This window comes from Diplotaxodon limnothrissa, linkage group LG5, assembly GCF_057381915.1.
Source record: "Diplotaxodon limnothrissa isolate DT_005_m linkage group LG5, D_limnothrissa_male_GT1.1, whole genome shotgun sequence".
NCBI lineage: Eukaryota > Metazoa > Chordata > Actinopteri > Cichliformes > Cichlidae > Diplotaxodon > Diplotaxodon limnothrissa.
The window spans coordinates 22,450,016-22,688,213 of record NC_140600.1 but is presented as its reverse complement, the minus strand read 5'-3'; the positions used below and the strand labels follow the sequence as shown (position 1 = coordinate 22,688,213).

The following is a 238,198-nucleotide window of genomic DNA, read 5'->3' as shown; positions in this document are numbered from 1 at the left end:
GGGTAGAAAGCCATTGGGCACTGTTTCCCTGGAAAGAAGATCAACTTACAGCAGTGAATAAGAAGAAGGCATTCTAAAGCACTTACCCACAAGATATAATGAGCCTCTGTCTTCAATAAACATGTGTTACACGATACCTGCTCCGAAATCTTCTGTCTTATTAGGGCAAAACTCAAATATAGCATCAGGCTTATGTTGATACTAAAGTCAAATGCTACATACCTAGCAGGCTTATTGTATTTTAATGGACTTTGATCTACGCCTGACACCTTCTTCATTTGTCAAAGAATATCAGCTGGGCTGTGGATAATAAACCATGGTGAGTGCTGGGTAACATTCCAGTCTGTTGGCTGAACACAAAGAAGCATCCTTGTGCTTGTGTTCAAATGTGCAACACTGTAAGTATTGTCCAGTTTAATCTGATGTGTAGAACAGTGTTTTACCTGTGTTTTGTCATTTTTAGTTACATGTGAAAACCCAAGGTCAGTAGAGTGATTTTTTTTTAACCATGTGGTAGAGTTATATTTTGTATGTTGCGTTATGGCAGCCATTCAGATTGTTGTGTGGCATATTGATGCCATTAATTGCAAAGCCTGGAACTCAATTACTAAAGAATGTGTTATTATTTCATTAAGAGAAGTATTTGTTTATTAAACTCTCTTAATAATGCTGTGTTGTTATGCAGCTTTTACATTTTTAATATTGTCTTTTAATCTTTCAGTGCATGCTGATAATAAGTGGTGCTCAAATATAGCTGCAAGGAGCACTGACTGTGACCTTTTTTGATGACAAAGAGTTTTGTTGTTGGCGTGGTTTTTCTTTGTTAAAATTAGGTCTGAGATTTTGGCTTGGCAGTACCCATCTTGCAGTAGGGCTCTGGTATTAGGGCGTGAGAAGGTGATAAGTGTGAGAGTGCCTGGGTGTGACTGTTAAGCTGTCTCCAACAGTTACACTTGTTACTCACACTTGATATTTTGGAGGCTAATGGCTTCATGCAGATGAAATTGTCCATCATCGTTATGCAAATGAATCGACTATTCCTGATTTTTTGATAAAAGAAACTGAATTACAAATTTTTTTTTCTTTTGTTTTTTTTTAAAGAGCAAGGTCTGGTTATTAAAGCAGTAGTAGTTTGGGATGCACTAATTTCCTGGCAGTGTTAATGACTGCCACATGAGTGGTAGTCACTGGCATCTTATATGCCTCGAGTTGCAAATGTGCAAACATGTTGATCATGTTACCGGCTTCTCTGTCATCATCACCATCATGATCATCTTCTTGTCTCTTAACATTACACTGCTTCACCAGCTTTCACTGAGAGCCTGCATTTACCTAAAAATAATTTATTCTTTTATTCTTTTATTTTAGTCTTTTATTATTATTATTATTATTATTATTATTATTATTATTATTATTATTATTATTATTATACAAAATGTTTTATTCAGGTCACAGGGTGATGCTTGAATCTGTACCAGCTTGCATTGGACAGAAGATGGGAAAACCGGGGACAGTCCCTTGGAACTATCTTAAAATATGGTATGACATGTTTTCAGATTTTTCTATATGCTATTCAGCTTTCATACTGATTATTTATTGCATGCATTGTTCTGAGAAATTCAGTAGAATTTCCAGCCTTGCTTTTTTATGTGAACTCTAATTGTAATAGATTGTAAAGATATTTCACTGGTTTACTGTGATTTTTGAATGTAGGGAATTGCTCTAGATCACCTTGAACTGAACTTTAAGCATATTTAAATGAATACTGGGGAACATCTGGATTGAAATGAAACCTGTATGCCCATCAGACAAGTATAATTGAAGAGTTCACTGATGTAGTGCACCCAGTATAAACTCTATTATGTATCCCAAAAGCACCAGCTGCCTCTCCTGTCAAGCTTAAAAACACCATTGCTGTTTTCCATAGTTCTCAGCAGAACCTTTAATGAAACCTTTCCTGTCTTTTTTCTGACCACAGCCAAGGTTGTTTTCCACAGGCAGTAATGTGATCATCACAAATCAAATGATACATGTACACTTGATTGAGTAAGACATATTTAATAACTACTTATCACAAAATCCCATTGCCATGTGAGTTTTCCCCCTAAAGGTTTAAAGGTAATTAATAAAAGCAACGAACTAATGCTGTTTTTTAATTATCTACACAGGAACGGGGCAGAAGGAGAAGAGAAAAAACGGAAGACATGGAGAGATGGAACAATGACTCATGAAGTGCTAACTGACAAAGCTGGAAGAGTAAGAGAGACTGCAGGTGCAAAACTACTTTTTTCACATGTTTTAAAAAGGATATAGTAAAAAAAAAAACAATACACACAAAAAAGGAAACAATCCACATAAATGTTATTTGCAGATTTTCCCATATTAGAAAAAACCTTGGCACAGTGGAATAGATTTACAGGAATGATGTAAACATGAAATTGTAGCAAAAAACTGAAAAATGATGTGTGTGCAGAGACCCATCTACCTGTAGAAAATAGAATTGATTAGCATTAAAAATACATCAACATGAAAAGATGTTTAATTATTACGTTTTATACAACATTTATACACCTGAATACATATACAAGATTTATCTACACTGGCGTATTACTGGTTCCTAAGTTACTGTCAGCACTAAACATTTCTAGTTGGTTGCACATAGACAGAATTTTATCTAAGCTATCTTCCAGTTTATACAGCTTTCCAGATTATGGGTTAAGCCCTGCATTTCAAGCACTTGAATCTGATGCTCATCTCTTTTGCAACTGTGGAGTTCATTTACAAAGTAACAAATCATAATCAACAGCCACATGATTACATTTCCTCCACGATTACTATCATTGCTCTCTGTTTTATAGTTGTGTGCGTTACTGCAAAGTCAGAGCAGTTATGTTTTTTGTTATTGTTTGTCAAATAAACAATGGTGGAACATCGAATTAAACTTGGCCAAACTTTCAAATGATGAAATCTGATCAATTCCTGTTAGCCAAAATCTCAAGCGTCAAAGAGCTTGAAACGCTCTGTTTCTTGTAGGTTTTTTTTACTCTTGGATCTGTATGTATGTGAAGGGAGTGGAAGCTTGTCCTATGAGGATGACTTTTTCACCTGGACTTTTTCGTTGTTAAAATCAGCAGAAAGTTGGTTTAAAGTAGGATGGCAGCCTTTAAGGGAGAGGAGATAAAATGTTTGTTTCAGAAGAACTAAGGAGAACTAGGGAGCTAAATATTACCTAAATAAGAATGATTTCAAACTCTTAACCATCCAAAGCTTATCGGGCTAAAGTGAGTGTAATAGTCCTATGTCCTTTTAAATAAAATGTAATTAATCAGGAAAAAATGTTATGCACTTTGTAATGAATGAGGATGTGGGAGCAGCTGCATTTGTCTATTACAGAATGAGAGAGAACAGGCGGATCTGTTGGCCTTAGAGCTTGATGAGAGTTCACACTGTGACATATCTGCCACTTACAAAATAATTTTGCCCATCAAAAACAAATATGCAAATTAATCCTAGCCAAAAATTGATATATATATTAAGCAGACTGCACTGCTACCTCCTACCTCCACCTCACTCTCTCTCTTTGAGCTGCTCAATTCACATCACAGTGTCATCTGCAAACATGAACAAGCTTGGCTTTTTTGGAAGGGTTACCAGAAGAAAGCCTCACCTCTGTAAAAAAGAGTTTGCAATGCTGAATATGAACAAAGCAGAACACTTTAGGAAAAACGTCTAAATATTCAGTCATCAGTTTCACAGCTAAAGCTTGGTCAAAATAGCTCTGGCTTTTGGACAGACAGCTAAAGGCAGAAGTAGATACATTCAGCACAGCTCTGACATGATAAGCAAAATGATACTGAAGAGCACCCTTCAAAAACATTGTGTGGTTCTACAACAGGGCAATAATCCCAAGCACTCAAGTAAACCTATGACAGAATTACTGAAAAAGAAGTTGTAATGGTCCAGTCAAAGTCTAGAAGCAATGTTCTGAAAAGTGGACCCTACAGTGATGCCAAAGACTGATAAAGACATTGTTACACATTCAAAACCTTTTACTAACAACCCTAAGAGCAGAAAAGGTGTGTCCCATCTGTTATTTATAGGAGGCTGGTATATATTTCATGATTCTAAAAAGGAAATCATACACATTGCAGTCAGCACCAAAACATCTTTGCATCATCCATGTCATGGTCCTGGGTCGGTGACCCAGCGCTTTTAGTTATCATTTTCTAGTTTATGATGATGATGATTATTATTGTTTGAGTTCTGTGTGTTATATTTGGTCTGCCTTTGAGTCTGTCTCTGTCTATGGTGTCACCCCATCTGTTTGTGAATCTGTCTGTTTAGTTCAATGTCTTGTCTGGTTCCATGTGTCTGAGTTTCCTGTTTTATTGTGAAGGTTTGTGTCATATGTGAGTGTGCTCAGTCTCGTCAGCTGTGATTTCTCCCAGGTGTGTTCCCCTCCTGTCTCTCATCCCTTGATTACTGCCGTCTGTGTATTTAAGCCCTGTGTTTCTCTGTGTCAGTGTCGCGTCGTACCCTCAACTAGCTGTGTGTTCTGCTTCTATGTTCCCAGTGTTTGGTCTCCTGCTCCAGTTTAGTGTTTCTTTCCAGTGTTTCAGTCCTTGGTTCCTCTGTTCTGACTTTTGGTTTTCTTTTGGTGAGTTTAGTTTGTACGAGGTTTTTCCCAGCAATAAAGCTGCGCCTTAAGTTTCACTTCCGTGTCTGAGTTCTGCATTTTGGGTCCACCACTCCTGCTTGCCTGCCACACAGCGATTCATGACAGAACGACGCGACCAGTAATGGATCCAGCGGACTCACCGTGGAAGCGCAGCTCCCGTTTTGACGGGACTCGGCTAGCGCTTGGAGGGCCTCCGTGCTGCCGTTCCTCACTAGCTGCTTACCCTTCGGTCCACTCACCTGCTTCCTCTCCGCGGACGCCCAGGTCTCGCAGAAAACGCTCCAGCCGGTCCCGGGAGGATTACTACGAGCCTGCAAGCAATCAGCTCACGCCAGCACAGGCATTTTATAAAATGCTGGGGATTATCATTGTTCCCCCCAGTGCACCCAACATTTCCACACCGCAGCAGGAGCAACTGCAGCCGAGTTTTCCCACATCACCTTCAGCCAGCCCTTCTCCCTCTTCAACTTGGAAGCGGCGAACGTGCCGCCAGCACTCACGGCTCCGGCAGGAGCCTGGGACTCTTCTCGACCAACCGCCTAGGGTGAGTGACAAAGTCCCCCTACATTCGCCTTCTGTGTCGAGGGATAAACGTACCGTTTCCCCAAAGGCCGCTAACGTCAGCTTCATGAACTCTAGATCCTCTATTCCTCCTGTTCCAGAAAATGACAGTATTCATTTTGAGAGCGATCGTTTCCACTTTGGTTCAAAAGACTGTGCTTCTGATGCTCCCTCGGACCCAGGAGTTAAGACTGTTTCATCTGGAACTGTTTATTCTGGAGCTATGTTTATTAAGTCAGCTGCCCGTCCGCTTTCAGCTCAGTCCCCTGCTCAGCAGCCGTCTGTAGCTCAGTCTCCAGTGTCACCTGCTCAGCAGCCACCTGTAGCTCAGTGTCCTGTGTTCCCTGCTCAGAAGCCGCCTGTAGCCCAGACACCAACTCCACCACCACCATTTTCGCCCCAAGCTCTGTTAGCCGCCCGGCCCGAGGCTCTGTTAGCCGCCCGGCCCGAGGCTCTGTTAGCCGCCCGGCCCGAGGCTCTGTTAGCCGCCCGGCCCGAGGCTCTGTTAGCCGCCCGGCCCGAGGCTCAGTCGCCACCTCCACCACATTCAGCCTCGCTTCCCATAGCACAGTCACATCCACAGCCTGACTTACTACAAACCTTATTTCAATCCTTAGCCCAGTCAATAGCTCAATTGGTAGAGGAATCATCAGCCTTATCGTCAGCTCGGTTTCAAACTTCACAACCATCATTTTCCCGACCTTTTCCTCAGTTGCCCTCAGCTCAGCCACCTATACAGCCATCATCTTCACCTACACCTCCGGTACAGCAAGCTATGTCTATCCAACCCTTACAGAACTGTTCCACAACCTTGAATTCTAATCAGAGAGACAAACCAAACAATATTGTTATCAGTCCTCAAAAGCTGGCCAGCTCTGTGACTGAGATTCACTCCAGGGCCTCCCCAGAGGCTGGGTTTCAGCCCCCAGCAGACTCTGGACCCCTGGCGGTTAAGAAGCCAGCTGAGGACCGCACCCGGCCGTCGCTGCCTGAGCAGACTCAATGCTCTGTGCAGCTGCAGTCTGCCATGTGTTTGCCAGAGGCCCGTGTGCCTGCTGGTTCTGTTGCGTTCCTGCCAGAGGCCCGTGTGCCTGCTGGTTCTGTTGCGTTCCTGCCAGAGGCCCGTGTGCCTGCTGGTTCTGTTGCGTTCCTGCCAGAGGCCCCCGCGCCTGCTGGTTCTGTTGCGTTCCTGCCAGAGGCCCCCGCGCCTGCTGGTTCTGTTGCGTTCCTGCCAGAGGCCCCCGCGCCTGCTGGTTCTGTTGCGTTCCTGCCAGAGGCCTCCGCGCCTGCTGGTTCTGTTGCGTTCCTGCCAGGGGCTCCAGTGCCCACTGGTTCTGAGACTGTTTTTGCTGGGGGGCCCGAGGAGCCCGTCCAGCCTCCTTTCTCGTCAGTTGGGGGGCCCGAGGAGCCCATCCAGCCTCCAGCTGCTCCACCAGCAGCCTCATCCGCGCTTGCAGCAGCGGTTTCATCCATGCCGCCACCTGCTGCAGCGCCTCCGTCTGCATCCTCCACGCCGTTGCCTGGCCCGGCCTCTGCTGCATCCTCCACGCCGTCGCCTGGTCCGGATTCAGCATCCTCAGCGTCGCCTGGTCCAGCGCATGCTTCGGCTTCATCCGCTTCACCTGGTCCAGCCTCCGTGTCTTCATCCTCGCCTGGTCCAGCCTCCGTGTCTTCATCCTCGCCTGGTCCAGCCTCCGTGTCTTCATCCTCGCCTGGTCCTGCCTCGTCTGGTCCAGCCTCCGCATCCTCGTCTGGTCCTGCCTCGTCTGGTCCAGCCTCCGCATCCTCGTCTGGTCCTGCCTCGTCTGGTCCAGCCTCTGCATCCTCGTCTGGTCCTGCCTCGTCTGGTCCTGTGCCCACCAGGCCATGGCCAGCACGCCTGGGACTGGAGGGCCGCCGCTGCCGTTGCCTTGCGCGCGGCCGGCCCCCAGAACTGTTTCCACGTCGCCTCCTTCGCCGCCGCCGTTGCCTTGCGCGCGGCCGGCCTCCTGAACTGTTTCCACGTCTCCGCCGTTGCCTTCCGCACGGCCGGCCCCCAGAACTGTTTCCACGTCGCCTCCTTCGCCGTGATACACTTGCCAATTTAAAATGAAAAACACAAACAAGTTGGATATCATCATTTTAGGAGGTCGCTGGAGGATCAAATCATTGCAGCCAACCCACTTCTGGAGGCTTATGGTAATACTAAAACAGTTAGGAATGATAACTCATCTCTGTATTCACTGTGGGCTGATAGTCTTTTTTTCCACTTCATTGCTGTAAAATATTAAGGTTAATAGCTAAACTGAGAAGGAAACCCTGTTGTCTTTGTGTGCTTCTGGCTGTAAAATCAGGAATTGAAAAATGTAAGCTTCTCATTTCTTACTGATGAATTTGAGAACAAATTTGTTTGATGAAGAATCAGGTATCGTAGATAATGTAAGTAACACCTGTAAAATCTGTGTTTTTGTCGATTCTTTCCTTAGACCACCATTGACATCTTGGGTTTCAATGCAGAGAAAAAGATAAGTATTTACAAGCTGACTGGGTCTGTGATGCATCGCAGAAAGATGAAGTTCAAGCAGAAGGAGTGAGAATAGCAGGCTGAGCGAGTGCGCTGAAGGTAAAATTGTGTTTTGATGTCTCAGGGCCACTGTAAATTTAAAAAATTGTAAAAATTAGTTATTATTCAGTTTTATACTTCCCAATATGAATCTACTTATATATCTTGTATTGTGTACACATTTGATCCTGTTTCCATGGTGGAGAATTATTGCATTGTAATGTTTGGGGTGTCCTGATTGTTTTCAGGTGTCTTGGCCGACATGTAACACTAGTTAAAGGTTTTAGGAAACTATAAGGAGCTCAGAGTAGAGCTGCTGGTCCTTGACTTTATAAAGGGCCATTTGCAACTCCTCTGGAGAAAGAAAACTTACTGTGAACTGTCCTGTATTTTGGGAATACACAAATACAAGACAACCAGAGGCAGACCCAGAACATGCATGATCCTTTGTTGTCATTTTATTTCATTCATTTCAAACTTAGTCATTTCTAAAACATCTTCCCTCTTCTCTTTTTTTGTTTTTGTTTTTTGTTTTCATCAGAGGCTGATACATACCTACCTCACGGGCCTGAACTCTCCCAATATGCTGAAGGCTTTCTGTTAACCAAGAGTACAGATTGGCAATGAAATGGTGGTCAAAGGTCAAACTGTGCCACAAGTAATTAAAAAGTAGTCTATGAGCAAACAGTAATTTATATATTTTTTCTGTGGTATAATCAGAACCCAAACTCTTATTTCTTAGGTTAATAATAGAGTGATGGCTCTGTCCAAGGCTGTCTATGAGAAAATGTTCTTGTGGATGGTTGTCAGACTCAATGACATTCTGGATACAAAGCAGCCAAGATTTTTTTCATATCTGTCCTGGACATCACTGGGTTTGAAATCTTTGATGTAAGTATGCAGAACTAACACTGCATAGTCTTACGTTCATGTTCATGTAAAGTAAGTAAAGTACAAACGTCATTTCTTCATACTTTACACAACAGCAACACACAATCTTTGACACTTTTCCCCCTTTTCAGTTCAACAGCCTGGAACAGCTGTGCATCAAATTCACTAATGAAAAACTGCAACAGTTTTTCAACCATCACATGTTTGTCCTGGAGCAAGAAGAGTACAAGAAAGAGGGCATTGAATGGGAGTGCACTGACTTTGGTATGGACTTGGCTGCCTGCATTGAGCTTATTGAGAAGGTGAGCCGTGTGCTGTCCATTTGCATAGAAAACAGTAGAAAACAAATTTAAGTTGTTTTGTTTTTTTACTGCTTCTTTCATCACGGCAGCCGATGGGTATCTTCTCCATCCTTGAAGAGGATGCATGTTGGGGTGCATGTTCTCCAAGGCAACAGACATGACCGTCAAGAGCAAACTCTATGACCAGCATGCTGGCAAAAGTTCCCCCTTCCAGAAACCAAAGCCTGCCAAAGGCAAAGCTGAGGCCCACTTCTCCCTGGTGCACTATGCTGGTAATGTTGAATACAATGTCATTGGCTGGCTGGAGAAGAACAAAGACCCTCTGAACGACTCTGTGGTACAGCAGACGTCTTTCACAAAGCTGCTGGCCTTGCTGTTTGCACCTCATGTGTAGACAGAAGGTAGTGTTTTTTTATATAAACTCATGTATCTACAAAATTTAAGGTATGCGGAAAGACTATTGCATTTATTGCTTCGCATTATTTACAAATCAGTTTGCAAAATGCGCTTTACAGGTCCAAAAGGTGGAAAAAAGGCTGCCCACATAGCAGACAGGTCTGGCCTGGATCTGGTGTCAAGCCGGCACTGCTGGCTGACTTCTGGCATGGTACGTGGTATGTCATCCAGATATGGGCCAGGCCTGGCATAGATGACACTGTTTATGTGATGGCATGCCACATCTGGCCCGATTGTGGTTTGGTTTATGTGGCCCAGGCTCACAGACAACAGGTCTGGCCTGGATCCAGCATCAAGCTGGCACTTCTGACTGACTGGTGTGTTGGCAGGGTGTATGTCAACCAGATGTGGGCCAGGTCTGGCAATGATGACACTATTTATGTTCCTATTTTCCTATTTTAGGTAGAAGACCCAACTGCCATGTTGCAATACTATACTGCCATGGTAGTGGTTTGATCCCTCCAGTCAGCATGTCAAGAGTGTGAATGTGTATGAATGTAGTTAGGAAGCACTCAGTTCAGAGAAGATGTGTGAATGTGGCATGTCGTATAGAACACTTTAGGTAATCCGGGAGAGTAGAAAAGTGCTATTTAAGAATCACTGTCTGAACAGAGTTTCGTCATGTTACTTTTGCACTATTATGTTCCGGCACATGTTGTTATTACATGGCTTGATTAAGGTACACATTAGGCTGACATCTGGGGCCAGAGCTGAAACTGTTCTGGGCCAGCACAGGACCACCAGTGTGTCTGCAACTGCCTTGTGGTGGCCCATGTGTGGGCCACCTCTGGCAAACCAGATCTGGGCCACCAAAGGGCCGTCATTCTTTGCGGTATGTGGGCCATGTGTAAGCACGTTGTGTGGGCCAGATCTGGGCCACACCAATTTTGCTATGTGGGTGGTGGCAAGAAGAAGGGCAGTTCCTTCCAGACAGTGTCGGCTCTTTTCAGGGTAATATTCATTTTCTTAAATACTTAAATGATGAACTTTAATGAGCATGCACCCACATTTTGTGTGCTGCTTGATTCCCAATGAAACTAAAACACCAGGTAGGTCCCTGGTTTAATATCACTGCAGGTGGAGACTTTGATTAATGTACAGAAAGTACTTCTGCTCTGAATAATTCAGGGAAAATTTAATTTTTCATTAGTCTGTGAAAGCTAAGTATTTTGGTGTGATTGCCATAAAAAGTCGCTATTTCCTAGTTACATAGTTCAGTCCAGCAGGCTCTTAATGCTGGAACAATCACAAAATCCAACTTTTTTTCTTTTCAAAGTATCAAAATAGATCATATTTGATATAATAATGGAAACATTTTAAATAAGTTTTTGCTTAACCTTGATTGTCAAGCTCTTTATGTTTGTGCAGCTTCCCCGCTTGAAAGGGATTGATGCATCTACCACAGGTGTTTAACTGGATTTCACTCAATGACCAGGCAGATCTTTTGTTTCCCTTTTTTCTTCTTTTCGGCCATAGTCAGCCACAGGTGAAAAACCTTTAAATACAAACCAAAAAACCAAAATACAAATTACGTTTGTTTTCACACATCTGCGAACATTAACCAATCCAAACCTTTTTTAACAGTAGCAGTGCATAAGCTTTGTAGCACAATATTTACTTGAGTATTTTTAAATGCTCAAATTATGTAATTCAAATTATGTAATTATGTGATTGAACACAAGATTAAAAGATCTTGCTTTTTTAAAAGTGCTAAATCAAATGGCTAATCTGCATTAGAACTTAAACAGTAAACAATAGCATTTATGACCAGTTTTTCTTGCATTTAACCATATGCAAGCATTAACAGTGTACCATATGCAGACCAACAACAAACAATGGTGTCGCTCATAAACATTAGTTCCAGCCTGTCACTTTTACTTTTTTGTCTCAGGGCTCTCCACCTCCTAAACTCAGTTTGACTTTACATTGACTGAACCCAAAAATGTAATGAAAAATGTTGACAATGTCATGGGTAATGTACAACAGCTGACTGTAACTCCTTCAGTTTTATGGTAGATAAAAGCATCTTGTTAGGCTACCACATGGTAAATGCAGGATTTGTCAGAGCTTCTGCATTATTCAGACTTATTCTTAGTCACATAGTTTAAGGTCTTTAATAGACAACAAAGCTGTGTGTCAGAGTGCCGGAGGCCTCTAGGGACATGTTATTGAACAGGAAGATGCTGAACTTAATGTTCTCGCAAAATGTATTTTTTGAGTTAAGAAACGATTGCAGTGCAGTTTTCTTTTTTTAGAATCTGGGAGACAGCAGTAACCTTTTTCTATTCAGTTTGAGCAATGAAAGAAAAATGTCCTGTACTCTGTCTCCACAGAGAATCCATTTACACCATCCAGTACAACATCCGTGCATTCATGAATGTCAAAACCTGGCCTTGGATGAAGCTATACTTTAGAATAAGGCCACTTCTCGGGAGCGCAGAGGCAGAGATGGCACGACGAAAGTGGACTTTGAAAAGACCAAGGAGGACCCAGCAAAGGCTCTGGCTAAGAGGAAAAAACTGGAGGAAAAGATGGTTACTCTCGTACAGGAGAAGAATGACTTGCAGATCCAAATTCAGAGTGTATGTTAAAGAGAACTGGAACCTCCATTTGTCTGTAACTTGATTATTTACAGCTGACTGTATCATTTCCTTTTTGCATTTACAGAAGGGTGAAACCCTCGCTGATGCAGAGGAAAGGTGTGAGGGGCTCATTAAAGGAAAGATCCAACTCAGGGTCAAACTTAAAGAGACAGCCAAAAGACTGGAGGATGAGGAGGAAATGAACGCTGAGCTGACTGACAAGAAGAGGAAGTTGGAGGACGAGTGCTCTGTGCTGAAGAAGGATATTGATGACTTGGAGCTGACCCTGGCCAAAGTGGAAAAGGAGAAACATGCCACCGAGAACAAGGTTTGTGCCTCGTTTCAGTTGTTTAGTGGGAACTGCATGCTGTAATGATTTTATTCACTTAACATTTTAGGTTAAAAGTCTGCTCAAGATGTGTCCATTGCCAAGCTGAGCAAAAAAAAGGAAGCCCTCCAAAAGGCCCAACAGCAGGTCCTCGATGACCTGCAGGCAGAGGAAGACAAAGTTAACAGCCTGACGAAGGTCAAGACCAAGCTGGAACAGCAAGTGGACGATGTGAGTTTCTAAATTTGTTTGAATTATCACAAGTGCAGCACTAAGTTTTTATATATTGAAGCTGGCACTAATTACTGTGTGCGTGAATGCACAAGATTGAAGGTACACTGGAGCAAGAAAGGAAGCTCCGTATGGATCTTGAGCGAGCTAAAAGAAACCTCGAGGGAAATCTGAAACTGGCCCACGAAACCATCATGGATCTTCCACTAAAGGTGGCAAGAAGCATCTCCAGAGACTAGAGGTGAGAGTTTGTTTGCTGCAGAAAAAAAAGTGTTTTGTTGTTGGTTTCAGTAACATGAGATCATTTAAGGAACTACTTTGATAAAAGTTGTAGAAGTGGTACCCCAAACAAACTTAAAACTAAAGGTGGGCTCTGTTTATTTCACTGAACTGTTTTGTGTAGGAAAAAAGTTCATAAAATGTTATATCACTTTTTTTTAACCATAAAAAACATCTGGGCTTGTGGCTGGAAAGGTTCGGGGTCTGGAGGCGGAGGTTTAGGTGGAGCAGAAACGTGGATCTGTGGCTGTGAAGGGTGTCAAGTATGAACCTAAAGTGAAGGAGCTGACTTATCAGGTAGGATGCAACAAAACAGAAATGCTTTTTCTGGCATAAAATCCCAAAATTTTAATTAAATAAGGAAGCGATGAGTAATCATCACGTATAGTTTTATAATTTGTGCTGCCAAGAAAAAGCTGGGTGTAGAATATGCATTACACCCCTAGAGGGCAATAATCTCCATTATATGAAGAGTCTGTGGCTCCAACAGTAGTTGACGAACTGATGTGATAAAGAGTACACCACCGCTGAAACTAAACTCTCTGGTTGCAACTATAAATACACACAGTTATGTGTTTATATCTATGCTAATTGTGTGGTTGATAGAGATGCCGGTGATTGCGCTGCGCTGAAACATCCCCTTCACATAGTCTGCAGTATGTTGTAAGTGAGTGTTTGGTGCATATTTGTTTGTTGTTGTCCCTCGTGTGCGTCTGAAGTGGATTCACTGTGGAAGATGAGCGTGTTGTGTGCTCTGAAGTTGTTTTGAAGACGTTCATGAATCAGATAGAGAAGTAGGTCTCTGTAGTGGTAGTTTCAGACAGACTCTGCTGTCTTTAGGCTGAGTAGGACAAGAAGACCGGACTTCAAGATCTTGAAGCTGCAGCTGTCTGTCTGAGAAAGCTGTGAGTGTGAAATATTCAACACATGCAAAGCAGATAGTCATGACAAAGTAACACCTTTACTTCTGACCCTGTTGACAGCAGTGTACTTAAAGCAGGAAGCAGAATTATTTTACGATGGTTCACAGAAAGTTGACTGAAAGTTGTTCATCTGGAACGTTTCTCCCACTAAAAACTCCAGAAGCGTCCAGATAAACAGATTAAATTTCCTTACCTGGATTACTGAGCGTGCATCAAGAGATTTAATGAAAGTTATTTTTTACTGATGAGTGACGTCATTGCCTTAACTTCTACTTTTCAGAAGGAGCAAGCCAACACTGACATGGCCAGGAACAGGAAGGTTCAGCATGAGCTTGAGGAAGCTCAGGAGCGCGCTGACATCGCAGAGTTGCAGGTCAACAAGCTGAGAGCAAAGAGCCGTGAAATTGTCAGGGTAAAATAATTTTGTTAATTCTGTTTTATCGTCAAGAGCAAGGTACTCTGCAAAGGTGGTGCATCTCTTAACAGAACCATTTGACATTAATTTGTTGCTCTCTCTTTTGTGTTGAAGGTCAAGGAGACATGAATGAACCGCAGTCTGGATGAAATCACACAATATGAGCTTTTTTGTCTGATGTACCAACTACGTGACAAGAAATAAACACACAAGCAGTTGAATATCTTTATATGTCGTATGCTTTAAATAATGCTTAACTCAAAAGAAGTAGACATGAAGCTAGTTATTCAGAGACATTACGGTCATCAAAGTTAAACAGTTATTTTTTTTAAATATTTGTAGGAGTGCTCGAGAGCTCCAAACGCATTTCTCAAAATGCGTCAGGATTTAAAAGTGTACTTACACTTGGTGCACCTCTGCACAAGTTAAACAATACATATAGAACCTAATAACAGTGAACTGAAATGCTCTTTTATGTGTGTGGTGGTCTAAATGTGGGCTGCACAGCTTCATCACTCGCAATAACCTGGTTGTCAACTGTCACCTGTTATCACATAGAAGTTCTTTAGGCTATGATAACTGTAAATCTGTTCCCTTTGGTGATAATGTTACTGACAGTGTAGTGACCTTACAGTTTTTCTATGTGCTCCAGCACATATGTTGCACCATGTCACGACGTTGTGTGATGAAAATAGACCCATCAGTGACCCACAACCTGCAGCAACACTCCTCCTCATGCTTAAACCCGAGCAGTGTCTTGGCATTCACCGTCACTACATCTCAAATTATTGCTTTTTATTTTAATAAAAAGAAAATCATGGAAAACCCAATAGAAACCTGAAGTATTCTGGAAAGCTAGCAAAGTACAGAAAAGCTAAAGTAATATTGTAATATTTTATTAAAGCAGAGTGAGGAAAAACAAGATATTTAATGTGGATGTTACTGCAGGTGTCTGATTTTAAATATCTTTGTTTTGACGTGAATCTCAGACATCCTCCTTTGGGAAGTGGTTTTATGAACATTGAATAGTGACTCCACTGGTAATGGGAAACGACCTGAGATTAATATTAGATAGGCTTAGATTGAACTGAAATCAGCCTGGAGTCATAAAGCTGAATAAAATAAGATAATCAGACTAAAACTAGTTGAGAAACTAGAAATGATAAGTTGAGCAAAACTAATTGATTATATTGTCTTTTTTTAATTAATAGTCCAATTAGTCTTCCTTTAAATGTGTTTATTTATCTGATATCACCTCACATCTCTTAGCTTCTTCTGCTAGAAGCTAATACATTTTCATTTCATATAAACACAACATGGACCCATAGATGCTGAAAACCTTTAAAAGCAACTATAGAAAAAATTACTTTTCTTTGCATTTTCTATTTAAATCTGGACTCACATTTTAATACCCTTTCAGTAAGCGCTCTTGCATCCTTCGGGAGGCTCAGGCCACCAAGGAGGCAGTTGTTTCATATCAAAGGTCGTTCCACAATAAGACTTGAAGCTGTAACAAATGACTGAGCTCTGAGAGCATTGCTGAGGAGACAGCTATATTTGTGTTTCTTCCAAATAAGCACACCCAGGAGCACAAGAGGTCGAGTATCACATTTCTATTGAATATTTAGGCCTATTTTGTCGAGTGTCAAGTCCTCAATATTTGGCTCCTAATGCCCTCTTCCCTTCTTTGCTTCTTCAGTGTCATCTTTCAACAAGGAAAGAATGCAAACTACTACACGTCGTATAACACGATCCTCTCCTTGTCGCATATGGGGAACAAATACTGGACTTAAGAGAAGGTCAAGCTACAAGCCGCTCCTTGTCTTTAGTTCATCTGTCAGGGCACGCAGCACAACAAGACCATTTTAAGAAAGGGTTTAAAAATAAATCCTTGCCCTCGAGACAACACAAGTGCTTGCCCTGAGAAACCTAGAGACACAAATCTAATCACCTGTTACCCGTGGATCAGACGATGGAAAGTTTATTGTCCTGAAGACAAATGCACCGTGACACGTTAGGAAGTACAATGTCAAGGTCTTCAAAGGCGCGTAGCGATGGCACGAGAGGAACTAGAAACGGTGATGTACTGCTGTCAAAGACGTTCCTTCGCTCAGACACAGACAGTTAACTTGTCAACAGCAGTGGCTCGGCCTTAAGACAAAGCTGTCTGCCTTTGAATGGTTGACTTTCAGCCGCAGGATAAAGCGAGATGAGAGGGTTGCATCCGAACCCCCGTTGACTCAGTACAGTGTCAAAAATCCAGCAATGCAATCTGATATGGAGAAAAACAGTCAGTGAAGTGAAGATGCTACACGAAATGGGGCTCTAAAATGAGAGTGTAAAATACAAATGATGGGCCAGGTGTGTGTGTGTGTGTGTGTGTGTGTCCTCAAACACACCGCAAACGATCCTGTGTAAACCTGTACATATATACCAGTTGGTCCCCTTGGTATATTGCATTCATGTCTGGTTCTACTGTGTTTTCCCTGTTTTTAAAATTAAAGCATACAAAAGAAGCAGTCAGGGCAGAGTGTGGGGCTTCTTAGCCTTTATTGATGAGGAAGACCTCAGCGTAGATTCAGTACCAGGCCGCTGCATTAGCCTTGTGGCCCGTGAGTTAACGAGCACCCCAACAAAAGCAGGCAGCAGACATATTTTCTATCTTTTTGATGTTGCTCCACTCATAACATGAGATTTCATGTCAGTCTCTAGAAAGCTCAAGCCCACTGACACATCTCTCATCAGATTATCATACCTAGAGTAATCATAGCTACACAAAATATTACATCTGAGCCTCTGCAAAACAAAATATTGGGCACTGGGTAGCTTCATGAGTGTGCTTTGACCCTTACGTATTGGTTAGAAATGTTGAAGTTACGCCTCAGAGTGTGTTAAAGGTCTGTCAGTAGGGAATTAGTAGAAACCTGACACTGTTTCCCCTCCTTAACCCTCTCGAGGCAGGCGTTGCCGATTTGCAACAGTTAAAAACTAACAACCTGATTACCCCACATACATATTTTATGAGTTTTTTTTACTCAGAAGTACCACTGCAGGACTTGGTTGTGCATTAGCAACAAAAAGTTCAATTTGAGCCTGAGAGGGTTAAAAGTCTCATCAGGTAACACACAGCTTTCTGGTCTGATGTCCAGAGAGTATAAATGTCACAGCAACTGTTTTTGACCTTTAATTAATGCTTGCTGTTTTAATTATTAATGACTGAATTTCACTCTTACTAGTGTGGTGCCACACATTTACCCGTTGCTTAGCAAGCGAAAGGTTACTGGTTTAGTTCCAGCTGGTGACACGCATGTCCTTTGGGATTGAGTCTTAAAAGGACATTTGGTGTAACAATCAAACACGTTACCTGCTGTGGTGGTGACAAGGGAGCAGCTGAAAGTAGCGTTAATTTTGAATTGTACTGTTATTGTTGTTTTTTATGTGGAACGGAAAATAAAGTGAATGTGTTGAGATTTTTAAATTCGACCCAAAGATGACATTAATCCATCACTATGTGATACCTGTCTATGCTTTCATTTCCTCCTGCTTAGATTATTGTAAAGCTCTGTTTTCTTGTCCAACTAAAGCATTTATTAACTGACTCCAAACCAAAAAGCTGCTGTTAAGGCTTCTAACTCACGCTTATACCGAAGTCTTCACATATCTCCCCGTTTTTAAAGCTTCTCCTTGGCTTCCCTGGTTCCTTTTATGGCCTTACAGGCTAAGGCCCCGCAGCTACATTATTGAACCGCTCCGCCCCTATTCTCCAGGCCCTCTTGTGATTCTGTATGCTGAAAGCTACGGGTGATTGCACTTTCAAACCTTAGCTGTACAATTATAGAACAGCTTAGCGATCTCTCTTCATACCCGTCACTCTGTGGTATCCTTGTAAATGTGGCTTGAAACCTTTCAGAGAGGCGCAGTGTTTGTGTTCTTGTGTTATTTTACTCGATTCATGTGTGACCACCATGTCTTTAACATGTGATGTTTTTTTAAAGCACTTTGTGGCTGTTCTAAGTCTAGAAAAGTGTTAGAAAATCAGACTTTACTCACTTACTACCTACAACAAATGACACAGGCTGCTGTCATTTTAGTGGTTTGACATCACATTTATTTCCAAAGAACAGTTTCATACACTCACACAAAAAAACACTCATAGAAATGTAAAAAAAAGCCATAGAAATAGAAAGAAGGGAGAATAAATAAAAGTGAAGTGAGCTATTTGTACAGAAATAGTAGGACACCCCCCCCAATCACCTATGACCTGTGCCTTGCTGCAGTATTGCCAACCCAGCAAATCTGGAGCGCCTAAAATTACAGTCCAAAGACATTGCTGAAATTCTTTGGGATCATGTGCCATTCGTCTCATTAATCTCATTAGTCTAAAAATACAGCCGTCATGTCTTTGTCTTCATTGAAACGATCAATAGTAGATAAAGTAAAATTATAATCTTTTCCCAAATGAATGAAGTTGTCCTCCGCTCTTCAAAATAAGAGAATATAATGAAAAACATGAAACATGTGATAAAGCTTTCATAGCACACAATAATAAAGTTGTGAGCAGATATAATTACCTTTTTATTTGTCAGCATATCTAAACGTTCTTTTCACATTTATTATCCGTCCACAAGCATAAAACAGTAGCTGAATTTCTTGATAAATGTTTATATAGTTAATTAAAATCATATATATGTGTCTAAGTACACAGTATCTGTCATAACCCATTTGTTCAATATTAAATACTGCTTATGAACACTATATGTGGGGCGTTAAAGTGTAATTTCATCACATTAACTGAGTTCCTTCACCAAGATATTCACCCTTGGCTTGTTATAATGGGATAATGAGATACTCTGGCCAGCAGCATTATCATGCAGAGAGTATTAGTGAACTTTTCAAGGCATGAAACTGCTCGCAGAGGTTTGTTTTGAAGGTAAATTCTGATTATAGCGCATGACGTATTCTGTGATTGGCATTTGTATTGATCAAACTTCAAAGCAACATTTGTTCGACATGTGTTTACCAGATACATTCAGCATTTCTGGGACAGAGGAAATTAAAGTGCTATAAATATGAACATTGTTCTGCTTTCTGTTGTCCATTCTCGCTACCGAGCAAATTTAATTAAGTGTGGGATTTCATAAAACCCCAGACCCCAGTGCATGTTTCTGCTATCGTGAGGTATCATCATTTTCACAAGTTCTTAGATTAGCAGCTGTTAGGCCCAATTGTGCTCCTTTGTCACAGGAAAGACTTGCAAGGCTTCTGCAACAGAATCCCAGGGACACATGAGAGCTTCTCCACGGCTAAACTCAGATCCTCTGCAGTGCCAGGGTGCATTAAAGAGATTATTGTAAAGACCAACACAATGTCTGAACTTCAGTAACCGATCACCAGAACAATATTTAGACAAAGTTCAAAAATGTTGCATTGCCAGTGTCTTCATCTATTTATACACTTTTTAAGGCTTCCTGTTTGACAGCGGTGCTTTGTGTGTCATCTTTACTGCAGCAGTGAAATACTTTACAACAGGACAATGGTGTTCTGTGCTCTCTGTCACATACATCAGTGCCTTAGGATCTTTTGATTCCTATTTTGAATATATAAATTATACCGAGTAGTATTTTAATTAATGACAATAGAAAGCAAAGCCACACTTATCTAATGACACCAGTGAGGTTAATATATTTACTTTTATTTAGACTTTTACTATATTTATAATTACATAATTATATTTACATATGTAAGTACAATTATAAATACTATAATGTGTCATTCACTCTTGATATTATTTCCTGATTAAAATTGTTGTCATTGCCTGAAACATGCCTCTGTAAACAAGTCATTCAGAATATGTGACAACTAAAAAGTGAAAGAGCCTGTTGATCAGTGACGAACGACGACAGGGGACAGAGAGGAGGCAAAAATACTCAAGGAAATAGCACAAAACAACCTGACCAAATAAAGGAGGCCATTTCTGCTGAGTGAACACTGATCTCCCTATATAAGAAGGAAGGCTGGACACCCACAAGGACTGCCAAACCTCCAGTCAAGGTGAGTGACTTACAGTCTTTTATTAGCAGGAGGAGAGCCAGCAGCTTAATGAACAATGCAGGGCATGATCATTTACTGCCAGAGACAGGACCGCTGTGCTAATGCCAGGACTTTACTGCAGACTGAGTGCCTTTTTATTTATTTTATTAGTTTAATTACACTTATTCATTTGAACAATTTATCTTTTCTTTTTCTTCATCAGAACCCTCACAGGACCATCAACAGCTGTTTTTTTTCTGAAGGGAGGGGAAAAGGTAATTGCTTTCCATGTTTATCAAAAGACACTTTTAATTAATAGCATTGTTTATATGCTGTAAATGAGACTTTGATGCTTGAATATCCAGCTGTTCGTTTAGCATTTTGTGAGATGGCTTACAAATCAATTAACAGAGTTCACGTTGAGGCTTCTCACTTTATTAACATGTTTGAATCATTGAATAAAGATGAGAAATTGTTAGTTTTGTTCAGTGCCTAGTGCCTTTTACCTCTTAATATTTTAATATTTTGGAGCAGATATAGGCAGTCGTGGGTTACACACAGATTGGAGTGTTTGTTACAAAGTATTTTAAACACAGTCCAGCTGTCACTTCATTTGACATCCACAACAGCTTCAGGATTCTTTATCCTCGTGCAGTACTGTCTTGCCATCATGAGCGAGAAGAAATAATGACTGTTGTCTTGTTTTACTTACTTGCAGTAAAGAGTCATCATGGGAGACGCAGACATGGAGTGTTTTGGCGCGGCGGCCATGTACCTCCGCAAGCCAGAAAGAGAGCGCATTGAAGCCCAGAACGCTCCATTTGATGCTAAAACAGCATACTTTGTGACTGAGCCCAAAGAAATGTACCTCAAGGGGAAACTTACTAAGAGAGAGGGCGGCAAAGCCACCGTGGACACTCTGTGCGGGAAGGTGAGAGTGCCTTGACTCTGCAAAACCTTTTTTATTATTATTGTAGTGTAAATGATATAGAGCCGAGCTGCATGAGCCAGACTACTTGATTGAGTGGGTGAGTTCAAATATCTGAGTGCAACAGCTGCACTGATGCTAGTGTGGTCTCAGGAATGAAGGCCTCAGGATTGTATGCATGTTAGAAAAAAATAACTAAGCAGCACAGCTTCATTTTCAGCTAAAATAAAACAGAATAGCAGGAAATGAATTATGTGCACGTGTTGTTTTTCTGACCTCTAAGGGAATAGATAAACTGATTGTCTTTGCTTGTTTAATAAGTTTGGACCACTTGCCCACTGATATCTGTGCCACTAATTTTTTTTTTGTCTGTGCGTTAGACTATCACCGTGAAAGAAGATGAAGTCTTCCCCATGAACCCTCCAAAGTTCGATAAGATTGAGGACATGGCCATGATGACCCACCTCAGTGAGCCTACTGTGCTGTATAACCTCAAAGAGCGCTATGCAGCATGGATGATCTACGTGAGTTGATCAGAACTCCATAGCTGATACTCGTGCTCATGACAAAAGGAAGATATGCATCATAAATGATCCTCTCTGACTCCACAGACCTACTCTGGGCTGTTCTGCGTCACTGTGAACCCCTACAAGTGGCTCCCAGTGTATGATTCAGGGGTTGTGGCAGGATACAGGGGCAAGAAGAGAATTGAGGCTCCACCCCACATCTTCTCCATCTCTGATAACGCCTATCAGTTCATGCTCCAAGGTATGAAGCATGTGTCGCAGCACTTTGCATGTGATACCAGGCTCATATAACAAGAGAGGAACAATTTATAAGTTTTGAACTTACCTTGTGGAGTAGTAGTAAAGATAAAATAACTTACATATACACATTAAACTCTAATAGTGGGTCACCGCATTACTGTTAATATAAATGATGGCCAATATCTTTGTTACTGTTTCTCCACAGACCGTGAGAATCAGTCCATCCTTATCACGTAAGTTTCTTTTTTAGAATTCAGCAAATGATTACCCAGTGCAAGGGGGTTTTCTTGCTAATGAGGTGTTTTTGTGACTACAGTGGAGAATCTGGTGCAGGAAAGACTGTCAACACTAAGCGTGTCATCCAGTACTTTGCGACAATCGCAGTGGCTGGAGGAAAGAAAACCGAGCAAGTCCCTGGAAAAATGCAGGTAAGTCATGCAATGTGTTTTAAATTATGTATATGAAAATAAAGAAATACACAAAATGCAAACATGTGTCATTTTAAACTTTCAGGGGTCCCTTGAGGATCAAATCATTGCAGCGAATCCACTGCTGGAGGCTTATGGTAATGCCAAAACAGTGAGGAATGACAACTCATCCCGTTTTGTAAGTGTCTATTAATTAAGCCTTTCTAAATAAAATATAATTAAAAAAAATCATCATACTAATCCAGTCTTTTCTTTTTAAAAGGGTAAATTCATCAGAATCCATTTTGGCACAACTGGGAAATTGGCCTCAGCTGACATTGAAACATGTGAGGCTACAAATGATCAAGCACATCCTTCGTCTCTGTCCTGTTAGCCTATGGACTTTCTTATCCTCATCCTGATTTGTTTTACAGATCTGCTGGAGAAGTCTCGCGTGACGTTCCAGCTCTCTGCTGAGAGGAGCTACCATATCTTCTATCAGCTCACAACAGGCCACAAACCTGAGCTCATCGGTTAGAGAATAATAATGAAAATATCTCAGTTTTTCCATAGCTTGTAAACAACAATATATAACATATATGTGTTGTTTCTCTGTATTGTATAGCGTATTATATTGACATGTATTTTTTTGTTTTCTTTAGAGGCTCTCCTGATCACCACAAACCCATACGACTATCCCATGATCAGTCAGGGTGAAATCACTGTCAAGAGTATCAATGACGTTGAAGAATTCATCGCTACTGATGTAAGAAAATGATTAAATATAGGTTACTATAAAAAAAACAATTAGGACTGTATTAAATGAAAGAGCTTTGTGTGAATGACTTATTTATTTTAATATACCTAGACTGCCATTGACATCCTGGGCTTCACCGCAGAGGAGAAAATTAGCATGTATAAACTGACCGGAGCTGCGATGCAACACGGAAACATGAAGTTCAAGCAGAAGCAGCGAGAAGAGCAGGCTGAGCCAGATGGCACTGAGGGTATGTTGGACCTTAAAAAAATTTTTTTTTAGTATGAAACAAACTAAAAACACTATTGCTAATTGTCCTACTGCCTTTCTCTCTACTCTCAGTCGCGGATAAAATCGCCTACCTTATGGGCCTGAACTCATCTGACTTGCTTAAGGCACTGTGCTACCCAAGAGTCAAAGTTGGAAACGAGTTTGTGACTAAGGGTCAGACTGTCCCGCAGGTGAAATATCCTAATCCATCCCGTTTTTACCACTTTAACAGTTTATTTGTGTGACATTCTCTCATGCTTTGTCTTTGTTGTCGATCTGTAAAATCAGGTCAACAACGCCGTCTCGGCGCTCTGCAAGTCCGTTTATGAGAAAATGTTCTTGTGGATGGTCGTCAGAATCAACGAGATGTTGGACACAAAGCAGCCGAGACAGTTCTTCATCGGTGTGCTCGACATTGCTGGATTCGAAATCTTTGATGTAAGTCAGCCGGAAATAGCACCGTTTTATACCTTTGTTATTGAAACATTTCTTGCAAGAAGCTTTGCTTTGGACAGATTTTAATGATGAGTTTAATATAATAAGGATTTTTTTCCCTTTTCAGTTCAACAGCCTGGAACAGCTGTGCATCAACTTCACCAATGAAAAACTGCAACAGTTTTTCAACCATCACATGTTTGTCCTGGAGCAAGAAGAGTACAAGAAAGAGGGCATTGAATGGGAGTTCATTGACTTTGGCATGGACTTGGCTGCCTGCATTGAGCTTATTGAGAAGGTGAAGACACTTTGTGTTTTTTTTACCACATGAACTCTGTACTGTGTGTTGATAAAAACAGAAATCAGTCTGAAGCCTTGAAATAATTTGCTTCATGTTTCATCCTGGCAGCCAATGGGCATCTTCTCCATCCTTGAAGAGGAGTGCATTGTCCCCAAGGCAACAGACATGACCTTCAAGAGCAAACTCTATGACCAGCATGTTGGCAAAAGTGCCCCCTTCCAGAAACCAAAGCCTGCCAAAGGCAAAGCTGAGGCCCACTTCTCCCTGGTGCACTATGCTGGTACTGTTGACTACAATGTTAATGGCTGGCTGGAGAAGAACAAAGACCCCCTGAACGACTCTGTGGTACAGCTCTACCAGAAGTCTTCAACAAAGCTGTTGGCTTTCCTGTATGCGTCTCATGCCGGTTCCGAAGGTATCAATTGTAATTTCTCCACAGTTTTTTAGATATTAAAAATGCATTGCCATTTCTTGCTTTAATCATTTCACTGTAACTGTCCCACTGACAGCTGAGGGCGGTGGTGGCAAGAAAGGTGGCAAAAAGAAGGGTGGCTCCTTCCAGACGGTGTCTGCATTGTTCAGGGTAAGATGTGGAAGAATCACTTACTAGAGATACTTGTCATTTATTTTGTTAACTCAATGCTGTTTTAATGCTTCAGGAGAATCTGGGCAAGCTGATGACCAACCTGAGGAGCACTCATCCTCACTTTGTGCGCTGCTTGATTCCCAATGAGTCAAAGACGCCAGGTACATGGCTGAAAGAAATCAAACCTGTGATGTGCTTTCACTGTTTCACATTTTCATTCTGTCACTCTTGTCAAAATGTGTTTATTTAATGACATATTACAGGCCTCATGGAGAACTTCCTGGTCATCCACCAGCTGAGGTGTAACGGTGTGCTGGAGGGGATCAGGATCTGCAGGAAAGGGTTCCCCAGCAGAATCCTCTACGGTGACTTCAAGCAGAGGTAACACTGCTAGCATCTTCACTGACAATGAAACGTTTTTTTTTTATTATTATTACTTTTATTATTATCTTAAAGCCACTGCATCTGACTTGGTGATTGAACTCTTTACTTTAGATACAAGGTATTGAATGCTAGCATCATTCCTGAGGGACAGTTCATTGACAACAAGAAGGCCTCAGAGAAACTTCTGGGATCCATCAACGTGGACCACTCTCAGTACAAGTTTGGTCACACCAAGGTAGAGAAAGAAAAATCTCTCTGGAAAATGCTGTTAATGCTGAAATGTGGAGAATAGTTAACAAATTAAAAATAATTTGTAATAATAACTTTCAGGTGTTCTTCAAAGCCGGTCTGCTGGGAACTCTGGAGGAGATGAGAGACGAGAAGCTGGCTGAGCTGGTCACAATGACTCAGGCTCTCTGCAGAGGTTTCCTCATGAGGCGTGAGTTTGTCAAGATGATGGAGAGGAGGTAAGCTGTCTGTTGCTGACGCTGTAACAGACGTTTGTGAAACCTGCAATTTAATTTGTAAAACAAACATTTTATAACTCGTCCTTTTTTTCTTTTATCAGAGAGGCTATTTTCTCCATCCAGTACAACATCCGTTCATTCATGAATGTCAAAACCTGGCCGTGGATGAAGCTGTACTTCAAGATTAAGCCTCTGCTGAAGAGTGCAGAGACGGAGAAAGAGATGGCCGCAATGAAAGAGACCTTTGAAAAGACCAAAGAGGATCTGGCAAAGGCTCTGGCTAAGAAGAAAGAACTGGAGGAAAAGATGGTTTCTCTGCTGCAGGAGAAGAATGACTTACTGTTACAAGTGCAGTCTGTGAGTTCAGTCGCTACCTTGCATGCACAGTGTCTACTGATTATCAAAGAATTAATTTGATTAACAAACTTGTGTTGCCTTTTAGGAAGGTGAAAACCTTGCTGATGCAGAGGAAAGGTGTGAGGGGCTCATTAAAGCAAAAATCCAGCTTGAGGCCAAACTCAAAGAGACAGCTGAGAGACTGGAGGATGAGGAGGAAATGAACGCTGAGCTGACTGCAAAGAAGAGGAAGCTGGAGGACGAGTGCTCTGAGCTGAAGAAGGATATTGATGACTTGGAGCTGACCCTGGCCAAAGTGGAAAAGGAGAAACATGCCACTGAGAACAAGGTCATACTCCCTCTTTTAACAATGTATTGTTTTGTTAAGTGTTGCGAAAATCATTTGTAAGTTTATATTCATGTCAACTTCTTTAGGTCAAAAACCTCACAGAGGAACTGGCTGCTCAAGATGAGTCCATTGCCAAGCTGAGCAAAGAAAAGAAAGCCCTCCAAGAGGCCCATCAGCAGGTCCTCGATGACCTGCAGGCAGAGGAAGACAAAGTTAACAGTCTGACGAAGGCCAAGACCAAGCTGGAGCAGCAAGTGGACGATGTGAGTATTTTTAAAACTCATCTGAAAACCAACAGTCCACTAATACACTTTCTAAATCCATGAAATATCTCTGTCTTTGGTAGCTTGAAGGTTCCCTGGAGCAAGAAAAGAAGCTTCGCATGGACCTTGAGCGGGCTAAAAGAAAGCTTGAAGGTGACCTTAAACTGGCCCAAGAAACCATCATGGATCTGGAGAACGATAAGCAGCAATCTGATGAGAAAATAAAGAAGTAAGAAAAATAATTCATATATATTTATCTGCACTAAAATATTCTCTGATAAATACAACTGTAATATGCCATTATCATTTTTTCCCCTTTAGGAAGGACTTTGAGATTAGCCAGCTCCTGAGTAAGATCGAGGATGAGCAATCTCTGGGACTGCAGTTACAGAAGAAGATAAAGGAACTTCAGGTATAATTAGAAGTATTTACTATAGCAAAAAATCTTCAAATATGTTCAACTTAGCTTAAACTTTTTTGTGTTTTAGGCTCGTATTGAGGAGCTCGAGGAGGAGATTGAGGCTGAACGTGCTGCTCGGGCCAAGGTGGAGAAGCAGAGGTCTGATCTCTCCAGAGAGCTGGAGGAGATCAGTGAGAGACTCGAGGAAGCTGGCGGAGCAACTGCAGCTCAGATTGAGATGAACAAGAAGCGTGAGGCCGAGTTTCAGAAGCTGCGGCGTGATCTCGAAGAGTCCACCCTGCAGCACGAAGCCACCGCCGCAGCTCTCCGCAAGAAGCAGGCTGACAGCGTGGCCGAGCTAGGAGAGCAGATTGATAACCTGCAGAGAGTCAAACAGAAGCTGGAGAAAGAGAAAAGCGAGTACAAGATGGAGATTGATGACCTTGCAAGCAACATGGAGGGTATTGCCAAAGCCAAGGTAATCAGAGCGCTAAACTTGCAAAAGTGGAAAATAAACTGTAATTTTATTATCTATGTATGTATTTATTTATTTGCTAATACATGATTTATTTCATCAGGCAAACCTTGAGAAGATGTGCAGGACATTGGAAGATCAGCTAAATGAGCTCAAGTCAAAGAACGATGAAAATGTTCGTCAGCTGAATGATATCGGTGCACAAAAAGCACGACTTCAGACTGAAAATGGTACGAAACTCACTTCATATGAAAAACATGTTGTGATAGTGGTACTGAGGCAAAATGCAACCAGCAGCGAGATCTGTAACAATGGAAATTCACATACATTTTTACAAGTTAAAAATGTAGTGATGTGGATATTTCTAACCTCATTAGGAATGCTATTCACAAGTTTAGGGTTCATTAAGGTTTTTAATGTCGTTCTTCTTCAGTTGCAACAGCGGAAAATTTATGGTGCATCAGTGTATGCTTATTTCCTGCTCTTGTTGCTGTTGAGTGCTGCTAATAACTAAAAAATCGTTGCTTAGGTGAATATTCACGGCAGATCGAGGAGAAAGAAGCTCTTGTGTCTCAGCTGACCAGAGGCAAACTGGCCTACACTCAGCAAATTGAGGAGCTTAAGAGGCACATAGAGGAGGAAGTCAAGGTAACAGAATTTGAAAACTGTGTGAGAAGAAAAGGCGAAAAAATGTTTTCTGTCAAATATTTATCTGGTTTTTGTTCGGATTATAGGCCAAGAACGCCCTGGCTCATGCTGTCCAGTCAGCTCGGCATGACTGCGACCTCCTCAGGGAGCAGTATGAGGAGGAGCAGGAGGCCAAAGCTGAGCTGCAGCGTTCAATGTCCAAGGCAAACAGCGAGGTGGCTCAGTGGAGGACCAAATATGAAACTGATGCTATTCAGCGCACTGAGGAGCTGGAGGAGGCAAAGTAAGTCTCCAACCTTATATTTTTTCTCGTGTCATGATTAATATACAGCAAGTCTGAAAATTGAATGTTCTTAACAGGAAAAAGCTCGCCCAGCGTCTCCAGGATGCTGAGGAGTCCATCGAAGCTGTGAATGCAAAATGTGCCTCTCTGGAAAAGACCAAACAGAGACTGCAGGGTGAAGTGGAGGACCTGATGATCGACGTGGAGAGAGCTAATGCTCTGGCTGCTAACCTTGACAAGAAGCAGAGAAACTTTGACAAGGTACGGTATTTTTGTTTGTATATAAATATGATGAGAGTTTAAAAGAAAGAGAAACTAAATAGTTTGCTGTATCTTCAGGTTCTTGCAGAGTGGAAACAGAAGTATGAGGAAAGCCAGGCAGAGCTGGAGGGATCTCAGAAGGAGGCTCGTTCTCTCAGCACTGAACTGTTCAAGATGAAAAACTCCTACGAGGAAGCTCTTGATCACCTGGAGACCCTGAAGAGGGAGAACAAGAACCTGCAACGTAAGACCATTAATCCAGTTTTCACCAAGCACTCTGTCAATAAAATACACTTGAGACGAATTTTGAATGTTTAAATCGACCAGTATGCTCATGTACTGAAAATCTGCTTGAACAGAGGAGATATCAGACCTGAGTGAACAACTTGGCGAGACCGGTAAAACCATCCATGAGCTTGAGAAGGGAAAGAAGACAGTGGAAAGTGAGAAGTCAGAAATCCAGACAGCTTTGGAAGAGGCCGAGGTAAAACTGAATCTACGATTCCTGAGCTGAGTTTGGCTTCTGTGCAAAAGAAGTGCATGTTCTGCTCAAACAATTTGAAGCATATCTGTGTGAGATTTATCCTTGAAAAGTATTCGATGCACTATGTCTGAGCTATCTTTTCTTCTTTATTCACCAGTTTGTACACTCAGTACAAACTGTACAAACATTCAGTTTGTATATTTATACTAAAGGAAACGTTGTGTGCTGTAGTTAATATGGTTCACTCTTTTTCAAAGGCTACTCTGGAGCACGAGGAATCCAAGATCCTTCGCATTCAGCTTGAGCTGACCCAAGTCAAGAGTGAAGTTGACAGGAAGATTGCAGAGAAGGACGAGGAGATTGAACAGATCAAGAGGAACAGCCAGAGAGTGATCGAGTCCATGCAAAGCACTCTGGATGCTGAGGTCAGGAGCAGGAATGATGCCCTGAGAATCAAGAAGAAGATGGAGGGAGACCTGAATGAGATGGAGATTCAGCTGAGTCATGCCAACCGCCAGGCAGCTGAAGCCCAGAAACAGCTGAGAAATGTGCAGGGACAGCTGAAGGTGGGTCCACTGAAGGATTTGCCCGAACTTTCTAAAATTATCTGAAAAGTAGCTTAAAGTGGGTACTGTTACCTCTTAATGTCGCACATTTCAGGATGCCCAGCTCCATCTTGATGAAGCCATTAGAAGCCAGGAAGACATGAAGGAGCAGGTTGCAATGGTGGAGCGCAGAAACAACCTGATGCAGGCTGAGATCGAGGAGCTGAGAGCTGCACTGGAGCAAACAGAGAGAGGCCGCAAGATTGCTGAACAGGAGCTGGTTGATGCCAGCGAGCGTGTGGGACTGCTGCACTCTCAGGTTAGTTACGATTCAAAAACTTCATATTTTTATAATTTGAAGGGTGAAAGTCCAAATATGTAATTCATTATCCTGTATTTCCTTTCAGAACACCAGCCTTATCAACACCAAGAAGAAGCTGGAGGCTGATTTCATTCAGATCCAAGGTGAAGTGGAAGATGCTGTCCAGGAGGCCAGAAATGCTGAAGAAAAGGCCAAGAAGGCCATCACTGATGTGAGCCACCCTGATGAATGTCTATAGTGCAGTAGCATTACTCTACCAACTATATTAGTTGGTACAACCATACAAATGACAGTTACAACAATACATATGATATGAAATTTCAGGCTGCCATGATGGCAGAAGAGCTGAAGAAGGAGCAGGACACCAGTGCTCATTTGGAGAGGATGAAGAAGAACCTGGAGGTGACAGTGAAGGACCTGCAGCACCGCCTTGATGAAGCTGAGAACCTGGCCATGAAAGGCGGCAAGAAGCAGCTCCAGAAACTGGAGGCTAGGGTAAAGACCATTTTTCACCAGCATGACCTCAACTGTTTTTTTCACAGTATTTATTTTTGAACTCCCATCATTGTCATACATTGTTCATATTTTAGGTACGTGAGCTTGAATCTGAAGTTGAATCTGAGCAAAGACGAGGAGCTGAAGCTGTCAAAGGTGTTCGCAAGTATGAGAGAAGAGTGAAAGAGCTTACCTATCAGGTAGGAAGGTGTTTTATTTGATTTTGTTGATGCTGGTATTCCGGGAAAGTCCATATGATTACATTTGCTGTGACTTTATGTAAACTGCAGACAGAGGAGGACAAGAAGAATATTGCCAGGCTTCAAGATCTGGTGGATAAGCTGCAGCTGAAAGTGAAGGCCTACAAGAGACAGGCTGAGGAGGCTGTAAGTTAAAATGTTTCACAGTATTAAATACTTTGCTGTTTATGAGTCAGTCATTTATTCTCTGCAGCTTCAGTCTTTATGACAGTTAACTCCATTGTTTTATCTCATTGTAGGAGGAGCAAGCCAATACTCACATTTCAAGGCTGAGGAAGGTTCAGCACGAGCTGGAGGAAGCTCAGGAGCGCGCTGACATCGCTGAGTCCCAGGTCAACAAGCTGAGGGCTAAGAGTCGTGAAATTGGAAAAGTAAGTAATACGTAAAATTCATGCATTCATAATTGATTTTTCCCTAATTATGAAATTTCAAACTTCTCAGGTGAAATTATTAGTCAAGTTATTTTTGCTTAATTTCTGACACACACACACAGACAAATGTGTACATAAACAAACACTCTCTAAACACTCAGTTTCAGAGATTGTGTTTTGCTTTAAAATCTTCATGATGTCAAAGAAAGCAGGTATACCTAAGCTGTCACTGTAAACTTCACCCATCAAATCTTCTAAATGTGAGGGGCAGCCAATCAGAAGAAAGCCAGCTTAAAGGCAGGGGGAAAGGAGCTAAAATGGTTATGTTTCAGACAAATAATAAACTGTGTATAAGATAAATGGGTATTATCTTAAATAATGAACAACTAAAACACAGTACTGGAAATGATCAAAAAAGGTCTCTTTAAAGACAGAATATTTTCTCTGTCTTCACAGGGACAAAGTCTTCCTTTCACAGTTTGAGTGAACTTATCGTGTGTGTGTGTTTTTCTGTCTGTTTCAGGGAAAGGAAGCTGAAGAATAAGCTGCAACTTCTATGAGAGACTCAAATGAGAATCATAAAATATGATTTTTCGTTGAAATGCTCTCATTAAATGTTGTTGACTTGGCCAGTCTGCTGTCTTTAAACGTTCCACAATAAAAACAAAATCCTTCAAATCTGAGTGTCTTCATAGTTTTTATTATATTATATTATATTATATTATATTATATTATATTATATTATATTATATTATATTATATTATATTATATTATATTATATTTGGTGCCTTGTTTTTTGAGACTGGAATCTAGTCAGTAAAAGTAAGGAAAAAAATGCATAAGGTCAGGCATCGCACAAGAGAGGTCAAGAAGAGAGTCCAGGCAGGATGGAGCGGGTGGAGGTGAGTGTGACGGGTGATTAGTGACAGAAGGGTAACAAGTGGTTTAGAGAGAGTTAGAGAGGTAAGGCTGAGATGGTTTGGGTTTGCAGAGGATCTATTAGATGGGGGATGTTGAATATAAGGGAAGAGGAAAAGAACAGAGGAAATTCATGGATGTAATGAAGGACACCACGCGGATGGTTGGTGTGACAGAGGAGGATGCTAGTGATAGCGTGAGATGGAGATGATCTGCTCTCGTTATCTCTGTATTACACATATTTACTTTTTTTTTATTCCACAAGTGTAAACCCACAAGTTGTGGTTGATAGAGCAGCAAAGCATCAGATAGCTTTTTAACTTTGTATATCATGTCATGTCTAAACTTCTTCAGACATTTTATGCGAAAAGTAACGAAACACATCACCACTGTCTGCATCGTACCTGCACAGCCTTCCTCTCATTGAGCATGCTGCTAATGCTGATGTATTTCTCCTGCACAGCAGTGAAAAATATTATTCTAAAATGTCAGCAGACACATGCTGAGTTCAACTGTACAGTGTCTTTAGATATGAACCTTTTAAGATGGGGTGTGGTGCGTTGCTGTTTTTTCTAACACCAAATTATTTAGTCAAGTCCTCTGGGGCAAGGCATATGTTTCCTCTTCAGGGACCATTGTCATTAATATATCCTGACAGCTGCCTCCTCCCCTCCTCTCAGTGCACCTGTTTGTTCCTGAATATATGGCACCATGTGAGATTCTTTACATGCCTACTTATTATTAGAGGTCTTATTTAACTACACACAGGGAACAGTCTGGTATTGTATGAGTCTTAGCTCCCTACACTTTGTTTTTTATGTCTCTTTTTCATTCTTATTGCTTAAATATCAACTGACACAGCCAAGCACGGTGTGTTACTGTAACATTTTTCTCCAAATAACTTTAAAATCTTTCAAATCAAGCTTGAACTTTGCTCCAAAATCACTGTATCAATATTAGTATAGGTATTGAAGTCACCAAGAAATCGCCACACCAACCACTGAACGGCTCTCTGTCAGTGTGCCACACAAATTTCAGTCATTATCCCATCAAAATCACAGTATTTCTGACCACAAATAAAACCCTTTAAAAACAACCAGCCACACAATATTTCATTGAGAGGATACATGCCTTCAACACCTAAAAACCTAAAAAAAAAAAAAAAAAGAAAAGAAATACACACTCATCTGGTACTAAAACAGTTTCCAGTTCCCATCTTTCGTTAACTGTAATTAGAAGCGGTTTTACCCGGATTAGGTCCACTTCTGCAGCAAACCTACATCAGTCCCCGTCTCCCACGAACGCCTCGTCTGTTCTGTGTCTCCTAAGTTCAACTTATGTCCAACAAACTCATGAGCTCTGCTGGATAAATCCAACATGATGTTTTAAATTGACAATAATTCAAACTCCTTTGCCAAACACTGATCCACTGACATCATATCTAATTCGGATGGTGTATTTCTCCTTAAGCCACATAACAAGGCACAATGCCAGGTGGATGGAAGGTATCACTTTTCCAAACAAGACTAGTAAGAGTTGCTGGGTAGGACGGCTGATTTACTGAATCATAGAAGCATCAACAACCTCTATCCGGAGGTTTTAGTGTCAGCGACAGATCTCAGCCTACTGTTTGATATCCTCTCTAAATGAAGTTAGAAAAAATCACCATGATTAGTTTCCAAGCAGCTTAACTCTTGGATTACTTTTCTGGTTCTCATCAGTCCCCTCAAAATTATTGATGCGATCCTAAACAGCTGACAGAACTTTTTCTGCATCAGATAACAGAGGAACCGCTCAGTGGCTCAACTGAAGTTATTATACAGCAGCATCACCACGGTCTAAAAAGAGTACACAGTGCCTGAATCCACAGAAGACCGTGAAAAAGAAAATAGAAAATCAGTACACCAATTTCAATTCAAGGTTGTTTTTTGTTGTTGTTTTTTGGATGTCATAAAAAAAATCATCTGTTGCTTACTAGAGTCTAAAATGATTTAAATACAACCTTGGATGAATAACACACAACATATTATACTATGTGAATATTAACAAATCTAAGCCAAAATACAAATTTAAAGTCTTGCTGCTTCTGTAAGAATCAAGAGGGTAAGCAGCAGTAATTGTAATAAAAAGAAAATAACCATCTAGACCAGCTGTTGTGTTAACACAATAGGAGAAAAGCAGTGATCTTAAAGGAGCAGCTGTTGCTGTCTATCAGTCCAGAAAGGCTTATAAGCCCAAGTCCATCACTCTACAGTGAGCTGTGCAGAAATGAACCTCAGTGTACTTAAACATAGAGGAGTGGAAAGAGGAATGGGGCAAAAGTCCTGCACAATGATGTGAGAGACTGATTAAAAAGTCAAAAAGAAAATCGTGACTTCAGGTTTCTGCTACTGAACTGGGTTCAACTTTGATTTTTACACGCTGCTTATTCATTTTTGATTAGCTTTGTTTAAATAATCAGTGACATTGTGTCATTATTTATTTATTATTTATCTGAGGTGTAATTTAATTATTGCACAACCTGGTGAGGACCTTTTAAACCTATGCAAGCGGGTGTATTTTGCTTTGTTTGTTCCACTTTTTTCTATTTCTAATTATATCTGTCATTTTGAAATTTGATACCAGCGACATGTCTCTAAAAAGATGAGGTAGGGGCATTAGGGCGCATAACATGGGTAACTTACACATCAATGAAAGGCCCATTGATACCCTGTCATATGTAATACATCTCTATTAGGTGGTGCAGGTATTATAAAATGAAATGTATGAGATGGGACTTCCCTGTCCCATGTTTTTAACTTGTTGCAATCAAAATCATGCTTGCCAATTTCAGCTGTTAATATGTTGTTTTTGCACCAAGATTTAAATAATTTACAAATCACTTTGTTCATTTTAGTAACATTTTGTAACTTTTTGCACATCTCCTTGATAAGGGATTATAAAGAGCTGCAGTGTGTAAATCTTTGCGTTATAATAGTGTGCTGAAGTGTGAGGGTCACCCAACGAAAATAACAAATGAGCGAAGAAAAAGTACCAATCAGAGCTGAAGTGAAAAATATCAATAGCATTTAATCACCAAAGATATAAACATTTAAATATCCATTTTGTAATGTGGCTGACAAAATCTTTACAAAGTTAAGCCTTCGTCTTCTGCTGACTGCTTCACGTTGTCTGTACAAAAATGAGGTGGCGCAGGAGACTGGCACAAAGAGAGAAAACTGTCCCAAGTAAACAACAACGTCGGCAAAATGAAAAGCAAAGTTACAGCAAAAAACATGGACATTCTTCTTGTTTGACAAATTAAAGGACACAGACGTACGGGATATAACGATAACTTTGTCCTATTTCGCTCTTCGTCTTGTAAACTGCACCTTGTGCCCGCGCAACCTCCAAACATATTCACTTCCTTTCTGATCAACGCAAATATCATTCACGATGTTCAAATAAACAAACGAATGAACAAATAAATTTACATTGAAATAAACAAATAACACTTAAACATATTTCATAAACAAAGCCTAATAATAAAGGGGCATCCCCACACATGCCACTGCCTTATTTGTTATGCAGCCGTTAAATGCACGAGTCACTTCCAGTGTTTTTACATCAGTTTTTGCTGAATAAACAAATAAAGTTCAACCAGGCAGTATGCTGCTCATAAATCTTAACTGCTCTGTGCTTTAACTTCCTGCAAAAGGCTTAAACTACAAACGCTAAGTCACTGTAGGCTTCACTGAAGTCAAACTTTCAGCTTCGTTCCTTTACAGGCAGCAAAGAGCTCAGCGACCTCCACTTTACCCAAAATATCCACATTGGGGCACAATCGCACCACCGTCCCCGACAGAGCTGAAGATCCAGATGCAGACAGGAATGTAAAATATCCATCAGACTATGTACAAATTCAAAATATCATGCAAATAAATACCAGTAAATTTAAAACGAAACTACAACACTGACCTCAACAGCAGGAATATATTGTACTGTAGGGTACAAAGAGTTCCACAGAAGTTCTTTCCTCAAAGTACAACAGTGTTGTTTCAAAGACGCAAAATGACCTAAAGGAAATACTGCAGGTCTCAGAGGAACAGCTGTTTCCTGTTTTGGGTCTTCTTTTGAAAGCAGCATTTTTTTTTTATTTAATTTTTTTTGAGGTTTTCAACCAATGTTGAGCTTGAATCTGCTTCTCCAGGTCCCCACCATGCTTGGGTACAGCAGAGATGCACAACAGTAGGTATACTGTACATTAACATTCACTCATTTCAGTCAGTCACAACTGAAAAGTTTCCAACAGGCATCAAATATAGAATATAGTGTGGTGCAGATGGGACAAAGTAGAAATCCATGTAAATGGACAGTGTCTGTGCCCGGCTGGACCACAGTATGGAGATCAGATGACACAGGCCAGAAGGGCGGCCCAGTTTGTTGGTGTAGATTTGACAAACGTGTCCATGAGAAGGCAGGAAAGGAGGCCGACTCTTCTGTTGTGCACTTTCACGACTGCGCTCCTTTAAAAATATTTTCCTTTAAAAGTTCTATGGGAGCATATTTTTGTTTTTTTCACATTCCCTGACCAGAAAGTCCTCTCAAAGCTGAACCACGGCAACCCTTGAAATTCAAGTGCGTCTTTCACATGGCCTGCACGGTGAATCTCCGCATCTACGATGCGAATGTTCCTGACATCTAAAATGACGAGTGCAACAAGGCACTGCGGGGTGGAACACCAGGCAGACGAAGAGAGAAAATGCATTTTTACAAATATTATTTTAAAAAAACAAAACACATTTTTAAAAAATACCCCTTAACTCTGCAACCAGATCAAATGATTACAGAAAAAGACGTACAAGAATGAATCACTGCGGAAAAACGGATTTCTTCATTTAATCATGCATGCAGCGAGCGCTCATGAATCACACGTAGCACCAGTTTTAGGCTCCTGTCTTTCACTTTCTTCAAAAGAAATCAAAATATGTTCTTTCTACTGGTGCTACCCGGGGGATGTTAGAGCTTCACTAAGCAGAGTGTGACTGTGCAGTGTTTGACAGCTGAAAGTTGCTTCCTCATTCATCTGCTGAAGGGAGGAGAGGGGGGGGGGGGTGCTTTTCTATGAAGTTACCTTTGATCTGAGTGTAACAAGAGTACAGATTTTGACATCAAAACTAATTTGAAAGCCAACTATGCAGCAAAACAAACTTGAAATCTCCTGTGCGCACACACTGAGAGTCGACTTAAGAACAACAAATATGTTGATAGATATTAGATTTAATCTGAAGTAGGAAATTTCTCTTTTTTTTATCTAATCTAATGCAAGAAATGATTCCAAACATCTTTAGTGTAATAAACACCTGTCAAAATTACAAAACTGCTACATTTCTTGCTATTGTTGTCAAAAATCTTAGTGCATGATAACACCGAAATGTTCTGCCGCAGTAAGTCATTCAGTGATCAGCGACACGTCAGGGGTATCTCGACAGAAGGTCAGAAAGCGCAGAAGAACATATTCATAACACTGAAAGTTTTTCAGAAGCTACATTCCCCATACAGAAGCATACATAAGTGCATAAATTCAGACTTGACAAACATTGGCAATACAAGAAAAAGGGACAAAGGACTTCCTATCAATCAACTAACTGACGTGTATGTTTAAAAACATGTTGGCAATATGCTGACTTCTGCGAGGCTTGTGCTAATAGACTACGCTGTTAACACTGCACGTTACACTGCAAGTATCCGATGATCACAGCACTTAAATATTGGAGTCCACAAAGGATGCACTAATAGCTCACAAAGTCAGTTACTGTTTGACAATTTAGTTTGTGTTGTTTCATTTCACATCATCTGACGACATCTTACTTGACTGGAAGCACTTCAAGATCATACCGAGCATCTGTGGAGGCGTTCGGAGAAAAAAAGCAAACCTCAGCTTTAACGATTCAGTCAAACAAGCAAACCACACAGATGCTTCTTTGTTGATGTGTCACGCTGGCTTTTCACATCTCTGTTCTCGTTTAGTTTTGAAAAAAATATCTTATGGGAAAAAATGATATTTTTATCTAAATCCTGTCAGACGTGTGCCTAAATCTAATGACATTAGAGGGCAAGGATACTTGACAGAGAAGTCTTTTGGGGTCCTGTCATGCATGACCCAATTTTTAGTACTAAAACTGGCTCGGCAAAGATCAGAACTGGATCAAAAGACACTGAAGTGAATGTGGGTTGAAGGCCCAGATCTACCGTCGTGTGAAAAACAGTTGTAAGTGCAGCGCCTCCTGATCTGTATGTGCAAAGACATCTGCTGGGACCGAACGAGCAAATACAAACAGGTGCAAGGGATTCATTTCAAGCCAACAACAGCATGGGTGCCACAAATAACATCTGAGCAGCCTACAGGTGGGAGTCTTCAAGTCACCCAGCAGCAGATTCAGCTTTTTCATTAAAATTTTCAAGGCAGTGATTGATCTCCATCTATACGCCATTAAATATCTTAGTTTGCCCTTTATCTGAACCGTTAACAACACTGTGACACTGTATGGTTGAAAAGTCATATACATTTTAATATATTCAGCTGATCAGTAACGTTAAGTACTGAAAGCTCTAAAAACTCTTGGTACTGTCCTTATTTAACTGTTACTCATCTGTTAAGCCACTCAGAGCTCCTCAGAATAAAAGGTGATGGTGCGTACAGCCTCGTACGTTCAGTGGTAGAAAGTAATAATTACGTATTTTACACTACCTGTAAATACAGTGTTAGGTTTCTTGTACTTTACTAGAATTCAAAATATACCATGCATCTCAAAGGTATCCCATGGATTTTATATACAGATATATATATATACACAGCTCTACACTTGCAAAGGCCGGGAGGACGAAGGCTACGAGCTAGCATAAACTGTACAGTGCTGTAAAAAGGTTTTTCCTCCTTTCCTGAGTCCTTTCTCAAAGATAACCCAAGTAAATACAGATGCACTTTATAAATTATAATTGCATTTATTAAGCAAAAAAAAAGCTATAGAAACCTAGGTGGCCCTATGTGAAAAAGCTAAATCATGAAGTAACTGTGTTTAACCACATCTAGGAAGTTCAGGGAGTAATGTAATAATATGATACACTGTTCTGCTGCCACATTAGATTCTAGACAGTGAAACACAGTCAAACAAACGTGATCAACAATCTTCTACTGCTGGGTGGCTTTGGTCGTCTCCCTGACTTTTTGCCGTGGCTAAGCCTTTATGCAATAAATAAATAAAAATGTAAAGATGCTGTCTCAGTTTAAATAGCATGCACACGCAACGCATTATAATCATATGTTTTGCACTCAAGCCCCGAAACACCAAGAAATGCATTAGCAATAAGGCAAAAGACACTATGAGCTGATCCAGGGGTTTCTTTCAAAGCACTGTTCTCTGTGAGCTGTTTGTAGTTCAGAAAAGAAGAATTTTACAGTTGCTGTTTGATCTACTCTTCAGTAGATCCGAGCCTTAACCTACAGAGATCAAAAATGTCAGAGCGTTTGCATGTGTGAGAGATGAAAGAGAGGCAGAGTGAGCTGAATGAAGAGGAGGACTCCTATGGAGGACTGCAGGGAATGACCTCGTCCACACTCTGACGTGTTTTCCTGCAAAGAGAGTAAAAAGTGAATCCTTTTGTTCTCCACAACTAATGACCCTGGAGTCTTACAGTAAGAAAATGTGTCTTAATCCTGACCATGCAATGGAACAACACCACAGTATGTTTTTCAGGGGTGTCAAACCCTAATATTCAGTTTTACAAAAATAATTTGTTTTAGCCTTAGCCAACGGTTGTGGGAGCATTAGGACTTTAGTTTAGGACATTAGGATAGGATATTAGGACATTAGTTCACTTACTATGCAAAAGCAACTGAATGGAAGAGCCACACATTGTTTTGCTTACTGCTGAATTTTCAACTTTAATCACTATCTAATATACCTCCTTAGTAGCAGGTCTCTGTATTTTTTCAAATAGTTGTCACTGGATAGTAGTTTAATTGGTTATTCTTGATAATTATTGTTTGTGTGACGTTACAAATATTTTTTTTCTCAGAATTTCCTATCACACGCTCAGGACTAAGACACAAAATGATTCCTTTGAATAATAACAGCACAGGCACTTACTAAGGCACTGTAGTCAAAGCAGGAAGTCGGGCCTTTACGATATCGTGTATTGTTCAATACTTCACACGGATTTTCCTCCTGAACTGTTGGTTGTTGGTTATGGCGGTAACAGCAAACATAAAAACATATCTTCTACCTCTACAAAAATGAAAATGTCAGAAGTGTTCGACAGCAGAAAGGATACACTCTGTTCTGACCTGGGTCAGTGTCTCAATCTCACACGACTGGCAGAGCAGTTTCTCGGCGACCACAAAAAGCAGGTTTGTGTTTTCGATCCTCTTTGCATGGAACAGTCTGTAGGAGACAGTGACAAGTATTTAGCCAGCTCCATATGGACAGCACAGGGCTGCGAGCTCATAAACACTGCAAGCTGATTTTGCTGATTCTGTAGAAAACTCACCTGGAGCAGTTTCCACAGTCCTGCAGCATATTGTAGGAGTTTGTGGTGTTTGTGAAGTAGAACTGGCTTTGGATGGTCACACAGCTGCTTTCTTTAGTCTCAAAGCCTTCGATGAGGACATCAGCTAAAGAAACAAAAGCATGTTCAAAATCAGCTTATAACATAATGACATTATTTAGTTGCAGTCGAACACTTACTTAATGATGACGGGAAAATAACAAAGTAAGAATACAGTGAAATTCCTGAAAGTTTACTATTCATCCAATGTGTGTTTCCTTTCTTACTGTGTACCATATAAAACAATAAGGAATACATCAGTTCACATGCATGTCACCTTGATAGAGCCAGCTGTTATAGGCCAGTCCATAAAGAAGCTGCTGAAACACAGACCTGAAAAAGACATTAAAGAAAGAAAACATCGTTCAATAACAGTAAACTCAGAGCTATATATAAACAGCTCAAAATAACCGTGCAGGAGCTGTCGAACACAAAAAATATAAAATCACTTTCATGTACACAGCAAAGACTGTTTTAAAAAGACATAAAGTGAAGTAGATTTCATCTGATTTGCTGCAAATAAAGTCTCACCATGCCATTGTTGATGTCCACCATGCCAAGCTCAAAACATCAGCAATGGACGGCTGGAGAGACAGAGAAAATTAAGAAATGAAGGCAAACGTCTCAGACTGTCTAATCATTCAGAGTTTGACAGCCTGATGTTGTCTCTTACCACAAAAACACCTCTCGGTGCTGCGCCGGTGTGGCTGCTGCTGACCGGCTCACATGCAGACTGGTACTGGAAAGACTGCCGTCGAGTGAAGATCGAATTGTTGTAGAGGGCATACATCAGGGGAGCGTCCACATCGCCAAAGAAAAGACCAATCTGAGATTTTTTTTAAAAAGAAGGACAATAAGACAGTTACAGGGAGCAATAAAAACGTGAGAATAATGGCTCAACACTGAGCTCAAAATTATAGAAGCTTTGCATGATTCACAGATTAAAAAAAAATCCCAAATCACTTTATATTTCATAGTGCCAAAGTTCCTCTTCTTTTTTTGATTGATGAACCCCTCAAATTCATCCATATATGTCTGAGTCTGAAACTGCTACAGGATAAAATATCCAGAGCAACAAAGACTACAGCTAGGCCTCTCCGTACATACTATACTATACACGATGATTACTTTATTTGGTGATACAAGGCATAAAAAGATCCAATGAGTAGGTGTAGGGAAAGAGATAAACTGGTGATGCAAGTAGAAAACGTCTGCTCCACGAAATACTAAAGGTGATTTAAAATATAAATTGTTATTTTCCTGCGACCATACTATAGGTTTATTTTATATACTGAAAGAAATAGATGATTATTGCACAAATCAAGCAGAGACTTTTCACATCTATAGAGCAAGAGGACTGCAGTTTGATCAGGTGTGTATGCTATGTCTATGACAAATGCACTGCTGCTCCTCACTAAAGTGGAAAGAAGTCCCTGGAAACCACTGAGCTTCCTGTTTCACAGGAATTAGTTTTACATAGATTTCCTTCATAATTTAAAATCCTGGCAATGATTGGTTTGTTACAGGAAAAGTCCCAGTAGCTCATTGCCCAGACGTTTTATCATCACTTGCAGTATGAGGTCTTTAAAACTTACTCTAAAACTTACGAAAATCCCAAATTTACATTTTCTACCTAAATCCTCATTTTCCACTGGGCTGCATCGGAGTCTTTGGTGTGCCGAGTCTTATGTCTTATGTTTGATACCCCTGCTATGGATGACATGCATCATAAAGGGTAGACACATTACAGCACATAGACATACCTTTTGGAAGTGATCTGCCTGATTGGACATAACCAGGAACCCACCATCATCAATGAGATAGCAGCCGAGTTCCTGCAGAAGACAGTGTGGGTGCAGCAGAACACAGGAAGAAAGACAAAGTTTGATCTTACTAGAGCGAAAACAGACAGTTAAAAATCAATAAAAGATGTAATATGTGTTATTATATTCTGGACAATATTGAAATGTATTAAATAATATGGTAGAAGCATTTGTGATTGCAGTCATTTGCATTTTAAATCATGTGTGAAGGTCTCCTTAAGGCTTGGGGGCTGTGACAAGAACTGTCAAGCATTCAGCTGACAGCAGTTGAAGTTACAGGCTGATTCCCAACAGTTTATAGAGAAAAAAAGAGAAGAAGAAAAAATATTGTAGCTTTAAAAAAAAAAGGTTACATTTATGACAACAACTCATGAGTGAGCGCTTATGAGCTTTAATCACCCTCATAACCATTTACATGCAGCAGTGTGGATTATGTTAATCACGCTGGACACATTTATAAGAATTCCTTTTTTCTGTGAGTTGTCTGAAAGAGAAACAAGCAGCAACAACAGTTTTCTTCTGGGCTACAAACTGTGAATGACGTGAAATAAAAGGCCAGTCTATTAATCACAGTTTCATCAAGTTAATCACCACTGAGGGACCTTAGATTGGTCATTAAACTGATGGCACTGTCCTGCTGCGGCGCAGCGAGAGAGTGAAATAAAGAAAAGTGCTTACATTTGTGTCCATCTCGCAATCCATCTCGCAACTTCTCAGAGGTCCACACTGCTTAACAAAATGAGACCATGTGAGATTTTTGTTTAGGTGAATTTGCTTTTAACAGGTGATTTAGACTCAGAATCTGTACCTTGTGTGACCCCTGCCGGCCGTCTGACATGTTGCTGGCCAGGATTTTGAACTTATCCACCCAAGCTTCCAAGTCCAGCTTCCCACCAACCACTGCAGGACGACATCCACAGGATCAGAGTAAAAGGAGAACGGGACGAGAACAGGAATCACAACAAACCAAAAACCCCAATTTCATATGTATAACAGACCAGATAAAAATCTTACCTGCAGGTCTGAGCAGTTTTCCTGCTAAATTAACCTCCACAGCTGAACTAACCACAATTTCACTCGTCCCATTTTCTGCTGCAATGGGGTCATCCAAAGCTGGTGGAAATACACGGACATGAAAATAAGACAATTGGCTGAAATGAGCCAAGATCTTGGGATTAAGATGTTGCATAAACGTTCTATGAAACACGATCAAAGTATAGGTAAAGGAATCAAGTAATGACACCTGAGAGAGTTTCCATTTGAGTGATTTCCTTAAAAATGTTTTTTAAAACCTAATTCAGTGGCAGGCGGCTCGAAATAAACATCAAAGTTGAAGCAGAGAAGCAACTTATATTAGCTTTGCACAAAGTTAGGGAACTGCGGGAGCCTGTCTCTGCTCAAATGTAACAAAACGTGCTTACCAGCATGTGTAATGCTCACTATTTTAATTATTTAAAATAGTATGAAACATAACAAAATATAAGCTTGAAATATCAGCTGATGCCAAGCTCATGATTACCAGACAAACTATTGTTTTAGTAACGTTTACATCAGCGTCTCCTTTGAGTCAGTGAAGTCTGGCTGCTTAGTTACTCACAGGATCTGAGTGTAGATCTGAACATGTAGCCTTTGTTGTCGAGGCTCCGTCTGTAGAAATTTGAATTGAAGGGTTCAGGGTCCTCATCCCACAACTCGGCAGCTCTACAAAAACACGTGAACACAAGTCATCAAAAGTTTTCAAGTGGAAAGTTGTAGGAGCTTGAATAAGTAATTACTTTTATCACTCACATGTTGGGAAAAACTCGTGTTATTCCTCCGTCTGTGGATGCAAATACAGCTAGGAAGCCATACCTGTAACATTTGTTACTTCTTCAGCTCTAGTTTTGCACTATAGTAGTTTACACAAAAAACAACAACAACAATAGAACCAAACTTACGAATTGAGGTCCTTGTTCTTCCATACACGAGAAGCAAGCTGCCCGATGATCCTAGAATCAAAAATCAGGTTGTGGATCAGGCCATGGTCACCTGCAAAATATTTAAAAAAAATGTGGTGAATATCTTATCGGTGTGTCTACAGCAGTGAGATATTTTCATTCTGTTAACGCACTCACACTCATCAGATTCAGGGGAGAGGTCAAGCATGAGAGACAGAAAGTTCTGCAAGAACTGGGTGTTGTTGTCAGAAAGCTGCAGACGCTTGCAGTATTCCCTGCGGACACGGCAGCATAAATAAGCACCTTCCTTTTACTGAAGAATGAAATCATGACAGATGAAGATAGTCACCTTGGAGCTAGAAACACGTGCCCTGATGATTCAAAGGAGCTGGGCAGCAAAGACTGCATATCTGTAACACGAAAGAAGAGAGAGTGTGAAATGCTTCTGGTTTCCTTGGATGTAAACCTGAACACCCTGCCTCCATGTACTCACACTGGAGCTGCAGCATCACATCGCTCAGATCTGCCTTGATGTAGTACTCATTGTAGGATGGTAATACTAGACCGAGACTGCAGGTGGCAGCATCCCGACAGGATTCCAGTATGAATGGGGGATACAAAAAGATGGTGGGTCTTGGAGTGAATCAATCTGTGCCTGCAGGCCTCACTGGGCCACAGCTGGTTGGTTTTTATTCATGATTCATGACTCTCTATCCGCTCACCTGTAGTCTGTTCCATTGATAGGAGTCCAGGTGTAACCCCTGTAGACCTCATCGATGTAGCGCTGCAGAGGTAAAGAATTTCAATAAACATAAGAGGCAAAGCTAATAAAGTACAGTGATCAAAGTTTAAGCATTTTTAACTTTCAAAAACTGTGTTTGCTATTCGTCAGACTACTGCAGCCCTGCCTGGGTTGTACATTGTAAAATTAATGTTCACGTTTATGTTTCTACACACAGTCCAAGTCCACATAACAAGCTCCTTTAAGAATTTGATTAACTTAGATCACCAGACTGTCAGCAGTTTCTGCAGATAGAGTATGAAATTTGCTCAAATATACCTAATTTTTTATTAAATAAGATTTGGACCTTATATAACCTAAAACTATTTTATTATTTTAAAAACCTGTGAATTAAAGACAATGCAAGACTTCAGCCGCTTATTTCAGCATGCAGGAATGGTAATATGATGTGATTGTATAGGCTAAGCAGCTTATCTTTAACATACAGCGTTTACATAAAGAACAAAAAGGCAAAAAAAAGAGATAAAACATCCCCATGCCCCATACAACACAGAAATATACCCAACTGTCAGATAGAGCCCCCATAACTAATAAATAAATAAATCAAATGCACATACAGATAAACATAAAGGAAACAGCACTGAGACATCAGCAGGCATTTAAGAGAAGCAAGAGCCCAGGTTGGTACAAAAACCTCCTACTGGATAATCAGCCGTAAATAATCAACCTCATAATAGGAACTTATAGACCAAAAACAGTTTTGGTTGCTTGCAAGGATAAAAAAAGAGTCGGACACATTTAAGCTGGATTTTTGCTCTAAATAAAAACACTGTTGTTGGTTACAGTTCTAGGTCTATTTTTTCAAATAAAGTGATTAAAAAAAAAAACTGTGTAAGCAGTTTGTTCATGGACCCACCACACAGCACTGTAAATTTATGAGTATGAGTCATCATGACATGTGTTAAACTCCTCATAACTGCTGCAGTCCAAACTAAAGAGGAAATGCGTGCAGACATTCAGAAAGAGAAGTGACTTGCCTCGTCAATCGACAGTACCAGAGTTTTGATCTGCATTTCACCTGGTCTTCCATCGATCATCTGTCGGCGGATCTACACGATGGAAACACAGAGCAAAGTTTTTTTTTAAATCGGCCACAGATATGTTCTCATCGACTTTCAATGACCTACACAGACAATTTATCCTGCTGGGCAGATTCTCCTGAGGAGGAAACATGTTGTTCACACAATTACTAAGTTTGAACAACAAAGAATTCAACAACAGAAACGCTACATCCAGATGAACAGGATTACTTTTGGGGATTTACTTACCTGGATGATTGAGCATGCATCAACAAAACAGCTCTACTTGTTCCTCACCTCTTCTTTATTGCTGTCCTCCAACTCTGCGTCCAGGAAGTCCAGCGTCACAGGTTCTGGCAGATTCACAAGCTGAGAGGAGTTGAGAGAGAACGCGATATTAACACATAGCCTTATATTATTAATTATTCATCATCATCATCACTGATGCTTAAAACCCAAACCTAAAACTGCCCCATCCTCCAACTTTCTTCTTCTTAAAGCAGCTCCCCACAGAATAAATAAAGCATTTTACCAAATGAAATAGATTTGAATCACCTTTGGCTGGAGATTAGGATGAAGGAGCAGGTATCCGTTTGGATCGATGGCAAATATGTATCCGTTGGCCCCGAGCTGTGACAACCACAGAAAAAGAAGGAATAGCAGTGAAGAGCTGGTCTTCTTCGTCCATCTCAGCTTATAAATAAGAAAAATGTGACTTATGCACATACATTGTACCGCGGTGTGAGTCGCTTTATCTCATCAAGATGCACGTCGACTCCCATGACACCTAAAATCAGCTGATTCTTGTGAAAAAGACAAAACAGCAGCCGTACATTTAGTCATTTAAATAAATTGTTTATATATTGTTTCTATTCAAACTAGTTGTCACACTTTAAATGATGTGCTTATTTGCTTTTCCTGATGAAGCTGGAAGCAGCAGCCAATTAGAAAACTTTAGCAGCAGAAAGTCACCTCACCCATATGTAAACGTGTCCTTTCTATACAGACTGCTTCAATCACATGTAATATATTAGTAAGTATAGAAGCATCCTGATCACACTAATATTTGTTTTTGCCATACAAACATTAGTAATTGTAAATAATAAGTGATATTACACACTAGAGTTAAAGTCTGTATTTGTTCACTAAGACAAAAGGAAGAAAATAAGTAACTCGCAAAACCATCTCATCCACCTAAGCTCAAATATAATTATCCTGTTTTGTTACCTGTGAGTTTCCGTCCATGGTGAGATTAAAAACAGGCAAAGTCCCAGTTACTACCATGCCAAGACCCTGCAGAGTGCAAAGATAAAGTCCCAAAACATTTATTAGAAATTATATGAGCTTATTGTGTATTTAATGGATTAGGTATATTTGATGAGCTCATGCCGTCTCACCAGAGCATCCTGATACACATTGGTCCACTGAACCTGCTTGGCTTCGCTGCCTGCCAGAACCATGGGGCGTCCCAGCACGTCAAGGTACTCCTGACAAAACACAGAGATACGTGACAGGCCGCAGCTTGAAAACAACCGACAACATCAGGCTTCTGGGAGAAGGCTGAGCAAACAAATGAGCATAGATGTTTCTATAGGACGAGCGAGTGCCACAAAGAGAATGAGCAAACAGGCATCATCTGTATTAGAGGCACTAGACAAACCCACCTGGGTGTTAATCCTTATAGCGCAGATGGAACGGATCTCGAAATAGTAACCTGGCAAGCGGCGAAGAAAAAAAGACAACCAGCGAGAGAGAGAGAGAGCGAGAGAGAGAGAGAGCGAGATTGGAGATGTGTGAGCGGTTCTTTCAAAAAAAAAAAAAAATCAACAACACTGGAGTGGTGCTCATAAATATTCTAGATTTGACTGGATGATACTAGACCAGTGACTCAGCCTTTAAAATCCCACAGGTAGGAAGCTTAAAGAGCTTAAAGAAGAAAACTACTGAGCTTTAACACAGAGGTTTCTATATTCATGAAATTCAGTCAAGACCATTCAATCAGCTGGAAGTCTAAAATCTCCAATGACTGATCTCTTGATGGGATGAGGACTGAGACTGTTCAGTCCTCATCCTTAACATTCATTGTTTCAAATTATCCCACGTCCATATGCTTGTCTTTTTCATAATTCCAAACACATAAAAAAATGTATGGTGCATTTTTAAATATTCTGGTTGTCTTCCTGAAGACACAGCCTGACATATTTATTGTCTTTGCAAACTTTGCAAAGGGATTTCCTAGATTCTTAAAGAATTTGTAATGAAGGTTTGAAGGTCAAAGCAGTGAGACGCAGAGAGTTTAGCTCACAACGTTTAACGGCTAACAAAATATAACATGTGTTGCTCAGCTGATCTATTTTATAAAACCATCAATTATTCAGTCAAAACTAGCAAACCAGGAGGACACTGACAAGGCTTTTTCTCTTGGGTCAAAATATCACTCGGCGGGCATGAATTTTTCAAGGCGTTGGCAAATGCACCACATTCCCCCACGTTCTCGCCAAAGAGGTTTTCAGTGTCAGTGAGTAACTGTTGGGCCTTAAAATATCTACACAAACAAAACTGTGGTAGCGACCTCTCTGTGAGTACCAGCACCTCCTTAAAGTCAAGTCCTCTAACAGGATCAGTGTGTTTTACATTATGCTCGGTTATTTATTGGTTCTATTCTTATTTATTCCCATTCTTACAGATATTGATGTTTAGGATTTCTTATTCAACTCATAACAATGAGTAAAAACTTCTTCATGCAGCTGTTCCCTTTAAGGATGACCACTGAGGATCATTTGCCTCCATCTCACCCTATCCCTAGCATTCTCTTCTGTCACACCAACCCTCTGCGTGTCCTTCATCACTTCATCCATGAACTGTCATCAGTCGTCCACTATTCCTCCTGCCTGGCAGATCCATATTTAACTTTGTCCAGCATAGCCACTATTCCTCCTCTGCACATGTCCAAACCATCATAGCCTTGTCTCTCTAACTTCATCTCCAAATTGTTCACCCCGAGTTGTCCCTCTGATGTCATCATTTCTAATTCTGTCCCACCCGGGCAATTACGATGACAATCTCAGCATCTTCAAGTCTGACACCTCTAGCTCGGCCTCCTGTATTTGTGTTTGTGCCACAGCAAGCCTCACCACCATCTTATAAAGCTTTCCTTTCACTCTTGCTGTTGTCAGTCACAAATGACCCCTGATTTTCATCTCCACCCACTCTAACCTCCCTGCATGTCAGCTGCTTTGAATGCTTGACCCATGGTTGACCCAGAGTGTCATCAGAACCCTCTTTTGATGCCCTATTATATGCTTTTTGCTAGATCCTCAAAGACATAGTGCAAGTTCATCTAGCCAAACATTGCACACATTTCAGTGCTTTTTCTCGGCATGAAGCCACAAAAAACAAAAAAGTAGTAAAACTACAAATATTTTTATTTATCATTACCTTTTTTTATCAAGTGATCCACAGAATACATCCTCTCATCATCTTATCTTATCATCTCAAAACAGTTTTTAATACCATGGACTGAATCCTTTTGTAGTCTACATTATATGAAGCTGAACTCACCTTTATTGGTGCACGCAATCCACTGTAAGGGTGTGACATCATAGTTATGCTGGCCCACAGAAAAGGTAAATACTCGAACCTGACATGGGTGAATAAAGAAAATGTCAAATTAACTGTCATAGGGTGATTAGACACTACAGAAACATCCTGCTCGAATGCAGGAGGTAATGGAGAGGTGTCTGATTAGCACGAGAAACTGACCGTTTTGTTGGGCCAGTTGTATTGCATGAAAACATCCTGAGCTCGGTCCTCTCCTCCGTCAGTAAACAGCATGATTATTTTATTGCAGTTAGCCCGGGGGACATTTGTTTTCTGAAAATTAGGAAAAAACAAAATGCACATGTCAGTCAATGCAGTAAAACTGCATGCAGAACCTTTATTTTATCACATAATGCCAAGTCAAACAAAATCAGTATAGATGACTTGCATTTAATAGCTGATTGAAGGCAAAGTGAAATCCAGACTTGTAGTCAGTGGTGCCTTTAGCCTGCATCTGCTGCACTGCATCCTTGAAAATCTTTTTGTTGCGCACATTAGCCTGGACTAGATGGCTAAAGCAAGGGACCACAGCCACAGCCTTCTCATTAAACTGAAACACAGGAGCAGACGCAGTTTGAAAACAACAGGGGAAATGATGGAAAAGCAGTGTTCAGATTCAGTAAGTGTAGCATATGCTAACCCTGGCCACATTGACGTAGTCATCGTCGGATAAAGTGTCCAGCATTTCCATCACTGACGCTTTGATCAGTTTCAGGGTGAGTCCACTGACACTGCCACTCCTGAGGAAACATCAGAATAAACATGCTTAAATAAATACTTGTGTGGAGACAAACAAAAGGCAAGAAGATAATTTTGTATGAGGGAATGCAAAAATTACGCATTTATGTGTCAAGAGTATTAACTAATCCTAAAGGTTTTGGCTCAGATGTAGTTAAAACTCGCAAAATGATGCTAAAGACGATCTAATTTTATCCATTTTTATGCCAATCGACAGTTGTGGAGAGCATAGACTGACACAGGGGTGTCAAATTTCAGGCTCAGGGACCAAAATTGGGTCAGCCAACACTTTAATTTAGCCCATTGAATGACTTTGGAAAATGTGAAAGAGGGCATAGATTTTGGAATTTCAGGTGTATTTTCATATGTTTTACAACCAAAGCATTCATACTATACCAAAGTAATTACAGTAAGTGATAAATAAACAATTAAATGACTAAAAAAACCCTCAGTTTTTTCACTACCTACTATGAAAAAAACTAATTTTACTTTAACAATGTTTATACCACAAGTCAACAAAGACTGAAAACCTGAGACTTACTGCTGAAATTGCACCTTTTTTTATACTGAGGTATCTCAGGGATTAAACTTCTTCACACTCACAGGAAGGGCACTTTACTGGTTCACTGCTGTGCCTGATACAAGTATGTCTGGCAATATTCAATTCAATTTTATTTATATAGCGCCAAATCAAAACAACAGTCGCCCCAAGGAGCTCGAAATAAAAACTCAACAGAAAAGTTCTGTACTGTAACTGTAAAAGTCTCCTTCAAAGTGAAGATTCTTTTTCTTGAAAACTTTCAAACTCTCTTCGTGAGCCAGGTTTAAAATAATTCAAGAGGCCAGTTTAAAAAGAACAGAATAATTCATAATGCCTCCACTAAAGTCTTCAGTAGTGCTGCAAAATCTCTCCTGCTGCAGCGATTGATCAGCACTGATAAATATATTCAGTGGTTATATAATGGTACTTTTCACTCCTTTACTTTCCACTTCTGTTTTAATTTTGTACAGTTTGCATTCAACAAAACACAAATTTCTGCAGTACTAGTGGAAATGTGATCTCAAAAACTACAGTAAAAATGTGGCTAAAAAATAAAGCTCATGAATACTGCATGGAAGAATAGATCTGAAAATTTGTTTTTGCATTTTTTTGCATTTAATCCCAAGCTCTAACCTTCAAAATTAAACAGGGAGCAAAATGAAAGAAGGGCAGAGGTGAAATTTGCATGTTTAACAGTGAGAGGCACACAGAGAAAAACTCAGGAGGGGCATAAGAAAAGTAATGAAATTCAGTAAAACGACTGGATGTTACAAGAAAAATCCGAGAATCAGAATAAAAAAACCCCACATGGGCAGAAAAAAGCGATTTCCTGGACTCTCTGTACATTGCCAGCCAGTCTAGCCTTTGCTTGTGTCCAGCTGTGATACTAAACTAAGATAACCATAAGAAAAATGAATGTTCATTCTCTGAATGGGTCAAAAGGAGTTTAGCAGAATTACTCACACGTCAACAAGGATGACCATGTCTTTGGGGGATGAGGCACCCTGGATGTACCTGTGGGGAACAAAGAAGAGGACACAAAACTTCATCTGCTTCAATCCAATGCATGCAGCCCACATGTAAACATGTTTAAAGCTGGAGCGCATACCAGGGCCTCCTCCTGACATCATACAGGTCAATTTTATCAGGAGCTTTCCAGGGTGTTGCTGCAAAAAAAAAAAAAAAAAAAAAACAGAAGAAAATATTCACGTCATAGTATTTACTTTGACTTTGGCTTATTCACCTCCTACCTGACAGCTGGAACCTAAAAACTAAAACCTACCTGGATAATAGCGAGTGACTCCTGTCGCGCTCCCAAATGCTTGCCACAGCAGTGACGGATCCTCTCGACTATTCTCCATGAAGACTTTCTCCAACGCCTGCGTCCAGTTCAGTTCGTTTAGAATGACGGGAGCTAATCAACAAACAGTGAAATATTTTAAATACACACCTTAACCTTAAGCTAATTGCAAACATGTCTTTACAGACTGGGGACTCTACTTACCTCCTTTATAAATATCCGTGGGAATCTGAACAGCTGTGTAGGAATAGTTGACATTATTCTTGAAGTTTGGGTCATACACAAACTCCAGCTTGATGTGAGAGGGATTTTCCACCTCTCCTTCTCCATCCATGGAATACTACATGAACAGGAGGACAAGCACATGAAGCACAAACACATTTCTCTCCCTAATATTAATACTGTAGTTGAGTCAATTCAGGCTAGGTCAAGTAAGTGTAAGCCAAATACAGTGGAACCTCGGATTGCGAGTAACTTGACCTACGAGTAATGAGCAAAAAACTCATAGTCAGTGACTTATATAGAAAATACCTTTAAAAATGATTTTTATGTGAATATTTTGGGAGCTCGGAGCAGTCCATCAATCATTTCTCATGGGGAAAATTCTCTTTGACATACGAGGGTTTTGGTTTGCGAGCAACAGCGAATCATACTCATAAACCAAGGTACTACTGTACTTAGTTTTTTTTTAATAAAAGTTCAGTTTATTTGTCCCTTACTCACATAATCCAGCTCTGCCTTGGAATCATAATAAGCCATGTCCAGCTCCTAGTAGAGAACAGATGGAGATATGAAGAGGCTGCAACTGTGAAACAGTTTGAGGACAAGTAATCATATGCATGCATGTGTCAAGTCTGTCTCTGCACAGTTCTTCATAAGCATAGCCACTACTTAGAATGTATGTTCATTTAAAATGATGCCCATCGAAAGTCCAAAACTGCATTTTTTAAATACTACAACCTTGTTTACAAACAAACAAACAAAAAAACAAATTAATGTCTTTTTAATAATTTAAGTAATATTTTTTAAAATTATATACAGAATTAAATGTGGTCCGATGCTGCTGAAATAAACAAGGCCACTCACTGATGAGTACACTTGTGAACATTCACTCTGAGATGAGTTTCTTTTAGCTATCTGTAAGAGTGACCTTCTCTGTTCTTTATATTTTATAAAAAGTGGACAAGCTACCTATACATGTTCATGATTTAGAGTTGTGCATACTCCTACTAAATCTGTATTTATCGTTCACATTCTCAGACATGCAAGTCACTCATACCTGCATACAACCCCCGTACGAGCATGGATGCCGTACGTGTGCTGATAACTAGCTGGATGGTCAGAAATGTTTTCTATATTGTCTGAAGTTTCAGGAACTTGCTGAAATGCTTTTTTTTATTCATGGTAGGATTTCAACATGCTTTTGTGGATAAATCATCAAAAAGTTCCAAGGCAGTCTCATTTCAAATACTGTAAAATGCCTTTATTCTTATAGGACGGTCAGGTTTACCTCAAAAAAAAAAACCCAAAAAACCCCCCAATGCATTTCAGCAGGCAAGCCTTGTTATAGTTGTTGCTCTTAGTTAAATGTAGATGCAGAGACAATGTTAGCAGACATGTTGAATCACTGAATCCCATGACTATAGACCATGTAATGCCACCTAATGATTTTCTATTGTCGTTGACTGAATGGACGTTAACTAACAACATTAAACAGTATTTAAACAGACCAAAGGATGTGCTATGGAGGCTTTTTCAGTCCCCCTTAAGCAGGTGTATAACTGGGTCAAAGGGAAGAAAACTGTTAAATTATAAAAGAAATATTTGTTTTTTTCAAACACATTATTCAGAAAAAGATTGTTTGTCTTAATCTGGATCATGTTTTTTAAAATAAAATCAATCCCAATTTTAAATTATTTTAGTGTACAGCAGGGAGAAAATAAAATTCTTATATCTTATAACCTTTAAAGAGAATAAAGGGACTTTGCATACATCTGTATTTAGAAAATTAACAGATAGAAACATTATGGTACACACCAGCAGCTTTCACCCAAAGTGGCTTAAAGAAAATGTCCCTTTTGCTCAAATCTAATGAGTGAGGACAGTCTGCACCCAGGAAAAGGACTGTGAGGCTAAATCTAAGGAAATAGCGTTTTCAGGAACATAGATATAGAAACACTATCCAACACCTGGACACACAAACCTTATTAGTTCCAAAACTAATAAAACATGAATTAGTCTTGGGGGAAAACATACAGTACAGAGGGAGAGACAAATAAACATATAATGACAGGAATTGGGGTATTATTGGGAGTGATGATGTAATGACCCAGATCTCCTCTGAACCACCATTGATCAGTTTTAGGAAGACTCTCATCCTACACAACAAACTGGTACACACCAATCAACAACCAGACTCCCAGGAACATGGCTGTGCCCAAAACCTAGAGAATCCTGTTTGATAAATCATGACGTTCTTTCGTGACTTAGCTCATGTGTATCTTTTCCAATGAGCACCTCAAATAGAAGCAGTTTGAATCCAGGGATTTGAGACTGTGTTGTTTTCTGTCTCTCTCGGTCAGGCCCCTCTCCAGGGTGTACCCCACCTCTTGCCCAGTCACAGCTGGGGGGGGACAGGCACCAGCTGTTCCGAGACCCCAAGCTGGATGCACGGATCCAAAACATTTTTTCCCAGAGAGGAGTAACAGCCCAAAAAATGATTCCTCCATCCATAAAATGTTAACAAAAAGCACAAGAGCTTTCCAAAGTAACACTTTCATCTAAACAGCAGCCAAAAAAAGTACAGAAGTCTTTAGTTTAAAACTACATTTAAAAAAAAAGGAAAAGCTGCATTTGTGATGCTGTAACCACCAAATGTTTCCTATTGTTCGGTACTGTTTTCTGTTCAGCACTCTCACATTACAAATCAGTAGACAGGCTGTTAGGCTTGTGTGGAGCATCGCCATCTGTTACTGTCTTTACTTCAGAGTACGCGTGACATCTACACTGAGGTGGATGTGTTCCTATTTTTGGCCTGTTCTGATTACCAGATTTGATCTCCAAAGAGCGCCTTAGCCTAAATCGAGCTTAACATGACAACTCCATCAGTCTGCCGTTAGTCATCCTGTTGTTAGTAATATAAAGTTTTAGCACCTCTGAAAACACCGAGCTATCAGTCAGTGTTCTTTTTCAGTCAGTCCAAAGAAATGATGCTGCTCATCCAGCATGTTAACTTCTCCTATGAGCTCTGCTTCTTCTAACATTAATCTGTCAGCAGCGATAAAGGATAGTTTCATTCATATATGATAAAAAAGGAGACGTTTAGGATTTACTCAGATCGTCTCTTCAGTCTGTCTCTTTCTCATCATGCCACCTTTATGTATAACAATATGCTTGTTCCTATCTTTGCTAAGAGACAGATGAGAAGATGGGTATCACTCTTATATCCCTCTGCTAAATATAGAGCTCCACGCTAAGCAGGCTGGGTTGCTCAGCTTAGCATACATACTGGTTACAAGTGGAAACAACACCATCTCTATACAAATATTTATTTTTTAAAAACCCAAAGAGTAAAATTGCTAATCTTTGCTGATAAGGCCTTTTTACTTTCAGACTTTATATAGCACCAAATCACAAAAACAGTCCCATCAAGGTGCTTTTTACACTAAGGTAAAGCTCCCACAATTATGGAGATAAAACCCAATGATCAAACGACTCCCTTTAAGCAAGCACTTGGCAACAGTGAGAAGGAAAAACTCCCTTTTAACAAGAACAAATCTCTGACATAACTATGCTCATTTAGTAGCAGCCATCTGCCACAACCGGACTCAGCTTACAGAGATGGAAAGAGCATCTTTGAATGCACAGCATATCCAGGCTAATGGTGATGGTGTAATGGTGTGGGGGCTATTTACTTGGCACACTTTCGGCCTCGTAGTATTGATCATCATTTAAAAACTCCAGCCTACGTGGCCATGTCCTTCCCTTTATGTTAACAGTGTACCATCTTCTGATGATCAAATCACTTTGCCTACATTCAAAAACAGAGAAGAAACGAAAACAACGGCCAGTTAAGACGTGGAAATCTAACTGGGAGCCTAAGGCAACAGTGTCTACTCAGATTGTAGCGGATGAGCAAAAACATGTAGTCCTTTGAAATCACAGGGGAATTCAGTGCCTCTGAGAAGGACGTGAGAACCCATGTGAGAGGATGAGGTTAATCCCGTCTCATTTTGTCGGGGAAATGAAGCAGACCGAGTGGAAAAGTGGAATGCCAATGTGTGTAGGACTCAAAAGAACCACACGGCTGAGTGCACTCAGTCATCTGTTTCAGCCAGACGAGCGCAGCGCAGAGGGATCCACTCAGCTGCCTGGTGTAAATGTTTCTTTCTCAGGTCATCCCGTTTAGAGACACAGGGCTGAGAACATACCCCTGAATTATTTTATTCAGTGAATTCAAGATAAAATTGTACCGTTTCTAATATGTGAGGAAATGTGTGATGACAAGTATAATGACATGTGCTTTTTTTAGGGAAACAATACAGTGATTACAATAATATATATTATTGTAATCACTGTATTGTTTCCCTAATTTTTTAATTGACACATTTTCAAGTATTTCAAACATATAATTTTTTTGAAAAAATAATTTCCCCTTGAAATTACTATAGATTGACTCAAATCCACTACAGACACAAAAAACCTTATGAAGAAAAGTAAAGACGAATACGTTGAAAACAAAAACTCACCAAGGCCTTACAAGTAATTAAAAAAACACATTTGGAAATGGAAAGTAAAAGAAATGGAGCTGAATTGGCTACATGCACAACTATCAAAGCTATAAACTGAGTAACATTATATTTCTAATTTAAACTGAGAATATAATGTTATTGAGACTTACCTTGATTTCATCCTGCCACAGATGCTCCCGCTGGAGCCGCTCTGCTTCACTGGCTAACCTCTACAGAGACACAGCCACATTAGACAAGCAATGTTCAATTTCTCTAATCAGATGATTTTGGGGGAAGGTCACAATTAGACAGACTTAATCAGACTTGTGTTAACTGGTGTTTGTAAATGATACTGTGGTCCTGCATTTTGCAGGACATGAAATGGGTTCTCAATCTAACTTTTCTGTCTTTGCTTGCATGTGCGCTATAAGCAAGTAACATTTGTATCTGTAGGTCATATCTTTACAAAACTTTTTTTTAGGTTTTGCACAAACAGCATTGTACAAAAGGACAGAGAAATGGATTGCATGTAGCCATGTGAAAATAAACTTCACCCTCTATCATTTCTAAGGTTTTAGGTATAAAGAGTTTAATTTATAAATTTAATTTAATTAAAATTTGATTAAAAAATCATCTGTTCTTTAAAAGGTTATAAAATTAAGTAACTATAATCTGCTGATATTCTGTATTTTGTTTTTGCTAAGCATGGTGCTCTAACTTATGTGCAAAAATCTCCACTTTATTCTGGTTTATACAAATGATGTTGCAAAGACCTTATGGTTTGTTTAGATGCAGCTGTCCAACCCTAAGCCATGCTGTTCATTTTAGAGAGAGGAGGCTTTGTCCTGGCAGCCCCTCCAAACAAAATGTACTTTTCTCAAATGTACTAATGCTAACTGTCGCAGTTTCTCTAAGCTTTGCTCAGGCAAATGGACTGATTCTTATATGGCGCTTTTCTAGTCTCCCGGAGTACTCAAAGCGCTCTATACAACATGCCACATTCACCCAATCACACCCATTCTCACAAGCACTTAGTGCTTTCTAAGTACATTCACACACATTCATTCATAGGCAAGGCAAGTTTATTTATATAGCACAATTCAACAACAAGGTGATTCAAAGTGCTTTACAGAGACATTAAAAAACAAAAACAAATAAAAAGCATGATTTAAAATTGATTAAAAAAACAGTAGATAAAATCAGTAGTTAAAATGTAAGTTTTGAAATTTAAGCTTAAAAGTGTGGATTTGGTGTTTTATTCAAATGCAGCTGAGAACAGGTGAGTCTTCAACCTGGATTTAAATAATGTGTTTCAGCTGATCTGAGGCTTTCTGGGAGTTTGTTCCAGATATATGGAGCATAAAAGCTGAATGCAGCTTCTCCGTGTCTGGTTCTGACTCTGGGAACTGATAAAAGACCGGATCCAGATGACCTGAGGGATCTGGAAGGTTCATACTGGGTCAGGAGGTCACTGATGTATTTTGGTCCTAAACCATTGAGAGCTTTATAGACCAGTATCAGAACTTTAGTATCAGAACTTTAAAGTCTATCCTCTGACGGACAGGCAGCCAGTGTTAAGACCTCAGAGCTCCGATGGATGCATTGGAGAGCAACTCGGGGCTAGTATCTTGCCCAAGGATACTTGGCATGCAGATTGGAGGAGCCAAGGATCGAACCACCTTCCGATCAGTAGATGACCTGCTCTACCTCCTGAGCTACAGCCACCCCAGCAAATTCACCACTCCAGCAAAGATTGGCAGCTGTTTTGAGGCTTTTACCTTTGTGAATAACATTTCTCGCTATATTGGAAATGGTTTTATAATCCTTCCCAGATTGACAGCAGCAGCAATAATTGTTTCTCTGAGATCATTGCTGAAATCTTTTCCTCCTTGGCACTGTGCTAACACACAACTGAATGCTCCAGACCAGCAAACTGATAGATCTTTTTCTTTCAGAGAGGTGCACATACTTGATGATGTTAACTGGGTATATTTGATTATCAACACCTCTTAACTCCCTTAGATTTAGTAAATGTCTTGTTAGACTTTCACACACTAATTCTGCAGTTTGATTTTTGGTAATTAAATAAGGACACGGCATAATATGTCACGAGTTGCTGTGCATCTGAGATTGTATTTATCTAATATTAGAAAAATGAGAAGGACCAGATTATTTTATGTTGTGATAAGTAAGGCGTTTCTTTTACACGTTTTTTAAAGCAACATCGTATGATTATGGCATTAAGAAATTAATATTTAAAAATCACAAGACAAAAATATAAAACTTGAGGAAACATACTTACATCAAGTGCTTTGCGCTTTTTAGCCAGAAGTTTCTCAATATCCGAGGCCACTTTTTCAACAATCTTGCGAGGCTGATTCTTCACCAGACTAAACCGACGCCTTTCTTCATTGTATATCTGTAAAATTTGAATGGACAGCTGTTAAAAACGTGCAACATGTGCATCGAGTGCAAACCTCACTCCTGCTGACTTTTCCAGAGATACGTTATCTATGAATAAATCGTTTTTTTCATGAACCTGCAGAATAAAAAAGGACACTGACAGAGTGTCTGAGACAGAGCTGTAAGATTCAAAGCTCGACAATATGCGAAAGCTCATCTGTTCATTGAAAGCGCACTTGCTGTGTCTGCGTGCACAGTCCAATTCTAAGATGTCTCCATTCATGCATAAGTATTTATGAACACTGTGTTAACACACTGAAGCGCCCAAAGTAATTTTATGAGCAATCATCACCATGTCATAAAAAACATATAGAAAGTAATCTACATTAGAGTTAATTTATGCTTAAATTAAAAAGGCATATTTGTATCACACAGCGGACTTTCTACAAATTAGATGCATGTTATACACATGGGGGTCTTAAGCTTGATACACCCAAATGACGCTCTTAATGCTTTTCTCTGCAGGGTCTGAATTTGAATTAGGCCGCACAGAGAAAGTTAAATTCAGAGCACCTGCCGTACAGCTTTGGTACAGCCACAGAAAGTACACAAGGAAACTTTACAGGTCAGTGGGAGACATCTGGGAATCACACTGGATGGATAGTGGGTGGAGCTGTATTGAGTAATGATTTTATTTAGGAGCAATACCTTCCACAATATTTGTCTTAGAATCATTTCTGCTTTGAAATTGTTAGAGCTTAAATCGTGGCCACACTGCTAGTGCTGGTTTAGGCCCTTTTGCCTTCTGCCTTAATTTTTAATGGCGCTAATTCATCAAGGTACTGAAAACATTCTGGTTCATATTGACATGACAGCATCAAAGAGTTGCTGTAGATCTGTCAGGTACACATCCATGATGAGATTTTCCTGGTCCACCACATCTCTAAGGTGCTCTATAGGATTGTGTAAAGTAGTCAGACTCGAACGTCAAGGAAGGTGGTAGGGAAGCAGACTCAGCAGACATTTCGGGTTTCCAGAGGTGAGCAATTTATTTACAGTGAACCCCATCCTACATGAAACTTAACAAAACGTCCCCTCCAAACTTAATTAACAAAACAAAAAATACATCGATTTGGTAACTCAGCTCGCCTCTCCTCTCTCATCTGAGCCTGGCAGAGACTTACTATATTGTAAGAATAGATTATTGTAGTATTAGGGATTTAGTTGTATTAACGATAGTAAAGCATTATATTCGTTATTCATTTAAGTAGGCCATAGGTCAAGCTGCTAAACACTCACACATAGAGAACACACACAGAATTGGGAGAATAAGTCAGATGTGTATGTGAGAAGCAGAGGCGACAGAAAGGAGAACACAGTGTGCGAAGAAATGTGCAACAAGGACACGAGATAGGGAGACAGCAGATAGACAGGCATTAGCAGGCGCCTAGTTTTGAGAGACAAAGGTTGGTGACTTCTGTGTCAATGTGTGCTGTTGGGGCCAAACCTATGGCGTTATTTTTGTGCCACTATTCTGAGCGCATGTAAAACAAATTTGCAGGTGCAAGTGCTGCATTTTGAGAAGAAATTTATTTACAGCGAAGAAAAGCTAAATTTGAGTGAACAAAATTCATTGCTGCGTGCAAAAAATGTATTTCAGTGTTTGCTATTATCCATATACACTCAAAAACTGAGCCCCTCTCGCTCAGTTTTTGCATCTGCGCTTGCTCACAATGTGCTGCTTGCGCTATCAACATTTCTGCCCGTGCACGTTCAGCTCTTTCTGTACATCGTTATATTTATGCCACAAAATCAGCAAATCACAGACTTGGATGTAAAAAAAAATCTGATTGGCTGTTTTGGTCTCCAATCAGCTCGAAATGACGAAATGCAATATCCCAGAATCCATTTCGTCCAAAACTCAAACGAGCCAGTCAGATTTTTTTGCATCCAAGTCTGTGATTGGTTTGGTTGGTTTTGTGACACAAATATAACGGTGTACAGAAAGAGTTGAACGCGCACGGGCAGAAATGTTGAGAGCGCAAGCAGCACATTGCGAGCAAGCGCAAATGCAAAAACTGAGCAAGAGTGGCTGCTATTGTGTGTGTGTGTGTGGATAATAGCAAACGCTGAAATACATTTTTTGCACGCAGCTTTTCTCCGCTCAAAATAAATTTCTTCTCAAAATGCATTTTGATGATTGATGCTGAACTGTGAAAATCAGTCAAGAGCCGTCTGTGTGCATGGGTGTTTGTCTTCCTCACTGGCAGAACTCAGGTGGTGAGGATGGGTAAGTGCATTTCCAACAGCATCACCATCAACACGAGAGCACCACAGGGATGTGTCCTCTCGCCACTGCTCTACTCCCTCTACACTTCAGACTGTGTGGCCACCCACAGCTCCAACACCAAGTTTGCTGACGACACAGTGGTGTTGGACGCCATCTCCAACAACGATGAGGCGGCCTACATGGATGAAGTGAAGAATCTGGCATCATGTTGCCAGGACAACAATCTCCAACTGAATGTTGGCAAGACCAAGGAGCTGGTGGTGGACTTCAGAAGGAGTCAGCACAGAGACTACAAGCCCATTATCATCAATGGAGCTCCAGTGGAGAGGGTGCAGTCCTTCAAATATCTCGGTGTCCACATCTCCTCAGACCTGACATGGTCTGCCCACATTCAGGTCCAGACCAAAAAGGCTAGGCAGCGCCTGTACCACCTACGACAACTGAGGAAGTTCAGGGTCTCTCCAAAGATCCTCAGGATTTTCTATACAGGCGCTGTGGAGAGCATCCTCACACAGAACCTCACATCCTGGTTTGGGAACAGCTGTGTTAGGACCAAAAAGCTCTTCAGAGGGTGATCCGTACAGCAGAACGCTGCTGCAGGATTGCTCTCCCCCCACTTCAGGATACCTACACCAGGAGATGCCGGACAAATGGAGAGCATTGCAACTGCTCATCCACTTTGTCACAGATTGAAGCCATTTGAGTACAGTGAAGTTTAGATGGTGTGGTCGTCTGCTGCTGTAGACCATCTGCTTCAACATTTGTTTGTTTTTTTTAGTTATTTTTGACTCTTCTTATTAGCACAGAGTGTTTAACCTCTGACTTCTGATCAATAAGACATTTCTCAACCAGAGAGCTACTACTTTAACAGGTCACCTTTAGTCTACATGAACCAAATGCATCAAGTTGCTGCCATGTTATTGGCTGGTATTGGCTAGATATTTGCATTAACAGGCAGTTGAACGGGTTTATCTATCCCACATGCAAAGATGTCGGAGAAAGAATTAAGATAAGCCAAAAAGAAACGCAGTGCTCTGGATGAATCTGTTTGGCAAGCATACATACAGACTGCAAGAGGACTTTTCCACTAAAATTAGCTTTCTTCCCTAACTTTAAAATGTCCCAAATGTTGAATACTGACCAGATGCTTTACTGGCCCATGCTGCACAGATGGGAACATGCAGCAATGGGTGTTTCTGTGAACTGTGCTGTCTGTGAAGAACTAGGTCTTGTGTAGAATCCATCAAGGAGCACCACTGAGGACACGCATTATGTGGGTAAAACATAGACAACAACCATGTAGGAACATAAGTATTGAACCTGGTAGCATTTTCCTCATTAAATATATTTCTAATAGGGCTATTGAGATGAAATGCAAGTCAGGTGATTGATCGGGTCGATCTATCAGCTTCATGAGGACACACATATGATTTTCTCTTAGTATTTAGGTATGAAAACAAAACCAACAGCACAAAGAGACTTTAAAGCAATCGCCACAGTGATTCTACTTTAGAAACAGGAACAGAAACTGAACTACTATAAGAAGTGGTTCTTATTCCCAGCCTTAGTGCTCACTGCAACATTCATATCCAACACTATCAGTACATTTTGCAACAATACGGTCACTACAGTCTTGACAGAGCTTTTTGCTTTTACTCATAAAGAGATGCTTCTTATGTGACACCGTGCCAAAGAAAAACCTTTTCATGGGCCATCAAATAGGACTGAAGCCTCTAATATTCCAAATGAATATGGGGTAGGCCTGCTTTTAAAATAGCAGCTGGGGCTTTTTTTTTGGGGGGGGGGGGGGGGGGGGGGTTGGCTTTGATAAAACAATTTATACCTGTGTCATTCCACTTTATTACACATAAGTTCCTTTTTGGACTTATTTGTTTTGATTTCTTTCTATGTCTAGATTACATCAGAAAATTTCACATCTATAGCCCCATTAAAAATGTTTAGTGTGAAAATGTTGGCACGTTCAATGCTTATTTTCCCCTCTGCATACAAGCTGCTGGTCCTCAACACAAGTTCAAACTGAAATAGCACTAAGTCTTAATGGATATCCACTAAAAATTTTGACATCTATGGTTAAAAGACAATAAATTTAGTAATTTACCATGATAAAGAAAAGGTTCTGTTTTCCCCATATTGATTTGCTTTGTGCAATTATATATAAAACTCATAACAATCCCATTATCATCTGTTGTTTATGCTACATAGCCAGTGTTATTGTGCTAACATACTGATACTTCTTGTCGGTACAGAGTCACATCGTCCTTCGTTCTTTTCTGGAATGAGCTGCCATTTTGACTGATTTAAGAACCAAATACTCTTACATAGCAGATGTTGAAGTGACCTATTTCATAGAAGCACCTTTTTATTCAGTGAAATGTATGGAACATATGAAAATGTCACTTCAGAAAGGTGCAAGAACTGGACAGTCAGGATGTTAGACCTAACTGACCACAGCAACGTTAACATTGCCATTGTGAACACGTTAGCATTTAAGCTCAAAACAACAACAAAATTTCTAGGAAAGCTGCAGACTTTTTAACCTTATTACTTTTGATGGCTTGTACAAGGTGTCTTAATTTGACCTATACAGATGTGTCGGCTTTCTTTAAGACTAAAAAAATGCTGATTTGTTTGAGTTCTTTCCTGTTTCTGCCAGCAGAAAGAACTAGAAACCTAAAGTCAAGTGAGAATAGAGTTATATTCAAGTTCTAGTTAGCCTTGGGGTTCAGAAGAACTGAACTGAATTCAGTATTCACAGAGTTTATTATTAGAGTTTAGGTACTTGAGTTTTCTTGTATATTGGTTCATTGTTTTAGCCTCATCAGTGTTTCATGTTCTGTGATTTTCCTTATCTCAGTCTTTAGTTTAGTTGTTTCACTTTGTTAGTTATTGTCTCTCATATCTTGTTTTGAGTTTTACGTTCTGTCCTAAATTGTTTCAGCTCTGCCCCACTTCCCACCCATTTTTATATTCTCCTCTGTGTACTTATGGTCCTTTCATTATTTAACATTATTTATAATTACCATATCATTCGCATGATGATTCCTGATCTTATATTCCCAAAGTGTCATGGTAACCAGTGTTTTTGGAATTTTACTGATACTTTCATGCCTCTCAAATTAGGCCTCAAGTTACCACTCTACACCCAGCTAACTGTGACAGCTGTAGTTATCTATAAATTTGAACCCCTTGTTTAGGAATTAAAATGATGCCTGACGTGAATAACGGTTTCCTCACCAAGAGAAAACTTTCTAAGCAAAGGAGAACAATCTTGAACAGATCTGCAGTGTTTTAAAAGCATGGCGGGATTAATGAGGATTGAATGAACAAGTGAGTTTCACATCAAGGCATTACTGCAGGCTGACCATCTGCTATGGTGTGACACAAACAGAGAGGACACGTGCCACTGCTCTCTGCTGAGGGAACGCCCCCACACATCTCCTCAGAGCAGGGATCACTTGCCCCCTACAGATGATCTTTGTTCCTGGTCTCTGGCACTTGCCTTCAGAGGGACAACCCCTCCCAGCCACCTGTTACACTAAATAATGTTGAAAACATGCTGGAAATGAAAAGTAAAAGAAAACTGAATACACTCCTAATGACAGTCTACCAGATCACTGTGAACAATTAGACAAAAATAAAAACAAGTACAATCTGGACTTACCTGCAGTCAGTGAATGTAACAAATCAAAATCCCATTTTGTAAAAAACCTTCAGTGGAAATGTTTTTGGGGGGGGTTTTTTTCAGCCTTTTGCTTACACTATTTTAGGGTGCAACTGAGCTACATTTCCACATTAAAATGTTCTTTTATTTCAGTAAACAAACAACTTTTATTTTGAGTTAATCCTAAGTATAAAATATTTATTAGGAATTCATCATTTACTTCTGTATGAGCAATGCTCACTAAAAACTTTGATGTCCAACCTTCAGCTGGAAAAAGCAGAGTTGGAATCTGAGATCCAAGTTGACTGGATATTGTTTAGAACCAGAACTAGAACCATTTAATATGGAATTTAACGCACAGAATCAGAATCAAAAGACCCTGGAATAAGATTACTCTAATGCACCTGTAATGTAAAAATCAATCATTAATGACTTCCAACTCAGAGCTTAATGGAAAATACCTGTTATGTGTTCAAAAATGAACAGTTTCAATATTAACACAGTTATTATATGATCAGCTCATGAAAGGCCTAAATTAGTATTCATGAATGTAGGTGTTATTAAAGCTCTTGATTTCATGAAGCTCAATTCAGATATTCTAAATCTAACCACTGTAGGTGTGTGTTGAGGCATCTCTTTCACTTTCAGGTGTATAATCCAGTGCGCGCAAAACTGATAATTATTGTAAACACAACGCAATACAAAATTATGTATCTAAAATGTCTAAAAGCAGAGTATATGTACTAAAAATAACGGCTAAAGAGAAAAGATGTAAGAGAAAGATTTATGGCTGCTCTGAGAAAACATTATTTTTTGTTATTGGCTCTGCAGGGATCCCAGAAAACCACCAAACAAGGAAACAAAGAGGTTTAAGTGAGACAGACTGTGACTGTTTTCTGGTTTTTTGCACCTATTTAGCTGCGGATCTTCAACTTAATGGAGTTACAGTCAATTTGCGCGCTGACCTCTCCGCTCGGTGCACTTCTTATTGAATTTATCCAACACTGTGATGAATGAGAGAAGCAGACACTCACCCCTTTCAACTGCTGAGCTCCAGTGATGTGCTGAAAGACTCTGTCAATCTCCTGCTCGATACGCCTGGCCCAGTGCATCATCCTGTGGATAAACACCGGAGGCTGACTGTCACACAATGCAAAACAAATGAAACAGAGAGGTGTATCTGTTTCACAGAAACAATCAGTGATGTAACAAAAATAGCAGGAAACTGCACACAGATTACCACATCTTTTATGCAAACATGCTTCATTTTTCTTGCAGCAACAGAGCGAGAGAACAGCTTTATTGGTCAGTGTGGATGTTTTTTATGTCGCTCTTGCAACCATCTGTAATTGCATATGATTTGCAAGCTTGTCTGTACTTAATATAAGTATTTATTTCTTTAATTGTTATATAGTTTGGATATATGTTTAAAAAATATGCATCCACACTGCAATTATAATGGCTTCCAATGCAGCAGAGTAAGCAGAAAAACATTATCACTGGTAATTGTTTTTGAACTTATCTGCACAAATCTGTCTTTTCTTGTTTTTGTATTTCGAAAAACTCAATGTGTGTTTGAATATCTTTTAAAAGGCAACATTATAGCCACAAACTATCAATGAAATTTGCATAATGACTGACACCAGCCCACTGAAGGAACAATGGGCAATCTTACTGTTTATAAGATTGGGGAAACCTGCAGTCAGCTGAGACTGAAGAAGTCACTCGGATGAGTGACGAAACGTTTCTCCCACAAAACGCCACGTCCGGATGAACAGAATCAACTTTTGGAGAAAGTGCTTTATACTACAAGCTACACTCACATACTCAGTGTCTTCCCTAGTAACGTTTCAAGATGCGAACTGGTTAATCCAAGAAATCCCAATAAACTAAAACTTCATTCATTATTTTCTATTCGATCAAAAAACAGAAACCTATACTCGTATCAATACAGCAGAGACACTATTTGTCAGATTTAAACAGACACTGTTGGGAGGAGTATTCTCGGGCTCACTTTCACACAGTATTCCCTGTATGTCCATGATCCAATCTAATATGTATCCAGTGTAATCCTCACATGAGACCGGACGATATTTAATTAAAGGTGAAACACAAAACAAGCAGTCAAAACTGAAAACCTGGGACACTGTGGAATAAAAGCCAGTGATGATCAGGTTTGACCTTAAATTTGACCTTGATGGTGTTACATAGTGTTTGAAAGGGAAAAACATTTAAATACACTATATGTAAAACACAGAAATGGCACCAAACCTTCTCTACTTTTCATCCTACTGATTTTGTTGATTTTGATTTTCTGCATACGCATTCAGCATATACAAATCTCTAGCTGTTTTCACACATCTACTGCAGCCCTGAATTTTTCAGAATTTGTTTTCAGGACACAGACATCAGACATTTAAAGGTGTCCAAACTGCTCCCTAGCACAAAGACCATATGACTCATGTTGGGATACGTCTGATACACGGGTGGGTTAAATGGTCATCATGCAGGCTCCCTCCCTTAACCCAAATGAAGCATGAATTTGTCTGAAGTGGGCTGCTCCGTTTTGAGTGCTTTGTTATGTGAGAAAGGGCCACGGACCTCAATTCAACACCTCCTCCGCCTCTCCATGTGGAGTTTCCCTAATTGACAAGTACTGCCCATAAAAGAAAAGTAAACATTGATGCTCTGACATTGGGGACAGCTATTTTGAAAACATTAAAAATGTTCTTTAGGGGAAAACGCACTTGTTTAGAGATGATATATCACTAATTACTTCTATACTGTCAGTCCACCTACCACACAAAGGTTAATTCATGACTAAAATAATTAGGTTGGAGTCAAATCGTCTTTTTATGCCTGGAAAGGTTCCTACAGTGGGGCAAAAAAGTATTTAGTCAGCCACCGATTGTACAAGTTCCCCCACTTAAAATGATGACAGAGGTCAGTAATTTGCACCAGAGGTACACTTCAACAGTGAGAGACAGAATGTGAAAAAAAAAATCCATGAATCCACATGGTAGGATTTGTAAAGAATTTATTCGTAAATTAGGGTGGAAAATAAGTATTTGGTCACCTCAAACAAGGAAAATCTCTGGCTCTCACAGACCTGTAACGTCTTCTGTAAGAAGCTTTTCTGTCCCCCACTCGTTACCTGTATGAATGGCACCTGTTTGAACCCATCATCTGTATAAAAGACACCTGTCCACAGCCTCAAACAGTCAGACTCCAAACTCCGCCATGGTCAAGACCAAAGAGCTTTCGAAGGACACCAGGAAAAGTATTGTAGACCTGCACCAGACTGGGAAGAGTGAATCTACAATAGGCAAGCAGCTTGGTGTGAAAAAATCAACTGTGGGAGCAATCATCAGAAAATGGAAGACATACAAGACCACTGATAATCTCCCTCGATCTGGGACTCCACGCAAGATCTCATCCCGTGGGGTCAAAATGATCATGAGAACGGTGAGCAAAGATCCCAGAACCACACGGGGGGACCTGGTGAATGACCTGCAGAGAGCTGGGACCAAAGTAACAAAGGTCACCATCAGTAACACACTACAACGGCAGGGAATCAAATCCCGCAGTGCCAGACGTGTTCCGCTGCTGAAGCCAGTGTATGTCCAGGCCCGTCTGAAGTTTGCCAGAGAGCACATGGATGATACAGCAGAGGATTGGGAGAATGTCATGTGGTCAGATGAAACCAAAGTAGAACTTTTTGGTATAAACTCAACTCGTCGTGTTTGGAGGAAGAAGAATACTGAGTTGCATCCCAAGAACACCATACCTACTGTGAAGCATGGGGGTGGAAACATCATGCTATGGGGCTGTTTTTCTGCCAAGGGGACAGGACGACTGATCCGTGTTAAGGACAGAATGAATGGGGCCATGTATCGTGAGATTTTGAGCCAAAACCTCCTTCCATCAGTGAGAACTTTGAAGATGAAACGAGGCTGGGTCTTCCAACATGACAATGATCCAAAACACACCGCCCGGGCAACAAAGGAGTGGCTCCGTAAGAAGCATTTGAAAGTCCTGGAGTGGCCTAGCCAGTCTCCAGACCTCAACCCCATAGAAAATCTGTGGCGGGAGTTGAAAGTCCGTGTTGCTCGGCGACAGCCCCAAAACATCACTGCTCTCGAGAAGATCTGCATGGAGGAATGGGCCAAAATACCAGCTACTGTGTGTGCAAACCTGGTAAAGACCTATAGTAAACGTTTGACCTCTGTTATTGCCAACAAAGGTTATGTTACAAAGTATTGAGTTGCATTTTTGTTATTGACCAAATACTTATTTTCCACCCTGATTTACGAATAAATTCTTTACAAATCCTACCATGTGGATTCATGGATTTTTTTTCCACATTCTGTCTCTCACAGTTGAAGTGTACCTCTGGTGCAAATTACTGACCTCTGTCATCATTTTAGGTGGGGGAACTTGCACAATCGGTGGCTGGCTAAATACTTTTTTGCCCCACTGTAACTGACTGAACCGACATGGAAATATCTAAGTGTCACTCTTTTCTCTAAATACTAAGGAAAGGGGCTTCATTTCCTTTCTTATCTCCTTGAGCATTTAGGATACACTGAACTACACAATAGGAAATGAAAAGGAATAATACCGCTCCACAGTTCCTTGCAGCGTTAACATTCAAAGCCTAACACACTAAATAATTTATCAGTTGTTTTCATACAATCCTACTAAATGGAATTCATGTAGATAAATATGAGCAGACTGAGGGAGAGCTTAAGGAAACCTTCTGCATGAGACATTAGTATATCTTTATACTAAATGGTCACATTATTATCACTTTATTTACAGACCTATCATGTTTGCCATCAAGGTAATAAAGTGGCTAAAATGTAGCACTTCTACAGTTTGAATGGATATGAAACTCACAGTTCACTGGCTGATGTCTGATTAAGAGTTGGAGGTACAAAAAAAACCTTGCAGGTGGATTAATTAAATTAAAAGCTAACTTTTGTATTTGGGGTAAATTCTGGAGTTTGGCGCAGTGTTATCAAGGACAGCAACAAATTAGTTTGAATTTGCTACTACTCTGATTGGATCACACCTCTGATTTCACACCTCTGATTGGACTCTCAAGTTTCAAAGTACATAGTACTATTTTTATTATTATTGTTGGACTTTTCTGCACTTATTACATTGAAGATTTTTTATTTATTATTTTTTTTACAAATGAGAAACACAAATAGAGAATAAGGAGGGGGAAAACACTTGAAGGACCAGATTTATGAAATTCAAGATATTCCATTACTACGTGTGCTGAATTCTTTTAGGGTAACTAAATATGTTATCCTATTCCACAAATGTATTTTAACTAAATACAGCCTTCCTTCAACTACTCATTTAAAATAAGAATTTTGCACTTAAATCAATATCATAAATATAGCACAGCATGTGCTCTTCCATTTTAAATAATAAATACTGTGACATAATCACATCGCAAGCTGCGATTTCAAAGCGGCACCCAATCCTACACAACCTACCTGAACAAAAGAGGGATCCTGCAGTATAAAAATCAGTTTCCTTCAAAATTTTGCAGTCAACCATTACTACATAAATGTAAAAATATGCTTTAAAAGACTATACACTAAACTATATACTATATAGTTATTATACCATATAATATACAACACAATATTTGTGTTATGCTCTGACTATCTTACTATATATTCCCCTGCAATCCTGTACTTCACTTCAGTCAGATTTAAGAAAAGTTTCTGGAGATGAAATATTCATTTTAGTTTCTACCTAAATAAGTCAAACCAGGAAATCAATTAATCAGACCTGTAAGTGCCCAGAGAGTCGATTCATTATCAGTCAGACAGCTTCCAGCAGAGTTACAAGACAACAGCACTGATTAAAGTCTTGTTGGACTTGTTTCTGCTGTCGGACAAGCCACAAATCTTCACTCAACTGCCCGAATTCACAGGAAGACAGCTTTTTGGATGCTGCAAAGGATTCTTTTTCTTTCTTTTTTCTAGCCCAGCTGAAATCGAGGACGCCCAGACCTGATGAAGATCAGACAGCTCTTAATACGGTGCGAGACATTTTCACATTCTTTTATTTGAAGTGATAATTTACTTCTGGGTTTCTGGGAAGTGCCCAGCTACAGGAACCGTGTATAGAAACTAAGATATAACCTTTTTTTTTTTTTTCAAATCCAGCAACATCAAGAGTATCACTTTAAAGGCCCATTTAAGATTATTATAAGACTGAATGCCTGACATGTCTTCACACTGATCCATTTGAAAGTGAATTTCTTTTTTACCTTGAGGCGTTCGAGGCAGTGGTAGAAATAAGCGAGGCGTGCTGTGGAAAAGAGAAACAGCATGCACACTTTCCTTTTCCCTCTCTATAGAGGGATGCAATCGGAAAAATATCTAACGCTTTAAATAAAGCCTTTAAAATGCACTCTGTTCCAAAGTGTTCTCAATTTGCTGGTGCTATTAAATCTGGATTACATTAATTTGATTAACTGAAAATATCTTGACTATTATTAAAATATCGTTTGTTTGTTTTTGCATTTAGCTACTTTGTCATCAGTCTGGAAAACAGTCAGTTTGTCTGCTGACTCAGCCTTTGGAGGCAGTGGTCCATTTTTCAGGGCTTCCGGTGTAACCAGCAGATATCCATGCCATGTCAACACTTGCTGTTGCACCAGTCATTATTACTGACTGCTTCCAAATGCAGATGCATTTTAGAGGAGAGCCACTAAAAGCTAAATTGCTTCGTTCGCATGTGATTGGTCAGTGCAACCCAGACTACAAATAGATACTCTGTATGCATAATCTGTTGCAATGATTACTTTCTCGTTCATTTAAAACTGTAAAAGGAGCAAATCCAAAGGCAGGAGTAGCAAAGTAGATGCAGACAAAAAGACTTTGTTGCAGATGCTAGGATTTCTTTAAAAGGCACCTATAAATTGGGCAATCAGTTACATTAATCCCAGCAATCCTACAGGTTGCTTAAATGTCACATGGCGCAAAACAATATCATGTTTACAATCATGAACACACTGAGCAATCCCAAAGCTGAAGCATGTCAGATGCCATGACTGCTTCATTAACACACGTCCTCCATCTGCATCCCATATGTTTTGACATTTGCTAAAACAAATGTGTGGGGTTAATCTTCATAGATTAAAAAAAAAGAATCAGCATTATGAATATGTGGCTTTTCTGCAACACTCAAACCTGGATAAAAACACTTTTTTATCACACTTTTTACGGAAAATGCTACAAAGCATTTTATTTATTTACTTTACACAAAAAAACAGTGCACACTTTGTTGTGCTGGCTAGTCTGTTGTGTGTTATTAGAAAATCTTTGCAGATCGGGTTTACTGCAGTGGAGAGAATACTATCCTGAGTTTCTGGCACATCCAAATTTTGACAACAGCTGCTACTGGCTCCAAAAATTGAGCTTTTCTCATGCTACCATTTTGGACTGACAACTGTGCATTTCTCCACATTTTCCTCACAACTAGCTGAAGACAGCACAGTAAGCAATCATATAGGGGACTGGTGTCCAGTTGTACCCACAAACCGACTAAAAGTTAACTTTTTTTTTCCACATAAAGGAAATATTTGTTTCTAAAATGTAACTTTAATGTCTTTCTGAAATAAGGCATATAGCTTACTGAAGACACCAAGCTTCCTTCTTCACAGTTTCAGTTAAAATGCCCTCAAAAAGTTGTGTCTAAATTAGGTTTGTTACATGACTGCAGAGCAGCTTCGACCCCGTGACTCAGTGCCGCTGAAGCACTAAAGTTTTTGACTGTGTGCTCCACTTCCTCTTAAGCCCTGTGGGACATCAGAAAACCAAGTACAGGGGCCACACAGCAAAGCACTCTTGTGCCTCTACTCTGTTACCGGCTATAGTCACACAACACTGTGAAGACAGATAGAGAAGCACTACATGATGTGACCCATATTCACTTACAGCAGAGAGAGCAAAAGGTTGAGAGGAACAGCTGAGCCATAGGTGGGGTATAAGGAGCAGACGGAAAAGCCATAAAGCATCTATCTATCCTTCTATCTATGGTTATCTATGGTTTGGGTTACTGGAAATCAGTAATTAAATCAGACAGAGACAAGCTGACTGCCACTTTGCAACCCGCCTCTTTTTATGCTGCTCATAAACTGTCTTATCCGCCATTACTGATGCTTGCTCAGTTCTATTCATATCTTGCTGCTCCTAAAAATCGTCTTTTGACAACAGTACCTGGCTTTGTTAACACATGGCCTGCTTCCTTTAATGTCTGTTCATGTGCTGTGCAAAAACACAAAGCTACTCGAGACACTGAGTTCTAGTGCAGCACCAGCAGTGGCCTTGAGAGAAAGATCAGCGTTGTGGATTTAACTAAAAGAAGATTTCCTCTCTGCTCTGTTACAACTCCACGTGTTGCATATTACACATGGTTTTGCAGTGATAGGTGAAGTACATAAAAAAGTACATAAAGGCACCAAAACAAAAGTACTCGCTGTGAAAAACAGCCCCATTCAAGGTGTCATATGTGCCATATTAGTGATGACATAATATTAGACTTTCATTAAATTCATCGCTGCAGCCAAAATAAGTCAAAAATAACGATATAACCATGATACTTCCAGGAGGTTTTATTCATGCTATTCATGCAAACATACATACACTATGATTATTATAGTATAGCTCTCTGATTCATTGTATTGTGACACACCACTCTAACCTGACATTCGATTCTGTAGTATGAATGTGTTAAATGTAAAAATAAATGTGATTGTGGGATTTGTATAGAATATTTGTGTATGCTGTAGAAACGTTGGGACCCACTGTGCCATAGGCAAGGTTTATGCAAAGTTTCATCCACTAAGCAAAATACTTTTAGCATGATTTTATTATGGTCAAGCTTCAAATATAGCAGTAGTAAATAACAGAAGCTGAAATCTGATGCAGAACAAAAAAAGGTTGTACTTGAATAAAGTGAAAGTACCTCCGATTTGAATTTGAGTACTTTAACAAAGGCATTTTGATCAATGTTCTCAAAACACTTATTTCTAATGTAAACTTTTACAGGTCATGAGCTCCTTTGCAGTCTGAGAATAACTGCAATAAAATAACATAAAAAAATATTTGATTTTCCCCCATTGATGTTCTAGATGTCAGAACACGAGGAAGGCAGATTGCAATGCCTGCAGCATGGCAGGCTATTACTATAAAAACACATATTTTTTGTAGTATCTATCTATCTATCTATCTATCTATCTATCTATCTATCTATCTATCTATCTATCTATCTATCTATCTATCTATCTATCTATCTATCTATCAGCAGGGAGAGGCCGTATCAAGACAGAAAGGGTGGGAGGAGAAAGAGCAAAGCGAGAGAGGGAGAAGTGGTATAAATCCACGCTGCTGCAGTATTAATTCTTAATTGGAATGAGAAGCTGTTCTACAGCGTCGCAACACCGCTTCATTTAGCTTAGCCGAAGCGACCCAGGGCACAAGACTATATGGAGCTGTTTCAGAGCACTCAGCAGAAAAAAGCAGCAGAAAGGAGGAGGAGGAGGAGAAAGCAGCAGCTTGAAATAACCCATTTCATCATAAAACACACACATATGCACACGCCCACACTTGACTGGTTTATAGAATAGACCCCTCTTTTCTAATTGGTAAATAAACCTCATATCTCCAGTTGTGATTGGCCAGAAATTCTTCAGCATGTGCCCTGGAGATGAGTGGACCATCTGGCCTGTTCCTCCCTCCTGAGCAGCCCAATCGCTGAGCCTGGAGTTGGGCCCAGATAGTCTCAAGTTAAGTGCCAGCTGTACTTAACTGTAACGGGTTAAAGGTTAGGATTGAAGAACTGGGCAGGAGATTGATTGAAAAACAAGGGGAAATGGTATTTCGAATGCAGCCTTCAGCAAGAAGCCACAGTAAAACCACACCTTTCTTCTGCTGTGCTAGATAGTAGGCATGGTACTAGTAGGCTACTCCTGAGCTTTGAGTACTTGTGTTGTACAGTGCACAGTGTGGTTTCCTCAAGAGGTTGTAGGAAATGATAGGACTGTTTGATGATTTTTTTTTTCAAGCCATCATGGAAAGATCTAGCACTTAGTGGAGCACAAGAACAACAGGGGAAACAAGGAAAAGAGCCTTACCAGTTTTATGACTGCACAGACTTAATGTTGCATGTCAAATAGAAATTCTCCAAATAGCTCAACTAATTAAAGCCACAGTCTAGCTCACCTTAAACTTCCCTGTACGTCCTTGCAGTTTTAATTTTTTGTTTGTTTTTTGTTTTTAAACAGGTTTTTGAGAAAGTCAAAGTTAATATTCACTGTCGTCCATTGGGTAAAACCCTCATATCCTATTTGTGCAGAACATCAGATGAAGGCTCTAACTCATCATATGGTAATAGGGAGGATTAATCATTTGCCAGATGCTCCTAATTCTGCCTAACTTGATGTACAAACACTTACAGTATGGGGTCTTCTGCTTGGGAGGAACACTGAAATATGATTGCTCATTTAACCCTACAAATATACCTATATACCCCTATATATCATAGCGTGGACTACACCTTCCAGCTCTTTAAATAACCTGCCTTTACATTGATGTAATCGCCAACCCTGTCAAATTACATAACAGCAGAAGATAAAGCATGCAGGGTGACTGGAGTATCTCCTGGTGGCAAAGCGAAGTGGTCAAGCCCAAAGTTGTCTCTCATCGGAGCCCGGCTGCGTTTTCACTGAGGGTTACTTACGTGTATTGCTGGGGGAAGAGACCCTGCGCTCCAGGCCACGATGCGCTGAAAATGAAGATAATCTGGATAGATAGCAAGCAGACGATGCTGCAAGACCTTTCGCCTATCGCCATTTTCCATTAAAAATTCTCGTCACGGGCTCTCGTTGCGTGAATGAAGCGCTCCGGACTGTCTCCGGGGCATACAGCGAGCAATGTGTGAACGTCAGGCTCAGTTTCCCGACGACTTCATCTCGGTTTCTCTCGTCAAGTGGACGCGGAGGAGGCAGGCATTGGCCGTGAAGGCATCGCGGACGGTGGGAGATGCACTAATGCAGCTGCCAAGACACTGCAGAGTCTCCCCTCCTGCTCCCACACACATACACACCACCACGAGCACTAACACCACAATCACACACAGGCCGGCGCGTCCACGCCCGCTCTCTCTTTCTCTCTCTCTCATCAGCAGCCCGTGGATCCGTGCGCGCTCACGCTCACCAGGCAACAGAGAAGCAGGAGAAGAATCTAGTTTGGCTTTATTTATCTCTGAGGAGCCACGTGGGATTTGTCACTGCCATAAATTTAGTTTTTCTATTTAGAGGAAGACGCAACACTTCAGGTACTGAAGGGTCCCTGAATGTAAAAAAATCAAGACGCTTCTAACTCCCGTTTCACTCCCCCGGGGTCCAGTTTACCAACTGGGCCCCAGTCCACAGGAGACCCAGTCATGGTCACGCATGACTAGATTAAAAAAAGTGGGGTTATGTTTGATCATTCATTTAATTTAGCTGCTGTTTACTTTTTAATGTAACCATTAAAATTGTGAGAAAATTCAACCACTCTTTTTAAATATCACACTATAAAACCATCTGTGATCATTTTATAGTGTGACCATGTCCCACAAAATTGAAATAAAAGACAAAGAGTATATATGGGTTGTTGCAAAGTGGGACGTGTTAATGCTGAAGGTGTTAGAAGTTAAAAGTGGGGATTAATCATTTAGTTTTAAATATCTGCTAAACGGATCTCATCTAATATTTGCCTTTGTGTTAATTTTCCTTCATATATCAACTGTACAGCATCCTGAAACATTGCCTGCTACCTACCTCTGCAAGAGCAGCGGAATGAAGGTGAGTTTAAATGCCATCCAGAGCAGCAGACAGTGCACAACAGAGGTGAAGAAGAAAGTAGAGCCAGGGTAGAATGAGGGGAGTGTCAGGGTTAATTTGTGACAGAAGAATAGCAACAAGATGGAAAAGAAAGGTTTACAAGATGGTAGTGAGACCTGCATGTGACAGTGGCGCTGACAAAAATACAGGAAGTCGAGCTGGAAGTAAGAGTGTTGAAGATGCTCCAGTTTCATAGGGAATTACCAGGATGGACAGAAGTAAAATGGGTACATCAGAGGATGTTAGAAAGGTTAGAGAGGCGAGTTTGAGATGGTTTGGACATGTGACCACAGAGAAGATTCATGGGTGTACTGAAGGAGGACATTCAGAGGGCTGGCGTGACAGAGGAGGATGACATCGAGGCAGATGACCTGCTGTGGCACCCCATAAATGGAGCAGCCGAAAGAAGAAGGAATTTACCCACGTGAGAGTAAAAACTTAGGTTTAAAAGAAGATAATCTCAATACTTCCTTGTTGGTTTTTATTTTTTGTACAGTGTGTTTTGGAGAGGAGAGTATCTGTGGATGTTCTGTTGCTACAAGCTTTTTGTACACGAGCCAATCTTTATCTAGTAAGGACTACTGAAGTGTTATACACTGGAAGAGATGCAAAAAACAGTGGCACTACAGGGTAAATTAAGGATGCTTGGGGCTGTTTTTTGAATTTCCAGGAACTTTTTAGAATGAACTCATTAAAGTATTGTTTAGAATACAGTCTCATTCGAACTATCATTTTTAAATTTTGTATGACGGTAGATACTAATAACAGTTGGAGCGGATTTAATTTAGGTGAAAACTGCGTCAAGGTCAAGGTCACAGTAAATACGAAAATCAGTAAAACTTCATATTTAAACTTCACATCTTTAAAACTTTACAGCAATATACTAAGCCTTGGGGGACATGAGTACCTAGGCTGGCATTGGCTAAGACCTTGACCTCTATTATCATCAGCCATGGTCAAAACTGACTTGTAAAAAACTTTCATGAAATCATATGAAGTAACATATCATATGAAGAAGCGTGTAGAGAGCTGTACAACACACCTTCAATACAACATCACAACGACGCCATCACAGTGTAATAAAAACAGGCTGATGTCAGCATTTTGTAATAAAAACATTATAAAGCATGCAAGCAAGTTTTAGTGTAGCCATTGAGTTGGGTGTGGTTGTGCTCGCTGAGAGTTCTGGTTACTTCTTTGAAAAGTCTCACTGAAACATCCCCACTGAACAAATAGCTTGTTCATGAAAGCCTTTAAACATAAAGGGCAGAGCTTTGCTGTGTTCTTGGTGTCTGTATGCTGTGCATCCTGTCCATCATAGATAGACCCACATTGTAGTTCTTGTTTTTGTTGGTACTTGACCTTTAACAGAATTTTAATCAAGGAACAGCTTAGGGTGATTTTCTGGGATGAAAAGTTCAGAATCAGATTGGATGCCTGGACATGAGTAACCCTCATTTGTGTTGGCTCTGGTGGCAGCCACGCAGGGCGGCTCATTAGTTGAGCAAGACAATTCAGTCAGTATTTGTTTTGGTTTTTAAATCAATCCAGGCATAACAATTATTTACACAGATGACCATTTGATTTGATTTTATTAGCCATATTAAAAAGAAAAAAACCTCCCCCCATCATTTTTGTGTGTGGGTGTGAAACAAACCACACCCATATGAGACGTGGGAGTGGAGATAATTCCTTTTTGGAGGAATTACAACATGAAGTGGAAGACTCACATCAACGAGGAACTCTGTCACTGGGGGAGCTGATCTGGAATATCCTAACTGTACTAAGGGTTTATGTCTTTTATGTAATATGAAATTTAACAGGAGATTTTCTTAATGAGAAACTTGATGAGAAGGATGGAATTTGTGAGTAATTTGCAAAGAAATGGACTATGACAAGAGTCATAATTGCCTCTGAGAAAGCCATCGTGCAGAAATAGAAACACACTCCTTCCACTGAGGATTTGGACATCTTGTTGAAAGCAGCTAGCAGCTTGAAATGCAAGGACCAGGACTGAACTTTCTTATTACCCAAGGATAGGTGGGTATAGTTCTTTTATTTATTTATTTTTTATATGTAACGTGATTGGATAAAGACATATATTTGATCTATTCTTCCAATTAATCCACTCCTCTGTATTTACAGTCCTTGGACCTTATAATACACCATGCTGTGGTAATTAGCGTGTAACCAATAATATTACCGATGCCTTCTCTCCATTCACACATTGCCATAAAAAAGAGCCGAAATGGAACTGAGTCATAAAATTTAATAAAATCACTATTTATGTTATTAATTACACCTCTGATTTTCTGCTATGACAGTTTGAAACGCGTACTGTGACAAATTAATGTTAAAGCTGACACTGATGTAAACACTGTGCTAAATGGGAACTTAAAGGCATCAGGCATTAGGCACACATAACGCAGTAGAGTCATGAACAGCGGCCTGCAAGCCAGTTTTTGTGACAAGCTCTACACTTTACGCATGCAGTGAACACATATGGTGCTAAATTGAGAACTCTCTCTAAGAAGGTGACAGCAGGTACACTGGGAAGTCAACAACAAGACAACTCCCAAAAAGGAATAGTTTTCACAGACCAGCTCTGCTCTCTCTGTATCCCACCTGAATGACTTTTCTATAGCTAGTGTTCTTCTCACTGCTGAGACAGTACCTGCAGCACACTCATGTTGGACACATAGTCCAGCTCCTCCACACCTGCCATCACATGAAGATTTGCTCTCTCCCCCAGCACAGTCTCAAGAGTGTGGAGGTGTTATCAGGAGATGGGCCACTGCACAAGGACAACTGGACAAGGCTGTAGAAGGGCATCAGCAGCAGGACTAGTATCTGCTTCTTTGTGTGAAGAGGATCAGGAAGGGGACTGCAAGAACCCAACATAATGACCTCCTGCAGGATACTCATGTGTATATTTCTGTCCAAACTGTCAGAACCAAACTGCATGAGGGTCCTTTAGTGAGACCTGTTTTGACATCCCTTTCCCCAGAGAACACCAAAATTAGTTTCTGCCACTGGTGCCTGTTCCTTTTCACATATGATGTTGCAGGTAGCGTAGACATTTGCCACGGTGTCTCCGTGCTCTTTCATGCCCGTCACGTGTGCTCAAACCAAGAGATCACTTCCTTATGATTTAGGTGATAAGTTAAAGTCAAAGTCAGAGACAGTACTTAAGCTCATCCCATTTTCATGCAATCTGTCAGATGCACAGGAACACAGCCCAGAATAAGTCTGGCAATGGTAGACTACAAAATGATGTAACATATACTGTATCAGCCAGGCATTTGGACATGCTCTATATAAGAAAAGGAGATTTTAAAATGCAGGGAAATGAATTAAGCATCAAAATGTGCGGTGAGACAGAGAATGTGTAGAAACTAAGAAGTTAAAAAGCAGATGTGCGGACATGGGTCTCAAATATATTATATCAAATAACTGTTATTCTTTTATGGCCTATTTAAGAATAGAAATCTCTCTTTTAAAAAAAAGAGAGATTTCTATACTTAAATAGCTTAAATATGGAGCTTCTTTCTTCAGCCAAGGCCTATACAAGAAAAATGTTTTTTGGAAAACTACTAAATTAACTACCTTCAAAACACAGATTTGGATTTTTGTAGATAAATTTCCTTATCTGAGTAAAAACAATTTAAAAAAAACAGATGATCGCAGTGGCTGTTGAACTACAAGCCCTGAGAGAGTTAGCTCCTTCGATTACAAAAGGGTTTGGATGTATTTACCACCAAAGGACAGCTGTAGTTGCACTGCAGTGGAGCAGCAGAGCCATTCAGCTGTGTGATTTACACTGTGCATATAGCCCTTCATACACTGCAGCATCTGCGAGTATTAACAGCTCTCCCCAGAAGCAAGAAAACCATGGAAGTGAAACTCATTACAGCCTTGCTATATGTACACCAAAGCTACTTTACGGATACTGATAGAGAAAATGTTTTTCAGACTGCCTCTCAGTTCTTGTTTACGATTTTATTTCTATAAATCTTCAGGCTTTACTTGGTCCATTAATTGTAAAAGGTCTTTGAGAGCTGTTCATGAATTATGATCATAATCCTGGAAACGCCACAGTAGGGTGTGTGCACAGACCTTGTGAATCAGGTAAAATCTCCCCATGTGGGCAGGCACCCTGCTCAGAGACCACAATTAAGTGGGGATCAACTGTCGAGCAATTTTCGTTTCCAAGGAAAAAACATGTATACAAATTACTGACTCTGGTACCACATATAATAAAGGCTTTCCTGAAATACTGAAACAGCGAAGTTGTCATTGACAAACTGTTTAACAGCACCTATGTTTCCCCACAGCCCGGCATTCAGAAGCTCGGCAGCTGACCCGACAGGATGGCTGCACCTTTTCCCCCCCCCTCTGGGAGGAAGGATCTGGGTTCAGCTTTTATTCGGCTCCCTGATGGCCCCATGTGCTAATACTGCTGTCACGTCCTGGGGAGAGAGAGAAGACTAATTACTGACTGCACTCGCTTCCTGCCAGTCCCCCTCTGAGAGCCATACACTGTTAATTAGATGACAATACCAACGAGAGCTGCACTGTGGATGAGGCCGACCTTTACCTCATGTAAATAGCATTAAAAATCAAAATACATTTTTAATTCCTCATTGCCATTATTCCATCTGTATTTCATAACATCCTTCTTTACAGAGTTTTTCCCTTTTTAACCATCCAAGTAAAGTGAATAAAAAAATCACTTTCTATTTAAGGGACACGCTAAATAAAAACACAATTTTAATCTGGCTGGGTGAGCAGAGATTTTAACTGTAGGCCAGTTTTACACCTTTCTGTCTTACAGATTTTAAAATGATGCATTCTGATTTAGTGATTCCCTCTGGCCAACACATTAGATATCTGTCTGATATTTTAAATATGATTTTTAGCCACAGACTTTCTGTGAAACTGCACTCAGGCTCTGGAATAAAAGCTAATTGCAGCATACTGACATGCTCACAATGAGATCACCGTAAGCACAAACACAGTAATGCCACCATTTTACTTTAGGTTGCTAGAGCGCTAATGTTTGCTAGTAAGCACTACACCTAAAGCATAAATGATGCTGATGGAATATTTTGGGTGGGTGAGGATAATACTGGGTGAATAAATATCAGGACCAAAGAAAAATCAAAGCACCAAATCAAATTTCCTGCAGACATTTATATTTTACCTATTATCGCAACTGCCACCTATCTGTGGTCCACTATCACCAAATTTAGGAGGATGAATCCAGTGAGACATTTCTGCATTTTATAGTGTTGCGTTCCTTTAGGAGGCAAACCCATGTTGTGCATTTTGTGAAATACGAGCTCTAGCTCCATCTTGCTGTTAACAGGTGATAAAAAAAAGCAGCCTTTAGGAACATAATGGTGAAATTAAGTGGGGGGGAAAAGCTGGATTTTTGTTTGGGGTCCACTTTGTGATTATCTTGAGGCTACAAATGGATTCAGTGTTTTATTGATGTGATTATTTTAAGTGTTATTGCTGGACCTTTAACCAGATGTTTGGAGATTAAATGCCTCCCCCAAAGGCAATCAGAAGTGTTCTTTCATAAAACAACAGCAATTCTGCCTCTAATTAATAGGTCTAATTAAACCGAGTGTTAACGTGGCATCAGGCATGTCTCTCCTGTTTGTGTAGCAGAAAACAGGACAGTGACAGTAGTGAAGAAATACATTTATTCAGTTTGACTTTTGGTTAATTAAAATTTTCTGTCATCTAAAATTTTAGATTTGGTTTAATTAGAAACTGGCAATCAAAAGCCTCTTCAGCTTTCACTTGAGTTCTTTAAATGAACTGATTTACACAACAGGCATTAATCCTTCAAAAAAAAGGTACACTCAATCTCAACGCTAACATAAAGGATGCTAAGACTTGCTGCTGTGCTGAGTAAAGCAAAGCTTAGTGTGACTTCATCCTGAGAATCAAAAAGATAAACAGTACCAAAGGCTCAGTGCTCCGTTTAATGATATACTCTTTGGTAATCTTTGATAATTCCTCAAGTTAAATAGTCAGATAATCTGGTAAATATGTTTTAGAAAGGATTAAATTATGTCTAAGCCTCATTGGGAAGGGCAGCAACGCTGGCAAGAGCCGGGATGATCCTCTCGTACACGCTGATGCCTTTCAGGAAGACTTGCTCGTTCAGATACTCGTTGTGATCATGCAGCAGGATCGGCGTCCGGTTCATTGGAGAAAAGCCAATCGCAGGGATGCCCACCTAGATCATTAAACAAACATTATTTAAAACACAAGAACTGATTTCTCCCAGTAATGTCAATAAAAGAAAAACCTCAAATGACTCTCAGAAGAAAATTTCCTCTATTTACAAACTCAAGTCAGTTCTTAAACTCACCGCACGGATGAAACGGCTATCTGTGGCAGCAGGAAAGATCTCCTTCTTCAAAGTCATATTCCTAGAGTGGAGATGATCATATGAGACGTGGCTGTTGATTACACAGTATGCTCCTGTTTTTAGCTGAAACTATATGGATAAGATGTTTTTAAACGTGTGCAAAAAGTGTCACTGCCTATATTGGAAATGCTTGCAAAGCATAAGTAAAAACTCATATATATGTAAATCTCCCTGAATAACATATTAAATGAAAAAGAAAATTCTAGTGTTTCACAGCTCCACAAGTATCTGTGACAAACCTTTCCAAGCACAAGGAGCAAATTGTGAGAGTTGTGTGAACATTTGCAGCTAATGTGTGAAGACTCATAGAGCGGATATTTAAAAAAAAAAAAGAAGAAGAAAAGAAAAAAAAGTTATGTAAGCAGATTACAAGGATATAAAATTCAGTTTTGCCATAAACTAATACAGCAGATCATTTTTATTTAAAATCTTAAATTATTAATTGTTCAACAGTAAGATGAACACATACTATTTGAAGAATCACCAGAGTTAGCAGCTGCAGATGAAGCCAAAACAAAGGTTTAAGCTGTGACCACTACACAACACTGCACACCTATCAGCCAAAACACTGACACGGGGAAGTAAAAAACACTGATCATCTGGTTACAATGACGATTCAAGACTCTTTATTGTCATTATGCAAGCATAACAAAATTAAAGCAATACTCCCTCACATGGAGAAAAGAAGACTTAACATAAATATACTGAGACAATAAAAATACAAAATACAATACTTTAACAGCCCACAATAAATGTTGGACCCTTGTGGAGATAAAATCACTCAAACACTGCTGCAGCCCTTAGCCCACCATAGTATAACCACTGCATGTCAGCAGCGGTCGCTTTTTTGTACTGGTTTTCATCTTTGCTTTGTGCAGTCAGCTTTGTATTCTACTAAGACAAAGATCTTACAGATGTGTGCCGTCATTTGTGTTGGGGTGTGGGGTTGTAGCCTCAGGTTTATATTGTTAAATAGTGATGTAGTAATCTGATGGCATCTTAATGTGACAGATGCAAATCAGAGTAGAATTGTGGCTAAATGTCGTCACTTTCACAGACTCGTGAAAACAGCAGCGTTATGTATTCCAGGTTTGAAAAAGGATTTAGTCCACTCACATTTCTTTGCAGGAAGCACTGAAGGCATTCCACCATGGATCACTCTCATCTGTGGATGTGATATTCTGGTTCATGTGTTTCTACAACAGATACCAGCTGATTTAGACCATCTGACCATCAGAACAAACCAACAGCAGTCTTAGAGTTGAGAGCAAGCACACTGACCTGAGCAAAATCATAGGTGACATCTTCTCCTGCTTCCTTACACCACTGCTTGATCTGTCTCTCAAACTCCTGGTACAGTGGTAATTTAAAAGTCAATGTGGAGTACTATGACACTTGCAGCCATGTGCATAATTGTACAAAGGAGTTACACAAACACATAAATGGTAAATGGTAAATGGCCTGCATTTGTATAGCGCTTTTCTAGTCCATAGGACCCCAAAGCGCTTTACACTACATTCAGTCATTCACCCATTCACACACACATTCACACACTGGCGATGGCAAGCTACATTGTAGCCACAGCTGCCCTGGGGCGCACTGACAGAGGCGAGGCTGCCGGACACAGGCGCCACCGGGCCCTCTGACCACCACCACATAAACCACTTACGCACCTGTAGATTTACTGTAGGTGGTATTCTTAGGTCAAAGCTGACGTCCATTTCAGCCGGGATGACATTGTAGGCCACGCCCCCTTTGACCATAGTCATATTTACTGTGGTGACGTCACCAAGTGTAAAACACTCACTGGTATTTAGCCTGAGGAGAGAGAAGGTAATAATGCAAAACAGACCAAAATGCAACTTTGAATCAAACACAACTGCATTTTATAAAAGTTTATATTTTATTTAATGGTCTCTTCCCAATTATCTATGGGACACAAAGACAACTGATGAGCAGTATTTGACAATTAATACATTATTGCTTCCATTTCTGTAGTTTTTTAATGGTTACAGTGAATTTAGAGGTAATGTGCCAGAAGACACCTTTTTAAAATATTTTCCTTTAGTTATGTTGAATCGTTCATGAGAGACTGAGCAATTGAATTTCCACAACCCAATTATGTCATACATTTCTAGGCATCCAAAAGTGTAAATATTTATCTAATGTCCTGAATACTGTGTGAAAAAAAAAAACAGAAAAAAGTTTTTAAATAAATAAATATAGGCTACTCACATTTATGACATGTAAAGATAAATTAGAAGTTCTTAATGTCTACACAGTTCATTAAAGCATGCTGCTATGGGACAAATTAGCTGCAAATAGACCTACAAGCAAATTAACCCATCGTCTGTACAATTGAAATTGATTTACACACTTTTGTGAGCAGGTTTTGGGATAACCTATCACCTCAAACTAACTCCAAAGAGATCTATTATAGAGGAAATCTAGGACCTGCTTACACTACCAAAGTGTAAATTTCCTCACCTGTGTTTTTCCTTCTCTCTGAAGTCCAGGAAGGAGTTCATGACATGGCGCTATAAGAAAGTGAAAAGATAAGTGTTGTTACTGACACTTTCCTTTAGTCCTGTTTTCAACCGCTTTATTAACCAGTAACATTGTACAGATAAGTACCAGCTTCTCAGCTGCTGTATTCTCCACAAACCGAGACCCATGACCTGGACTGCCTGGGCAATGGACAGTAATCCCTGAAAGCAGAGGTAATCCTGCTTGATTCAAGACACGTTTTATCATCTAACCAGTAATTCAAAACTAATTTAAGTTGAGGTTTCAATTTCTGTGTATTTTGTACTTACACCAGGGGTTCCTTTCCCCATAAAACACAGTGAACGCATCAGTGGGATTGGCCAAACCTGCAGAGTATGCAGAAAAAACTCAAATACACTTTGATCCATCCATTTTTCTCCACTCATCCAATTCAGGAACAAGGATGGGAACGGAAGCCCATCCCAGCTGCCACAGGGCAAGAGGCAGGGTACACCCCCAGAGACAGAAAATCATGCACTCTCATATTGACACTTGCAAGTCACTAGTTAATTTAGTATCACAATGAATCTAACCTCATGCACAAGAACATGGAAACTCCAGTTCAAGATGTACTGACTCCCATTTCTGAGCAGACATAACCAAACACTGGAATCTCTTGATGTTTGGATGTCAAATTTAAACCCAGTGAAGACATTTATGAAGGCATATGAGGCAAAAGTCTAACATCTTCACTATTTTTAGTCGAAAAATATTTCAGGAAGTGTTCTTATCTGTATTGAAACCTAAAACTTTCTAGATTATCATGAAAAAAAAAAGAGATTAAAAACTATTACATTTTTTTTTACTTTGTAAACTGTGTCTATTTTTTTTAATTACTGTGGTTTTATAACAAAGGGAATTAACAATCATTTGAAGCACATTTGTCAGCCAGCATCACTGGCTGGCCACTTTTCTATCTAGCAGTCGCTGTTAATCAGCTTGCTGTTGCATTCTCTCTTATTGTGTTTACGTCTGATCAAACCAAACACTGGCTCTGTTATAAACTCAGCCATGCAGGCAAGTTTGTTTTTATCTTTGGCATGAATAATGTAAAAAAAAAAAAAAAGCAATTTACATATATAACCTGAAATTTTCAGACCTGCATTTACTCATTTTTTTAAAGGTCTCAGTGAAAAAGTCAAGAAGTTCAGAACTTTTTGAACTGATGTTACTGACACCAATTAAAAAGTAAAATCACACAACAACACAACGAAGTTACAATCCCGACTTAATGGTCTCACCCATCCTAAGAGAGAGAAAAACAGGAAGCCCAGTTAGTGCTGATCACAAAGAAAAAACACCCATATAAACACTTCCAAACCTCCCAGAGTAACACTTCTCCTTTCTCCAGAAAGTGTGTAAGGTTGAGGCTGAATCAGTTCGGGAAGATAAGGGAAGGTCTGAACACAGAGTATAACATAAAAGAATATGGACAGAAAATTACTAATATATGTGAAAGAAAAATAAGTAAATGCCAAATTTGATTTATAATTTATACATTTGAATTATAATCTTCCCCCATTAAAAAAAAACTTATTAAAAATAATGTAGTGGGTTTCAGGATTAAACCACTCTTCTATATGACATCAAAGAGAAAAGATAAAATCAAATGTTTGAAAAAGAAAGAAAATAAGGGAAAGGCTAGTAAAGACCGCCAACAACAAAGACATTCTCTAAATCCTTTTATTTCACTACAGCATGATCAATTCTCAAATTTAAATGTGTAGGTTTTTATTGTTAGTCTCTTCCCTTCATTAGCTTAGTTTTACTAGGTGCTCTTGTTATGGATACCTGCAGTTTTATCTTGTTTCAAAAGTAAAAGGATTTTCTGTGGAAATAATTCAAACTAAATAAATAACAAGTATTTTTAACTCACTCATACACTTTGGCATGTTCAATATTTTGATTTTGATTCATTTACTTTTGAAAAAGAATACAAAGGCTGCTTTATCTTTAACTGTATCTCTTTATTTTTTTTACCTTCATCAAGGGCAAAGCCGATGTTTAACTTGTGAAACTCTGGCTGCTTCACAAATGTCTCCATCCCCTTGTAGCCTCCAACTTCCTCATCTAAAAAAATAAGTAAATAAATAAGTGACTACAACCTAACAAGACTCGGAGAACAAACTTCATCCTTATTACTTGGATTCAATGATTATGGCTGATTAGACATCTGCTCGGGACGAAGCTGGGAGGAGCAATGCTGGCAACAATGTAAACTCCCAGGAGCCAGTGCCTCCGCTCCACGCTGGCACAGTGCAGAAATGTTGCTGAAAGGGGTGCTGTTTCAGTTTAATTTATTCAGACTTGAATCAAAGCCTTTGTGTGGAAAGCAGACAATAAATACCGTACAACATGTACAAACAGATGCAGGAAACAAAGTGTACTTGGACGCACATATTTAACATGTCTGTACTGGATAAATGTGAATAGACAAAGTCCTGCTGTTAAAGTTTACATCTCCACAACCTAGGAGATAATGTTTAACACACTGTGTGTTTTCCTACCCATCTACACTGTTAACAGACCCCCTAATAAGAGTCCACTTAATATGCATTTCCTGTTTTTATGATATCTTGAGGTGTCTCTGGCAGAGTGACAGGTCAGAGTTAATCTTAGATTGAGCACATGTGTTTGGCTGACCAAAGGTAAAACTCATCTCCTTTGTGTTTAATGAGTACAAGACTACAGTTTGTGATCAGTCTTTATCCCTGTTAAAGAATTACTGAAGCTGCATCATAAGCAGTTAACAACAACAGGAGAATGAGGATGGTATCAGTCACACACTGTATGTGTTTTTACTGTCCTAGCATTACTAATTAAGGAGTAATCAGTCACAGTAAGTAAAAATACCCATGAGCCTGTATTAACAATATGTAAAGACATTACAAACAATTTAAAAACAGAATGGAGAGGCATATTAAAATCTTACCAGGAACAAACATGAGATGGAGAGTGCGTGTCGGTTTCCATCCCCTCGCCTTCAGCCTCCTGACTGCCTGGATGTACCTACACAGAACAAAGTGAACGCAGCAGATATATGACAGGAACAAGGACGAGAGTGTGAACTGACAGTATGCAGGCTGAGTGAGCGGGTGTTAAATCGGGTGTTTCTCATAGAAACATAAATACAAGAGAGCATCACAACAACACTAGAGCACAAATCCTGTTTAATAAAGCAAGTTATCAAGGCAGGTTATACCCACTGTATAGTTACACATTTCATGTCCTGTGATCCACGGGCATAAATGTTGCCCTCTGCATCTTTGAAAGCACTGAAAGCATCGTACTTCCAATGTTCCTGGAGAAAAGATTGATATCAAATCTGTTTTTTTCAGGTCTGTTACAGGTGATAACAGGATTGTAGCGCCATACAGTGAGACCGATGTCATACCTGATAAACAGGTACAACATCTGTGTGGGAATTCAGCAAGATGGACTTCAAGGTGGGATTCGTTCCCTCCCATGTCATGATGGATATGACTCTACCTGGAAAAACCTAAAAGGAGCAGGGACAGGAAAAGGATCTTTTTATTATTAATGTTATGTCCACTGTATCATGTAAACAACTGCTCTCTGAACGTAGCCATCAATGTCACACACCTCGATCTTCTTCAAGGGTAGCTCAAGCTCCTGCGCTATTCTGTCAAGGAACCTAAGAGCAGCATCTATGAAAGAATAAACAAACAACAAGACATCGCACTCAAGCATTAATAATTGAGTGAAAATTCTCAGTCACAGCTCCTGCTGCTGGACTTTGACAAGCCTTCTCCTGTCATCATTGCATTTTCAGCCACTCTTAGATGTGCATGTGAAAAGCAGTCTAGCTAGCCAGTCACACTCTCTCACTTTTTCTATGATTATTAACTCTCTCAGAGCAACTGGAACACAAACCCTGTTTAACATGGTTGCTGTTAAACAGGGTGAAATATATTTCCAACAAGGATCTAACTGCACGGGACGCATTTCACAACCGTAAACAGGGTCGTAATGCCTCCAAATAGTTGTTTGGAAAATGATCCATCCCCAGGGTCACATGTTTTTTGCCTCATGGCTGTTGCTTTTATTTTTTCTACTCCTGAGACTCAGCACAAGGTGTAACCACTGAACTGAAAACTTTACATAACAGCTCAGCGTTTAAGAACATCTGTTACATGCATAACTGTGAGCATTTAATGTTTAACTGACACAGATAAGAAGTGAACTTTGATTACTTTTTCTCTTTGAAGAAAGACAATGATGCCACTGATACGAAAAAATCCATGTTACAGTTTCTCAAAGGAAGCACAGATACTGTTTACAATACATTTATTATTATACTATATAAAGAAACAGCATTTGTCGAACATAATCTTAAAGGAAAACCACAGAGAAACAAGACATGAAAAAGATCATTAGTCAAGCAGCGGTTTGGGGTCTATTAAAGACAAATGCATCCCAAAATTCAATTGCGCCATATCGCTAAAGGTCACGAACTGAGCTCATGTAATAAAAGTCTCTCACCATAGTCGGGCTCTGGGTGCACAGTTCTGAGCCGGAGGTAGTCTCTAAAAAGAGACACGGAGGGGTCTTCACCCTCAGGAAAGCTCTGTCCGCCTCCAACACCTGGACCGTCTTTGTCAGGCAGCATGGTTCGACTTATCCTCTGCCTGAGGACATAGGAGGCAACACACGGCATGTCACAGTGATAACACGCCAGGTTCATGTGGCAAATATCTGTTCTTTATCTGGCACAGACATGACGCTAAATCCGTTTATCACTGTCTCCCTTTTACCGCTGCCATGACCTTACCTGCTTAAAACACCTCAGCTCGGGTCCTGATAAAAGCTAGCTAGCCTCAAGCGAGTTGACTTATTGTCCCTGTCTTTTGGCACAGGCTCCAGCAGCGGAGATTACAGGACGGCAAATAGCGCAGTGTTATTTACTCCACCTTATTTTAATACTTATTATTACTTGTTATTACTCACCCTCTCCAGCCACGCAAGCTCCTACGACCCAGGTAACCAGGTTTGTGACAGTGTGTGGCGTGTGTGTTACTGTGTATCAGCTGACATGCTGCTGGCTTCCTGCCCTTCAAAATAAAAGTCTACTAGCTGTGGTAACTACAATGAATTTGCATTTTCTGCCTTTCTGTTTCACACATTTGAAAGACACATTTTAATGCTATCGCCCCGTACTGACACGCTTTCAGGTTTTCCGATCGTGGCTCAAAAGTTGGCAGTTCGTCTTGTAACGCCAGGTTCGAGCCCCGGCGTCCTTGGGCAAGACACTTCACCCGTTGCCTACTGGTGGTGGTCAGAGGGCCCGGTGGTGCCAGTGTCCGGCAGCCTCGCCTCTGTCAGTGCGCCCCAGGGTGGCTGTGGCTACAATGTAGCTTGTCATCACCAGTGTGTGAATGGGTGGATGACTGAATGTAGTGTAAAGCGCTTTGGGGTCCATAGTGACTAAATAAAAGCGCTATACAAATACAGGCCATTTACTATTACCATTCTTTTCCCTTTAGGGGTCGCTACAGCCGATCATATTCTTCCATCCCGCCCAAGTTCGAGCATCCTCCTCTGTCACATCAGCCCTGCATGTCCTCCTTCACTGCATGCATGGATCATCTCCATGGTCTTCCCTTTTTTCTCCCGCCTGGCAGCTCCATCTTCATAATCTTATGTCCAGTTTACCCACTATCCCTCCTCTGCACATGTCCAAACCATCTCAACGTTTATCTCCAAAGCACTCATGAGCTTTCTCTGATATAAAGGCTTGATTTAAGTAAATTTATTTATTTTACTAATTTACTTATTGAGAGGTTTCTTCCCATATAATTTCCTTTGCATTGTTTTATATCTTGTATGCTTTGAATGTATGTATTACATTTTTAAAATTAAAATACAAATTTAATACCAGACACTTCAGTTGGCATATACATATGTGGATTTATGTGCACATGCAGTCTGTGCATGTACACACATGAATAATTTTGTTCCTTAAATAAATGACATTGTTTCACTGCTGACTGATATCCTGCTCAGTATCTTTTGCTCCCTGCTTTTAAATCAGATGTCACTCTCAACATGCCAGAAAGGACCAGAAACTCAAGTTGAAACTAGAACTTAAATTGTGAAAGCAGGCTGATTGGTGAGCTACCAGACAGTTACTCATTTAATCGTCTCCATCCTGGTCTGCCACCACCAGCTCGACCTCCTGTCTTTTTGTCAGTATCAGTCTCCAAATCATACATCATAGCAGGTCTCACTACCATCTTGTAAATCTTCTCTTGCATCTATTTTTTTGTTGCTCATCTCCACCCACTCCACCCTGCCTGCACTCTCTATTTCACCCCTCTTTTGCACTGTCCATTACTTTGAATGACCAACTAACCAGAGGTATTTCTTGCAGCTCATTCACCTACACTACCTGTGAGATCTATGCGACTTCACCATTCCACCTGCCTCCCTTTCGTTCATTAATTTTATTTTAATTTGGGGCCTGGATAAAAAAAAAAAGTACAAAAAATATATACAAGTCACAAATTATATACAGAAAACTTCTACAAAGAAAGTCATATAAATACATCAAGGTTAAGCTTAAGGTTTGTTCCTTCTTAACATGGCAGCATGCTGAATGAAATACACAAAGCACAGATTTTTTTGCCTTTATTTTAAGCAGTGCACGTATTTTCCTTTTTCCATGATTGTCCAAACTCATTGAAAATATATTACATACAACTTCAATATTATATAATACAAGAGTTGGTTTTTAAATTATTTTTACATTGTTAACACTTTCTTTTACTGTTTTTTAAACTCCATTACTTTGAGCATCAAGTGTGTTTGCTTTTGTTTAGCACAGCTTGTGTTTAATGGGAGCCAGAATGGTTACCAGATATTTATAGAAATGCTGTTTGTTAAATGTGAAACTAACAGAAGCTTTCAAATACAGGTGGAAGCAACATTTGCTTATTTACAGTAACCTACATGTCACCCACAAAAATGGTAACAGTCACTCAAACCACATTAAATATTTTTTACATGCAACAGGTGATGAGAAAAACAAGAATCAAAACTCACCACTATACAAGTCTCTGTTTTTTTGTTTTTTTAACAAGATAAGCTGAATTACTCTTGTATTTTTAGGCGGCAAAGGAACTGAAAAATAATGCATTTGTGACATCTGAAATACTACATTGTTAAATGTAAAATTTTAAACACTATTTTCCAAACCACAGAGTGTTGACCTGTCCAGGGCGGACACCCCACCTCATCCCCTATAACAGCTATTCCCTTGTCAAAGTTTTTTTTTCTCTACAAGAAATAAGAATTCTGCTGATTTACGTCACTACAGTCAACCACTGATTGGCCGAAAAAAACATCTTCCTGTCTTTTCCTAATCACTATTTCTTGACTTCAGTGGAAAAAGCCATGAAGTAAAAGAAAGATGTGGGGGAGGGCTCGACTGCGTTTACGTTAGACTAATCAATAATGTTACAGCAGATGCTGCTGACGAGCACCTGCTGTGAAACTTTAATGTTTCATGTAGGCTTCCTGTGCCTACACTAAAATTGGATAATGATAATCCTAAAGGCTAAACCTTAGATTTACTTTGATCATCATTTTTAATATAGTTCATGTCTTTCTTCATATATATTTTTTAAATAAATCTAAATTCTTTACAGAGAGAAACAACATAAAAGCTAATTTAGTTACAGCAGCCTAGAGTTCATACGTCGCCTGTAGGTTTATCATAGCCTGTCACTGATGGTTTAAAACATATCAGCAGGTTATGGCATAACATGGAACCTACTGGAGCTGGATTGAAATGGAACCATTTACCTGCATGATTTTTCAGTTATATTTTCATGAAAAATTGGATGGTGTGTCGCTTTGAACTGTGGGTTGGCTTTACCTACTGCCCTTTCACAAAGCATGGTCCAGTGTATCCTATGCTAAAGGAGTTAAAAAAGGAAGCACTGAAGCACTTTCTTTAGTATGTAGAGATTTCAATCAGCTCCTATTATACTTCCAGGTCACTACATTCAAAGAAAAAATGACTATTCCATCCTAGCCCAGGTATTCTGCCACTCATTTCAGTTTGCTGAGGAATTCAATCAATCCTTGGTGAAATTCTCTGGTTTTGTCAATATAGCAGGCATGGCGCGCTCCTTCCAGCTTCAGCACGAAGTGATTTGGGAGTTGTATGAGGTTCTTGTGGGACTGGGCACCCAGATTTGTGTCCTGTGCTCCAAACACAATCAGAGTGGGAGTCTGAAAAGGACACAGGACTAAGAAGTCAAAGAGGAAGACACCCATCCTACAACATATACATACATATATATACATACATACATACATACACATACATACATATATATACATACATACATACATACACACACACATATATATATATATACATACATATATATATATATATATATATATATACATATATATATATACACATATATATATATATATATATATATATATATATATACATATATATATATATACATATATACATATATATATACATATATATATATATACATATATACATATATATATATATATATATATATATATATATATATATATATATATATACATATACATATACACATATACATATACACATATACATATACATACATATACATATATATATATAAAATCACTAGCCCGACGCCCCGGAGCTAACTTCTTATCTGGTGCGCGTCTATAATACAGTAAGTATTTATAGTCATTGTATTCAGAGATCGCATCATTATTTATGCCTCTCTCACCTGAATATTTTGGTACTGCTGTGCAGAGTAACTCCGGGTCCCAACTGGTGCTATAGGGATAAAACCGTGTAGCTGAGCACTGTTCTTCATGAGAAAGGGGAGGGAGTAATGTCCACTCATCGATGGGCTCAAAAGCACAGCTGCCCTCACCCCCAAAGACTCCATGAACCTTGAAAGGAGATCCACTCGACTTTGGTCAGTCTTCAGAGACTCCGAGTCTGGTGATTTTCCATATCCTTAAAATATATATAAAAGAAGGGGGATATAATTTAAATAAACTTAAATAGATAACACTACAACACTACGCTACATATATTAAAGTTAATTTACACCTAGTGCAAGAAACTCTCACAGGTTTAAGCTGAAATTTTTTTTTAAGTATTTAAAGTTATTCTTCGAGTAATTCTTCGAGCATGCGTAGCACCATCTTGTGAGAGTACAGAATGTGACATCACTGGGTTGGTTGGTTATTGCTAATCGACTGACATTAGTTTGTGTCCGCTAACTAGTGAGAGAACTGATAACAAGGTGGAAAACAAGGGGAAAAAAACTAAAACGTAGTCTAAGGAATCCCTTTTGTGCTGCCCCTGGCTGATAAATGAGTTTTATGTTAATAATAAAATACACAAAAAAAATAAAAAAATAAAAGATATACTGTTGTCATTCACTCTCTGTCTCTTAAGCAATAACCGGTTATTCATTGCTGGCTAGCTGGACTGAAATGGGAAAACTGAGACGTTAGCCGTAATGTTCGGTATTGTAGAGTAGTTTATTATTGAGGACTGTGTGCAGGAGAGCCTGTTGGAGTGAGGTGTGCTGGTGGTTCACCGAACCAACAAGCTCAAGTTTTTCTTTACTTTTCCTCATGGTGTCAGGTATACATGTATATATTAAAGTCTGGTTTGTATCAGGGGTTAGGTCTTTTCTTTTTCAAACCACATCTAAAACACTTTACAAGATAACTGGTTACAAAAATAAATAAACCTCCAGGTTAGCCTCCTTCATTTACATTTGTGCTCTTCCTCACTTCTCGTATGAAATAACTCACTCAGTGAGATAATGTTTTCAAACTAAAGAGTTTCCACAGCAGTTTTCCGAGAGAACTTCTAAACGCAAAAATCTGAATCAGCTTTAATACATGTCCATTGTAAACAAAGCAATCATTTAGGAATGTGTGCAGAGTGGGATTTTAAAGTGTTTTCCAGCATTCCCTTTTGTCGTTTTAGGTGTTTCTAGTTAATCTGGTTGCTCAGACCGCTTCTCAGTTCACCTTGATTTGGAGCAGAGTTGGAAACTACATGCAAACATCAAATTTCAAGTAAGGCTTGTCCTGCTTACATCAACCCACATTTAAGCCCTTTTCCGAAAGGATGCTGTACTTAATCACAAAGTGAGTACCAACAATCCATATAACATACGTAATCATACATCAGTGCTCATATATCGGCTAGCATAAGTATGATAAACTAGACTGAAGTGAGCTTCAAGGTCTGCGATCATACAATGCAGGTAAAAATATTTTTAACCACAAGAGTGCGCTATTAACTCATGAAACCGGAGCTTGCTAAACCAACTGCACTATTGAATAACTACAAAAATGTGCATGAGAAAACTGCTGTAGCCTACTTTTTACTTTAAATGTATGCTGTCAGTCGACTCATCTCATAAACTCAATACATTAATAAAACTTACTGACTCAATTCTAATTGTGAATATAATTTTGTTTTCATATAACTGAGGAACGGCCAATAGTGTGCAAACTTTGTTTTATTGTTTTACTGTATAATTAAACTTAAGTAATTATTTTGTAACTAATATACTGTGTCCGATAGCAAATACTTGTAATAAGCAAGATGATCATCACTAGTGACACATGAAATTTCCCCTTGTGGGACTAATAAAGGTATATCAAATAAAGGTATATCAAATTCTTAGTGCTTGTGACGTTTGATTCAACTTAAGTTCTACCTGGTAGGTCCATCGCCAAGGCCTGATATCCATTAGTTGCCAGCAGGGCCATGGTACCAAGTTCTTCCCAGGTTTTGGATGTGAAGGCCTGACCATGCAATAAGACAATTTGCAGCCTGCACAAACACATAACTGTGTTAACCGGGATTTTAGAGCAGACACAAACCAATCCTGTGATAATCACCATCGCCATCTGGTTTATTAACTAATTTTGTAAATTGGTTTGATATTAATTAAAACTGGAATGCATGCTATGTCCTCAGATAAGCTCACCTTGGCAGTATCTGCCGTCCAGCTCCATCCACTGGTAAAGCTTCTCGGAAGAACAGCGGGGGGTCTCCAGGCAGCTGTCCGGTGCGAATAGACACATTGATAGTTGGAAGTGGAAGAGGAGGGGTGGCCATTAGCCCCATTTTTTGAGCTTCCAGGGATGGCTCCATGCTGCCCTGGCGAATGGATGGCAGCAGAAGGTAGAGCAGTAACGTGGCCAACAATACCAGGCCCAGAACAACGAGACGATTGCGCAAGAAATTCATTTCCTCAAGATGAAAGATCTAGAGAAAGCGGTAAACAGTAAATTGTTTGAAAGCCCTTCATATTATTCCGGTTCACACAATAGTGCTATTCGTCTGGCACTGTATAAATGGATGAAAGGACTAGTACCCAGACCTGTGGTTTTACCTGCACAATATGTGGTTACAAATTGCAAACTTCACCTGTATTGTTAAAGTATTTACTGTCACATTGCTGATAAACACAGCTGATTTTCATCTTCACATATAATAAATAGAGCTGACTGGTAACATTTTTAATGTAAAGCTACCAAAAAAGTGTTTGTTGCTTGGCAGTTCTTCACTTAATTAGGTGGACATTAACATTTAGAAGTGAATTGGTTTTCCTTAAAAGATTGAAGGTGAGATCCTTTGGAAACAATCATCTAAATGCAAGCTGAGACAGACTGCAAATGAATAATCCTTGCACACCCCGCATGAGACACTGTTCACTCTAAAGGTGCTTAATAAATGTCAATTGGACAAAAATGTTTGGGGACGGGTGGATTTGCAAGGTAACAGAATGAACAAACAAACCTAGATACAGCCAGGATGAGTGACTCCAATTGTTTGGTGCTGCAGTGCAAAACAGTAAGACGACCAATATAATCGAGCCAAATGAAAATGACAGCTAGCACCAGCTAATTGTATTGCTCCGGTACTAGCTAAACCCGCACAATGGGACGCAGCGGGAGGCGACCTACATTATGCAGCAACATACCGACACAGAGGAGGTAATTAAACACGTTCAGTGGCGGAGGGGCGAGGCTTTCTTCTCTATCGTCATCGTCCTCGGCGTTGCTGGTTGCCAGTGATGGGAAATGTTGCTGAAAGGCTTCGGTTCGCTGCTCGTTTGGATGGCTAATTTAGCTTTTCAAAGTGAGAGGAGAAATTGTACTTAAACACAGATGCACATCTTTATTCTTCTAACAAAGTAAAACCAATTACCCGGTCAATGAACGAGTGGTTGCCGATAAACTCAAAGTAGACGAGATATTAACCAACAGACGAGAAAGACAGTAGCGCAAACGCATTCTAAAGAATTTTTGTCCGATATAAATTAAATCTACCACGATTTTAAACCGACTTTTTCTCGTCGGAGCACTTTAAGAGCTGCACACAACACTAATCTCAACGGCACTTCCCGTTGAAAGTTTCTTTCCCGAAAGCGAAGATGTGAATTATTTTTGTTTTTTAAAGGTTTTGGATACTTGGTTTACTTTTAGAAAATGAACCTAACAAAGCTTGCAGAAATAAAAATTAAATAAAACAAAATAATAATAAATGTAAAGTGTAACTGAGCGCTCAAAAGAATGTTAAGCTCTAAAGTAAAATGCAGTACACGCCATTTATCCCAGACGCTGTATAAAACCTACAACCTATAACAAGATAGACTGGCATATAAGTACAGTATTTTTTCCAATAAAATAAAACACAATATGACAAAACAAATATCTCAAGTAAAATTTTTACAATAATATTTTTTTAATATTAAATAAGTAAAAAAATAAAATAAATACTGACTATAATATATTAGGATGATGTTATAAGGTAAAACATCTCAAGATAATTAAAGTAAAAATAAAACAGGATAAAAATATAGCAAAAAAATAAAATAGAAAAAAAAATAGCATTATAAAATTGAAAAAAGAAAAAGATGAAGCCATAAACCAAAGTCATTTCTCTGAAATCTAATTCAAATGTCTACCTGGACACCCCCAAACTCAAGACCATACTTTTAGTACTATCTCACATCAAACTTAACTCTTTAAATCTTTATGACATTTTTTATGTACTTGAACCGCAAGTCAATTGTGATAGGCTGTCCTAAAAAAAGGTATTTCATGCACAACCAGAACTTGTCATTTCTGTTAAAAAATATTCCATACTAAGAATTCACTTGTGTTCTTATATGAATTAAAGCACAGTGGTGGAGGGGTGTTGATTTGGGTTTGTTTTGGTGCCACAGGACCTGACTATAATAAACGGCATTAATCCAAACATTGAGTCAACCATGAACCTCAATCTGATTGAAATGCTGTTGTGAGACCTTAAGAGTGCTGCCCGTAAATGAAGGTATGAACTGAAGCAACCATGTAAAGAAAAGTTTCCCAAAATTCCTCAATGATGTGACAAACTGTTAAAGTCACACAGAACACAGAAAATGCTTACTTCAAGTGACTGCTGCTAAAGGTAGCTCTAAAAGCTCTTTTTCATATGACTTTGCGCTCAGAATCTCCCTGACAAAGCAGAACCTCCTTTCTGCTAAGAGTAAGGAAATAACAGACAAAGAAATCATATATAAAGACATTTTAATAATGTAATTCTCTAATGCAAAAGACAAATATGAAATTTTTAAATACAGAACACTTTGATTTTGTTAATTTGCTTTGAAACAATAACCAGTACATTTCAGTTACATTATTTATATCTTAATATTGAACATAATTACTGATCACAGAATCACAAAATCTGCTTTAAATAGTTAAAAACGTTCTTCTTGTTCTCGTTCTAGTCAAGTTTTACCGTGCAAGATCTTTATTTTTGTGCTTTTTGCATACTATTTGAAATAATATGTTGAGAAACATTTGCTGTAGAAGAATATCATGTTTATTATTTAAAAAAAAAAAAAAGACTTAAATTTTTTTGGATACTTCTTAAAAAAATAAGATGAAAGCTGATGGAGAGAGATAACAACCATCGAGGCAACCCTTTGCTTTTCAGCAAGATTCACAGTGAAACAGAGTATTTCCAATGTGACACATTACACGCGAAAAGCCACTATAGCACTGTCATGCACTGACAGTATTCACTCAGTTTTGTCCCTCACGACATGTAATGACACCCAGTCCAACTCTGCATGAAAGTAAAGTGCAGAACTTGAAGACCTATGCAATATAAGTACATATAACATCACGATTCAACACCAGCTGTGCAATTCTGAGACTACCGTGTTTGTGAAAAACCACCTGCTGGCTTCTTTCATAACTCATTTTAGCTACTGAAACTAGTACCTACTGTATAAAACATGCAACTGCTCAGCTATATTGGGAACAAACAATTCTGAACTTGTACCTACAGTAATTGCTGTTCACACAGTATCACCGGCAAGATCCTTGACACAACATTTTTTTTCAGTCGGCTAATATTCAGTTAGACAGTTGCAAACAATTTCAAAGCAATCCTATACATTTGGTTATGAATGGAGCGAACATATAGCCTATTCCAGTACATCAGACACAAGCTGAAATCAGCTATAATCAGTTATATTGAACTTTTAGCTGCTCCCTGCTTTCAGGGGTCGCCACAGCCGTTAGCTCCACATGTTTGACTTGGTAGATTTTTTATACCGGATGCCCTTCCTGATGAAACGCTAAAGCGATCCGTTTTGTCTTCCCAGGATCAAACTGGGGGCTATTTGGCTTGTTGGGCAAATGTGTAAACTACAGTCAGTTATAGTGTCAAGTTGTGTTTAAATTGCCAGTCTGATATATTTCCTAATGTTTTATGACCTGTTTTCACAGTGATATCCATTTAAGTTGATGGATACCTTGTAACGTGTATGTATTTGCTCTGCACTGTTCGGTTATAATAAAATTGTTAGCCATGATGGAGTTTATATCAATATAAAGCAAGGACATAAAGACTGCAACTGCAAAAGAGAGCTGGTTTCAGCCCTGTTAAGGCACAATATTGAACTGAAAACAAGCAGGTCCATCCTTGATGTTTCTCTAAGCAAAAAAATACAAAAGAGATTTAAGACTGGCTTGTATTTCATTAATAAGACACTTAAGAGCTTGATATTCATACTATATAATACTATTGTAATGTAGTGTCTGTTTTGCCATGAGGCACCAATAACCTGTAAATATGTGTGCGTCTGTTCCCTTTTATCCACTTTTTCTACTTTAAGCCATGTGTTGTTGTTCTGATGTTAAACCAATCATAAAAAAAGCTTTCAAAAATAGATATCTTTGGCTTCTCTTCACTATGGAGACAGTAAAACATTTACACTAAGGTCCTGTAAAGCTACTCAACATCCATTTATCTGGTGATTACTTTGAGAAAAGACTGATTTTAGGCATGATTTTCTACAAGGTAATCTTGGTGGTAGGACATTCATTTCAGCCCATTGTTATAATGATGGATTGCATTTATATAGCGCTTTTCTAGGCACCCAAAGTGCTTTACAATTCCACTATTCATTCACTCTCATGTTCACACACTGGTGGATGCAAGCTACAGCTGCCCTGGGGCAGACTGACAGCAAGTTGTTGCTGCAACTTGCTACCCACAGATATTTATGTTCCATCGGTCTGCATGCCAGGACAAAAACAGCTTGGGGAGGTCTCAGATTACTTGGTATTGTCAATGCATCAATATAATTTCCATATTTATGCATAAAAGTCTAAACTGTCCACTTCTAGGCTCGCTGAAACAGAAAATAGTTAGTCTCTGTTTCCTCAATGTAGAAGAGTAAGGAGTCCGAGCGGAAGTAAAAGGCAAAGAGGCCAAGTCCCTAATACAGAGGAGGCTCTATTGGGCTCTTTTTCTTTCAAAGTACAGTCATCACCCCTGTACCCACTGTAGCACTGGCACTGGAAGTGCTTGTGGAAAAAAGTCTTCTCAGTTTGGCTGAGCATTCCTGTAACCTTGAGCTGGCCACTCTGACTAGTTATCTTGTGTGTTGAAGGGCTGAGATGCAGATATATATCGCTGTCCAATATTCTGCGAAAACAGCGGCCGCTGAAATTACATAGCACATGACTGCAGTGCTCTGCTGCTGTGGACACATTGAGCAGGTACCGACCCAGCGGTCCCTTAAGATAATCATTTAGGGTTGAGCAGTTGGCCTGGAAGACAAAAAAGAAACGTTAACTTGACTTGCCACTAATCACCAAGCAGTTCAGCATCAAAGAAGCATAGAAAATACTGTTCTTACACTGCTGCTTGCATGAGAGGTGTCGCCCCAGAAGATTACACCTGCAGCTCCAAGTGCAACACTCTCACCAATTGTGGAGACCAAATCTGTCTAAAAACAAAAACAGTTCAGGGCTGTTCAGTGAAATCATACAGTAACCTGTGTTTTAGTAGGACAGTCAAATATACACACATTTTATATCCAGTACTAATGTCTAGTTGCCAGTTGAATGAGATTTCCTAACACCTGTATATGGAAGGTGTAAGTGACTATAAATACTGATTTAATTTTATAATAACTCCACCAAAGAATTAAAATTGAGAACCTGAAGATGATTGTGGTGAAGGACAACAAATTGGTGTGTCTCCGTCAGAAACAGATGGTATAGTTTTATTTTTTAAAAAGTATATTTATGTTCATCAAATTTAGGCTAATGTTGGCTTTGTTTGCTTGTGTGTTGTTGCATAATGTAAATATAATAATAATAATGATGATCTAAATTAAATCACACTTGTATTGATCAAAGTGTAATCATCTTGTATAAAATGCTGTTCTAGCCAACTAACCTCAGTTAGGAGAGTCGTTTGACTGATATAGGTAGGTCGGGTGTAAACATAAACAGGACGTGCTAATCCATCCCCAACAGATGCCAGGCGCATTGCCTCCTTCACCCTGTTCCGGACAAAAAGGCGCCCTTGGCTCGTTGAGCGTAGCACAGGTTCCATGTATACTGACGGGAAAAGTGCTGTACATTCCATCCACAACCAGTTGAGATGATTATTGCGGTCCACCTCCACTGAAGGACAGTGGCCTGTGTAGTTTTGCAGACCATTCTTGTTGTAGTCATGGTTGTAACAATCTGGAAACAGGTAGAAGCCCCACAGCTGATTGGGCCTCATATTCTTGGCCAGTTTCAAAGTCTCCTGCATGAATCTTTGAGCCGATAGCTCAAATTCTTGTTCTGCAACTTTCTCCACTTGTTTTGAGGTCCATGTAGGGTTCTTTTTGGCTATCATTGCATAGGATTTATTTCGATAGATAAGTTTAGCATCCCAATTTCTGACCCATATAGGACGCCACTCCTCCCAGTCAATAACAGCCAAACCTTTTGCCCCTGGCACTTTTATGTATTTTTTAAGGCCTTCGGGCATCTTTTTTGAGTGCTCAGTGAGGCTGACAAGCTGTGGAAGGCCTCCATTCACCGCACTGCCATCATGCTTATAATAGGGATACAACCCAAGACGTTCCTTATAGAAGATTGTAAGGTTTTGCCCCACAAAGCCCTCATTGGGGGTCGCTACAATGTCAAACTGGCTCAAAGATAAGGTTACTCTATGTCGTGGTTCACACTCCTGTGTTGGGGCATTCCAGGCAAGAAGAACTGGCTTCTGGGTATATAATGGCCTTCTTGTCTGCTTTATTTCTGCAGAACAAAAGGCTGTCCACGATGTAAACACAGTCAGAAGCAACCAGGGCAGCTGGCCAGTTGTGGTGAAGAAAGGGTGAAATGCAGCCTCCATGGTTACAGCTCACCCTTCACCCCTCTTTGTCTGTAAAAGACAAAGCAGTTTTGTTAAATTCAGCCAAAACCTAAACGAAATAGTTCAAATCTATTTATAATCTATTATCTATATATTTAGATATATAGATATGGAAATCGTTCGCAAGCAAAGCTCGCTTGCTTTGCTCACGAAGGTTTCTGTGAGCTATTACTACATTATTACCTCATTACTCATTTGTATTTTCAAATAATACCAAATAAAGTCATACAAAAAAACTTCCTCTATTCTTCAGGAAGGAAATTAAAACTACTTTTACTTACTTTGAAAATAGTTGTGGGAAGCTAGCTAAATAGGCTACTGGTAAACATGTAATGTTAAAATATATATATACACACATATATATACTTTATATAAATACATTACCGAACGTTACCTCGCCGTTAGCTCAAAGTTTCATTGAAACGGACTACCGTGCTAAGTTAGCTAACGGCTGTCTTCTTCGTGTCCATTCTAACCTGTTCCGCTGAAGCCGAGAAGTTAAGTTTATTCCATTCATGTAATCGTCGGGTAAGTTATTTTCCACTGCCCTGCCATGTGAGGAATAACCTCACTTTTTTCTATGCATATCGATGACTACTAATTAATCAATTCTCCCAGACCATGGCAGGAGTGGTGAGTTGAGCAACAACAGTTCATTGCATTTACTTCCTGAGTAGGGGGGTGTTCAGTTATTGAAAGACGTATTTTATCCGCGTTTTCCCGTTTATCTTCCCAACAGTGTTCCCATCATTTCACATTACTTTACAGAATAAAAATATTTCACCATGATCACAGCTTCATATGGCTTGAATTTGAGGGTAAATGTACATAGCAGTAAAACCTACCCCCCTCCTCGTGAATTAATATCAAGTTAGCCTGTTCTTCGAGTTCTGCCCTGAAGGAAGTTTCACTGATAAAAGCGAATCTTAGATTAAAATCTAGTGTTTTGCTCCTGATTTAGATCTGATTATCACCCTAACCTGAATGGATGAACTGCAGCACTCGGAAGTGGAATGGAAAGGTTATTTTGCTTCCTTTTGTTTAAACAAGAGCTTAATAAATGCAAACTAAAAAATATTAACTATACGTAAGTTTTTGCTTAAAAAAGTCTAGTATCCATGATATAGTGTATTTAAATCGATATGCACTATAGATGATTGATGCATTTTCATCAACTAGCTTAAATGACCTGCAGATCACACTAAACTTTGGAAATGGTGACCTCTCAGGTTTATAGGCTTAGTTTGTCACTTTTACAGTGAGGTTGATTTGAATTGTTAGGCAGTGTAGAGCGAGAAAAACTCTCATGTCTCATCTCATGTGCCCCTGCATTAAAATAAAATTGATAGCATCAGTTATACATCTCAAGATATTTTTTAAACATTTTTTAAACACTAAAAAGTGCTATGCCACTGCTGTGAATACCTTCAATTTCTTTTTAAAACTGTCATTTTTTTAAAAGAGTAGTAATTATGTGTCTTACCAGCAGTCTTTTCTTTTACTTTATAATCTCCAAATGAAAGTGGATCAATCAAGCTGTCCACTTGTTAAAAATAAATACAGCTCAGTCCTTGTGCTCTGTGCCAAGAGTCTAGAAAGTTCTCCTAAGAGATCTGTCTAACAGAGGATACAAAAACAGTTGTTCATTGCTATTTAAATGTCAAGGAAACCCCACCTCTTAACCACTAAGTTGCACACGCAAGTACAAACCCCTCACTTTATATTCTTACCTGGTCTTAATTTTAAAGCGTGGTAGTTAATATAGGAAGCTACTTTCATCACTAAAACTCAGTGGTGTGACTTTACTTCTCAAACAGGATTTTTGCCTGCTGGGTCTTACATGAATCAAGTGTAAATTTTACATGGGTAGGCCACATTCACACAAACACATTGGGTTTTGCAAAACAATACATAATCCAGTGCGAGGATCCTAATATATGTTGTCAGGATCATGGTAAGTAATATCACAGTAATTTAATACTTACTGTGACACTTGGAGACACACAGGCTGCTCCCTTTCAGCTAATTAAATCAGATTACTGTAAGTGGTGGGTTCCTGCTAGGCTGCATCTGAACATAGTTTTCAGTCTCCTCTGTGAGAAACAGGAGTCTGAGACCTCTTTCTCAAAAAAAATGTATGCAATCTATATGTGTCCTCCTGAGCTGTCAAGAAGACAGCCTGAGCTTTTTGTTTGCAGTGATTTGACCAACATACAACACTGACTTTCTTCAAAGTGACCGGCATTGCAGCTTCCACTTTTTATAGCAACAAAGGAGATTAACTCATGTCTTTGCAGATATTATCTTTGTGTTGCTAAAAATGTTCTTCTATCTTAAATATGAGATTAACATCAACTTAGTACTGAAATAGTACTATAAACAGCAGGAGTCCCGTTTTCAACCTACGCCCATACTTCAGGAAGCAGAATGCTGAGTGAGACAGAAAGGATTGTACTCAAAATTGTAGAAGGGGAGTCAGATGTATAAGTATCAGGGGAGGAGGTGGAGAAGGGCCAGACGCTAGAGCATGAAGGTGAGAGCTCAGAGAAAGACAGCAGCTTTCGAGGAGCCTGAGCAGGAACAAAGTGACAGCACCCACCATCCATTATGAATACAAATAAACATTTAGTCTAGAGCTCTAAGATTTTTTAGCATTGCAATATGTAGAAGTGAAAATTAGAGCCTTTTTAGTTTAACACACACACACACACACACGCATAAATTCTGTTTAAAATCAGCTAAAACGGTAATTTCTTAAACTGTTTATTCTGTTGATTTGTTTATTTAATATGTGTCCAGTAAACTCTACCTCTCCTTTATCAGTCAGAAGACTAAAGATAAAACTGTAATTTTTGAAATAATATGTTTGTTTATGTATTAGAGAGGCACCCCATTAGCATCGTTCTAAAGCACAGCTAGTCTTAAATACATTTGGTTAATAGGATATTTGCTGTATTTAAAGTTGATGTATTTAAAAGTATAAAATAATGTAAAAGTTGTTTTTTTTTTGTTAAAGCTTTTGAGTTTTACTTTTTTACTTTACACTTTACAGAGTTTCTGGTCCCTGTTTTGATCTTATTATTTTGCTGGTATTGTTTCTCCTTCTCATCACTGGGCTTGTTCCTTCTGTCTTCCACTCTGTCTGTATCATGTTTAAGTCTTCCTGTCTCGTAGCATTTATTACTTCCACCTGTCTTTTTTGTGCCTCGTGTCATGTTGCTCATCAGTCGGCAGAATATAAAAATAGTCCTGTCCTCATTTTTTGCCCTTGTCAGACTGTTTCCCGTTGCATTCGGTGCCTCTTTCCACACATCTTGATAAGAACATTGTTGAAACTGTGTTTTTCTTTTTCACAAAATGTATTATTCCAAAAGAGCATTTTTTAATGTCCACCAGAAACTCCAAGTAACATGTAACACTTTGCCGCTTGTGACCTCTGATTGTTATTGTGTCTGGTTTTCAGCAATAACAAATGAAATGTAAACTAGACTGAGGTGCACGTTTTCCACTTAATCAGAATCCACCCAGTTATTTTCCACAATCTGAGTTATCGACTCTTTCCTTTGAAAAGAGTTTTTATAGAAAAACTCATCAACATGCTTATAACAACAAAGCACGTTTTCATTCTTGACCTTCATAACCCAATTGTGCTATTACTTACACCTTAAGAAAAAGCTGTCAGATATATCTATTAGAAGGTGGAATAATTTAAATACTCCTTTAAAAAGACAAAAGAATATATTGACATTACTGCATGGCTTAAAATGTCATGTGACCTGTCAGCAAAACCAGAGGATATGTGGTTTGCTGAGTCAATTTCATTAATCCTGAGACTGCAATTCACCTTGTGGCCTTTTATATTTGTTCAGCTGTGAGAAAATAAACAACAAAAAAGTAATAACATGGCATGTCTTCCCCAGACTGAAAACAGTACGTACCCACAGAGGGGGCAGGGGGAAAGCCCAAAGACTGCAGCAGAGACACTTCATAAAAGCAATAAAGTGTAGTGGATTTTGGCACTAAACTCTTTATCCTCTAAGAAGAGCAATATTAGACAGCTTTGTCAAAAAACCCTTTCCCATGGTGACTGCATTGATAGTCTTTACTTCTGTCTTAACTTCATCCATAACTCATTAGCAGATGCTCTTATACACGCTTTACTTCCAAGTGCTGGTTTGCCATCGCAATTTCCTCTACAAGTGCCTAACTTCGTTGTAGGTGGAGGTCAAGAGCGACATTTGAAATACACATCCACCTTCTGCTCACTCCTGTGTTTAAAAACTCTGTAAAAAGATTCAACTGCCTGTTATATAAAGGATTATTTGGCAAATAGTTTCTATGAGCTTTGAGAGTTATATAAAAGTTCATCTTTCTTTAAATAATTGACTCTTTTACTGAAGTCAAATTCAAACAGGATAGCAAAGCCTTGGCAAGTCAAACTACTGAAAACTTAAAAGTACTCCAATCCAATCCTCGAAACTTGAAATATTTTAAAACCTTTAATAACATAATTTAATGTGATTACTTGTATTAAAACTTGTGAAAAATGCAGTGTCCACCAGGGCCAGACTGATGGCTTTATAGTCATGACTCCACATTCCCAGAAGGCACCTGAATAGTTTCCAAGATTAGTTGATGCCATTCCCATGCAGGTCTAAATTCCAAGAGCCAACCACATTACAAATGTCAGGTGTGGTTACCATATATGGCAGGGGCTTTAACCCCCTCCCGTTGCTAGAAGATCTTAATTTCCCACCATGACCTCTGTGTAATTAAACTGTAGTTATCTATCCATCACTGTTAATATAGAAACCCAGACGACTGTCTAGGGCCAAAAAAAGCACAAAAGATTAACACGAGTGTCCATGTTAATCTTCTTTTGTCTTCACTGCTCTTACTGATTTTTACTGGAATATTTCATAATGAACTGTGATTATGTGAAGTTACGGTACATTGAAATGTTCATCTGTAAAGTTTGGATACAGAAAAGGAATGTGATTTAATTCAGCATTTTATTTTGTAATTAAAAAACAGTTATAATAAATTAAAAGTTAAACATTGTATGTCAAACCAGCAAAGAAAACAACAGGATCTGTCATTAGACTCACTGCTGCGATGCACATCTTGTGGCTCTGAGGTCACTGAAGCCAGTCCTTCCAACATTAAATTGTGACATTAAGGGTTTGTGAGCCACTGATTGTCAACTCATTGGGCTGTCCCATAAGTAGATCCTGTTCCATGCATAATGAAGCGAGTCATAATGTCAAAAAACGTAAGTGTGCACTGGCAACTTTTCAACTCTTGCTCAGACCCCTTTGGAGGGAAGAACATTACATTCTCCTTCAGCTCTTTGAGTTTTATGAATCAAACCAGAAGACAATCTACTGCTAAATATTCAGGCCTCAGTCATGTGTCATCCCAAATCTGCACACAGTCACACTTACATGCACACAAACCAAGATCTGTAAACTGATTTTCCCCAGCTTGGCACCATTCTAGATCCCTACTGGTGACCTATTTTGTGTCTTAACTGCACACAAGCCAAAAACAGATCACATGCAGAGGCTCAGCACACAATGCATCAGCCTGTCCACATAAGGGCATCAAATATATCAAGAGATCATGTTATTTTGAAAGGTGGTTCGGGCTTCCATCTGCAGTGGAAGCCGAAGGACGGAGTTGACACAGTGGCTAGTCCGAGACGCTCCTCAGACATTGTCAGGCTTCACAGATGACAACTGGGAAATCTACATGGATGCACGGATGGTCCAGCTTTATAATTCCCTGTGAGGACACGAGAAAATAAAACGATTTGGACATATGCTACAGAGATCTGGTATTAGTGTGTAAAGTCTTGCTTTAAAATCTTAATTTCCTCACCTGAGGTGTGAGGTTTTTCTGAATCTTCTTCAGCTTCGCTTTTTTACGGCCGTTTCTTGTCACAATCGTCTCTTCGTAGAACTCATGGGCCAAGTCACCGTCTTCATCAAAGAACATTGAGCTGGAGCAAAGACACAAAATTACTTGCGCACAGTAATTATTTTTAATACACACAAGCTAGCTTGCTTCTTACGCACGTATTGTGTAAATATTTCTGGTCCACATACTCTAATTTGTGTACCACAAAGAACATCCACATAAGTGTGGTTTTAAGATGTCAAACTTAAGGTGTCTGAATACACCTTAAGCCACTTCCCATTCATGCGTGATGTGCAAAAAGAAGAAGAAAGAAAGAAAGAAAGAAAGAAATGTTGGCTAAAATGAAAACAGTGTCTTCCTGTGGGTTAAACGGCTGGTTTTAAAAGGTTAACAGTGTGAGGGGGGAAAAAAAACAAAACAAAATGAAAAGCAAACAACCAGATCAGTGTAAAAGTGGTGCGTAAGAGGGTAGTTAAAACCACTACAGGTCTGTTAAAGTCTGCTTGTGTCCAGTTTGTGGAGAATCAAAATAGTGGACACATTAGCAGGAAGAACAACCTCAGCTGATCTGGTGTGATTCACTGGTTAAACACCATAAATCTTAGGACTTTTTCTCTCTCAATAGTGTTGGCCAAAGGTGAATGTGTAACTCTGTTTTCACCGAAAACATTTTTACAAAGAACATTTTCAACCATTCTTTACATTTCCCCCCCTTCGAAAGAACACACTGTATCACATTGCTGTTAAATATTTTCAAAATCTTTGCAAAATCATCACACACATACATCGCCCAGTTTAAATAAGGCTGGACAACATGCATGAAACAATCCTTTTCGAGCACTGCTTTTGAGTTGGAACCTCAGTCTACTCAAAAACCCACAGACTGCTAATTAAAAACGACACAAGTCAACAACAATGTCATAAATGAGTGTCTTGGTGTATGACGACATTACATTTACCTTCTTCTTGTAAAGACAAAAGGAGTGGCACCCGGGAAACTTCGAACTCTTGCCAGTGTCTGCTCATTTCCATCTTTGGTTGGATCGTCTGAACTACCTGAGCCAGAAAAAGGCCAAAATCCTTTGGATTTGGAGCCGCTACCTCCCATCTTCAGCTGCAGCACATTATTTTCTCGGGTCCCGAGGCTGCCAGTGGTGCTACAGTGTTACTGTACAAGATGAAATGTGCCTTCAGGGTGTGACACCTGTGAAAAGTGGCAAATAAAGGGTAGCTTTAGCTGCTTTCAGGCAAAACATAATGGCACGTATTGATTTATTTAGTCATTTTTACAAAATGCTACTTTAAGAAAGGCCGAGACCTGACTTTTCTTTAAACAAGACAAGTCCGGACTGAGTTCAGTTATGATCATTTTCTGCTGTAGGCCAGAAGCATGACGGTGCTAGAATAACACAGCAGCCAAAAATCACGCACGCAGTCACGCTTCTGTGTCACGAATTACAAATGGTTAGATATGGAGTTTAAATCAAACACAACAACATGAATATCTGCTTCTATCTGTCTAGTAGAAGACTCGGTAACATTTTGAAGCCATAGCAGTTAGCTAGTAAGCCTTTCCCGACACCAAGATCAGTTTGTCACCAGTGCTGAGAAACTTATCCCGGCTGCGCTAATCGTAGCTGCTTTTATGTCACTTTATGTACCGTCTGCTAACATCACCATTAGCTTTTATACTAGCATTAGCCAGGTCAACATGTTCCTAAACAAAATAACATTTACTGACGTCGCCATGGGCTAGCATGGACTGATTTAACAGTTCGTGCTGTTCCTCGTCGCTTTAGCTTAGCGGAGCACATACCTAAATTGCGCAGCAGTGTGCTCGTAGGTAAGAATTTCTCTTTGATGAATTTATGTTACTGGCTCGCTAATTCTGTACAAGCACAGACCTCATATCACACAAAGCTACGCTAAGTTGTTTATGCTATCTGACGGCCACGTTCTTCTTCTGTCCTTTCCCTCTGAAGCTTGGTGCAGAGACGCTGTGGTGAGCTAACGCCATCACATGGACAGGAATATAATAGTACTAGTGACTTGTCCGTTTTGATCTCATGTTGGGCCGAAACTAGTGAAACTGTCCCTTTTTTCAAGTGTATAGAATTTTAACTACACATTTAATTCCTCAGATAGCTTAATATTAAAAAAGAAGTGCTAATTCAACAGCACCTCTCTGTTTTTTCTACATAATAAAGAAATGCTGCTGTAGTAGATGGGAAAAAAAAGATCAGCACGATTCTTTGGGATTAAACTATAAGAAGTAAATGTGCCAAATTACATAAATCTATAACTGAATTACTTTGGTGTAGTATGACCAAGATGGAGGTCTTCATCAATAGGAAAAGCTGGAAAACCTATCAAAATAAAACTAAAAGTCCAAAATTTATGTTCTCTGCATTTTCCAAAGCCAAACTTTGGGACAGATTGGAGTCTTTGCTGGTCCCCCATGTCTTCTGTTTGACACCCGTGCTCATGAGCCAATAGTATAGCCACCCCTTGCCACATATACAGTTATTGGACACTTTACTACACCTTATTAGTACCAGGCTGGACTCCCTTTTGCCTTCAGAACTGCCTTAATTTTTCATGGCACTGATTCACCAGAAACATTCCTCAGATTTTGGACCATGTTGATAACATCACGCAGTTGCTCCTGATTTGTCAGCTGCTCAACCATGATTTCAATATCCAGTTACACCACATGCCAAAGGTCCAGTGTTGTAATGTTCAAGAAAGCAGTTTCAGATGTTTTGAGCTTTGTGATATGGCATGTTATGGATGTGACTGAGAGGGAGGCAAGTGTAATAATGAAGATGCTAGAAGTAGAGGCAGCAACGGTGACCTACAGTGAACAGCTCACTGTGGGTCTTGATACTTAGGGTGAGAAGTAGGGCATATCTGATCACCAGTGGGTTGCAGATATCCAAAGCTGCTAAGGGATGCCAACAGAAACCTTCACACAGACAAAACTACTTGCCCATGTGGGGCCCAAAGCAGTTTTCTGTAGGCAAGCACATTGTGGGCTGTCCACAGAAAACTTTTTAGGGTCTCCAAAGGATAAAACTGCTGCTATCCCTGCGTGAACACACCCAACTGGGCCCACATGCAATGAGGGGTGGGTTTGCCCTGTCCACACAGCCCCACGCCTACCCACTGTGGGCCCACATGAGTGTGTTTGTTGTGTAGACGCCTAATCTCAGCCACATTCAAAAGACTTTGTCAAAAGCCCTTCTAGAAGAATCAAGGCTGACATATCAGCATATTAATACCTACATTTGAATGAGATGTTCTACAATCACATATGAGTGTAATATTCATGTGGAAACTACTGTGGTCCCCCACAATGGGCCTTCTAGTCGGGCACGCTGTTAGAAATAATCAAAAGTTTCATATTAAACAGCCATTTTTCACATTTTATTAGATCATCTGAACATCCACACATTTCAGCTTACCCAACTCATTTTCAGAGGCTGATTAAAGTGCCACAATTTTAAAAAACATCGTCGCAACATGAATAAAACTGAGTATAAGATGATAAACCAGATAAACTAAGATATGTCACTTTAAATAATCTAATCAAGCAGCATGATGTTTAAAGAAAGAAGTGTGATCAATTAGTCCACAACAATTTCATATGTTTTGAGTCAGTCCAGTTCATAGCTGTACTAGATCAAAATCACCCTGAACTGAACCTTTAAGTAATTCACATTAAATATTACAGCAAACTCCCTGCTTTATTACCAATCTCTAATCCATACAACATCATCACCTGAGCTATTTCATTCCCCTTTACCATGACATAAAATTTCTTATCGACACTTTTCATGAAAGAATGTCTTCTAATTATTCCAGTGTGAAGCTGAGTGTCTCGGTGTCAACCCGGTGTAGTCATCGGGGCCATGGCTTGCTTCATCATGTCTCTAGCAAGAGCGTAGCGCTTCACGATCTCTCTTACGTGTGCTTCTTCCTCCCGCTGAAGGATTCGCAGGAAGTTGCACAATTCAGGAAAGCTAAATGCATGCCACTGTGAAAGAGAGCAATTCACCATCTAAGCCCCATATATTGACAAGTTTATCTTTCTCAGAACAGAATGGAAACTTACATTTACATCCCCTGTCTCGTTCTCTTTCAGAACCAAGCTTAAGACTGTTTCACTGGGGCCAGCGCACAAGCGCAGGTATAGAGGACGCTCATCATCAGACAGTTTACGCATGTACACTAGAGGAAAGAGAAGCAGAATTTCACGATTCAACAATTGGTTCTATTTTAGTTTGTAAGAACAACGCAATATTAGGAATCCTACCTTGACCTTGTCTCTCTGTGCGTTCAAACAAGGCAAACTTTGCCGGGTTGTCCACAACGGTGAACTTATTGAGCAGTGCTTCGATGACTTCTCGTACCCGTGTTTCAGAGCTTATATGTAGGTGCTTTGCAGCATCTTTGGGGAGGTAGAATGATGTCCGCCGCTTCATCCGTCTTCCCTGATAATCATCTTCCTGCATCAAGCTCAAACTCTGACGGGGAGGAGGGAGGGAAATGGGACGAACTAACTGAAAGTGGACCTTGATGAAACCAGTGTAGGACCCATCTTTATTCTGAAGGGTGGACAGATTTATAGCATATAAATGGGAATTAAAAGGTTTAATACATTATCAACAAATATTATGAATAGAAATATGTTCACACATCTACATAACTATGCTGAGATGTGGTTGTAGTCAGACATTTATGACTAAAAAAACAAGAATTGCGTGCACAAGTTTAAATTTAATTTGGTTTTTCTTTAACCCACACAGGGTCACATATATACATACATACACCCCACAAATATTTGGTTAAATATCCCTTTGCATGTTGTGAAGGTTCTGACATAACTCTAGCTGGGTATTCGACTGCTCTTCTTGGCAGAACTGGTAGAGTTCATTTAAATTGATTAGTTTCCTGGCATGGTGCTTTTAATGGTAGATCACAAATTCTTAGTATGGTTGAGGTTGAGGCTTTGGGAAGGCCATTCCAGAAGCTTAATGTTAGCCTGCTTTTTCTTTGCTCCATTCCAAAACCAGTTTTGATGTTTGTTTGGGATCATTTTCCTGTTGAACTATCTGGTTGTATCCTAGCTGTTGATTTAGGGCGAAGTTGAAGAATTTGGAGATAGTGCTGCTTATTCATCATTTCATCCACTTTGTGCAATGTACCAGTACCACTGACAGCAAAACAGCCCAAGAGCACGATGCTACCACCACCATGCTTGACAGCTGGAATGGTGTTCTTAGGTTTGAAAGCCTCAGCTTTACTCCTCCAAACATACCTCTTGTCATTGTGGCTAAATAGCTCAATCTTTTCTTGGCTGACGATCAAACTTGTCCACGTGAGCAGTTGCAAATTTTAGTTGAGCTTGAAGGTGTTGATTTTGGAACAGGGGCCTCTTTCATGGTTTGAACCCCTTCAAAAGTGGTGACACATCTGAACAAGTTGTCCATTTGTACATCTGTTTAAACCTATGATCTTGGAAGCGCCAGTTGTTTGGAAATGGCTCTAATGACGCCAACTTGTGTAACTCTAGGATTGTCCTTCTTGGATCTTCACTGAGTTCCTTGGACTTTTCCATTGTTCTGATTATTGGTCAATCCAATGAGTGCTTTTAAAACAAATTATTTTTATGCGTTTTGCTTTTTATACCCATTGTAGTCAATCATGATTACTAATGAGAAGTTTTTAGTTGTCGGTGTTTCTATATATTATAGTTTGTATGTATACTTTTAACCCTGTGTGGATCAGAGAAAATCTAAGGAGCTTGGAAAGAAAGCGACTGGCAACAAAGCAAGTCCAGACACTTTTCTTTCCAAGCTCCTTAGACAACGACGACCTGGATGACTGAGAACCTTCACAGACATATAGCAACAAAGTGGTTTCTGTTTACATACAATCATAATGATTGTATGCAAACCTCTGACCACAACTCTATGTATTTATATGAAAATGCACATTTTTTGCTTAACTGAATCTCAATGAAACTGTTTTTTTCAGTTCCTCACATCCACCATGTAGAGATTGTTGCTGATCTGAGCATTGTATTCCTTCACCTTCTGTTGAATCTCACTAACACTTAACTCCTGTTTACCCAACTCGATCTGTTCATCCTGAAAAGAAAATGGAAAGAACAACAAATAAGCCACGATACAGTGAGCAGAAAGCTTGCCTTCACAACTAGGCTTTAAAAAGGGAAGGTGAAATAAAACAAATGCATGAAAAAAAAGTCAGCTCAATACAAGCTCTTTTTATGTAGCCAGAAAAAAACAATAAAGAAATATTTACTTAAAACAGTTGACCAAAAAAAAAAAATAGCCTGATAAACTATGCCACAGCCTCACCAGTACATTACTGTGAAAGAAAGATGAACACACAGTGAAATGCAGGTTCATCTCCCAGCTGCTGGCTTCCTGAGTAAAGGATGAGTCGCTCTTCTAGCATCACCATTACCATTTGCTCCTCACTGACAGTAAAAACGCAATAATGACATCTGGAGGGGGAAACCTACTCCCAGTGGGATCTGCTTAAATTATCTTAAGTGACAATTTTCCCCTCATGTTATTGCTCATCTATACTTCAGAGGATTTTAGTGGAGAAAAATCGAAACCTCGGCATTATTTTAATGTTTTCTATGTTTATGTTTCTATATTTGTAAATGCACTTATAACAACCACACCAATGGCTTTATTTTTGTTGAATTCAATACTTTGCTGCAGCTTTCCCGGGAGCCTAACACATCCAAACATGTAGGCATTAGAACTTCCAAAGCCTTGTAAATGCACTTTCATCCTTCTACAACAAGGCCCCTAAATTGTTCTGATTGTTTTCCCAGTAAAAGGTGTACTGAAAAAAGGATATTATTATCAGTTATAAAGTTACTATTTACAAAATATAATAAAGGATCTGACTGTGTCTGGTTGGTGCACAATCATAAATGAGACCAGGCAGCCAAAAGAAGTGAACTGAGAAGAAAAATTCCAAAATAATCTAAAATCTATACTCCCAAGTATTCCTGTGGGGAACCAGAGACGAGAGTAGTGGGCAGCTTCCCTCCATTTGACCTACCCACCTACTCCATATGAATGTAGGAAGAGTTAAGTGCACTTTATTTTTGTGCAAAAATAAAAAAATCCTAGTTGTACAAATAAATAACAAGCAACTGAAATTTTTCTGTAGCTACGAAAATAGAAAAAATACAAATGAAAACTGCTGTCTACACAAATACACTGCTATTATAGTGTTCTTGTTTTCCTTACCACATTTGTGTCTGTCTCGATGCAGTCATCAGATAAAGCTGCAGGCTCTGCTAACAAACTTCCATGTGTCATGCAGTCCAGCTGGATGGACGGTCGGCACCGGTAGTGACAAGTGTAGCTGCAGTCTATGAGAGTGAGACGAAAAGAGAGCGATAAATCACTAAAGGTGATATATGTCAAGACTTGCGGTGTAGCTTCTTCTCATGTTGTTTCTAGTCGTAATTGTTTTCCCTTCCTAAAAACCTGGCTGTGTCGAATTGCTTCATAGCGCGCTGCTGCATGCAGCAGGAAGGCAAAAAAAAAAAAAAAAAAAGACGCTCCCTGGCTCTACATGTAGCACACAGGAAGTCAAAATGTGATGCTTTCCAGAGCTTCCTTCAGATTAGGAAAAAATGTGTGATAAAATTCCTAATGAATGGAAAAACTAACATATGAATCCTACATACTATAAATCATGTGATGCAGAAAGTGAAGAATACATCACATGTCCTCAGTTTGAACCTCATGAATGGCTGGAGGCTTCCTGTGTAGCCATTTTCTCCCTGTGCCTGCATGAGTTTCCTCCTTGTGCTTTGGCTTCCTCCCACAGTCCAAAAACATGGATGATAAGGCCACTGATGATTCCAAATTGGCCATATGTGTGGATATGGGTTGTCTGTTTCTTGTGTTTGCCCTCTGATGTTCTCGCTTTAGTTTCACAATATTTTTAGTTATTTATTTAAAATTTGCTTTATCTCAATTTCAGCACCTTCTTCAAAGGGCAATGATTAAATATTTCCACTAGTTAATGTAATAACCCTAAACTACTCACTGGATGTGGTAGAGCTGGTAGTGTAGCCACTACCAGCTCCACCACCATCATCAAGTTTGCTGACGACACCGTCGTGGTGGGCCTGATCTCTGATAACAACGAGACGGCCTACCTGAAGGAGATTAGGAATCTGGAGAACTGGTGCCAGAGGAACAACCTCCTTCTAAACGTCAGTAAGACAAAGGAGCTGATAGTGGACTTCAGCACTAAGCAGGAGAGGAACTACCAGACCCCCGTCATCAACGAGTGCCCAGTGGAGAGAGTGGACAGCTTCAAATACCTCGGAGTTCACATCACGCAGGACCTGTCATGGTCCTGTCACATCAACACCGTGGTGAAAAAGGCCCGTCAGCGTCTCTACCACCTCAGACGCTTGAGAGACTTCCAACTGCCCTCCAAGGTGCTCAGGAACTTTTACTCCTGCACCATAGAGAGCATCCTGACGGGAAACATCTTAACCTGGTTTGGGAACAGCACCATGCAGGACAGACGAGCTCTACAGAGGGTTGTGCGGTCAGCTGAGCACACCATCCGCTCCGAGCTCTCTCAATCACACCACCACACAGTACTGACCCACACATATAGTTCTTACACACACACTGGACATTCTGGACATTGTTTTCACTTCATCACTTAAGTCACTTTAAGCATATTTGCACTGCACAAGACATAATGTGGATTGCACAACACTGGACATTATATTCTTCATTTCCAGTTAATACTTGTACAGCTGCTGTTATTGTGTGTATATTTATTTATATTTATTTATTTATATTTCTTCATACATTCTTATATAGTTCTATATTGTGTATTTTGTTGTACAGTTATTTTATTTTCAACTTTAATTTATATATTTTATCTTATTCTTTCCCAGTTAAATTTACCCTTCATTCTAATTTGTGTTGTATAGTTATTTCATTTTTAACCGTAATTTATATTTTATTCCTTCCTAGTTAAATTTACCCTTTTTAATTTTTCATATTTATTTCCTTTCTTATTCATAGCCTTTTCCTTTTTTGTTTTCTTTAGGTCACGAGCAGTTGTCCAAGCATTTCACTACATATCGTACTGTGTATGACTGTGTACGTGACAAATAAAATTTGAATTTGAATTTGGATACTACATAATTAATCAAAGAATAACGCTGTTTCTATTTCCAATGTTCAAATACTTTCACAAAAGAACAAAGTGAATTTGTGATTCTGTTGCTCGACTCTCTACTTCTAATCTCCCCGGCAGATGGGGCGATGGGAAGTTTACTTGTTCATTAGGAAGATTTGAATCTTTAAAAACAAATATCTAATATATAACTTTTATATACAGTGACTGGCCAGTTTATTATATAAAATTATCAACCACTCGTTCACAAAAATATCTAATCAGCCAATCACGAGAAAGGTGATTTAAGTGACCTTGAAGGTGTGGTTGTGGGTGCCAGATGGGCTGGTTTGAATCTTTCAGGCATCGCTGATCTACTGGGATTTTCAGAATTAGATTTTTTTCTTTTGAGTCAGTGGAGGACAGGAGGTCACTGAACAAACTGCTCTCCATCATGGACAGAACATCTCACCTGCTCCACTCCACACCTCAGAGGCAGCAGAGGCACTTCTACCTCAGACTAAATCAACTCTGATGGCATGAAGAAGGCATCAGGAGACCATTCCCAATGTTCTCTATAAAGGTGTATTATAACTCTTCATTCTGCAGTTGTTTTTCTTTTTCTTAGATTCATAGTGTAAATATTATTTATTAATTGCAATTTGCACTATACTCTCACACAATGTCATTTAAAACACAGTCAAAGTAAGAATAACTTCATTTTTTACTTTTCTTTGTTTTGTTTTGTTTTTATCAGTGCTGTATAAATACATCTCATAGTATAAACCCTTTACTAGACACCTGTGGTGGGGTTTTTTTTACTTTAATTTTGTTGTTTATTTGTGTTTTATTGTAGACTTGATTATTTTTATTCTTTTTCCTACTGCTGTAACACAACAGTTTCCCCTGTGGGATCAATAAAATATCTATCTATCTATCTATCTATCTATCTATCTATCTATCTATCTATCTATCTATCTATCTATCTATCTATCTATCTATCTATCTATCTATCTATCTATCTATCTATCTATCTATCTATCTATCTATCTATCTATCTATCTATCTCAACCTAACCTTTGCACTTTTGGAAAGTGGAGCAATAGAAGCTTTGGATCATGGACAAATCTGCAGCAACTGTGTGATGTTTTCATCTGAGTGTATAGCAAGAAACTTCAAAAGACTACAGTTTTCAGCAAACTTTACTCTACTAGGAATCAACAGTGCATTTGTCGGAAAATGTTTTGTGCTTTGGATGTGGACGCTTGGAGGGACTGACTGATTTTATAGTCAGGCTGTCAGCTAGAGTTGTGTTTAGGGGATGATGGAGGTCTGTGATGTGAAAGAAGAAGATCTGCATTATCAGGATTTACTTGTTTGTTTTGTTTGTTTCATGGGAAATAGAAATAGAGATTATAACCAGGATTATCCTGTAAACAAATCTTTTGTGGAAGTACTTACTGGTGCAGCGTAAACTCTGCTTATAAAGCCCCCAGATGAATTCACCACACAGGTCACACCAGGTGAGATGTGCATGACTGTATGGCTGGAAATCATGACCCACACCAGTCTCTCCTGTGTGATGACCAGAGGCCTCAATGCTGACGTTATCTCCAACCAGACGGACGACACAGTAGTGGCTGGGATGACCCAGGTTTGCAGTCGACGGGGCTACGTGGACAGCTGGAGCGGCCAGCTCGATGGGATCATTTACACTGAGATCCTGCAGCTCTATCAGCTCACATTTAGACATCCTGACCTCGATGCAGAGACGCAGATGCCAATATGTCAGCCAAGCACTTGCTGTCCATGAGCTATTGTGGGTGCATGTTGCCTTTCAAGATGAAAATATATGCACCTTTGCATGCTTTGCAAATTTATAGCGTGTGAGGCAAAAAAAAAGGCACTGGGTCAAGATTTGATTGAGTCCACTGTGATAATGGCCTCTAAGTCCCCAGGAGCTGCAAGACAGGTAAAACAAAAATGTTAATGGATACGTTTAACATAAACATGCGTTCAGCATGTGCACTGTATGGGTTTTACGAATAAAAAAAATAAACCAAAAGATTAGTCTTTGTTATCTGATGCCAGGATAAGATTATATTAAAATGTGGGACAAGACGACAAGTATGATCCTGTACAATCCTGGGACAACTCGTGTTGTTTGACAGTAGGACTGTGAGGCCAAACTGCATATTTAAGACAAAACATTGACACTAAAAGTGGAAAAATAGCAATTGTTGCATGCAGAAAGCACAGAGCTATGTCAGAAACAACTGGCAACTTCAGTAACAACCACATGGCTCATACTTTTTGTTGATAATTGTCAGTTTACTTTGAAGAACCTGAATACATCATTAAATTAGTGTCCTTGTGGAGCTGCTTTGTGCCGTGAATATGAATACCCGGGAGTCTGTCTGCCAAGTGGGTCACCACACGGTGCAATTATTCACACAGGGCAACAAGAGCCCATTGTAACCGTCCATAAGTATCCATGCAATTTATTTATTATGGGGGGTCTTATCGGTTTGTTTACCAGTCGAACTCATGTATGCTTAAGTCTTCACGACATCTTATTGTTTCATTGGTCATCTGATTTGCTTAATGCAGCTCTGCGTGTAACGGAGTTAATCCCGCAGTCTGAGACGGGACGACAAACTCAAATTGACAGTCACACCCGAGCAAAAATCCGTATTTTTTGAAAGACAAAGTGTTGAAGATGACCTTACCTCGCTTACTTTATCACCCACACTCATTCTACAGGGAATCTGAAGAGCGTTCGCAGCTTCTCGTTGAATTAACAGCGACCCGTCCCTCGTCCGACGCACGCACTTCTGTTTGCGCATGCACATTGTGGGTGTGGGATTACCGTATAATCCCATATGAGTATTAAGCTACACTAAGAGGAATCCCCTCTGTTCTCATCAGACACTCGACTGTTAGATGGAGTTGTAAGTGGGAGCTGTTCTTGATGATACTGATGATAGCTTTGGCAGGATGTTAAAATAAATTTTAAAAAAAGATCGTAAATTAAATATAAACGGTTACTAAATAAATTTATTATTATTTTTTCATCTCTGTGTTGTTGCTGAATGACGCATTTCATTTGGGAAATTCCTTTGACAACAAAGCCCAGTATTTAATAAACGTTGCTGTATCAGAAAGAGTAGCGATCATTTAAAAAAATAATAATAATTTAACTGTTTAATTCCGAATAACAAAATTAATTCTTAATGATAATATTTTAGTCCATAATAAAACAGTAGATATGCTTAAACGGATACTTGTTTGAAATGAACAGAATGATTCATTTTTGATTTGGGGACACTTGAACTGGCAAATCAGTCAGAGAGAAAAAAAAAAAACTTCCAGGCTCCAATATGGCAGATTCTCCCAGGCCAGAAATGCATGTTAGAATACCATAACATGATTTATTCATGTCCCACACGCTCACTCTCTGTTTCTCACAAGTGGGAGTAAGGCACATCTGAAGCTACAAGAGGGCATGAGATAATTTCTCTACAGTTAGTAACGACTAAAAACCAGCCAAACAGAAAACAGCGTTTTCACAGTTAAAGGTCCACAGCTCTGGAACATCAGAACAGATAAAAAAGGAAGGGAATGTATGGCTTAATGAAGAAATAGAATAGAAGAATAGAATAGCCCTTTATTGTTATTGTACATGTACAACGTAGTCATGGAAATCTGTCACTAGAATGGGTCTTTTGGGCTCTGCAAAAAAAGAGCCACGTCGCTGCAACCCCCTCTGGCCTCGGCTCCGTGGCTGCTGGGTGACCCCTCATCTGGGGCTCTCCTCAGCTCTTCCCAGGAGGGTGGCACGGTTGCCCCTTTAGTGGTCCTCCTTGGGTCTTCGTACTCTGGGCCCTCTGGATGTCTGGGGCCTGGATCTCCTCCATACCTGCTTCATGCCCTGGGGGACGGGGCTATGGCCCCCCACACTCCCTAGCAGATCGTTACATGGAGAAACCTTTTGAATACAAGCGTGCTGATCCACACAGGTATGCACACAGGTATACACACGGGTGTTCACAGACACAAACTACACCTTTCTTGGCTGCTACCTCAAAGCACATTGTGCGCTGTTGATCTTGCGTGCTGCACAATAACATTTAATATTTAGTATCTACTGTTAGCTAGTTTATTGTGATAGTGTTATATTTATTATGTTGGTCTTTTTTGTTTGTTTGTTTTTTTGTTTTTTTCTTCTCTCAACAGGTGATCCAGGTGTTTTTCTTTCTTTCTTTCTTTCTTCCCTCCTTTCTCACTATCTATTCTTCCCAGTTTGTCTTTCTCTCCCTCTCTTTCATTCTTTCTTTCTCCCTGTCCTATCCCCCAGTCATCTCTGTCCCGTCTGTAACAACTGAAAATAAAATAAAACAAATATATAATTATAATAAAGGTCAATCAAATGGACTGATGTGGCAAGGCCATGATGATGCACTTGGTAAAGTAAATTCGCTAGGCATCTTTTTTGGCCTTCAGACAACAATTCTATTGGCTAAAGATCCAAACGGGACAGGCAAAAAAAAAAAAAGAAGAAGAAAAAGAATGGGTCTTTTGCTTTTTTCCAGTCTCTTTCATTTACTTTTCTCTTCAGTTAACTGAAAACATGCTCTATTGAACTAAGGTCAGGTGACTGACTTGACCATTGAAGAATATTTAATTTCTTTGCACCCAGAAACGTTTGGGTTGCTTTTTCAGTATGCTTTGAGCTATTATCCATTTGTACTGTGAAGTATAGTCTGATCAGTTTTGCAGCATTTGGTTGAATTTGGGCAGAGAGTATAGCCCTGTGAACTTCAAAGTTCATCCTACTAGTTCTATAAGTAGTCGTATCTTCAAGAAACACTGCTGACCTGGGTCCACTGGCAGCCGTACATGCTCATGTCATAATATTGTCTCCATGTCTGATAGATGACGTAGTATGAGCCGTTTCTCTCATCCTCCACACTTTTCTCTTCCCATCAATCCGACACAAGTTAATCTTGGTTTCATCTGTCCAAAGATTTATTTCCAAAACTGTGCAGCCTCTTTTCGATGTTCTCCAACACAGTATAATCTAAACTTCCTGTTTCTGAGTGTAACCATTGTTTTTTGTTGTAAGCCTTGTGTATTTCCATTCATGAAAGTGTGTCTTGATTATAGACTTTGACAATGACATGTCTACAGTGTTCTTGACTTGATTTGATGTTGTGAATTGTCTTTCTTAACCATGGAAATAATTCTGTTATCATACCCTTTAAATTCCTGCCAGGTCTACTTGCTCCTTTAAAGAACCAACAACGTGAGTATCTAAAAGCAAAAGCAACTTTACTGCTCATGCTTACCTTTTAAGAAGCTTCATTTTTAAAGCCTGCAACAGTGAAGACATGCAGTACCCTGTGTGGTGTGCATTGTATAGGACGGAGAGAGGAGACAGATACTCTGACTGACAATGTTGTTGTTTTCTGTGCTCTTTGTGACTCTGCAAGTGTGGAAGCCATGCAGAGTCACAAGCTTATTAGAGCGTAACTGAAGAACAACAACTAATAGGCAGCTGACCAGTAAGTGCTGGGTGTGGAACTGGTGCCATTAGTCTGACATATAACATAAACTGAGGAAATGCTTTAGGTACTTTAGATGACACTTCTTATCCACTGTGCAATAAATAGCATGAGGGATGCATCTAATGGCACCGAAATTTATTTTGCAGAATTTTCTCAATAACCGACAACTACAAAACCACTTTGTTAGAGATAAATACACCTTTTCAAGGACCTTGACCACGTGTTAAAGGGCCTGGCAGCAATCGCGTGCAAGTATTCAAGCACTTTTGAGGAGAGGTTGTACTACAATGCTCTGTCCACGTCAGCTAGCAACTGAAGCCGGCGGTTAAGCTGGTCAGAATAAAATGAAAGGAATTGTGGGAATTTCGGTTTCAGAATAAAAGCTTTACCATGTAACAAGATTGCCGTTTTATTTGGATTTGAGTTATTTCTGAGTCTTTGCACAGACTACTACAGGTTAATCAGACAAAGCTCAGATCTTGGGCTGGTGGACTAAAAATATTATGTCTGTATTTTTCAGATCAGACAAGCCAAGGAAACGATTGTTATGAAAACTCTTGTGGAGATGCTCCTATATCAATAGATCATTTACAGAACCCAAGGTTAATGCTCCATCTGGTATGTTATAACCTTATTTACTTACATGATTTAATTCAGGATAAGGATAAATGTGTTTATGTGCAGGACTGTGTAACATACATGTTTGAGAGGCTAATTCAGTCAATATTTAGGGGGAATGCGCTGCGTGTGAATTTTGAGACAGAATGCATGTGTGTGACAGAGAGGGAAGCAGGTGTAACATCTGCAAAGAGCAGAGGCAGTGAAAGTGGATGAGTGTTTATACCTGGGGTCAACCCTCTAAAACAATAATGCATAAGAGAGATAATGAAGTTGAGTATCAGGGATGATCTGTGACAGATGGACAGGCAGCAAGAATGAAAGGGGACCCTTACAAAATGGGTGAGACCAGCTCAGGTTGAGTTAGTGAAGCAAGGCTGCGCTGGTTTGGGCATGTGCTTGATGTGAAGCTGCGAGAAGGAAAAGTCAACAACAGTGGATCATCATCATGTGGAAACACTATAAATGCATCCTCAGGCACACGACCAGGATGCAAAAGAGCTATTTTCCGACTGTTGTCAGGTTGCTGAATAAATTACGACCTGTTAATTTACTTTTATTTTTATTGCTATTTTGATGTCAGACATATGCACTTTTACTAATGCATTTGAGCATATATAAAATGTGGTGTCTCACTGTGTTTCTGCTGATCTGTTCTGAAACAAAAAGTTTTTCACCCACTTTTTACTTTTGCTAATCTCTGATGTGACAATAAATCTGACTCTGACCCATAAAGGGAGCAGCTAAAATAAAAGAAAAAGAAGAAGCAGAAGAAGAAATAATAGTAGTAGAAGAACCGTGTCAAATTTGACACAATCGGACCAGATGTTAATAACGAAAATCTTTATTGTATTATTTGACAATGTGGGGATTTCAGATTCAGGTAAATCAGCTGACATGTTACAGAGTCTCCGGATGAACGTTTGTGTGGAAGTGCTCCAACGTACTTTGTTTTGAAAACCCTAGCCGGAAGTCTTATCATCGCCGGCGGAAAACACCAACGCTTGACGTGTGTTGACGTCACGACAAGGGACATGTTAATAAATTACTAATGTAGGCTTTTGTTTGTGCCGGGTTGTTAAATAAAACAGTGGAGCAGCAAAAGAAGACAACGCAAGGACTTTTGGCCCATCGTCACTTCCGCTTCTCATTGATTCAACTAACGGCGAGTTCACGTCGGTCACATTGTGGCGATTGAGTGAATTTTAAAGACATGGTTCACAAGAAAGAGCCTGAATCAGAGCCTCGGCTTTATGGCTTTACCAGAACAGCGTCTGTTGTGTTGACCCACCTCATCTGCTTTGGCTTCGCTGTCTTCATCTCAGTTCTCTCTCGACCCGGTACAAGTGAGTGCCTTAAGCAATCACACATTTCTACAGCAGTGCCCGTCATTGCATCGCATTTAATTTGATTTCCTGTTTTGTTTTAGGTTGGTTTTCTTGGCATCCTTTCTTGATGACCCTAGCTGTAAGTTTAAACAGTTAAAATGTTCTTAGATTCTTTAATTGATCAAATTTGCCAACGACTCAGGTAATGTCCTTTCCCTCCAGTTTTCCTTCTTCATGACAGAAGCTATACTCCTCTTCTCACCTGAGGGCTCTCCTATCAAAAGTTTTTCACACAAAACCAAAGGTGGTGTTCACCGGCTCCTGCAGGGCCTCTGTGCTTCTTGTGCAGTCCTGGGCTTTGCTGCCATCTTTTATAACAAACACCTGAGTGGTAAACCCCACTTCACCTCGTGGCACGGTCTGTTGGGCCTGCTGACAGTGTGTGTGGTCATTGCGCAGTCCTTGGCAGCGATGCCTCTCAGTTATCCTTCTCTAGCCAAAGGCTGGTCCCTCGCCAAACTCAAGCGCTACCACGCGGCGTCTGGACTCATCACCTACCTGCTTGGCAGTGCCAGCATGCTCCTGGGCCTCTGCTCTGTGTGGTTCGCTGGAGCTGTCAGAGAATACATCTGGTACCTGTCAGCACTCTGCCTGGTGCTCAGTGCCTTGGTCATAATGAACCAAGTCTCCAGATCTTACATGGCTAAAAAACGGTTCCAGTCCTGATGAGGATGTAAAAGAACTTAAGATGAGCTAGCCTCACAGATTAAACTTATTTGAGTTGGATGTTTGTTTGTTTTTAAACTGATTTACATGGAGGGCAAAAGGTGCTGGTTTTTGCTGCCATGAGCCTCCCTGATGTTTTGTTTGTTTGTTTGTTTGTTTGTTTTTGAAGAAGAAAAGGCACTATGTGTGATTTATGAAATCCTTTTTCAATACGCATGGAACAAGAGCTGCAATTGTAGACACTGAGGTCATGTCTTATGTAGTCTTTGTTGGATTTTGGGTTATCAACAAATATCAGCTATTTGCTGATCTTAATGCTATCAGCATTTGTAATAGCCAGTAAATGAGAATTAAAGATGAGACAGAGGAAGCAGCCTTTATATTTTGAGTGTCGAGAAGAGTGTAAGCGAGTAAATAAATAACTACACATCAACGTTAAATGTTGAAAGAAAATGAAATATTGGCACATTTATTGGATATTAGATTTTTATATCAACTATCAGCATTTGTATTGTTCTTTAAAAAAACCTGACACCAGTTGGCCTCTAATTTTGGGGTAGATGCTACCAAAGCTGCTGTCTGGCTTGTTTGTTTAGTTTCTGCTGCTTCATGTTAGCTTTAACTTAACGATCAAAGTTTTTGTGTTAAGTAGAAAATGTTGCAGTTTTAAACCAACAAACATAGATCTCAAGCTTGCAAAGGGTGGAATGTTGGAGCTAGTACTTATTCAATAAGGGATTTTAAAGAATGATATGTGTGTATATACATGTATGAATATATACACACACCATTTATTTACTTGTTTATGCTCTCTTTGGATCAACTGGTGTTTGTGGTGTTCCAAACATGGAAGGTGCAGGGTGCCCTCTGCAAAATCCGCACTCTCAATATAGTTGAAGGGTGTTTCCCCGTCTTTTAAAATTTTAAAGTTTTCATTCATTTATAGATAAGCAAATACCTAATATTTTAATATTATTAAAAGCCCATAATATACTGTATATTGACCTGACATAACGTTGACCTCTTCTCAGGTTACTGATGATCCTGTCATTTGATTGTTTGTACTGTCACATTTGGATACATCATGGCTTTTAAAATAAATGTATTTGTGTATGATTGACACTGCGATAGAAGAGTGTTTTATTGTTAAAATAACATTGATAACACAGTCATATTTTGCTTCGGTTTAGGCTGCATGTATGAAAATCTGACTGGATCAGCCATTAATGGGACAAATCGAGAAAAAAAAAAAGAGGTAAAAAATGTAATTACAAAAACAACATTTTCCATCATAAATAAATACATTTCCGATATTTAGAGTGTAATGAGGGACACGACTGCCAGGTGAACACCAAAGATTTTTTTTTTTTTGCAAATGAATGAAATATTCCAAAGAACAAAAGATGTAAAGCATTTCCAACTGATTGAGAAGACGTAACAAAGACACGGGGTCGTTATTTTGTACCTTGTACAGCTCACAAGCGGATATGGTCCTTTTACAAAGTGCTAGCTTTACCTTCAAATTGGAAACAAACCAAATCACAAGTTCCCAAGATGTGTTCAAGAAAAACTGGAGGGGGAGGAAAAAAAAGTATCCAAGCTGACAGAGGAAGCCTGCAGCAAATAAAGAACACTCAACAGGGGAGAGAGAAGATCCCCAGAAAAAAACGCATACGAATAACGTAACTCAACTGTTGTCTCAGGTTATCCAGTGTCTCTAAAGGCTAATAAGCACTGCATCTAGCCTAGTTTACCAACATAGGAAAGCGACTTTCCTAAAACTAATTAGCTCAAGGTGACATGATAACACAGACACACAAGGCTACGGAGAACAGTGAAGACCCAAACTCCCTAAAGCACTGCATATCTACACTGACTGACACTACTGACAGAAGCTACTTACACTGCACTGCACTGAGGTGAAAAGCTACCACATTATGGCACTGTCAGTTTTGTAAGGCCACCATATCACCTGACCCGGTTCTGCCACAGTCACAGGCGGTTGTACCGAAAGGGTAGTTACATCTAGTTTGATGGTTGGTGGCTACGTTAGCGACATTTTGATGCTCTCAGGCTGCATGAATGCAATGGTTTCTATAGCTCAGGTAACGTTTGTTCTCAGAAAGAAAAACCCTAATACAGTTACTGCAGCTGAGATTACATGTTGTGTAAGCTCACTGAGTAGTCGTGAATTAAATGGTGGGGACACTTCAGTAAGAACTGCAATGGAGGAGAAATGACAGGCTTCTGCGAATAAGCTAGCAACATTAAACCTTGGTTTGAGCTCCTTTTGGCTTCCAGTCAAAATCTACCTTAAATTTGTATTTTGAGTTTTGCGCCGAGGGTCTAAATGTCAGTAGGACGGATTTGTAAAAAATAAGATAAATGCTAAGACTGAAGACCCCTTTGTGTCTATTTAAGGCTAAAAATGAAAGAACACAGTCCAAATCCATGTCCCTGCCCCTGTGTTATCAAAGGCTAGCATGATAGTACATTCACTTTAATTTTAAGGGAAAAAAAAATACAAAGTTAAACAGAAATTTGCTTCCCCAGCATCCTCAGGGTGGGTTTATCATGATGACTGTCACCGTATTAATAAACCATTTCCTTACGACCAAAATCTACACACTGCACAGTATTGACTTGCAATATAAACAATGATAATGACTGTTTATTTACAAAGTATCAACATGTTCAATTATAGTATCACACATATCCTTTAACAGGGGAGCTACAATGTCTATCAAACTGCTAAAGACTAAAATATGCTTGAAAGCCTAAAATTCCTGTTGTTAAAGGTGAGCCTTGAAGAATCATCTCTCAATATATTGGGGATTTTCACAATCCCCTCCACCCATTAGCTACTGTGTGTTACTCATTATTGTGGCATGTAGCGTTCCAGTTTTGTTACACTTTTTAATAAGAAACTGGCCATGAAAAAAAAAAAGTTTCAAATCACTTTCATTTGAAGTCAGAGGAAAGAAAACTGCAGGCATAGCCTTGCTTTAAAACGTAGCACAAAGAGGCTGTTTTGCCTCCCTGAAAGATTCGGCTGGTCCCTGTATGACAAAGGTCTGTTCCCACTGCTCTGCTGCTCCAGCTCAACAACTTGGGACAGTCAGCATGAGGATTTTGTAACTCTTGACTCTGGAAAGTCAATAAGGTATGAGCTGTTTGTGTGCGTCCTGATGTGTGACATTTAATGACATCATTAGAAATGGGAATTCAGTTCCACTGTTTGCTCGGTCATAAGTGAAACACTGCCAAATAAAGTCAAAGCAGGTAACTTCGTTCTATTTAAGAGGTTCAGGATTAACATAAATCCTTCCTGAGACGTTTTATTATTTATGCATTTCAATCTAATCAAGTTGCACTTTTTTCTCTTCATTTGCATTCTGAGAGCAAATTCAGAAAATAGCACGCAACTTTGGGGGGTACAACAGAATTTCGTTGATTTAGTTGCATAAAAGATTTAAATATTCCCATTCCTAATGCACTTTAGGTTAAACAGGTGTGTATGTGTGTAACTGCCTTGCCAGCACTTTCTGAGACTCCTGACTTACTGTCCTGTCACCTCAATAACATCATCATCTGAACTGTCACCGCCGTTCTCTGTACTTTGATGTCTGTCTGGTTGGGTCAGAGCTGCCCCCAACAGGCTGGAAGTGGGATTGTTGAAGTGGGACAGGAAGCTGGATGTAGCCGAGCTGGAGTTGGGTGCAGAAAACCCCCCTGACCCTGAGAGAAGAGGCGTGGAGAACAACCTCGGCTCAGAGAGCAATGGCTGACTGAAGGTGAGGGGGAACCTTGGTGAAAGCAGGCCAGCCATGTTGGGGTTCATCAAGTACCGAGGCAGAGAACCAGATGGTAGGGAGGAAGAAGTTGTTGCTGAGGATGTAGATGACATAGGAATGGTCGTAGAGGCAGAGGAGAAAATAGTGGACAGAGAGGAAGAGGAGGGGGTGGGAAGGTGCCCGTTCCCTGTGGCAGGTTGTCTCAGTAGGTCTGTGCCTGCAGAGGGAAATATGGTCTGTAGGTCAGCCAGTGTTTGTCCTGGTGTTTGTAGGAATGATGATCCACCACTACCAGCCATTAGAAGTGGGTGACTCATGTGACCAGGGTTCCCAAGTAGGGATGAGTTCAGACCCACTGGAGGAAAACTGAGCCCACCTGAAAGCGCAGGGAAATGAGCTGCAGCAGAAGTACATTTGTCTCCCATTTGTGCGTTTCCCTGACTTTCAGTACTCTTGCGTTTGGTGCCTCGCATCTCTAAAGATGAACTCAGAAGGTCGTCACCGAGCCTACTGAGATCGCGGGCCTGAAAGTTTTGTGAAGCATTTCCATCTCCCGACGGCACAGATGACATGTCTGACGGCGACGCCAAATCGTTCCCTGCTCCAGCAGCAGCAGCGTCGCCTGTGGATGAGGTGTAATGGCTGAGCTCTCTGAGGATCTCCGTGCCTAAGGGAGAAGAGGGTCGCTGCTCGTCGTTGGGGGAACGTTGGTTTTGATCCACAGGGGAAGAACAGCCATTACTGACTGGTCGGATCCCCGAACCCTGGGTGTCTGTAGAGAAGACAGAAATGCAGACATGTCAGGGGTCTTATACAGGGTTCCCGTCTTTGGGGAATTTAATTTTGAAAGGTCAATCCTGAAAAGAAAATGACAAAGTTATAAGTTGAAAATCTTGTTAAAAAACTTAATGTAGTGCATTGCACAAATGTGATCACTGATTAATGGGACAGTTCACCCTCAAATCAAATTCACCTTTTTTTCTACAGTTCCCCAGTTTGTCCAACTTCTCTTAAATATAATGGAACAAGATGAAATGGGGTCCTCAAAGAATCAAAGACATACATCCAAAAAGAAAGTAGGTCCTACATACTCTCTGTCTTACCTAAATGACTTGGATCAGGGATGTCAAACTTGTTTTACATCGAGGGCCACATACAACCCACTTTGATATTAAGTCGGCAAGACCAAAGAAACTCCCTTTTCCATCAGACTAAGGAAGTTTAACTGCACATTAACTACACTTTGTAAAAAAACAAAAAAAACTAAGCAAAACAAAACTACATTTTCTATTGTAGATAGAAAAGTTCCAGTTTTTCACTGTCATCTAAAATTATTTATTTATTTATTATTCAATTACTTTGGTGTACTATCCTTCTGAGAACCAGCCAACTGAAAGTTAGTCGTTTCCTCGGTTCTCAGGAGGCCATGAATAGCCATGTGGGAGGTCTTTATCCGTAGGAAATGCTATATAACAATACTGTTAAAAGTCCAATATTTATGCCCTCCTTTAGATGCTCCAATCACATCAGGTGGGCCAGACTGGAGTCCCTGCCAGGTCAATTCTGGCCTTGTTCCCTGGGCCTTGTGTCTGATGTACCCAACTTGGATGGATAAACAGCATTACAGACCGGAAGAGAAATATCTAAATTTGATTAAGTGTAAGACTGCAGCTATCGATTATTTTAGAAATCAAGTGTTCTACTGATTATTCCACTGATTAATCAGATAAGAAATACTTGTCTTATGAATGAGACAAAACATCTGAATGAAGAGGAAAACCCCTACCTCTTGAAGCAGCAGAACCCCCGGCTACAGGTCGACTGATCTTTCCAGATCGAATGGCAAATATTCGTCCATCGTTTGTTCTGATGTAGGTACCTGCTTTGCAGAAAAGAGTAAGTGAAGAGAGACGTTTAAATGAGTGTTTGTATGCACAGAGTTCTTAACACAGCACTGAACCAACCTTTAGATCCTCTGATAACATGGATGCTCTCTCCTGCGCTGATTCGAGCTTGAACATCTGTTGAGCTGTTGGCTCCTGGGATCACTATATCTGTGAATCCAGACAAATGGCGGATGTAATATCTGATCATTTATTTATTTATTGTGATTTAAACATTAAAAACATCATAATAACCTGTTGTGGTGACAATCCTCTGCACGTAAACACCGGCTTTCTGGAGAAAGTTGACAGGGAGACTGCCGGAAGAGCCAACCATGCCCATGCCGACCTGGCGAGGCATCATGGGTATTGGTGTTGACTGAATTGGCCTGACACTTGCCACGGGCTTGTCATCTGGCCGTGTCATGGGACGCCTGCAAATATGAAGGCTGAACTTATTAGATGAACTTGAACATGAACACACGAATACACACACGAATACACACACGAATACACACACACACGAATACACACACACACACACACACACACACACACACACACACACACTCTCTGGTTGTAGTTTGGAAATTCATTAGAAAGAGATGAGAAACGCAGGTAGAATTAAAAAAAAAAAAAGAGGCAATCAAAGCTACCATTTTTTTCAGACTTTGCCGAACCTGGAGTGATTTTTTAAATTATATTATGCAAGATACTTAGTGTAGTAATGACTTCAAAAGAAAATCAAAAACTAACATTCAATGAATGCAAAACAAAACACTGTAGACTTGCACTCACCATCCACGCTGGGTAAATGCTGGTATGTTTGTGAGCGGATAATCACTGGTTGGGTAATAGGGGGCATATGATGGACGGGAATAAGGTACAGAGGCTCGTTTCTCATCCTCGTAGCTCTTCTTAGCAGCTCTCTTCTCTGCTTTGGTCAATTTCGACTCTTTCCGGTCCACCAGCAGAGACTCGTGGTGGAAAGGTAGCTGTTGAAATTAATTGAAACTGAATCAAATATCAGCGATGCCGCATTTCATGAAGAGGCAGCTCTCTCACATGCCACACACGCTCGGCAGTCAATCAGGACTCTCTGAGTACCATGTTTTTTTAAAAATGGCCTCCTTACACAGTATCAGGAGTTATTAGGTCAACTAGTGATCTAAATTGGCCATAAGTGTGAATGTGATCATGAATGGTTGTCTATCCCAACTTGTATTTGCCCAGCGATAAACTGGGTGTACCTTGTCTCTCGTCCTATGACAGCTGGGATAGGGTTTCAGACCCCATATGACACTGAACTGGTAAAGAAGTTAAGAAAATGAATGGATGGATGGATTTTTCTTTTGCTTACTCATTCACCGCACAGTTAAGACTTTGCTCTTCGGTGGTTCAGCTGTAACTCAGCAGGAGAGCTGGCTGGCAACTAATTCTTGTTGGGAGCTTTTATTGGACTTACAGTCAGCTTATAAGAAAAAGAACCACTGCTTTTACCCCCCCTTTTCTTTTTTTTTTTTTTTAATATTCTTACTTAAGCAATAGCAAAATCTGAAAATTTGACAGTTATCTTTTAATATATCATAGCACAACATTCCACTAACTACACCTCCTACCGTACTTTGAAATAGGAGGTGCTTTTCCCCCCCCCTTTTCTTTTTTTTTTTTAATATTCTTACTTAACTCATTCACTGCCATTGACGTCTATAGACGTCAATTACGTTTTTCAATGGGAGGGGCCAGAATACAACCTCGGGCAGCTTGTCAGTGAATTTTATTTTTTCATATATTTGTAAATAAATTGTTTTGATACAACATAAACTTTCTCAGTGTTATTTCTGTTTTATAGAAGTGAAAAACTATTTTATATGTTAGAGGTGTCACAAAGCAAGAAATATTAGTGTCAAAGGCACTTTTCTGCTTGAAATGTATTTTTCACAAAAAGCTCGTTTTCTCCCTTTTTTTGGTCAAAACAGGCATTTTTGGTGGAACCCACCTCTCTTCTACAGCTGATTACTAAAGAATGGAAAATGGTAGAAACAAGCTTTTTTTTTGGATGTAAGAAGAGTCTGTTCTTCATTTTGGTAGGTTCAGCGTTTATATGATCATAACACACAGTTTTCTGTGGCTCTTCAAAAATGAGTAAAAATGCTCAAAAACCCTGGCAGTGGGGAGTTACCTGATTTGAAAATGGCTGGCAGTGAATGAGTTAAGCAATAGCAAAATCTGAAAATTTGACAGTTTTCTTTTAATATATCATAGCACAACATTCCACTAACTACACCTCCTACTGTACTTTGAAATAGGAGGTGCTTTTGAGTCTGTGGAATATAAGTAACAACTTTATTGCAACAGTACCTTGGAGATGAGACGTGGATAAAGCTGACAAGCTTGAGATATCACTGGCTCATATACTGCCAGGGATTCTAGAAGGATTTTCTCAGCTTCAGGCTCCTCCTCAACGAAGTGCAGCAGCGAATCCACCTCCTTACGAGTAAAGTTAAGCACTGGGTTCAGGTCATCAACCACACGGTCTTTAAAGGCACAGAAACAAAGTTTCAGCATTTGAGAAATACCAGTCGATGTTAGTAACAAAGCAACAAAGCAAAGCAATGGCAAGAAAATTTTTGGTGCAGCACCATACACCTTGTTGCAACCAGTGCCTTGGTAGCAACTGCCAGTAACCCGTTGCTATCACTAGATCACTGCTCAGTCTCTAGGCCTGTGTAACTCTGGCTTTGGGGATCAATTTCACACCAAGTACCAACAAGCACACTCCAACCAGTCAGGGAACACACATTTCAGTATATGGTTGCTACTTGGTCTCTAGGTCTGTGTAACTGGGGCAAGACCAGAGCTTTTATAAGGGCTCAAGTGAAGTACCTGTCCACTGTAACGATTAACAGCTCTTGTTCAGATTAAGAAATCCCTTACCCGACATGCCCTGTTTGGAGACTTGTCTGTCGTAGATCTTTTTCTCCAAGGTAAAGTCACAGACGAGGCGGTAAATGTGGCAGGGCTTTCTCTGACCATATCGGTAAACCCTACACACAGCCTGGGCATCGTGACAGGGGTTCCACGATGCATCAAACACGACGACGCGATTTGCGCCAATCAAATTTACCCCCAAACAGCCCGCTCTGAAATACACAAAAAAAGAATAACAAATAAATGTTAAATAAATAATTAATGAGAAAAGGTGAGAGAGAAAAAAATGAAGCGAATGCAGAGATTTATACCTGGTAGAAAGCAGGAAGACCCGTGTTGAGCTGTTTTCTGGATCATTAAACTGATTAATAAGCCGCTCCCTTTCTGAGGCAGATGTACTTCCATCCAGTCCTGCAGACACACAAAGCAGGGGTATAGCATCTCTTTACAGTGAAACACCTGAACACACTTTAACTTGTGAAGAGAAGAAGAGATACTGAGTTTAGGAACATTTTCATCAAATTCCTATAGAATACATTGTCTTCTCCACAAAAGAATATAATGAGTGGAGGAATCCAATACTATAGAAACTGCAGCCAGGGACACCAAATCAATAAAGGCAATCACAACTTTGAGGTTTCAGTGTTGAAGAGCGCATTTTCTGCAGAGGGCACAGATTGGATGACTCACTGTAGTAATTGAGGTTGCGAACCCAGTTCTGGCTCTGGCCATCAGTGGAGGCAATGCCCTGCGGCATGGGTCTCTTTGATAAGAAGTCTTCAATGACCGTCAAGGTGGACAAGCTTTGGCTAATGGAAATACAGCAAAAACAGATTGTAAGGGCTAAGCAAAGTAAGTGTGCTTACTTTTATGGCTATGACCAGTAATTGGTTTGTTTTCAAGAAAGTTCAGAATGTGGGGTAATTGTTAAAGTAACCTGAAAAGACGCAGAAAACCTAGAAAAATGAGGTTAATTAGGCAAACTGCAGTCAGTGTCTTCTATAAGCTTCTTATTGGTGGATTTGTCTTTAATGCCCTGTGCATGGGGCAGAGGACTTACCTAAAGACCAAAATCTTGTCTCTTCTCCTCACACTCTCATCAATCAAATGGAAGAGCAGAACCATCTTGGCAGAGTTCTCCAGAACTCCTGTCTGATAGTTGGACATTATGTCCTTTGCCTAAAGTATAGAACAAACCTTTAGGCATGCTGCTGGCATATTTTAAACTGTGTGTTTGTTAAACAGTGACACTAAAAATGTCATGCCAAGCTCTATGTTCGTGACATACCCATTCATATGTGATGACTTGATTGGCTCTGTCCTGAGAGGAATTGAGTGGTGGCAGAGTGCTGTTGACTTTACTGTTGCTTGAGTCTGCTACTTTGGATTTGAGGCCAGCACCGGGTGCAGGGCAGCGAGGGTTGCTAGCTGAAGTGATGTCATCGAGGTCCAGGTCCTGCTCGTTGGCCTGATTCTCTTTCTGCAGGGCTTCATAGAGGACGTCTGGGTGATTCCAGATCTAGATGGAGAAGATGATGATGATGATGACGACGACGACACAGGACTTAGCAACTCAGATAAGATGAAGAAGAAGGAAAAAAAAAAGCTCCCCAATGTAAACAGGGGTTTTAGTTAAAAAAAAAAAAAAAAAATCCATAGTCTTACCTTGCAGCAAACACAGAAAGCTTTGAGTGGATTGAGGCCGAGCCAGCCTGTGTTCCCTGCTTCTCGAAAGCGTTTCATAAACTCTGTATAGAGTGCCCTCTGAATGGGGGAGAGCCGTACCAGGATCACATGCTCCTCCTTCGTGGGAAGCTGGTCTCGCAACACATCGTGACCTCGTCTGCAAACAAAAAAAGCACTCCCGTGAACGTGGTGAGGTAAGCAACTTCCATATTAGTATGCTTCGTTTTCACAATGTTCAATTTCTGAGCCTGACTGAAAGCTTACCGCTGGACAAAGCCCTCCAACAGGCTATGCAACACGTGACTACGGTAGCGCATCAAGCGAACATCTTGAGGAGTGCTGTCCACACACTGACCATTTAGGATTGGACGCTCAAACATGTTGCTGAACTCCTGGCGTGTGCCTAAAAAGTCAGGTCTGACAAAGTCCACCATGCACCAGTATTCGATAAGGTTGTTCTGCAAGGGGTAACCTGTCAGAACTACCCTGCGTCTGGACCGGATGTTCTTTAGGGCTTGGGATGTGCTGGCGTGGTAGTTCTTAATGCGATGGCCCTCATCACAGATCACTACGTCTGGGCCGGGCCGTGCTATGGCCTTCTCAATACCTGAAGAAAAAGGATGAAAATTAAACAGATGAAAGTGTAAACTGCATACAAAAGATGGAAGCATGTCACTGGCTCGTTTAGAAGTCTCGGCTTTAGCTTTATCGCTGCTGCCATAAGTTTTTTCTGAGCTTTAAGTGACTTATTTAGATAAGATGAGGGAGTGCTAAGTTATCAGCTAATGTTAACAAGCATGGGTAGAAAGGCACGTTCACTCACTGTATGGGTGCTGTGCACAGTCACAGATACCTGAGAACTTGTGCTAAGTAACATTAAGTAGTACAATATGACTCCTTGTATAGCCGCGGGTACAATTAACAGATCATGGTCATAAGGTCCAATTCAATGACTCAAACAGTGTTAGAGTGACAAGGAACATCTACATAGATGTTTGTATAGTTTCCAACGGCTCCTTATACTTGTACTTACTTTTCATGAGCTCTTGCTGTCTGTCTTCTTCATCCAGGTCAATGATGATTGGTCCGGCAGGCTTCTTTGATTTCCTCTTCTTGCCCATCACAAAGCTCTTCTTCATGGACAGCAGCCGGTACATTTCATAACCCATGAGCAACACACCTCCATCTCTAGACCACTCCTCCACAACCTTGGCCCTGGCCAGCGTTGTTCTGCAGGTCACATAGTCAACATGATTAAACAGCTCAAATATTTCACAGTGCACACAAATCACTAAGTTACATACTTGTGCTCATCATTGAGAATGTGAACTTTGAATGTGCGGCCAGTGACGAATGTGGGGTTGGTGTCAGGGGGGAGGGCTTCTTGAGGTGGGAGCCAGAGATTAAACTCTGTTAGCCAGTTCTGAAGTGTGTTCACCTTGTATGAAGGAAACAAAAAATGTGGAATGTTACTTTAATCCTAACATAACTGTTATTTCAGGAAACATTAATGTGCAACTTACATAACTACTTTTTTTTTTTTTTTAAACCCCGTGTACACTGATTACTCACAGGGACAATAGCAAGCACAGTGTGGGCCTCAGTGTTCCTCAGCAGGATGTCAATAAAGGAAATGACTTGCAATGTTTTGCCCAGCCCCATGCTGTGAGCAAGGATGCAGCCAAAGCCACTGCTGGTATTATAGCGCTCCAGAGACTCAATGAGGTTATCATAGAGAAACCGGATTCCCCCGATCTTAGAGATGAAGAAAAGAAAAGGTTAAGCAATAAAACAAGCTGGACTATGATTTTTTTTTTTTAATGTTACCAAAGATTTATGCTCTGCAAGCATATGAGCTGTATGAGATGGCAGCTATACCTGATGAGGTTTGACAGCCCTGGCCAGCTGTGGGGCCAGGAAAATGTCTTTCTCCTCTGCAGGGTGATTGATATTAACCAGCACTCGACCTTGAACATCAGGCAGGTTCAGATCATCGTTGATGTGTGCTCCACTGCTCTCCTCTGTCCCATGGGCACCATCAGGATCTTCATCAGCCGACTCACTGCTTATCTGCAGGGCGTCTTCGTCCCCAGAACTGAGCTCAATTACATCTGTGAAGTCATTGGTGAAGTAAACATTGGGTTAGTATCATCGAAATTAACTTGGAAATAAGAAATTACAACTGCACAGAACTATCATCAATCTCACCATCTCTAATGGGAAGTCCGGGCAACGTTGGCTCCGCTTTTTCATCTTCTTCACCACTGCTGTCCAGACAGATCACATCCTGCTTGCTCAGGAGACCAGGGACTAAGTGAGACACTTCTCCTAAAATTGAAGCAGTCTCCACTGCTGGAAAGATGGAAAGGGAATGGGAAACTTAGAAACTGAGTATTATGAAAGCTGCCAAACTGAAATACTGTTTACAATTCAGTCTTAGAAAGTCACCTAGTTGAGAGTCAGGGACAGCTGGAGCTGGTGTAGGAAAGTCCTTCCTCTGCTGCTCCAGACGTTTCCGCCTCTCCATCTCTTCCTGCTGAGCAGCCTTGGTTCCAGCCTCTAGCTGATCCTCTTTCAGCAGCTTTCTATAAGCACAGAGAAAACTTTCTGGTTACACACAAGCAAAGATTTATTAGGAAATATACCTAGAAATCATAGAAACATAATTGTACCTGATATTCTTCCTCATGTGTGCAGGCTTAGATGGCTTTGAAGGTTTGGAGCCTTTCAGAGACTTTGAGGATTTGTTCAGTTTAGAGGCTTTCTGTTTCTTTGTTTTGCTGGAAGGCGGCCCACTCTTGCTCGAGTTCTCTGGGCTTGTTGGAGAACGAGAGGCAGGTCTGGAAGGGGCCCTGGAGGATGGGCGGGATGCAGGCTGAGATGGAGGCTCGGAAGAAGGCTCTCCGGAGGTAGCTGAGGTGGAGTCCCTGTCATCCTGACCCGTTTCTGTCCGGCTCTGGGCACTCGCAGGTCGATCTAACAAGGGAGCAGCCAGTAATGAAGTTGAATACTAGTTAATATTTGCTACAGATCTTTGGCTTAAGAGAACAAAACTGCTGAATTTGATGCCTGAAATGAATCTGAATATTAAGAGGTAAAAGCACAAAGTTAATTTGTCACATACCAACACTGTCGTCTTCATCATCTCCATCATTTTCATCCTCATCTTCCTCCATGTCTTCATTGTCTTCCTCTTCCTCATTTTCTAAATACTCCTCTTCACTGTTAAGGCTGGCCTCCAGGTCACTTTCTGAAATTGCCTCTTCAGACATGGCGTCTTACGGGGCTCTCAAAGTATTACCTGCACACCTTCATCAGGAGCCCTGCAATAATGAGGCACATCCAATCTTTACATTACAACAAAGGTGATAAGTTAGCAAAAAAAGAAAAAAGAAATCCCCTGCATTGTTGGAACCAGAACATGTGGAATGTACAGTGACATGAAAAAGTATTTATCCCCTTCCTGATTTTTGCATACATGTTTCAGATAATCCAAAAAATATATTAACCAAAGTAAATTCAAAATGCTTTTATTAAAGAAAGAAAGCTATCCAAACCTACCTGCCCTGTGTGAAAAACTATTTTAAAGCAGACCGATATGCTTTGGTATCACCTTAAACAGGCTGTTTATGATCAAAAACCCTCCACTGTGCTGAATTAAAACAATTCTACAAAGAAGAATGGGGCAAAAAAACAAAATCAGAAAGATGGAAAGTACTTTTTCACAGTGCTGTGCACTTTGAGACATATATTTACAAACCAAGAGCAGCTATGTATTTTACAGAGACCTTTACATGTTTTTACAGTAAATATTGTTAAAACAGTGTAAAAAAACTTATTTGCCATTGAGTTGTGGTTCCTCTTTACTTAACCTGGATTTGTTCCTCTCTCCATCTCATAATCTTGCAATGATAGAGCAATAAACACTATTCAAAGGAGAAATAGGCCATAAAAAGGACACATTCAACTGTTTCAAAATCTAAGACAGAAATCTGAATTCTTTTAAATAATCCTGCAATAAGTTTGCCTCATCCCAAAACTTGTGTCCTTTCATTATGCATTATACTTTTATAAATTTCATTATACTGTGACTGTGTGTGGTTAGCTGCACAGCGGTAGAGAGGAAAGCTTTCCAAAGGGTCTCCCTTCTCTAAAAGAGGTTTATACTTAACATCAACTAAAAAAAACAAAAACAAAAAAACAAAACCCAGAGCATCACAAAAAAGGCATCCCGTTGTTGACACATTCAGTTTGAACTGCAGCCCAGACGTTTCAGGACATAAAAAACAAAGGTTTGATTTTGTTTTGTGCGTCTTTTATCCAAAAGCCATAACTACATTAAACGTTTTTAAAAGACTCAATCGTACAATGATCGTCAACAATTAGAGGACAGCGCGGTACATGTTCAATGATAATGAAGCTGTTATTAAGTTCTGCAAAAAATAAAAAAAGAAACAAAAAAAACAAAAAACGTGTTCACTAGGTGAAGTCAAGGCTGCAGACCTGATGTCTGATACCGGAGAACTTCACAAGTTTAGCGTTTACAGTCTGTCTGAAGGACAGAAATTAGGTTCAGTTCTTATATACTTCGTTTTCAGCTTTCGTATTTCTTGTTTTATTACCTTCCGGGTCCATAGATGAAATTAATACGAGTATTCATTCACACGGGAGAAAAACCCCGAACCCCCTCCCCCTCTTTCCAAAAGGCTTCTAAGCCCGGGATGGCGACAGCTTGCAGCCACCTCTGTAAGATGTTATGCATTTTTCTTTTAAAAGATTAACATCAAGCACCTGTCGTCAGACGGCTTATTGTTGGGCTGCATTACTGCATCCACAAAAAATGTTACTGTTTGTCGGCTATGTTAGCAGACCAATGTGCTAGCTAATTACACAACAACAAACGCATTTTCAGCCCCCGAGGGTCAGCGGTAACCTCCACGGCCCATGAGCGGCAGAGGTGGGACGGGCTGAGACCCATCTGTGACTTGTGCTGGAAGAGCAGCGGCTTTTTTTGCAGAACCGACTGCTCTGTTCGGGCGAGATAGCGATCTAATACTGTGTAGGTGTAACGTCCCAGCAGCTAATGCTAACTCATCTTAGAGCAAAGCTAACACACTCGGCTAACTAAGACGCGTCATTTAAACGTAAACTTGAGCTTACCTTATATAAGCGGACACTGTGCTGTTTAAGACGCCAGTATGTTAGTGCATATAACTATTACTCAATCAAATAAGCACGGTAATTGTGTAAATGCACTGATAAAACGTTGCTAATTTCCAATTTTTTCCAGTGTGACCATAAATACTGTCCCCGTAGAGACTACTCTAACTTGCGTTCCGACTAACTAGCCGGATTTCCCAGGGGTCGTGGTATCCGTTCTTACTTGCAGTTTTGGGTTAGGATATTACGCATTACAGTAAGCTTATTAATGTAACCATAGTTCTGTTTATTGTACTCACATTAAAGATGCCCCCCCCAAATTTTGGTCCTCTACTGCTGCTTTTGGACAAACGTCGCGGTTTTATAGTCGCTACTATTATAATCAGGGACCTGGTTGTTTCCCCGAAGGTTTCATGGTTTAAATCATAGCATCAAACTCGCTGATATTTATACAATTCTATGTGTAGTTTTTATGGGTTATGTTATGTTAGACGTTATCGCCATGCCTGGTTGACCGCTCGTCGTTGCTCTCGCTCAGGAAGTTGCCAGTCGGACTGTTTTTCGCGACGAACCGTCGTTTCTTGTTCGCGTATTATGTAGGAGGCTTCTTTCTATTGTGTTTACCTAGGGACTCTACACAGCGGATTTGTTAATGGATACGGCTAAGATTTCCACCCTACGTTCTGACATGGACTGGAGAACCTCTTAGATATTAGTCTGCTGCCCATAGATGCAAATATGAATAAAGGGTGGCTAGAGCTCGAGAGCGATCCGGGTGAGCAATTTCGACGGACCGCGTAGCTAGCTAACGTTAGCTCCCACATGAAGCCAGAGGCACAATTTAGCTTTTCAATGAACTAATACGAGTTTAAAACCTTTGCAAGTAGGATGCCAATAGGCTTTGTGTTGTGCAAGATGGTCATGTCAGTAAAGACGGGCGAAACATTGAATATAGAGAGAGAGGATAGCAGTGAAAGTGGCATGTGTTGTCTGTTTTTATTTTTCGTTATTGAACCTTAAATGCTTTATAATTGCAGGACTGTTCACTCTGCTGGTGGAAGATTTCGGTGAGTATCTGTGCTGGTTTTCAGTGAATACCAGTAGATCTGTGGAGTCCTCCTAAAACAAATCATGCTATTTCCTTGTGTTTCTATTTCGTAGGTGTCAAGGGGGTACAGGTGGAGGAAATCTATGATCTCCAAAGCAAATGTCAGAGGTCTGTGATTTTGGGGGATCATTCGGGGCAAATCTGGGTTTAGCACTCAAACTGTCTAAATGGATTCATGTATTTTATATTTATATTTTTCAGCCCAGTCTATGGCTTTATCTTCCTCTTCAAGTGGATTGAGGAACGTAGATCCAGGAGGAAAGTTAATACACTGGTGGATGAAACGTCAGTCATTGATGAGGAAATTGTAAATGATATGTTTTTTGCTCATCAGGTGAGTGCTTTTCTCGTAGTACTATTATGACAACATTTAAAGCTGTTAGGCTTGTTTTAAATTCCGTATGAGGTGTCAAGCTATAAAGTTTGCCCACTCTCTAACTAGACTAGTTCTTTCTCACAGGTGAGCAAAATTAATGTATAGTGTGTGTGTGTGTGTGTGTGTGTGTGTGTGTAACTAAAAATTATTTAATTTTTGTCATTTAATTTTTATTCATTTAAGTTACAAAAACCAGGACAAATAGCATACATTTTCTGTAAACTTGTAAAAATGAACTTTTTTTGTGCAGTTGACTAAAAGAATTATTTTTGTTAATGCTAATTAAAGCTGGATATAACTTAGTGCTCGAACAAAGTTTGGGTCATAAATTGCATTATTTGCATTTTTTATATAATAGATAATATGTAGATGTACACCGATCAGGCATAACATTATGACCACTGAGAGATCATGCGAACAATGATTATTTTTCATTATGGCACCTGTTAGTTTGTGGGATTTATTAGGGAGCAGGTGAACATTTTGTCCCCATTGTTGATTTGTTAGAATCAGGAAAATAGGCAAGCACAAGGATTTGAGTGAGTTTTACAGGAACCAAATTGTGATCGCTAGATGACTGGGTCAGGGCATCTCCAAAACAAAGCCTGCATAGCCGCAGAATAGTCAGGGTAGCCATGCTTACTCTTTCCCATCACTGAAAGTGCCAACAATGGACATAAGAGCATCAGAACTAGACCACAGAGCAATGGAGGAAGGGAGCTTTGTCCAACCATGTTTTCTTTTACATAATGTGGATGTCTGGATAGGGAGAAGTCAAGCCAGCAGACGCAGTGTAATGTGTTAAGCAATGTTCTGCTGGGAAACCTTTGGTCCTGCCATTCATGTGGATGTTACGTTGACATGTACCACTAACCTTGGTTTGAGGCCATCTCTGTGCCAGATAGCACAGCACACTTTCAGGGGGTCAGGGAGCCAATGCTATACTAGCCAGAGAGTCATAATGTTAGGCCTGCTCGCTGTGTTTAGTATTTAATTTTAAAAAAGTTAACTAAAATATTTTCTGTATATTTTATATCTTTGTTCTTTTGATCAAATGCTGTTAATCAACTAAAGATTTTATCATTTGTTAAAAAATGTAATTTTGTTAAGTACCCTGTAAATAACATGCTTACAAAACCACAGAACAGAAAAACTGAACTTCAAAACTGGATTCAATCACAAGTGACCCAAAACAAAAGAAGCCCTTTAACACATTTAGATTCCAGCCCTTTAAAATCCACATCTACACTTTCATATGTTACTATAAAGTAAAAAAAGAATAAGGTGGTCTAATTTTACATGTGTGCTTGTTGTCACTTTTATATCTAGCTGATACCGAATTCATGCGCCACCCATGCTTTGCTGAGTGTTCTTCTGAACTGCAGTGGAGTTGAGCTTGGCACCACCCTTAGTCGCATGAAAGCTTTTACAAAAGGCTTTAGTCCAGAAGTAAGTTGTCCCTCTCACTCACTGGCCCTTTCTATTCATTCAAAAAAAAAATCATATAAGTAGCTTACTGTGGTTACTGTGGGGGATGTATTAATTAAGGTAACCTAAACATGCTTTTTACGTTTCTGTCAACAGTGAACTGCTTCTTCCGTATCGTCATGTGTAACTCTCAATTATGTATATTTCAGAGCAAAGGTTATGCAATAGGAAATGCCCCAGAGCTTGCTAGAGCACATAACAGCCATGCCAGGTTGGTTTCAGTCAGTGATTCCTTCTCAAATCTTCTGTGATTGGTCTGCCACACTGTGGGAGATGTCAAGCTTTGTGCATTCGTCAGTTTCTCAAGCTTTCTTTCCGTGTTTCTATGGAGACCGGAGCCTAGGCACTTGCCAGAAAAACAGAACGGGATCAGTGCAGTGCGGACCATGGAAGCCTTCCACTTTGTTAGCTATGTGCCCATCAAAGACCGCCTCTTTGAGCTTGATGGGCTCAAGGCTTATCCCATTGACCACGGTGAGACTCGGGAGACTTTTTTTCTTTCATTATTCTATTTTTTATTTATTTTTTTTAATCCATTAAAGAGTCTGAATTCCGGGATAACCTCATTGGTTGTTTGAGAGTCTATGCTAAATGCAAACACTGACCGAGAGTTCTTGGCGTCTTAAATAAAGCAGTGCCTTTTCTGAAGTAATCATGCAAACAAAACAAATTGACTCTCCTTTAATTTCTCCGTATGGAAGTTTTTTGTTTTTTTTTAAACTGAACTGAACCATGCTGTTGTTGAGCACTCACTTTATGGAAATTGCTGTTTAAATGAACTATAACCCACCACAATATTTCAGGACCCTGGGGTGAGGAGGAGGAATGGACTGATAAGGCACGGCGTGTTATTATGGAGAGGATTGGACTGGCCACTGCTGGGTGAGTCCTAAATCAGTTAGCTTCAAGTAGCTGTGCTTTAGCTTTACAGTCACCCTTAAGGCTTCATTATTATGCTGCTGCACTGCTTTTTTTTCAGCGAACCATACCATGATATCCGCTTTAACCTGATGGCAGTGGTGCCTGACCGCAGAATGAAGTACGAGTCCAAGCTGGAAATATTAAAACGAAATCGACAGACTGTGCTGGAGGGTCTACAGAAGGTCAGGAATTGAGTTTGATTGCAGGCCAATTACAATCCCCAAAGTCCAATTAACTGAGAGCATATTAGCCTTCAAGTTTTTTTTGTTTTTTTTTTATTGTCCAAGGGAAAATTTTAAAAGAAATGCATGGGGCTAAAATGTTTAATTTTAATTTTACAGCATCGGTGTACAGTAAACTATAGCTGCCTTATACCGTAAGGTACTGTGCAATACTACAGATTGAGACCCAAAAATCTGGTTACCCTCCCGCTGTAATGGGAGGAAGATCTCCAAAAGAAGAGCCCGCATAAAATAAATGTATGGACTTTTTTTGTTTTTGTTTTTTCTTTTGAGAATGCAATTAAAATATGTTGTCGCACCAATCAGATGATCCGGCTCACCCAGCCCGAGCTTGTCCATGACAAGAAGCAGCAAGGCTCTTCCTCTCCAGATGAAAGCAGCGTCACAGTCAAGAAAGAAGCAGATGCAGACCCAGTTACATCCCAAGGAGGTGAACACGCATCTTCAGGTAAAGCGGTCGGCTCTCTTTCTGCTATTTCATTCTAATTTATTCCTTTAAAATGTGTAGTCGGCTCAAACTTTAAACCGAAGCATAAATATACAACAGACGACTCAGGGGTTCAGTCCAAGGACACCACTAGCTCGTCAGGAAACACTAAGGTCATGGGCAAACCACCAGTCCCCACCGGAGGAGGTTCCCAGCAAGTCACTAGTTCCAATCCCATTGTTCAACGTCTGCCCGCCTTTCTGGACAACCACAACTATGCCAAGTCTCCAATGCAGGTAAGAAGTGGGTCAGAGAAGTGTTTAGCTAATTAGCATTTTCGTTTTTTTTAGCACAGAAAAGAGGAAGACCACAGAGAAGGTTCACGTAGAGACCGAGGATGTGTAGAGGGTTGGTGTGACAGAGGAGGATGCTTTGGATAGGGTGAGATGGAGGCAGATGATCTGCTGGTGGGAAATCTAAAGGGAGCAGCTGAAAGGAGAAGAAGACGGAATGAACAGCCATCATCTATGTGGCCATTTTAGATATTTTTATTGTAATGTATGACTGTTTTGGGTTTTTGTTTTTTGTTTTTTTTGTCCGGCCACTGATTTAAGCCTCAGAGACGTTGAGTTTATTCAAATATGTGACAAAAAACAAGCAAACAATGAGATCACAGTGACACACAGTTTACACACTTTGCCGTTATAAGGTAAAGGGTAACTTGGATTTTTTTTTTTTTTTTAATGTTTATTGTCCTTTTCCCTTGAAATGTGAATTATGTAGCAGTTTATGTGGATGCTTATAGAAATGGTTCCAATTTAGCTGTTTCATGCAGTAGAGTCAAGAGTTAGGTGGCGAATATTATGGAAACTATATTATGCCAAATTATGTAAAGCTTTCTCTCTTTTCTTGCTTCTCTGCATCCTGCACTCTCTAAAGTGTCGTGTGTCCGGCACACTGGGCCTTATTTAAAAAGCTGCTGCTATTTAAAAACATGCTAGCTCTGCACTTAAACTTTTAACTCACTTTACAGATTTTATTTTAGGGCCTTTACATTTCCTTTAAAAACATTCTTAGAAAAAGAAAAAAAAAAGGGGGAGCGGGGCTAATTTTGTGGCACTTTATTAAACACTCTGGTTGACAGGAGGAGGAAGATCTTGCGGCTGGTGTCGGACGCTCTCGGATGCCAGGCCCTCCTCAACCCCCTTACTCAGATGATGAAGATGACTATGATGAGGAGGAGGAAGAGATGACTGGCTCTGCAGGGACATCCAGCAGGCAAGTATTGGAGATTTGTTTCTGGCGGATGATTTTGTTTTATTTTTCCTGTTGTGATCCGACCTGAAGCTAAAGCTCTTTTAATCTGTGTTTGTAAATGTCACTCTTTCTTTTTAGGTTTAGGCGGAAGGCAAGCCTACGCTCGAGGACGGGACGGGTTGCGACTGGAATGGAGAGCCAGATTGCCCTCAGTGTTTTGGCTGAGAAACTAAAAAAGGAGGCTCAAAGAAAAGATGCCCTGAATACACCTCTGTCTGTCCGCACTGAGGGTCGCACCGGGGGCATTTGCATCACATCTGCTTCACAACCTTCCCCCACACCCAGCAACGAGAGCACTGATACAGCCTCTGAGATTGGCAGCGCCTTTAACTCCCCCTTGCGCTCTCCGGCTCGCTCCCAGGCTGCCACACGCCCATCCAGTCCGGTCGCTTCCCATCTGTCTCGCGTGCTGTTTGGAGAAGATGAGATGCTGAGGCTCGACTCCAGACATAACCGTGCCGTACGGGAGCTCGGCCCCTCTGTCAGTGTTGCCCTGCTACATCTACAGGAGGATGGAACCATCTATACTCTCCCTCCATCTGGTGAGTAGACAGGGTCATTAATGACTTTACATTAGGTAGTTTAAAAGCCTCTGTTCAGGTAATCCTTTCAGTTCAAGTATGTAAATAATTTTAGACATGGAAGTAAACACATGTGTCACCTGTACAGCAGATTCGGCTGCTGATGGCACAAAGAGGCCCAGCACTCCTGAGAAGTTGAAAGACAAAGAGCAGGCAGACGGAAAGGAAGGCGTGAAAGGAGGAGATGAGGGACCGTCTGCAGAGGTGAAGAAGGAAGAAGGGAGCACAGATAGAGCTGAGGTGAAACCAGGCAAGGAAAGGCTCAACACCGTGGAAACTCCTGCAGACAGCAAGCCTCTTGGGGATAAGTATTCACCCAAAGTAAGTCCATAAAATCACCAGGATTTATTCCACTGTGTACACTGTTACTCATGTTTATCAACCCCCGCAACTTATCTTTATGTCACAGTACTTTTCTTTTTGCTTGTGCTGACAATTAATGAGCCGTTGCCAGTCACGTATGTTAGAACACACAAAGTGTCTTATTTTTCTGTCTTTTGCAGGAGCTGCTTGCACTGCTCAAGTGTGTAGAGGCTGACATTGCCAATTATGAGGTGCATCTAAAGGAAGAGGTGGAAAAGAGGAAGAAATACAAAGTAGGTTTTTGTTTTCAGTTCTGTGACAAGTCTCAGACTGCCCCTTTGTTCATATGTTGCTTCAAATAAGCCAAAAAAAGCTTGTGCTTTTTCTTTTCATTTTTTAAGCCACTTAACACTGACCTATGAATCATTCAAGCATAAAAAGGCATCTAACTCAAAGGATGATCCAGTGTTGTGTGTAAACATAGTAAACAACTTTTCTTTACTAGCAGCCTGTCACAAAAACACATCATTAATTCAAATTTCTTTGGGTGAATCTATGAAAAATGCTAAAGAGGAGGTTAAACAGTTAGTGTCTGTAGTCATCTGTAGCTAAAAGTAGTGTGTAGCATATCTAAAAGTACCTTTTAGCTTTTCATCCACCATGTATTACCATCTGGAAAGCTTCTAATTGACAAGAGCTTCAGTTTTTTTTTTTTTGTTTTTTTTTTTTAACATGACATTACAAGAAAACTGCCTAAGAGTTCAGGGCGTGTTGAAAAATTTAAGTGGTCATAGCAAATATTGACTTTCAACAGACTGTTTTTACCGTATATACTGTATTTCCATGCATTCTGCACATGCTTCAGTAAAACACTGCACTGCTTTACCATTTTCTTAGCAAAATCTAATACAAATCAGGGGTGGTTGAAGACTTTTTCACAGAAATTTAACATCATTTATTTGACTCATTTTTAAAAACATACAATTATAATCAAATCTCTCTCTCTTTTTACCTCCATGTGTTCAGATCGATGATCAAAGAAGAACCCACAATTATGATGAATTTATCTGCACCTTTATATCAATGCTGGCCCAAGAAGGTAAAGCTGATCGCCATATTCCATCACAGTTTATCTTGCATTCCTTTTCCCTTCCTGTCTAAACCAGCCTTTAGGAACTCTTGAGATTTCATTTATATTCCATAAATTCTCAGTGGTCACTAGTACTGTGTACAAGTTAAATCCTACCACATTTATGAATGTCTTCATATAAAGTGTCAGTCATTTTTCTGTATTTACTAAGAATAAGAATCTTAGGAATGAGAGAACAAAATGAGAAGCACTCAGTTGTGTGCCCATTCAATCAGAAGTACACATTTTTCTACACAAACAAACAAAACACAAGCGCCGTGTTGGTATTTTTGTAACTTTTGCTGGTATTCCTGTGCAGGCATGTTGGCTAGCCTTGTGGAGCAGAACATATCTGTGCGTCGTCGGCAGGGAGTGAGCATTGGCCGCTTGCACAAACAGAGGAAGCCCGATAGAAGGAAACGTTCCCGACCTTATAAAGCCAAACGCCAGTAAACACGAACAATCATAACTTCTGAGAGCAGCAAGCAATCACCATGGGATTGGGGGCGGGGCTTCACTCCTGAAACATTCTCCTGAAGGCAGGTTATTGCTGCGTTTTTGTTAATTTCTTTTATCATATTTGTACATGCTATTTTAGACTTAATGTAACATTTTCCACCTGTGCCATTGCTATATGCAGCCTCTGGGGAAAAAAAAAAAGGGCATGTCCCAAGTGAAGCTGGATGCTTTTTTTTTTTTTTTAATTCTCTACAGTTTTGTGTGGTCAGTACAATAAATGGTTTTCTTCTGTATTTCTATAAAATTCTATATATCACTAAACTTTTGTAACAACAAGTCAGCATTTCCTCAGTTGTATCCCTCTTTGACGTTTTCACAGTGCCAATGAAGTATTTAAAGTATTGAATGTTTGGACAATATGTTTTAGTCATTCTCAGCACTTCAGCATATCCAGTGTAGCAACTTCACTATATAACATAAAAAAATAGACTTGTAATCATTGTAATATATATGGACAGTTAAGACCTCAATGGCACAGTCACTCACAGACTGATTCATCACGTTTTTCTCTTCACTGGAATGTCTTTTTCAATCGAAGGTCTCTGGATATATATGTACAGTTTGTCCTGCAAATAATAAAAATTTAAAAAAGGAAATTAAGTTATTGTCATTTTAGCAAAGATTAAAGTGTCTCTTTGGAGGCGTATCTGTTTATTGGCTTGCCTATATACTGAGGTGAGTTCTTTGTGCTCACCAATTCATACTACAATAAAGAAAGGTGTTAAAGTGGTAGTAATTATCAGACAAAGGTAAATGCACTGTAGTGGCAGCCGATGCACACTAGGGAGAGCAATCATTCAGGGATGAGCGGGACCTTGCAGATCTGTCTTTGGACCAGTGGTTCTCAAACCTTTTGTGGTGTGACCCACTTCAAAATCTGACAAATGGCTCAGGTCCCACACATTTTTTTTTCAAACATAAAAAAATGAATGAAAATAATCCAGGTTGAATTACAGTGAAATAAAGGTCAGCACAATGGCATCATTTTTCATGTGGTCACCCACACCCCACCTGCAGTAGCTATATCCCCACCATTATTCTACACTGTGCTTTAAATACAGCTATTCAGAATAGAACTTTTGATTTACTGCAGTCAGACTATGTTGTGGCACAGTGTCTGAGATGTAAATTTCTATTCATATAAATATTTAATGTCAGCCTTGTTGCATCAGTATTTTGTCTTTGCTCAAACAAGCTCAGTGTTCTTCCACAGTTTTTTGTTGCACTTCAAAGCTACATTTTCTATTTTACCCCATATGAAATGAAATACATTCGTTTTTCATGATCGCAGTCAGTGAGCAGTCTTTGATCTATAAAACATGAGCTACACCCATAAGTAAAACTGTCAGTCTTAACATGACAGGTATTTTATGTTAGTTTGTGTTTCATTTTGTTTTTCAGCTGCTGTCTGGCTTTACCTTAGGACATGTTTGAGCCTCTTTGTGATAAACACTGGCTTCATGGCAGAGCAGAGAAGCAAGCACACAGTAACCTATGTGGGAGTGGGTTTTAAAGAAAAAAAAACACCCCTCGGCCACACATTTTGAGTGCAGCAGATGTTTGAGTTAAGTAAATCCATGCTGCGGTGTGTTATGTCACTGATGATTTGCTACAGAGACATAGACTTAGAACTGCAACCAGCTTCTTCACAGTAAACACAAAACATGATAGACATTATATGAATAGATGTCCTTCTGTTGTCATAGTCATGTTTACCGTTAACAGAAAATTATAAATAACAGACGATTCGTATGGAAGTATGCTTTTTGGGGGTTGGTTTTTATAAAATTATACTCACCTCTACTGGATCTGTAGTAAAACTCTCATTTTTTAAGTGTTATTCATGCATTTTTATATCTTAGATGAAGCACAGTTTTACATTTACTAAAATAAATGTAGGACTTTTCATATTTATTCATGTCACTGGGGACTCCAAAAAGTCCTCAGTGACAACAAACAGAAAGCAGCAAGACAGCAGAAGAGCTTATAAATACATAAGAGTTGTTTGACTGGGCTACATTCTCTAATCTGCCTCTTCCTTCTATGCTCCCTCTTGTCTCTTTTTAAATGCAAGGAGGGCCAGTGGATGGAGATGCACTAACATGCAGGAGTGATTGCAGCACTACCATAGTGCAGAACAGGAAAGCTATGATTGCAGTACACTGTGTGACATCATTCTTTGCTGATGGTGCTATTACCCTATTATCTCTTAACACAGAGATGGAGGTGCACTCTGGCCCTGGTTTTTACTCCTTTAGGTGCAACAATGAATTATTTTAATGATCTTTTCATTTTCCTTTTTGTGTCCAACAAACCACAATCCCAAACATCACAAAAGACCAAGATAACAAACAAGTTCACATGTTATAAGCTCCAGGGAACAGTTGGCCTTTTTGCTTAAATGACTTGAAACATTAGCCCGAAATGCTTGGTGATTAATTGTCTGCTGGATGACAATAATTGCTTTAGCTCTAGAGAAATGTAATTAAATTGCAAGTATAACCAAATCACTTGTGGCCGACTATGGACTTCCTGAAGATCTGTGCAACTATTTTTAGAGGTTTAACTGTGTTTCATTTGATTTCAGGTACAAGTGCTTGATTCCATATCATTTTATTCTTTTTGCTGAATAAAAAAGATGGATTACGTTAACAGGATTTTTTTTTACTTTATGTCTTGCAAGAAAGCTAATTCGATTGTACTTTATTTATATAGTGCCAAATCGCAACAACAGTTGCCTCAAAGTGCTTAATTTTGTAAAGTAAAGACAGTAATGCAGAGAAACCCCAACTATCAGACCTAACTAATAGCAAGCGCCATGTCAATAGTGTGAAAGAAAAACTAACTTTTAACCGGAAGAAACCTCTGACAGAACCAGGCTCAGAGAGGGGCAGCCCACTACCATGATGGGCTGGGGGTGAGGAGAGGAAGACAGGACAAAAGACAGGCTGTGGAAGACATAGATTAATAATGATTAAATGTAGAGTGGTCTATAAACACACAGTGAGTAAAAAAAGATAAGTGAAGAAGAAACGCTCAGTGCATCATGGGAAGCCCCCAGTAGTCTAGCCCTATTGCAGCATAATTAAGGTAGTACTGAAAGTTTTAAAGCTAATATTAAAAGAGAGGGTGTCTGTCTTACAAATCTCCTGTTAAGATTGCAAATATAATATTATTGGATTATTTCTAGCCACACCATTGGCTGGAAACTGCTTTGACACAATGTTTTGAAGTCTTTCAGTATTATTTTATTTTCTCTGACTTTCAGCAGGCTCACAAAAGCGAAACTTCAAAAAGTAGTCAGGCATCTCAAACACACACTTCGCTTTGTTTGGTGTCTCCATCATTTAGGTTACTAAACAAACGGTCCATAAAGGAAACGACGTGCTCTGAATCAGGGATGCCTCACTGCTCTCCAGTCATGCGCCCTGGAGGTCTCGGGCCAGGGGAATTTGCGCCGTGGTGTCTCGAGGCTCGCTTGAGATAAGTGACCACCGTGCACGCGCACGTACGAGCCACACAAGTCACCACCCATTGCGTCAGCGCGCTCCCTCACCCTCTCCGTCAGCGCGCGTGCTCCGTGCGGGATGCTGAATTGTAGGTGATGATGGCGGAAGGGGAGCACCGCTGAGTTTCATCTGAGTTTTCACCACAGCTGTAGAACCATCTACAACATCGTTTCTGTCCATCGAGACCTATCCCGAGGCGATGGGGAACGAGGCCAGCATGGAAGGGGAGGGACAGGCGGGACAGCCCGGCCCCGCCGTCCCTGCAGCAGGGGCTCCGGCTTCCATTTCAGCACCACCGGACTCTGGACAGCTCATCAAGCCCAGCAATGGAGCGCCAGCCGGAGGAAGTGGGGCTGGACCCGGGCCGGGGATTAACAGGTAGCAGCAATAGCTAGGACGCTTCTCCGCCAAAGTGTGGAGAGGAATCAGGGAGGCTACACGGCAACGTGGTGTGTAGCGTACATTAGTAGCCTAACGATGTGCAGCGTAGATATAGGATCAACCGACTGCGTGTAGATAGACTTGAATGGGTGCTAAATTATTTATTTCAATATCACTGTCAACACAATTTACCACCACCCCCCTTTCAGACCAATTTATGCTTTTTATTTGTAATTTTTTTGGCAGCACCGCCCTGTTAATAAGAAAATTAATATGCAACGGTCTCGATGTGCAATCAATAAAACGTAAATATGCTCTCAGACGTCTGAAGTAGGAATTTACGCCCGTTTTCACGGTGTCTGTCCCGAGGCACCAGCAAGTATCATGAATGAAAGAGCGACGTAGTGAGGCAGTGTTAAGTATATATATATATATATATATATATATATATATATATATATATATATATATATATATATATATATATATATATATATAATAATTGTAAATGATTCAAAGTGCACTGGATCTCACGTTGAAGGGCTCGATCGCTTCCATTACATGATGATTTCCACCGAGCATGCCTCGACATCAGTGCTAGTAAATAGAGAGTCATGACAAATCACCCTCCACCTTGCAAGGAGACGTCTGTAGGATGACAAAGCTACCCTTAGATATCGCCAGCGTCAGTGGAAGAGCAGTGCCAGAGAGCATAACCCACAGCTGTCCCAGTTAACAGATCTCAGTCTCAGTCTCAAATCAATATGCATCCGGTGAAAATTGTTTTTTCCACTTTTCTGTGTACTGCACAGAAGAGAAAAAAAAGAGCGTGATTTCCTCTCCTCAAGAGTGGTGCTCGCATCTCACCACAAGAAACCCAGACACTCAGTTCAGACGCGTTATGGCGTTGTGGCAGCTTCTCATGTGACAGCATCACCTTCAGATTAACAGGAACATACACTACATGAACCCCTACTCCCCCTAACACCCTCCCACCACCCCTTGCTGGCTTATACTGACAGCAATGTCGGCTAATAAAATATTAGCCTTTCCCAAAAGCCAGCACAAATCATTAGTGTGATCACATGTAGCAGCCTGCAGGTCTGTGTTTTCTGTGTGGGTGTGTGGGAGGGATTGCCCTTCCAACAAGATCTGATGTTGCCTTAATTATACAGTTCAGCAGTTGTAGACCTGAATATGCACATGCACAGTCACAGTCACAGCTGCGTCTTACATTCGCCACACCTGCTTACAGTCTCTTTCCATAGCCTGATATTCAAAGCTATGTGCTGATTTCTTAGTGCAACAGACGTCTGGTTTTTGATGCCTTTTTTTTTTTGCATTGCGCTGCTGCTTAACTTCTTTTTATTCCACAGTGAGTTTTAGTGGGCTTTTTATGTGTGGTCTGCAAAAGGACACCGTACGCTTTTAATAATGTCCAGTCTTCTTCGTGTTTCTGTTCGTCCAAGCATTTACCGTTCATCCCATCTATTCACTTTGGAACAGGTTTAAATCCTCATAGCTCCCTTGTAACCTCATGATTCTTTTATATCTTGATTTCTCTCTGGTATCCACCCTAAGGTATCTCATAAAGTGATGTCTACTGCTGAGAGACTGAGTGTACTAAAAGACCGAGGGAGGCATTATAAGACATCGGCTGGGAGAGAGACAGAGAGTATATCATATGGCTAATTTAAACAGTCTTTTTAAGATTGTGGCTGCACATTCAGTCTGAATCTTGCCTTAACATATTCCTTTACAAAGACCTTGTGAGTGTTTAAGAAATAATGAGACAACGCCTGGGTTGAGACTGTAGATAGGAGACTTTCATCTGAATGAAAATGAGGTGCACCATTTTATGGGTTTGCCTATTAATATCAGTAAAGGTATAATATGCTTTATATAGCTTTATTCAAAAGCAAGTTCCATGTAGGAGGTTTTTGGGACCAATTCTGACAGTTTTACACTTTATTTACTGCAGTTAGAGAACTCTATCTGAGCCCCTGTATGAGTCTGTGAAGCTAGGGGAGCCACTCTTCTGCTTCTTCTCTTATCATAACAGCTTTGACTAAGTGCATAGTCATCCTGACTTATTGACCACAACTGAAAGGCAGTCTGACACAAGCTCCAAATAGTTCCTGTTTACAGCGATGAGCTCAGTGTCCTGCTGCTTTGGCATCTCCTTATTATCAGTCTAAAAACTCAACTGGTGGAGAACTGATATTGATATTAAATGCGGGTTTGAGTATTGATACTGGTACTTTACGAACCCAGACACAAGCAGAGTGCATGAAACCAATCACAAGTAATGGATACACTCAAATTCAAAGACTTTGAGCACACTCCAAATGCAAAGCAGTTCATATTGTTTATCACCAGGGAGGGGCATTTATAGAATATCATTGCTACCAATACTGTTTTTGATTCTGATTATAGGTTAGCGCCTTCACCTTTTCTCTTATTGATTCCTGATTTGTTTCTTTGTGGAAATAAGAAGTCCTACACAGTTTTTCAGCATCAGCACAATTGTTACATTATCTCTGTGGCTGAACACATTATAGTAACCGAGTAAAAAAAAAAAAAGACTCAGTATGAGTTTGACATCATTGTTAGTCAATGCATAGCTGTCAGAAAAACAAGCCAGCATTGTTAAACGAATTGATAAGCTGGGAGGCAAAAGATTTAATTATTTGGAACCAGTTCTTCATTGGCACCCTTACTAATGACACTGTTATAAACAGAAAATGGATGTCTACCAGCACTGCTACTTTATGGCGAAAAATCACAATCAGTTATTTTTGTCTATAATGAGATCGCGATTATTTAACACAATTACTCACAGATGGAAAAGAATAGCGGCATTATCAAACTTTCAAAAAAGAAGAAACTTATTTTATCAATTAAACTGATTTTTTTAAAATACGTTTTACTCGTGAAGCTGGCTAAAACCACATATCCAAGTCAAGTACCATCTTCTTTGTGTTTCCAGGCTGTTCTGCGGATGAAACTGAACTTGGATGCCACGTTGAATATTTTGGCAGCGCAGACACTGTGTCCAGTCTAGTCACAACTACACACTGGATGCGTTTTGCCATCAGAGTAACAATCGCCACAAAACACAATACAGCTGTAGCTCACAGCTTGCGTGCTGTCTTTGAGGTTGCTTTTTGAAGGAACCTCTGCGTGATTTTTTGGGAAAGACCATTTGATGTACTGAACCATGTTTCACATTTATGATGTGAGGCATTGCAGGATAAACTTAAAAGTTTCATCACTGCAACTACTACTTTTACATTTGTCCAGCAAGATTGGGAATATGTTGGCTCTAGAGTAAGCTTTCCCCTCATCTATGACTTGGCTGCTCATCATTTTTTAGGGGCAGCCAAGCTTGTCTGATGTTAAAGTATGAAAAGTGGTGTAAATAATGAAATCAAGAAGTGCTGTGCCCTCTAACAAAGCTACGTAACGTTGTCAGAGATGCTGTAATACACGCTTTATAACATTGATTTGGATCTTGTTGTCACAGCTTTTTTGGCAGGTTTGACCAATTGAAAAAACTAATTGAAAATCATTCATTCTGTGTCTGACATCTTTTCTGGTTGTTAGTGGCAACAACTAATAATCACTTTTTCTTATTTTTATATATTTTTTTGCAGAAATTGCTTAAATGTGTGCCAACCCCTGCTTTGTTCCTCTTTAACCCCGATGATTCACTTACACGCAGAAACACTCTTGTCTAATGTCCAGCAGCCATTGAATGACAGAATTAAATCTGCCCTGCTGGATAATTATAAAGCTGTAAGTGTTTCCTTCTGGGAAATAAACATAACCTTGTTACATTTTCTTTCTTTCCTTTTTCTTTTTGATGTGACGTACCCGGCGCTGATTGAAAAACAAGTGCGATAGTTGTTGATGCTTTTCGACAAACAGATACTTAATGGTGGATTTACATTTTACTGATACACTGAACATGCAATTGGACATTCGCATCAAATAATGCCATTAATCATGTGCACATCTCATTCATCACCCTAACCCTTTCTACTCTGACCTTTAAATACTGCTAAATGGGAGGCACATTCATTCAGAAGCCTCAGCTACAGGTTCATTTCCAACAGAGAGAAAGCCTAAACCAGATACAAACATACACTACATCACAAGTATTTAAACTATCATCCTGTAAAAATAGCCCTGATTTGCCGTGGACATGGGCTCTCTGGGGAATCTTGTTGGGTGCACTTAGTTGCCAGTTGAGGTCTCTGTGGATCAGACTGTTCACACTTGGGACCTGGGAGTTATGAGAGCAGTGTAGTGTGACTAGATGGTCAGTATTTGTCTTTGAGTGGTTTTAATGTTGTGTCTGTAGCATCTCCACTGTATAGACTCTGAAACTTTATCCAGCTAAAATTAAGCACACATCAGTCTGATGACTACCCCTCTACCAACGGACCTAATTGGCACACCAGATGTCAGTGCGAAGACAATTTTTAATCCAAATGATAAAAGTAAATATAAATGAATGCCTGCTGTTTATTGTATAGCTGCAGTGGTTTTTATTGTTCAGTAAACCCTTTCAAAGCAATGTAATGGGTTGGTATATTGTATAGGCCAGTAATTAGATTTTTATTAGGACAATGAGTACTGTTAGTTAAAACATGGACTATATGAAACTTTGCTGGGAGGAAAGATGGAAATGCACAAAAACAGCAAGACTACTACATTTTGGAAAAAAAAGCTTTGATTTGATGTTAAAGGGAGCTGATGTTATTCTGTATTTAAACTGAAAACCGACTTGAACATTAGATGCTGATCAAAAAGGCTCTCAGCCATGACTCTTATGCTGGATATTTAATAGTGGATTAAGTTGAATTACTATGTCTATGGCCATCACTGTGCAAACAGCACTTTCAGTCTTTGTGGATACCCTCCTGTGCTAAAGTATTGACAGGATTAGCATGACTAGTTTTGTCTCACCTGTCTCGCATTACATCGCCAGTCTGTCAATGCCCACTGCATGTGTTTTAGCAAGCACCTAAAGGATGTACTACAGATAAGAAATCACACTCATATCTGTTTAGTCAGTATTAGGGACCTCAAAGTAACTAGCTAGATTAGCTTAGCCTGAAGCTTGGGAAAATATCAAAAACAGCTCTGTCTGAGGGTAATGATAAAAACATGAGCATTTTTTCAGTACAAATTTCTCATGTGACATCATGCACACATTGCTTAATTTGTCAGACATATTGGATGTGATACAACCACCGGTTGCTAGGGCTAAATGTGTGCGCCCCAACTGGTTGGCAGGTGTTTCCTGGAGGTTTCTGGCTGTTGCTGGATGAAATCGTTTGCTTTGGGTGCTAGCACTGCAACAGACTGGCGTGGTGGTGTACCCCGCCTCTTACCCTATGGCAGCTAGGATAGGCTCCAGCCCTCCCACGACCCTGAATTGGATAAACAAAAGAGGATGGATGCATGGATGCTAGCAGACTGTCACAGTTGCGTGTAGTTTTTCATGTTTGTCTAAAAAATACTCACTAACTACTAGCCCAAGGGTGTTATAACTTCAAAAAGTGAGAGGCAAACCTGAGATGGAGAAGGGTCACCTTCAAAGCAAAAATTGTGTCTCAGTGCTGCAGACAACATGTTTCAGAAGGCGCAACTTTTACTTTGAAGGCAAAGCTTCTCCATTTCTGGTTTGTGTTGTACTTTTTAAAGTTTTACTACAACTTGAAGAGCTTACCAGCATTTGCAGATGAGTGCATCACTCCTATGACAATCAGAAGGAGGTTTTCAGGAACTAGTTGGGGAACAAACATTTGCCCCTAGAAACAGGCGTTTGCTACGGGGTGGACTGTAGACTCGTGTGACTGGAGCTTTATCAATCACTTTCACAGTGATTGCAGTCAACCTCCAGCAAAAAACCTAAAATCTAATGTTTGCCTCATGACCTGTGTTGGACAGATGGCCTGTGTAACCAGGGGCTTATTCGCTTTATTCTACATAGTCAGCGTGATTGTCACGTGTCCAAAAGTTGTCAGCACCTACATGTTTTTTGCTGTTGTCCGTTGCTGGGAAACCTTCAGCTACATTAGACAGGGATAAGATTTTTCACAGTAAAACAGAGGTATGCTAAATGTTTCTCTCTGCAGTTAACTTATATTACTCTTCTCATATGAAAGTGGTAAAAAATTTCCCATCTAATTCTTGGCAATTCAGGGAATAGTGTTTCCTGTAATACTAAAAAATTCCTCTGAGATTTTCATTGTCTTGCATTTCAATTTTTAATTAATGTGACATTGGGATATTGTCACATGGATGATTAAGGCTGAGTAGACAATCTAATCATCTTTCTGCTTATTCGCGATCTAAAGTTTCACATGGGGCTCCCCAGCACGAAAGACTGGCAACACACAAATGCCTTACTATCCACTTTGTGAAGCAGTCTCTAGTGCTTTCGCCACAAAGCCACAAGTTGTTCTCAGTGGATTACCACTTACTGATGGATGAGAACATTTGAAGAAATCTTTTGAAAAAGTGTCCTCAAGTTTAAACTATGCTTTTGACTCTCATTAAGCCATGGTGCCTGAGGCTTTACATAAACCACAAGAGACTCCACTTAGTGCCTCGGTGTTTTAAATTGCAATTATTTTCTGAAAACACCTTGACATAGACTTAAATGTAGACTGCACAGTGGATCAACGGTAAGACGCATCAGCTACTAAAAAATGTTCATTTATCTGAGGGTTTCATGTCTGAATGCTTACCTTCGTAAAATCAGCAGCAGTGGCGGCAATCACGCCGAGTCACACCTGATAACATTAAGTATCCTTTTCAACATAGCGCGTCTGAATGCATGGAGTCAAATCCATTATTGGATTGGCGCACACAACACTGTACTGTGTTTATTCAGAGTGAGAGAGTTTCATGCATTTGTGCACACAGCACAACAGCAGTACTTCATTAATTAGTTATGTGAGATTATCCCTGACATTGAGACAGGATTGATCAGGATCTCACTGCAAATTACATTATGTACTTCACTTCAGGCAGGTGAACTGTAGTTTATAAGCTACATTTGTATATGTACAAGTTTGTATGGATCTATTCCCATAACCACATACACAATGTGGCTCCTGTAGTGATCAAAACAACTATCGCATTACAGCTGCTAATCAAAGAAAAGTTAAAATAATTCATTATATGTTACTTAGTGTCAGATCTTGCTCATACTACATAATATTGTGTGAAACTGGTAACTGCTCTGTCAATGTTCCCTGAGGATTATTAACATAAAACTGACCCATATGAATCACCGAATGCCTACATTTTAAATATTCATGAAGCCAGCAATGTTACATATCCCATGTCTGAGAAGGAATGAGTGTAGCCTCAGAAGGACTGAAAGTGATGGTCCGCCATAGACTGTCAGCAACTGTGTGAATTTCAAGTTCACAGTCGATAGATGAAAAGTAAAGATTTTCCCGATGGGCTCACTGCAGTAAACACAGAGCTCCTGTAGAGAGTTGAACAAGGTTAGAGTTTTGTGGCAACTCAAGTGTTTGCCAATGAGTCACAATTGCTAACATGCTCTATTTTAATTCCTTTATTCTCCCCATTATCGCCACACTTCCCTCACTGTGGATCCAGGGCTGCTGCTTCGACTGTCTTTGAAGATGACGGCCATGACTAAACAAGGTCTAAGTTGTTATGACAGTGGAAATCCTCCGTTCCTATTTAACTGTTGGCACCAGTGCTTGAAGGCCAGGGTGTGCAAGAAAACCCAAAGTTTACAGTCCTGATACGCCACCTTTGTGCCACCCCAAACAGAATGCTGAGGCGAGAACAGACCAGCTTTAAAGACAAGCACTTTACAGAAAGAGGCACTATAAAATAGGCAGCATTTGATTTACTCCTGGCCTCTGTTTTGAGTGGTCTGCTATCACATCATGAACCACAATACAATCTTTTAATGATATGTGCGCCTAATGCATCTCAGAGCTGAAGGACTCCAAAATGCATCCTTTATGAAGAAGCACTGCTGCTTATTTATATTCAGTAGCTGTTACAGCTATAAAAGCCCACTTAAGAAAAAGTCAAATGCAATGCATTTAAAATATATACTAATTTATTATAAAAGAAAAGGTCAGAAAAACAAAGTTAGGTTCCTTTGTTTTCCTAAGTCTAAACCCGGAAACACCACGTTTCTCTTAATGATGTTCACTATTCTTCTTTCAGTACTTTCAATCACTCCAAAAGGCTGCTGTGGTTATTTTCTTAAAGTTTCTGCATGTTAACAAAAGAAAAAAACCAAAAAGCTCGTAACCCCGTGTAGTTACTTCCAGCAGAGAGTGTAATGAGTTTTTATTTCGGTGTTCTCGTTTATGCAATAGATGGCCTTGCATTCATGAGTAAAAAATAGCATGGACTGGGTGTTTGCAAATGTGTGCTTATAAGAATAAGCATGTTAACTGGACTCAAAGACTTTATTTGTCACAGACACAGTGGATATGTGTGCTTCAGTGCAGTCTGATATAGTGATCATAAAGCCATTTCCAGCAAGCGAACCTGAAAAGGATTTTTAAAACGTATGACTTTAAAAGTGTAAAATGTACATAAAGTGTGTAAAACTCAGTCTTGACCTTGCAAAGGGTAATTGAGAGAATAGCTGAGAAGCTTCTTGAGTTTTTTCAGAGCTAAAGCCTTTCCTATCCCTAGACGAATAGAAATATTTCCATGCTCAGTTGGCTCTCAGTAAACAATAGTCTCTTTGTTAAACTGGTTATACTCCTAGCTTAGGACACAGATCTAATGTACACCTTGTTTTGTGTTCTCTTTACCTCTCTGTCAGGCCACCTCCATCAGACTCAGGACCTAAAGCAGGCGGCCAGATCGGTCATGGGACAGGTGACAGGTTGGCTTCCCATGACACCCCACAGCATGCTGCGCCTCATGGAGAGCAAGGCCAGGGCCATGTGGCCAGGAAGAGTCTGCAGGTGGACGTCGGTAGTAGCAGAACTGGGAGGTCCCCTTCTGCGTCCCCAGACCGAGGCAGTGTCCCCACCTCCCCTTACTCTGTGCCTCAAATAGCACCCATGCCCAGCAGCAAACTGTGCCCCGTCTGCAAAACCACCGACTTGATGGGCACTGGGGATGACAAGCCGAACATCAACACCTGCACGCAGTGCCGCTCCATGGTGTGCAACCAGTGTGGCTTCAACCCAAACCCTGACCTAACAGAGGTAGGTGGATCTGCTTCACCAAGATGTTTTTATTTTCAAGGATTGTTCTCTTTTATCTTTCACTACAGCAGACCAGTGCCACATAGTAAAGGTGAATTCATCTGATTCCCGGTTACTGTCAGTGAGGGAGTTACAAACGTAGTGAGCATCTGCCATGGTGCATTCGCACGGAAACAAAAACATCTCAAATACTGCTAAAAAGGTTAAAAAATGCAACCGTGTAATCGACTGCACAAACATATTTGGAATGAATTCAGGCATACAGCATTGCAGACTGCCTCAGAGCTAAAGAGAATAAAAGGAAGAGGGTTACTCTCTAATGTTGACAAACTGAGCACAAGATTTTCCTTGTAATTTTGATCTGCTTTAAAATAGGACCAAGTCTAAACACCATCAGGTTTTGTTTGTTGTCACATGATTGTATTATTTTCATCATCAGTCAAATATGTGTACTGCACGTCTAAAGTCCTGTCAGTATAAACTTACCTGGGACGTTAGGAGGTACACCTTGCTAGTACCACGTTGGATCCTCTTTTGCCTTCAGGCCTGTCTTAACACTTTATAGCATAGATTCAACAAGATGATGGAAACATCCCTCAGAGATTTTGTTCCACATGATAGCATCACACAGGTGCTGCAGATTTGAGTACAGTGAAATCATTTTCATATTCATGAAAGCAGTTTGAGATGAGTTGAGCTTTGTGGCATGAAGTGTTCAAGGTTCAACATGTTGTGGGTTCAGAGATGATCTACTGCACTTGGTTGTAATGAGTTGTTGTTTGAATTAGTGTTTCCTTCCTTCCATCCTCCTCTGACCTATGGCATCAACCAGCCACCTTTGCTTTTTTGGACCATTTTCTGTAAACCCTAGAGATGGTTGTTTGACAGGAGATCACCAGTTTCCAAAACACTCACATACCAGACCAGCCCATCCATCAGACAACAACAGTTTCAACTTCAGCAGGTCGTCTTGACTACATGCCTAAACATGATTGGTTGCTGCCATGTGATTGACTCTTTATGATGAACAGGTGTACCTAACAAAGTGGCTGGTGAGTGTACAAACTGACTCACTTGTTGCTGTAGTGGAGGTCAGTCATTGGTGTCCTTTGCTCCTACGGGTTATCAGTAATTGAACTCAGTACCTGCTCACTTTCCAACAGCTATTTCACCAGCTGTCGCCATGGTCTCTGGCTGCTGCACTGCCAGTCTTTTCCTCTACACCCTTTGTAACGTCATAGTGGTGTATGCATTTTTTTTTGAAGTGGGTGATTCAGGTGCTACAATTTGGTTTAATTTGTCTTTTGAATGTTATTTCTCATTGACATTTATGAGTAATGCTGTTGATGACAATTGTTATCAAGTTGGCTCTGACTGACTCATGGGTTGAATTGCACCAAATGAATGGGAGTCAAGATGTGAATTAGATGCATGTTGTTTGAGAGCTGTGAACTTCTGCTCCAGCCATGATTTCTCTTGATAGGTGGAGTATTTAATAGTTTGGTTGGCTTATAATCTTTCATCTGCAAAGACCTGGTTGCATGCACTTTTCCAAGGTGCATAGTAATATATTACTCACCCCCTACTAGCCATAATAAATCAGAGGCTCTTACCTCTAGAGCAAACTCTGTTGTTTATTCAGCTAATCTATCTTTACATAACACTTATGTGAAGTATATTGTGCCTGTATATTATACATCCATCCTTTCTGACAAGCACATCCTAATCATGCCCAGAGCCTCTTCTGAAAAATCTGAACAGATTCTTATATCATCCCAAAAAAGGAGCACAACACATTACCCCATCATTCGCAATCATTCATATGCGTCTAAACACTCATCGCTGTTAACAGGTAGCTAAGAAAGCCTATTGCCTTCATCTGAAAATAAATCACTTGCCTAATTTGAATTAGGCCATGCTTCACTGTAACTGTGAGTCAAGTGTGGCTGTGTCATCTGTCACAAAGTTTCAAATCAACTTCACTGAGTCATGTTGCAAATTGAAGCCAAGAAGCAATGTCAGTTACGCTGGCCTACAGGCTATCAGAGCGACCGTAGGCTGAGTAAATATTAGGATGCAGAATATAATGTTTAGGTTTTTTGAACGATAAATGCGTGCATGTAAATGTACTGCCCAATGGGTGTGTGTAAGCTTGATGACATGTATGCATCGGGTGCATAAGAGAGGAGACTGCAAACGTTGGAAGAAGAAAGCAGTGGGAAATGGAAAGATGAGAAAGAAAAAAGCATGGACCAAAGTGGAAACAGACAGTAAAGAATAGATCATGGCAGGGAGTGAAGGAGAGCATGGCAGTAAAGAGAACAGCGGAGGTGGGTGCTTTTCAGCTCAGGCTTGGTGTGCTTGTCAGATCCTGACAGAGAGAGAGAGAAACAGGGAGGGAAAATGTCCAGCCTCTGGAGACCTGAAGATTTACCCCCTTAACCTACTTAGGATGGATTTGGCTTCAGCCTCACTACAGCATATCTAAAACAGCCTTATCACTAATCAGGGAAACTGATGACAACCAAGGTGATGATAATGCAGAAGATGACGATGACAGGAATTACGATTACAGTGATGGGAACTGGCCCAGAGAAAGGATAGCCATAGCAAGGCTGTGTCAAAATCCACACAGGGATTCTCTTGATTCTTAATAGTAAAATATTTGTATATAAACATATATCCTGTCCTGTATAATAACAAGGTTTTGGGATTTTCTGAGATTATAATCTTGTTTTCATTTGAACATTTGGTGTTTTGTGTGAAAAATTACCTGAAGAATTTTCTCATTCGTTGTAGTTTCAGGATTAGACCTGTGATGACAACACACTATTAGGACCACTTCTTGTGCAAGAGATGTGTGTCTGCAAATAGTTTACAGAGACCCATTGAAGTCCCCCAGATTATCAGGATAATATGAGCAAAAATCTGTCATTGAAGAGGATTTCCCATTAAATCACAGAAAGATGGCAGTGCCGATTAAAGTCCTGATAGCTGTGGATGATTTCATGTTTGGATTTTTGAGCACAGACTCAAATAGCGGGGCTAGCCTGGATTTTCTTTTAAGAAGCCACATTATCTTGTAAAGAGAATCTCTCTTCACTCTTTGAGGGGTGAAGATAATTGTTGCAATGCACGTCAGAGCTGTGTTAAACTACCTCTTGATGGTAATGCAATTTGGATGTAAACAGCGAGCGACAAATGGATCTCACAGACCGCATCTGTTACGTGGCTGTCAGTCAAGCTGAGAAGACAAGTTTTATTTAGACATGATAGCTACGAATTCAGACATGCCGGCTATCGTGCACGTGAACTAAGACTTACATGTGACGTGACGTAGGTAGCACCGAAATGAGAAAACGAGAAAGCCAGAAAGGCAAGAAATGAGACGGTCTAAAGGCAGCCTTAGAACAACAAAGAACAAGAGCAGTGAGAGCGATACTGAGAATACCACAGACATTCTCCCCTGACAGTGTTCTCCCACCACCATACAGGGGAACATCTGCTTCATAATTGGTCCAATTTCTATTTATAGACCCTACCCTCCTTCTGTCTGCAACGGTGGCCCGGTCCTGAGAAGCCACAGCTGAAAGAAGGAGGGAGAGGAAGAGAGAGAGAGACAGAGCTGGTTGAAAAAGCTGTGCCGTAGCAGGAGGAGACAGAACGGGAGGAGAAAAAAAAGCATCATCATAAATTAACCGTAATAGCCAGAGTGTTCGTACTGACACTATCTATCTCTGCATAAATTCAGCGTAGGGAGAAAAAAAATACCCCAACAACAACAAAATGGAGAAACAAATCAGAAAACAATGCTAAGATGCTTTTGAAAACGAAATTTTTTCTTCATACAGTTTGGTGATGAAGACACACCCCTGACATGGAGCTGAAACATTCTTCAAACAAGTCATGAAACAATGACTCTTTAAAGTCTTTGTTTCAGAAATGCCTTGGAGGTTCTTCTCTTTCTTTCTTTTTTTTATCAACAATCCCACAAGCTGAAAGAGCAGTTTTAACAAATGCTCCCACACAGAAGCACTCTATCTCCTCATTCGAGTTTAAAATATAGCAGGTAGGTGGCCACAGTTTACAGTTGCAGTAGATAGATTTAGCAACCAAACCAAAAGCAGTAATATCGATTTGGACTCTACAATAAAATGTTTCCAATCAAGATCAGACAAAAAGCTTCAGTAATCAGATGAAACAGGCAGACGTTCAGTATAAAAAGAAAGCGAGAAACCCACTGTACATCTGTTAGGCACCAAACAGCAGACTGGCCTCGTAGACACTGTGTACTGAAAACCACAGATTAGATTACCGCGCTATTGTCATTGTTAGTTAGTGAAGGCCCACTTTCTAGCTTCAAACGGAGAATTTTTGCCATCTTGGTTTTGAAACTGGACACAATGAGTGAGGCACAGGGCTGACTAAAAAACTGAGGCTCACTACATACTCTTTGGATAGTCATATGTCTGACAAACGGAAAAAAAACAACATCCCTCTAAAAGGCATAAATTCAATTACCCTTGAAACTAGAAACTGAGACCACAAACTGATCAGGAAAACATATACTGGGTGCACAGCTGGACGTCTTTTGTACACAAGCTTACAGTTAAACACTACATTTCTCAGTCAGACATGGGACTGTTTAAATCGACTTTAATGCTCTAAAGTTCTAATCCCAAGGCTGAAAATCAATTTTCTCAAGCGACACCAACCGGGGAGAGCAAGCTGTCCATAGTGTCATAAGTAAACATTCTGTAATTTTCAAGCGTGCTCGAAGGCAGCTTTGTGGGTTGTGAGTGTTTCAGGTATGGCATTGATCCCAGTTTGACCTTAAACTTGTGATTACTTCTTAACTTTTAGAAAGTGCGCTGTGTTCTTCAAACTGAGGGCCACTTGAGTTTTTTGCTGAGCTAAAAGGAATAAAAGAAAGAGTCTATCTGCATATGTGTGACTGTTTATATTTCTTAAATAGAGTTCAACCAGTCTGCTTCCTGTTCGGAAGGTGAATTTGTCATATGGTGTAGAGCAGCTTGAATGCAGACTCCTGAACAAACTGATGATGAATCCAGAAACAGGCAAATATGGTCCAAAATCCAAAAGAATAACACAGGTGCCTCACACACCCACACACGTAACAAAAACAAGAGGATTATATATTTAGTCGGAGTAACACAAACACACAGGTGTACTGTCTCTCTCGCACTCACGGCAGGTACACAGTATGATGCTACAAAGAACTGAGGCCAGGTAATCGAGGAAAGTGGACACAGGAGGGTGACGAGACACAGCTGAAACTGATTAAAACAACACAAGGAAGTAAATACAAGGCACAAGAGACAAATGACTACCAAAGTAAAACAGGAAGTGAGTAACAGAAACACAGAATATAAAGCACTTCACAAAAGAGGACTAATAAGATCTCATAGAAAACAACAAGGAATCAAACTGAAAGAACTGCTGGAGAAGAAAGGATGTGTACTGTTGAATATTATTATAGTTTTCATTTTTTGTTGCTAGAAATTGTGGAGATGCAGAGTAAAATTCTTAATTTTTCCCATAGCTGAGGCCTTGCACTATTTGGACAAAAATATTGGGTCACACCCCTTAATCTTTGAATTCAGCTGTTTACTGTGCCATTGCCATGGGTGTGTAAAAGCAAACAACGGGCCATGAAGTCTTTCTTTACAAACATTTGGGAAACAATGGGTCATTCTAGAGAGCTCGATGTATTTGAGCATGATACTGTAATATGATGCCACCGTTGAAACAAATCACTTCATGATGATTTTTTTTTTACCTCCTAGATATTTCATAACCAACTGTGAGTGGTGTTATTGCATAGTGGAAGCGTTCAGGAACCACAGCAACTCAGCCCAAGTGTTTAGAGAACGGGGTTGCTGAGTGTTGAGGCTCATAGTGCGTAAAAGTCACCAACACTCTGCTGACTCAATAACTTCCTCTGGCATTAACATCAGCACAAAAACTGCGCCGGCAGCTTCTGGGCATGGGTGTAAGACGTAGTACTTGAGTCGATATAATGCATGTTTGTTTGTGGAATGACACAAACACAAGCGATCTGTTTGAAAGTTTTAAGGTCTTTCAGATTTTCATCACATTAGCACTTAGTGTTTAGTGAGATGACATTTGCCATTAGCAGATGTTATTCTATTTGCCCAATAAACAGTCAGCAAGGCTGACACAGGCAATCGGATTGGCTGATATGTTGGTGCATTGCAGAAAAAATAGTTTTCTCTGTATGTTGCTGTATGTTTTCAGGGACATTATTAGTGGGCATTCATGGTTCTCAAAGTATATTTTTAGCTGATTATTCTGCAGCGCCTGCCTAATTTGGCAGTTCTGCTTCACAAGCTCACTTGGGGTGTTTTTTGTTTAATTCTGTGCTTATTTGTGTCCTTTTGATAAAACAGTAATGTTATATGTGTGTCTGTGCTAACTCTGTTCCACTGGCTTATTTAGGGCCTTTGTTTATAATCACAGTACACATACACACACATTTACATGCAAATATAGAGAAAACTGCAAAGCAAAGTTAGCCTACACATTAAATACAATCTAGATTTTGTCAAATATCAATATAAATAATTAGACGCTACCTGAATCAGCAGTGTGTTTGCTGACAAGCCTCATTCCTCGGTCAACAAAATAATTCATCACTCACTCAAGCTGCAAGCTGCAGTTGGCCTTTCGAAACGGCCACATTTTGAGTGGGTAATGTATTAGTTATATAAATGTAAATACAGTGATATGGTCATATCAGTGAAGGATAAGTCCATTATACCCCAGAGGAGGCAGAGGACGGTTCCTAATCCCCTCAAATTAATTCAGATATTTAGCGTTAGACTTTTCTAATCCCCCTCTAACTCTGGATGATGTGGCACAAGAGATTCAGTGACATTCAGATCTGGCAAAGTGTAACACAATGAGAATGTTTCATGAATCACTATTAAAGTTTCATTTTAGTGAAAGACAGCATTGCTTCTGTCTGACATGGGTGAGCTGTGAAGAATTTAATGTAGGAAATCAAGATGTCATTTGGTTAGATTTAGAGTAGGAGATAAATCATGTATGAAAATACCATTTAGGGGAATCTCTTCAAGATTCAGGGGCAGGGATAGCTCAGTAGGTAAAGTGGTCGCCCCATGATCGGAAGGTCGGCGGTTCGAATCCACTTAACGGCTACCCTGAGGTACCCTGAGCAAGGTACCGTCCCTACACACTGCTCCCCGGGCGCCTGCTTAGTGGGCTGCCCACTGCTTCACTGAGTGAATGGATCAAATGCAGAGAAAAACAAGTAATTTCCCCATGGGGATCAATAAAGTATCCATTATTATTAAGATTCACTTAATTTTAGTGAATGTGATCTTTTTTCTCTCGATCCTTCTAAATTATTCTTTCCATGAAGCTGTTGATCTTTGTGTGTCTTGCTCTCTTTTGATGAGAGATTCATTTTCTTCCGTTTGACGATGCTAAATAACATCAGAGCAAAAAACCCCCCCCAAAAACCAAAACATGTTCTGAAATGAATTTATTTCTGAGTCTACCTACTAGTCAACAAATGTTTTTCCAGGTTTTTCAACAAAAACATTGAGTGCATGTCTTTTGGTCACACCCTAAACTACATGATACAATACATACACTTACACAATATTCAAATAACCATTTAGCCAGTATGATATGCACAGTCGACTATTTAGGTTTTTGGACAATGACACAAATTTTGTAGTTTTTCCTCTGCATACAACCGCAGTGTTTCTTAAATCAAATATTCAATATTTGAATATAATTCTATAGCCTTAATTCTAGGTTTTTAACAAAAGTATTGTATTGACTGTTCGATGTGTGGTTGTTTTCAAGTTTTGAACTTGCACTTTTTAGATGTTCACTGGAGCTCTCTAAACAGAGATGTTGATGCAAGTGAAGGAGGCTGACAATCTGAAATAAACCTGTGAGAGAGATTTGGTAGTTCGGGAGTGTCCATCTGCTTATCCATTTTGGGGTTGTGGGTGGGAGCTGGAGCCTACCCTACCTACCATAGGCTACCAAAGGACATACCCTGGACAGGTTACCAGGCGTGTCACAGGGCTAACACACAGAGACAGACAACCGTTCACACTCATATTTGGACCTATAGGCTATTTTTAATTTAATAAAATTTTAGTTATATAGCACCAAATCACAACAACAATTGCTTCAAGACACTTAATCTTGTAAAATAAAGGCACCCTTTGAGCAAGCACTTTGGCGACACTGGAAAGGAAAAACTCAATTTTACCAGGAAGAAACCTCCAGCAGGACTAGGCTCAGGGAGGGGCGGCCATCTCCTCAATTATTTGATGTGAGGAGATGAAGACGAGATTAAGACACACTATGGAAGAGAGCCAGAGATTAATAATAACTAATGATTAAATGCAGAGTAAACTATAAACACATAGTGAGTAAAAAACGTGAGTGAAACAGTAACCCTCAGTGCATCATGGGAAGTATGTGGCGAGAACCCACACAAACATGATGGGGAGAACATGCAGACACACAGAAGGTCCCCTGCGAGATAGTGGATTCAAACCCAGGACCTTCTTGGAGTGTACAATACATTCTTACAAAGACTGAATGCACTGGGCAACTTGGCAACACCAAAACACCTGAAAGGCCACTCTATATATTGACAGCCACTAAACTAAAGTGGATGATTGCAGAATTCTTCCTCTGGTTAAGAAAAACAACAAGTCAAGAACACTCTTGAAGAAGTTGGGGTATTATTGCCAAAGTTTACAGTCAAGAGGCACCCTCATGAGTGCAAATACAGAGGGTTTTACAACAAATGGCCAAATCAGTGGTTACAACCAGCTATTTGATAACAAGAAGGCCAAATTAGACTTTAAACATATAAAAGTGTCTGCTTTGTTTGGGGAAAAAATTATTTGCACAGGTTAACTTGTACCAGAATGATGGGAAAAGAAAATGATGCAATGTTATGATGTGGGGATGGCTGCCAGTGGAACCAGGGCACTAGTATTTATTGATGATATAACTGCTGATAGAAGAACTCTGAAGTGTACAGAGCTATACTCTCTGCTCAGATTAAACCAAATGCTGCAAAACTGATTGGACGGCGCTTTACAGTGCAAATGGATAGTGACCCAAAGCATACCGCAAAAGAAACCCAAGCGTTTCTTAAGAAAAAGAAATGGGATATTCAAGTCAGTCACCTGATCTCAATTCAATTAAGGCCTAGCAGAGTGTCTCAAGGGACGAAACAGCATTTGGTTGCTATGTTTGTTTGTCCAGTTACTTTTGAGCGTCTGAAAATGTTAAACCCCTTGAATTAAAACTTTAAGTCTGCACTTCAGTCACATTTGTATTGTCTGATTTTAAATCCACTGTGGCAGTGTGCACAGGCTAAATTACAAAACAATGTGTCATTGTCCAAAAACGTGTGATCCTAACTGCACATACACGACAAACATACACCATTATATAGAGAACACCGATCAGAAGGTTTGATAATGTAAGTCTTTCCAAACAGTTATATTTGGACATCTCGATGTTGCGCTGATGATTTTAAATAGATAATTTTAACAAAAATAAACAGTATAACATACAGTGTTTCAAGTAATTGTCCTTCCTTTGCAAACCTCTTATCCTATTTACTGTAAATCATTTCATAAGAAAGTGAGACAAAAAGCTCCTTAGTGAACACGTATGTTCAAATAACGAAATAATTATTCTGTGAAACTTATGTCAGGGTTTGGGTGGCTGTTTTTCCACACTGTGCTTTTGGATGTAATCATAGACTGGTTTAAAGTGGACAAACAGTGGGAACTAGGTCAGGAATCCAGCTGAGACACTTCATGCTGCATTTTGCATATACCAAAATATTTTGCAACAAGAACTGCCAGACACTAAATCTGGGACACTGTTGTAATTATTACACCATAACCTACTGCAGTTAAAGTCCATCTTACAGTAGTCTTTTCTGTATGGAAAAATTGCACAGGAATCTTTAGTCAGTTTTCCTAATAGTGCCCTTGTTAGAACTGGACACGCAGAAAGATCACTTTCAGCAGTTTGGTATAATTCTTTGACTCCGTGTTGCAAACAATGACTTCTTTTAGGCCTTCTACTGATTATTTAATCTGTCATCAAACAGGATTGTACTTTGCACTGTTATTGCACATTTGTTGCATGGCCTATCAGACCACAGAAACTTTTCCCTCGCAGCAAATCTTGCTAATTTTCTGGCTGTGTGTGAAACATCCAGACAGAAACATTTGAAATCGAAATGCTCTTGGCTTTTCAGTAATACTCTCAAGTGACAATAATGACACATGATGTACTGTAGACTCAAACGGTATTGCAGAGTGGAGTCTAGAGCTCTCTGTGGCAAAATCTCAAAGGAACTGACTATTAAAAGTTTCATAAAGGTAGCAACAAATCCTTTGCAAGGGAACGGTATTGCATTGCAGTGCACAAGCGTTCATCATATCATGCCGATTTCCTCTACTGTAGATCACGATTTAATGTTATGCACTCTGCACTACTTTCCCGCATACTTATTAATACCATGACTCCCTGCCATTCCCAACACTGCACCAGTATACCTGGTGAGAGAAGTTGAATAGTATGCATGAAAAGAAATTTAACAGCGATTCCCCAACAATGACTCAGGATTTTCATTAGCTTTGTTTCCCTGCTTGGTAACATTCAGGAGTAAAACAGATGTGTTTTATTGAGACTGTTCTCGTGTAGTTGTTTGTAGAGCTGCTTGTGTTTGAGTTTAGCAGAGGCTGGGAGACAAATTGACAGAGAGAAAGAGAGAAAGGGGGAGCGAGGCATAGGGAGGAATTTCAATGTCTTTGGCCCAATTTGCAAGGAATTGATAAACCACTGCATTCCAAGTGTCCCGATCCCCAAACTGCAGTGCTCAGCTGCTGTACATACCGCATGGTGATACTGCATTGTGATCTCTAAGACAAAGCTGCTTTCTTCATCTGCATCTTTGTCAGCTGAAGTTTGGATGTGTCTCAGCGCGTTCGTTATCCAGCTTTCCCGGGGAATGATGGACGGCATGATGTCTCACACCTGTCAACGAACGCACGAAGAAGAAAAACAGGGAAACTTTGTGCACCTGTGTGATGTATGCAGTGTTACATCTTCTAACGTCTGTATATGTGTCAGACTCCAAGACAGCAGAAGACAGAAGCACGCACTCGTAAATGAGAGGTAGACACTCTCAGCATAGTTCTTTGTTACGCGACTATTTTGGTACAAACATTTACCTGGCAGTGTGGCAGTTAGCTTTCTGAAATTTACCCTCATTTGAAACTAGCTGTGTATGAATTTCTGGCTCTGAAGAGAGTCGTCATAAACACACAGATGATGATGGAGCTGGAAGAAGAAAATTAGATGGAGTGATGGGATGTGAGAGATGCAGATAACAAGGAGAAATGAAGATGAGTGCAGGAGAAAAAGATGGAGGACTGCAAAAGAGAACTGATAGAGAGGCAGGGGAGGAGACACAGTGTGCAGTGTGCTTGTGTGTGTGTGTTTTTTTTTTGCTGATACAGATCAGATTTCATAAAGATCCACATGATTGCCTCATAACAACGGGGACGCAGAAAGGAATGAGATGGAGAGATGAGGCAAGCAGAGACATGAAGAAATTGATAAATAGCTGCTTGCCCTTCGCGCAGCTGCTTTCTTTGTTTTTTCCAGAGTGTTTTTCCCCCTTGGTGAGCTTTATATGATTATCCTAACAGTGTGTCTGAAAAAAAATGTCAATGACAATAATTGTCATAGAAATAGGAGTTTCTACACGAGTCTCTGATTAGATAAAGTGTGCAGTGTTAGATGGCGCTGTGTTGGCTTTTTTCACTGTCCCCAGGAGTCACCTCTGCACCCGGCTTCTCAGTTTCCCTGATTGACAGTGAAAACCACGGCCTGATCGCTCCTTATACCAGGAACTGGCAGTGAGCCAGGCAGTAGGCTAAGGTGCTGCTGAGCTTGTGACTTACTCTGTCTACACGGACTTACTGAATGACTGACTGATCGAATGACTGACTTAAGAGATAAAGAAATACTGTGAAGCAGGTGGAGAGGTTGCTAAACATTTAAAAGCAGTCAACAGTCAAATTTTGAGCTATTGCAATAGATTCATTAAAGATTTTGTTGCAATAAGAATAAGATAATATATAATTAAAAACTGCATTATCTTGTTATTAAAAATGACTGTTAAGCAGAGGGAAATGTAGTCTATTACTGCCCCATCTGGTTGAAAATTTCAAGCCCATGCCTCTTACAAGAACAGATAGGTGTGGTCAGAAAGCAGCAGCAGGGATTCGAAGAAGAGTTAAAGTTCTTCCCGATGACTAAAGCAGTGCTGTAAAATCATGTTAGCAATCTCAGAGTCGTGCTTGTCATAATATGTGTGGTAGTTTTCTGATGAGTGTTTCATCTGTGAACTGATGAATAGATTTTTAATTTCCTTCACTTTTAACACAGCCTGAAAGCTTCTCTTTGCATAATCAGAATTTGATCCAGAAAGGCAGATAAAAAACCAGACTGTAGAAGAGTTGGATCAGGATAGGATTTTATGGCATTTATGCCGTATGCACTCACTGCATAGAGCCTGCAGGCAACCAGCCAGCTCAGCCGGAGGAAGTGTCTAACACACATGATCTCCCCGATTGGTTGTTTTTTTTTCTCCACCCAGAGGAAGCAGCTGCCTGTTAGCAAGTGCTACAGCTACAGAAAATGCTGTCTAGCTCAGCACTACTGTACTTCTGCCCAGATCAGGATAGTTACTGTAGGTGCTGTATTGCACCTGTAATCATACCTAATGGTGAGATCAATGTGTGCTGAATATGACAAACTCAATTCTACATCATCTAAACTAGAATTCTGACCACTGGAGGCAGAAAAAAGTGCAGCGTTGAGAGATGTGAGTCATATCACTACCCATATCTCATTTTTTGCAGCAGTTCAAATAGTGAATAACTATAACTGAATAATGAAGTGCAATGAAATGAGTGCAGTCCGATCAGGCTTCAGCAAAACTCGATGTTATGAGTGGGTTTAAGTTAGAGAGCTTCTTCTTCAACCAGAAATCCCAGCATAATAGTGAGTCACTGCTTTACAATATGAGGGGCAATACTACAGTTAAGGTCCAGTGACTCATAGTTAAACTGTGAAGTGACTAAATTATGTCTTTCTTCCTCCTGTTTATCTAGTAGTATGATACAATTTTGCTTAATCTTGATTTAATACATGTTGTCAGATACCAGACGGCTTTAGAAATGCATTAATAAATACAAGAGATGCATAAAATAGTATGAAATCTTTGCATTTACTGCATTTATCATATGCTGATATCAGCTTATGCAGAGTTTTATTAAAAACTAAACTTGTAGAGTCATTGTTGATAAATATTTTATCAGTATACCCCTTTCTAGTGTATGATATTTGATACACAAGTTTTTGAGACTTCATCATCATCCTCAGTGGGATTTTCTTTCACCTGAAAACGTAAATAAATTGCACAGCACATGTTAAAGCAATAAATTGGGAAAGAAATGCCATTAAAATGAAAACTTATGTGTGCAGATGGATATTTATTTATTTTCTTTACTTGTCAGAAGGTTCAATAAACACTCCATACTAAAAAAAAAAAAGTTTTCTGGAAATTATTTCATGTTTCAAGCTTTAGAGGGTTAATGTGACAACTCCGCTTGAATCCACACTGAAGTCTGCTCAGCTGTGATGTGTACTCTGCCACATGTAGTGCTGAGTGTATTGTAAATTATGGAATAATGGAGCAGGAACATCTCCGCTGACAGACTGTTAGTTAAAAGCATTTTCAGACTGCCCTTTTTTTTAGCATTACACTTTTTTTTAGAAATTCTTAGAGTGCAAATAATTCTCAGGGAAAGTTGAACTAAAATCTTTATGAAATCCAGATTCACAGACTGAAAGGCAATTTTGACCCTAAGCTCTAAGGAAAAAAAAAAACTCAGTCCAGCCTTCCCAGCTTGTTCTTTGAGGCCCAGACTTCCAAGCGATAACCCAAACCTACAACCTTTTGCTGCCTTCATTTATAATTCATTAAGGTATTATGCAATGACCACGAATCCAAGACAGTTACAATAGTGTGGCAGCTGTCAGAGCACCAGGATGCCAATTACAGTCTATGGCCATGTGGCATCACTAGCGCCTCTTTCTGGCTTTCACCTTTTTGTGTGTGTGTGTATGAAGCAGTAAGTGAACAAGAAATGAAAACAAGAGGCAAAGAGATCAACAGGAGAAACACAAGGAGATTGGAGGAATGAATTTAATGAGGAGCTCTCCACGTTATGTAATGCAAATATGAAATCATGAGAAAGCAAAAAGGAAAGAGACTCCCAGAAAAGACAGAGGAAGGGAAGATTATAAAATCAGGGGCAGCAGTGATTTACTGAGGATTTTCAGAGTTCATCTCATTTGTCAGATTTATTTCACACACATTTTGTTTATGGGTAAGTGATGGGTAGCAATAAATGCCTATGCGGAGGCATGGGGATACTCAAATCCTTCCTCAATGAGATATTTTACACCATTCACAATTATTTTGCGGTTGAATCATTTTCCACACACAATATTTCCCATTCAGAGCAGGCTGGAGGCTACCCCAGCACGCACTGGATAAAGGACTGCGCCCACTCTGTCACATAAACAGATCAACACACTCATTCACATTCACACCCATACAAGCATTCTTCAGTTTTTAGTTCATTTTACTTGGATATCTTTAGAGAGGGAAGAGAAATTGGACTAGTGGAGTTTATGGTTCACTAAATCACTGTGGATGACATGAAAACACAGTTACTCACACCCAGTCCTTGCTTTTATAGTTTCTGGTGGTCATTTTATAAAAAAGCTAATGGTAATGTTTGTCACACTGCTAGTGTTTTATACTTCAGTGGGAAATCTACAATGTAACCTACTGCCTCTGTGCAAACCCCTCTGAACCATGCACCTTAACACAGGCGGTTGCTTGATGTGCGTCTCCCTAAAAATGTAAATACACGTCAGGTTGGCACACCTGGATTCATCCTGCTCACTTTCGACTACTTTTTCACAGCAGTTTTTAAATATATCAGTGAGAGAAAAACAACCATCATCTCAGTATAAGGAATAACATCAATATAAGGACACACATAAGTTGGCAAATTCCTGGAGAGAGTGTTGAAACTATCGGAATGGATGTGAGGGACTTTACAAAAAAGTGGAAAAAGTTGAATCAACCACGATAAAGAGTGGGGACACAGGTGGGAAAAAGTCCCAGCATTTTATTGGTTTCTGTCAGCCAGCAATATGTATGAAACACGAGCCACACACACACACATAAAAATCATACCAACGACATCGGCCACTTCTACAAGTTATATCGTAGGCACTCGAAAGATTCCCAGTGAAAGCCTAAATCAGACAAGATGCTACCAGTGATGCTGTTTCTATTGTTGACTTGACATTACGGTCATAAATGAATGCAGTGGATTTTCAGCTTTTCACTTGCTTACATGAAGACTTAGTTGTGTCTGCTTTTGCAGTCAAAAACAGCACATTCATGTGTTTGCCTTTGTGGGGGAAACAGAGTTAAGAAGCTTCCATGCTGAAAGCGAGTGGCAGAGCACTGATTGTTGCAGCAACAGGCAAAATAAAATAGGCTGGTTCCAGTTTTAACTTTTCATAACTTTGGGGTGAGAAATTAAAGTGACTACCAATAGGAGCGAATGATACTGCTGATTGACACATGAGGGGGTGGTAAGTAGATTAGAGAATTACCAAAACAACTGAAAGCCAGAATGCCCACTAGCAGCAACCTGTCAGCCACGGAGTGATGTGTGATGAGTGAATCACTTTTTATGTGGCTTTAAAGTTCGCAGTAGAGAATCTAGTGAGTAAATGGTAATGTTGGTCTGTGAGGTAGCTGCTTATTCTTTCATTCTTTTTTCAGGGGTGTCAGGCTTGCTACTAGGAGAGCATGTTGACATAGTGAAGTAGAGGAGGAATGGAGAAAGAGGCTTGATTATCACCGGGACTTTTCAGGCTGCCTGCAAGACTTTTCCTTGCTATCAGTTTGTTGCACCATGGTAAAATCACTCAGTAGCCAGCAAGATAAAAATGCAACCTTCTTTCAGCAGTTGCAGGAAACTGATTATTCAATGAATTTCTATTTTTGTATCCAGTGTACCCCATTGTGAAAACAAGATACTGTAGCTTATTGCCATTGCCTTGTTTTTCTTTCTTTTTCAGGTCCAAGAGTGGTTATGTCTAAACTGTCAAATGCAGAGAGCACTGGGGATGGATATGACCACACCACGTTCCAAGAGTCAGCAACAGATTCACTCTCCTTCTCATGCAACCAATCCAGAACCTAAACCTAACGCTTCAGCTCAGCCCACACCTCAGACACATACACCTCCTCAGACGCAGCCTCCATTGCAGGCCCATCCAGTGCCTGGCCCTACCAAACAGACTGGTCCAGCTGGCGCAGGTCAGCAGCAAGCAAGGCTGCCTCCAGGGGCAGTCCCTCTCCCTGGGATGGCCAAGGCCCCATCCCAGCCTGATTTATCCCGTAGTTCACCCGCCCACCAACCCCAGCACCCACGCCAGGACCAGACGCGCAGTGCAGGAAGCTCCCCTTCACGACAGCCCCCACCTCCAGAGCAAACCTTCGGGAAGTTGTTTGGCTTTGGTGCGTCTCTTCTCAACCAAGCAAGCACTCTGATATCAGAGACTACTCAACCCCAACAGCAGCCCCCTAAACCAGCCCCCAAACCAGGAGGACCTCCTGGTCCAGGAGCTGGGGCAGGTAAACCCTCAGGACCTCAGTCTGCACAACAAGGGCCTCGGCCCCCTTCTCAGCAGCAGCAACAGCAAAGGGGACAAGAGGCCAAAGCCTCTTGTCCCCTTTGTAAAACAAATCTCAACATAGGCAACACAGCAGAACAACCCAACTACAACACCTGCACACAGTGCCGCTCTCAAGTGTGCAACATGTGTGGATTCAATCCCACTCCACACATAGTCGAGGTAAGATTCTGATTTCCAACACAAAATGGCATGTTTTTGTGAAAAACGCTGAATTGTTGCATACTCGCTACAATGGTTGTTATCAACTTGATGCTGCCAGGTCATCTTGGTGTGTTCTTGGTGTGAACAACTTCATTTCACTGAGGATGACTGCTTGTACGAATCCAGCATGTGGCTCCAGGGATTGTCAAATAGACAGCAATTGCTGCATTTATTCTATCCTTGAGAATCACCGTGACTCTGATTCTCTTGTTCCTTGGTATTTTTTTTTTAAGAATGACCCACTCTTTCTCACTCTCATTCTTTAACACAGAGCTATGAAGGCATTATTACAAATGATAACTAAATGATAAATAGCTAACTTGATAACATTTCTTCATTGATATTTGGAGCCTTCACAGCTTGCACAAACAATATTTTACATAAGCCTGTGAGCTTCTCCTTTTTCTCCTGCCTTTCTCTATTTCACAGTCGGGACCTGCTTCATTCAGCTCCGTCAGGGCCTTTCATGTGGTTAGCAGAGTGAAGTCCAAGCTGTGACTCACCTCATCAGTGACTACCCTGGAGAAGCGCAGAAATAAATGACCTATCTACAGGAAACAGAGGCTTATTAAATTCAATTTAATGGATAATCTTAGTATTGGTTAGTCATATCTCAGGGTCACCTGAGGGTATATTTCTTCTTTAAGTGCCCCCTTGTCCTGTGTCACGCTGGGAGTCTGGTTGGTAAGAACAGGACCTGACAATAGCATTCAGAGCCAGGCAATAACAGAGTTTAATTATGCAAATCAAGTCCAATTGAATGATAGCAGTAATAACAGGCTTGCTGCAGAGCGCTAGCGTTTTATGGGCGAGTCTTGTCTTCACAGGCATCGGGTTGTCACAGGCAGTAGCACAGCCCATTCATAGATTGCTATGGAAACAGAGAGATAATTTGTTTGTCAGCCATCCCTTACATGCTTGGATGCTGAGATGCTCAGAGTCTGCAAAAACTTTCAGACTGCTGTTGCTCTTCTTTTAGGAGGAACTCAGTTAATAGGTGTGTTGTGTTTCTGCTCTGCAGGCTTAAGCCTGCATCTCAATCCAGGATTCTTTCCAAATCTGTGAACAGGTTTTGTTGTCATTCCTCGTGAGCTGGCAGGTGGGTCGCTCCAGAGTGGGTGAGAACCATTTGGACATGGTGTGAGGCTTTGTACTTTGAATCTTGGTTCCTCAGCTTGATTTCCACAGCTTGTTTGGCACAGATATCCTCCTTCTCATCCTCTCTTAATCTCTCCAAACTTTAGTGTTTCTTTGCGCCGGCAATGTTGTAACCATTCTTTCTTCTTTTCAAGGATGTGGTAACAAAGCTGTTGGGGTTAGGGATGCTGTACTGTTGTAATTGTAAAACTTTTGATACGATGCATCAAATACCACTTTTGCACAACACGAAGTTTGAGCCATGTTGATATAGAACGTAGGCCATGGAGGAGAATTGTCAGCATTATGGAGATGTTTAAACTAAGCAGTGGTAACAAAACTAAAGAAGGTTGCCTTCCCTATGTGCATGAGTCCAACAGACTCATTGAAGAAGCTGTCATATGCTAGATTTATTGTCTGTTTGACATGCTGGTTGTTGGATAGATCTGGATATCCTCTTCCCACACAGTTTTTCAATGTCATGACAGTGTTGCTCATTAGCTATAATAATTTTGAGCAAGTTAGTCAATGATGTGATGCACTTTTTATGCATACAGTGACACTATGATTTTATCCATGTGCTGATTTGTGTTTGAGTTTAAAGAAATCAGCTTTATCAGGTTTTGGCTAAACAAGAAATACTAAATGATGAATAGTTTATTGTGTATAGTGTTTGCTGTTATTTATGTTATACTAGTTTTTCATTAGGCACAGGTGTTTGTGCTTAGGACTGCTTGTTATTGCAAATATCTAATCCGCTAATCACATGGCAGCAGCTCAATATACTTAGGCTTGTAGATATTGTCAAGATGACCTGCAGAAGTTAAGAAAAAGCATTAAAATGGGAAAGGAAGCTGATTTAAATGACTTTTAAGGTGGCATTGTGGTTGTTGCCTGACAGGCTGGTCTGAATGTTTCAGAAAGTGTTGAACTGCTGGAATGTTCCTAAACAACAAACTCAAGGGTTTATAGAGATTGACCTGAAACCAGTAACTTAAATAATCACTTGTTACAATAAAGGTATGCAGAAGAGCACACAACACAAACTTTGAAGCAGCAGAAGAAGACCACACTGGCTGTCACTCCTGTCAGCTAAGAACAGGAAATTGTAGTTACAGTTCACACAGCCTCACCAACACTGGACAATAGAAGATTGGAAAAAGGTTGTCTGGTCTTATGTGCCTTGACTTCTGCTTTAACATTTGGCTATAGAGTGAGAAATTTGCATAAACCAGCGGTCCCCAACCCCCGGGCCACGGACCGGTACCGGTCTGTGAGTCAATTGGTACCGGGCCGCGAGAGTTGAGGCTCAGGTGTGGGTTCAGGGTTTTTAGCGGTTTTTAGCATTTATCGTTTTTATCGTTAACTTGGTTTCCCTTGGTCTTTTCTTGTGTGTTATGAATAAATCGTCTTTTTTTTGGTACCAGTACTGGTTTTGTTTTGTTGTATTTATCCGTGACACCTTAAAGGCCGGTCCGTGAAAATATTGTTCGACATAAACCGGTCCGTGGCGCAAAAAAGGTTGGAGACCGCTGGCATAAACAACATGAAAGCATGGCTCCATCTTGCTTTGTACTGTATCCGTGACTCAGGATGAATTTGCAGCAACTGTGATGGCTAAAGTCAACATGGACCAAAGTCTCTAAGCAATGTTTCCATTATCTTGTTGAATCCATGCCACACAGAATTTAGGCAAGTCTGATTGTAAAACATTGTTCAGCCATTGTAACAAAATAGCCTGTTGGTGTATGTTAAAAAAAACATCATTACCAGATTTATATTTCTTTTCTGCTTTTGTTTTTTTTTTATATTGTTATTTAATTGCATGATATTTTTTAGAGAAGCAGTTTGGTTTTTACTGATACAATTATCTGAAGATGTCTGTTTTTCCTGCTACAGTTGTACAGAGAACTTAGAATAAACAGTTCCTACAGTGTTGACAGCTCAGAAGATAATTACATTAACTGAAAGCGGGACACATGTAGAGAAAACTAGTGTCTAGAAATTGGCAAACAGAGGAAACGCAGAGAGAAAATTTACCTAAATTCACTGGACCTATAAAACTGTTGAATTATTTGTTTCAGCCGCTTGCCTACGTCATGCCAAACCATCTCCGGTAACAGATTGTTACATTTATCGAATGCATATTCTCTCACAAGGAGAAAAAAAAATTCTAGCCTGTGGAAATCAGAAAACGCTTGAAGCATTCAAGAAGAAAAAAATATTTTCCGTCACATTATTAGTGACACAATGCATAATTCATCCAGAGTGAATTAGGCTGAGCTGCATTATATAAAAAAATAGCGAGCCCCTTTTTAATCTGGGATGAGACGAAGATTGCCAGTGTCTATGCGAGAACGTGTTGAAGAATGGAGGAGGAGGAGGAGGAGAGGAAGGAAAGAGGTGAAAGATTGAGGAGGAGGAGGAAAGTGAGAATCAGTGATAATTAGCGTGAGGAAGCCAACTGTTTGTTACATTGCGGAATATTTCACATCAATTAGTGTTGAAAGTCATGTGTGGCTCTGAGTAAATAAGATGTCCTTGTTTTGGGAGGTTTCCTCCCCCTTTATTGCTTCTGAAGGAGATTTAAACAAACCCCCGTGTCATTGTCATCTCCCCAGAGTTTGGCTGTAAATAGAACATAGAATATTTTCACTGGAGTGTCTGCTGCTCAATCTGTTTCACAGTACACTGGATTTCAGTCCTTACTCCTGAATAACTCTGTGCTTCTGTCTCTCCTCCTGGTATCACAGTCTGCTAGTGAGGCAGACACGGCAGAGTGGATGTCATACTTTAGATCTTTCATGACTCGAAATACAGGTAGAGGTGTGACTGACATAAGAAATTACCTCTGACTTCCCAGCATTCTCACTTTAACATTACTTTAAAAAAACAAAACAAAACATGATTTCATTGTGTTTTTACTCCATATGCCTATTTTTCCCCGTCCCCATGGTTGGTTAGATGTTCTCAACCGACCCTGTTTGCTTAAAATTGTCCCCATTGTTTATAATGTGAAAGAGGCCCAGAGTGGATATTTAGTCAAAAAGGAGCAAATTTCTCACAGAACTGCAGAAAAGTGTAGAGAAACAGAAAACATAGCTCATCAATAATTCAGTGAAGGAGAACATTATAAATAGTTCATGCAGTGTGCAGCAGTGAGAGAGCTGTGTTTGATTCCACATGTCACATAGGGTCAGTGTGTGTTGATGCATGTGTGCATGTGTGCGTATTTGTGTCTGAGAGACAAGAACGCATAAACGCAGGTGTCCTGAAACTAGTTATTGTTTCTGGATACGTATTTGGACATTTAGACACAAATATTCAGGCCTCTATGAAAGAGTTGTTCCTTCTTTTATGGGAATGTGGCTTTTCGGCTGCTGGTTAATGCTCTAATTTTCTAGAGTATCGAGGTAGATCAGACAGACTTGTGTTTAATCTAAGCACATCCTGGTCATGTGTCACTAAAGTAAAGTTCAGCTGTGGTCTATTTTGGATCTGGTTTCAGTTCACGGCGGTTAGCGTAATAAAAAGCTGAAATAAAGTCAGAATTTAATAATCAACTTTTTGACATCAACATATGATATTTACCAGTTATAGTATACACTGTTACAGTCTCATTCTTTAATATGCACAGCTGTAGCAAGGCAGTAAAGAGGAAAAGGCAGTCTGTTAAATGAAAAACCTGTATGGTAAATTGGCGCCTTTTATGCACCTTCCACAGAGGATACAATAAACTATGCTGCTCACACATGAAGTGAATTTGCAGAAGCAGTTTTAGCTGTTAAAACAGGGCTGTCAGACATATGAACTGTGGGCCACATCCAGTCCACCGGAGGAGTGGATCTGGCCCACCAGCAGCCCAAGCAGTGTAAATTGTAATCATTAGAAATGGTTTTAATGCACATGTAATGACAGTAGATCAGTAGATGTTATAGTAGATGTCTCAAGAATGTAGTGTGGAAGTATTTTATTTTTATTTGTGCACTGTTGTGGTTCACTAAAGATCCAGTTAGGCTGTACATGAGTCATGAGCTGAAATTGGTGAGACACCTGCATTTTACATGTGTTTAATAAAAAAGACTTGATTCGATTTGTGTTGCGAGCTATGCATGAATGAAATTCATATGAGTTATACAAATCATTGGTCTTCTTTTCTGGCTTTTCACCACAGGAGCCCGGTGTCCTTGAGTACACATCCTGCATACAGTGAACATATGTAGAACATGTAGTATTTGCGAATGTGTCACCGGACTGCAGGAACACAGTTGCTGCTTTCACACAGAGCGGCAGTGTAGCTGAACACACCATTCTTATTCTCAAACATGTTGGAAGTGTTTTCTGAAGGTTGGCACCAGCCTGTGTCTCCCTTAGGAGTCTCATCCAAAGCCAGATGGCTGGTGGCATCAGGCATCCAAGCCTGCCATGCTGAGCCTGGCTGCTTCCAAAGTGATGATGGTACGCCATCACAGATTCAGACACCCACCCGGCCTCGATCAGCTGCTCGCTGCCTTTTAATATTCTCATATTCCTTTATACTGCAAGTGCTGCGTGCCTAGAATAACCCAGTGCAGATAGGTTCTGGAGGAAGAATTACAATTTTCAGGTCCACATGAATCTTGCACATGTCATTCACGCCTGCACGTTTCTAGTAGGAGTGAATATGACTTAATCACAGCCACTGAAACACGATAATGGGGATTACAGCTACATGCAGCGAGGTCTGAATTTACAGTTTTAATTTCTCAATTTGTGAGCTGGCTGTTGAAAATTACAACATAAAAATACGGAGCAAACCTTATTCATCTGTTCTCCTCAGCTTAAAATGGCCCTTATGCCAAAAGTACATATATATTATGAAACACCTCAATGCTTGCTTGTACCTTATGATACCTTTGAATATTTCATCCCTTTCTCATACGTGACTATATGCAGATTAGGGTAGATTTGCCATATTCATACAGTAAAATTGTCCTGCTGACACGTCATTCTTCATTGTGATGCTCTGGTTGTTTTGTTCTCTTGTCTTATTTTCCACTTCGTGATGGATCTTTGCACGCACACTCCTACTCTTTGCGTTTCAATGATCTCCTTGTTCCTTTTGCATTCCTCTTCCTCGTGTCTACACGAAGGAGTTGGGAACTGCTTGCTGTTGACACATTGATTGAACTGGCAATTGCTTCTGGTTGAATACCTTGCAGTTGACATTGCAGCATGGGTACTCAGCACTCTTGATTTAGTCTGTGTTGTATTTATTTAGCCACAACAGAAGGACTAGCATTTTAAAACCTCCGCACATAATAAGAGAGTACTTAAAGGAGCTGATACGGAGGAAAAAAAAGAAACACAGAGATGAGTGTGTTTCTGTGTGCATGTTAAGGGGTTGAGTGGGGATTTGGGGTTGGGGTGGGTCGTAGAGGGAGCTAGTTGGGAATAGTACTAATCCATTTTGAGGGAGTTTGGTGGTCCCTTTGAGTAAAGAGCTTAACCCCAACACACCATTGTAAAGATCCACCCACACAAATAAGTGCCATCTGAGAATTGTAAGCCTTGTTGGGTGATTAAACTGAGACAATGCCATTTCTTACTTTGTTTGATAACCATGTTAGTATTGAAGAGGCTGTAAGAGGGAAATACCCTGTTCTTAATCACATAAACCCTGCGTTTCTAATAAATGGGTGCACTCTTAGCTTGAATTAAGATCAGTACAGTATACACTACAGTATGATAAAATTCAGTGTGTATGACTGTGCTGTGGATGACTTGAAGATGATGTGGTGTACAGCCATGACTGTTTCCTGTTGAGATTATGTGGCACCCAGCACAGATGGCTCGCTGGTTTGAAGGCTTAAATGCCACTCACTCTCATCCCTGGGAACTATGTGTTTGGAACCAGGCTCTGTGCTCAGACAGAGTTGCATACTCTTTCCCTGAACTTCTGTATGCAGCAGATCTATGGAGACAACCAGAGGCAAAGCTCCCAGAGCAGCTTTTAGAATTCAAGTCTTTTTGAGATTTTTGACATTTTATGGCAACATTGTTTTGCCCGATTGTAAAGAAAAGAACAACAAAAAGTAGAAAAAGATAAGAGGAAAATGTCTAGCACGAAGCCGACACTGGGACTGCTTTGGTTTCCGCATTATTCTGCTGCATTTCTGCGCATTGCAAACGTAAATTTGTCTCTAGATGTCTTTGAGATCAACTTTAACCTGTAACTTGCTCTACCTGCACCGGCTGTAGTATCAGTGCTTTTCATGAATAACTACATGAGGTGAGGAGCACATGGACCATACTGAACTTGAATTACCCCTTCAGACCTTCTGGTTCTATCTTCAAATGCCTTTTCTCTCCTATCTTGTAAGAAAATGTGCTTTGAAGCCTACAAGGGGCCTCGGCACTGGCTTAATCACCTCTTCAAAACTCATCATCTTCAAGGCCTGATGGCTATGCTAACTAGCTTTAGCTATGCTCCAGGGATGTCTGGCAGTGTTGGGTCTATCATTGCTGTCAGAGCCACAGAGGCGGGCCAGTGCAGTCCTCCCATCTCTGCTACTGGGCCATCCCGTCTTAACACATCACTTCACATGCCTCATTGGTGCTCCTGCTCTCTCTTCCCCTCAGCACCTCAGTCATGCGATTGCTCCCTAATGCTAGCATTAGGAAAGAAGGAGGGGTTAGCTGAATGCGCTCTATGCTTAGAGGCTGCAAATACTAAAAGCCTGGCAACACAAATGTGAGATTATAGGACAGGAATGTGTGGTTGTATGTCAGGGGAACACAAAAACCGAGCCAGGAAGAGGGAGAGCTATAATGAAAGGGAGCGGGAGATTGAGAGACAAAATGAAAGAGATAAAGCTCACTGATCGCACAGATATTACATTTAACCCCTTGCTAATCTTCTCAGTGCTGCAGCTGTCGGGCAGCTCTGGAAATGACCAGATCAGTTAGTGATGGTCTGGGCTGCTGCCCTGAACAGCATCCCAACAACAAGTATAGCAAAAGCAGCCTGAGGATCTTTAGGCTCTTCTAAACAAATGGTGTTCTCACTGTCTCCATTAATGAAGACATCGGGACTCTGCTGCCGAGGAAGATGGAAGCTGTGTTTTTTCGATATATATATATTTTTTTGATATAGTATTTTCTGTTTTGATCGTTGGAGAGTTGATCCCTGTTGACAGGATGCCACAGAGATGTGCAAAAGACTTGAGCCACCACTCGTGTCTCTATATTTTACCAGGGGATATGGGAAATAGATGCAGAGAAATGTGCAAACATACATGTAAATGCAGTATAAAAAGGGAAAAACAGAGGGCAATATCAGCAAACTTTCTTGTCATTTCTTTAAGAAGTCATCAGGAACAGTTTTTCTGGTCTCCTGAAATGCATTCAAAGCACTTTGGATGTTGGCTGCCAATCCCACACTGTTTCAATAACATTAAGGTCTGCGCTCTAGGGAGGTTAATTCATGACTGATAGTGTTCCACTGTGTGTTTCTAACCGCTTATGCTTTTGTTGCATTGGCAGCGTGTTTTGGCTCATCCTCATGCTGAAAAGTGAAGCCACTGCCAATCAGATGCTTTCGAGATTTCATGGTGGATCAAAGTTTGACAGATCCCCAAAACCACTGGCTGAAATGCAGGCTCAAACCATCACAGAGCCTCCACCGTGTTTTACAGATGGCTGTAGACACTGTTGTACCTCTCTCTTGAGCTCCTCTGTGCATATTGATGATGATTTAATCCAAAAATTCAAAATTTGGATTGAGATCATCATCATCAGATCTGTTGCCACTGATTTTCAGTCCAGTTGTTTTCTAAGTTGGCACACCTCAGCCTTTTCTCTGTTTCCCTGCATTAACCCTTTAAAATCAAGTATATTATATTTGATGCAAGTTTTGTGAGCTTTTGAGACTCCTACATCATTAACGTGATTTTTCTTTTTCCCTCTGAAAAAAACAAAATAAATTGCACTGTACATTTTTACAGAATACATTTTTAAGAAATGCCTGATGTAGCAAATATGATACAAATTTAAACTTGCAAAGTTACTTTTCACCAGAAGGTTCACTAAACACTCAATTTTCATGGTTTGGACTTTAAAGCGTTATGAATGGCTTCTTGACAGCCACCCTTCCCCTGGTACCTGATGAGGCTTCAGGGAAAGCAATGAATTTAATATACTATGTTTCATATGGACACATCAGCCTCTTGAATTGCTTAAATGTATAATCATGAGAAAGAAGTTTGCAACTTTTTCTTACATAAACTTTCTCCCCAGGACATTTTGTCACATGTCAAGTTTAGTATTTTCTTATCTAATCCAACCTGTGTGAGCCCAGGCTATCTACAGCTAAGGTAAAGCACACATTGTGTCTCATTGTGGATCTTTTCATTAATTGAAATGGTCTAATCCTGTCTAAATTATGCCAGATCATATCTATAAAGCATGTAGATACATTTCTAATAGCCACATTTCATACTGCCTTGCAGACTCAGTCGGATGCATATAAGATGGCTCATCAACCTGCACGTGAGCCTACTGTAGAATTAGCAGACATATTTCTGCTGGACGTGTTCCATTAAAGTTGTCATCTTACTATGTTCCAGTGATAGATTACAGCTTGAGTGACTTGTTTTGAAGTCTTATGTGAGGTACATAAATTTTATTTGCTTGACTGCTAGCTGTGGCTTTCTCCGGCAGAAGTAACAGAAACTCATCTAAAATAAAACAGGACTTAGCAGACAGCCTGATTAACTTGTCCTGGGGACAGACATATGTGACAAAATGAGATGCATGACTAGCGTCGGCTGCCAACCACAGTGTAAAATAGGTTTGCTTGACAGCAGCTTGATTAACATTACTGGAAAACAGAAATAGTGTTAGAGGTGTGACTTTTGTTTTTGTTACCATCTTTATTCTTTATTTGCCTTTGAGGTCTTTTGCAAAATGTGCATCTGACTCTTTAATCTTCATGGCATAACCCATCTTCTGTATGATGCTACCGCAGATAGACTATACGCTTATCGACTAGTACATGCATCTCACTTAATCTCATTTTGCCACACTGCAATTCTGTGTCTTCATTATCTTGCTGACATTAAGTCTGTTTGCTGATTAAATCCTGCAAAGGTTCAGAGCAGTGAGTAAGTCAAGAAATATAGCTGCGTTATACTGACTGCGTTAGACAGTTTGGCCACAGAGAGTAGTGCATTCACTAAACTAAGTTGAGCTGTATGGCATCGCTGTGGGTGCTTTTAAAGCAAGATTGCAGAGGGATAAACACTGCAATTCATCTTGAATATTCTCAGGGCAAATTAACAGAGCTGGGCTAAAAGGCTTAACTGTGAAAGGAAAGAAAAAAAGAAAAAAATGAAACAGTCAGATGCCTTTCTTGCCTTCAGAACAGCCTCAGTCATCCTTTGAATGCTGTCTTACAATTCCTCAAGTGTAAGAAGGAGGATATTAGATTGTTCTTGTCCTCTAGGGATGAAAGAGGTGGACTGAAAGAATCTGTCACGATGATTGAGTTATATTTAGCAGGGGTGGAGGCGACAGATTAGCATTATTACTGTACTGGCTTTTTATAGAAATATGTCCTTCCCCCTACCTTATATTACAATGCGTTCAGTTCATACTGTAAGCATGTGGACATTTTGTTCTTTGGGGTCTGTGCTACAGGAGATTAAATTGAAAACGAAATAATGGGTACGTTCGGCTTTAATTTGAGAATCCTGCACAGCGGCAAGAGTGTGACAGTTAAAACATTTATTAAACACTTGGCTGTTAAATAAAAAAATGATCAGAACCAAGAGTTGGATATGTTTCTTTTCTAAAGATGGATAAGTGGAATAAGACAGGAAGAGCTACCACTTTGTGATTGGAGGCAAGTAGGAGATGTACATGTACATGTCACTTGGTCAGGAACTAAAAGAAGACTTTATAATTATAAGCTTAGAGGATTCACCAGGAAATGCACCAGAAAATGTCTGGCAAAGTATCAAAAACAACAAAAACAACAAAAGACCAAGCTGCAGTTCACAAAAAATGCCAAACTGTGAAAGGAAGTGCTACAGACTAAAAGAAAAACAATAAAATAAAGAACAAATCAAACCTCTGTGCTATGGTGGAAAATGAGAGTGGGGAGGAAAAAGAACAAGTCGTGAACCAGTGAATCCTTCAGTGAGCTGCAGACTAAGTGAGGACTGAAGAAGGCACAAAACATCTGTTAATGTCTTTGTGTCAGTCAGTAGGGCCAGTTATTACTGCAAAAGACTTTCCATGAAGCATTAAATATGAATAAAAACACTAAAAACAGTACCATGTTTGTACATGTTTATATCAACCTGAAGATGAATCTGTCCAACAACATTCTGTACGAGTTTTAAGTGGTGCAGGCTATTTTGGCTGAGCCAGCTGAGTATGAGAGTTCGCAGTGATTCAGGAGAGACACGAGGGAATTTACTCCTTTTTGTAGGTCACCTTATGAAATGAACGCTCCTGTTTATTAAACAAGCCAAAGAAAGCAAGACCTGACAAGTTGAAAATGAGGCACATAAGTTCTTAACAGAAGACTTAACACAAAGTGGACAACTGATTTATCTTAAAAAGGAGCAAATAATAAAGTGTTGTCCTCATGAAGATATAACAAATATTGACTAATCTCAGACAAGCTGGTAAGAAACTAAAGAGTATGAGGGGTGGAGAGCTCTGTAACTCTCTGCACATAAAATCATTTGCAGTCTTTAGAATACCAGATATATATTGAAATGATTGAATTGTATATTTGTATGTTAATCAGTAAATAATTGATGCATAAATGCGTACATACAGTCAAGTCCATAATTGGTTGGACAAGCACACCACCACCACCACAAAGACACCCCTTTAATTCGAGGGGTTTTATAGAAGTCTTGAATTAACTATTTAGGAATCACAGCCATTTTTGTATGCAGTCCCCAATTATCTGAGGCTCAAAATTAATTGGACAGACTAAAATAATTTGAAATTATAAGTATTTGTTTTAATACTTGGTGAAAATCATTTGCATTGAATGAAGGCCTGTGTACAAATGCCATGCTTCTTCCCTTTCTAATAAAAGTAGTTAAAAATATTTTGTTTAACCATGTTTTGGTTTGTTGTTGATACTTTCGTTAATTAAATCTATTCTGTATCTTAACTTATTTTTAACTTTTATGGACTTATTTATGTTTCTTATTTATTTATTTAGTGCACAGCAATTTGTGACAACTTTAATAAACATTAATAACCATAAACATACTAAATATTACTTACTTGATGTTGAGAGACCTTTACTTCAGGTGCCATCACTTGTTACTGCTTGTTACTAGTACCTCTCAGTGGGTTGAGGTTAGCTGACTTGTTTTTGACACTGAAGAATATCTCATTGCTTTCTTTTGAGGAACTCTTGGGCTGCTTTTGCAGTGTGCTGTGGGTCATTTTCTGTTTGCACTGTTTAGTCCCGTCCGATAAGTTTGCAGCATCCGGCTGAGTCTGAGCAGAGAGCAGAATTTATCCTGATACGTCTATCAGCAGTCACGTCTTCAATTAGCCAGTCATACATGCCCATGCTATAACATTGCCTCTGAAACTGAAACTGAACTGAAACTGACACCATGCCTTAACATTGCCTCCACCATGTGTTTTCTCTGTGTTTACTGTTTTCTCCCCATCATCCTGGTACAAATTAATCTTGATTTCTTCTGTCTAAAGAACTGTTTTTAGAATCACTGTAACCAGCGGGTTGCACCTTGTTATAAAGCCTCTGTATTTCCATTCATGAAGTTGTATCATGATTATAGACTTTGACAATAACACGAGTGTTTTTAACTTCATTAGATCTAGTGAAGTTATTTTCTTAACCATGAAAACGATTCTGTCATCATACTCTTCGGTTGTCTTCTGTCATCTTTCAGGCCTTTTGCTGTTTTTGAACTGGTCAGTGCATCCCTGATAGGTTTATTTTGTTTGTTCAGCCCAATGATGATCTCCCCCTATTTAAAATTACAGTTTACACTTCACAGTGTAAAGCTATAACGGAATCAACTATGAACAAGGCTCGGCTGGCTGTGAAACTCAGTTAAATTAATTCTGAGCCTCTGATAAGAGGAGACATAATGCAAAACAATGGCTAGAATTGTTGAAGAGTGCAAACAAACAATGCTAAATTTTTATAAACTCCTTGAATTAAAGCTGTACTTTAATTAAATGCAATTTTTCTAAATATAAGAAGCAAAACTATACAAATGACATCTTTGTCTGACACATTATGGACCACCACTTTGCTGGGTTGAGCTACTACTTAACCCAGCAGAGTCTCGCTTAAAATCACTGGGTGGGATCCTTATGGCGTGGTGGTCGTTGGTGGGGGAAGTATTCACTTAACAGTTAAATGTATGATTTATCCCAGTGCAAAAGCCCTGTGGAATATTTTTACAATTATTAGATCGATTATATTGGAATTGTGCTCCAGCTGTGTTGGAAGATTGCTCTAAATCGTTATCAAAACAACTGACAGCTATCTGTCAATAGACTAAACGATAAATCTGATTTATGTTGATTGTTTTTGTATGAATTGTATTAATCTGTACATATTTTATAAGGTCTTTATATGTTTTATATGAAAAAAGTGCGAAGAACCTAGTAACTAGTGCCATTAGATAAATGTAGTGTAGTAGTAAAAAATGTCTTGGAGAAGTGTAACGCCTAAGTACATTCCACTCCTGGTGGTACTATGTAGGCTATAGCTAATGAGACAGGCAGGCAGAGCAGCACAGAGCTTGACAGCATGAGTCTGAGCTTAGGGCAACCGAAATCCTGTAGTCGCAGAAAACTGTCTCCACAAGCACTTACAGATTCGCCACAACAAAAGACGATATAAGATCACATTTAAAAGGACGCCAATTGAGAGGAGCAAAATCCTTGGACTTTTCAAGCCTTTTTTTCTGAATGCTTAAAGTGATGCTTGAAGAAGTATCTCTTAAACTAAACTCGTACACCTAATACGTTTACTAACTGTTCTAATTTGGATGCAAATTCTTTGCTTGGCACTCAACTTGTAATTTTATACCACAGTTTAACAGGAGTGTTGTATGATAGGTTTGTAGCATAAACCTATTCGCTGGAACGTTAAGGACAATCTGCTACACAGCAAAAAGCAAGACTCAAGGCACCAAAGTTCTCTGGTTACTCATGCATGAGGGAGACCTGGCTGGGGCCAAGCGTCGTTCCACCACTTGACCACCATCAGACTCTCAGCCAGGCTCCCCATAGCACTCCTTTTATTGTGGTTACATGAATATGCATAGGGTCATTAACATATAGCATCTTACATAGGTATACATGTGAACAAAGAATACTGTGTGTGTGTGTGTGTGTGTGTGTGTGTGTGTGTGTGTGTTACTGCTGATCAAAGGGTCAAACATCCTTGGTCAGGAAGAGGGTAGACTCCCCCCGGTGAGGAAGTCCAGCAGTTCATCTAAACAGAAAAGCACTTAGACTAGAACAGACGTAGCTACGTTAATCCTACCATAAAACAATTAAGACAAGATGCGACCTCTTCCCATGCTCCCAGGATGTAGGTGTGCATTCTAGTGGAATACACACCAAGCCTCTGTAGCCTGTTAAAGATCACACAACTTATCACTACACAATTGATTATACACCTCTAAGAATATATGGTTAAATGTTTCCTAATACAAATGACAATAATAAAATCTAAACCCAACATTGTACATTCAAACACAGCACTCCAGAAGACAAGCTGGTGAGCTCAGAACAATATTCCATGTGATGTGCCTGCAGTTATGGCCTGACCCACAATGCCTAGGTTTTTTCCTAGCACTGCAAGGTTACCTTTTTATGTATTTGTTTTTAATTGAAAAGTATTAAGCTGTTTAGAGGAAAAGAAAATGCACGTTTTTTTTTTAAAACTACACATCAATGCTTTATTTTTCACAAAATTTCATTGCCCTGAAACATAGAACGAGCCAAAACCTCACAGTGTCTTTCACTGATATTCTTGTTAGTGCTCAATAACAATAATGCTCAATAACTGATTTCTTTTGCATGAGATGCATAGTTCAATTTAATTCAGTTCAATTCAATTTATATAGAACCCCTTCACAAAAGCAGTCGTCTCATTATAAGGTAGAGACTCTACAATAATATAGCGCAATTATAATACTTTTCACATTTGAAGTTAGGATTTGTGGTTATTATGTAGGGTTTCGCAGAAAGAGCCAGTAGTTTTAAAAGTAGTGTCAAAGCAGTTATGTTTACAGACATGTTACTGAGTCACAAGTTTTCATATAATTCACTCTCAATAATGACTAAGACTGAGTACACTAAGGTTTTGAGTAAGAGGCAGATCTGTCTGTCATCAGCAGTGGAATGGAACAAGACTTTATGCTGCGGAATAATGTGGCCCATAAGGAGTACATAGATCCCCTGTTCAAATGACTGCTGCGAGGCAGACATCACCTAACACAACACAGAATTTTCAAACGTTAATGTAATAATAAAGAAAAGCTTATTCCCACACACAAAATCCTGGCAAAAGGGTAGTGGTAACATTCCCCTGCTGACATTTGTGTCTGAAAACATACATTTTGGACACTTCTGTATTTCGAGCTCCCTGCTGAGGCAAGATTGCCTCACCAATCAAATAGGTCTGCATGTGTGCTGGGCAAGAAAAAGCACCTGTTGTTCCTGCTGACATGAATAGAAAAAGACAGAATATGTAAATAAAAAGCAGGAAACATGACCTGACCCAGTGCTGCGCAGCTCCCAGAGGGACAGCAGAGACACACATTATTGATTGCAGATGACGCACTATTGTCCTGCAGCAACACACTCTGCTGGAGAGGCCATGAGTCCCCCTCTCATAGAAAATTATTTCCCATATAGAGTGCCACTGTTTTGGAAAATATTTATCCTGCACTCTTAGCACCTTGGTAATGTGCTTGTTTGTACACTGGTCATGTTATGCAGTCGTGAAGTTATTAAGCCATTATGGTCTGCTTAAATGCCCAATCTATGCAAAAAATAGATATATTGGCTGTATTTACTTTAATCACATTAAGTATGACTCTGCCAGACTAACCATTTTATGAGTGCTAATTTTTAGTCAGTTATCCTACCAGCGTCCACATTAAAACATTTACTGACAGTAATGGTTGTTGCATGACACTAACGTGAAATCTTGCACATTCATGGTTCACAGGGGACAAATTAGTTGAGTTGACTCATCTGTTTATCCAGTGCTTTTGTGGATAAAAGCATGTCTGCAACTCAAATCATATCCCAATCAGTCTGCTGGGGATGACATGCAGGAAATTGTCTGGAGCAGACAGTAGCCTGTTTTCATATGGGCGCCTGCTCTACCAGGTGAACTGTGCATCATCTTAGCTGGTTTTGATGTCAAAGCGAGGTTGCTAGGTAGTGAATTTAATCTTTCTGGGATTTGTTTAGCTGAGTGGGACATTGCAATAACAGCGGATCTGACAGTCATTTTGTAAAAAAGCTTATAAAGTGTATAAAATAAATAAAGTGTAACTATCTATTTGTAAGTGTAAATTACATTTCATGTCTACAAATAGAAAACTGCTGGCAAGGCTCTTGCAGTACTTCAAGTATGGACAGTCCTGCTACATCATCTGTCTTACATTGAATGTAAGTCTCTTCTTGTATTTTTCTAACTTGAACAGCATTCAGCATTCACACTTTCAGTATAACCTTTGTCTTTATTCTAAATCTAAAATCAGCTCAGTGACTACTTAGACATCAGATGTTTGGCCTTGTAATACTGAAACAACAGCATTCATTCAGAGCAACATAATGTGAAGACCTGCAAAACCCCTTGTCATGACCATTTAACCATTCCTCTGTGCCGGATGGTATATGACTGACAGTGACTGTACTTGAGTCCTGCTTGCTCAGTAGATGATCCTTCATTTCCTCTCTAATCCACAAGCTTCACCACGTGTCCCCATTGAAGGAGTCCCAGGGGATTGACCTATATACCTGCTGACTCTTACTGACATGTCACAGTCGTGGCACTGCCTGGCACACTGCTGGGACATGTGCTCAGTCACGCTTTCCATTGCACACTTAGTATCTTGACCTGTTGTTCATTCAGACTCTTCACATTAGAAATATAATCTAATAGTGCTTTTAAAGATTGCCCCGCTAATCTTTGACTCTCATCAATATTTTGCTTGAAGATAATGTAATTATTGCTATGGGGCTACTTGGAATAAATTATATATAAAGCACAAAAGACTGAATACAAACTTTTTCAATGTAAGTCTCTGTTATTTGAGTGCATATGTAGTATGTCTCAGGGTTTATTATACCTTTGCTGGTACTGATCATATGTGTGTCGACATGTCTGGGCACCAAACTGTGTGTAATGTATTTCCCCAGTCAACGTAGGCTCACCCTGTTCACACCTGCTTGGCAGCTCGCCCCTGTGCACGTGTTAGTTAATAATTCACACTGACCCTCTGCTCCCATGACCTTCACTTGTTACGAATTAATTATGACCTCCTCCGTCGCATGCCTCATTAATCTCTGCGAGACACAGAACGCGAAGGATTATTATGATGGTTGCTGCCTTTGTTGCTACATAGCGACGCTTTGAATTTCAGTACTCTGTAGTTTCTTTGATGGTTGATGTGGCCACTTCTTTTGTTCTGCTTTGTCACAAATAATTTATATTCAGCTAGTGACCAAGGCAGTTTTGATGGGGAAAGATGTCAAAGCTGTTGTTGAATTACTTGGAAATAACTAATATGTAACAGGCAAAGTTTGACGTTTTTAAATAAAACTTTGGTGAGGAGGATTACACACGATGCGTGACTGTGTTTCTGAGAATATTTAATACTAGATGTCGTGCTTCCACTTCCTCACTTCCCTTGCACAACTTAGTATCTTTCTTTTACCATTGCCTCCCCCTTTGCGGTTTTTGTTTTGGCTTGGAAACAGCCACTGTAATTCAGATCTGCTAAACAATAAGAAATGTCAGGCTTTATCCTCTGCTTGTATATTAGCCACGGCGTGCTGTTTAAATATTCAAAACCCAGGAGTTGTGTCAAGGAATGGCCACCTGAAATGGGATAGGATAGGGATATGTCTGGGATAGGGCTTTTCGTTTCTTTCTCGTAATGAGCACCTAAAATATTATATCTCAGTGAGGTGTGTGAGTGCATCTAATGACAGTTGACATTTCTTGCTCACAGCTTGTGTTCTAGTTCCTGGCAGAGAGACCATGTGGGGCACAGACTCCCACTGGGAGCTGGCTGACAGTAAGAGGTGTATACAGAAGTTGTGTAAATTGAACACAGTGCTGCCTGTGCATGTGTTTCTCTTCTTTTTGTCCAGCACATTAAAGTAGATTGATGTGCATGTATAAGTGTGTCAGAAGTAAAGTGGGAAAGGGGCGTGCAGATGTCAGCACCAGTTGTGCAGGGACTCAGAGCCAGGATAAAATTAAAAACCCTGGTGTTAAACACGCAGCCTACTCTAAGTGCAATATTTAGCAGGATGCTCAAATGCGAGTTAGTGAGTGTACTGTTCGTTTTTCGTTTTTCAGCTCTGCACGTTCATGTTGTTGTGTGGGTGTGTATGCTCCCACAGGGGCTCCATTTCTCTCCTTGAAATTGTGCACACTCTGGCTCCCTCCATGGGTAGAGATGGTTAAATCTCTCCACACATATCTCACCTCACCAGCAGCTTGGTCTGTAGGTTTGACATTATTTACATGCACACACATAGCTATTTCTGTACAGTTAAACAAAAAGAATTATGAACAGCCGATTTTGAAGCAGTCTTAAATTCATGGATCCCCCCCCTTTTCTTTAAACTCTCCTCACATCTTTTTGAAAGCTGGTATGGTCAAAAAAGCGAAGAAAGCTAGAGAATGCACTCATTAGTTCATTTGCAGATTAAACAAAATATGCAAAGTGAAACTAATTGTCAACTTGGTTTTGTAAAAGAGGGTAAAAACAGGAAAAAAGGATGAAATATTATCGACCTGCAGCTGTTATGAATAGAAAGCAGACCCTTTTTAAAATTCTACGGTTTTACAAGTGCCAGTTTAAAGCCACATTAGCAAACAGTTTAAAAGTAAAGAACAACAAGTGCCACATTACACTCATTACATAACACTCAAGATAAAGCTAAGTCCTCCCTTAGTGTTTCCATAGGAGTTACGAGTGTAAGTATCAGCTGCTAATCAAACGCACTTGATAACTGATCATCAGCAAGTGTGTTTACCTCTATGAAATCAGAAGTTTTGGCAGTTTGCTAGTTTGGATCATTCAGGTGTGTTAATACAATGGCAAGGTCAAAAGACATCAGCAGTGATCTTAGAGAAGCAATTGTTTCTGTCCATCAATCTCAGATAGGTTTTAAGGAAATTTCTAAACAATTTGAAGTCATTCATTCTGCAGTGAGCAAGATTAGTCAGAAAGTGGAAAACATTCAAGACAGCTGCCAATCTTCCCAGGAGTGTCCCAGCAAATTCGCTCTCAAGGTTAAACTGTGTAATGCTCAGGGAAACTACAAAAAACCAAAAATAAAACAGGCCTCAGTTAGCTGGCTAAAATGTGAATGCTAACAACAGTGCCATTCGAAAAACAATGAAAAAGTATGGCTTTTTGGGAAGGCTTTGCAGCACAGCTTAGGTTTTCAAAACAAACAAATCACAAGACTTCTGGAACTATATGCTTTGGACAGATGGGACCAAAGTGGAGATGCTTAGCCATAACGCTCAGCATGTTTGACAAAGCCAAAAACAGCATATCAGCATAAGCACTTCATATGAACTGTTAAGCACAGTGGTGGAGGGGTGATGATTGGGGTTTATTCTGCAGACACAGACCTGGGCACTTCATTGAGTAGACCATGAACTCCTCTGTATTCTAAAGTGAAATGTGAGGCCATCTGTCAGACCACTAGAGCTTGTCTGGAATTGGTTTATGTAGCAAACCAATGGTTCCAAGCACAGCAGCAAATTTACAACAGAAGATCTGAAAAAGAAACAAATTAAGGTGTTGCAATTTCAAAGTCCAGACCTCAACCTGATTGCGATGCTGTGGTGGGAACTTATCAGAGCTGGGCATGAACAAATACCTGCAAACCTCAGTGAACTAAAGCCCCACTAATCTGAAGTGTATTCACCGGTACCTAATATTAAGATCTGGTAAGGACTAGAACATTTTTACTTGGGTATTAGAATAGTTTTTACTATGACTGTACAGTGTGCTGTTTCATATATCCAGCATTGTTTTGCACATTTGGTGTCCTAGTTAAGTGCTCATACAATTTTATGAGCTGTTGTCAGATAGAGAGACAAAACTATACTTAAATGCTTGTAAATTCATATTTTTGTGTCAACAGTGCATCAGGTGAAAACTTGAATGTACAATGGTAAAGCTTTTTCACTCCAGAGTGATTTATCACTCCCAAACTTTTGGTATGGCTTTACCTGTCATTATTGTTTTGTGCCCCTGAGCTTTGTTGTTCTGTTCAGAAAAGGCATTGAGGAGTTGGTGGAGACCAAAACAAGACTAAAAGGACAGCAAATGTTTCTGCTTGAGTCACCAGGTGAACAGAAAAATAACTGCCAATGATCTGGATAATGTTGAGTGCGGTTTGCTGCTCAGCTGGTTGCTAACCAGTTTCACCAGTTCTGCATTATAGTATTAGTGTTGTGTTTCTGCTGCCCCCAAGTGGTCTTCAGTGTATCCACATCCGTATAATTGCATTCATTTCAAACGACTTTCTGCAGAGATGCCTTTCCCCCCTTGTTTTGTGTAAAATAAGACAAATTTTTGTGCTTCATAATTGTTTTTTATTACTTCAAGAATCCTTCTATTGCCTGGAGTTGCTGTTTTTGAGTTTTACTGGATCTTTCCAATTGAAAGAAATTGTATGTAATTCAGAAAACCAATTTTTTAAGTAAATGAGCCGCCAATAAAAAAAAAGCACTATTAAAGTACTTTTAGTTGTCATTTACAGGCACTCTGTAAGTCTTGGTCCCTGTTACTGGTTTGCTGTCAGGGTAATATAAGCTAAAATATGAGTGTAATATCAAAAGTTTTTTTTTCATGATTTTTTTTTATTTTGTAACTTTATGCTCCAAAATATCAATACAGACTTGTGCATCTGCAGCCATAGATGCACAAAAATGCTGTACACACATTGTGCGAGTGGGCTTTAATGTCTCAGCAACCTCCAGTGAGAGTGGGATCAACCTAAGAGAATGGGATCAATCTGTCTGACCTTTTCCTTGTGGTAACCTACACTGTTCAATCGCTCATTATTTTGACAGTGAAAGGGCAGCTTTTCCGACTGTGAGCTGTGCACCTTTGTCTCATGACAGAGTCCGATTCACACAGTTACTACTCACCTACCTACACCTCGATTTTCTAGATATATTAAGTAATATATGCTAAAGAGACCTGCAACTGTGGAGTAAGACAGGGACAACACAGTTATTGTTTTTTCAGGAATGATTAAGTGGCCACGAGAGCACAGAAAACTATAGACTTAATATTAAAAGATTGATGTATCCACTGTGACATCACCCATCATTTTTATGAAGTTAATTTTAGCTTTGTGTGCTTTCTATGTTATTTATGGATTTAACTGTTTAAAAGTTTAATGTGGCCTCCTGTTTTTGAGAGGAACAAATTGCTGTAAACACTCTGTTTAGACATAAAAAAAAATTGTCTCTTGATTGTAAACTTCTTAAAAAATAAATCCATAATCGTGCCAAAAGTGGCCAGATTTGGAAACTGTTGTGGAAGGCCACACCAAGAAGCTGAACTCAGTTCTGTTCTATATGACTTTTATCTCTACTGGTAAGAGTAGATGTTACAAATAGGAAATAGAAATGTGAAAATGGAATAGTAAAAACAATATTTTAGCACTTTTTAATCAACATTCCTGTTTTCTTCCATTTCATCCCCAACATGAACTCCATGAATTCCCTGTTGCAGTCCTTGTCATTGAGTGCTTTACTGCCAGCTCCTCCATAATCTAACTCTTTTGTTATCCCATGTACAAAGATGAGTACCTTGGCTGTGTTGCAGACATTACAGCATGTGTCCAGAGCTAAGGAGAAAAAAGGCCAAATTGTCCGCTTTGCTTTTAAACTGAAGCTCCAGAATTGCAGAGGTGTTTTTCATTCATCTCGTTCCACACGATATCATTGCAAAACGTGTAATTGACACGCTTGTCCACAGTGCCCATTTCACGCTTTGCCTCTACAAAATGTGAAAAGGACACGCATGCAGAAGTTGCAGTAAGATGCAGTAACAGCAGAATGAGATATTTTATTTTAAGCCAACATGAAAATAATAATGGGAAAATGTTTAAACAGACATTATTGACACATTTACATGGAAATACGTATTAGCCGCCTAGCTTTACAATTTCTTAAAGACCCTAGAGTGCACTGCATACATTTTTTGCTCGATACCGACTTTGTGGCTTTAATTAAACATATTACCACCCCCTGCTGCTAATGCAACTTCTGCATGGACCGGTGGACTGGTGTTTCTATTACTTATTTTGCCATGATACTGTTGTCTTGTCATAGATCATCTGGGCAGGGGAACATTCTCAAATGCTTCTTTATTCTTGGGGTATATTTTTAGTGAAATCACAAAGCTGGTCTCACTGCTCCATCCCTCAATGTGTAAAGCTTGTTAAAAAGTCATTGTTGCTTTTGCAGCTTTGCAAGCAAAGGTTCATCTATCCCTGTCTGCTTTGCATCAGTCAAATGTTTGTATTTCTCTGAGTATTTAGTCTTGTAATGGTAATTCAAATTGAAATCCTCAAACATAGCAGTCAAATGGAACAATACAAATGGTCTTACTTGAATACTGAATAGGAAATCATTGTAAAATGCAATAGCACAAATTTAAAGAAAGAATTAATAGATATTCTGCTACAGTTGATTCCTACATATTAAACTAAGACAACAGTCTACATTGACAGGTTTTTATTTACTTTCGTGCCGTGAATCATCTGCAGCGTGTTGCCGTCTTTTACCAAGATCTGTAAATCTCTGTTCAGGTAACAAGGTGACCCTGTTCTACAGCAACATTTCTGAGTTTGAGAGTTAATAAAAATGTGAAATTTACTTGGTCCCGTAACGCGCTCTAAAGGATTTTGGATCACAGGTTCTAACAGATTAGGGCTGATCTTTCCATAAAGGAATGTGGAGGCTTAAACTTTGTCAAATGCAATTTTTAAGCCTTAATAATTTAAGGCAGAGAAATGCTTTAATTTAATGTTTTTAAAAATCAAGTCAGACACAATGGTACAGAACATATTTATTTATTTATTTTGTGTACCAGGCTGCTATATATGTTTATTTCTCCTGTAAATATGGGTATTTTGACATATCTGTGGGATATAGGGTTAGGGTTTTTGGTGCTGTCCTCAAGTGGCCATTCCAGGAAGTGCAGTTTTTGCGAGTTTGACTTTGACATTATTGATTTTTCAGTCCGAAAATTTGAAATTTTTGGAAAGGATATACAAACAGACAAACTTCAATCAAAGAAAATATTCTTTCAAGTTATGTAGAAATGCATGATCTATAAAACAGAATCTCAAACTGTGTATACATACTAGTATTGCTAGAAGTGAGAGCAGTCTTAAAAAGTGTGTCTAAATTTAAATCATACTTGCACCTGTCCAATCTAACAACGGTTGTGTTCATTACATACTTTACAGTATTTGTAATTATACAAATCTCTGTCAGTGCGCATTCCTTCTGTCGTATAACCACCAGGGTTTCTCACTGACTTTTATTGGTTTACAGAAAAAAATCAAATGAGAATATTTTACACATCTAGATTTTGTCAAGAAATACAATAAACCAAATGGTTCTGACAGCTGCAGAGAGTAATACAAAGACACACGTTCAATCCCAAAATGTATTCAAAACATGTGTTCTGTCAACAAATTGCTAAAAATCACTTGTTGGCACATGTAAGCTTTAGCAGATACAAACAAACATTAAATGCTTATTATGTGTATGTAATTACAAATTAACAACCAGTGTGTAGTCCTGTTGGCTAAATCTGAATCACAGATGAGAGTGAATGTTAAGTACACTGTCCACTGATCAGATAACTTAACCTTAACCTGCCATTTAACAAGGTTATCAACTCACTAACAGGATAATCCTGCTGTCCTTAGAGAAAACCCCCACACACTTAATCCCCTAAAAAAATGAGAGTTCCAGCAAATGAAAAATGCAAACAACAGAACAGCACAGAGGTATGTCAGTTTCTTTGCAGTTAAAAGTAACAAAAAGCTGTTTTCAGAATTAATTACTTCCAGCTTAAAGAGGACATTTCATTACTTGTGTCTTTTGTAGTTTTTGGCTACAGTTTAATTTGTATTTATCGAGCTGCTGGAGACTACCACAGTGAATTGGCTGTTTTGTTTTCAAGATGCATTAAAAGGCTGTTTCTGAAGCACAGAGGCTCGCTCTTTTATACGGTCCTGATTTTCTCCACATAGTGTGGGTAGAGGTGGGAAGCACAGCCCACAACACTCGCTGCTGTACAAGCTAAAGCATTCTACATGAATAATTTGCTACTCCCTGCTCCGGTTTGGCCTTGCTCCTCTTTCCCTTTCACCCACGCAGTGGTGTTATGCTGATTCGGGAGCAAAGAGGAGAGTTTGGCACTTCCAACATGGCAGGAAGAAAAACGTCTCCATAGAAAAGAAATACTATTCAGCATCTCATTTAAGTGATAATGTTAAAAAGGATGATTAGATGGGGTTTCGAGAAAGTTAGAGACGTGAGTCAAGAGTTCAGAAGCTGGAATTTTTATTAGCTGGCTTAATTGTGTGATCATATAAGTATACACTCATATAGCGTCTTCACTGTAGCTGTTGTTGCATAGCTTCAGTAGTTGTCTCTTGGTCGCAGCATGTACTAGCTGTCCACAAACACACAGTCACTTGTTGTGAAAGAACCAGCACAGATGGCTAGTTCTGAGAGCACTGCACCTGTTTATATATAGCTTCTCAGTAGAGCACTTGAGAGATAGGAAAACAAAGCAAGTCTGTCTGTTTGGCATTGCAGTAGCTCCATCCACGCTTTGTGGTCTCAGTTGAGACAGCAGATTCCTTTAGGATTCGGGCATATTAACAAAGGTTTTATCTTGTACGGAGGAATAGCACCAGCAAAAATAGCGCATTATAGATAGATTTTTAATGTAACCGTCACGTCTATTTTTGCTGCGTTATATTTGGTTGAGGCCCTTTGTTGGGTTTCGGACTTTATCAAACTGAGTAGGTGAAGTTAAGTAATGTAGTACCTTACAGTCATAACCTGTGGTTTGTGTTTTCACGGTGCACCCAAATGTTTTCCAGGCTCTTACTTTATCCTGCTTAATGTTGAAAAATGATGTCGTTGCCCACACTATTGTTAGTGCTGCATTAACCAAGATGCACTGCATATTTTCACACTATTCATGATTCAAATGGCATCATTTCTGAGGGAAGGAGTTGCATAATTTGTCACTCATGTTGCATAATTGAGTTATTATTGAGGTTCTATGTTTGCTGGGTCATTGCCACTTATTACAGCTCTTTTCCCCCTGACTGATTGGGCGTCATCTTTGAAACGTGGCTGTTTTTGCAAAATTAATTGTGAAACCAACAAAACATCATACAAGTTTAGCAAAAGATGACAATGAAAAAACTTTTTTTTTTGCAAAACTCCTTTAAGTTAATTACATTTAAAGAATCGTCAACTACTTTCTGACTTAATAGATTAAATAAGACTTGGAGGTTTTCATTTTTCTGTGTGCAGGCCACAGCAGCTAAGGATGTTTTATACATGTAATAAACATAGACACGCAGATATCCAAATGTGTATTCTAAAGAGAACGCACCACAAATACAAAAAGGGATTTTTTTTAAGGAAGCAAATATAGTGATAGTGCTTCTTCTTCATGCACATCTTTTCCCTCTGTGTGTTTGTCCACCACTTTGCATTTAATCATTAGTTATTATTAATCTCTGGCTCTTTTCCACAGTGTGTTTTTTATCCTGCCTCCCTCCCCTCACCCCCAACCAGTCGTGGCAGATGGCTGCCCCTCCATGAGCATGTTTCTGCTTGAGGTTTCTTGCTTTTAAAGGGGAGTTTTTCCTTCCCGCTGTCACCAACTGCTTGCTCATCGTTGTCTGATTGTTTGAGTTTTCTCTGTATTATTATTGTAGGGTCTATACCTTACAATATCAAGCACCTTCAGGCAACTGTTGTTTTAATTTGGTGCAATGCAAATAAATAAAATCAAACTGAATTGAAGAACAGTAAAAACAAAAGGGGATCTATGTGTATAAAGCCATGAAACTTCATTCACACTGCATGCAGTGTTGTTTTGAGGTAGGCAGTGTGGAAAGAATCTGCTGGAAGGCTATATCTGAGTGTTTTAAAAATATTAGCTGAGTGTAAAGCAGAGAATGTGGATTCAGTTTCTGACACTTGGCAAATACATTGGCTGCAGGTGTTTTGGTTTCAGTAATTATGCTTTGAAAAATCATATGCATTCTTTAAGTATGCAGAAAGGGGAAAAAAGGTAAACCCTGCTATAATTTGATATGTCTGTTATTGCATTTACAAATGTACATGTACAGTGACGTTGCTGTCTCACCACCTTTATACTGTTGCTCTGTCTGCAGGGATGTGCATGTAGGTATACTGAAGAGGTTTCAGTATGTTAGCTTTAGTGGCCTCCCATAAATAATAATTCAGCTTAGATAAATAATAATTATACATTATTATAAGCGGCATATAGTAACAGCATTAAATATAGCAAATATTATATACCTATATCCTGAATAGACATTATCTTCACTAACAGCATCATTATTCTTACAGGACCACCTTCTCCTTCCTCTTTTCCCATCCACCTCCTCATCCTTTTCATCCTGTTGTGTTAAATGTGAGCTGTAGCTTTGTCTACTAACACCTACGCCAACATGTCACTAACCATTATTTGTACATCATTTTGTGTTCAAAGTCAGTTACACTGAGCAGATACAGGGAGTGCAGAATTATTAGGCAAGTTGTATTTTTGAGGAATAATTTTATTATTGAACAACAACCATGTTCTCAATGAACCCAAAAAACTCATTAATATCAAAGCTGAATGTTTTTGGAAGTAGTTTTTAGTTTGTTTTTAGTTTTAGCTATTTTAGGGGGATATCTGTGTGTGCAGGTGACTATTACTGTGCATAATTATTAGGCAACTTAACAAAAACAAATATATACCCATTTCAATAATTTATTTTTACCAGTGAAACCAATATAACATCTCCACATTCACAAATATACATTTCTGACATTCAAAAACAAAACAAAAACAAATCAGCGACCAAAATAGCCACCTTTCTTTGCAAGGACACTCAAAAGCCTGCCATCCATGGATTCTGTCAGTGTTTTGATCTGTTCACCATCAACATTGCGTGCAGCAGCAACCACAGCCTCCCAGACACTGTTCAGAGAGGTGTACTGTTTTCCCTCCTTGTAAATCTCACATTTGATGATGGACCACATGTTCTCAATGGGGTTCAGATCAGGTGAACAAGGAGGCCATGTCATTAGTTTTTCTTCTTTTATACCCTTTCTTGCCAGCCACGCTGTGGAGTACTTGGACGCGTGTGATGGAGCATTGTCCTGCATGAAAATCATGTTTTTCTTGAACGATGCAGACTTCTTCCTGTACCACTGCTTGAAGAAGGTGTCTTCCAGGAACTGGCAGTAGGACTGGGAGTTGAGCTTGACTCCATCCTCAACCCGAAAAGGCCCCACAAGCTCCTCTTTGATGATACCAGCCCAAACCAGTACTCCACCTCCACCTTGCTGGCGTCTGAGTCGGACTGGAGCGCTCTGCCCTTTACCAATCCAGCCACGGGCCCATCCATCTGGCCCATCAAGACTCACTCTCATTTCATCAGTCCATAAAACCATAGAAAAACCAGTCTTGAGATATTTCTTGGCCCAGTCTTGACGTTTCAGCTTGTGTGTCTTGTTCAGTGGTGGTCGTCTTTCAGCCTTTCTTACCTTGGCCATGTCTCTGAGTATTGCACACCTTGTGCTTTTGGGCACTCCAGTGATGTTGCAGCTCTGAAATATGGCCAAACTGGTGGCAAGTGGCATCTTGGCAGCTGCACGCTTGACTTTTCTCAGTTCATGGGCAGTTATTTGGCGCCTTGGTTTTTCCACACGCTTCTTGCGACCCTGTTGACTATTTTGAATGAAACGCTTGATTGTTCGATGATCACGCTTCAGAAGCTTTGCAATTTTGAGACTGCTGCATCCCTCTGCAAGATATCTCACTATTTTTGACTTTTCTGAGCCTGTCAAGTCCTTCTTTTGACCCATATTTGCCAAAGGAAAGGACGTTGCCTAATAATTATGCACACCTGATATAGGGTGTTGATGTCATTAGACCACACCCCTTCTCATTACAGAGATGCACATCACCTAATATGCTTAATTGGTAGTAGGCTTTCGAGCCTATACAGCTTGGAGTAAGACAACATGCATGAAGAGGATGATGTGGACAAAATACTCATTTGCCTAATAATTCTGCACTCCCTGTATATGTCTTTATTTATCTATCATACATGCATGAGAAATGTATTATATTAGGAATTTATTATATTAGATCATAATTAAGAAATGAGGAGTTCTCAGAATGATACTCTTACTGCAACTTCATTAGGGACACATTGCTAGTACTAGATTGGACCTGCTTTTGCCTTAAGAACTGCTTTAATTCGTCACATCTCAAATTCAATAAGGTGTTTGAAACATTTCTCTGAGATTTCGGTCCATATTGGCATGATAACATCCATGATATGAATCCCTGGCTCCACCACATCCCAAAGGTGCTTTGCTGAATTGAGATTTAGGGGCTGTGGAGGCCATTGGAGTACAGTGAAGTCATTGCTGAACCCTTGTGGTGTCCTCGGGTCAAAACTGGTCCTTAGGTGAATGGCAAACAAGTATATGGGAATCCCGAGGACACCACACGGGTAAAAACCCACTTTTGACTAGATGGTTTGAGCTTTGTGACATGACACGTTGATGGAAACAGGCATCAGAAGATGGGTACACTAGATGGGATAGATATGGACAGCAACACAATACTTAGGTAGGATGTGGTGTTTAAATGATGATCAGTTAGTAGGGGCCCAAGGTGTGCCTGGAACATCTTCCCCATACAGTTATACCAACGCAAGCTTGAACCGTTGATTCAAGCTAAATGACGGCTCAATCGAGACTCAGCATTTTTTCAATCTTCTATTTTCCGATGTTGGCGAGCCTGTGTAAACTGTAGCTTCAGTTTCCTGTTCTTAACTGACAGAAGTGACATGCAGTGAGGTCTTGTGGTTATGTAGCCCCTCTGTTTCAAAGTTTGATGTTTTGTGTATATTCATACCTTGATTATAATTAGAGATGGACCGATCCGATATTACGTATCGGTATCAGTCCGATACTGACCTAAATTACTGGATCGGATATCGGAGAAAAATGAAAAATGTAATCCGATCCATTAAATATCACGAAAGCACCTCACAAAACTTGCAACAGCCGTAACTCACCTCAGAACGTTAGCACGTCGAAGCAGTATGCATCACGTGATAGAGCGGCTGTGGAGCTTCGCTAGCAACCCGGCATTTCATCTCCGACAAAGTTATCCCCGAGAGAAGTAAAGCAAGTGTGTAAGTCCATCTCTGAATCTTTGTAAAGCATTCCTGCGTTAAGCTTAACAAGCGATATATGGAGCGACTGCCTCTTCTTGCTGCTACTTCAATCATGAAACTGCTTAATGATCAGCTGATCGGCTTTTCTGTTGCAAGTCCGTCTCTCTTGTTTGCTTTTGGCCCACTTTGCACCAGAAAGAGGAAACCAGTGGATAAACAACAGCAGCACGTTTAAGCTTGATAAGCTGTTGTTAGAATTTATTTAATATTAATTTCTACACCAGGATCTTTTTCTACGTAGCTGACGGCTGGTAACTGTGCAGGGGCGGATCTAGCAAAGTTTAGCCAGGGGGGCCGATAGGGCATTAACAGGGAAAAGGGGGCACAAAGACATACTTTTCTTTCTTATTCTCATTTAAAATGTCTAGCTTTTAATAAATAATTATCTGACACCCAAAGTTTTAATTTGATGCAAAATGAATAGAAGTCAATTACTGTATATAGTAACTATTAAGTCTAATATATATATATATACCCTAGTAAGCTATAGTACTTTTTACTTTGGGAAGGTACCATCTGTGCAGTCTGCAATTTTGTTGAAGAAAGATGTTGAATCTATTTAATATTTTAATATATTGAAAAATAATTGATTTCTGTGCATTTTTTTTCACACTGCATCAAATTAAGGTTGATTACGTCGATTAAGCATCATGAGGTGGAGCGTGAGGGGTGGTTCCCTATTTTTTATTTATTTATTTTTGTTGTTGCTGGGAACCCTATTAGTTAGGTTGCTTAATATTTACGCTAAGTACTCTTTAAAATACCAGAATAGGGAGGATGGTGTAGGTTTAAGTTTATTAGATTGATCAGTATTGCTGAACTATGAAATTTTTTTTTTTGCATACAGGTATAACAGAATAGCTTTAGTGTAGTTGTTGTTTTAAACTTGAGTATGAACTTGTACAAAATGCAGCAAGATATTTAAAAAGACAGTTTTGTTGATTAAAAAACACTATATCGGATTCATATCGGTATCGGCAGATATCCAAATTTATGATATCGGTATCGGTATCGGACATAAAAAAGTGGTATCGTGCCATCTCTAATTATAATTAGTGGTTATTTGACTTACCCTTGCCTTCCTTCCAGCTTGAAGCAGTGTGGCTATTATCCTCTGACCGCTGACGGGCATTTTCACCCAGAGAACTGTCTCTCATTAGATATGTTCGCTTTTCATTCTGTGTAAAGATGGTTGTGAGAGAAAATCACAGTAGTTGTACATTCAAATTAACTGAAATCACCTTTCTTCCATATTCTGATGTTGCTGCCCTGCGATTGGCTGAATTAATCTTCACATTAATGAGCAGTTGAACTGGTATACCTACATTTTCTATAGTTTGTTTTTAATCCTACTTTTCAATTAGGGTGTCCATGACCATGCGGCCACCATTCATTGTGGCCACTGAATCTAATAGAGGACAGACAAGGACCACTAAGAAGAACAATCAGTCTCTCCCTTACACAGGGCCGGGTCAATGTCTCTAAAGGTTTTGTATAAAATGATAAAGAAGACAGACTGTTGTACTCACAGACCTTATCACTAGAGACATATCTATCAAATGCTGGCCTCTTGGGTCTCTAGATTAAGATCCCTATTGTGCTGATCAGATGTTTCTTGCTGATTAAATGCTTGTCAGTCTCTGTCAGTCTCTCTTTGTCTTACGTGGAACGTGGGCTTTTCTCATTTATTTGTATAACTCAGGAGGATCTCTTCTTAATGTAACTTTCCTTAATTGAATTTGACTGAAAGACAGCATCCCAGTGACTTCAATGACTCCCTTTTCCATTTGATCATTGCAGTGTGATGAAAACGTAAGGGTGCGTTAAAAATAAATGTTTTATTTGCAACCTTCTCTGCCATCTTGACTGTTTGCACCGCGGTAAAGATGTCCTCTGATACAGTCACTGCACACCTACCACCATTATTTTATTTATTAGCTGTTACCGGGCATGTTGTTAAATTCCATCTTCTGTATTTATGCTTTTGAAGTATTACACCAATAAAAGAAATGATTTATTTGGGCAGATGGTAATCAGCAATGGAGGTGTTTATGAGGTTATTTGTTTTGTTGTACAAGTCGGTGACACAAGAATGCTCATTCTTCAGGCCCGAGGCACAGATGATTGTCATTAACAGGAGGCTGTGTTACAAACATAGTTCCTTCCCCTCTATTTTCAGCTTTCATTACCTGTAATCGAACCATTTCTTTCCATTGAGCAGTTTGATCGATGTGTTGTGTTGACCTGAAATTGAATCTGTTTATGTTAATATCCTGTCTGTGATGGCTTTTGTACTAGATTTTTAACAGTGTCACACTCCTCTCTCCAAACATAGGGCTTAGCGAGGATGACTGTGAAGGGTGAATGCTGCTCTTGCAGATGCTATGGGCTCCATAAAAGATCTGATGATTGTTGCACCTGTCCAATCTAATAACAGTTGTGTTCATTTGTATTCGTGCTGCACTCTTTCTTCTGTGTACTCGGTTTGAGAGTGCTAAATGCTGTCAAATTATTAAGTCTTCTTGAGGAGATGAAAGGCCTTGTTTGGACAGGCTTTCAAATATTCAGTTGTTCAGACTTGCTATAGCATGTCCTTAGCACACCGTGACCATTTATGAAGAAACATGACTTGGATTTAATATATCTAACTAACAGACAGATCTTTATGCTTGTACCCATCAATCACTGGGAATAAGAATCCAGTAGTGTGTTTTGGAAAATATTACTATGAGCACCTAATCATGCCTGAGGTTTGCTGGTGGCAGAAAATTCAAATTGTTTCTTTTACTAGCATTAGTGTATAATTTGTTTTGCTGATGTACATACTATGAAATCATGTTCTCCTATCTGATTTCTTTACTTCATGGCTAAATCCTGCTTTCTTCTTTTTGTTTTTCAGAAGAAAGAATGGTTATGCTTGAACTGCCAGACACAGCGGGCCCTGTCAGGAAGCTTGGGAGATATTCCAGCTCCTGTTCCACAGCCAATGGCATCCCCCCGGTCACCTGTTCCAGCCAATCAACAACCACCTCAACAGAAAGGGCCCAATCAACTATCAGGGCCCAGGACCACAGGTCCTCAACAACAACAGAAACCAGCGGGTCCCCAAGTAAGTGGCCCTCTCTCTAATGTGAAACAGGCTGGGCCTACCTCTGAAACCAAAGGTTCTGCCCAACTTAAGAGTTCAACCCAGCCACCTTCCCAAGTTAAGGGTCCAACACAACCCACGGCTCAGAGTAAGGGACCTGGTCAGGTTAAGGGTCCTACTCAGTCACACGCTCAAAGTAAGGTCCCTGCTCAGCCAGCTAACCAGACAAAGGGCCCGAGCCAGGCCAAAGGGCTGACTCAGACAAAGGTATCTGCTCAGCCCTCTGCTCAGACTAAGGGCCCTTCTGGTCCCAAGACTTCATCTACCCCTGGTAAAGCTGCACCCAGCAATGCCAAGGCTTCTTCCACCCCTTCAAAAACCATACCTACTCAGTCTAAACCCACAGGTAACAACCAGGCCCGCAAACATCTGCAAAGCCAGGAGAAGACTAAAGTTGCATCTAAATCTCTAAAAGAAGACGTCAAAGCCTCGCCAAAGAAGGCATTGTCAGAGACTGTCACTTCTCCAAAAGACACGAAGATACCTGAAGATGCGCAGAAGTCAAGACACCATGAAGTGAGCTACCTGCAACTTCTTCGCCTTCACCTGTTCCACTTGAGTCACCATTTTTTTTATTTATTTTGCTCCATTAAGAGTTGTTCTTTTTTTTTTTTTTTTACATTTTTTAATTATTGTGCTTATCAAGCTCTTTATGATTTTATGTTCGTATTATAATTTTCATAACTTCATCTGTTCCACCACTCTGTCATCATTATCTCTTTAATCCTGAGCAAAGTTTAAGGTGTAAATAATTACATCTTTACCTAAAGGTGCTATATCATAACATCTTTTGCATAAAATAGAGTAGTGCTGTCACGAAAAGGTAGTTGTCAGCATCAGTTTTATTTAGGAATTATTATGATATCAAGACCAGTGACATCATTAAGAAGGCACGGAGGAGGGTGACGTCAACTTTAAGGTCACCTCGTGTGGAGAAAATAAATGTGAGAAACTACATTTGAGAGAGGCAAAGAACAGATAGAGATACAGAAATTCCTTCACTTGGTAGTGAGATGATTTCCTTTTAATGGACTTTTTTCATCATCATGATGTCCTTAACATCACCATCTATGTCATTTTCATCCTCATCCTTATGATCGTCATCATTGGTCTCAGGAGCCATTTCTTACATTCAGATCATGCCTTCGTTCTGCAGCCATGTTTTGTCCACTTTTATTTTATTTGCAGGTTTTCTTGAACTTTTTTTGTGTTTGTTTAATGTGACACGTGATGATATTTTAAGCATTCTAAGCATGTTCGTTATTCTTCAGCGGTTGGAAGAATGCAATGGAGAATGCATCAAAGATGGCAATGAAGCATGTAATCAAATGACATTTGTCCGTAATTGTTTGTATGTTCAACTGTCTGTTATAGTCATGCTGTGTCAGTGTATTTATCCATCTGTGTGTACATAATGCTGAAAGGCAAACTCAACCCAAATCAAGACGAGACAGTCAACAGCCATAATAAACTATGAAATAATTCATTACTAATGACACTAATTATTTTGTTTTCTTTTTTCTTTTCTATAAGACAGAAACATTTTGCAGTTAAGTTGGTCTTTTTTTCCAAGTACAAGTACAAATGCATAAATATTTCTAAATGGCAACTTTTGCAAATTTGCCTAATTTCTAAAACCAAAAAGAAATAAAGTGTAAATATTTGGGTTGATTTTAACCTAAAATGTTAATATATCTGGTTGTTTGATTGAAGAAACAGTTCACACATAAAAAAGACAAATTTATGTTTCCTCTGGCCTATAGTGCTGACTTTCCATCTAAACTTAGTGCGAGCTGCCCACTTTTTTTCACCATATAGTTTGGTGAATATCAAGGAGCTAACTGCCACTTACCAAGTGGTGCTCAAAACTCAACCCTAATAAAGTCTGTTTCTCAACATCATGACCTGGTTACTCTAAATAAATAGTGAATCCAGCACTAATCACTTTCAAGAAGTTTTTTTCTTTCTACCCCACTGCATCCACCACCTGCATCACATTTACCTGTGCTGTGAGGCTTGTAGTTGTGACAGTGTGGCAGCATGTATAGTTTCTTTTTATTTGCATGTGTAGTTCAATAAAAAGAATGTAGTTCCTAGAATGAACTACTCCCACCAAGGTCGGTGGTCTTTTTTTAGTTGTGCAGTCATACATTCTAGAAAGAGACATAGCTCCTGGATTTTCAAATTAACCTTTTTTGCCTGCCACCCAAAAAAAAACATGTATCAAGACAACTTTTTTTTGGTGCTTTGTGCGCCACGAAGTAAGAATTGTTATTTTGGGGTGAACTGTCTCTTTACGGATATGTTATTTCCAAGTTAATTATTCTCTAATATATTACTATTAGAGACTATTTCATCTTTATTAGGTGTAGTGAATTAATTTTACTCCTAAGCATTTCAAAAATGCTCATAGAAATGTCACTGATGAGCTGGATGAAATAGTTGGATACAAGATGTGCACTGAAGCTTGTAATATACTTTTTCATTAATTAATTACAGGAAAAAAGTATGTCTTTTTTGCTTCTGACCTCTTCTCTTCTTCCTCTCTTTTCTTAGGATTCCAACAAATCAAGTTCTCAGAGTTTAAGTGACACTGGATACTCTTCAGATGGCATCTCCAGTTCTCATGGGGAAATTACTGGTCAGATTCGGGAAGAAGGAATCAAGCTCAGTGAAAGAGGTGCCTCCATCCCCTCAGAAATCACCAAGCTGGAGAGCTCCATGAAACCTCTGTTGGAGTCAAAGAGTACTTCAGATCAGAAGCACAGGCCACATTCACTGTCGGTAGGACAGGACATCAGTCCCGATGACGATGCAGCAAGAGATGAATCAGAAGATGACCTCAGTTGTAAGCTTCGGCATGATTACGTGGAGGACAGCAGTGAAAGTGGTCTCTCACCATTGCCAGTAAGACAGAAGAAGTCACATAAAGATTTAACAGATGAAGAATACATGAGGAGGCAAATTATGGAGATGAGTGCTGATGAAGAAGATTTAGAAGATTATGGAAATCAGAAAGTAAAAAAGTCACATAAAACAAGTGGAGACTTAAACAAAGAGAGGCGACGACTCTCTCATCATTCTAATAGTTTTGAGGATGACGCCAAGGTTTCAGAAGGGGCTTATAAGGCAAATGAAGAAGAAGACGTTGTGATCGCTGGAGGCCTTCGCCGCTTTAAAACCATTGAGCTAAATAACACCAACAGCTACAATCGAGACATGGAGCTCAGTACTGAGCATGACCTAAGAGAACCAGAGCTAGAGATGGAAAGTCTGACTGGGTCTCCAGAGGAGCGGTCTAAAGGAGAGTATTCATCAACTCTGCCTGCCACCACCCCCAGCTACACCTCTGGAACATCCCCCACATCTGTGTCATCCATGGAGGATGACAGTGACAGCAGCCCTAGCCGTAGGGCACGACTAGAGGAGGCTAAGCAGCAGAGAAAGGCTCGCCATCGTTCCCATGGGCCCCTGCTGCCAACCATTGAGGACTCATCTGAGGAGGATGAGCTTAGAGAGGAGGAAGAACTACTTAGAGAACAGGAGCAAATGAGAGATTTAGAGCAACAGAGGATCAGAAGTACTGCCCGAAAAACAAAAAGGGATAAAGAAGAGCTACGAGCCCAAAGACGCAGAGAAAGGTCCAAAACTCCTCCAAGTAATCTCTCTCCTATCGAGGATGCATCACCAACAGAGGAGCTGAGGCAGGCTGCTGAGATGGAGGAACTTCACAGATCGTCATGTTCGGAGTACTCACCTTCTATGGACTCTGAGGCAGAAGGCTTTGAGATAATTGGTGGAAAGCTTTACAAATCAGGAAATGAGTATAACCTTCCAACCTTTACTTCTCTCTACTCTCCAACAGAAAAGACAGCAGTTTTACCATCTGATAAAACACTGAAAAGTGCAGAGGAAGTGTACGAGGAGATGATGAAGAAAGCACAGCTCATGCAGAGGCAGGGGCAAGCTGTTAATCAGCGGAAAAGTACCTCTCAGTCTGATGATAAGCATCATCTTGAAGCTGGAACTGCACTCACCCCTGGCTCAAGCCCAACACAGGTTACTGCACCTATGTCCTTCTCTACAACAGGCAGTGATCCAAGAATTCCAGGTATTCATGCAGCACAGCATCTATCAAAAGAAACACAAAACAGGATGATGACACAGAGTGCCAAAATTGAAGGTGTTGTTGGAGTTGCCACAACAAAAGCTGTGAGTCATACTGTGACAAATCGCCAAACAGGTGGCCCGGTACCTGCTGGCACCAAGGTAGGCTCCCAGAGGCCAACACAGGCACCATCTGACCCTGGAACATCCTCCCTGACCTCCAGAGTCTTTTCCCTTTTCAAAGGGCCTAGCCCCCCAGTCTCTCCCACTGCTTCTCCAGTACAAAGTCCAACTCATGCCCCATCTGTGCGATCCACTAGTAGTGGCGGCAGGCAACTGCCATCTGTGCCTGGTGGTCCTACATCAGCTGCAGCATCCCATGGGGCTCAGGCACCTCAAAGAGCAGTTTCGCCACGTCTCATACGACAGCAGTCCTCCCAAGATTCACCGGTGATGGTGATAACTCTCGGTTCAGAAACAACTAGTCCTGCCAAGCCACTTACTGTAAATTCTTCCACTTCGCCTTTGTCATCACCAACACAAGCAAGTTGTAAAACACTTTACAGCTCGCATCCCTCTTCGACAAGTTCGCCAACATCACCTCAAAAACACCCATCTCAACAGTCCCTGAAACATTCTTCTCAGATGGCTCAGAATGTTGAAAAAGTTAATGTTGGTATAAGTGCTGGATCTGTGGAGATATCGCTAGGTAAAATTTCAAATATTCAAGGCACTTCAAAGGTTGTAGGTCAGGGTGAAACACTTCTTGGAACTAATATTGTGGATTTGAGGGCCCCAATGAGGCCAGCTCCAATTATAATGACAGACCAGGGAATGGACCTAACATCCCTTGCCTCTGACACGAGACGATACTCTTTAGGAGCAGAGCAGCCGGCTGGTAGACACACAGCAGTGCAACCTCTTATCATGAACCTAAATGCACAAGAGCAACCACACGTATCTGTATCAACGCCAACCACAGTGAGTGTCACAGTCGCAGGTTCAACATTCATATCCCAACCAAAGCAGCCTGTCGTGTATGGAGATCCATTACAAAACCGTGTGGATCTTGGGCAAGGTGTTGGATCAGCTGTCTGTTTAACCCAAAGTAAGCCACCAATCACAGACCCATCTATTCCCAAAATTGATGCCTGTCTGGAGAATCTGGGTATACAACAGCAACAACTGCAGTTACAGCAGCAGAAGCTGCTTCAGCAGCAACAGCTTCTGGAACAACAGCTCCAGCAGCACCAGCAGCAATCCTCTTTTGCTCGTTATAATTTGGCTAATCAAGTCCAGCCACTGCTGATAAAAAAAGACCTTGTAGTGAACCAGACAAGCAGTGCCCAGCCTGGAGTGACTGCTAGTGCCATACCTAGAGTCTCCCCACTGGCTCCACCATCAGTTTCTGGGGCTCCTGCTTCTAATATTCCCCACGAATTGTATGGTGGAGTTGCCTTAGAACTAAAAAATAAGCCAACAGTAATGAACCTGTCCACAGGTAAGCCCCATGTGATGATGGTGCACCTTGATGAGAGTAATCCATCACAAAGTGGCACAGTGACTCAACTGATAAAGCGAGAGGAACCTCCTCCCCCTCCTCAGGTCTTGGATCTTACTGGACAGATCAAACCAGAAAACCAGGTGGCTTGTTGTGATGTTGTTTACAAATTGCCCTTTGGTGGTTCCTGTTCAGGGTCACTCACTCAGAAGTCTACCACAGTATCCTCAGATAAAAACACGACCACTGAAAGCTCTCAAGCAGCCCATCCTCCCCAGTCACCTCACTACAGCATTAGCCAACAACAACAACACCAGCCTCAAGTTACACAAGGAATGACAGACGAACATAAAGCATACCAAACACCCATAGTCCCCTCAGGAAGAATACAGCCATCCATGTCGGATACTAATCTGCCTTCCATGACTGATGCTAGCCACTACCAGAATAATCTCCAGGGTGGTATGGCAGTAGATCTTAGCAGTATAAATCAGGTTTATGAAGGTGGATACCTTGGCATGGGAGCACAGTATGGTTCCTACACAGACTTGCGTCACCAAGGAGATCTCGGAGGCCCTTCGTTACCCCTTCGCCGATATGGCTCCATGTCAAATATCAGTTCAGACTATGCCTACAGTTCACGTGACCTAACAGTATCACAGGACTCCAATTTGGCTCAGTATAGTGCGACCACTGCCAGGGAGATCAGTCGCATGTGTGCAGCTCTTAACACAGTGGATCAGTATGGGAACCGGTATGGAACTAATGCAGAATTACCATATGGGGCAGGAAGGGGTGGACCTTTAGCAAAGTTAAATCTCCAGCAAAGCTTAGCATCAATAAGAGCAAATTTACTCTATGGACCAGATGGAAGACCAACAGCAAATGGCCAAACCCTAACAAATCTAATAAATGCTAGACAAGCTAGTATACGCGCCTTGTACCCTGCTGCTTTGAGGGGAGGTGATGGAATGATATATTCTACCATAAATGCTCCCATTGCCTCTACCTTGCCAATTACTACACAGCCTGCCTCTGTCCTGCGCCCCATGCCGAGAGGAATTTACAGATCGTACCCTACAGGTGTAACTGCTGTACCATTGGCTAGTCTTACAAGGTTGCCTCAGTTGACTCCCAGGATGCCTCTGTCCACGCAGGGAGCATATTCATACCCTCCTCCAAACCAATATCAAACGTCTGCCACACCATCAGGAGGTATGCCCGTGGTAAGCAGCTCCCACCAAGAAACTCCAATGTACCTTGGAAAGCCTTTAACAACAGTTGCTCCACAAACAGTTACAACAATTGCACCATCACAAACTGCAGTACAAAGTGTTGTTGCCACTGGGATGTACACAACAGCTGATCATCAAATAGACCACTCTAAGCTCTCATCGCAAGCTCAAAGCCAGCCTCCAACTGTCCAGCCAGTGCAGGCACAGCAGTTGCCTGCTCAAACTGAGCCTTTATCCCTCACTCAAACCCAAACTCAAGCACAACCTGTCAGTCAGCCTCAACAGTTAGTTTTGCCGCAAAGTCACTCGCAAGCACCACCACATGGTTCTGCACAAGCACCAAGCTCCAAACTTTCTCCACCCACAGATGCTCAGAAAGGTAAGGAAGATGAGAGACTGAGTCAGCAACAAGAGCACATGCTGCAGTTAGAACGAGAACGGGTTGAACTAGAGAAATTACGACAGTTACGTCTGCAAGAGGAGCTTGAAAGAGATCGTATGGAGCTTCAGCGTCACAGAGAAAAAGAACAGCTCCTGGTTCAGCGTGAGATCCAAGAGTTGCAGACGATCAAACAGCAAGTCCTACAGCAGCAGCAAGCTGAGCGCGAAACGCAGCTCATTATGCAAAGGGAACAACTAGCTCAACAGAGAATGCAGCTTGAGCAAATCCAGTCATTACAGCAGCAGCTCCAGCAGCAGTTGGAGGAGCAGAAAAGGCAAAAGACAGCAGCAGTGGAGGCAGCAGCGGCAGCTGTGGCGGCTGAAGCTGCTGCTGCATCTGCTGCAGCTGCAGCAGCAGCAACATCTGCCCAAGGTGCTATACAAGGTGTTGTTGTTGGAGGAGGTCCCCCTCAAGGGTTTATTATTTGTGACCAAAGTGGTAGAGTTATTCAGCAAGATGGACAGAGTGTTCAGTTTTGGCAAGATGGACAGCTGGTCCAAGCCGTGGTGGCAGCTCGACCTATTCATAGTTCAGCCTCTGAAATGTCTTTAAAAAGCAGTGACAAACAGGTTGACTCTAAGATTATGAAAAAGCAGAATTCCATGCCTCGGCTGAGGGATGGCTCAGAGGAGGACTCTGTGAAAAGGATTACAGACAGCTGTGTGCAAACAGATGACGAAGATGGAGAGGAAAGATTCATGAACAGGCGCAGGAGAACTCGGCGAATTGCAGACTGCAGTGTACAGACTGATGAGGAGGACCAGGCAGAATGGGACCAGCAGCCCGTAAGGCGCAGGCGATCACGTGCATCCAAGCACTCTGAATCTAGCGGTGAGGCTAAATCTGAAGGATCATCCAAAGTGGTTTCTGCAAGCATAGCTATTCAGACCACAAATGATTCATCATGCCAAACAGAACCTGACCAACTAGGCAGGGTTTCGCCTGCAATCCACATTACAGTGGCAGAAACCTCAAAGGTTGACCTGTTACATTACATTGCGGCTCCTGAAAGAACGCACAAAGGAGAGAGTCTGGCCTGCCAGACAGAACCAGAGTCTCATTCCCAGGGAGTGGTCGCCCCTCAGCTAAGTGTGCCCACAACTATCAGCCCCTACTCAACAAGTCTGCATATAGTAGGAGCAAACACATCTGACCCAATCTCCCCTAGACTCCAAGGAGTTGTTAAGTTTGAGAGGAGGAAACCAGACCCCTTGGAAATCGGCTATCAGCAGCAACAGAATGAGTCTCATTCTCGCCAGCCCCCCAAATCTCCCCAAGTGCTATACTCCCCTGTATCTCCGCTGTCTCCTCATCGCATGCTAGAGACAACATTTGCCTCACAGGAGAAGCTTAACAAGGCCCACGTAACGCCCCAGCAAAAGGCCTTCACCGCCGAGTCACCCCAACGCCACCAGACTCTACCAAGACCCATAAAAAGTGTGCAGCGTTCGATGTCGGATCCAAAGCCTCTCAGTCCTACATCAGAGGACCCTGTCAAGACCAGGTTCTCCCCATATCACCAACAAGCTGTGTCCAACAGTCAGGTACAAAATCATAACCTTTTGTTTAAACAGAGTTTATCATGCATGTAACATATCAGTGTTTATACACAACAAAGAACTAGTAGAATTCTAAAAATTTAAATGCCTGTTTGAAGAGTATAATCACAAGACAAATCTGACTTTAGAAACTAGTTAAACTAATGTGTGGTTATTAGTGTTACACATTCAAGACTAATTTATTCTATAGTTACTAGAGCCTATTAGCACAGATACAATCAAATAAAAGGAGCACCTTTTGGGGGCTATTTGAAGTCACATAGTGCTTTTCTACACTATAAAACTAAAACTTCATTACGTGAATTAAAAAATACACACACACACACACACACACACACACACACACACACACACACACACACACACACACACACAGTTTACGCCAACATATGCTGTCAAAGCTGCTTCAGTGCACCTTGGAGTTCATTTTCCAAGGTTGAGATTTTATGGTAAGGATGAACACAATTCTTCCAGAATATTTTCCCTTCATTTGGTGTTTAAAAAAGGGAGGTGGAGAGCGATGTACAACAAACTGGTCGAAAATCAACTCAATTTAGATTTGAAGACTTTTAAAGCCATAGAATATCATCCACATCATTTTCATACTGGTCAAACCTGTCCCATCAGGACAGAAATGCTCCATCAAAGGATAAAGGTGATTATAACAGTTCTTATATTAATTTGCATAACAGAGCCAGTATATCCCCTGACTGCAAGGTCAAAGGTTCAGGCTTTTCCTTTAATATGTATCCAGGATGTCTCGGATGCTTTGTGTGGACATGAACATGGATAATCACACAGGATCTGGCATTGACAGAGTACCAGAATGATCTCATAAGAGCAGATGGCAAAATCAGAAAAGCTTTTCTGCTACGTCTCCTCCCCTATCTTCTCCATTTATACATTTTTAGTCCGTTTGTCTCTCTCTCTATTTGCCACGTTTTCTATTTTTGGTAAACCCTAAAGTTTTGCCACAGGGAGACACAATGTGAAGTAATCCCACCGCTGCCTTGCTCGCTCCCTAATTGTTAGCAGCTGGTCAAAATAAATTAATATCGCTCTGCACTTAGACCAAGTCTTTTTCATATACATACCTCTAATCTTTAGTGTTAACATTTAAAACTCGATTCTCTTGTGGATACTAAAAAAAACCCTCCATCATGGATCAACGAAGCACAAATGTTTTGTAAGTAAAAGACTAGCATAGATATCTTTTTAAACTGTGTTTTATTTGTTATGTTTCACTGTTCTTACTTGCATGAGGCGCATAAATATTTATGTCTTGTAAAAGAAGTCCAGCCACAGCAACTATCAAAGCAGTAAAGGGAAAATTAGCATTTTTCTGAAACTACATTTGGAGTGAAATCAGAAGACATTTGCTTCATTTTATTCTTCATTTTATTCTCCTTGAAAAGTATGTCTAACCATCATCTGCTTATCTTTACATATACTAAACTGCTAAAACACAGAATTTGTTCAACATTATATTTCATCAAAAATTTTGTCATTGACCTTTATGGGCCTTAAATTTAGAAAAATTGCTGTTATTTTAAGATAATAGCTTTGTAGACTAATGCTTAGTTCATTACAGTAACAGTGGTTTTAATATTACTGTTTTAATAAACAACATGGTTACATTTGAACATTTTTATGTAGTGTGATATAGCGTGGTGCTCTGTGTTGACTTTTAGTTCTAAACATTTTATTAAAATTATTAACCTGGCATAACATGAAACATTTCAATTACAATTTCTGGCTTCAGTGGAACGTTTTAATAAAATTAAACCATATTAATTAAAATACTGATGAATTTCAGGCTCTCATAGTACATAGCTCAATTAACGTCAGGGAGTCTGACAAAACACAGGGCTTAATAGTTCTTTGCTTCGGTGTAGAGATGAAGATGTGTGCAGCTTCTCTATGAGTACTAAGTGTACAGTAATGAGTTTAATTTACATAAACACATTCTGTTTATAGCTCCGTGTTTGCTGATGTGTATCTGCCCCTCCTAGCAGATGGCCTCCCTGCAGCAGCAGCAGAACTCTCTGATGAGGAAAATAAAGAGGACTCTCCCCAGCCCCCCTCCAGAGGAGACTCCACTTCCCATTGTTACTCCAGCACAAATGTACAGCTCTCCTGGCATGCACCAGAGGGTCCTTCCAAGACCCGCCCAGGGTGTCACCAAGGCTGGCCTTCTGAGCGAACTAAAAGCTGTGGAACAAGAGTCGTCAAAGCTTCGTAAGCAGCAGGCTGAACTGGAGGAAGAAGAAAAAGAGATTGATGCCAAGCTACGCTATTTGGAGCTAGGCATTACACAACGAAAGGAGACTATGGTGAAAGAGAGAGAGAGGAGAGAATTGGCCTACCTGCGATGTATGGGTGATGCCCGAGACTACATGTCAGACAGCGAGCTCAATAACCTTAGGATGGCAGCTGCAACTGGAACCTTTGACGCTAATGGTTTGCTGACAAGGCCCAGCACTGCCCCACTGAGTCAGTTTACGAATGATCTCACTGCAACTTCCCAGTATCCCTCAACTTCATCTTATATGTCTTATCCATACCCTCAAACATCTACACAGCAACCAGGCTCCACTTACCAACAGATAGGTTTCCAGCCTCCTCAGTACCCTTCATCCTCTGCACCCCAGCCTGGAACATTCCAGCCACATCCCCCACCAGGCCCTGGATATCAGAACCAGGGAACTTATTCCTCACGCATGTATGGCCAGTCCTCTTATCAGACAGACATTGGCATGCAACAGCATGGTCACCAGGGCTTCCATTCACCTGCTCAACCTATGCCAGGACAGAGCCTTCCTTATCCCACTCACAGTTCCTACCAGCCTGGCCTCTCCTATCAGCCCCAGGCTGAGATTCTCACAGTCCATCAAAGACCAAGGCAAACATCTTTGGCTGACCTTGAACAAAAGCTTCCCACCAATTATGAGGTCATCAGCAACCCTGCAGTATCTGTGGCTACATCAGCTCCAGATAGCAGCTATGGTTCAGCTTATGGCAATGCATATGGACAATACCGCCCACCTGAGCCAGGCCTGACTCATTCTGTGGAGAGCCCCACATCTGCTTATGCTACAGATGGTCTCTACACTTCTAACTTAGAGCAGAGTATTCCTAGGAACTATGTCATGATCGATGACATCAGCGAGCTGACAAAAGACAGTGGGCAACCCACAGATGCTCTGGGTCATCCAGTCGGAGGGCGGTATCGTAGTGAGAATGGCCCCGCTCGAGGAAGTGCATATGGCAGGCCAGATGATGAGCCCGTGGACGCTTATGGCAAACCTATAAGTTCCACAGGTTACCAGACCACAGTGGACAGTCGCACTGGCACCACAGTGAGTGGAGGCTCTTCCTATTACTATGATGATTATAAACACTCATCACGCAGCAGCTCTAGCAGCCACAAATTAACTTCCAAGAATCTTGCCCCTGCCGTAGTCTCCTCTAAACGTAGTAAACACAGGAAGCAGGGAATGGAGCAGAAAATTTCAAAATTCTCCCCTATTGAAGAAGCACGGGATGTGGAGTCTGACCTTGCCTCTTACACAATGACAACATCAACGGGGGGTTCCTGTACAGTGGTGTCCAGATCCAAGAAGCTTCAGGATGATGCCACCTACGGGATGAAGAAAAGTGCATACGACCAGCAGAAATATTATGGCACCAGTCGTGAAGGTCTTGAGGAAGAGGACCGCATGTATAGCTCTGGTAGGTCCAGGTCTACAGGATATGGTATGGACAAGATTTCTTCCAGAGATGCCACAGGGCACCGGAGTAAATCGTATGAAAGAGATGCTATGGAGCGATCTCAAAGAAGCAGCCGCAGTGGAAGGCCTCCTATGCGCCAGAATTCAGAAGAGGAGAGCCCGCTCAGTCCGGTTGGAAAGCCTGTCGGCATGGGAAGAAGCTCTGGCATATCAGAAGCCCATGACGTGCGAAACCAGTACGGCTCCAGCCATTCACTTCCAGATGTACAGGACCATCATAAGAAGGACCTGCCCAGGAGTCATGTCTATAAACCAGATGACCCTTATCTTGTAGATGACATGCATTGTGCTGTTTCTGACAGTGAAGGTAACTGGTGCTGAATTATTTGTGCTGTAGTTTGTTCCTCTGTGCTGAAAAGACTGCATGCCAAGTTTGGAGAACATCACCATTTTTATTTTGATTTATTTATTTTTTTTCCTTTGACAAACAATGCCAAAAATGTTTTATATTCATGTTTTGCATGCATAGTTTTTATGTATAAGGTGGGCCGTGAATGCTGCTTCTTTTTTTCCTTTTGTTTTTTTTTAAACATCTGCATGGCTCTGGAATATGGAGCATGGCTTTACAGATATTTTGCATGTCATCAGTCTGCATGCTACTCCACCCGCCAAAGCAATACCACTGACATTGACTGATCATGTCTGTATTGATTTTTGAAAAGCCTATCATTTGGGTCAAGAGGAGACTGACTGGTTTGAGAAACCACGGGAGGCTCGTTCTGATCGCTCAAGACATCATGGAGGCGGGAGTCACTCGTCCACAGGCAGACGTAGTAAACATACTTACCATGATTACGACGAGCCTCCAGAGGAATACGGTCCACAGGATGAGTACAACCAACGCCACTCATCCTCCACACCACGGGACCACCGTCACCACAGCAGCACCCCTGGCAGACACAGCTCTTCCCGCCACTCCACAGAAGACTCCAGGTCCTCTCGGTCTTCCAGGACACACCCCAAAGACCCATCTGGCCGTTCTGATGGCCGGAGTTCCTCATCTTTACAAAGAAGGAGCGGTGCAGACTCACGTTCTGCCCAGGGAAGCCCTCGGAACTCAGGAGACTTCTCTCGTGACTCCGGTCATCACCATGGCACTGCAGGAAGGAGTCAGAGGGGACAAGGAGATCGCTCAACGTCCCGGAGACAGGATCCCACTGCAACAGGGCCTAAACCACAGCAACAGCAGACCTCTCAGGGCCATTCTGGACAGCAGCGGTCAGGTGGGCAGGACCAGTCGGGGAGGCATCCAGGCTCTGAGCCACTTGATGGTACCCAACATGCTCAGCAGCAGCACCATCAGCAGAATGCACAGCAGCAGCAGCAACAACAGCAACAACAGCAGCAGCAGCAGCAGCAACCGCTGCAGCAAGGCCAGATACAAAGCAGTCAGCCTATACCAACAAGTGCAGGGGCTGGACCAGCACAGCAGCAGCCAAAAGCTGGCCAAGCTCCAGCACAGGGACGACAGCCTGGAGTAGGGTCGGCAGCAGGGCAACCACCTGCAGCGGTAAGTAGAGCTACACCTGGCCTTGCTTTCCCCATATACAACAACATACATGTTTTTATGGCGACATATTTTAAGTAGTTGTGTTTTCTAAATAATCCACAGAAGCCTTTTATGATGATATAATAATTATAAGCAGTGAATTGCACTGGTGTGTCCTATTCAGCTTTCAAAAACGGTTCCAAATGCCACTATGGATAAAGCTGTTGTTTGATGCTGTTGCTGAAATGCAAGTGTGAGAACAACGTGACTCACTCAGAAATCCACTCAGTAGTTTCAGTTTCCCCGTACTCAGTATTTGTCTTGATTTTTGTTCAGGCAAAAATGGATACCACGCCTGCAGCAGCTGCCACAGGAATGAAACCTACAGCAGGAATCCCAATAGCACCTCAGCCTACCAAAATAGCCACGCCACCTCTAACAGGCATTGGTACGTCATAGTATCACTGTCAAGATGCCATAACCACCGCCACAGGCAAAAATATGGCACACAGTACATGATGATTTAGATTTTTTGTTGTTGTTGTTTGTAGGCTCCAAGGCTGCCCCCGTTGGGATCGGTAGCAAACCGGGAGGTTTAGGCAGCGCTACAGCAGGCCAGGCACCTGCTGAAGGGGAAAATGTTCTCACCAAAATACTGCAAGGAGGAGCTGCAGAGCAAGCAGGAAAACTGGGAGATGGTACTCTCATTAATACTTTGATTTATTGAAATAGAGTTTTCCTTTAGGTTTAGTTTTGCTATGATATGGTAAAACAGAGAAATTTATTACAGCTAAAACTAAGCTCTTGGATTTTCTTGTTTTTTCATATTTGCCTTCTTCTCTTTTGTCATTCTTGCAGCTTTGTCCGGCCTTGGGAAGAAGTTCACTTCATTCTGGTGAACTGTAGAGAGGAGGGTAATGAAACTGTAGTTCTTAATAAGAGACTTGTTGAAATTATAAAAATGTATACATTTTTGTTGTTTTTCAAGCTGTTATGTTAGAAGCACGGATTGCGTTAGAGAAATGATGACGGGCTGACATCTGTCAACAGAAATGATGGAACACTTCCAAATTTTGAATAGTTACTGCTTAGAAAAGGGAAATATGTGTGGTTATTATTTAACATGTTCATTTTCTTTCTACTGTGCTGCTTTTTTCCAGGGTTTGCAGAGTGGAAATAAGTTGGATTGGTAGCTTTGTACTGGAAAAACCTATGAAACTGCTTTAATACATTTCACTTTTTAGAGGACAGGGAGGAATGCTGAATGCATCAGTGAGTATCTCTACTTTTAGGACAAGTTTGAAAGAGATTTAAAGGGTTTAACGCTCCAATGTATTTATTAATTGTCTGCTTGAAAAAAGGCTGAATAAGAAAATACTTACACATACACTGGCCTCATTGTCTGAATTTTGTTATGTTTAATGTGAGCGTCAACATTTTAACAGTGTACATTTGAAAGGGAATCGTAACAGGTCGACTTTGATTTTTATTTTTTTATTTTTTTGGGACAAAGCACCACTAAGCAGTCGAAAACCACGTCATAATAGTAACTTATTGAAAGATTTGATAATTTTGTATGTAGTAAATGCAGCAGATGTTATGCTATTGATCATTGGTGGTATTTTTTATGCATTTAGGTTTGTGTTTTGGTTTTCTTGGGGTACACCAACACTCCAAGCTGTGAAAACATAAAATGCTGTCTCACTTTGATTAATGGATTAAGTGTTCTATCAGGGTATATTTACATAGATTAGCATAGTCCATGTCTGCATAATGAGAAGACTCAAGTGAAGTGATGACTCATTAAATGTCTTGATTGTATATTTGAACTGATTCGCGGTACCTCTCCTTTACCCCGAATTGCTAAACAGAGGTGGAATCAAAGGATGCCTTGTCAGCACTCAATTCCCCAGACATGGGCGCATGACTGAAGTGGATTAAATAAGGGCGATCGCTTCGTCAGCACAGTGTTACAAGTCCTGAGCAGAGGGCTGAAAGTAAGTGGAGGCTTATACAGAACTATGGTCCCAGAATGATGATTGCGAAGACATCTGAGGCCTCATTAGACCAACGGCAAGTCACTTTCACATGCTGCACATCTGTGTTCTTGTGTGTGAATGTATGCCTGTGTTGCTGGTTTAATTAACTTTTCTTTGCATGTGCATTTTTTTTTTTACAGTTTTGTTACTGTCCACTTGAAGTTTGTGTAGCAGAGATGATAGGCAGAAACCAAGAGCAAGTGAGGTCTGCACTAGAATAGTTTACCTCCTAACTAAACACACCTCCGATAATCTGGGCCAAGCACACTGGGCTATAATTAGCCAGCGAAAGCTAACTGTGGCGTGGCTTTAGTTGCACACACGCAAAGACACACAGAGACAAGAGCACATGTAGGGACACAGATTCATGACTCATTGTAATTCATTACATGGTAGAATGAACAAATTCTGCTCAATGGAGCAGAATTGCAAAAGTGCAAATAAAGCAGATTTCAAAGCTCGCTTTTTTTTCTCTTTTGCCTGTGTTAAAACTCACGCAGGGACAAAGTTGAAGTTTATTTGAGTGAAGATCTATCATTTAGCTTTGATTCTGTCTGCTGTCGAGTTTGGATTGATGTCAGCAACCGTGTTGGTCATCTCTGTTGGTTGCCACTCTGAGGAGTCAGAGGGGAAATGTAGAGATAAACCAGACCCAGTGGCTCAGTGAATTACTGCCAGGACCAGCAGGGCTGTGATAGGCTGGAGTGTCATGTGAAGGAGGATGTGGTGGGCAGGCTGCGTCGTGACATGAACAGAAGAAAGAAAGCTTTAATCTCTGTCACTATGTGATTGCTTTTTACAAAAATATGGGTTTTTTTAACGTCATTTTTGGTATTTTTCTTTTAACTGTATTGTTTTAATTTAACTAGCATCTGTTGTGCATTAAGGTTTCATTTATTTCTGCCAACATTAACATTTCCATTGTCTCTATTTCAGGTGGATAATGGGGATGAGGCAAACTGGAAAGAGCAAGTCATGCCTCCCATCCTTTTTTAAAAAAAGAAAAAGTCCTCCTGGGATCTGTGTGACAGTAAAAGCCCCACTAACTGAGGCAGGTGGATATCATAGGGGAAAGTCAGCATGCTCATCCTTGCGTGTCCCTCCTTTGAAGCAGCTCAATGAAGAAAGCCTCACAGCGCCCTCTACAGGGGTTTTAATCTGACACCACTCATGTCTTTCAAGGATACTTGATTCTACTTTGATGCCTTCAGAGTATTTTCATGCAAAACATGGTGGAAAATCAATAAAAAGAAGTCAGATTTCATAGGTTTTACCTTGTACCAAAGAGACCAATCTTAGCCCTAAAAGGCACCACATACCTGGAGCAGAACCTGCATATCACGACAATGATGACCAACCTGATGACGCCACTAAAACTCTTCAAGGCTTGGTTTCTCTGATCTCTACAGTACATTCCAGTATAGGGAAAATGACCCTGTCTTTGAATGTGTTTTTATTTGTCTTTTATTTTGTTGTTGTTTCAGTGTCTACAGAATGCATTGTGTAAACGTGGACATGAGAATGCACGCACAAATGAAAAACTGCAAAAAAGAAAAAAAAAGCCCATATCAATACTTTTTCACCACCTCGAAGATGCCGCTAGTCATTAGCTGTAGGTTTTTAGGGAAGGGAAATTACTACCGGTGTGCCCACATGTGTGAGATTCACACGGATGAGAGGACCAAATGGAAGAATGGCCACGGCTCTTTATTAGCCATCACAAAGCCATCGTTGTAGTCAGCCCCAGAGCATTCTGGGACTTTATCCTTTTCATTGATTTGGCTCATCTTTTAGTTTCTTTTCACTTTTTTTTTGCCTGATATATTCACTGAATGGAAGAGCCTTATTCGGTACGTTTTTACTTGTATACCTCATATGTTTGAAAACGTTCATATTGTCACGCATTTGTTTTTACACTGTATACTACTGTATGTACATAAGACAAAACAAGAGATATAATTATGTAAATTTGTTGTTTTGTGTATTTAATGAATCACTTTTCTGTGACTTTTTTTGTTATGTGGTTTACTTTGGTAAAACTTTTTATTTATATTATCTATTTTTCACTTTGTATTTATTTGAATCTCTGTTTTCTCGCATCAAACTAATTTGCTTATTCATTTTTAAAAGCAATAGCATGCAGAAAATGCTATATAGCACATAAATGTAGTTTATAGTAGTGAAGGGTATTATCAGACACTTCTGTCAATAACTAGCCGTAATACAATTTGTCAGAGGGTTTACAATCACAGTACCGTGTACAAACATGCATGGTATATGCAGACGCATAAGAGCATGCAGACAGGTACGAACACACTCTCACTCTCACTTCGCACACGTTACACACTTTGCATCCCTGTTACACTTCAGAGCCAAGGCTAATTGAGTTCTCTCCAAATAGACCTGTTAACCTCCTGCTGATTGATGAGGTTACCAATAAACCAACGAGATGATCTCACTAACAAGCTGGGGCCACTGCCTCTATTTGTACAAAGACACACACGTACACACATGCGGACACACACACAAACACACACCTATACTCACAGACAGATACAGGAGAGGACGAAAGCAATTATCAATTCAAATGTTCTATGCAATGACTCATTTTGAACCTGGAAGTGATTCAGCCTAAAACAGTTTATTATCATCACTGTACTCACAAGAAAACAAGAGAATTATGAACTACGAAAGCAGAAAAAAAAAGTACTGAAAACGTTTTTACTTAGCAACTTGTCTGTATGAATTTGAATATTGAACTAGAGTTCTTGTTTGTTTTTTTGTTTTTGTTTTCTGTGGCATGTTTTGACCCCTCACTCCCCGCATGGGGGACTTGTTGCCAAAGGGTAAACTGTGTTAGACTGTCGGTTTTATGAATGTCCACCATCATGTTGCTTTGAAGCATGGGTTTGCTTGGCTTTGTCTGGCTGTTCGTAAGCCCTCATTCAGTTTTTGTGCGTTTTGGCTGACCTGGGCTCCTCAGTGTTTGGCTTGCAGTGACTGTCTGTGCTGCTATAAAACCTGTGATACAGATGGTCAGCACTCCTCATTAATATGTGTCAATGTACATATTGGGTGTCAGTATAACCTGTAAGGATGAATGGAATGCTTCTATCAGATATTTCATTGTTGATTAACCCACTCAGCAGCCAAGCCATTGGAAAGGTGCATGATTAGAAACTATATTCTTGGAAGTTGTACCTGAATTTAAAAAAGGAAAAAAGGAAAAAAAAGGTAAGGCATGATTTCACCGAGGTTTGCCTAACAAACCTTGACGTTCATAGGCCAACGTAGAGAATAACAATGAGTAAAATGTTCAGCCAGTCATTCACAAATCAGGGCATGTCATTTTGAAAGCACAAGCCTGACTGGCAGCACTCGATGCTTGATGAAACACAGGAATATCGAGGTTGCGTGACAGTGCCTCTCTCTGAACAACGTTAATACTTGCATAAAAACACGGTGAGGAGCGACGGCGAGGCGCATGATACTAAACAGAACATTATTAACAGAAGGGCAGACGGGCACGTTCTCACATTCTTACTGTAAATATAAAGTCATTCTTCTGTACAGCTTTTGAGTTTCGAGTACGGCTGTCATGTGCATCCCCATGCCGTATTTGCTGCCAACTTTTGTGTATAAAAAGAATATTTATTATCACAATAATGAGGATGATGACGATAAAACTAATGATGACGATGATCATTATTACTGCATAAGCATAGTGTATGTGGCTGACTTGTATTGACTGTTTACAACAGTGGAACAAACCTTGTATTCAGAAACATATCCAGTCTCTGTGGAGTTTCTATACATATTGTATTTGTTAAACGAGGAGAAAAAAAAAACCTCCGTGGCAATTGCAGAGCAGAATGCCTTTGTCAGACTATCAGGAGGTCTTTAGTTTGGTGGGTGTGATCCGCGAGGTGACGAAGGGAAGCAACGGGAAAAAAAGGAAACTAAAAATTTGGAAAAATGTCATTCACTGTTGTAAGTGCAATGGGCAAAATGTCAGTCGTGTATCCATTGTGAAACCTTGTGTTTTATTCAGTGTATTCCTGTAAGCAGAGTAAAAATTTTGGTGCATCATGTCAAGTAATGTGATTAATGAAAATATTGACCCTGCAATTTCCAAATGGAGAAAAGAATAAAAAGAAAAGGAGTATATTGTGATTTCTGTCTGGGGTCTCTGTGTGAGTATGTGCATGTGAGACACCGATATAGACTCATAGTTGTAGGCAAGTTGTGCGGTAGGTTTGCTGCCAGCCAGGAGAGGAAAAGATCAAGAATAAGACCCTCGAAGGCAATGATACTGTTCAGATGAGACTAGGCTTTACATGCTGAGGCAGGGATGACTTATCCCGGTGTGGGTGGTAGAGGGGAAGGATCAGCGTGAAGTGGAGCGTTTGCCAATGCATAGGGAGAGATGGAGGTGTGAGTGTGTGAGTATTCGTGACTGAGTCTGCACATGTGTGCATGTCAGAACAAACCGATTACAGTTCCTATCGTCGCTAACGTGTGCCTTGTGTCACGTGTCATCTGCGTGGTTTGAAGGATGCAACATGATGAAGATCCTGATTTTTATTCATGATATTCTCATTGAGATTGAAGAATGTACCTTTTAATAACAAATATTCTTGGAAATACTGCTGGATTTAAAATTTGTTAAGAAAACTATGAAAAGGATGGTCTGTGTTTCATATGCACATTGTGCCAGATATTTACCTGAAACCTGAGAAACCAGGTTGATCTGTGTGTCCTGGCTTTTTGTCATCCATGTAATAATAATTCACTGTTTATTTCAATTCTGCTTACACGTATAATGTGTCCTCACCTGCAACACTGTTTGACTTACTGGTCCTCCAAATAGGCTTTGAAGTTGCAGTGCATTCAAGTTGCTGAATTGTGCTTGAATTGATGGCGGTGCAGTACAATAGTGTACTACTCTACAATGTGCTGAATTGCCCATCACCTTACTATAAAACACCACCCACTGAACAGCTCGCCATACCACACAGTAAGAAATCAACACCCACATTTCCTAATCTTGACTGCCCTCAACTGGTGTGATAGAGAATTGGAGTCAATGTCATTTTATTTTTAATGTAAGATGCACATAGTAAAAATAAATAAAATGTGCACTTGTGGATAAGCTCTTTATGATGTTGTTAAAATATTCATTTTAAGTGCAGGGCTGTAGAAGGAGCAAGGAGGAACAGGAGAATGAACTCCAATGGACTGTTCGTGTGTACGTTACTTACCAAACTGTAAGAAAGTTACAGCCTTGAGACGACTGCTGTAGTGATTTGGCGCTATATAAATAAAATTGAATTGAATTGAAAGTTCCACATAAGCACTGAAAAAAAATCGTGATACCCTTTAGTGAGACCTGTGCTCACAGCCCAGCATCACGCAGCTCGACTGGCATACGCCAGAGTACACCAGAACTGACAGGTCTGCCATTGGCGCCTTGTTCAGATGAGAGCAGGTTCACACTGAGCATGTGTGACAGGCGTTACAGAGTGTGGACATGACGTGGCAAATGTTATGCTGCCTGCAACATCATGTGTGAAGAGAACGGGACACCAGTGGTGCACCTGCCAGCTCTAATGCTCTTGGATGAATACCAATTGAGCTTTACCTTGCCTGGCTGTGAGCACAGGTCCCAGTAAAGGACAGCGAGCCCTCATGGCACCTTCTCTTTCTGACAGTTTGGCCAGAAGGAGAAAATTGATTCACATCAGCTTCTGCTGCCCGGCTGAACAGATTGATATCCCTGAAGTCTAACCGACTTTGTTGATAATCAAGTGTTAACTTTATTTTTTTGAGCAGTATACTTTATAACTTAGAGTTTGGAGAGGCAGATAGAAATAATGTATTCGTGCATTCGAAGTGTTTAATCATCACACTTCAGGGGTTATTTCTGAATAGAAAAGCAAGAGAATAGCTTAAAAATAATAATATAACCAACTGGAACCCTCTAAATGCAAAACAGGATGAAACCTTAAACTCATCCTTCAGTGCTACGCCCTTGATGCTAATCCTGACTCAGAGGTAGTCAATTATAACTGTGCTGGACTGCATAGTCAAAGACTACACTGGGATGTGAAAGGATTAAACTGAATTTGCACCCGACTTTACAGGCAAAAAGGTCAATGATTTGTTTAATGAGGTCAGTTTCTGTGCTGACCTGCAAATGCAACAATGAAAGATCTTTTGATTACAAAACACACACACCATCACATTTCCTCCAAAGTTTAAGATATGGGCAGCATGTTAAAGAAGAGACATGTTTTCTGGGATACAAAAGATATTCTTCTTTTATAAATGTGAAGTCCAGCTAGAAACAAAACGGAAGTCTCAGCAGTGAGGGATCTATTGGTCCTGTTAATTAGCATTACCGAGGACCTTACCGAAGTCTTTGATACTTCGAAGGAAGCATAGAGTGGACTTCACAGAAGATATACTCTTTGATACAGATGATGGAGCCATAGGGCCACAAAGGTTAAAACGAGACTAAAAGAATCACTGTTAGCTGATATCACCCATCAGTGAGAGCGCCGCAAAGCTTTAACTCCTAAATCTTTTTCCTAACAAAGATTTATTGCCAAGTCCAGCAGCCAGCTCTACATCACGGGTGTCCAGCCTTTTTGTAACTTTAAGGAGTTCTAATGGGACACATTTAACATCATAACATCATAAATGACACTGCTGGGCTCTATAGTAACTTATGGACATATTTCTTCTCTCACAGAGGTGGTCTTTGAGGCTTTTTGAGCCAGCTCTATCCAGTCTCTCAGTGCAGAACAGATGAACGACTGTATACATCAGGCTGATTAATTGCCTGTTATTGCTGAACCCAGTTATACTGTAGGTCACTTAACCTGGATGTCCTCATATTAAGGGCATATGTGATAAATGATTAAACTATAATTGGTACGCTCACATTCATTCATTTCCTGAAAGCCATGACGACAGACTTTGGCTCCAAGGATTAAGCAGTTATTAACATCAGCCATGACCTGAGAGAAGCAGTTTATGACTCATCCTCAAGTGATGGAGGTAGAAGCAGAGGGTGACCAGAAGTGAGGGCCACTCATTCTACAATTTAGTCACCGTTACGATCACTCAGTGGGCTCAAAGATTACAGGAATTGAGGCTTTAAATTTAAACTGATTCACCGTGCTACTCATTTCTGAGAAATCTCCTGCGAGTGCAGCACTCCCTGTTTCTAAATCTTTTAAACACATAACAAACCAGACAAGTGTACGATGAAAAGTGTACAGAAAAACTAAAAGCGACTTTTACAGACTGAGGAGATGCTTAACAGGACTTTGATGTGTTTGAAACCATCAAAAAACAGATCCATAACCCTA

At 40.2% G+C, this 238,198-nt stretch overlaps 11 protein-coding genes, 1 long non-coding RNA gene and 1 pseudogene across 16 annotated transcripts; 6 read left to right on the top strand and 7 right to left on the bottom strand.

The window, feature by feature from the left end:
• The first annotated feature begins 4,799 nt into the window (after positions 1-4,799).
• LOC146632311 (myosin-4-like) lies at positions 4,800-12,810 on the top strand (annotated as a pseudogene).
• Positions 12,811-13,453: 643 nt separating this feature from the next.
• On the top strand, positions 13,454-14,398 carry LOC146632310 (uncharacterized). Its single transcript, XR_014906211.1, has 3 exons — positions 13,454-13,513; positions 14,054-14,185; positions 14,303-14,398. It is a non-coding gene; the product is annotated as an uncharacterized LOC146632310 (long non-coding RNA).
• Positions 14,399-20,167: 5,769 nt separating this feature from the next.
• LOC146632309 (myosin heavy chain, fast skeletal muscle-like) lies at positions 20,168-31,690 on the top strand. Its single transcript, XM_085353282.1, has 41 exons — positions 20,168-20,239; positions 20,442-20,493; positions 20,937-21,149; positions 21,527-21,670; positions 21,758-21,914; positions 22,119-22,146; positions 22,230-22,341; positions 22,427-22,519; positions 22,604-22,667; positions 22,755-22,853; positions 22,983-23,086; positions 23,189-23,327; positions 23,420-23,538; positions 23,636-23,785; positions 23,910-24,080; positions 24,192-24,498; positions 24,593-24,666; positions 24,743-24,830; positions 24,933-25,050; positions 25,165-25,288; positions 25,384-25,520; positions 25,622-25,877; positions 25,963-26,205; positions 26,292-26,468; positions 26,552-26,697; positions 26,790-26,880; positions 26,957-27,346; positions 27,447-27,573; positions 27,873-27,991; positions 28,078-28,274; positions 28,352-28,535; positions 28,614-28,779; positions 28,895-29,019; positions 29,277-29,585; positions 29,680-29,883; positions 29,972-30,097; positions 30,211-30,381; positions 30,477-30,581; positions 30,672-30,767; positions 30,881-31,012; positions 31,536-31,690. Exons 3-41 carry the CDS (start codon positions 20,949-20,951, stop codon positions 31,554-31,556), a joined length of 5,814 nt encoding a protein of 1,937 aa, XP_085209408.1. The 5' UTR covers positions 20,168-20,239; positions 20,442-20,493; positions 20,937-20,948; the 3' UTR covers positions 31,557-31,690.
• A 7,739-nt stretch (positions 31,691-39,429) lies between these two features.
• On the bottom strand, positions 39,430-76,326 carry LOC146632308 (voltage-dependent calcium channel subunit alpha-2/delta-2-like). Its single transcript, XM_085354269.1, has 38 exons — positions 76,153-76,326; positions 66,417-66,498; positions 59,310-59,426; positions 57,178-57,237; positions 53,001-53,045; positions 52,482-52,617; positions 52,260-52,391; positions 52,086-52,143; positions 51,941-51,991; positions 50,339-50,438; positions 50,087-50,248; positions 49,861-49,971; positions 49,660-49,738; positions 47,763-47,812; positions 47,496-47,585; positions 47,326-47,391; positions 46,827-46,901; positions 46,654-46,728; positions 46,396-46,467; positions 46,057-46,128; positions 45,000-45,061; positions 44,771-44,847; positions 44,627-44,687; positions 44,455-44,552; positions 44,278-44,368; positions 44,129-44,191; positions 43,938-44,041; positions 43,355-43,453; positions 43,149-43,240; positions 43,019-43,066; positions 42,281-42,352; positions 41,191-41,343; positions 41,049-41,101; positions 40,795-40,850; positions 40,461-40,584; positions 40,245-40,354; positions 40,061-40,143; positions 39,430-39,543 (listed from the first exon to the last, which is right to left on the bottom strand). Exons 1-38 carry the CDS (start codon positions 76,263-76,265, stop codon positions 39,430-39,432), a joined length of 3,306 nt encoding a protein of 1,101 aa, XP_085210395.1. The 5' UTR covers positions 76,266-76,326.
• Positions 76,327-82,419: 6,093 nt separating this feature from the next.
• On the bottom strand, positions 82,420-91,320 carry LOC146632307 (aminoacylase-1A-like). Its single transcript, XM_085353281.1, has 15 exons — positions 91,263-91,320; positions 90,798-90,943; positions 89,898-89,962; positions 89,689-89,793; positions 89,501-89,595; positions 89,227-89,303; positions 88,275-88,364; positions 86,564-86,620; positions 86,382-86,455; positions 86,235-86,284; positions 85,421-85,565; positions 85,029-85,097; positions 84,864-84,943; positions 83,688-83,748; positions 82,420-83,552 (listed from the first exon to the last, which is right to left on the bottom strand). The coding sequence occupies exons 2-15, from the start codon at positions 90,922-90,924 to the stop codon at positions 83,388-83,390; spliced, it is 1,260 nt and encodes a 419-aa protein (XP_085209407.1). The 5' UTR covers positions 90,925-90,943; positions 91,263-91,320; the 3' UTR covers positions 82,420-83,387.
• Positions 91,321-93,997: 2,677 nt separating this feature from the next.
• abhd14a (abhydrolase domain containing 14A) lies at positions 93,998-98,650 on the bottom strand. The gene is made up of 5 exons (XM_085354268.1): positions 98,312-98,650; positions 97,313-97,593; positions 97,040-97,155; positions 95,072-95,307; positions 93,998-94,550 (listed from the first exon to the last, which is right to left on the bottom strand). The coding sequence occupies exons 2-5, from the start codon at positions 97,573-97,575 to the stop codon at positions 94,368-94,370; spliced, it is 798 nt and encodes a 265-aa protein (XP_085210394.1). The 5' UTR covers positions 97,576-97,593; positions 98,312-98,650; the 3' UTR covers positions 93,998-94,367.
• Positions 98,651-101,428: 2,778 nt separating this feature from the next.
• Positions 101,429-104,661, bottom strand: hyal2b (hyaluronidase 2b). 2 transcript variants are annotated; one of them, XM_085354266.1, is made up of 4 exons: positions 104,437-104,661; positions 103,078-104,061; positions 102,533-102,622; positions 101,429-102,443 (listed from the first exon to the last, which is right to left on the bottom strand). In XM_085354266.1, exons 2-4 carry the CDS (start codon positions 104,029-104,031, stop codon positions 102,054-102,056), a joined length of 1,434 nt encoding a protein of 477 aa, XP_085210392.1. In that variant the 5' UTR covers positions 104,032-104,061; positions 104,437-104,661; the 3' UTR covers positions 101,429-102,053. The 2 variants fall into 2 exon arrangements, with proteins under 2 accessions (XP_085210392.1, XP_085210393.1); XM_085354267.1 differs by having other exon boundaries at positions 104,447-104,661.
• Positions 104,662-109,065: 4,404 nt separating this feature from the next.
• tusc2b (tumor suppressor 2, mitochondrial calcium regulator b) lies at positions 109,066-111,931 on the bottom strand. The gene is made up of 4 exons (XM_085354265.1): positions 111,788-111,931; positions 110,931-111,175; positions 109,933-110,053; positions 109,066-109,836 (listed from the first exon to the last, which is right to left on the bottom strand). Exons 2-4 carry the CDS (start codon positions 111,077-111,079, stop codon positions 109,771-109,773), a joined length of 336 nt encoding a protein of 111 aa, XP_085210391.1. The 5' UTR covers positions 111,080-111,175; positions 111,788-111,931; the 3' UTR covers positions 109,066-109,770.
• Positions 111,932-113,857: 1,926 nt separating this feature from the next.
• Positions 113,858-120,931, bottom strand: rassf1 (Ras association domain family member 1). Its single transcript, XM_085354264.1, has 6 exons — positions 120,640-120,931; positions 117,270-117,394; positions 116,019-116,123; positions 114,287-114,578; positions 114,086-114,201; positions 113,858-114,007 (listed from the first exon to the last, which is right to left on the bottom strand). The coding sequence occupies exons 1-6, from the start codon at positions 120,929-120,931 to the stop codon at positions 113,858-113,860; spliced, it is 1,080 nt and encodes a 359-aa protein (XP_085210390.1).
• Positions 120,932-126,440: 5,509 nt separating this feature from the next.
• On the top strand, positions 126,441-128,432 carry cyb561d2 (cytochrome b561 family, member D2). The gene is made up of 3 exons (XM_085354262.1): positions 126,441-126,709; positions 126,793-126,830; positions 126,914-128,432. Exons 1-3 carry the CDS (start codon positions 126,577-126,579, stop codon positions 127,415-127,417), a joined length of 675 nt encoding a protein of 224 aa, XP_085210388.1. The 5' UTR covers positions 126,441-126,576; the 3' UTR covers positions 127,418-128,432.
• A 1,784-nt stretch (positions 128,433-130,216) lies between these two features.
• Positions 130,217-143,000, bottom strand: rad54l2 (RAD54 like 2). Of its 2 annotated transcripts, XM_085353276.1 has the most exons (22): positions 142,872-143,000; positions 140,836-141,034; positions 140,384-140,687; positions 140,160-140,296; positions 139,920-140,063; positions 139,590-139,822; positions 139,284-139,466; positions 139,016-139,149; positions 138,745-138,941; positions 137,976-138,318; positions 137,691-137,868; positions 137,314-137,544; positions 137,086-137,204; positions 136,716-136,834; positions 136,337-136,436; positions 136,032-136,237; positions 135,456-135,631; positions 133,893-134,089; positions 133,350-133,528; positions 133,176-133,265; positions 132,998-133,090; positions 130,217-131,983 (listed from the first exon to the last, which is right to left on the bottom strand). In XM_085353276.1, the coding sequence occupies exons 2-22, from the start codon at positions 140,981-140,983 to the stop codon at positions 130,977-130,979; spliced, it is 4,518 nt and encodes a 1,505-aa protein (XP_085209402.1). In that variant the 5' UTR covers positions 140,984-141,034; positions 142,872-143,000; the 3' UTR covers positions 130,217-130,976. The 2 variants fall into 2 exon arrangements, with proteins under 2 accessions (XP_085209402.1, XP_085209403.1); XM_085353277.1 differs by lacking the exon at positions 142,872-143,000 and having other exon boundaries at positions 140,836-141,037.
• Positions 143,001-143,461: 461 nt separating this feature from the next.
• On the top strand, positions 143,462-151,868 carry bap1 (BRCA1 associated deubiquitinase 1). 2 transcript variants are annotated; one of them, XM_085353280.1, is made up of 17 exons: positions 143,462-143,646; positions 143,909-143,938; positions 144,033-144,087; positions 144,181-144,313; positions 145,685-145,804; positions 145,993-146,054; positions 146,175-146,317; positions 146,647-146,725; positions 146,823-146,946; positions 147,313-147,454; positions 147,554-147,729; positions 148,578-148,711; positions 148,829-149,292; positions 149,423-149,652; positions 149,835-149,927; positions 150,661-150,733; positions 151,083-151,868. In XM_085353280.1, the coding sequence occupies exons 1-17, from the start codon at positions 143,610-143,612 to the stop codon at positions 151,214-151,216; spliced, it is 2,229 nt and encodes a 742-aa protein (XP_085209406.1). In that variant the 5' UTR covers positions 143,462-143,609; the 3' UTR covers positions 151,217-151,868. The 2 variants fall into 2 exon arrangements, with proteins under 2 accessions (XP_085209406.1, XP_085209405.1); XM_085353279.1 differs by having other exon boundaries at positions 149,420-149,652.
• A 3,122-nt stretch (positions 151,869-154,990) lies between these two features.
• Positions 154,991-229,682, top strand: bsnb (bassoon (presynaptic cytomatrix protein) b). Of its 2 annotated transcripts, none has more exons than XM_085353284.1 (10): positions 154,991-155,169; positions 164,021-164,411; positions 180,723-181,502; positions 214,411-215,175; positions 217,216-223,488; positions 225,519-227,601; positions 227,957-228,804; positions 229,120-229,231; positions 229,335-229,481; positions 229,642-229,682. In XM_085353284.1, the coding sequence occupies exons 1-10, from the start codon at positions 154,991-154,993 to the stop codon at positions 229,680-229,682; spliced, it is 11,619 nt and encodes a 3,872-aa protein (XP_085209410.1). The 2 variants fall into 2 exon arrangements, with proteins under 2 accessions (XP_085209410.1, XP_085209409.1); XM_085353283.1 differs by having other exon boundaries at positions 225,516-227,601.
• The last annotated feature ends 8,516 nt before the right edge of the window (positions 229,683-238,198 follow it).

Bases quoted from the DNA above. Each gene is read 5' to 3' on its own strand.
- LOC146632309 (XM_085353282.1), top strand. From the start codon at position 20,949: ATGGGAGACGCAGACATGGAGTGTTTTGGCGCGGCGGCCATGTACCTC. The intron at 26,698-26,789 runs GTAAGAAAAATA...TTTCCCCTTTAG, and splicing joins TCTGATGAGAAAATAAAGAA to GAAGGACTTTGAGATTAGCC. The intron at 29,020-29,276 runs GTAAAACTGAAT...TCTTTTTCAAAG, and splicing joins CAGCTTTGGAAGAGGCCGAG to GCTACTCTGGAGCACGAGGA.
- LOC146632308 (XM_085354269.1), bottom strand. From the start codon at position 76,265: ATGGCGATAGGCGAAAGGTCTTGCAGCATCGTCTGCTTGCTATCTATC. The intron at 47,813-49,659 runs GTGAGTTCAGCT...GCCGCTTGCCAG, and splicing joins GATTGCGTGCACCAATAAAG to GTTACTATTTCGAGATCCGT. The intron at 47,586-47,762 runs GTGGGTTTGTCT...GTGTTTTGTCAG, and splicing joins CTATAAGGATTAACACCCAG to GAGTACCTTGACGTGCTGGG.
- LOC146632307 (XM_085353281.1), bottom strand. From the start codon at position 90,924: ATGCTGCCTGACAAAGACGGTCCAGGTGTTGGAGGCGGACAGAGCTTT. The intron at 86,285-86,381 runs GTACTTATCTGT...ACTTTCTTATAG, and splicing joins ATACAGCAGCTGAGAAGCTG to CGCCATGTCATGAACTCCTT. The intron at 84,944-85,028 runs GTCAGTGTGCTT...TATCTGTTGTAG, and splicing joins TCACCTATGATTTTGCTCAG to AAACACATGAACCAGAATAT.
- abhd14a (XM_085354268.1), bottom strand. From the start codon at position 97,575: ATGAATTTCTTGCGCAATCGTCTCGTTGTTCTGGGCCTGGTATTGTTG. The intron at 97,156-97,312 runs GTGAGCTTATCT...GTGTTTGTGCAG, and splicing joins GGACGGCAGATACTGCCAAG to GCTGCAAATTGTCTTATTGC. The intron at 95,308-97,039 runs GTAGAACTTAAG...ATATATTTTAAG, and splicing joins CTTGGCGATGGACCTACCAG to GATATGGAAAATCACCAGAC.
- hyal2b (XM_085354266.1), bottom strand. From the start codon at position 104,031: ATGGAGGCTGCATTTCACCCTTTCTTCACCACAACTGGCCAGCTGCCC. The intron at 102,623-103,077 runs GTTAGTTGGCTA...TTTTGTTTTTAG, and splicing joins AAACGACTCTCCTAACTGAG to ACAGATTTGGTCTCCACAAT. The intron at 102,444-102,532 runs GTAAGAACAGTA...TTTGTCTTCCAG, and splicing joins CCTCTCATGCAAGCAGCAGT to GCCAACTGCTCAACCCTAAA.
- tusc2b (XM_085354265.1), bottom strand. From the start codon at position 111,079: ATGGGAGGTAGCGGCTCCAAATCCAAAGGATTTTGGCCTTTTTCTGGC. The intron at 110,054-110,930 runs GTAAATGTAATG...TCTTTGCTCCAG, and splicing joins TTTGTCTTTACAAGAAGAAG to CTCAATGTTCTTTGATGAAG. The intron at 109,837-109,932 runs GTGAGGAAATTA...GTGTCCTCACAG, and splicing joins AGAAAAACCTCACACCTCAG to GGAATTATAAAGCTGGACCA.
- rassf1 (XM_085354264.1), bottom strand. From the start codon at position 120,931: ATGTCTAAATGTGAGCTGATAGAGCTGCAGGATCTCAGTGTAAATGAT. The intron at 114,202-114,286 runs GTAGGATTCCTA...TCTTTCCTCTAG, and splicing joins CACAGAGAGACAAGGTCAAG to TGTACATGCGTAAACTGTCT. The intron at 114,008-114,085 runs GTAAGTTTCCAT...TCTCTTTCACAG, and splicing joins ACGAGACAGGGGATGTAAAT to TGGCATGCATTTAGCTTTCC.
- cyb561d2 (XM_085354262.1), top strand. From the start codon at position 126,577: ATGGTTCACAAGAAAGAGCCTGAATCAGAGCCTCGGCTTTATGGCTTT. The intron at 126,710-126,792 runs GTGAGTGCCTTA...GTTTTGTTTTAG, and splicing joins TCTCTCTCGACCCGGTACAA to GTTGGTTTTCTTGGCATCCT. The intron at 126,831-126,913 runs GTAAGTTTAAAC...CTTTCCCTCCAG, and splicing joins CTTTCTTGATGACCCTAGCT to TTTTCCTTCTTCATGACAGA.
- rad54l2 (XM_085353276.1), bottom strand. From the start codon at position 140,983: ATGTCTGAAGAGGCAATTTCAGAAAGTGACCTGGAGGCCAGCCTTAAC. The intron at 140,297-140,383 runs GTACAATTATGT...CTGTGCTTATAG, and splicing joins CACATGAGGAAGAATATCAG to AAAGCTGCTGAAAGAGGATC. The intron at 140,064-140,159 runs GTGACTTTCTAA...CCATCTTTCCAG, and splicing joins TGTCCCTGACTCTCAACTAG to CAGTGGAGACTGCTTCAATT.
- bap1 (XM_085353279.1), top strand. From the start codon at position 143,610: ATGAATAAAGGGTGGCTAGAGCTCGAGAGCGATCCGG. The intron at 149,293-149,419 runs GTGAGTAGACAG...TCACCTGTACAG, and splicing joins CTATACTCTCCCTCCATCTG to CAGATTCGGCTGCTGATGGC. The intron at 149,653-149,834 runs GTAAGTCCATAA...TGTCTTTTGCAG, and splicing joins GGGATAAGTATTCACCCAAA to GAGCTGCTTGCACTGCTCAA.
- bsnb (XM_085353283.1), top strand. From the start codon at position 154,991: ATGGGGAACGAGGCCAGCATGGAAGGGGAGGGACAGGCGGGACAGCCC. The intron at 155,170-164,020 runs GTAGCAGCAATA...CCTCTCTGTCAG, and splicing joins CCCGGGCCGGGGATTAACAG to GCCACCTCCATCAGACTCAG. The intron at 223,489-225,515 runs GTACAAAATCAT...TGCCCCTCCTAG, and splicing joins AAGCTGTGTCCAACAGTCAG to CAGATGGCCTCCCTGCAGCA.